Source organism: Pan paniscus, chromosome 4, assembly GCF_029289425.2.
Source record: "Pan paniscus chromosome 4, NHGRI_mPanPan1-v2.0_pri, whole genome shotgun sequence".
NCBI lineage: Eukaryota > Metazoa > Chordata > Mammalia > Primates > Hominidae > Pan > Pan paniscus.
Window position 1 is genome coordinate 136,343,376 of NC_073253.2, and position 204,274 is coordinate 136,547,649.

The following is a 204,274-nucleotide window of genomic DNA, read 5'->3' on the forward strand; positions in this document are numbered from 1 at the left end:
AAGCTAGTAGTGTATTTCCTCTTTATTGTTAAGCACAGAAAAGGAACGCATTTTTTTCTGCTCATGCCTAGTTTCCTTTGATCTTTCTCAAAGGTAAATTACCCCTAAAACTTTGAGTAGACTGTCCTAGCAGATATTCTGAAGCTTGACAAGGAAATTCATCCCACTTCAATCCATAAAATGATAGTCTTCGTAACTTCTCAAAGAAGGTCAAGCTATTTATTTTAAAGTCATCTTTTGCTTTTCTTGATATTTCGTAAATGATGGCTGACAAGTTGTGATAGTCTACTTTTCAGCAGGACTGGTCTCCATTTACTTAGTTTAAGTAACTATTTACTTGATTGCTATTATTAATATATGGTTTTAACTTTTTATTTGAAATAGTCATTTGATGATTTTGGTGATATTGATGACCACGAAATCAAATGGAGATATACAACTACAAGAAAAAAAACTGTAGAAATAAATGTCTTTTTCGTTATTTAAGATGTAAATCAACTGAGTTGCTGTGTAGCTTATTTATGTCAATGTTAAATTTGTGTTTGTTAATTTTTACTAAGTTTCCTTATTAAACATCAAAAATGATAAATTCTTTGGCAATTAATATCATAGCATATCCAGTACATTAAATGTCATGTAAAATAGACCGACAAAACAATCTTATCTTTTTTTTCTTTATGTCAGTGTTTAATACTCTCCTGTATGGCTTAGGAAAATTAAAGAAGATACAACAGAATATGCCTCAAATAAGACCTATTTGTTGATATTTAATATATTTATGATAGTTGCTGAGAAAATGAAAACAGACATTATTCAATACACTGGATAATAATTACAGAAATACAAAGTGTTTGGTGTTTTCATTCGCCTTTCTCAAATACTTTTTTTCTTTCTAGAGAGTTTAATGCACTGACGGGTGGTGGGGGGGTCCTATAATGGCACTGCAGGCTCAAATGGTGGTTAAAGCAGATTGCAAATACAGTGCTGTATGTTTCATGTTATATTACCCTGTCTGTGAAGGTTGTATTGGATGCCTAAGATTCTGGTGGCATAAATAATAGAAACATTAGGGTGATCAGAGTTTGTGTAGGACCATATTTGCTGGAAGGTGTTAGAAGAAGGAATAATGTAATACTTAAAGCCCAGTTTAAACAAAGTGTGATTCTGTTTTACTAAGCATGTACCATTCAGGATACTGAACTGCAGAATTCTGTTCCAGAGGTGCTGGAGAGTGGTTCCTTCATTGCTAATTTTGCAGAGATTTTGGGCCTTAGGATGGGGAACTTGAGAGGTATGGGGAGTGAGAGGGTAATTCATGTTTCTATAGATTTAAAAAACTGCATTTTCAAATCAAAAGACTCAGGAGTGGGTACTAAATAGATATTGGATCCATCTGTGAGTCTCAAAGCACCTTGGAAAAATGTAACTCATTTGAGTTACTCATTTGCCTTGAGAAAGGTAACTTGGAAAAATGAGTTACATTTTTACAAGGTGCCTTGGACTCACAGATATAGCCATTCACTAGTGTGTATTACTGGATCTGGGAATGCTGCAAAAAATCAAGGAGAGCATCTTGTAGAGACCATATAGATGGCAGAACATGTAGACAGAGGAGTATTCATAAGTATATTTTGAATCCTAATTCCCATGTCTTCTCTTCTGTTTTCTTAGAGAATGGTGGCGGAAAATATCCTGAATGAGGATGGGCAATTTTCTCAGTGGAAAGAAATGGGTTGAGGTTAATTTAACTATCATGATATTGGATGGTGGGTCCCCACATAGATCCAAATCTGCATTGGTCTTCACCAAAGTTGTGGGTTATCAGTGATTTTACTCAGCTGTAATATATAGTAGTTCAGTACAGTAATCCCAGAAAAAAAGTTTTTCCTCCCTGGCTATCACTTTTCTATCAGGAATTTGGATACAAGATATAATATAAAACTATCTTTAAGGTTTTACCGGGCTACTGAAGACTTAATGAAAACTTTAATAAAGCATTTACATTGGTATAAAAGTACCAAAAGCAAACCCATCACTCAAACCCATAAATTCCAAGGCTATACTAATCTACAGTGTGGATTCTGAGATCATCAATAATTAAAGACTCTAGAAAATGTAACTTCTTGATGTAAAAGACAGTCCACTCCTAATCATCATGTCATCATTTATGAACTAGGTCCCAAGGAGCCATATCTGCTTTAAGACCATATCTGCTGTTTCCTGTGTTTCAGATCCAGACCACAGAAAAAAAAATAGATATTTGGGCTTCATAATACCACCCTCCCTTCACCCTAAAGCCTTCAATAGAGGTAGATTAAAGACAAGTACAATTCTATGATTACTGCCAGAGATCTGGAGTTACTGTAAGCTGAAAGGAAACAATATAACCAGGTCTTCATTTTCACCAAACTGCCTCTGCACTTATCAAGTATGAAAACACAGCCCTAGAGTGTGCATTTTAGCAGCACACTGCCATAAAAAGAGACTTAGAAAAACACCCAAGTAACTTATTTGCTTCTGGTTTCCCAGGATGTGCAGTACTCCATGACAGTGGACACAAAGAATCTGTTTGTAAGGCCCATAAGAGTCAAGTTCTGTATGAGAGAAACAGACACTACTACTACTACCATGAGCTAGCAGCATGGTGTTGGTGTGGTTGGTAATATTTGATGGCAATGGCAATTCTCCTTTGTGTTATATTTAATGCAGAACGGATTATGTGATGTTCAAGGTGGTGGCAGTAGGAGACTAGGTCTGGAAGGTCTTCATGTCCTATCAGTTACTCAAAGACTTGAGTCTCCATCTGTATAGCATGTTAGCCCAATACTGGGAAGTGTGCACACTAGGTTTGTGAGTGATGGTAATCTAGCCAATCATAGACTTCAGGTTATGGTCAAGGACACTGAGATGCCACCTATGTATTCCAGATTCAGACAACAACTGCTGCTGGTCAACTGTTTCTTTCAGCTCTACTGGCTACATCTTGACAGACCTCAGGAATATGGGGTCTGTCACTTAGATTCCTCACTTAGCATATACTATGGTTTTAGTATTCCTTTGTTTTCTTGTTGGCCTGCTTCTTTTCACAGTAGATGTTCAAATAATTACTCTGATATGAAAATATATATTATAATTTTCAATTATTTCCTTATATTTCTTTAGCATATCTAAATTGATTATTTATGCTTTGTATTTTGTAGTCAGAGTTTCAGGTTTCTTCCCCTCACCCCATATTCTTTGCCCTCTCTACACCTTTGGATTTCTTCATTATTTACTAATTTTCCATATTGTATTTAGCCATATTATTTTCTTTTTCTTTCTTTTTTTTTTTTTTTTTGAGATGGGGTCTCGCTCTGTTGCCCAGGCTGGAGTGCAGTGGCGCCATCTCAGCTCACTGCAAGCTCTGCCTCCCGGGTTCACGCCATTCTCCTGCCTCAGCCTCCCGAGTAGCTGGGACTCCAGGCGCCTGCCACCACGCCCGGCTAATTTTTTGTATTTTTAGTAGAGACAGGGTTTCACCATGTTAGCTAGGATGGTCTCGATCTCCTGACCTCGTGATCCACCTGCCTTGGCCTCCCAAAGTGCTGGGATTACAGGCATGAGCCACAGCACCCAGTCCATATTTTCTTTTAAAGTAAAATTTCAATAGTGATCTTAGTGAAAATTCAATCATCTACCAGATTACCTAAACCTGATTTAAGTTTTACCTATTTTAATCATTAAAAAAAGTCTGAGATTTTTGGAAGAGGTCATACCTCTGTCTCTCTCATCTCTATTTCCATCTATATCTGTCTATCTAGCTTTATCTGCAGTCCTGGTCAAGATTTTTATTTTCAAGGGGACAGATTGTCCTAATAGACTCTGATGGTTCTCCTTAAACAAAATTGGGCAAGATTCTTGTGCAGGTATCATTTTAAAAACCTTTTCTTGCTTATTTGTACTGTGGGAAGAGAATAAACAACACCATTTCCCCTTTTTGAGTTATATTTATTTCTTGTTTCACTTGCTTGTTTGTTTGTTGTTGTTGTTGTTGTTTGAGACAGGGTGTCGCTCTGTCACCCAAGCTGGAGTGCAGTGGTGTGATCTCGGCTTACTGCAACCTCTGCCTCCAGGGCACAAGTGATGCTAACACCCCAGCCCCCTATGTAGCTGGGACTATGGGCGTGAGCCACCACACCTGGCTGATTTTTTTTTTTTTTTTGGTAGACATGGGGCTTTGCCACATTGCAGGCTGGTCTTCAAAACTCCTGGACTCAAGCAATCCACCCATCTTGGACTCCCAAAGTGCTGGGATTACAGGTGTGAGCCACCACGTGTAGCCGACCTTTATTTTGAAATCTTGTTTGCTTGAGCTTCATGAAATGTATGTCTTGATAGATTATGGGGAAACTTATTTGTATCCTCAATAAGGTAAAAGTAAATTAGTTGAATATGCCCCCAATTTTCACACTAGATTAGGGTAATAAACTATGCCAGAACACTCCCTTCTTGTCCTAGAATACTTCTCTTATATTTTCTGCAGAATCTTAGTGTTAGATCACTGAAAACCCCTCTTTCTTCTGCCATCTTATGGCTGAGTAAGTAAAGCCAGATTGTGGGCAGAAGGCATTGAAAGGCTGAAGATCCCTCTCTATTGAAAGAGGGATACTAGTGGGGATAATATCTCCATATCATTTGGCATTATCTTTGATAGGAAAATGGTCATGTAAATCCCTTTGACTACCCTTTCTCCTAATTCTTGTAATTTTCATCTCATGGCAGTCAAAAGATCAAATCATCCTTTAGTCCAAAAAAGAGAGAGGCAAGCTTAATTATGACAGATACTCAAACAATGTGTTCTTATTTATTTTTTGAATGGCTGTACTTTTGTAATAAGACTGTAATGACTTGCTTTCATTTTTAGTATGTTTTTGAAAATATTTTTCTATTCCTGTATATGAAATTATTTGTGTAACATTTTAATATGTTAGATTTTATGAAATGAATCTTCAAAATTATGAAAGTGACTCCTAGGATAATGTCTCTGCTTGTGCAGCATATGAAAAGTAAAGTGAAACCTAAGAAATTAAACCTACTGTAATAACATAATTTTTAAATTATGCAATAGATTCCCCTCATTACAATATAAATAATTACTATATGTAAACATATTTCATTCAGACTTATAAATATGCTATAAATTCTAATCTAATATATATGATTCCTTATTAAAGGAGATTAAGAAAATAAGAGCATTTGTAAAGAAGGAAGGTGTATTCTCATCAAGGTTTAAGAAAATAAATGATTTAAAATAGCATAGCAGATATAATGCATTTAAAGCTGGAAACCTATATACAAATATAAAATATTGGTGTTGGTTATATAATCTTTGAAAAAGAGAAACTTACTTTTATTTCTAGGTGTGTTAATAGCATTGAAATGAAAGATGGGTAAAACCTTCTGAATTGTGAGGACACGTGACAACATGAGAGGTTTTAAATTTTTTTTCACAATAAAACCTAATGTGTTCTTGGTTATTGTATCCTCTGAAATATCTTAGATATTAAGTTTTCTATTCTCCAGCTTGTGAGAGGAGATTATGTTATTTTCTTCATATTACCTATTTTCCTCTCCTTTATGTTATCCCAAATTAACCATAACTGCTTTAGTTCAGAAAACCTGTCCAAAGGAAATAGCCATATACCTGGTTAAATGTAAAATTTCGAGTAACCTACCAGTTATAATCTGCCTGTACGATATAACTGATCTTCACTACATCTATTTCAGACCCTAATCAGGTTTTGCAGCTTATATAAAAAGCTGTTTTTAAGACTTGGACCTTGGGTGTTATTCACCTCAATGAATTTATTTAATGCTCAATGTCAATGAATTAACATATTTTGAATTATTATAACATCCATATAAAAGTAATAATCATGGAAAGCAAAAAATAATATCAACAGGTAGAGATAGGCATTTGTTTTCTAAATGTTAAGAAAAGGAACCTGTGATTATCCTTTTTTTAGCCAGTTACAAGATGATAAATGGAGCTTTTTAAAATATTATGCTATTGTTACATTTAATAAATCATCCAGTCCAGTTTTCTGAAAATACAGGGGATAGAAGAACAGGTTAAATGATACCACGAGGAAACAATCAAATTTGGAATGTAGGACATCCTACAAAACAACTAGTCTGGACACTTCAGAAATCTAATGTCATTAAAGATGGGGGAGTATTCTAGAGTAAATAGATCTAATACCCAAATACAATTATCAAAGTTGGTTGAAAAAGTTTCTAAGACATTCTTTATAACAAATAGTTAAAAAAGTAAGTGCATTTGTCAAAGGAACTTGAGTGAGTGTGAATTCTTATCAAAATTGAGGAAAAGATAATGGAAAGACAGTGAAATTTGATTGGGGCTGGATTTTAGAAAACTGTAGAATTTTTTTAAATTCTCTTAGGTATGATAGTACCATTATGATTATATGAGATAATATTATAATTATGTGATACCTGCTGAAATATTTAGAGGTGAAATATGATGTCTGCAAGTTACTTTCATATGAGTCATCAGAAAAGCGGGTGTGTGTACAGAATAAGATAGAACAAATATGGTAAAATATAAACAATTGTTAAGTTTGGATGGAGGTTAGAGTTGTAGTTTATGTATAGTTCTTTTAACTGTTCTATATATTTAATTTTTTTCTTCATCCCCCAATTTTTTAACCCAATGGATCTTTTAGAGACACATCCTAATATTTATTATTTTGAGATGGAGTCTCGCTTTGTCACCAGGCTTGGAGTGCAATGGCGTGATCTCAGCTCACTGCAATCTCTGCCTCCCGGGTTCGAGTGATTCTCCTGCCTCAGCCTCCCAAGTAGCTGGGATTACAGGCACCCATCACCATGCCTGGCTAATTTTTTTTGTATTTTTAGTAGAGATGGGGTTTCACCAGGTTGGCCAGGATGGTCTTGATCTCTTGACCTCGTGATCTGCCTGCCTCGGCCTCCCAAAGTAAAATTATTTTTTAAAGCAGCCTTAGATTTTACAGAAAATTGAGCAAATAGTACAAACAGTTCCTCTCACATACCGATTTTCTCCCACTCAAAGTTTCCCTGTTATCAAAATCTTGCATTACTGTGGTACATTTGTTACAATTGATGAGCCAATACTGGTAAATTATTAACTAAATTTCATAGTCTAGTGTTCACTCTTTGTGTTGTATAGTTCTGTGGATTTTGACAACGGCATAATGTCATGTATCTACCATTGTAGTATCGTAAAGTACCCCGTGTTTAACCTCTTCATCCCCCTCCCTCTTCTTCCTAGCTATCACTTGTCTTTTAAATGTCTCTATAATTTGGCCTTTTTCAGAGTATCATGTAATTTGAATTATACAGTATCATTGCCTTTTCAGACTGGATTCTTTCACTGAGAAATATGCATTTAAGTTTCCTTCATGTCATTCTGTGGCTTGATAACTTATTTCTTTATATTAACATTAAAAAAGAAACAAAAAGACAAAATTAAAAAACCTAACAACAAACAATGACATATATACCTTGTTTGGAAGCAGATTGAAGAAACCATCACTGAAAAGACATTTTTAAAGATATTTGGGGAAACTGGAATATTTACTGGCTATTTAATATTATGAAATTGCTCTTTGCTAGATGTGGTAATTGAATTGAGGTTATGTTGAAAGTTCTCCTAGGCATTAGAAAGGAAAATAATATTGATACATTTACAATAAGGAAATATCTGGCTGCTCTTGGAGAGTTTCATGAGGCTCAGACACATCAAAGTTCAGGAAAATGTGAAGTGGGACCAGTGCAAAGAAAGAAATATGAGTAAGGAGACTATTTCAGTGCCCATTAAAATACTCTTATTTGGATTCTGTGCTTTTCCTGGGTCTCTGTTTTTCAGCTGGGTTTGAGTGTGATGATGGCAATGTAACCACCACTGAGTTGCACACATGCCCAAACTCTGAATAAAAATAGAACTTTCTTAGTCTAAGCCTTCTTTCCGAAGCATGCTAGGACTGAGATCACTCCCTTCCAGGTTCTGAAATTTATTTTTTCCAGTTTGAAAAAAAAAAAAAGCTTGGATTTGTGAGGGAAGTGAAGATTTATTTATTCTTGCGCTGTCTCTATGGGTGCAATGAAGAGCCTTTCGAAACGCCAATAAGACTTCGGTACACTGAGAGACACTGCTTGAAAATACTCAATTTCGATTGCCATCAGCCTGAAAGAAAGCACTGGGATTTTCTTAAAGTTTAGGAGAAAATAAATACTCGGAAGAGACGCGGGGTGGCGCTGCAGCCTTAGAAGTAGCAGAAACAAAGCACCCAGCCGACGCTCCCTTACCCAGATACTCAGCTAAAGAAGCAGCAAGCAGGAAGAGGAGGCTTTCTAAGGCGGTCGCTCCGGGAAATCCGGGCCCTAGGATTGTCCACTCATCCCAGTATCAGCGAGATACGGGGAGATAGAGTTAGCGACAACGTGAGCCAGAGCTGGAGCACGTTTGGTGAGAGACCAGAAAGCAATGGAGGCCGGAGAGGGGAAGGAGCCCGTTCCGAAACAAAGGCAAGTCCTGATATTCTTTGTTTTGCTGGGCATAGCTCAGGCTAGTTGCCAGCCTAGGCACTATTCAGTGGCCGAGGAAACGGAGAGTGGCTCCTTTGTGGCCAATTTGTTAAAAGACCTGGGGCTGGAGATAGGAGAACTTGCTGTGAGGGGGGCCAGGGTCGTTTCCAAAGGAAAAAAAATGCATTTGCAGTTCGATAGGCAGACCGGGGATTTGTTGTTAAATGAGAAATTGGACCGGGAGGAGCTGTGCGGCCCCACAGAACCCTGTGTCCTACCTTTCCAGGTGTTACTAGAAAATCCCTTGCAGTTTTTTCAGGCGGAGCTACGGATTAGGGACATAAATGATCATTCCCCAGTTTTCCTAGACAAAGAAATACTTTTGAAAATTCCAGAAAGTATCACTCCTGGAACTACTTTCTTAATAGAACGTGCCCAGGACTTGGATGTAGGAACCAACAGTCTCCAAAATTACACAATCAGTCCCAATTTCCACTTTCATCTTAATTTACAAGACAGTCTCGATGGCATAATATTACCACAGCTGGTGCTGAACAGAGCCCTGGATCGCGAGGAGCAGCCTGAGATCAGGTTAACCCTCACAGCGCTAGATGGCGGGAGTCCACCCAGGTCCGGCACGGCCCTGGTACGGATTGAAGTTGTGGACATCAATGACAACGTCCCAGAGTTTGCAAAGCTGCTGTATGAGGTGCAGATCCCGGAGGACAGCCCCGTTGGATCCCAGGTTGCCATCGTCTCTGCCAGGGATTTAGACATTGGAACTAATGGAGAAATATCCTATGCATTTTCCCAAGCATCTGAAGACATTCGCAAAACGTTTCGATTAAGTGCAAAATCGGGAGAACTGCTTTTAAGACAGAAACTGGATTTCGAATCCATCCAGACGTACACAGTAAATATTCAGGCGACAGATGGTGGGGGCCTATCTGGAACTTGTGTGGTATTTGTCCAAGTGATGGATTTGAATGACAATCCTCCGGAACTGACTATGTCGACACTTATCAATCAGATCCCAGAAAACTTGCAGGACACCCTCATTGCTGTATTCAGCGTTTCAGATCCTGACTCCGGAGACAACGGAAGGATGGTGTGCTCCATCCAAGATGATCTTCCTTTTTCCTTGAAACCTTCTGTTGAGAACTTTTACACTCTGGTGATAAGCACGGCCCTGGACCGGGAGACCAGATCGGAATACAACATCACCATCACCGTCACCGACTTCGGGACACCCAGGCTGAAAACCGAGCACAACATAACCGTGCTGGTCTCCGACGTCAATGACAACGCCCCCGCCTTCACCCAAACTTCCTACACCCTGTTCGTCCGCGAGAACAACAGCCCCGCCCTGCACATCGGCAGTGTCAGCGCCACAGACAGAGACTCCGGCACCAACGCCCAGGTCACCTACTCGCTGCTGCCGCCCCAGGACCTGCACCTGCCCCTCGCCTCCCTGGTCTCCATCAACGCGGACAACGGCCACCTGTTCGCTCTCCAGTCGCTGGACTACGAGGCCCTGCAGGCGTTCGAGTTCCGCGTGGGCGCCGCAGACCGCGGCTCCCCGGCGCTGAGCAGCGAGGCGCTGGTGCGCGTGCTGGTGCTGGACGCCAACGACAACTCGCCCTTCGTGCTGTACCCGCTGCAGAACGGCTCCGCGCCCTGCACCGAGCTGGTGCCCCGGGCGGCCGAGCCGGGCTACCTGGTGACCAAGGTGGTGGCGGTGGACGGCGACTCGGGCCAGAACGCCTGGCTGTCGTACCAGCTGCTCAAGGCCACGGAGCCCGGGCTGTTCGGCGTGTGGGCGCACAATGGCGAGGTGCGCACCGCCAGGCTGCTGAGCGAGCGCGACGCGGCCAAGCACAGGCTGGCGGTGCTGGTGAAGGACAATGGCGAGCCTCCGCGCTCGGCCACCGCCACGCTGCACGTGCTCCTGGTGGACGGCTTCTCCCAGCCCTACCTGCCGCTCCCGGAGGCGGCACCGGCCCAGGCCCAGGCCGACTTGCTCACCGTCTACCTGGTGGTGGCGTTGGCCTCGGTGTCTTCGCTCTTCCTCTTCTCGGTGCTCCTGTTCGTGGCGGTGCGGCTGTGCAGGAGGAGCAGGGCGGCCTCGGTGGGTCGCTGCTCGGTGCCCGAGGGACCCTTTCCAGGGCATCTGGTGGACGTGAGCGGCACCGGGACCCTGTCCCAGAGCTACCAGTACGAGGTGTGTCTGACTGGAGGCTCCGGGACAAATGAGTTCAAGTTCCTGAAGCCAATTATCCCCAACTTCGTTGCTCAGGGTGCAGAGAGGGTTAGCGAGGCAAATCCTAGTTTCAGGAAGAGCTTTGAATTCAGTTAAGTGTTAATAAGGATCTACTGAGGCTAGTCTCGTTTAATTTGTGGAAAGTCCTTTTTTACTGCTTTGCCCATTGGAAGTGTCTCCTTTTATTAGAAAGTAACCATCTTATTCCAATTCTATGCATGTTACTGGTATTTATAAATGTATGAGTTTTTTTGCCGTATAATGAATGTAAATTTTCTTTGTATTCTAATTGTTGGTTAGTTTCATTGCAATTTAATTGCATTTAAAGTGTAAAAGTAAATTTTGTATTTTCAGAAATCTTTAAGTTAGAGCATCTTTTCCAGACCTCACAGTCTATGGTCCTAGATAATTTTGAAGTCCTACATTTGAAAATATTTGTTATCATTACATGAGTTATATTTTCCAGCCCAGAATATTTGTGTTTTTTATATCCTCTTAGGCTAGTGTAAATTCTATCCTGTGAATTCACATTGGCTAACCCTTTAAATAGGTATATTTATGAATAATATAGCAAGCACCGTCCTTACGTTTTTCAATATATGTACTTTTTTTTTTTTTTTGAGATGGAGTTTTGCACTTGTTGCTCAGGCTGTAGTGGAGTGCAATGGCGCAATCTCGGCTCGCCGCAACCTCTGCCTCCCGGGTTCAAGCGATTCTCCTGCCTCAGCCTCCCAAGTAGCTGGGATTACAGGCATGCATCATTATGCCCGGCTAATTTTGTATTTTTAGTAGAGACAGGGTTTCTCCATGTTGGTCAGGTTGGTCTTGAACTCCTGACCTTAGGTGATCTGCCCACCTCAGCCTCCCAAAGTGCTGGGATTACAGGCGTGAGCCACCGCCCCCCAGTCCAATATGTATACTTCTTTCAAGTGTTGACATATGAAAAGTATTAGTCTTTAGAGATTGTAAGAATTTTAACTGTTGGATTCTACAAGGCATTAACATCATAAGTGCTCTAATAAATTTTTGTCAAAAGTCAATCATTAATATTCAAAAATGTAGATAAATAATACATGTCTAGCAATTTTCAAAGGCATGCTAATTCATCATGCTTTCTCTTTCAAATAGTTTTTTAAGAGCCCTCTGCTTATTCCAGTCCCCCCCTTTAAAATCTTTTTAAATTATTAATAACCTATTAACTTTGAGCACTTCATTAAAATCCAAAAAATTTGAGGGAGTACATGTCTTTGTCCTTGACCTTTAGAACCCTCAAACATAGCTTGGTATTGCTGTTTTTAAAATTTTCTGGAGCATTTAGGATTCACTTAGAAACAAGCCTTTAGGGAGAAAAATGTATCTAGCACCACTCACTCTATTTTTTTGCACTGACTACTTCTATTTTTCCCCCTTTCATTTCCCTAGACTTTTCAATGATTTTTTATAAAGGTGCTTGAGTTCTGTTTCTCAACAGCTCCCTCATTTATTGAATGATTCACACAGTCACTGGAACATTATAGGCTCTTAATAAAATTTTTGAATGATTGAAAGAGAGAAAAGTATTTTACCTGTGATATATTGATATTTAAATAAACTAGAACACTTAAAGGAAAACATTTTGCTGGAATCAAATACTCTTTGGTGTACAATGAATTATAATTTTGTTATTAATTGAATTGGTTACCATTGTTCGAACATGCAGTTATTCTGTTGTCGCTTTCCTTCAACATATTTTTACTTTTTCTCTTAATGCTTAAATTGAGCCTCCTTTCCTGTCCACTGGCTTAAGGAATACAGATGGCTTTTAATTTTATTACTTAAATTTCCTTCCATAGTTCCCTAAATGACTCACCCAACTGTTTTCAATTCTTGCAGTTTACTTTCTGATGCATACATTAAAACAAATCTTAATTCTTAATGTTACTCAGTCTATTTTTATATTTTTATATCATTTTTACATACATTTGAATGAGCTATCCTATTAAAATTTTAATATTAACTTTGAAGGTCTTGTTTTGAGATTAGCAATGGTGTAGAGCACTGTGTTGGTATCAAAAGTCTCTGATCAACCAACTCATTACCTGTAGGATTTTGGATGAGTCACAGAGTTTCTTTTCTTCTATCCAAATGATAGCAGGTATTTGAATAGCTTGCAGTTATACTCAATATAAAGACATAAAAGTGAAATTGCTGTTATTTTTAGTATCACTAGTATTAAGAGCAAACATTCTTGATAATTGTGTAGAAGTACAAAAGCGTCTACATTGAACACATATTTGCACTGTTTTATTTCTCTACCAACAACCTTGCAATGGCTTCCTTTTGTTCTTAGAATAAAATCCAAGCACCCATTATTTGGCCTTGGTTTACCTTTTCAGCCTTCCTTTCCACTTACTCTTGAGACATTAAGTTTTGTATTCACTGTCCTTCATTCATTATCTCTTAATAGCTATGCTTTGCTCTCTCAGGGCCTTCACACATTCTACAGTCTTAGCCTGGCACACTTCTCCTATTTCATGTTTCAGATTAAATGGTGCACCTTGGGGGAAACTTTCTTAATCACTCTCCATTAAGTTAGGTCCCCGTATTGCATACTTTCAGTGCACTCAGTACCTTTTCTATGTAGCACTTTTCACTCTGTTTAAACATCTGTTTAAAGACTGTACACCCACTAGATGGAAAATTGTTATAAGATATACAGACATTGTCTTGTTACCACCACTTGCCTAACTTCTACAAACTCAACAATTATCTGTGGAAATAAACTAATACAGATGAAATGAATAATTGTAAATTTGCTCTGAAATAAGAAGAGAAAGCACTTTAAGTGTTCCTTGAGCATGATAATGTGGAAGAAATTAGGTATTGTAGCCCTCTGGATCCACCTCTGACATGATATATTTTCTTTTTTACCACCTTGCAGGAGGTGTCTTTTCCTTGTATTTTTCTGGTATATGCAATTCGGGCTCATTTCACAAAGTTTAGGAAAAAAAGAAAAACATAAATAGGATAGTGAAGCATGCTATCATCTAGAGCAAAAATCTTTTGAAGTTTGTGTGTAATTATTACAAAAGGGGAGGGGTAAACTAGTATGTGTACACTTCCGTTAAATCGTGTAAATGAGGACTCTACCAGGAAGAATCGCTGCTCGTAGATAAAAGTGCATTTTATTTCCCTAGATTGCATTTATTTAATTCATATAACATAAGAAACTCCTCCAGTAGCGTCAACTAGGGTTGATAAGAATAATCGATAAAGCAAAATAAAAACACCTTCTCCAAGATTTTGTAACTGCAAGCGAACGCATGGTGGCGCTGTTGACTAAGAAGGCGAATTAAACCACAGGCATTGTGCATGCTCGGTGACGCACGGATCCAGTGTGGTAAACCAGCGGTTGAGAGCCCAGGCAGATTTTTGAGCCAGCAAGTCTGAGCCTCTGGAAAGGCTTATTCACTAGGCCGTCTACAAAGGTTGTGGGGCAAAAGACTGTTTCCCAGCGCTGTCTGAGGTTCAGCTTGGCGACATTCCCTGGAAGAGCGTGACGGAAAGTGCAATGGAGGCGGGAGGAGAGCGATTTCTTAGACAAAGGCAAGTCTTGCTTCTCTTTGTTTTTCTGGGAGGGTCTCTGGCTGGGTCCGAGTCAAGACGCTATTCTGTGGCTGAGGAAAAAGAGAGGGGCTTTTTAATAGCCAACCTAGCAAAGGATCTGGGACTCAGGGTAGAGGAACTGGCAGCGAGGGGGGCCCAAGTTGTGTCCAAAGGGAACAAACAGCATTTTCAGCTCAGTCATCAGACAGGTGATTTGCTCCTGAATGAGAAATTGGACCGGGAGGAGCTATGCGGCCCCACAGAACCATGCATACTGCATTTTCAGATATTACTGCAAAACCCTTTGCAGTTCGTTACAAACGAGCTCCGTATCATAGATGTAAATGACCATTCTCCGGTATTCTTTGAAAATGAAATGCATCTGAAAATCCTAGAAAGCACTCTGCCAGGAACAGTAATTCCTTTGGGAAATGCTGAGGACTTGGATGTGGGAAGAAACAGCCTCCAAAACTACACTATCACTCCGAATTCCCACTTCCACGTACTCACTCGCAGTCGTAGGGACGGAAGGAAGTACCCGGAACTAGTACTGGATAAAGCGCTCGATCGGGAGGAGCAGCCGGAACTCAGCTTAACGCTCACCGCGCTGGACGGCGGCTCTCCCCCTCGGTCTGGGACCGCCCAGATAAACATCCAGGTCTTAGATATAAACGACAATGCACCAGAATTTGCACAGCCGCTCTATGAGGTTGCAGTTCTAGAGAATACCCCCGTTTACTCTGTCATTGTCACTGTCTCGGCTTCTGACTTAGATACAGGAAGTTTTGGGACAATATCATATGCATTTTTTCATGCTTCTGAAGAAATTCGCAAAACTTTTCAGCTAAATCCAATTACTGGTGATATGCAACTGGTCAAATATTTGAATTTTGAAGCGATTAATAGTTATGAAGTCGACATCGAGGCCAAGGATGGCGGAGGCCTATCCGGAAAGTCTACAGTCATAGTCCAGGTGGTTGATGTCAACGACAACCCACCGGAACTGACCTTGTCTTCAGTAAACAGCCCTATTCCTGAGAACTCGGGAGAGACTGTACTGGCTGTTTTCAGTGTTTCTGATCTAGACTCTGGAGACAACGGAAGAGTGATGTGTTCCATTGAGAACAATCTCCCCTTCTTCCTGAAACCATCTGTAGAGAATTTTTACACCCTAGTGTCAGAAGGCGCGCTGGACAGAGAGACCAGATCCGAGTACAACATTACCATCACCATCACTGACTTGGGGACACCCAGGCTGAAAACCAAGTACAACGTAACCGTGCTGGTCTCCGACGTCAATGACAACGCCCCCGCCTTCACCCAAACTTCCTACACCCTGTTCGTCCGCGAGAACAACAGCCCCGCCCTGCACATCGGCAGCGTCAGCGCCACAGACAGAGACTCGGGCACCAACGCCCAGGTCACCTACTCGCTGCTGCCGCCCCAGGACCCGCACCTGCCCCTCTCTTCCCTGGTCTCCATCAACGCGGACAACGGCCATCTGTTTGCCCTCAGGTCGCTGGACTACGAGGCCCTGCAGGCTTTCGAGTTCCGCGTGGGCGCCACAGACCGCGGCTCCCCGGCTTTGAGCAGCGAGGCGCTGGTGCGCGTGCTGGTGCTGGACGCCAACGACAACTCGCCCTTTGTGCTGTACCCGCTGCAGAACGGCTCCGCGCCCTGCACCGAGCTGGTGCCCCGGGCGGCCGAGCCGGGCTACCTGGTGACCAAGGTGGTGGCGGTGGACGGCGACTCGGGCCAGAACGCCTGGCTGTCTTACCAGCTGCTCAAGGCCACGGAGCCCGGGCTGTTCGGCGTGTGGGCGCACAATGGCGAGGTGCGCACCGCCAGGCTGCTGAGCGAGCGCGACGCGGCCAAGCACAAGCTGGCGGTGCTGGTGAAGGACAATGGCGAGCCTCCGCGCTCGGCCACCGCCACGCTGCACGTGCTCCTGGTGGACGGCTTCTCCCAGCCCTACCTGCCGCTCCCGGAGGCGGCACCGGCCCAGGCCCAGGCCGACTTGCTCACCGTCTACCTGGTGGTGGCGTTGGCCTCGGTGTCTTCGCTCTTCCTCTTCTCGGTGCTCCTGTTCGTGGCGGTGCGGCTGTGCAGGAGGAGCAGGGCGGCCTCGGTGGGTCGCTGCTCGGTGCCCGAGGGCCCCTTTCCAGGGCATCTGGTGGACGTGAGCGGCACCGGGACCCTGTCCCAGAGCTACCAATACGAGGTGTGTCTGACTGGAGGCTCCGGGACAAATGAGTTCAAGTTCCTGAAGCCAATTATCCCCAACTTCGTTGCTCAGGGTGCAGAGAGGGTTAGCGAGGCAAATCCTAGTTTCAGGAAGAGCTTTGAATTCAGTTAAGTGTTAATAAGGATCTACTGAGCCTCGTCTTAGTTAATCTGTGGAAAGTCCTTTTTTACTGCTTTGCCCATTGGAGAGGTGTTTTTTGGTCTGGTTCAAGGCAAGTAGCAAGAATAGAGCAAAATATCAAATCCAGGGATGGCTTAGGTTTCATTAACAGTACTGGAAAGTAGTTGTGTGGCTCTGAATGTTTTGTATTTCAATCAAGAATCCTTAGTCGATAGAACATTTTGTTTATATATTGATTCTACTTTTTCTGTAGTTAATCCTTGCATATTCTCCTTTCACCCTGGCTTGCCAACGCAGTCTTAATTCCGCCTTTTTTTTTCTAATGGGGAGCAAAAAGAAATTCACTGTCTTTTAATAGTGATTTCAAATAGCTTATTAAAATAACTCCATTCAAATTTTACATTATAAAGCAATGTAGAGAGAGTTCCAAACCACCAATTTTATAATTTCCCTTGTTGAATATATTCATATAATGTATTCTATAATATGCCCAAAGCAGCTTTGTCTATGGTTAACAAAGTTTTAAGGATAGACAAGAATGTGTTTTCTTTAATAAATAGTAATATATCATCTTTTTAGGGATATAGTACTCAAATGAAAGTAATTTAGTTCATTTTCTGTGTTGACATTTGCAATTAATATTTCAATATTTTATGTGCTTATATTGGCCAAAATATGGACACAAATATAGACTAATATGGGTAATTACCCTTTGGTTTATCTAAAGTGTGTTCATGATGACTGAGGAAAAAAATTAAACCTATGCCATTTTAAAAACTGACTGTTCTTTTCCATTTGACACAAAAACGTTGTTTAGTAAGACATCTGGTGGAATGACAACTATTTGTTTCATAAATTCTGAGATGTAAGTGTTATGAATCTGAGAGACAATTTTTAATTTCAAGAAAATACATGGGTATATGATATCTAAATGCTTCAAGGTAAAAGTGGTGTCCTATCCAGTCCTATTTTATTATTAATACCTACTTGCCACTTGTATGATGATATAGGAGAAAGATATTTTCTTTTTTTCCTGTCTTGGTTCCCTCCTTCAGATTTTAACCTGACATGATTTAGGATTATATATGGTCTTTCTGGGATAGAAACTGTCCATCCTTATCAGCATCCTACCTCCTACAATGTAATTAAAAGAAGATGTACAAGAATACAAAGTTCTAAAAAGGAGAGGGCAATATCGTTGTGAAACTCTAAATTAGCTACAACTAAGAATAAAATCTGGAAGCAACCAAAACATCGAATCTTATGGTTATCTTGAGTAAAATAAAAAAACTTATTTTAAGCGACAAAATATTTAGCTCCTAATTAGGGAAATGTATTAGGAAAAAATTAATTTTCTTCTTACAAGCATTTCCTCACCCACAGAACATCCATATAACTTTCTAGCAATTAAATACTCATGACTAGAGAAAAGAGAATTTCTCAAAGATTTTAAAAATTCCCCAAAAAGCAAGAGTTTAAGATTGACGTGCTTTCAAACATATGTTAAAGTGTAGTTATTATCACATTTAAATGGTGTAATTTTATGTAACAGCATCAAATTCATAAATCCTTTTAAAAAATTTTTTTTGAGACAGGGTCTTGCTCTGTTGCCCAGGCTGGAGTGCAGTGGTACAATCATGGCTCACTGCAGTCTCAATCTCCTGGGCTCAAGGGATCTGACCACCTCAGCCTCCAGAGTAGCTGGGACCATAGGTGTGTGCCACGACACCCGGCTATTTAACAACAAAAAAAATTTATTTGTAGAAATGGGGTTTCCCCATGTTGCCCAGGCGGGTCTGGAACTCCTGTGCTCAAGGGATCCTCCTGCCTCCACTTCCCAAAGTGCTAGGATTAACAGGTATGAACCACCATGCCCAGCCAAATATGTGAATCTTTAATAGTCAGAGGAAAATTAATATAATATTTCCTTTCACTTTAAGTACTTTATAGAGATGTTTGAATCTGGCTGTTTTGGTCAGATATTTTTCTTCTTTGCATACGTAGCTGATTTTCCATGAATATCAGGAAAAGGCATAGAATTTTGATCAAGATTTCTCTCTCTTTGATTACCTTAGTCCCAGGTGGTATCAGAGCCAGGGAAGTACTCAACTGTGGAAAATATAGAGGGCAGTTCTTTTGGGGACTAATATGGTATATGATCGGAGACTAAAGTTCAAAAGGCAATATGCTGAGTCATTTAGACACTGAAGATAGAAGAACAGATACCATTTGTAATTTAGTTTTTAGATGTACTGGACTTATACATTGTTGAGAAAATGAATAGAATTTAGCAAAGCCAGAAAAGATAATCTATACTAAATTTGAAGGTGGGAAACAATCACATCTTACTCTTGGTTCAAAGCTGCTTCTCTTTCAGGGCAGTTAGAAACCTTTTACCCTTTTATTTGAAGACAACTTCCAAAAACATATTCATCTGGATATTTCATTAAATACAGAACAGAGAGAGTACCACATGTACAGTACTAACTAGTGTTGCCATGTTTTGGAATTCCACGAACTAAATCCCTGGCACAAGGTAAAAGGGTTATTAATAATTTTCTAGTAATTTTTCTTCTAGGCAGGCTAATTCATTATTGTAAAATATTTACAAATCGATCTCACCAGTATTCCAATTATCAAAAAGTAAGAGAAGGAAAAATTTTACTCCCTTCCCTCATTCTAGAATATATAAAATGACCTTACTAGACTCTAAACAACTTGAAGGTAGAGTCTGTTTCTGGTTTATTCCCAGTGGTATTTCCAGCAAATAGCACAATGCCTCATTCATAGTAGACACTCAGTTTATATTTGTTAAATAAATAAATTTTAAATTATTTGGGAAATAAAATAATGTTGTAAGGACTTACAAACTTGTTTATTTGGACCTGATCTACACATTGAATTTTAAAAGAACTATCTATATTCAGAAAGGGGTGGAGTATGAAGAATAATTCCCTATAGAGGCAATTTTTTATTTAATGTCTCCCTTTGCATCTTGAGACTTGTGGAAACTTGGAGAACTGTAAAATTATGTATTAATCTCCAAGTTGGTTCCAAATTGAGCTTATTTATATCTTTGATTTCAGGGACAAAGAAGAAATTAAATATAAGACTTTTTTGTACATCAAATTAACTTTCTGAAATTGGTATTTAAATTCTCTGGCCTCTAATTGGTACTTCTGTTGAACTTGGGTTAGTCTTAATGATATCAAGATTAAATAAAATTTGCAAGATCCTAAAGGCTTAAAAATTTTTTTAATAGCCAATCATTCATTTATTTTCAAAACATAATTCTCGATCACGTGCACACTCCCTTCTTCTCTCTACAAATACATTAGTTCAGAAATAACTTAAATATTTCCTTGACATTCACAATCTAGTTTTTAGCACTGAAAATCAAAGGGATACAAATGAATTTTAAATTTTTATTTGGGGAGTTGTTATAAGACTAAGCTATATTCAAATATCAATCATTAAAACTAGTGAGGCCAGTCACTGTACCACCATACTTTTCATAAATCTCCTTTGATGAATAAATTCTACTTCCTTACAAAAGAAGACTCTGTTTAAAAAAGGTACCAACTTTTCTATATATCCCCCTACTTTATTCTGGAAATGTCTTTTGCTTCTTAAAGTAATTGTTAGATTTTTTAAGCCAGAAATCTGTTAGTCCTAATTATGAATTATTTTAATGTCAAATATGCATATGGTTAATCAATAGTTTTCTTTATCATAGATTCAAAATTTTAAGCTTATTTTCCTTCCATTCTTTAGGCATTCAACACGTTGATGAAAAGTACAATGTCAATCTACTTCTCATTCTTTTATCCGTAAACTTCTTTACTCTCTTTTAGATTCTTAAATTTATTCTTGCTGTTCTGATATATATGGTAGGCCCCAACCTGAGATTCACATAACGTACTGCATTTTTTTCTTTGAGAAATTACAATTTTCTTTTGAAAACTTTCATTTGGCAAGTTTTCACAACTATTTGTTCTTGTTTCAAAATTGCTATTTCCTTCTTTGTTGTTTGAGTCTTTTACGTTTAAGTTCTTGCCATATTGTTTCGAATTTCAATTTCTTATAGTAGATAAAACAATTCTTTTATTTGTTGAGTCTCTTTTTCATGGTGTCAATCTTCATTTGCTTGGTGATATTTTATTGAGAACTTATCTCTTGTTGGAAGCTTCTTTCACAGTAGTACTTGTTTTGACAATCCTGGGGAAGGGAAGAAGGAGAAGAGGGGTCTCAAGGTGGTTTCAGCCCTGGCCTCTGCAAACCCAAGCCTTAATTTAAAAGCTTAGCTCGCCGGGCGCGGTGGCTCACGCCTGTAATCCCAGCACTTTGGGAGGCCGAGGTGGGTGGATCACGATGTCAAGAGATCAAGACCATCCTGGCTAACATGGTGAAACCCCGTCTCTACTAAAAAATACAAAAAATTAGCCGGGCGTGGTGGCACGCGCCTGTAGTCCCAGCCACTCGGGAGCCTGAGGCAGGAGAATGGCGTGAACCCAGGAGGCGGAGCTTGCAGTGAGCAGAGATCGCCCCACTGCACTCCAGCCTGGGCGAAAGAGCGAGACTCTGTCTCAAAAAAAAAAAAAAGGAAAAAAGAAAAGAAAATAAAAAAAGAAAAAAGCTTAGCTCAACTTTGCCACACCCAGGTAAAAGTTCTGGACCAAGCACTAAAAATATGTTTGAGTTGGGACCCATGCTCTTTTGGGTGGTATTGTTCTGCATTTGCTCAATGAGGCAAAAATCTCAGGGAATGTCACTGCTTCTTGGTTGTCACGGTTTCTGCTAAGGCTATAGACATGGAAGCTAATGGAGAAATTTAAAATGTTTCAATCTTCAGAGTAAATAAGTTGATTTTTAGGAAAAGTGAACTGTAACTGAAGCAATTGACACATGGGGACTATGTGGAAAACATCATGGTCTGGATTCAAGTTACAGCATTCATGGTAATGCTCAGAAAGATAATAACATACTCCAAGATTCCACTGAAATAGTGGTTGCTATTTTTTTTTTTTAGAAAATAGCTTGGGACTCTGGTGATAATGCAAAATGGGCTTGCTCCTTCCAAGACAATCTCCTCATGAAACCATTTGTCAAAAATTAGTGTTCTGGGACTGGGCACAGTGGCTCATGCCTTTAATCCCAGCACTTAGGGAGGCCTAGACAGGAGGATTGCTTGAGCCCAGGAGTTCAACAACAGCCTGGGAAACATAGTGAGACTCTGTCTCTACAAAAAATTTTAAAAATTGACTGGGTGTGGTGGCATGCACCTGAGGTCCTAGCTACTGAAGAGGGTGAGGTGGGAGGATCCTCGAGCCCAGGAAGTTGAGGCTGCAGCAAGCCATGATCATGCTGTAGCCTGGGTAATACAGCCAGACTCTATCTCAAAAAATAAAATTATTTTGGTAACAGAGAAGTCAGGGCTCTGCACCATCTCTTACTAGGGTGGAATCTAACATGAAGAAATATAGCACAACATAATCACACTGTTCTTCAACACTGTCAACAATTCCCTGACCCAAACCTCATGTACCTTATTAATTCACAATTAAAAAAAAAAGTCCTACTCAGAATGATGATAGTATCACTGCCAAAAACAGAGACTATCTAGGGACTAATACCGAAGTCACTTTCCCACAGCTGCCCAAAGACGTATTCCTCAGCCCTCTCTTGGTATCCATCTGCATGGACAATGGAACCTGTGTGCTTTGATGTCCCTGGTTTTTGAGATTCTTGAAGAGTTTGAGTTCTAAATGTGTCTGGAGCTTTCTGGAGTTGAGCATCAAGATGTGCAGATCCTGGATGACACACAACTATAATAGCTAGATAACAAAGAAAATTTATTATAAAGCAATTCTATATTGTGTACTGAGCTGTCCAGGTAGAAAAAAAGTGGTAACCCAGTGATGACTTGGGCTAGAACTCATGACTATTTTATTGGTGATTCGAGGCCTCAGAGCCCTGGATGTTAGCATGTAGGCCCACAGCCTGGAAGTACAGAGTATGTGAAGCACATCTAGGCTTCTAAAAGACAACCACAACCAGGCATAAGCTGGTGCTGTTATTAAGGACAAGTGGAAGCCACCTTTATTTGCCATGATCATCCTACACCTGGTCTAGGACTTACCCCAGTCTTCTCTTCCATTCCTTTAACCACCCATAAAAGGATTTCCATTTTCTTGATCACTGATTTGACTCAGTCTTCTTTCTCTTTCAATTCTCTCTGTTCCTGTGCTACTCAGATGTGGAGGGTCAACTGGGAAACTTCAGTGCATTGCTGCTCAAAAGAAAGACTCTTCCTGAGCATTTTGGGAGTATCAACACCACTGGGATTTAGTTCTACAGCTTTCAGTGTGAGAAGTTTCTGGAATATCAGAAACAAATATCAAATTTCTGAAGCCAATTGTCTCTAATTAATGTGAGCTATCTATGAGGAAAGACTTTTAAAAGAAATTTAATTTCTAGAACAATGTGAGATTTATTTTTTAAAAATTGTGTTCTCTAAATTGTATCTTTCTGAGGTTTTTTGTTTAAATTTATCTCTGGGGAAGTGAATTTCTTCATCCCAAATGTTTTAATTCTATTTAATTTAAAGTAGGTAACTGGCAATGTTGAAGTTTCATTGTCTATGTTTGTTATTACGAAAAAGGGTATCGTATATTTTACTGCAATTTTAAAAAAGAATATATTCTGAACATCAGTGAAAATGGTAGAGAATGGACCTCTGAAAAATCTCTTCTCCAGGAAAGCACTGAGGAAAATGAGAAAAATTTTCAAAATCTACTGCTTCAGAACTCTGAAATTTAAACAAAGATGTGCAGCAACTTAGGGAAAATTTATTGAGGAAAAAAGGTCTGACTCTTGGTTAAAAATAGTGGTTTTTGTGGCATTTTAACTGGCCTATTTCCATCTCCATCTCTCTAGCTTCTTAGTGGCCTTTAAAGTTAACAATTTACAATCACAATGAAAATTAGCAGCTTGGCAGCCACCAGAGGAAACAGAACAGCACCACAAAGAATTGTCATTATTTGATCTGTTTGGTGGTTCCCTGGAGGACTCCACTTGCAAGGCTGTCTTTAATTGCCTGAATCAGAGCTTGTCTAGTACAAAAAGTCTGGGTGACAGAGCAAGACCCTGTCTCAAAAAAAAACAACAACAAACAAACAGGGCCGGGCGCGGTGGCTCACTGCTGTAATCCCAGCACTTTGGGAGGCCGAGACGGGCGGATCACAGGGTCAGGAGATCGAGACCATCCTGGCTAACACGGTGAAACCCCGTCTCTACTAAAAATACAAAAAAATTAGCTGGGTGTGGTGGTGGGCGCCTGTAGTCCCAGCTACTCTGGAGGCTGAGGCAGGAGAATGGCGTGAACCCAGGAAGCTGAGCTTGCAGTGAGCCAAGATTGTGCCACTGCACTCCAGCCTGGGTGACAGTGCAAGACTCCGTCTCAAAAAAAAAAAAAAAACAAAACCCAGAAAGAAAAAGAAGGAAAGAAGGAAGGAAGGAAGAGAGAGAAAGAAGGAAGGAAGGAAGAGAGAGAAAGAAAGAAAAAAGAAAGAAAAAAATAATAGATCAACTGAAATTATCCAGTCTTAGCAACAAAAAGATTTTCAAAAATGAAAATGAACAGAGACCTGTGGGACACCATGAAGCCTACTAACTACACATACTTGAAGTCCCAGAAGGAGAAGAAGGAGACAGAATAACAGAAAGAATAGCTGAAATAATGGCTGAAAATTTCTCAAATTTGATGAGAAACATTAACCTTCACATTCAAGGAGCCCAGCAAACTCCAACCAGGATAAAGTCAAAGAGATTCATGCCTTGACATCATGATCAAACTGTCAAAAGCTAAAGACAAGAAGAGAACCTCAAAAACAGCAAGAGAGAAGCAACTCATCACATACCTTATCCTCAAAAATCTTATCCTCAGTATGACTGACACTGATTTCTTACAGGAATAATGGAGGCCAAAGGGGAGTGGGATGACACATTCAAAGTGCTAAAAGGGAATATCTTTTTTTTTTTTTATACTTTAAGTTTAGGGTACATGTGCACAACGTGCAGGTTAGTTACATATGTATACATGTGCCATATTGGTGTGCTGCACCCATTAACTCGTCATTTAACATTAGGTATATCTCCTAATGCTATCCCTCCCCGCTCCCACCACACAACAGGCCCTGGTGTGTGATGTTCCCCTTCCTGTGTCCATGTGTTCTCATTATTCAGTTCCCACCTATGAGTGAGAACATGCAGTGTTTGGTTTTTTGTCCTTGTAATAGTTTGCTGAGAATGATGGTTTCCAGCTTCATCATTTTTTATGGCTGCATAGTATTCCATGGTGTATATGTGCCACATTTTCTTAATCCAGTCTATCATTATTGGACATTTGGCTTGGTTCCAAGTCTTTGCTATTGTGAATAGTGCTGCAATAAACGTACCTGTGCATGTGTCTTCATAGCAGCATGATTTATAATCCTTTGGGTATATACCCAGTAATGGGATTGCTGGGTCAAATGGTATTTCTAGTTCTAGATCCCTGAGGAATCACCACAGTGACATCCACAATGGTTGAACTAGTTTACAGTCCCACCAACAGTGTAAAAGTGTTCCTATTTCTCCACATCCTCTGCAGCACCTGTTGTTTCCTGACTTTTTAATGATCGCCATTCTAACTGGTGTGAGATGGTATCTCATTGTGGTTTTGATTTGCATTTCTCTGATGGCCAGTGATGATTAGCATTTTTTCATGTGTCTTTTGGCTACATAAATGTCTTTTTTTGAGAAGTGTCTGTTCATATCCTTCGCCCACTTTTTGATGGGGTTGTTTGTTTTTTTCTTGTAAATTTGTTGGAGTTCCTTGAAGATTCTGGATATTAGCCCTTTGTCAGATGAGTAGACTGCAAAAATTTTCTCCGATTCTGTAGGTTGCCTGTTCCCTCTGATGGTAGTTTCTTTTGCTGTGCAGAAGCTCTTTAGTTTAATTAGATCCCATTTGTCAATTTTGGCTTTGGTTGCCATTGCTTTTGGTGTTTTAGACATGAAGTCCTTGGCCATGCCTATGTCCTGAATGGTATTGTCTAGGTTTTCTTCTAGGGTTATTATGGTTTTAGGTCTAACATTTAAGTCTTTAATCCATCTTGAATTAATTTTTGTATAAGGTGTAAGGAAGGGATCCAGTTTCAGCTTTCTACATATGGCTAGCCAGTTTTCCCAGCACCATTTATTAAATAGAGAATCGTTTCCCCATTTCTTGTTTTTGTCAGGTTTGTCAAAGATCAGATGGTTGTAGATGCATGGTATTATTTCTGAGGGCTCTGTTCTGTTCCATTGGTCTGTATCTCTGTTTTTGTACCAGTACCATGCTGTTTTGGTTACTGTAGACTTCTAGTATAGTTTCAAGTCAGGTGGCATGATGCCTCCAGCTTTGTTTTTTTGGCTTAGGATTGACTTGGCAATGCGGGCTCTTTTTTGGTTCCATATGAACTTTAAAGTAGTTTTTCCCAATTCTGTGAAGAAAGTCATTGGTAGCTTGATGGGGATGGCATTGAATCTGTAAATTACCTTGGGCAGTATGGCCATTTTCATGATATTGATTTTTCCTACCCATGAGCATGGAATGTTCTTCCATTTCTTTGTATCCTCTTTTATTTCATTGAGCAGTGGTTTGTAGTTCTCCTTGAAGAGGTCCTTCACATCCCTTGTAAGTTGGATTCCTAAATATTTTATTCTCTTTGAAGCAATTGTGAATGGGAGTTCACTCATGATTTGGCTCTCTGTTTGTCTGTTATTGGTGTATAAGAATGCTTGTGATTTTTGCACATTGATTTTGTATCCTGAGACTTTGCTGAAGTTGCCTATCAGCTTAAGGAGATTTTGGGCTGAGACGATGGGGTTTTCTAGATATACAATCTTGTCATCTGCAAACAGGGACAATTTGACTTCCTCTTTTCCTAATTGAATACCCTTTATTCCCTTCTCCTGCCTGATTGCCCTGGCCAGAACTTCAACACTATGTTGAATAGGAGTGGTGAGAGAGGGCATCCCTGTCTTGTGCCGGTTTTCAAAGGGAATGCTTCCAGTTTTTGCCCATTCAGTATGATATTGGCTGTGGGTTTGTCATAGATAGCTCTTATTATTTTGAGATACGTCCCATCAATACCTAATTTATTGAAAGTTTTTAGCACGAAGCGTTGTTGAATTTTGTCAAAGGCCTTTTCTGCATCTATTGAGATAATCATATGGTTTTTGTCGTTGGTTCTGTTTATATGCTGGATTACATTTACTGATTTGCGTATGTTGAACCAGCCTTGCATCCCAGGGATGAAGCCCACTTGATCATGGTGGATAAGCTTTTTGATGTGCTGCTGGATTCGGTTTGCCAGTATTTTACTGAGGATTTTTGCATCGATGTTTATCAGGGATATTGGTCTAAAATTCTCTTTTTTTGTTGTATCTCTGCCAGGCTTTGGTATCAGCATGATGCTGGCCTCATAAAATGAGTTAGGGAGGATTCCCTCTTTTTCTGTTGATTGGAATAATTTCAGAAGGAATGGTACCAGCTCCTTCTTGTACCTCTGGTAGAATTCGGCTGTGAATCCATCTGGTCCTGGACTTTTCTTGGTTGGTAAGCTATTAATTATTGCCTCAATTTCAGAGCCTGTTATTGGTCTATTCAGAGATTCAACTTCTTCCTGGTTTAGTCTTGGGAGGGTGTATGTGTCGAGGAATTTATCCATTTCTTCTAGATTTTCTAGTTTATTTGCGTAGAGGTGTTTATAGTATTCTCTAATGGTAGTTTGTATTTCTGTGGGATCGGTGGCGACATCCCCTTTGTCATTTTTTTATTGCGTCTATTTGATTCTTCTCTCTTTTCTTCTTTATTAGTCTTTCTAGCGGTCTATCAATTTTGTTGATCTTTTCAAAAAACCAGCTCCTGGATCCATTTATTTTTTGAAGGTTTTTTTTGTGTCTCTATTTCCTTCAATTCTGCTCTGATCTTAGTTATTTCTTGCCTTCTGCTAGCTTTTGAATGTGTTTGCCCTTGCTTCTCTGGTTCTTTTAATTGTGATGTTAGGGTGTCAATTTTAGATCTTTCCTGCTTTCTCTTGTGGGCATTTAGTGCTATAAATTTCCCTCTACACACTGCTTTGAATGTGTCTTAAAGGGACTATCAACCAATAATTCTATATCCACCAAAAGTATCTTTCAAAAATGAAAGAGAAATTAAGATATTACCAAAAAATAATAAGTGACTGATTACATTGGTAGCAAACCTACTCTACAAAGAAATATTAAAGGTAGTCATTTGGGCTAAAATAAAAGGACACCAATAAGTAACTTTAATCCACATCAAAAAATAAAAGCCTCATAAAGGGAAAGTAACTTATAGGCATATATATATATATCTAGGGAACTATAAATGTGTTTTTATTTGTAAATTTTTTATTGAAAAGAACACTGCATAAAGCAATAATAATCAATCTATGTTCATAGGTATATAATTTGTAAAGATGTAATTTGTATGACAATGTAACACAAAGGAGGGGAGAGATAACATAGCTATATAGAAACAAAATTCTATATACTATTGAAATTTAATTGATATTAATCTGAGCTAGATTGGTAAAAGATGTTCACTTTAATAATCAGAGAAACCACCAAGAAAATAACTAAAAAAGGTAAAAAAAATTGAGAAGTCAATTAAAATGGTACCCAAGAAAATATGTGTTTAACACAAAAGAGAACAATGAGGAAATAAAATAATAAGACATAGAAAACAAAGCAAATTGCCAATATAAATCTACCTTATCAGCAACTATGTTAAATATGAATGAATTACACACTTCAATTAAAAAGCAGAAGTTGGCAGAATGGATTTTTAGAAATGATCCAACTCTAGGCTGTCTACCAAGAGAAACTTTAGATTCAAAGACACACATACGTTGAAAGTAAAAAGATGGAAAAAGATATACTATGTAGATAGTAACCCAAGGAGCTAGAATGCCTACATTAATATCAAGCAAAATATACTATAAAACAAGCACAAAAGTTACTAAAAATGAAAAGTTAAGGAGGGGAATTTTATAATAGTAAAAGGGTCAATCCATTAGGAAAACATAATAATCATAAACATATATGCACCTAATAATAGAAACCGAAAATAAATGGAGCAAAAAGAGACACAAATGAAAAGTTAGACAATTTGACAATAATAGCTGAAGACTTTAATACCACAATTTTCAATAAATGATAAAACAATGAAACAGTATCAACATGAGAAAAGAAGACTTGAATAATGTTATAAACCAACAGTACTTAACAGAACACTCCATCTAACAACAGCAGAATACACATTATTTTCAAGTGCATATGAAACATTCTCCAGGATAGACTATATTTTAGGCCATAAAACAAGTCTTAATGAATTTGAAAGAGTTAAAATCACATAAAGTATGTTTTCCAGCTACAATGAAATGAAATTAGAAAGCAGTGGCAGAAGAAAATTTGGGAAATTCACAAATATGTGGAAATTAAACATTTTAAAAAACAATGAATCAAAGAAGAAATCACAAAGGACATTAAAAAATACTCTGAAATTAATAAAAATGAAAATGCAACATACCAAAACTTATGGGATACAATAAAAGTTGTGCTTAGAGGGAAAATAATAGCTGAAATACCTATATATTTTAAGAAGATCTCAAATCAGTAACCCAGACTTCCACCTTAAGAAGCTAGAAAAAGGAGAGCATACTAAAACCAATACACGCTGAAGAAAGAAATTATTAGAGTGGAAATAAATAAAACAGAATAGAAAAACAATGGAGAAAATAAACTAAAAGTTGGTGCTTTGAAAAGATCAATAAAATTGGCAAAGCTTTAGCTAGGCTGATGATGAAAAAAGAGGACTCAAATTACTAAAATTAAAAAAAAGGAGGAAAAAGTATGACATATTTCACAGGTCTTAAGGGAATACTATAAACAACTTTAAGCCAACAAATTAGAAAACCTAGATGAAATGGAAAAAAAAAACCCCTAGATTAAATGGAAAACACAAACTACCAAAATTGACTAAGGAGAAATAGAAAATGTGAATAGACCTGTAATTGCCAAAACTGACTAAGGAGAAATACTAGGTTGGTGCAAGAGTAGTTGTGGTTTTGCTATCACTTTCAATGGCAAAAAACACAATTACTTTTACACCAACCTAACAAAAAACCTGAATAGACCTGTAATAAGAGATCGAACCAGTAATCAAAAACTTTCCACAAAGAAAAGCCCAGAACCAGATGGCTTCACTGGTCAATTCTACCAAATGTTTAAAGAAGAATTAACACCAGTACTTAATATATTCATTCAAAAAATAGAGGAGCAGGGACCACTTTTCAACTCTATTCTATAAAGGCCAGTATTAACATGATGACAAAACCAGACAGTGATAACACAAGGGAAAAAATACATACCAATTTCTCTTATGGATATAGATGCAAACATTCTCAACAAAATTTTAGCAAACTGACTCTAGTATCACATAAAAATGATTACATACCATGGCCAAGTGGGATTTATCTCAGGAATGCAAGGTTGGTTCAGCATGTTAAAATCAAACAATGAGCCAGTTGCAGTTGTTCATATCTGTAATCCCAGCATTTTGGAAGGCCAAGGTGGGAGGAATGCTTGAGGCCAGGAGTTCAAGACCAGGATGATCAACATAACAAGACCCCATCTCTACAAATTTTTTTTAATTAGCTGAATGTGGTGGCTTGCACCTGTAATCCCAGCTACTCAGGAGGCCAAGGCATGAAGATTGCTTGAGCCCAGGAGCACGAGGCTGCAGTGAGCTATGATGGTGTCACTGCACTCCAGGGGCCTGTGTGACCTTGTCTCAAGAAAAAAAGATTTAAAAAGGGATTTGAATATACCTAGTCCTAAAGTTAAAAATGTTAAATTCATACTATTTTGAATAGTCTATTTTAAAAATGAAAGAGTATTTTTAAAACTTCACCATGACTTGAGGATGGTTTTGTTCTTACTTTGAAAGGGGAGAATAGAGGAAAATTAAACATTAATTTTTGAGAGAAAGAGATAAATTTGACTATTATTTCTTTAAATCATATTTCCAATAGCACTATTTCAAAATGTTAAGCTCTCAATAATAAATGGTTACTATCAATGGTTTGTGGAATTTATTAGAAATTCTTATAAAAGGAATGATCTCCTGGAATGTTCTATTAAATGGGTACAATAGATACATCAGCTGACCATTTGAATGAAATAGCTGTAAAGCAAACAATAGTGCTCAGTGGTGAAAGCAAAGTAAAATTTACATTAGCTAACTTTCCAAACTTAAACCTATAAGATATTTTTAAAGTCACACTCACTGAAATGTACATGTAGGAAGGGGATACTTGAATAATTAGAGTTTGACTTGAGAAATTTGTGATGGAATCTAAGATAATTTCTAATAATTTTTTCTAGAATAAAAATAACATTTATAAGTTTAATACATCAAAATACTCAAATATGTGATATATAACTTAGAATATATCTTCACAATCAGAAAGTGTGGGCTTTTCAACTTTGTTCCTCTTTTCCCAAGATTGTATTCTGGGTACCTCGCATTTTCCTGTGAATTTTACGGTCACTTTACCAATTTCTGCAAAAAAGCCAACTGAAATTTTGATAGGGATTGCACTAAATCTGTAGAGCAATTTGGAGCATACCAATATTTTAACAATCTTAAGTCTTCCAATCCATGAACACTTTTCATTTACTTAGATCTTCTTTAATTTCTTTCAATGATGTTTTGTAGTGCTCAGTGTTCAGTTCTCCCACTTCTTTTGTTAAATTTATTCCTAAGCATTTTATTCCTTTTGATGATATCTATTATAAATTCCATTGCTTTCTTGATTTCATTTTTGGTTTGTTCAATGCTACTGTATAGAAATACAATTGATTTCTGTATAGTGATCTTGTATTCTGCAACCTTGCTGAACTCATTTATTTATTTAATAGTTTTTGTTTGTTTTTTTTTTTTTTTTGAGAAAGAGTCTCACTCTGTCACCCAGGCTGGAGTGCAGTGGCACAGTCATGGCTCACTGAAGCCTCAATCTCCCAGGCTCAAGCAATCCTCCCACCTCAGCCTCCCAAGTAGCTGGGACTACAGGTGCATGCCACCACCTCTGGATAATTTTTTTTTTTTTTTGTAGAGACAGGATCTTGCTATGTTGCTCAGGCTGGTCTCAAACTCCTGACCTCAAGTGATCCTCCTGCTTGGCCTCCAAAAGTGCTGGGATTACAGGCATGAGCTGCCATGCCCAGCCTCAAATTTCTTTAAAATGATTTTTATCTTTCTTCAATGATAAGGTTCTTGCCTATATTTTATCAGAGAACAACTAGTTGCCTGCGTATCCCTCTATTTTATCTTTCTTTGTATATTTAAAATGAAAAAAAATTAAATATCATGCTTCAGATCTGGCAACCAATTATGTAAATAGTCATATGAATCCTTCAGAATGGATAACACAGCTTTTCTGACTGGTATGAAATAGTTTTCAGGTGCTCATTCTTTACTTCATTAGCTTATCTTATATCATTAGCTTATCCTCCATTCAGGTATAACAGATCTTTTTTTTCTGATAAATATGGCAGTTTAGGGAAATAAACTATGGCATAATATGCTAGGCCATTCTTCTAGGCCACGCTTCTTGATTGTAACCTTAAACCCTTTATCAGAACGTAAACAACTTTTCAAAAGATCTATACATATTTTTATCCAATGTTTAAGGCTATGAGTAATTCATTATGTCACTCTTCATTTTTTTCACCTGATAATGATCTCGACAAAAATGTTGAGTATTAGTTTTCCTTCCAATGTGTAAGTTGTATAAACATCTCTCTTTACTGGTAACTAACTATCTCTAAAGGGAGACAAGTAATTTTTAAGTTTCTAATAATAATTGAAAATTTGAATATAAATATATTTCACCTATGATAACCATGTACCCAAGGCAAGGCTGAAGTTGGGATCTAAATTATCTGAAAAGTTGTTCACCTCTCCAGCTCTGCTTAGGTATAGAAAATAATGGTTTCTAGAGTCACATAGTAACAGTTTAAATCCTGGCTCTGCCGTTTCACATGCTGTATGACTTTGGACAGGTTATTTAAACTCTGTGTGCCACAATTCTTCGTCTTTAAAATGTGGCTAATAAGACTGCCCACTTCATAGGGTTGTTGGGGTGATAAAATGAGTCAATATATGCAAAATGCTTAGAAAAATATCTGGTGTATAGTGGATATATATGTTAATGTTATTGAGATTTCATTTACTTTTGGATTGCAAAAGGAACTGAAAAGACCCAATTCTTACTCTATGTCAACATGTAGGAGTAAGTAAACAAAATATGGTTTGAATTTTGTCCTGAATGCATTAACTTGAATCTAACTAAAACCTGGTTATTAGAAACAATTTTCTCTTTGGTTTGCCCAGGAGACTTGTTTTCCAGTTATGTCTAAAATAATACTCTTTCTTTTTATTCTTTTCAGTATATATTTTTATTATTTTTCATTTAATAGTGATGCATAGTGTATCTTTTCTGATTTACTTTAAATGTGAAAGAAAATTCTAAGATGTTAATATTATTATTACTGCCATTGATATATCCCTTATAGGAATTAATTAATGGAAATAGAATCAAAGTAAATTTAGTTATATAATGCTTAGCATGTATTATATTCTCAAGATTCTGTATTCAGTTTCAGACATGTTCAAGGCTGAATATATGATCTGACAATAATCTGCTTATAGATAAAAACATCATTTGAGTGGATTAATTTATTAATTCAACTTGTATTTACTAAATAAAATCCATGTATCTTTCAAAAATTTTTACTAATACTTTCTATCACTATCAGAATCTGAAGTCTCAGATTTCATGCTTTAAAAAGAATTAATTTAACATGAATTATAAATTATAATTACTTATATGAATTGGATAATTAAATAAAATAACAAGATATTTAAGGGGAGAAAATCTTATATGTGGCAAGATAAGTGGTGCTCCATTCAGTGTATTAATCGCAACCAATAAATTGGTTAACTGTGTCTCAGTGGTACCATTCTTTCTTATTGTTTGAGAGTAATCACAGTAGCTACACACTGTGGTGGGATCCATTTTATACACAAGTCTCTTTACTTCACTATATCTGAGTAGAGACAGCCTAAGTCACCCTTTGGTCACAGAATAAAATATTTTAAATCAGTGCTTCTTGTTTTCCCCAAAATTAGCTGGTCAAGGAATATGATATCTGGGATACAAAAGGTGAGTGTGGTAACAGGCAAACTCATTGTAAAATATAGATTACAACTATCTTGCTAAATAAGTTCAGCTTAAAGCCTTTATCTTCACAAAATTCTGTGACTGTTACTCACTTTTGTCTTGACATTATCCTCATAATAGTCACATAGAATAATCAAGTCCTGTTACCCTCTGAGCTTCAGTTTTACTTTCCTTATCTTTTATTTCCTCTTTAGTTCTAAGAATCTGTGATTCTAATACTATTTGCCTTACTCCTAGGTTCAATGTAGGTTCACACTATAAATTACTTGATACAAAACAAGATACCTGTTTATTCACCTGTATTACTATTTGCACATTAAAGTAGGAAAATAGAACCTTTCGTTTCAAAGGTAGTCCCGCTTTAGACCATGTATAGAGAACATCTTAAACTTTTGCATCATCACAAAGTCCTCACATTCTTAGAAAAGAACATATATAACTACTAAGAATTGAATTGAAAGTGTATAAAAATTTGTCTCCTGTGGTTGGATTATGTAAAGAAGAAATGGAGTTCTTTGAAGTTTCACAGATAAGCGTGTGGGGAGTCTGAGATATCTTCTTGATTTGTGCTCATGATTATTCTGGTTCGTGCACTGTAATGAAATAACCTTTTAAATTATGCAGTTTAATGTAGCAAAGTTTGTAAAAATTCTATGCTCTTAAGAATGGCTTTTATTTTAAAACTTCCCAAATACGCTGTCTTGAAGTTGTTAATTTCTCAATCAAGACGCAGGGTGGCGCTGCAGGCTAAGTTGTGAATAATGAGCCCTAAAAAGCTCGCGCGTATTCTTTTGTGTCGCTAGACGCAATCAAAAACACACGGAAGAAGCGTTACAAGCAGTGCAGGTTTACCAACGGCTTGGGGCAGCGATATACTAAACAAATTTAATATTATAAGCAACTGTGTGACGATTCCTCCAAGCAAGAAATTGGAATTGAATGTCTCAAGTCTCGTTGCGGTTGCTGAAGGGATTGGATATAGGGACCTGGACTCCAACATGAAGAAGCTAGGGAGAATTCATCCAAACAGGCAAGTGTTGGCCTTTATTTTGATGGTGTTCTTGTCTCAGGTTCGCCTCGAGCCTATTCGTTATTCTGTGTTGGAGGAAACAGAGAGCGGCTCCTTTGTAGCCCATCTGGCCAAGGATCTGGGCCTGGGAATTGGGGAACTGGCCTCCCGGTCAGCCCGGGTGCTGTCTGACGATGACAAGCAGCGTTTGCAGCTGGATCGTCAGACTGGAGATTTGCTTCTGAGGGAGAAACTAGACCGGGAAGAGCTCTGCGGTCCTATTGAACCGTGTGTACTGCATTTCCAAGTGTTCCTGGAAATGCCGGTGCAATTTTTTCAAGGAGAATTATTGATCCAGGACATAAATGATCACTCTCCAGTATTCCCTGAAAGGGAAGTGCTCTTGAAAATACTAGAAAATAGCCAGCCGGGTACTCTATTTCCGTTGCTAATAGCTGAGGATTTGGATGTGGGCAGCAATGGTCTTCAAAAATACACAATCAGCCCCAATTCTCATTTTCACATTCTCACTCGAAATCATAGTGAGGGCAAGAAATACCCAGATTTGGTGCAGGACAAACCACTGGATCGAGAGGAGCAGCCTGAGTTCAGCTTAACCCTCGTGGCGCTGGATGGTGGGTCTCCACCTAGGTCTGGCACGGTCATGGTTCGAATCCTGATCATGGACATCAATGACAATGCTCCTGAGTTTGTGCACACTCCATATGGGGTGCAGGTCCTGGAAAACAGCCCCCTAGACTCTCCAATTGTTAGGGTCTTAGCTAGAGATATAGATGCTGGAAACTTCGGGAGTGTTTCTTATGGCTTATTCCAAGCATCAGATGAAATTAAACAAACTTTCTCAATAAATGAAGTCACGGGAGAAATACTGTTGAAAAAAAAATTGGATTTCGAAAAAATTAAATCTTACCATGTAGAAATTGAGGCCACAGATGGAGGAGGCCTTTCTGGAAAAGGCACTGTAGTCATAGAGGTGGTGGATGTGAATGACAATCCCCCAGAACTTATCATATCTTCACTCACCAGCTCCATCCCAGAAAATGCTCCTGAGACGGTAGTCTCTATCTTCCGAATTCGAGATAGAGATTCCGGAGAAAATGGAAAGATGATTTGCTCTATTCCAGATAATCTACCGTTTATTCTAAAACCAACTTTGAAGAATTTTTACACCCTGGTAACAGAGAGACCACTGGACCGAGAGACCAGCGCTGAGTACAACATCACCATCACCGTCACTGATTTGGGGACACCCAGGCTGAAAACCCAGCAGAGCATAACCGTGCAGGTCTCCGACGTCAATGACAACGCCCCCGCCTTCACCCAAACCTCCTACACCCTGTTCGTCCGCGAGAACAACAGCCCCGCCCTGCACATCGGCAGTGTCCGCGCCACAGACAGAGACTCGGGCACCAACGCCCAGGTCACCTACTCGCTGCTGCCGCCCCAGGACCCGCACCTGCCCCTCTCTTCCCTGGTCTCCATCAACGCGGACAACGGCCACCTGTTCGCCCTCAGGTCGCTGGACTACGAGGCCCTGCAGGCTTTCGAGTTCCGCGTGGGCGCCTCAGACCGCGGTTCTCCGGCTTTGAGCAGCGAGGCAGTGGTGCGCGTGCTGGTGCTGGACGCCAACGACAACTCGCCCTTCGTGCTGTACCCGCTGCAGAACGGCTCCGCGCCCTGCACCGAGCTGGTGCCCCGGGCGGCCGAGCCGGGCTACCTGGTGACCAAGGTGGTGGCGGTGGACGGCGACTCGGGCCAGAACGCCTGGCTGTCGTACCAGCTGCTCAAGGCCACGGAGCCCGGGCTGTTCGGCGTGTGGGCGCACAATGGCGAGGTGCGCACCGCCAGGCTGCTGAGCGAGCGCGACGCGGCCAAGCACAGGCTGGTGGTGCTGGTCAAGGACAATGGCGAGCCTCCGCGCTCGGCCACCGCCACGCTGCACGTGCTCCTGGTGGACGGCTTCTCCCAGCCCTACCTGCCTCTCCCGGAGGCGGCACCGGCCCAGGCCCAGGCCGACTCCCTCACCGTCTACCTGGTGGTGGCGTTGGCCTCGGTGTCGTCGCTCTTCCTCTTCTCGGTGCTCCTGTTCGTGGCGGTGCGGCTGTGCAGGAGGAGCAGGGCGGCCTCGGTGGGTCGCTGCTCGGTGCCCGAGGGCCCCTTTCCAGGGCATCTGGTGGACGTAAGCGGCACCGGGACCCTGTCCCAGAGCTACCAGTACGAGGTGTGTCTGACAGGAGACTCTGGGACTGGTGAGTTCAAGTTCCTGAAGCCAATATTTCCTAATCTCTTGGTTCAGGACACCGGGAGGGAAGTTAAGGAAAACCCCAAGTTCAGAAATAGCTTGGTATTCAGTTAAGTATTGTATTTAGTTCAGTGAACTGCCCGTTAGTTTTGTCAAACTTCCCACTGCAATGCCTTTATTTAAAAAAATTGTCTACTTATCTAAATATTCATACCGCAATTTCAAACCTACGCATGTCCCTGGTAAAGCTAAATTTGTCCCTTTTTTATTGTTATTAATTGCACTTAACATTTTTAGTTATACTGGATATTGAGTATGGATTTTCTCTATATTTGATCTATTGGTGATTAATCTTTTTGTAACCATAAATTACTCAATTAGGATAAAAATAAATTATATTTTAATGAAATTCTTAAATTAACATCCTTTTAATGGAACATTTAAGTGAATATATGAATCTTGAATTTCTAAATATTTGTTGTGCCAGTCTTTACCATGTAACTTAATGTTTGCAAGGCCAGAGTGTTTGAAAGTTTTGTATTTAACTTTATAATTACCTTGTCCTTTCTGGTTGACTATACTAGGCTAAGCCCTCTTAATAGCCATGAATGTAAAATTTAGTTTACTCATTTTTCACAAATTGTATATAAACATGCACTTCACTACATTGGTAATACACTAAAATTGTGGTCCTTTTCCTCTTGTGACCACCACATGTCTAGTGATTATTTTGTTTATTTGGTTGCTACTTACCTAGCACATTGTAATGTTCCATGAATGCTAATATTAAATTTTGTAAAAATAACTTATTTATAAACAATTTTTAAAGAGAAAAATCTCATATAATTTGTCATAACCTTTCAATAAATAAAACTGTTAAATCATGGCCTGATATCATCTTAAAAAAAAACTCAGAATCTGAAATAAGCCCTAAATTTCTCCCCAAAATCAAGACTCTTGAGAGCATCATAGGTCTCCTTGTGCTCCCTTTTACTCCCTATAAATAGAAATCCAAGTATACTTTAATATGTATATATTTTTTGGTTTTCCTACAGCTTCTCCCCATCTTTCAAAAGAATCACGAAATTTCTTCTGCACCTTGGCTATTCTGTTTAAATCTGATAATCGGTTGATCTCAGGTTTTTCACTGTACATTACTTTGCAGATATGGACAGCCTTTACAAAAATAATTTTTAAATGCTTAATTATTTTTATCTGTTCTTTAAGGTAACCTTCAGTTATTTTGAATTAATTTAACTTCTCAATTATGCCAAAGTTGCACTTGCATGAAATAAATATTATTTTGTATATACAGTTCTTGTATAGACTGGAACAGTAATAAATTTATCTGAATTAAAATTGTTTTATGCTGTGATCAGTAAGCCCAGTAAGCTAGGTAAAGTTGTATGGATATAACTATAGGACACCTCTATTTTACTTTTGGCAGAATATGAGCAACTGAAGAACTTGCTTTATAATCTAACATTTATTTTTAAATCTCAAGTATCATCCTACTGGAGTTAAATTGCTTGCACTTTTCCTTGAATTACTCTTTTTTTCTAAACGTGTAATGAAATAAAAAGGAAAATTGACTGTTATTCTTGAAACAGATTTTTTAGCATTTATTCAATTTAAAAATCAAAGTGAAGAAGATATAAAGTGAGAACAGAATATAACATACAAATATGTAAGACATAAATATGGTAGTCAACTTTAATGTCTTCTTCCATTTATTATTAGCTATTTAAATGAAATAGCTTTGAGGCCGGGTGTGGTGGCTCATGTCTATAATCCCAGCACTTTGGGAGGCAGGCGGATCACCTGAGGCCAGGAATTCAAGACCAGCCTGGGCAAAATGGGGAAATCCCGTCTCTAAAAAAAAAAAACACAAAAATTAGCTGGGTGTGGTGGTGCACACCTGTAATCCCAGCTACAGGAGAGGCTGAAGCAGGAGAATTGTTTGAACCTGGGAGGTGAAGGTTGTGGTGAGCCGCACCTCCAGCCACAGAGATCACACCACTGCACTCCAGCCTGGGTGACAGAGTGAGACTCTGTCTCAAAAAAATTTAAAAAAAAAGAAATAGCTTTTATTTATGATGACAAGTAAGAAATCTGGTTGAAGTTTTCACCAACTATATATTGACATGATGAAAGTCCAAAATCATTTTTTTTGTTGTTTATGCAGGGTAAGTCCAATTCGTATAATCACCCAAATGAGACCGTTCAAATAAACACCCCAAACCGACATCATCCTTGGAGGTATTCATAAAGCATGACTCATTCCTTACCAGCTAGGGGCTACTACCAGACTTTGGTGTAGTATAGATCAACATTTAAAAATTCAATTATTAGAATTTAGTTGTAAACACGATCCAAATAACTTTCACAACATGCATACCTTATGAAAATAGGCCAGTTCTATTGTCACAGAACAAAATTAGAGAATGGAGGCCAAGAATCTTGATAATAACACCCATCCCAACAGGTATTTTCTCAAATTAATCTATTATATATGCATCTTTTACAGTTCCTCTGCTACTGTTATTTTTAGGCACAGCATATAGTGAATTTAACACACGCTGTTTTGGAGACAGAAATTCTGAAGGCAACGTAGCCCATATCAATTTAGAATCCCCTCTCCTTGGCTGGGTGTGGTGGCTCATGCCTGTAATCCCAGCACTTTGGGAGGCCAAGTGGGGAGGATCGCTTGAGGCCAGGAGTTTGAGACCAGCCTGGGCAATATAGTGAGATCCCTGTTTCAACAATCACAACAAAAAGTTAGCTGGTCATGGTAGCACACATCTGTAGTCCCAGCTACTTGGGAGGCTGAGGCAGGAAAATTGCCTGAGCCTAAGAGTTTGAGGCTGTAGTGAGCTATGATCAGGCCACTGCACTCCAGCCTGGGAGACCCAGCAAGACCCTGTCTCAAAACAAAACAAAACAAAACAAAACAAAACAGAACAGAACAAAATGATCCCCTCTTCTTTTACTATCAAAAGTTACAAAATATATTTTAAATAGTCTAAGGTTAAAACTATGCATATATTTGGTGAAATTCTGCTTCCAGAGTAGATGGATTATCTAGCCGCAGAAAGCAACTCTAAAAATTGGTTAAAATGTAAAATTATCTGTTTGAAGTAACTGAAAACAGATAATATAATAAGATCTGAATGGGCCAAGATTCCTGAGAAGGAAAATTCTCGGAGGTGAAAACTGACTCCTGACAGGAGTTTTACCCTGAGGAAATATGCTAAGTCTGAGAACAAACAAAAAGCTTTTGTCAGAGACAGAGTAACTTCAATAGCTGTTGGGGTCGACTGGAAGATTCAAGTTCATGGCCAAATTTTCCCCTCAGGACACTTGTCAAACTCAGGGAAGCCCAGGGAAAAAGACTAAAATCCTAACTGGAAAATTTCTGAAAAAGAAAGTGAAGTTTTAATAGTCTTGCTATTGAAACATTAGAGTTTAGGATCTGCCATGGGAAGGGGCTGTGGAGAATATACCAAGTTCTCAGCTGAAAATTCTGGAGAGCCAGGTGCTTATCAGGACTGCAAAGAACCTTGACAAAGCCCAGTGCCTGTTTCAGTTGAGATGATTTGTTTAGACAGAACTCTATCAAGTTAACAGTGGAAAAGGTGAACTCTTGCTGGAGGAAGATAATATCTTAACCTTGGATAGCTTTTTATGTAAATATTCAACATTCAATAAAAAATTCCTAAGTACACACACCAAAAACTGGATACATGAATAAAACCAAGAGAAAAAAAAAGACAATAAAAATTACCCATAGATGATTCAGATATTAAAATTAACTGAATGATGTTAAAATAAGTAAGACTAATATGTTAAAAGTAAAGAACAATAGAGAAAATAAAGAGATAATTTCACTGGAGAATTGAACTTTAAAAGTGAAAGTTAATTCTAGAACTGAAAAATTATATTATCTGAAATTAAAACTATTTAAATGGTTTAATGTCATAGTCATAAAATGATACAGGATTAGTGGATGCAAGACAATTCAATATTAACATCCAAATATAAGCACAGAGAATAAAATAATAAAATATACAGAAAAGAACATTAGTGATGTGTGGAATGTAATTTTTAAAAACTCTAACATACTGAGAGAACAAGAATGAGGCAATATTTGAAGAGATAATGATAAAGAATTTTCCAAAATTGGTGAAAATCCTTAATCCTTCAAGATATTCAAGAAATAAATAATAACAGGCTAAATAAAAACAAAGCCTACTTAGGCATATCATAGGAAAGCGTCTCAAGACCAAAGTCAAAGAGATAATTTGAGAACCAACCATGTAAGAAATAAAACATTCCTGTTAAAGGAGCATCAGTAAAATGGAGAGTTGACTTTTCAACATAAATCAGGAAATCAAAAGACAAAGGAATGACATCTTTAAAGTCCTGAAAGAAAATTACTACCAGGTTAGAATTCTATGCCAGCAAACATATCCTTCAAAAATGAATGCAGTTTTCAGACAAAAATGAAGGGAATTAATGACAGTCACATCTGCACTAAAAGAAATACTTTTTTTTTTTTTTTTGAGACAGAGTCTCACTCTGTTGTCTAGGCTGGAGTGCAGTGGCACAATCTCGGCTCACTGCAATCTCCACCTCCTGGGTCCAAGCTATTCTCCCCATCTCAGCCTCCTGAGTAGAGGGGATTACAGACATGTGCCGCCACACCTGGCTAATTTTTGTATTTTTAGTAGAGACAGGGTTTCACCATGTTAGCCAGGCTGGTCTCAAACTCCTGACCTCAAGGGATCCACCCGCCTTGGCCTCTGAAGGTGTTGGGATTACAGGCGTGAGCTACTGCATTTGGCCAAGAAATGCTTTTAATGAAATAAATGCATTAGGCAGAAGGAAAACAATCCAAAGGAAATCACAGAATTGCAGGAATAAATGAAGAGCAATAAGAAAGGTCAATGTACATGAATGTTGATTGAATATTGATTATACAAGGCAATAATATTAATACTAGTTTCTTAAAGGATTTAAATTATATGTAAAATTTAAATTTATAACAACAATAATGTAAAAGGCAAAGGTATAAATAGAGTTAAAAAGTGTTAAGGCTGTAAGCATTATCATGGAAGTAGTAAAATTACTAACGTGCGTTAGATTCTTGTATATTGAAGATGCATGCTGTAATTTCTTGGATAATCCTCAAAGTAATAAAACACTAATTGAAGGAAGAAAAATTAAAAATATTTGAATAATCAAAAAGAAAAATTAAACTTTAGTGACAAATAGAAAAGTAATTAGATGGTAAGTATAAATGGAAATATATCAGATATTTTATTAATTTTATTTGGATTAAATAATCCAATTAAACAACAAAAATTGTCAGACTAGATTAAAGAAAAACTCAACTCTATGCTATCAAATTGTGTGTGTGTGAACACAGAAAGAGTGAAGGTTTAAAAGAATTGGATAAGGTATATAGTAATATAAACACTAGCCAAAATAAATCTAGGTAGCTGTATTTACATAAGACAAAAGAGACTTTAAGGAAAGATACATTACTAGAGATAAAGAGAAGTTTTTTATAATCATAAAGAAGTAAATATACCAGAAATGTTAGTTTTAAGACTGAATACATCCCAATTAAATAACTACAAAATATATAAAGTTGATAGAATACAAATACAAAGTAGACAAACCCAATTACACTGGGAGATTGAATACAACTCTCTCAATTCCTATTAGAATAAGAAGAAAAAACACACACATACAAAAAATGTTGAAGATCCGAACCACACAAACATCATATTCAAATAAATTGACATGCATAGCACACTGGAGCATACACATTCTTCTTATATGCATGTGGGACATATAAAAATTGTTCATGTTCTTTGTCATGAATGAAGCCTCAAATATTTAAAAAAGAATTGAGGCCAGGCACAGTGGCTAACACCTGTAATCCCAGCAGTTCAGGAGGCAGAGACGGGCAGATCACAAGGTCAGGATTTCGAGACCAGCCTGGCCAATGTGGTGAAACACCGTCTCTACTAAAAATACAAAAATTAGCAGGGTATGGTGGCAGGCACCTGTAATCCCAGCTACTCGGGAGGCTGAGGCAGGAAAATTGCTTGAAACCGGCAGGTGGAGGTTTCAGTGAACTGAGATTGCGCCACTGCACTCCAGCCTGGGCGACAGAACAAACTCCGTCTCGGGGGTGGGGGGGAAATTGAAACGACTCAGAGTATGTTCTTTGACCACAGTGGAATTAAGCCAGAAATAAAAATATAATAAGAAATCTCCAAATATTTTAAAATCAAATTGCATAATCCATGAGTCAAAAAGAAATCACAACAGAAATTTCCAAATATTTTGAACGGGGAAAAATTAACACCTGGCATATCAAAACAGTACTTAGAGGGAAATTTAAAATCTTAAATGCACATGTTAGAAAAGAAAGGCTAAAAATCAATAATCTAAGCTTTCATCTCAAGAAGCTAGAAAAAGAACAGCAAATCAAATGCAAATAAAGATGGAAGACAATTTTATACACACACACATAGGTAGAAACAAAATAAATGGCAAATATACAACAGAGGAAATCAGTGAAGCAAAAAGTTGGTTTCTACAATGATTAAAATTTAAAACTCTTAGACTAATCAAGAAAAAAAGAGGGAAAACACCAACTGCCAGTATCAGGATAAAAAAACACAACTACCAACCTACAGACATTTAAAAAATAAAAAAGAAATATTATGAACAATTTTATGCCAATAAACTTGACAATTTATGTAAAACAGAAACCATCCTTTAAAAACACAATTTTCCAAAACTGAAACAGGACGAAATTAAGATCTGATTAGTCATATCTATTATATTAATTAAAGTTGTTCATTAAAAACCTTCCCACTCTAATTCACAGCAGTGAATTCTCCCAAATACTTATGTCAAAATTATCACCAATTTGTACAAACTCCTTCAGAGAGTAGAAAAATAGACAACATTTTCCAAATCATTTGGGTGCCAGCATAAATCTGAATAGGTTATAACATTCAAACCTGAATAGGATATTATAAGAAAAGAAAATTACTATTCTTTTTTATAAATATGTATGGAAAATTCATTTTTAAAAATATTAGCAAATAAAATTGTAAAATGTATAAAAGAAAAATAATAATTGGAAAATGGAGTTTATTTTAGGAATACAGAGGCAGTTTAATATTTGAAAATTGATCATTGTAATTTACCATATTAAAAGATAAAGAACAAAACATGATTATTTCAATGGATACAGAAAAAAGTCATGTGATAAAATTCAACACACAGTAGTGGTAAAATTATTAGCAAACTAAAATCAAAGGGAGCTTTCAGAGTGACTTTAAAAACCTACAGGAAACATCATTAATGATAAATTTTCAAAAATTTTCCCCTGGAGATCAAGAATGAAACAAGGATACCTGTCTTTTCTTCTCCAATTTAGTATTCTATCACAGGTCCTAAACAGCGGAATAAAGCAAAGAAGGAATAAAAGGCACTATGATTCGAAGGGAAGAAATAAAAATGTCTTTTTAAGTGGACATACTTGTATATCTTGTAAGCCATGAAGAATCTACAGGCTACTGGAATTAATAAATGAAGTTAACAATGCCACTGGATACAAGGTCAACATACAAACATGAGTTCTATTTCTATATAGCAACAAAAAAAGTGAAAAATTTAAACATTATGCACAATAATTTCAAAAATAGCAGCTATTTATAGACAAATCTAGTTGAATATGTATAAGACTTCTACATTGAAAACTAAAATATGAGAAAAATTAAAGAAGATCTAAATAATTACAGGAATATACAATGTTCACTAATTGGAAGACTCAATGTTGGGAATATGTCAGTTCTCTCTTAGTCAATCTATAGATTCAATAAAATCTTAAACAAAATTTCAGCAGCTTTCTTTGTGAAAATTAATGAGCCAAGCATTAAGTTTATTTGAAAATATAAAAACAGTAATAACCAAAGGAATCTTGACAAAAAGGAACCAAACTAGAGATACCACACCAAAGTCACAATCCGCAGAATAAAGAGTTAATAAGCTGGACTTCATTAAAATTAAAACTTTCTGCTCTGCAAAAGATACTATGAAGAGAATGAAAAGACAAGACATAAACTAGGAGAAAATATTTGCAAAAGGCATATCTGATAAAGGACTGTTATTCAAAATATACAAAGAACGACTAAAACTCAGCAACAAGAACCCAATTTAAAAATAAGCCAAAGACCTTAACAGACACCTCACCAAAGAAGGTATACAGGTGGCAAATAAACATATGAAAAGATGCTCCATATCATATGTTAACAGGGAAATGCAAATTAAAATAACAGTGAAATACGACTACACACCTATTAGAATGACCAAACTTCAGGACACCGACAGTGCCAAATGCTGGTAATGAGAGCAACAGGAGCTCTCATTCATTGCTGGTGGGAATGCAAAATGGTACAGACACTTTGGAAGACAGTTTTGCAGTTTGATACAAAACAAAATATACTCTTACCATGTTATCTAGCACTCATGTTCCTTAGTATTTGCCCAAAGGAGTTGAAAATTTATGTTCACACAAAAACTTGCACAGGGACGTTTATAGCAGTTTCATTCATAATTGCCAAAACGTGGAAGCAACCAAGATGTCGTTTAGTAGGTGAATGGATAAACAAACTGCAATTCATTCAACCCATAGAATACTATTCAGCATCAAAAAGAAATGAGCTAACAACCCATGAAAAGACATTGAGGAAATCTAAATGGATATTACTAAGTGAAAGAAGCCAATCTGAAAAGACTACATACTGTGTGATTTCAACTACATGGTGCTCTAGAAAAAGCAAAACTGTGGAGACAGTAAAAAAATCCATTTGCATTGGGTTCTAGGGGAGGGAGGTATAAATAAGTGGAGCACAGGGGATTTTTAGAGCAGTGAAACTACTTTGTATGATACTATAAAGGTGAATACACATGATTTTAAATTTGTCCAAAGCCATAGAATATACAGCACCAAGAATGGGCCCTAATGTAAACTATGGACTCCAGGTTATAATGACGTGCCAATGTAGATTCATCAGCTGTAGCAAATGAACCACTCTGGTGGAGGATGTTGATAATGGGTGAGGCTGTGCTTGTGTGGGGACAGGGGCATATATGAAATCTCTGTACTTTACTCTCATTTTTGCTGTGAACCTAAAACCATTCTAAAAATTAGTCTACTTTTAAAAAACTGGAGAACTTACTTCTCAGATAACAAAACTCATGATAAAGCTATAATAATTAACACAATGAGTTATTGTAGGATAAACAAGATTGAATAAAACATCTTCAGAGCTATGGTTACCTAATTTATAACAAAGATGACATTTCAAAAACAATGGAAAATGGATTGTCTTTTAAATAGATGGTGCAAAGGTTTAAAGCATTCAGATACTTATATTTTAAAACTTTTGACTCCAAACTCATTCACTTGAAAAGTTAATTTCAGGTTGATTATAGCTTTAAATATGAAAAGTGGAATAATTAATCTTTCAAAATACATCATACAGGAATATTTTCATGACCTTGGAGTATGTGAACATTTAAATAGAACACAAAAAAATGCTAATCATACATGAAAATTATTGACAAATCTGACTAAAGGTAAGAAATTTTTATTCATCAAAGACACATAATAAACTTGAAATAAAAACCATAGAGTGGGAAAAGATATTTGCAATACATATATCTGAAAAAGGACTTATACCCAGAAATATATGAGAAACTTCTGCAGATCAATAAGCAAACAGGCAAATGCCTCCCCCCAAAAAAGTGAAAAGGTTTGCATAAGCCCTTCACAAGATTGTATCCTAATGGCTGATAAACATGAAAATGTGCTCAAATTGTTTAATCATCAGGGAAAATGCTAACTAAAATTACAATATGATATCACCACACACTAACCAGAGTGGTTTAAAATGGAAAAGATAGCATCAAATGTTGACAAGAATGTGGAGCAACTGGAACTCTCATACTTTGCTGGTATCAGTACGACTACTTGAGAAAACTTTTTCATTATCTGCTAAAACAAAATATATGTGCACATATTAATGCATAGCAATCCAACTCCTTTGAATATATTCAACATAAACACATATATGTGGTCACCAAAAGACTAGTACAAGGATGTTTATACCAGTACTACCCAAAATAGCTTAAACCTGGAAAACAATGTTCATCAACTGGAGAATGAATAAATAAATCATAGTATATTCATACAACAGAATAATATAAAGCAATGAGAATAAAACAAATAAGAACAAGATGCCATAGATCAATTTGATGAACATAATATTGAGGAGAAGAAGCCAGACACACGGGAGTAACAATCTATAACTCCATTTGTATAAAGTTAAAAAAACAAAAAAGCAAAAAAAAACCTATGACAACAGAAGTCAGGACAGTGCTTATCTTTTGGGGAGAGGGTGGTAACCAGACAATAGCGGTGGGGACTTGGGTTTGGGTAGTATTTTTAATCTAGGTTCTACTTACAGGAGTGTGTTCACTTTGCGAAAATTCATTGAGTTATACACCTATGATTTGTGCCATTTTCTGGGTGTTATTGGTGTTTACTTCAAAGTGAAAGTAATTTTTCTTAAACTTTAAATTTCTATAGATATTCCTGATCACTTATTTAATATAATCAAATAAGAAACACCAAATAAAGTGTATTTGTGTACTCAAGGGTACTTTTATGGAGATTAATATACAATTTTAGTTTTTTTCTCAAAAGTATTTTCTCACTGAAAATTAACTCCACAACATTTATTTAGAACTTTCAGCAACTAAGAGCTGGAGATACCATCGGGAGAGCTTATGTGACAAAAGGGTATGGATACACGTCAGAGTTAGAATTTAGGATGAAATGGCAAATACTATATGCAATAGTAAATTAGGACGCCTGGTGGCGCTGCAGGCTAAGAGTGTGGATAGTGGGCTCTGCGGATAACTCAGGCGCCATTAAGCTGGGGAATCCAAACTCTAAAAGAAGGACGCATTTTAGGTAAGATCTAGTGGCTAGATCTTCAGGGTGGGCTTCGTTCTTGTGGAAATCAGTCAAGAAAGATCGGATTCGCGGTTATTTATGCAAATCATCTGGGTGGATTGTGTACGGAGTTAAAGAAACTGCGCCTTCTGGACCGGGTCTGAACAATGGAGACTGCGCTAGCAAAAACGCCGCAAAAAAGGCAAGTTATGTTTCTTGCTATATTGTTGCTTTTGTGGGAGGCTGGCTCTGAGGCAGTTAGGTATTCCATACCAGAAGAAACAGAAAGTGGCTATTCTGTGGCCAACCTGGCAAAAGACCTGGGTCTTGGGGTGGGGGAACTGGCCACTCGGGGCGCGCGAATGCATTACAAAGGAAACAAAGAGCTCTTGCAGCTTGATATAAAGACCGGCAATTTGCTTCTATATGAAAAACTAGACCGGGAGGTGATATGCGGGGCGACAGAACCCTGTATATTGCATTTCCAGCTCTTACTAGAAAATCCAGTGCAGTTTTTTCAAACTGATCTGCAGCTCACAGATATAAATGACCATTCCCCAGAGTTCCCAGAGAAGGAAATGCTCCTAAAAATCCCAGAGGGCACCCAGCCAGGGACTGTGTTTCCTTTAAAAGTAGCCCAGGACTTTGACATAGGTAGCAACGCTGTTCAGAACTACACAATCAGCCCAAATTCCCACTTTCATGTTGCTACGCATAATCGCGGAGATGGCAGAAAATACCCAGAGCTGGTGCTGGACAAAGCGCTGGACCGGGAGGAGCGGCCTGAGCTCAGCTTAACACTCACTGCACTGGACGGTGGGGCTCCGCCCAGGTCCGGGACCACCACAATTCGCATTGTCGTCTTGGATAATAATGACAACGCCCCTGAATTTTTACAATCACTCTATGAGGTACAGGTGCCCGAGAACAGCCCCCTTAACTCCTTAGTTGTCGTTGTCTCCGCTCGAGATTTAGATGCAGGAGCGTATGGGAGTGTAGCCTATGCTCTATTCCAAGGCGATGAAGTTACTCAACCATTTGTAATAGACGAAAAAACAGGAGAAATTCGCCTGAAAAGGGCATTGGATTTCGAGGCAACTCCATATTATAACGTGGAAATTGTAGCCACAGATGGTGGGGGCCTTTCAGGAAAATGCACTGTGGCTATGGAAGTGGTGGATGTGAATGACAACGTCCCTGAACTCACCATGTCTACGCTCTCCAGCCCTATCCCAGAAAATGCCCCGGAAACTGTAGTTGCTGTTTTCAGTGTTTCTGATCCAGACTCCGGGGACAACGGTAGGATGATTTGCTCCATCCAGAATGATCTCCCCTTTCTTTTGAAGCCCACATTAAAAAACTTTTACACTCTAGTGACACAGAGAACACTGGACAGAGAGAGCCAAGCCGAGTACAACATCACCATCACTGTCACCGACATGGGGACACCCAGGCTGAAAACCGAGCACAACATAACGGTCCTGGTCTCCGACGTCAATGACAACGCCCCCGCCTTCACCCAAACCTCCTACACCCTGTTCGTCCGAGAGAACAACAGCCCCGCCCTGCAAATCGGCCGTGTCAGCGCCACAGACAGAGACTCAGGCACCAACGCCCAGGTCACCTACTCGCTGCTGCCGCCCCAGAACCCACACCTGCGCCTCGCCTCCCTTGTCTCCATCAACGCAGACAACGGCCACCTGTTCGCCCTCAGGTCGCTGGACTACGAGGCCCTGCAGGCGTTCGAGTTCCGCGTGGGAGCCACAGACCGCGGCTCCCCGGCGCTGAGCAGCGAGGCGCTGGTGCGCGTGCTGGTGCTGGACGCCAACGACAACTCGCCCTTCGTGCTGTATCCGCTGCAGAACGGCTCTGCGCCTTGCACCGAGCTGGTGCCCCGGGCGGCCGAGCCGGGCTACCTGGTGACCAAGGTGGTGGCGGTGGACGGCGACTCGGGCCAGAACGCGTGGCTGTCGTACCAGCTGCTCAAGGCCACGGAGCCCGGGCTGTTCAGCATGTGGGCGCACAATGGCGAGGTGCGCACCGCCAGGCTGCTGAGCGAGCGCGACGCGGCCAAGCACAGGCTGGTGGTGCTGGTCAAGGACAATGGCGAGCCTCCGCGCTCAGCCACCGCCACGCTGCATGTGCTCCTGGTGGACGGCTTCTCCCAGCCCTACCTGCCGCTGCCGGAGGCGGCCCCGGCCCAGGCCCAGGCCGACTCGCTCACTGTCTACCTCGTGGTGGCATTGGCCTCGGTGTCGTCGCTCTTCCTCTTTTCGGTGCTCCTGTTCGTGGCAGTGCGGCTGTGCAGGAGGAGCAGGGCGGCCTCGGTGGGTCGCTGCTCGGTGCCCGAGGGCCCCTTTCCAGGGCATCTGGTGGACGTGAGCGGCACCGGGACCCTGTCCCAGAGCTACCAGTACGAGGTGTGTTTGACCGGAGACTCAGGGGCCGGGGAGTTCAAGTTCCTGAAGCCGATTATTCCTAACCTTTTGCCCCAGGGCGCTAGTGAAGAAATAGGGAAAACTGCTGCCTTCCGGAATAGCTTTGGATTAAATTAGAGATCTCGTGATGACGCGTTGTTTTCTGCCATTTATCCCAACCTTTTTCAGATCTAGAATTCGAGAGTGTCATGGACAAAAATTTCACCTTGAGATTGAGTTTTTATTTCCCTTTTTAATGGATTTGTCTGCTGAACTTCATGCTGTCCAAGTGTTGAAAACTCAATTTTATTTCATTGCATTTATTTACATAGTGTCATTCCAAATCCACGCATGCTGTTGATTTTCCTGAGATTTTTTTCTCTTCTTGTTGGTATTTGTTGTGATAAACCACCTTAATAAAATCAAGTATTAATTTTATTTTCTATATATTCTGCCCATTCTATTTCATCACACTCTTAAGTATTATATATTTGATGCTAAAATGCAAAAATTAAAAATGTTTCACATCATCATATTTTAAATTGTTTAAAACAGACAAATACATATGCTAACAAATGAAATATGTGAAAAAATATGTAAAAGGCAACAATCTTCTATTTGCTCTTTTTTGCAGCCCTGAGTCCTATTAGCAAACTTTTTAAAAACAGTTTAATCGAATTATTACTTACATGAAGAAAAATGAACAAATCCTTTATGTTCAACTCAATATATATTCACAAAGTAACATATTCATTACCAGCAGCTTGAAGAGAAAATGAAACATCACTGGCACCCCAGGTGCCACACAAATTACTCCTTACAATCACTACTACCCCAAGTATAGCAAATATGCTGACTTCCAATACCATAGTTTAATTTTGCCTCTTCTGAATTTATATAAACGGAGTAATAAAGTATGAACTGCTTGTGTCTGGCTTTTTTCACTCAGCATTATGTTTATGAAATTTATCCATAATACAGCTTTTAACTTTAGTCCTTTCATTCTCATTGCTGTATAATATTCCACTGTATGAATATACCACAATTTATTATCTATCCTTTAGATCAGTATTTGGGATGGGGCAAAGTTTGGCTGTTACGAATTATACTGCTATAAACATTCTTTTAACATGCCTTTTGGCAACCTCTATATGCAGTTTTGTTGGGTATATGCCTAGGAGTGGAATTGTTGCCCATCTTGCAAGTACACGTTGACTTTTAGCAGACATTTCCCAATAGTCTTCCAGTGGTTGTACTAATTTACATTGCTATTCCCAGTGTCTGGATGTACAAATTTTTCCACATTTCTGCCAACAAACTGGTATTGTCTGTTTTTCATTTTATCCCATTGGCAAGCACTTTATACAGTTTTTAAAGCTCTTATATTTACTTTCTTATCACTAAGGCATATGTTTGTAACCATTATGAGCTGAACTGTGTTCCTATATCCCCCTCAAATTCATATGTTGAAACCCTAACTCCCACTACCTCAGAATGTGACTATGTTTAAAGATAGGCCCTTAAAAACAGGTAATCACATTAAAATGGGTCCTTAGGGCAGACCTTAATCCAATATAACTGCTATACTTATAAGATGAGGAAATTAGAACATAGAGAAAGAGATGTCAGACATGTAAACACACAGAGGGATGATTATGTGAAGACACTAGAAGAAGATAGCCATCTACAAGCCAAAGAGAGAGGCCTCCAAATGAAACCAACCCTGCCAACACTTTGATCTTGGACTTCTAGATTTCAGAACTGGGAGGAAAGAAATGTCTGTTGTTTAAGCCACCCAGTCTGTGGTATTTGTTACAGCAGCCGTCACAAACTAATGTAGTAACTTTCACAAACTTTAGACAGTTAATTTCCTATCATGATTGCTGAGTAACTAGCACACTTAAAACAACTTCAATCTTTTGTTTTTCAGAGGTATCTATATTACTATTTTTGGGTACTTCTCTGGTCAATCTGAAACCTTTATTGTTCCAGTAATAACAGTTTCATTAGATTTTTGTATGAAGAATAGCATTCTTATTCTTCCTTTTATATCTGTTTCTCTCTTAACACTTTCCAACCTCTCTCAGTTGAACTTCTACTCTTACATTTTATTTTTACAACCATAGCTAAGAATTCCTTGTCTTGTCTATAGATATATTTTATTTATTTTATTTTGAGACGGAGTTTAGCTCTTGTTGCCCAGGCTGGAGTCCAGTGGCACGATCTCGGCTCACTGCAACCTCCGCCTTCCGGGTTCAAGTGATTCTCCTGCCTCAGCCTCCCGAGTAGCTGGGATGACAGGCATGTGCCACCATGCCCAGTTAATTTTTGTATTTTTAGTAGAGATGGGGTTTCCCCATGTTGGTCAGGCTGGTCTCGAACTCCTGACCTCAGGGGATCCGCCCACCTCGGCCTCCCAAAGTGCTGGGATTACAGATGTGAGCCACCACACCTGGCCATCTATAGATATATTTTAGAAGATAATATTTAAAATTTACTTTTAATGACTATATAAATTATGAATGCCCTGCAGTCCCAAATCACCAAGAACACACCGAATCAGAACAAAGTTGGGTTTATTGACTTGTTGCAATGAAGGAGACTGCACACAATAGGAAACAGGGGTCACTTTAGTAACAGGGTCTTACAGAGGAGTTATAGGATTTGGTCTTCTGTTAGGTGGTTTTAACAGAGGTTCAAGAAGTACAGGTTAGCTCTGGATTGGATGCTTTCAGAAAATTGGGTAATTCTATATTATTTTAATGAATTTCATTTAAGAAGTGGGAAAAACACTGAAATTAAATCTATAATTGGTAAATAAGCAGCATTCACTCATACTAGCAAGGAAAAGGAGCTCTTTTGTCTTTTTCTTTTTTGTTTTAGACATTGTCTCCTCAAGCATGACGTCTGGCTCCATCCGGGTTATAAGGTTATTTTCTGGTCTTGGTGTTATATGAAATTATTTGCATTCAATAGGAGAAGATTATGGCCAACCTGTGAGTGTCAGAACAGTTCCACATTGTTGGGCTGATTCTCTTCTCAAAATATTGTTCATTGCAGAGCCATATTACTTACTGAAACCTCTAAGTAGTCTGGGATTACTTATGGATCTAAGTAATCTTAGAGCTGAGATTACTTCATTTCTACTATTATTTTCTTGATAATGTATCCCTAAGTTTAATTTGTTATTTCCATCTGAGATTTGTGCTTGTCTGTTATTAAATATTCTTAATAAAAATTAAAAAAACAAACAAAAAAGATATTGAATATTCTTATTTTTCTGTTTCTTATATTTCTCTTTTATTTTATATTTTTAGCTTTTCTTCTATGTCCTGATGTCTCTCACTTTATGTTTTAGTGATAGGGACTATCTTTCCTGCTCTTTGGATCCAATGTTGCACTTCCTGTACCATTGAAAACAGTATGTTCCTAACATCAAGACCAAATAGAGTCATCATTTTAGACTCCATTAGTTGGCTTTACCATATTTTCAAAATCTCAATCAATAATTCACTTTACCATATTTCCTAACCCGAAGCCCTCTAGCTTTCTGCTTCCATCTGGACTAAATGATCTTTAGGTCTGTACAAAACTGTCATCTTGTCTTCATACCTCTCTTGGTTGAGTCCATTATTTAACAGATCACTTGTCTCCCTTTTTATTCCCTCTCTTTGCTACAATATATCCTGAAATGTCTTCCTAAAGGAGGGTTCACAAAAAAGCCAATTTCTGTGTCTCTGCCTAAAATGCATTTAGTTTTCCTTCATATTTAATTGATGATTTGGCCAGACACAGAATTATTGCTTGGAAATTTAAAATCATTAATGTGTTGATTATTGATTCATAATTTTTGATAAAAATTTTATGCCAGTGTGATTGTTGATTTTTTATACCCCCATCTCTCTCTCTCCATATTTCTGTAGAGAAAGGAATCTTCTGTGTCTCCTTCCCTCAGAATTTTCTCTCTTCTTTTTAGATGTCTTGAATTTCATAATACTATTATAATTTTTTCATTCCTTTGACTGAACACTCAATGTACTTATGATTCTAACAATTTATACCTTTTTATCTCTGGGATTACTTCATTTCTGTTATTATTATTATTTTGAGACTAATCTTGCTCTGTTGCAGTGGTGCAATCTGCAGTCTCGGCTCACTACAACCTCTGCCTCCCGGGCTCAAATGATTTTCCTGACTCAGCCTTCTGAGCAGCTGGGACTATAGGCGCACACCACCACATCCAGCTAATTTTTTTTTTTTTAATAGAGTTGGGGTTTCACCATATTGGCTAGGCTGGTCACAAACTCCTGGCCTCAAGTGATCCACCTGCATCAGCCTCCCAAAGTGCTGGGATTACAGGTGTGAGCCACTGTGCCTGGCCCATTTCTACTATTATTTTCTTAATAGTTGTATCCCTAAGTTTAATCTTGTTATTTCCTTCTGAAACTTGTGCTTGTCAGATATTGAATATTCTTAATTATTTCTGTTTCTTATATTCTTTTTTATTTTATATCTTTAGCTTTTCTTCTATGTTCTGAAGTCTCTCACTTTATTTTTGAGCATTTCTAATGAATTTTTAGTCTTAGTGGCATATTCAAGTTTCTACGAACTTTATTATTAAACATTATTATATATTATGTACTATTATTACTACTACATACTTTCAGTGTACTTGGCTATTTTCTAAATACTTTATACATACTCATTTAATCGTCAAAATAATGGTACAATTAGTGTCTATATTTTCAGGGTGAACAAACTGGAACACACAGAGGTAAAGCAATTTGCCCAAGGTCACTGTCCTAATCAGTTTGGGCTGCTGTAGCAAATACTATAGATTGAGTGGCTTATAAATAACAGAAAGTAATTTCTTACAGTGTTAGGGCTGGAAGTCTAAAATCAGGGTGCTAGCATGGTTGAGTTCTGGTGAGGGCCCTCTTCCAGGTTTCAGAGTGCAGACTTCTCCTTGTATCCTCACATGGCAGAAAAAAGGCAAGAGAATTCTCTGGAATCACTTTTACAAATGCACTAATCTCATTCAGGGCTGCTTCTTCGTGACCTAATTACCACTCAAAGCCCTACTTCCTACCATCACATTGGGGGTTAGGATTTCAACAGTCACCTAGCTAATAAGAGGCGGAAGTAGAATTTGAATCCAGGCAGCCTGACTCCAGAGAAATTGCTTCATTTTTATGAAAGAACTTTTTTTTTTTTTTTTAGCGACAAGGTCTTGCTATGTTACCCAGGCTGGTTTTCAACTTCTCAGCTCAAGTGATCCTCTTGCCTTGGCCTCTTGAGTAGCAGGCAGATGCTACCATGCCCAGCTCAGAAATTGCTGTTTGTTTGTTTTTACTTTTTTCTATTTTAAAATCTATCAAAATTCAAAAGAGTGTATACAACATATATGTACAATAATAATAATAAACAATAATAACATGGTCACTCATCTACCCGTTACCCAGCTTAAGAATTAGAACGATGCCAAGATGTTATGCCTCCACCATAACATCTTTCAACCCTAGGAAAAAGAACCTGTTTTCTGAATTTTTACTGAATTGTTTGTTCTTCTTTATAGTTGCAATAGAAAAGCATGTATTCCTAAATGATTTACCATTTAGTTGTATTTGTCTTTGCAATTGACACAAATGAATTTATATAGTATGGATCCTCTGTGAACTTGCTCTTTTTAATCATTATGTTATTGAATTTATCCATGTTAATTCAGTTTATTCACTTAACTGTTCTATAGTATTCCATTATATAAATGGAATACTATGAACTTTAAATTCGTTTTACTAATGATTTACTTTTTGGTTGTTCTAAGAGTTTTGTTACTATAAACAATGCTGCTATAAGCATTCTTGAATATATTGCCTCATACATTTGGGCAAGGGTTCCTTTTGGGTACAGGCACATCCAGGAAGGGACTATCTGGGTCATACCAAGAATCAGGAAAATATTAAAATGAATGAAAATGACAACAAGGAGATGCTGACATCAAGATGACAGATGTTAGAATTATCTGACAAATTTTAAAAACAGAGCTCATCAAAATGTTTAAATGAGCAATTATGAACATATTTGAAACAAATGAAAAACAGTCTCAGCAAAGAAATGAAAGATATAAAGAAATGCCTATGGAAATTTTAGAAATTAAAGTTATAATAATGGGGCCGAGTACAGTGGTTCACGCCTGTGATCCCAGCACTTTGAGAGGCTGAGACTGGTGGATCACCTGAGGTCAGGAATTCGAGACCAGCCTGGCCAACATGGTGAAACCCCGTCTCTACTAAAAATACAAAATTAGCCAGGTGTGGTGGTGCATGCCTGTTATCCCAACTACTTGGGAGGCTAAGGCAGGAGAATCACTTGAACCCAGGAAGTGGGGAGGTTGCAGTGAGCCAAGATTGCCTCGCTGCACTCTAGCCTGGGTGACAGAGCAAGACTCTGTCTCAAAAACAAAAAAAAGAAAAAGAAAAACCCAGATATAATAATTGAAATAAAAACTCAAGATATGGGCTCCACAGCAGAATGGAGGGAACAAAGAATCAATGAACCAGAAGATGGAACAATAGAAATTACCCATTCTGAACAGGACAGAGAAAATAGAGCATAAAAAATGAACAGAGGCTCAGGAACCTGTGGGGGCATACCAAAAGATCTAACCTTTGTGTCACTGGAGTCCCAGAAGGAGGCCAGAAGGAGGGTGGAGCTAAAAAGGTACTCAAAGAAATAATGACTGGAAACTAAGCAAATTGTCAAAAGGCATAAACCAGAGATTCAAGAAGCTGAACAAATCCCAAACAGGATAAACCCAAAGGAATCCACACCGAGGCATCATAGTGAAATTTCTGCAAACTAAGGACAAAACATCTTTAAAGCAGTGAAGGAGAAATGACACCTTACCTACAGGGCCGTAACAATTTGAATGAGAGTAGATTCCTTATCAGAAACCATGGAGAATAGAAGGAAGTTGCACAATATTTTTCAAGTGCTGAAAGAAAACAGCTTTCATCCCCAAATCCTATATCCAGTGAAACTATCCTTCAGGGAAAGAATTTGTTGCCAGTATACCTACCTTAAAATATTTGCTAATGCAAGTTCTCCAGACAGAAAGGAAACAATTTAAAAAGCAATCTTGGAACATCAAGAAGGAAGAAACAACACAGGAAACAAAAATATGAGTAAATACAATAGACTTTTCTTTTTCTCTTGAGGTTCCTAAATTATGTTTGGTGGTTGAATCCAAAATTGTAACACTTTCTAAATGTGGTCCTAAGTGTATGTACAGGAAATATTTAAAACATATTATAAATGAAGGAGGGTAAAAGGACACACAGGGAGGTACATTTTCTATGCTTCATTTGAACTGGTAAAAATATCAGTTAGTGATATCAATCAGTAAACTTTTAAGTTGCGTATATATAGTATAATACCTAGAGTAATCAGTAAAAAGCTATAAAAAGTGATACACTCAAAAAAACAACCCACTACAGCTAAATCAAAACAGAATTCTAAAAAAATGTTCCAATAACCCACAGGAAGTTAGAAAAATGAAAACAGAGAAACAAACAAAAAAACAGAGAAAACAAACAGGAAACAAAAAATGGCAGAGTTAATCTCTACTAATCAATAATTATGTTAAATGTAAATGGTTTGAGCACATCAATTAAAACAAAAACATTGGGAGAATGGGTTTAAAAAATCATGACCCAACTATATGTCTCAAACTTAATTTCAAATATAATGATATATGCAGTTTGAAACTAAAAAGACAAAAATGCATACAATTATTAATGTAAAAATAAAGCAGGAGCTGGGTGCAGTGGCTCATGCCTGTAATCCCAGCACTTTGGGAGGCTGAGGCAGGAGGATCACCTAAGGTCAGGAGTTTGAGACCAGCCTGGCCAACATGGTGAAACCCCATCTCTACTAAAAATACAAAATTAGCTGCTGTGGTGATGGGCACCTGTAATCCCAGCTACTCCGGAGGCTGAGGTGGGAGAATTGCTTGAACCTGGGAGGTGGAGGTTGCTGTGAGCCGAGATCATACCATTGCACTCCAGCCTGGGAGAGCAAAACTCTGTCTCAAAAATAAATAAATAAATAAAATAAGAATAAATAAATAACTGAATAGATAAATTAATTAATAAAGCAGGAGTAGCCATAATGTCATATAAAGTAGACATGAGAGCAAAGAAAAGCATCAGAGACAGCATGGGACATATCAGAGACATAGTGGGATATTATATAGTGATAAAAGAAGAAAACATAGCAATCCCAAATGTATATATACAAAACTGCAAAATGTATGAAGCAAAAACTGACAGAAGGAGAAATAGAGAAATCCACAATTAATTACAATTGGAGACTTCAATGACCTTCAACAATTGATAGACCAACAAGACAGAAAATCAGCAGAGATATAGAAGAACTCAATAAAACCATCAACTAACAGCATCTGATTAATATTTATAAAACGCTCCAATACCAGAATACACCAGAACACTCCAATACCAGAATACACCAGAATAAAAAATACCGGAATACACCAGAATAAACAATACCAGAATACACATTATTTTCAAATGCTCACAGAACCTGTATAAGATAACCACAACCTCAGCCGTAAAACTGACCTCAACCAAATTAATAGTGAAATCATACAGAGTGGGTTCTCTACGCACAATGAAATTAAACTAAAAATGAATAATGGAAAGATAAGAGGAAAACCTTCAAGTGCACGGATATGTAGCAAGATACTTCTAAATAATCAATGAATCAAAAAGAAGATCTCAAGGGAAATTTAAAAATACATTGACCTGAATTGAAAATGAAAATACAACACATCAAATTTTGTGAGACATAGCTAACACAGTGCAGAGAGGAAAATTTTATAGCACTAAATATGTACATTAGAAAAGAGGAAAATTCTCAAATTGGTCACCCACCAGTTTATCAGTTTCAAGCTTCTACCTCGAGAATCTAGAAAAAGATGAGGAAAATAAACCCGAAGCATTCAGAAATAAGGAAATAACAAAGATAATAGAAGAAATCAAGAAAATTCAAAGCAAATAGAGAAAGCAATAAAGAAACAAAGAAGTGGTTCTTCGAAAAACATTTTAAAAAATGACAAACTTCTAGCAATACTGACAAAAAGTCTTACCCAATCATTTCAGATTTCAAATGTGATTTAGTATCAAATCCTTTATATTTTCAACTTCCTTGCAACATATCTCCTGTTAATTGAGTTTCTTTAAGTGATTGCTTATATATCATCTCTAACTTTTCCCTGTATTACTGTGTTTTTCTTTCTATATAACTAAAGAAGAGTTTTAAGAGATTCAATTTGTCCTTGAAGGTCTTTTCCTTTCTCTTTTGATAAACTTGAATAATTTTTTAAAATTATAATGGGATTAACTGAAACATAAAATGGAAATCAGCTTGATCAGCTATGTAGTACAGGTACAGGTTGGGCATCCGTAATCCAAAAATCCAAAAATAGGAACTGCTCCAAAACCCAAAACTTTTTGAGCCAACCTGATGCCACAAGTAGAAAATTCCACACAAAAGTACGTAATGCAAACTTCGTTTCATGCACAAAATTGTTTAAAAATATTAAGCAAAATTACCTTCAGGCTATTTGTATAAGATGTATATGAAACTTAAATGAATTTCATGTTTAGACTTGGTTTTCATTACCAAGATATCCCAGTATGTACATGCAAATATTCTAATATCTAAAAAATCTGAAATCTGAAACACTTCTGGTCTCAAGCATTTTGGACAAGGGCTGTTCAACCTGTCATTACAGGTTAACTAAATAAAATTAATTTTAACATACTTTACAATGATCAGTCAGTTAAAATACTATTTCAGCTTGCTGGTAACAGTCCAGCTAAATTAATCTATCACTTCACTTTAGCATACATGAGCATAAAGAATATGGGGCACGGTGCTTTTTCACATTGTCTACTTTTCCTTCATGTGACCAGATGAGACCAAGGTTTTGCTCCCCAGTTAATAAAACTGAGCTTCAAAATATGATTAAGATGATTCCCAGTGAATGATGAAAATGTTCCGTATCTTGAAAAAAGTGTGAGTTACACACTTGAATCCATTTGTTAAAATGGTACAGTTAAGATTGGTGCATTTCAATTTCTGTAAACATTGCCTTAAGAAAAGAACTATACAAAAGTAATCATTAAGCAGGAAGCAGAGAATGGAGAGAAAGGTATAGACAAAACAAGACAACAGAATGTTGTGAAACTGATTGTGTACAGAGGCTTATTCTGTTTACTTTGTATATGTTAGAATTTTTCCATAATAACAATTTTAAGTTAATGAGTCCTTGTGAAAACATGTTTACAAATGCAAACTTAATTCAACTCTACTCTAGCCAATCAAATCAAAGCAAAAGAGGGCAACACAGAGAAACATTCTCCTGAAACAATCTAATGTAATCCATTTTCTATAGAAAGGCAGTTTCTTGATAGACCCAACTGACATCTTTTTGGGCTACTTTGAGCTATTATCCTCTTTCTATATAACTACCAATGTTATCAAAGACATTTCAAGGATCTAAATGGAGTTTGACAAATACTGTACTGCTGATAAATTTGCTCTGAAGTAAAAAAATAATTCAACAACCTATATTCGAGGATACCTGGTGGTGCTTCAGAGAAACAGAGTGAATAAAAGACTTTGTGGATGCCGTTAAGCTGGAATCAGACCTCAGAATGCTCACTGAAAGAAGGAAGCATTTAAGATTGAGCAGGAAATAATGGCCTTGTTTCAACAAAGAAATGACACCGGTCCAATATGTTTATTGTTGTTGGTTTTATTTCATAAGTTCATTTCGTTACATTCTCAAGGAACAGTGTGTTCTCAGTAGCATCTATCAAGTGAAACCTGGAGACTGGTCACATTCATAATCTTTTGTTTTTCTGGCTACATAGAGGTGATTTTGAACTACAAGATCATCTCAGCTATTCAGAGTTTAGATTTTATTTAGCCTTATTTGTTTTGCCTAGCGTTTATGTATTTGAAAATATCTTGATTTTTAATCATCTATCACCTTGGCTCTTACCTGAAGTGAACTTTGTTTGAGCTCAATTGATTTCACCTCTCAATAGATATGAAATCAATCTGAAATGAATTGAATTGTTTGGCATATTTTGCCTCTTCTATGTGCAATAATCTATTTCACACATTTTCAGTTTGTTTAGAGATACATGTTCCAATGTATCTGAGTAGAAACTAATGAGATGGGAATGGATATAGCCACAATATTCCATCATTGAATTCCATGGCATTCACTCAAATGTAATTCACCTTTTTTTTTACAGTACCTTAATTTGGCCTGTATTTATTGGACTTGGTGTTCTTTTTGCTGTGAGAAGATGGTGAAGGTGATTCTTGAATGTTTGTTTTCTGCATTGCATCATGTTTGTACAACAGGGTAATAAATTTGGACCTTGATTAAATAATGTAAGAGGGGAATTTGATCAAAAAAGTTAGAATAAAATGCACAAGCCTGTTAAAACAATGTCTAATTCTATCCATGCAAAAATGGAGTAGAATCCTAAAATGCTTATGACAACTACTTGATTGCTTCTAGTCCCTCTTTTAAATACTTTAATTTACTTAGATACATGTATCATACGTACTTCTTGGTCTCAGTTTTCCTCCTAATAGCCTAATTGTTCTTTTTACTGTGCAGGCGTAACTATATAACAAAGTAGGTTTTTTGTTCATGCCATTTATGAGTCATATAATTTAGATAATTTATTGTTTATTTTACCATTATTATTGCTAACAAACTTCGTTGTTTTTGCATTGTTTGTTGGGACAATTAAATAGTGTACCTCTTGGACTCATAGATTAAATGGCTCATCAGAGATAAATTGCACTGCTGAAGCATCAAAGGAGAAAGATTGAAGTGTAGAATCTGCACTTCAATCTTTCTCCTTAATTAGCACCACCAGGGAATTTGATTCAAGTTCTAGAGGGGAGTGAACCCAGGAATTGGCTTAAAAACAAAAACATACACACAAAAAAACCAACGCTCGCAAGCAATTATTTATGCATGCGGTCCACACACTCAGTTTGAGAAACACTGACTCGACTTAAAAGTCTTTATAATGCTCAGATTTCTGAAATGCTATTGACCTGAAAACATCTCATGAAGTTATTAGTTTGAACGCGTGGTGGCGGTACAAGCTAAGAGAGTGAATGAAAGCTCTGCAGACTCGGTGGACTCCGTTTCACCCAGAAGCCAAGTAAAAATACAGACCACATTTACAGCTAAAGCTGAGACAGATGTGTCCGGGAAGGCAGTCGTCGCCAGGCAAGTTGTTAAGAACGAATTTAAAAATCTCTGCAAAGACATCCGAGAGGGTCGACGGTAGATGTGGTGATTGGGAGCTGAAAAGGATTTTTCGTCCGTATTCAGACATAATAGACATGATGCAAACTAAAGTACAGAACAAGAAAAGGCAAGTGGCGTTCTTCATTTTATTGATGCTTTGGGGAGAGGTGGTTCTGAATCGATTCAGTATTCCGTATTGGAGGAAACAGAAAGTGGCACGTTTGTGGCCAACTTGACAAAGGACCTGGGACTGAGGGTGGGGGAGCTGGCTTCACGGGGCGCTCGGGTTGTTTTCAAAGGGAACAGACAACATTTGCAGTTTGATCCACAGACCCATGATTTACTGCTAAATGAAAAACTGGACCGGGAGGAGCTGTGTGGCTCCACTGAGCCGTGTGTGCTACCTTTCCAAGTGTTACTGGAAAACCCCTTGCAGTTTTTTCAGGCTTCCTTGCGAGTCAGAGATATAAATGACCACGCCCCGGAATTCCCTGCCAGAGAAATGCTCCTGAAAATATCAGAAATTACTATGCCAGGAAAGATATTTCCTTTGAAAATGGCACACGATTTAGACACCGGCAGCAACGGCCTTCAGAGGTACACAATCAGCTCCAACCCTCACTTCCACGTTCTCACCCGCAATCGCAGCGAAGGCAGGAAGTTCCCGGAGCTGGTGCTGGACAAACCGTTGGACCGCGAGGAGCAGCCCCAACTCAGGCTAACGCTCATTGCACTGGATGGCGGGTCTCCGCCCCGGTCAGGGACCTCCGAGATTCAGATCCAGGTTTTGGACATCAATGACAACGTCCCCGAGTTTGCTGAGGAGCTCTATGAGGCGCAAGTCCCTGAGAACAACCCCCTCGGCTCTCTGGTTATTACCGTCTCAGCCAGAGATTTAGATGCAGGATCGTTTGGGAAGGTATCTTACGCCCTGTTTCAAGTCGATGACGTCAACCAACCCTTCGAAATAAATGCAATCACAGGAGAAATTCGGCTGAGAAAGGCTTTGGATTTTGAGGAAATTCAGTCTTATGACGTGGATGTTGAGGCTACAGATGGTGGAGGCCTATCAGGAAAATGCTCTTTAGTCGTCAGGGTCCTGGACGTGAATGACAATGCCCCTGAACTCACCATGTCGTTCTTCATCAGCCCCATCCCAGAAAACTTGCCAGAGATCATAGTGGCAGTTTTCAGTGTTTCAGATGCAGACTCTGGACATAACCAACAGGTTATTTGTTCAATAGAGAACAATCTCCCCTTTCTACTAAGACCTACCGTGGAGAATTTCTACACCCTGGTAACAGAAGGCGCGCTGGACAGAGAGAGCAGAGCCGAGTACAACATCACTATCACCGTCACTGATTTGGGGACACCAAGGCTGAAAACCCAGCAGAGCATAACCGTGCAGGTCTCCGACGTCAATGACAACGCCCCCGCCTTCACCCAAACCTCCTACACCTTGTTCGTCCGCGAGAACAACAGCCCCGCCCTGCACATCGGCAGCGTCAGCGCCACAGACAGAGACTCGGGCACCAACGCCCAGGTCACCTACTCGCTGCTGCCGCCCCAGAACCCGCACCTGCCCCTCGCCTCCCTTGTCTCCATCAACGCAGACAACGGCCACCTGTTTGCCCTCAGGTCGCTGGACTACGAGGCCCTGCAGGGTTTCGAGTTCCGCGTGGGCGCCACAGACCGCGGTTCCCCGGCTTTGAGCAGCGAGGCGCTGGTGCGAGTGCTGGTGCTGGACGCCAACGACAACTCGCCCTTCGTGCTGTACCCGCTGCAGAACGGCTCCGCGCCCTGCACCGAGCTGGTGCCCCGGGCGGCCGAGCCGGGCTACCTGGTGACCAAGGTGGTGGCGGTGGACGGCGACTCGGGTCAGAACGCCTGGCTGTCGTACCAGCTGCTCAAGGCCACGGAGCTCGGTCTGTTCGGCGTGTGGGCGCACAATGGCGAGGTGCGCACCGCCAGGCTGCTGAGCGAGCGCGACGCAGCCAAGCACAGGCTGGTGGTGCTGGTCAAGGACAATGGCGAGCCTCCGCGCTCGGCCACCGCCACGCTGCACGTGCTCCTGGTGGACGGCTTCTCCCAGCCATACCTGCCTCTCCCTGAGGTGGCCCCGGCCCCGGCCCAGGCCGACTTGCTCACCGTCTACCTGGTGGTGGCGTTGGCCTCGGTGTCGTCGCTCTTCCTCTTTTCGGTGCTCCTGTTCGTGGCGGTGCGGCTGTGCAGGAGGAGCAGGGCGGCCTCGGTGGGTCGCTGCTCGGTGCCCGAGGGCCCCTTTCCAGAGCATCTGGTGGATGTGAGCGGCACCGGGACCCTATCCCAGAGCTACCAGTACAAGGTGTGTCTGACGGGAGGCTCAGAAACAAATGAGTTCAAGTTCCTGAAGCCGATTATGCCCAACTTCCCTCCTCAGGGCACTGAGAGAGAAATGGAAGAAACCCCCACCTCTCGGAATAGCTTCCCGTTCAGTTAAGTGTGGGATGATTTTACTAAATCTTACTTATGTTTGGAGATCTCTTTTAACTTAAAGTTACATGGTCTGTTTCTTGTTTATTTTACCTCTATTCTTTAGGGTGAAATTTTATATAAAGTAAGATACTGGTATTTTAGTATTTCCTGTTCATGCTTAGTAGTTTATTACTTCACTTGAGGGTACTTGACAATATGAACAAAAAGTGAATTTTTATTTGCATAATTTTAAACTTTTGAAATTAAATTATCTATTCTTCCCCCCCCCCAAAAAAGTATTGTAAATCCTTAAGTAAAATTGTATTTCTAGCTATTGGTAAGAGTTGTTTCACTATTGCTATGTAGGACTGTTTAAAATGTGAGTATTTGATATTATTTAATCCTCCTATGTCTCATTTTGCAGTAACTCCTACAGTGTGTAACACTAAAAATAAGAACTAATGATGGCTAAACACTAAAGTAGCCATTCATACTTATGCATATTTTAGTATCCCGTAATAGTCAATCCAAAATTTTTGTGACTATAGACTTTACTGAAGTGTCAACACATTAGTTTGTGAGCCTCATGTAAGAACATGATGGTCTTTAAAAAAAAAAAAAGTCGTGCCAATTATAAGTGCTTAATAAATATTTGCTGAATGTTACTAACATTCTAGTATTGATTTTTTAAAAAAACTATTGTATCTACAGCGAAATGCTAATATCCTCTCTACAATAAAATACCCTTACCAATGAGTGAAAGTATGAAATATCACTTCTTAGTCAAATCACTGTTGCTTTCCTTCAAAACAGAAAACAGCTTTGACTCTTCTACTCACCCTACACACCGTTACAGAAAATAAAATGCTTAACAGCGTATTTTATCTTTTTTTCTTTGTCTCACAATTTGAAAGTTGAAAGCTTTCAAATTATATTTGCCAAACTCCTCCTCTCACTTTCTCAAGATGTTTGATATCTACCAAGATCTAAGTAAGGTATTAGTGGCAGGTTATTCGGTAACATCAGATTTTCCCTTGTAGTGTTGTGTAAGCATCATTTGCTTGTATTAACCATTAAACCATTTACCTTCACAGTTTAGCCCATATCTAGTCTTATTTGTGTCAGCTGTATTTGTGATATTTCATTTAAAAATCCCTCTTTCAACTTTCTATCAAAGGCAAGCAATGTATATTAAAATAACAATTCAGTGACTATTTTATTTTATTTTGAGATGGAGTTTTGCTCTTGTTGCCGAGGTTGGAATGTAATGGTGCGATCTTCGCTCACTGCAACCTCCGCCTCCCTGGTTCAAGTGATTCTCCTGCCTCAGCCTCCTTAGTAGCTAAGATTACAGGCGCATGCCACCAAACCCAGCTAATTTTTGTATTTTTAGGAGAGACAGGGTTTCACCATCTTGACCAGGCTGGTCTCGAATTCCTGACCTCATGATCCACCCGCCTCAGCCTCCCAAAGCGTTGGGATTACAGGCGTGAGCCACCACACCCGGCCGACTATTTTATTTTTATCCTTAATTGAAGTGGAACTGGGCTGAACTAAATTACATTTGACTGTGTTTTGTGTCCAGATAAGTGAACTGACTGTCATGGATGATTACCAACTGATTAAATGAGTGTGGGGAACATTTACTATTTTGTGTTCTCAGATATATACCCTATTCTCCTTAGAACAGCATTCTTCCTTGGTGAGATTCCTTCTTCCATTGTTCTCACTCCAGTCACTTGGCTTTAGTTGGAGCAGTAGTGTTTTTCAATATCCACATCCCCCTAATCCTAGAGAATGTACACTGGGGTAGTATACTGTCCAATGCAGACAGGTCAATACCCTTCCCCAGACAGTGTATTTTTGACTTTGTCAACTTTGTTGTCTTCTTTACATCTGTAGAAAAGACATTGCCTAGATTCTGAGCTTATATTGATTTTTTTTTTTTTTTGAGACAGAGTCTTGCTCTGTCACCCGGGCTGAAATGCAGTGGCACAATCTCAGCTCACTGCAACATCCGCCTCCCAGGTTCAAGTGATTCTTCTGCCTCAGCCTCCTGAGTAGCTGGGACTACAGGTGTGCACCACCACACCCGATTAATTTTTATATTTTTAGTAGAAACGAGGTTTCACCATATTGGCCAGGCTGGTCTCAAACTCTTGGCCTCCAGTGATCCACCCACCTCAGCCTCCCAAAGTGTTGGGATTACAGGCGTGAGCCACCACACCTGGCCTATATTGATTTTTAATAAGACAAACCACCATTTTCTCTAAATTTCACTGGGCATTGCACATAATAAATTTATGAAGGAAAAAAAGTCCTAAATGGTGGCCAGGTATGGTAGCTCATGCCTGTAATCCCAGCACTTTGGGAGGCCGAGGCAGGCAGATCACTTGAGGCCAGGAGTTCAAGACCATCCTGGCCAATATGGTGAAATGTCATGTCTACTAAAACTACAAAAATTAGCCTGGTGTGGTAGCACGCACCTGTAGTCCCAGCTTCTCAGGAGGCTGAGTCAGGAGAATCGCTTGAACCTGGGAGGTAGAGGTTGCAGTGGGCCAAGATTGAGGCCACTGCACTCCAGCCTGGGCAACAGAGTGAGACCATGTCTCAAAAAAAACAAAAAATTCCCAATGGTTATGTAGACCAGAGACTAACAAGAAACAATATTTTTATTTTCTTTTGGGAGTTACAGGCACATTACAATTTGAGAATGAAACTAGATTTTGAAAGTTCATGATTTCTTCCAGTACAATAGAACAAATTAGCATTTTTGTAATAGAATGCAAATTCCCCAAGAGCAAGAATTTTTATGTTTCATTTACTGTATTATCCCAGGAAGCTACATGAATGTCCCTACAGGTAAATACTTGTTAATAAATGAATTTGCCTGGAGCAGAGTTTTGTGTACTGAACTTGCACCTTTATAAGGAAGATGAATATAGATACAGACATTACTTTTGCTGTAACAACCATTCTTAGCTACCTGAACAAGGCCTCATAATAGCCGGGGGAAAAGGGAGTATATAACAGGCTATGACCTAAAAGGCCTGCTACATGTTTTAGCTGTTACAGTATACAGTGTGCTTTGAAATGAAAATTATCTGAAGTTGTAAAGCAGAACGCTTGGTGGCGCTGCAGGCTAAGAGTGAAAAACTGCAGAATCAGTGTCTCCTTAAAAGCTGTGCGGGTTTTCTGGCAGCTCGAAAAGGAAACACTTTTTCACTACTGGGGATAGGTTTCAGAAAGGCAGCCATCCCATGTCGGTCAATGTTAAAAAGAACTAACTCAAGATATTTAAATCAAGATAGCTGAGTTGGCTGTAAAGCAATTATTTTGTGATTAAATACTGCATCTTTTGGACCCTGAGGAATGATGGAGACGCCGCTCCCCAAAGCACCAGAGAAAAGGCAAGTGACCGCCATTATTTTCTTATTACTACTGTGGGAGGCGGGCAGCGCTACGATTAAGTATTCAGTTCTAGAAGAGAGGGACAGCGGCTCTTTTGTGGCCAACTTAGCAAAAGATCTGGGGCTGGGTGTAGGGGAACTGGCCGCGAGAGGCGCCCGGATTCTTTCCAAAGGGAACAAACAGTATTTGCAGCTCGAACGGAAGAGTGGGAATTTGCTCCTAAAAGAAAAATTGGACCGGGAAGAGTTGTGCGGTGACATAGATCCATGTATACTGCATTTCCAGATGTTACTGAAAAATCCAGTGCAGTTTATTCAAGGTGAACTACAGCTCCAAGATGTAAATGACCATGCCCCAGAATTCTTGGAAAATGAAATCCTCCTGAAAATCTCTGAAGGCAGCCATCCAGGGACTTCATTTCCTTTGAAAATAGCTCAAGATTTGGACGTAGGTAGCAACACAGTTCAGAACTACTCAATTAGCACCAACTCCTATTTCCACCTTTTCACTCGCAATCACAGCGACGGCAAGAAATACCCAGAGCTCGTGCTGGATCAAGCGCTGGACCGCGAGGAGCAGCCCCAGCTCAGGTTAACCCTCACAGCGCTGGATGGTGGGTCACCGCCCAGAATTGGGACTTCCCAGGTTCTCATAGTGATTGTAGATATCAATGACAACGTCCCTGAATTTGCTCAGCGGCGCTACGAGGTGCAGGTCCCAGAGAACACCCCTATAGGTTCCCTTGTCATCACCGTCTCTGCCAGGGATTTAGATGCTGGGACCCACGGGGAGCTCTCCTACTCATTTTTTCAATACTCCAATCAAATCATTCAGGCCTTTGAAATAAACTCAATCACGGGAGAAATTAGATTAAAAAAGGCGTTGGATTTTGAGGAAATTCAATCTTATCACATGGAAGTTGAGGCCTCAGATGGTGGGGGTCTTTCAGGAAAATGCACCGTAGCCATAGAGGTAATGGATATAAACGACAACGCACCGGAACTTACTATGTCCTTACTCATCAGTGATATCCTAGAAAACTCCCCAGAAACAGTGGTCGCTGTTTTCGGAATTTCGGATCCGGACTCCGGGAACAATGGAAAAATGATGTGTTCCATCCAAGACCATCTCCCTTTCCTTCTAAAACCTACCTTAGAAAATTTCTACACTTTGTTAACAGAAGGAGCGCTAGACAGAGAGAGCAGGGCCGAGTACAACATCACCATTACTGTCACAGACTTGGGGACACCCAGGCTGAAAACCGAGTACAACATAACCGTGCTGGTCTCCGACGTCAATGACAACGCCCCCGCCTTCACCCAAACCTCCTACACCCTGTTCGTCCGCGAGAACAACAGCCCCGCCCTGCACATCGGCAGCGTCAGCGCCACAGACAGAGACTCGGGCACCAACGCTCAGGTCACCTACTCGCTGCTGCCGCCCCAGAACCCGCACCTGCCCCTCGCCTCCCTGGTCTCCATCAACACAGACAACGGCCACCTGTTTGCCCTCAGGTCGCTGGACTACGAGGCCCTGCAGGAGTTCGAGTTCCGCGTGGGCGCCACAGACCGCGGCTCCCCGGCGCTGAGCAGCGAGGCGCTGGTGCGAGTGCTGGTGCTGGACGCCAACGACAACTCGCCCTTCGTGCTGTACCCGCTGCAGAACGGCTCCGCGCCCTGCACCGAGCTGGTGCCCCGGGCGGCCGAGCCGGGCTACCTGGTGACCAAGGTGGTGGCGGTGGACGGCGACTCGGGTCAGAACGCCTGGCTGTCGTACCAGCTGCTCAAGGCCACGGAGCCCGGGCTATTCGGCGTGTGGGCGCACAATGGCGAGGTGCGCACCGCCAGGCTGCTGAGCGAGCGCGACGCGGCCAAGCACAGGCTGGTGGTGCTGGTCAAGGACAATGGCGAGCCTCCGCGCTCGGCCACCGCCACGCTGCATGTGCTCCTGGTGGACGGCTTCTCCCAGCCCTACCTGCCTCTCCCGGAGGCGGCCCCGACCCAGGCCCAGGCCGACTCGCTCACCGTCTACCTGGTGGTGGCGTTGGCTTCGGTGTCTTCGCTCTTCCTCTTCTCGGTGCTCCTGTTCGTGGCGGTGCGGCTGTGCAGAAGGAGCAGGGCGGCCTCGGTGGGTCGCTACTCGGTGCCCGAGGGCCCCTTTCCAGGGCATCTGGTGGACGTGAGTGGCACGAGGACCCTGTCCCAGAATTATCAGTATGAAGTTTACCTGGCAGAAAGCTCTGAGAGCCAGTTCAAGTTTCTTAAACCGGTACTTCCCAACTTCTTGGGTGAAGGGACTGGTGGGGACAGCGAGGCAAACTCCAACTCTAGGAATCATTTTGGGTTCAATTAGGAATCTGACAACAGGTCGTGATAAATCATAGAATTCACTATTCATCTGTAAGTTCCCAATTCTCTCATTTACCTAGAGTCACATATTCACACATTAGTAATGGCTGTCATATTTATAGCTATTTCAACCTGCTGGACTATTTTCCATTCCCTTTAATTTTTGTTGTGGTGGTTGTCAGCTATGTTAGTTATAGTATGTGCACACAATAGCAGAGAAATGGTGTTTCCTATGGTTGCTGTTTTTGTTTGGTCAGATTTTGGAACTCACAGGTGTTTTCAGGTTCCCAGTATTTGAACTTGTTCATTGATATGTTATGATTAAGAGAATAGTGTTTCAAACTTTCTGGTTATCATCAGCATGACTCTAAGTCTATCGTAAATCACAGGTTTTAGCTTAAAAAATAATTTTCATTTATGCAAAAATTTTAGTAATCTTGTAAATTGTTGCATTTCTGTTGTGTTGTTTCAAAAACACTACTCTTCCCTCAAATGAACCAATATTTTACCTAGGTGATGTTTTCTCTCCTGAATTTCTTTTTTCAAAATTGATATTTATAGACCATCGGCTGTTATTCTAAAGGATTCAACTCCTGTTACATGAAAGAATAATAGAAAAAAGGTTGGTTGACTTGTGATTGCTTTTTTTAAAAATAATAAATGGCTTTGGTATGTAAATAATGATTCTCCTTCTTTTAAAATAATATATAGCAGTGGCTCACACCTGTAATCCTAGCACTTTGGGAGGCCAAGGTGGGCGGATCACCTGAGGTCAGGAGTTCGAGACCAGCCTGGCCAACATGTTGAAACCCCATCTCTACTAAAAATACAAAAATTAGCTGGGCGTGGTGGCAAGTGCCTGTAATCCCAGTTACTTGGGAGGCCGAGGCAGGAGAATCCCTTGTGCCTCAGAGGCGGAGGTTGCAGTGAGCTGAGATCATGCCACTGCAATCCAGCCTGGGTGACAGAGAGAGACTCCATCTCAAAAATAAATAAATAAATAAAAATAAAATATAATCATATGATTCAAACATACAGTAAGTACAAAAGAGAAAGCAAATTAACATCATTATTCCACCATCAGAACTAATTTCATTAAGTCAACATCATTCTAAAATATTTCAATGAATGTACATAAGAATAAAGTAATAGATGAAAATAATTTTATAAAATGGATCTATAATAAATTGATAGCTTCTGATAAAAATGATTAGATTGAATACAATAAAATGAAGTGTGAAACTATAGAACTTGCTTAAGCTTTGATAAGTAGTCCCTATAAAGGTTAAAAAGCAAGATTAGATGCATATTAAGACATTAGCATTACTTAACTGCCTGCTTAAAAATGAGCAAATAAACATTTTATACCCGTTCTCTTCTTTCTTAACCGTACTTATCCTTTTTGTATTAAATATATATTACCTTATCAATATTTATAACATTTACAATGTATTTTGAAAGAATACTTGCCATAATTGTTTATGCATTTCATATATTTTTTTAGACGGAGTTTCACTCTTGTTGCCCAGGCTGGAGTGCAGTGGCGTGATCTCGGCTCATTGCAGCCTCCACCTCCCGGGTTCAAGCGATTCTCCTGCCTCAGCCTCCCAAGTACCTGGGATGACAGGCGTGCGCCACCATGCCTGGCTAATGCTGTATTTTTGGTAGAGATGGGGTTTCACCATGTTGGTCAGGCTGGTCTCGAACTCTTGACCTCAGGTGATCCACCTGCCTCGGCCTCCCAAAGTGCTGGGATTACAGGTGTGAGCCACTGCACCTGGCCAGCATTTCATATTTTTTAAATTTTAATTTAAAAGTCATATAATGCTAGTTTTTTCCAATTTTATTCAAGTCTGACTGCCCAGGGTAACCACTTTTGATGCTCTTATGTGTTTTCCCATATTTACTTCCCTGTTTTTAAAATCACATATGCTTATAAAGTGCTTTTTCTCAAATCCCAGTTTTAGATATCCAGTTTTTAAGGGGTACACACACAGACGCACACACAACTCGCACATTTCCTCTACCTAGCAATATCAAAATTCTGTTTAGATAATGTTTATATAATTGTCACCATAAAAATGTTACTTACACCTAAGCCTGAAGAGTGAAAACAAAAAGCCTCTTTTTTTACCTTTAAGGTCATAATTGCCTTCTTTTTCAACTACTTTTCTATGTACATCTTTTAAAATTATCCATAAATTTTGTAAAGCCTGAAGCTCCTAACTTAGGTTAAACTCATAAAGAAATGTATCGGTTCCATTCTTTTCTCCTGGAGCCATCCTGGAGCTATTCAGAGTCTTGTTCCATTGTACATTGTTTGCTCTCTAGACCTACTGCACAGCTGGCAGTTTGCTTTTCCCACTAACTTGGGAGTTTATTTTCCTCTTCCATTTGATTTCCTCTTCTGGATTTTACATCTTCCTCTTGTTTGGTTTTCTCCCTTAACTGTCAGAAGAATATTTGGTCATAAATCTTTTGATCACTTGAATATAAAAATTTCAGATGTCAGAAACTCAAATGTCTATTTGAAGATTTTGTTGGGTGTGGAATTATAGGTTAGGAATTATTTGCTGCTAGTATTTTGAAGACATTCCTCTGTTGTCTTCTAACCACCAAAGTTGAGATATTACCCATTCTTTTCTGAGAAACTTTGTTTTCCTTCTAGATCCCTGATTCTCAACCAATGGCAATTTTGCCACCTTTGGTAAATGTCTGGCAATTATCAAACATTTGGCAATGTCTGGAAACATTTTTGATGGTCACAGCTGCCAACAGTGCTGAGGCTGAGAAACCCTAATCCAGATAAATTGAGGTTCTTGTATGTACCTCCAGTGTTCTAGAATTTCATCACTGTGTCATACTGTAAGAATTTTGGTCATTTATTGCACTAGTTACTCAATGAGACTTGACGATCTTGAGACATGTTCTTCAGACTAGAACAGGATTGTTAGGGGTTTTTTTTAATTAAAAAATTATTTCCCCTACTAAGTGGTTTTTGGTTTTTTATTCTGCAATTTCTGTTCATTGTATACTGACCTGGTTTGATATTTAATTTTTCTTATCCTTGTTCTATCTTCTGTCTTTATTTTCCTGGATTCCAGTAAATTTCCTCTATGGCTAAATTTTAAGCTTTTGCTATCATAGTTTTACTTTCAAAAAGCTTTTTCTTGGTCTCTGCATATTTCTTTCTATAGTAGTCTTGCAGTTTTAAAATTCTTTGGTGAGCTATAATTCACATACCATAATATTCACTTTTTAAAAAATTGAGTTTGGTGGTTTTTAGTATATTCCAAGGGCTGTACGGTTATTACCACTATCTAATTCTAGAACATTTTTCACATTTTCATCAGCACAAAGAAGAAACCTGGTACCCTTAAGCAGTCACTCCCCATTCCCTCCTCCTTCCAGCCCCTGGAAACCACTAATCAACTTTATGTTTCTTTGGATTTGCCTGTTCTAGACATTTCATGTAAATTGAATCATAGAGTATGTCTGGCTTCTTACACTTAACATAATGTTTTCAAGGTTCATTCATGTTACAGCATGCATCAGCACTTCATTCTTTTCTATGGCTAAATAATATCCCATTGTAGGAATGTACCACATTTTGTTTGTTCATCAATTGGTGGGCATTTGGGTTTGTTTCCACTATTTGCTATTATGAATAATGCTGCTAGGAACATTCATGTATGAGTTTTTGTGTGAACATGTTTTCATTTCTCTTGGGTGTATACCTAGGAATGGAATTAGTGGGTCACATACTGATTCTATATAACTTTTTGAGGAATTGTCAAACTGTTTTCCAAAGTGACTATACCATTTTACATTCCTCTCAACAGTGTATGAGGGTTCCAATTTGTCTACATCCTCACCAACACTTATTTTTTGTTATTATAGCCATCTTAGAAGGTGTGAAGTAGTATCCTATTATGGTTTGAATTGCATTTCCCAAATGACTAATCATGTTATATTTCTTTTCATATGCTTATTGTTCATTTGAGTATCTTCTTTAAAGAAATGTATACTCAAATTCTTGCCAGTTATCTAACCTAATTTTTTAATATTTTAATTGTTGAATGTTAGTAGTTCTTTATATGTTCTGGATACTAGACTCTTATCAGATACATGATTTACAAATACTTTCTGCCATTCTGTGAGTTGTGTTTTCACTTTATTGGTAGTGTCCTCTGAAGTAAAAAAGATTTTTTAAAATTTTGATGAAGCCCAATTATGTATTGTTTTCTTTTTTTTGAGACAGAATCTCGCTCTGTCACCCAGACTGGAGTGCAGTGGTGCAATCTCAGCTCACTGCAACCTCTGCCTCTTGGGTTCAAGTGATTCTCCTGCCTCAGCCTCCCGAGTAGCTGGGATTACAGGCGCCTGCCACCACGCCTGGCTGATGTTTTTGTATTTTTAGTAGAGATGAGGTTTCACCATGTTGGCCAGGCTGGTCTCAAACTCCTGACCTCAGGTGATCCACCCGTTTCAGCCTTCCAAAATGCTGGGATTACAGGCGTGAGCCACCGTGCCCGGCGTATTTTTTCCTTTTATAAAATAAGGCACTTAAAAGCTGATAAACATTGTATGTTTGGGTGGGACTAGTTGAGTGGTGGACCTCACCTTAGGGTAATGAAACAGGAAACATTTTATTTGGAGACAAAACGTCAATATCTGTAAGTCTTCTCTCTTGGGTTCGCATTGTTCTTCAGAGAGAAATTCAATAAGGATGGGTAGGATGGAAGTTATTATAAACTTGACACCTAGCACTTTGTAAGCTCCTTGGTTTGAGAGAAAGTGTCTTAATTTTTTTTAACCCACTTTCTCACTAAGATCTCAGTACTGCCCTAAGTTGTGCTCGTGTCCTTCAGTCCAGAGCCCTTCCTATTAAACCACTATGGATATTACACCTCCTATTTTCTGCCATGATGAGAAAAGGGAAAGTGCCTTGCTTCACTGAGTAGGAAAGGAATTCTCAGATATAAGTACTCCTTATATAGATCTTCAGCCAATGTTATTTTTAGCCTCTCCCTGGGTCCTCAGTCTGGATTATTACTTTGGCTAGATTTGATTTTCTTATTAATTTTCCTCCTTTTCATTTGAGAGCAAAAAGAAAAAAAAAAGAAAACTGTCAGTTACCAATTGTCTGTGTGCTTTGCATCTTCCAAAATTTTTGTGACTTCTCTCCCCTGCGGTTTATTCTTCTCCCATTATTTTTGTCTTTATAGCTTTGTTTATTTTAAACCCTTGCCCTCTATCATTTACATAAGGTTTCAGGAAAAAATTGAGAAAAACTATTGTGCTCAAACTAGAGTAAAATACAGTCCTTACTGTCAGTCATATTGTGCTAGTTTTCCTGTACCTGAATCATTTATGTTGTTTTATCTCGATTTGCTTGATTTCATCAGATGTCAGTCTTTAGATAAGGGTTCATAGGTGCTGTATTTTTTCACATGCTTGAGAAATACAATTTAGCTGGGTATAAAATTTTTCAATGGACTTTCTTTTTGTCAAAGATTTGTTGACATTAAATATAACATTAGTTCTTCTATCATGGTTTCTACAGTCATCTATAAGTCACTTGATTTTTATCCTTAGGTAGTATTTTTTTCAAAAAGAATTCATCAGTACTAGCACAAGGGTTAATGAATTCTTTCCTGTTTGCTGCATTGTTGTCTTTGTACTTGAGCAACAGCTTGGCTATGTATAAAATAGTTGAGCCATAATTTATTTCCCTCAGAATCTTGTAGACATTTCCATTCTGTTTTGGTATTAAATGTTGCTCAGGGAAATTCTGAAGCCTGTTTGCTTCACCTGTAGGTAACTTGTTTTCTATCCTTGAAATTCATTATCTTTATCAGATTATGTCTTGATTATGGTAATTACACATTACTTTTCCCTGGAACTCAGCGTGCCTTTTCAATCTGTTCATGCAGATATTTTCAAGTATATCATTTATTTATTTATATATGGTAAGTATATTTTGTTTTAAAATCTGCCTTATAGTTCTAATATCTGAAGTTTGTGTGGGCTTATGCCTACTCTATTTTGTTTCTGCTCCTTCTCATTCATGATGTCTTTGTTTCTTTGTAGGATGTGCATGGTTGATTGCCCTTGAAAATTTATTTGTCGGGTATCTACAAAGCCTAGGTTGCACATGTTCCAACTCTCAAAATGGATTTTCATTTGTTTCAGCCAGGATATTGGAAACACTATCAATAGTGGACTATCACAAATTAATTAAATGGCTTGAGGTTCCTTGCATCTCAACCTATGTATATTCAAAATACAAATACACAAGAGGGCCACGTGCAGTGGTGTGGGCCTGTAGTTCCAGCTACTCAGGAGGTTGAGGTGGGAAGATCACTTGAGCTCAGGAGTTCTATACCCACCTAGGCAGTAGGGTAAGACCCCATCTCAATACACACACACAAACACACACACACCCAATATGTAGGTACAACTTCCCAGGCATGGTTTTTTTTTCTTTTTCTTCTTCTCTGCTTAAAATCAGGGAGACTTCTATATAATTCCCTGGAGTTAGAGGCTGAGGGCAGGTTTAGATTTGCTGGTGTTTACACTGTATTTACATTATGGATGTATCCCTGAGTGGTCCCTTAATATGAAGAGGATCTTTCTATAATATGCTGCAACTGTGGTTACACCTGAGCCTTGATTTATATTTCTTTAATCCCACAGCTTCAGCTCAAAGCCTGAGTACAAATATTTTTAAATGCCCTGAGAGCATAAGAAGTTTTGTTGTTCTGATACTCTGTTTACCCCTCTCTTACAGGCTTCCATAAAAATTGGGCTTTTTCTGCCATTTTCTACTATGTTTTTGACTCTTCATTAGTTTTGAAGTTTTTTCTTAAGTTTTGTCCACTGTATTTTGTTTTCCTTAGGAGGGTCATATGAATTATTGATACTATCATTTTCAGAAATGACAAGCTCTGTCTAATGTTTATTCAACCTGAAGATTCAGTTTTTCCACCATTTCAATTATATATTAATTAGGCTATTTTTCCTTTGAATCCATTGAATCCAATGTTTCATCAACTGAGTACGGAGTACTCAGACAAATCAATAATCTCCCCTCTCCACTAGACAGTACTCTCTTCACAAAGAGGGCTCTTTATCTTATGGGCTTAGACAAATATATACACAGCCATTCATTGCTTAATAGCAGAAATACATTCTGAAAGCTGTGTCATTAGGCAATTTCATTATTGCTCCAACATCATAGAGTGTACTTACACAAATCCAGATAACGTAGCCTACTATACACACCTGGGATACCCAGTATAGCCTATTGTTCCTAGGCTGCAAACCTGTATATCATGTTACTCTACTGACTACTGTAGACAATTATAACACAATGGTTAGTGTTTGTGTATCTAAACATAGAACAGATAATGCATTGCACTATGACATTACTATAGGTATGGCATCACTAGGCAATAAAAATTTTTCAGCTCCATTATGATCTTACAGGACCACCATTGTATATGCCATCCATGGTTGACCAAATGTCGTTATGCAGCACGTGACTGTATTGAAATAAATATAGGTGAATGAGTGTTGAATAAAGCAATAAATAAATTTCAGTCTGTTATTTTATCTGGCTTAGTAAGCCTAAACATGATAACAAAATATTTTATTTCTTTTTTATAAAATGCCCATTTATTATTTACAGTATTTGATACTTGCTTTGTTCACCTAACAATATGTCATTTAAAATATGTGACCCAGCTTTCATTTTTTAAAATTTATAACATGATGTTGAGCCCTTTCTTATTTCTTTACAAATAATACATTTTTAAAACAAATTTTGACTTATTGTGTTACACATGAAGGGAGGATGAAAGATTTTTATTCACCTTCAGACCATGTTCTGCTTTTTAAAAAAGATATACATCAAATTTATCAAACACTTTTATCCTTAGTCTCTCAGGAGTACATCTGAAATTTTTTATTCTCCCCTATTCTTAAACTAAGTTGTGTTAGATTAAGGGACTAGTGCCTTAAAGCCTTGATGATTTTATGTTTTACAGTTTTTTTCTTTTACAAACTCTAATCGAGAGGCTCCTATTACTTATAATTTGAGTGAAGGAATAAAATTTTGAATTTGGATGAATTATTCAGAGTTCAGGACAAAAAACCAACAACCACTCTGTGTGTCCCTAACCAAAACCAAAAAAGATATCAGCTACAAGGACTTAGATGCTTATATAAAATCACTGGAAGAACTGGACAAGCAGAAGTAAGAGAGTCAGCACTGAAATGGTTTTGAAGGCATATGACCACAGCTGCAGCACAGGAATCAGGAAGCTGATGCTACTACTACTACCAAAACTGTTGCTCCCACAGTGCCCTTCCCACCTCCAAAACTGATGGCTGCACACTGGCACAGAGTGTCTGGATGCCACAGTGGTCTCCAGTTCCCTAAGAAGGTGATGGCTAGACGGAGGAATGCTGACTTGGCTGCAAGCATTCATATCTTTCTGACCTTATTGGTGAACAGTGGAAGACCACCTTTGCCTGTATTCTAAGGCTCACGTGAAGGAATCTCATTGGTAAAAGCTAATTTACATTCAGAATAATAATTCTAAGAAGTCTGGAAAATGGAGTTTTAAGCTTTCTAGACCCTGAATTTTAAAAAAATTTATAAAATGAAGTAGGAATGGATGGCATATTACAATAGCACACTGGGGAAACATTGTTCAAAAGGCCTTGCCCTAGCACTTGAATTAATTTCTCTATTGCTTCCTGGGCTTAGCTTTCAGTGGAACAATAATTCTTTTGGCTACAAGCCACACTGCCAATATGGAGAGAGACAGTCCTATGTTCCTTTAATAACTGCTCTGAATTGGATAACTTTTTTGACCCTATCTGTTCCTAGTGGGCAGTTGGGGCAATAGGTCAGGTCTAAGTGGGTATGATATAGATGGCTACTTTAACCCAAATATACATTCTCCCCTTATTTATACATCTGATTTTAGCTGCTTATGTACGTATGTGAGCTATAGATTATATTCTTCAACCTCTCTTGCAGCCAGGTGTCATCTTGTAACTAAATTGTAGACCGTGAGATAAAAGCACAAGTGCCATGGAGTACCTTATGGAAATAATCTTTTTTAAAAATGAAAGCACACCCTTTCCTTCCTCTTTTTGTTGGCATGAATGCGGATGTAATGACTGCTTATTAGGCAGCTACATTGGACAATGAAGTAAAGGCCATGTCCTGAAGATAGCAAATCAATGATGGAATGAGACTGTGTCCCAGATATCATGGAGTGCATTTTCAGCCACTAGCCTTTTATATTTTGTTTAAGTCACTGTTATTATGGCTTTATCTGTAACTTCAAGCTAAATTGATATAGAACATAGATCTATAAGTTATATAGAACATAATTCTAGCTGATATAAGAAGTTTATTTAATAAAGTGATATTTAAGGTAAGAGTATAAGGGTAAATAGAGAAAAATGTAAGACTTACATGCATATTTTAGAAATCAAGGTTTATTGAGAAAAAAGGGACAAAGTAAATGACTCAAGAATCAAAACAAGAATTTTTAAAAATAAGGAAAATAAGAGGAATGAATTAAAAATATAAAAGCAAAAATTGATTAAATAGAATAAAACCACATAACATTTGACCAATTAAACAAAAAGTGATTTCTTTGAAAAAGCCAAGGATATTTTAGGTTCTATATATAATTGATGTATGAGACATGCACCTTTCATTTGGCTCCCTCTAAAAATGCACTAAGAAAACATGAACATATATTTTCAGAAACATAAACTTAATAAGGATGAAGAGAATAATGTAGAAGACAACAGGGAAAACTCTTAGAAGCTGGAAAACAGATGAATGATTTAGTAGACCTGACAAATCAACTACCAGTCGTGAAGTGGGAAGAGCTGAGAATCGATCCTGTTCAGACTGTGGGACTAGAATAAATTCTGTTTAGGTGGTGGGACATATAGAGGCATCTGAAATGTCAATCCTAGTTCCTCATGCCAAATAAGAAGGATTGTGTTAAAGATCCCTGTAAAGCAGTTAAATCTCTAGCAGTTAGATCACATTTCCCCATTCCAGTCACTGAGTAACCTACCTACCCCCTTGACCCTAACATAAGTCTGGAGTTTTATTTTCTGAAGAGTGCAAAAAGGAGGGTTATTATATGAGAGGTTCTGCCAACAAAATGGAGGTCATGGGTAATATGGGTAGCAAAAGTAAGTAACCATCTAAATATTTAATTCTGGTTGATTGTTAAAATGCTGTGATAGTCATTTGAACCAATCACAAATATTTTGGTTCTCCCCTTCTTGGACATATGGTAGAATTTCAATTCTATTTCTGTTTAAAATTATGTGTAGCCATGTAATTTCCTTTGGCTAATAAAATGTGAAAAGTGACATATATCCATTCTGGGCTGAAGTTTTTGGAGGCACGGTTTAACACATTTTCTTTTCCCACTACAGTGATCACGGAAGTATATGTGAAGATGGAATCTCCACAAGTTTAGATCCTTGACTGACTGCTGTGAGGAGGGCCCCAGGCTGAACTATATAGGATATATAGTATAAGAAAGAAATCAACTTTCTTTCTTTCTTTTTTTTTTTTTTTTGAGACGGAGTCTCGCTCCGTCCAGGCTGGAGTGCAGTGGCACGATCTCGGCTCACTGCAAGCTCCACCTCCCCGGTTCACACCATTCTCTGGCCTCAGCCTCCCGAGTAGCTGAGACTACAGGCACCCGCCACCACACCTGGCTAGTTTTTTGTATTTTTAGTAGAGACGGGATTTCACTGTGTTAGCCAGGATGGAAGAAATCAACTTTCACTGTGTTAAGCTGTTGAGATTTGGGCAAGTTGTTTGGTATTGAAGCATAATTTAGCCTATCCTGATGCAAAACTGTACTCCTCTTCACCCACTTAATCCTTCACCTTTTTCAATCTATATCTTTTCCTTTTGGATAGGGGATTTCAAAGAGTGTGGTAATCTGGCCAGTCCAACCGGAAAGACCTAATCACACTGACACTGAGGTTTCCCCATCCATCAGTGCTCCCAGTTCACTTCAGAATGAAAAATCAAGGTGGACAAGCATTATCAAACTACTCAGAGCCATCACTCAGCTCTGTAGTCTCCCAAACTAAATTAAGAACAAACACATGAAGAAAGTTTCTGAAAAGGCATACAGAAGTTAAAGAAAAGCAAAGAATAAAAAGGTAACTTGGAGAAAATGGAAAGTCTGCAGCAAGAAGAAAACTTGGCGGAAAAGCGATTATTAATATCATCAGATGAAAAAAGAAGTTATTGCATCTAAGAAATAAGCCCAAAAGAGAGCTCTTTAAATAGAAGAGACAAGTCTAGGAAAATACTAACCTAATAAAGAAATAAAAATCTCAATATAAGGGCTCGAAGATAAAGTTCAGAAAATGTTCTAGAAAATACTGCAAAAATATTTTACAATGGCAAGTAGGAGAGAAAAAAAATAAAGAAATTAGAGAACCATACCAGAGGTCTAACATCTGAATTATAGAAATTCTAAAAATGAAATGGGAGTTGGATTATAAATGAAATAGTTTAAAGAGATTTCTAAGAGCAGCAGGAAATTAGTTTCCTAGATGAAATGTCTCATCAATTATACTGTGCAATGGATGGAAAATAACCCCAAACCAAAACATATAATTGTTTAATTTTTAAAGTGCTTGGGACAATGACAAAACACTATAACAAAAAATAAAAATATAGGTCACATATAGAAGATAAGAAATAAGATTAGCTTTAGACTTCTTTGCAAACAGATTGGTTTGGAAAGCTCATTGACAAAACAAAAATTCAGAAGAAAAATTATTTTCAACCTAAAACTCTATATTTAGTCAAACTACTAATCAAGTTTGAGGGTAGAATAAAGACATCTTAGTACATTTAAGATCACAAAAACATTTAACTGTGAAACACCCTTCTCCGAAAACTACTGGAAGGTATCTATCAAAATGAGAACCTAATTCAAGACAGGAGAAGACAGAAGAAACAGAAACTAGAAGATCCAAAACAGGACAGAAGTGAAATGAATCTCCAGGTGATGCTGAAGGATGATCCAAGGATGACAACTGAGCATAATGAACAACTAGTCCAGTAAGGAGCTGTTTGACTCAAGAGACAGAGATTTTGAAGGATATCATTAGCAATCCTCTTAACATTGTATCATCTTTTCAATCATATGAACCTATTGGAGGATGTGTTCTAGTAATGCCATAGAGTAAACTGAAAAAGGGCAAGTTATAAAATCCCAGAAATAGCAAACACATCCAGAATAAAAGGCAAAGAATTCCAAGAATGACAGCAAAGAAAAAAATCCAGAATGATAGCTGTGCAGTAGGCACAGAAAGCAACCACCCAATTTAAAGAAAAATTGAAGTCTCAGGAGGAATGGAAATGACTATGGGGAAAATTGTACTGACAGGCAATTGTATCTGTGGGATGAATAAGTGATAGGGATAAAAAAAATCAAGTAAATGAAAAGGCAAGATAATTATTAACTTCACAAAAAATTGAAAAAGAAAACATAATTAATACACAATAATGTTCCCAATATATGGTAAGTAAAAGAAAATCTAAAATACCTAAAATGTAATCTAACATAATAAACAGTCAATTGATAATTTCTAAAATTAATTAATCAAAATATATCAGAAAACAGATTAGTGACCGAAGAGATAACTAAAAGAGTTTTAAAATGGCTACCTCTTAGGAGGGGAACTAAGAAAAGTGAGGAGGAAAAGGGCAGAACAAGCCTCTTAGTGCTATTTAGTTTTGGACCAAGGCCATATATTATTTTGAAAAAAATGCATTTCAAAATATCAGTAAAGTAGAGCTCTTGCAAGTCTCACCAAGAATAAAAAGGAGTTAAAATGCTAAACATCACTAATAAAAATAGGGATACAATTAAAGGTAAATAACGCAATGAAAACAATGCCAAGAAATTTGCAAACTAGATAAAATGATTTTCAAAATAAAATGCAAGTTACTTAAAAATACAAAACCTGAATAGATTAATAACCAAAGGTAAAATGTAAATGGTAGTCACTGATCTACTGCAAGTGAAGTCACCAAACCCAACCAGTTTAAAAGGCAAGCTGGAATTAAGCATGTAGAAACATATAATAATATAATTATTAAAACTATTGTATAAAATAGATAAAAAGCTCCCTAACACATTCTATGATGCCAGTATAATAGTTTAATACCAAGGCCATAAAAGGCAAACACGCACTAGGTAAACAACATTAACTAGAAAAATCCTAAAACCATGTTGACACATCATATCTATCTGTGCACTAAAACAATAATACATTATGGTTAAATGTCATTTATATCAATAACTCAGTAATTTAGAAACTAAAGAATAAATGTATTATTTCAACAGCTATCAAAAATCACTTCAAAATATGAAAGAATAAAAAGAAAACTTTATTGATTCAAAAAAGGAATATTTACCCCAAATTGAGATCAACCATCATAGTTGAAGATGAAATGCTAGAAGCACTTCCACAAATGCAAGATTGACCAACTTGCTACTACTAATTTTAAGAGTATTCATTGGACATTGGAGATTCTAGTCACTGAAATTATAGAGGAACAATAATTTCTATGTAATACTTAAATCAGGTGAAGGATGAAGGTTGGGTTTGGGGGAGGCAGAAAGTGTTCCAAGAAATATCACAGGTAAAGAGTTAAGACCTGGAAAGTGGAATAATTGTTTAATTCACAAGAAATTGGGAAAAGGGTCAATTATTCTGCCATATTCACATTATTATTGTTAAATACTTTACAAATAAATAAAATGTCCCCAACCAATATTTGTTGACTTCAAGGAGGAGGTTTCATTTTCTCATATATATTTTTACTATCCATTTTTAAAATAGGAGATTTTCTTAGGATTTCGGTGGGGAGTCAGAGTTTAGTTTCATGCTCCTAGATTTAAGAAGACTATAAATTAATTCTTCTACCAATCCAAATTATCACAGGGGAAAACGACATCAGCTATTACTTACTAGCATTACTGTGACCATTTGAGGATAAAGATGGAATGAAACAGCAAAGATACCGGGGACAAATCATTCTTGTTGCAGAATTCCTTCAATCCGCCATCTTTTTGTTCTAGTCTTGATAACGGGAATAACATCCACAAAACGCAAGGTGGCGCTGCTGGCTAAAAAGAGAGAGAGAAAAATAATTTCACAAAGAAAGGATGTTACAGATTCCAGGGTAAAGAGGCAATCAGAAGAGAAAAGCATAGGAAAGGAAACGGTGGTAATAGGAATTGGGGTAAAATGAGGATCCTTCCCCACAAACATTGCTATTATTCAGCTTATTTCAAAGGATTCCGCTGCTGCCATTTGTGAGAGCCGCTGGAGGCTGAGTGAAAGTCATTTTGAAAGACTGATCCAAAGAAGAATGGAGGCCAGAGTGGAGCGTGCTGTGCAGAAAAGGCAAGTCTTATTTCTTTGTGTATTTCTGGGAATGTCTTGGGCTGGCGCCGAACCGCTTCGGTATTTTGTGGCGGAGGAAACCGAGAGAGGCACCTTTCTTACCAACTTGGCAAAAGACCTAGGGTTAGGGGTAGGGGAACTGAGAGCCCGGGGAACTAGAATTGTTTCAGACCAGAACATGCAAATTTTACTGCTCAGTTCACTTACTGGTGATCTACTTCTAAATGAGAAATTGGACCGAGAGGAACTGTGTGGCCCCAGAGAGCCCTGTGTGCTGCCTTTCCAGTTGTTATTGGAAAAACCTTTTCAGATTTTCCGTGCTGAACTATGGGTCAGAGACATCAATGATCACGCTCCAGTATTTCTAGACAGAGAGATTTCCTTGAAAATATTAGAAAGTACCACTCCAGGGGCGGCATTTCTCCTAGAGAGTGCACAGGATTCAGATGTTGGAACCAACAGCCTGAGTAACTACACCATCAGCCCCAATGCCTATTTCCATATTAATGTCCATGATAGCGGGGAGGGGAATATCTATCCCGAATTGGTGCTGAATCAAGTGCTGGATCGGGAAGAAATACCAGAGTTCAGTTTAACCCTCACCGCTTTAGACGGCGGCTCTCCTCCAAGATCAGGGACCGCCCTCGTGCGCATTCTGGTTCTAGACGTAAATGACAACGCCCCTGATTTTGTGCGGTCGCTCTACAAGGTGCAGGTGCCCGAAAATAGCCCCGTTGGTTCCATGGTTGTCTCCGTGTCAGCCAGAGATTTAGATACCGGAAGTAATGGGGAAATAGCCTATGCATTTTCTTACGCCACTGAAAGAATTCTCAAAACGTTTCAAATCAATCCAACATCTGGCAATCTTCATCTTAAAGCGCAATTGGACTATGAGGCAATTCAAACTTACACATTAACTATTCAGGCCAAAGACGGCGGCGGGCTTTCTGGAAAATGCACTGTAGTGGTTGATGTAACAGATATAAACGATAATCGACCCGAGCTGCTCCTGTCTTCACTTACTAGCCCAATTGCAGAAAACTCACCCGAGACAGTCGTGGCTGTTTTTAGGATTAGAGACAGAGATTCCGGGAACAATGGAAAGACAGTGTGCTCCATCCAGGACGATCTCCCCTTCATCCTGAAGCCATCTGTAGAAAACTTCTATACTCTGGTATCAGAGAAACCTTTGGATCGAGAGAGGAACACTGAGTACAACATCACCATCACCGTCACCGACTTGGGGACACCCAGGCTGAAAACCGAGCACAACATAACCGTGCTGGTCTCCGACGTCAATGACAACGCTCCCGCCTTCACCCAAACCTCCTACACCCTGTTTGTCCGTGAGAACAACAGCCCCGCCCTGCCCATCGGCAGTGTCAGCGCCACAGACAGAGACTCAGGCACCAACGCCCAGGTCATCTACTCCCTGCTGCCGTCCCAGGACCCGCACCTGCCCCTCGCCTCCCTGGTCTCCATCAACGCGGACAATGGCCACCTGTTTGCCCTCAGGTCCCTGGACTACGAGGCCCTGCAGGCTTTCGAGTTCCGGGTGGGCGCCACAGACCGCAGCTCCCCCGCGCTGAGCAGCGAGGCGCTGGTGCACGTGCTGGTGTTGGACGCCAACGACAACTCGCCCTTCGTGCTGTACCCGCTGCAGAACAGCTCCGCGCCCTGCACCGAGCCGTTGCCCCGGGCGGCCGAGCCGGGCTACCTGGTGACCAAGGTGGTGGCGGTGGACGGCGACTCGGGCCAGAACGCCTGGCTGTCGTACCAGCTGCTCAAGGCCACGGAGCCCGGGCTATTCGGCGTGTGGGCGCACAATGGCGAGGTGCGTACCGCCAGGCTGCTGAGCGAGCGCGATGCAGCCAAGCAGAGGCTGGTGGTGCTGGTCAAGGACAATGGCGAGCCTCCGCGCTCGGCCACCGCCACGCTGCACGTGCTCCTGGTGGACGGCTTCTCCCAGCCCTACCTGCGGCTCCCGGAGGCGGCCCCGGACCAGGCCAACTTGCTCACTGTCTACCTGGTGGTGGCGTTGGCCTCGGTGTCTTCGCTCTTCCTCCTCTCGGTGCTCCTGTTCGTGGCGGTGCGGCTGTGCAGGAGGAGCAGGGCGGCCCCGGTGGGTCGCTGCTCGGTGCCTGAGGGCCCCTTTCCACGACATCTGGTGGATTTGAGCGGCACCGGGACCCTATCCCAGAGCCACCAGTATGAGGTGTGCCTGACTGGAGGCTCCGGGACAAATGAGTTCAAGTTTCTGAAACCAATTATCCCCAACCTGCTACCCCAGAGCACAGGCAGGGAAGTGGAAGAAAATCGCCCATTTCAGAATAATTTGGGTTTCTGATAAAGAATGAAAACTAAATCCGCGTCTGTGAATACATTTCTGATTAGGAACTTATTGCGAGGTTCCCTTAAGGGAGTGTCTTTACATCATTTCAAATATGTACTCTTGAAGTCAAGCAATAAATTTCTATACATAAAATAGGATCCTGATTTAGTATCAAGAACCCTTCACAAAGCATGAAAGGTATATGCGTAATGTTTTATGTCAAACAATTATGCTTAATATACAGTCTATTAAATGTAAGTCTTGTTTGAGATATTTTAAATTGCTTTCCATTGTTTTCAATCTCTACTGAGACTTCCTGAGTTGATTAGAAAGCTGTATGAGTGTACCTACCCTAGTCTCAGAAGCATAGACTGTAGAGTATCTTTTTAAGCATTTTTAAAAAATGCTTTTAATGCATCATACACTATTTTAACACTTTTAATCTGAGAAGAAGCATATGAGGCATGGTATTTTAGGAATGAACAAATAGATGGTCTTAGAGATTCAGTAAGTTCACTAAGGTCCACTAACTAATAAGTGACAAAACTGAGCATCCATCCCAGATCTGTCTGACTGTGGGTCAGTGACCCTGCTCCGATTCCATACTGTTTTCTGTCATTAGATATCACCTGGCAAGTTTCTGCCTAATTAAGGAGAAGTCTTTTATCATATTTATACTGTTGTTCAATCTTTTCTATATTTAGAAATAATAATGTACATATTTATCTATGGTTTTATTTTCTTATACACCAAAAGTCCTGCTTTTCTGGGTCAATTTTCAACTATTATTACTAATGCTCTGATCTGTCCAAACTCAAGCGGAAAACAAAATTGAAAGGGCAACCTGTGCCTTCTCCTTTCTTCAGAACATATGACTTTCATTTCCCAGAAAAAAGATTAATGGTCCTGAGTAGGAATATTACATAATTTTGATTGCATCATTAGTTAATTATTTTCTTCATATTGTAGATTTTCTGCAGTCACCCATACTTAACATTTGTAATACATTTTCCTGATTTGAAAGTTTGTTTTTAAAAGTTTTCTATTAATTATAGTGCACTATTGAATCAGGAAAATTTAAGAAAAAGAATAGTTAGTTTTAAATGCATAATATCAAAGGAATCATAGATGATCATTAAATTTTTAGAAATTCTCGGAAGTTAAGGAGAAGCACTGTTTTTTATAAAAATTTACAACTGATTTTTATTTTTAAAATATCTAGATAATTTTTGCATGGTTGTGTTCTGAAAATATTATAAACTAGTGCTGGTAACTCTAATAAAGATAGTATTACTATATATCACTGGTGGGATAGAATCTAGAGGCAAAAATACCTCACAGCAGTAAAATCTTAAAATGCTTTCATGGTCTTAGGGTAAAATTATCTAATTTCTACAACAAATAAATAGCATGAAAAACAGGAGGAGAGAAGTCTACAGTAGGAAAGATCTTACGAGATCTACCAATCAAACGTAATGTGTGGATCTTGTCTGGATCTTCATTCAAACATCAGCAATGACTTTGAAACACTTGGAAGAGTTTGAATATAGATGGGTATTAAGTAATATTAACTTAATTTTTTACGTATAATAATGGCATTGTACTTAAGGGTATTTTTAGAGTCACTTAAAGTTATTACGCATTTAAAGAAATGTACAATGAAGTATTTGTGGGTGAAAATTCAGTTTGTCTGGAACGTAAAGATGTTGGAGGGATAGCGTCAAGAATTATGGCAAGACATTGATAATAGTTGATGCTAGTACTGAGTAATTGCAGGTTAATTTTACTCCTCTCCTTTTATGAGATATGAAAAATATCAAAATAAAAGCTTTTTAAAATTGATGCTATTAGAAGAGAAATAGAGGTAACAAAAAAGGACACGCTTCCCCAGAAATAAAATCACCACTGCTGTTACACATTTTGTCTCTATTTAGACAAGCTCTCCAGCCTTTCCTTGTTTACCTTCACTGTTTGACATAACTTCTCTACCTGAGATAGTCATGTTCCTGTACTATTCTACCACGTAATTTTGAGGTGTTTTTCTAGTTATAGCAATGGATTTATGCAGAGTCACCTACCTGGTGGTATCAAATTGCCATATACCGGGTACATAGTTTATTTTTAAGCTTAATCTCTCTTTGAATCAGTTTCCTCATGTGTAAGGTGGGGAATTCACAACAGCCCTATGTGGTAGGTGCTATTATTATCCTCATTTTACAGATGAGGAAATTAAAGCAGAGAGATTAAATAATTTGTTCGAGGTTCACAGCTACTAATTATTCCTATGGTTCATGGAAATAAAACTATAAAGATCTAAATGTTGCCCATGTTAACTACAATTATATTTGAAATTCTTTTTGCCAAGCTAGACTGTTACCTAAATATTTCCTTTTTGCCCAAAACTCAGTTAGCATTGTTGAAAGACTAACGCAATTTCTTCTTCGGGCAGTTGTCTGCTCAGTAACGTCCGGCGATATTAACCGTGGTGTTGTAACTTTACATAGTCCCAGGGTACATACAGGCAGAGTTGGGAATATTACATCTATTATCATCCCACAAAATGTAAGATCCTGTGAGGACGCGTGGTGGCGCTGCAGGATAAGAAGGTACAAACCAGAACCGCAGCTGCAGCTCCATTAACCGGCAAAAAGCAGCAGAACCTGGATGTCCACGGGAAGCTTGGATGCCAAAGGGAGGACGGCTGGGTCCTCTGGAGAGGACTACTCACTGGCATATTTCTGAGGTATCTGTAGAATAACCACAGCCTCAGATACTGGGGACTTTACAGTCCCACAGAACCGTCCTCCCAGGAAGCTGAATCCAGCAAGAACAATGGAGGCCAGCGGGAAGCTCATTTGCAGACAAAGGCAAGTCCTTTTTTCCTTTCTCCTTTTGGGCTTATCTCTGGCGGGCGCGGCGGAACCTAGAAGCTATTCTGTGGTGGAGGAAACTGAGGGCAGCTCCTTTGTCACCAATTTAGCAAAGGACCTGGGTCTGGAGCAGAGGGAATTCTCCAGGCGGGGGATTAGGGTTGCTTCCAGAGGGAACAAGCTACATTTGCAGCTCAATCAGGAGACCGGGGATTTGTTGCTAAATGAGAAATTGGACCGTGAGGATCTGTGCGGTCACACAGAGCCCTGTGTGCTACGATTCCAAGTGTTGCTAGAGAGTCCCTTCGAGTTTTTTCAAGCTGAGCTGCAAGTAATAGACATAAACGACCACTCTCCAGTATTTCTGGACAAACAAATGTTGGTGAAAGTATCAGAGAGCAGTCCTCCTGGGACTGCGTTTCCTCTGAAGAATGCCGAAGACTTAGATGTAGGCCAAAACAATATTGAGAACTATATAATCAGCCCCAACTCCTATTTTCGGGTCCTCACCCGCAAACGCAGTGATGGCAGGAAATACCCAGAGCTGGTGCTGGACAAAGCGCTGGACCGAGAGGAAGAAGCTGAGCTCAGGTTAACACTCACAGCACTGGATGGTGGCTCTCCGCCCAGATCTGGCACTGCTCAGGTCTACATTGAAGTTGTCGATGTCAACGATAATGCCCCTGAATTTGAGCAGCCTTTCTATAGGGCGCAGATCTCTGAGGACAGTCCAATAAGCTTCCTGGTTGTGAAGGTCTCTGCCACGGATGTAGACACAGGAGTCAACGGAGAGATTTCCTATTCACTTTTCCAAGCTTCAGATGAGATAAGCAAAACTTTTACGGTCGATTTCTTGACAGGAGAAATTCGACTAAAGAAACAACTTGATTTCGAAAAATTTCAGTCCTATGAAGTCAATATCGAGGCGAGAGATGCTGGAGGCTTTTCTGGAAAATGCACCGTTCTGATTCAAGTGATAGATGTGAACGACCATGCCCCAGAAGTTACCATGTCTGCATTTACCAGCCCAATACCTGAGAATGCGCCTGAAACTGTGGTTGCACTTTTCAGTGTTTCAGACCTTGATTCAGGAGAAAATGGGAAAATAAGTTGCTCCATTCAGGAGGATCTACCCTTCCTCCTGAAATCTTCTGTGGGGAACTTTTACACCCTACTAACAGAGACACCACTAGACAGAGAAAGCAGAGCCGAGTACAACGTCACTATCACCGTCACTGACTTAGGGACACCCAGGCTGACAACACATCTCAATATGACCGTGCTGGTGTCGGACGTCAATGACAACGCCCCCGCTTTCACCCAAGCCTCCTACACCCTGTTCGTCCGCGAGAACAACAGCCCCGCCCTGCACATCGGCAGCGTCAGCGCCACAGACAGAGACTCGGGCACCAACGCCCAGGTCACCTACTCGCTGCTGCCGCCCCAGAACCCGCACCTGCCCCTCGCCTCCCTGGTCTCCATCAACACAGACAACGGCCACCTGTTCGCCCTCAGGTCCCTGGACTACGAGGCCCTGCAGGCGTTCGAGTTCCGGGTGGGCGCTTCAGACCGCGGCTCCCCGGCGCTGAGCAGCGAGGCGCTGGTGCGCGTGCTGGTGCTGGACGCCAACGACAACTCGCCCTTCGTGCTGTACCCGCTGCAGAATAGCTCCGCGCCCTGCACCGAGCTGGTGCCCCGGGCGGCCGAGCCGGGCTACCTGGTGACCAAGGTGGTGGCGGTGGACGGCGACTCGGGCCAGAACGCCTGGCTGTCGTACCAGCTGCTCAAGGCCACGGAGCCCGGGCTGTTCGGTGTGTGGGCGCACAATGGGGAGGTGCGCACCGCCAGGCTGTTGAGCGAGCGCGACGCAGCCAAGCAGAGGCTGGTGGTGCTGGTCAAGGACAATGGCGAGCCTCCGTGCTCGGCCACCGCCACGTTGCAAGTGCTCCTGGTGGACGGCTTCTCCCAGCCCTACCTGCCGCTTCCGGAGGCTGCCCCAGCCCAGGGCCAGGCCGACTCTCTCACCGTCTACCTGGTGGTGGCGTTGGCCTCGGTGTCTTCGCTCTTCCTCTTTTCGGTGCTCCTGTTCGTGGCGGTGCGGCTGTGCAGGAGGAGCAGGGCGGCCTCGGTGGGTCGCTGCTCAGTGCCTGAGGGCCCCTTTCCAGGGCATCTGGTGGACGTGAGGGGCACCGGGAGCCTGTCTCAGAACTATCAGTACGAGGTGTGCCTGGCAGGAGGCTCAGGGACGAATGAGTTCCAGTTCCTGAAACCAGTATTACCTAATATTCAGGGCCATTCTTTTGGGCCAGAAATGGAACAAAACTCTAACTTTAGGAATGGCTTTGGTTTCAGCCTTCAGTTAAAGTAATTGATTTCATATTATATATTTTAATTTTTATGATCAATTCAAAGGAATGGTTTTCTGTCAACTTAGCATAAATTTTAAATTACACTACATTTGCCCATAGTATTTGTCTTGTTTTCACTGTTTTAAAAAATGATATCTCATCTTCTCTTCATTAGTATATCCAGTGGACTCTAATCATAATTCTTTAACAGTGCAATTTTTGTTAAAATGTACATAGTAAAATGCACAGATCTGAAGTGAAGAAATTAATGTAACTGATCTTTTTAAGCCTTTATTTTTTGATTTCTAATCTAGGTAAAATTTAGTTAAAAGTGGTGTAGAGAATGTTTTACATTTATTGCCTTTTAAATGTTTCCCCATATCCTAAGGGAGTTGACATATTATCCCCTTTTTTAAATATGAGAAAACTGAGGCTTAGAAAGGTAACTTGGCTGTGAGCTGTGGCTCACACCTGTAATCATAACACTTTGAGAGGCTGAGGCAAGCTGAACCCTTTGAGCTCAGTACTTCGAGACCAGCCTGGGCAATGGGGCAAAACACTGACACTAACAAAAATACAAAAATTAGCCAGGTGTGATTGCGAACCTGTAGTCCCAGCTACTCAGGAGGCTGAGGTAAGAGGATCCCCTGAGCCCAGGAGACAGAGACTACAGTGAGCCAAGATTGTGCCATTGCACTCCAGGCTGGGTGACAGAGTGAGACCTCATTCCCCCCCACAAAAAACGATTAACTTTCTTATAATTCTGAAATAATAAAGGTAAAAATTTAAAATATAATCTAAGTCTAGCCAATATGCTATATGGTCAGGCATTAACTGATAGCATTGTTTTTCTAACTAAGGAAGTGAAATTTATGTTATTCCTACTCCTACTCCATGAACTAAACTCTCATGTGAAAATATAAGTTTTAGTTTATCGTTTGTTTATACTACTCTGCACAAATATACCCATGTTCTTATCAAAGCTCTAAGTATGCTGGGACAGATACTACAAATGAACTTTATGATGAGCGAATTAACCTGATTTATAGTCCTGTACTTTCTCTACATGCCATATCCATTATTAAAGAAATGAGTCTAAGTAGGAAGTAGAGTTAACCTATAGTTTCATTTCTTGAATTTCTTATTCTCTTTCTTCAGTCTTTTTCAGTTAACCTACACACACACACACACACACACACACACACACACACGTTTATAAGTGGGATGGGAGAACGGGTACGGTGATAATTAAAAGAGGTAAGGTTTCTCTTGAGATGAAAATGTTCTAAAATTGTGATGGTGGATGCACACCTCTGAATATATTAAAAGCCATTGAAATGAAAAAAGGGTGGGGGGAATCCAAAAGTGTAGCAGACCCAACCTTGAGATTTGCTTGTTTGGGAATGAATTTTCCAATAACTTGAAAGTTGTAAAAACTCACACTTCTCAGGGTTAGGTGTCAGAAAGAAAAGGAAGCAATTTATTCTTTAATAAAGCAATTGTTAAATACTCTTTAGAACTACCACTGATTGCAATTTTGCAGTGTCTACTCATAGTGTCTATATAGGTACCATGAAAAAGATGTACTTGTGAAACTGTTCTCATGTTACTTCAGAAAAATTTTGCTTCTAAGTGTGTATTCTATCTCTGATTAAATGTTCATTGAATTTTATTTAATCATTAATCTCAACAGCATTAAACAGTCAATAACATAAACGACAGTCTTCTCTTTGTACTCCTCCCTGTACAACATCACAGAGCTCCATCTGTATACACGAAAGTCACATGAAAATAGAACTCAGTGTTTTGTATTACATAGTCTATTCAGTACATTTAGAATTATTTTGCCTCCAATATTCAACCACAGTAAAAGACTCAGTGAGAACGCGTGGTGGCGCTGCAGGTTAAGCTGACGGAAAATACAACTGCCTACGCAGCTCCAGGATCCAGCAAACCGTTTCCCAAAGCCTGGAAGCAAAAGAATAGCTGAGCCAGAGCGAATGCGAGTGTGAAACCTCTTTAAGACACCATTGGGCTGCTTGGTTCTGACATTCTGGACTGCAAAAACGTGCTACTAGGATCCTGGGGATACATGACGCTTCCGTGAACCAACTTTTCAAGAAAAAGCAATGGAGATTGGATGGATGCACAATCGGAGACAAAGGCAAGTCCTTGTTTTCTTTGTTTTGCTGAGCTTGTCTGGGGCGGGCGCCGAGTTGGGGTCCTATTCCGTAGTGGAAGAAACGGAGAGAGGCTCTTTTGTGGCAAATCTAGGAAAAGACCTGGGGTTGGGGTTGACAGAGATGTCCACCCGCAAGGCCAGGATCATTTCCCAGGGGAACAAACAGCATTTGCAGCTCAAGGCTCAAACTGGGGATTTGCTCATAAATGAGAAGCTAGATCGAGAGGAGCTATGCGGTCCCACTGAGCCTTGCATACTACATTTCCAAGTGTTAATGGAAAACCCTTTAGAAATATTTCAGGCTGAACTGAGGGTGATAGATATAAATGACCATTCTCCCATGTTCACTGAAAAGGAAATGCTTCTAAAAATACCGGAAAACAGTCCTCTAGGAACTGAGTTTCCACTGTCTCATGCTTTGGACTTGGACGTAGGAAGCAATAATGTTCAAAACTATAAAATCAGCCCAAATTCCCATTTTGCTGTTCTAACCAGAGAACGCAATGATGGCAGGAAATACCCTGAGCTAATGTTGGATAAAGAGCTGGATCGGGAGGAGGAGCCTCAACTAAGATTAACCCTGACAGCGCTGGATGGTGGCTCTCCACCGCGATCTGGAACTGCTCAGGTCCGCATTGAAGTGGTGGACATCAATGATAACGCTCCTGAGTTTGAGCAGCCCATCTACAAAGTGCAGATTCCAGAGAACAGCCCTCTTGGCTCCCTGGTTGCCACCGTCTCCGCCAGGGATTTAGACAGCGGAGCCAATGGAAAAATATCATACACACTCTTTCAGCCTTCAGAGGATATTAGTAAAACTTTGGAGGTAAATCCTATGACAGGGGAAATTCGACTGAGAGAACAAGTAGATTTCGAAACGGTTACGTCTTATGAAGTGGACATCAAAGCCACAGATGGGGGAGGTCTTTCAGGAAAGTGCACTCTTCTCCTGCAGGTGGTGGACGTGAATGACAATCCCCCACAGTTGACCATGTCTGCACTCACCAGCCCCATCCCAGAGAACTCGCCTGAGATAGTAGTTGCTGTTTTCAGCGTTTCAGATCCTGACTCCGGAAACAATGGGAAGACGATTTCCTCCATCCAGGAAGACCTTCCCTTTCTTCTAAAACCTTCAGTCAAGAACTTTTACACCTTGGTAACGGAGAGAGCACTCGACAGAGAAGCAAGAGCTGAATATAATATCACCCTCACCGTCACAGATATGGGGACTCCAAGGCTGAAAACGGAGCACAACATAACAGTGCAGATATCAGATGTCAACGATAACGCCCCCGCTTTCACCCAAACCTCCTACACCTTGTTCGTCCGCGAGAACAACAGCCCCGCCCTGCACATCGGCAGCGTCAGCGCCACAGACAGAGACTCGGGCACCAACGCCCAGGTCACCTACTCGCTGCTGCCGCCCCAGGACCCGCACCTGCCCCTCGCCTCCCTTGTCTCCATCAACGCAGACAACGGCCACCTGTTCGCCCTCAGGTCCCTGGACTACGAGGCCCTGCAGGCTTTCGAGTTCCGCGTGGGCGCCACAGACCGCGGCTCCCCGGCTTTGAGCAGCGAGGCGGTGGTGCACGTGGTGGTGCTGGACGCCAACGACAACTCGCCCTTCGTGCTGTACCCGCTGCAGAACGGCTCCGCGCCCTGCACCGAGCTGGTGCCCCGGGCGGCCGAGCCGGGCTACCTGGTGACCAAGGTGGTGGCGGTGGACGGCGACTCGGGCCAGAACGCCTGGCTGTCGTACCAGCTGCTCAAGGCCACGGAGCCCGGGCTGTTCGGTGTGTGGGCGCACAATGGCGAGGTGCGCACCGCCAGGCTGCTGAGCGAGCGCGACGCGGCCAAGCACAGGCTGGTGGTGCTGGTCAAGGACAATGGCGAGCCTCCGCGCTCGGCCACCGCCACGCTGCAAGTGCTCCTGGTGGACGGCTTCTCCCAGCCCTTCCTGCCGCTCCCAGAGGCGGCCCCCGGCCAGACCCAGGCCAACTCGCTCACTGTCTACCTGGTGGTGGCATTGGCCTCGGTGTCGTCGCTCTTCCTCTTTTCGGTGCTCCTGTTCGTGGCGGTGCGGCTGTGCAGGAGGAGCAAGGCGGCCTCGGTGGGCCGCTGCTCGGTGCCTGAGGGCCCCTTTCCAGGGCGTCTGGTGGACGTGAGCGGCACCGGGACCCTGTTCCAGAGCTACCAATACGAGGTGTGTCTGACAGGAGGCTCAGAAACAAGTGAGTTCAAGTTCCTGAAGCCGATTATCCCCAACTTCTCTCCTTAGGGCACTAGGAAAGAAATAGATTAAAATTCCACCCTTCACAATAGCTTTGGATTTAATTATTGATAGGAACCCATTTGATAAATTCCTTAACTTCTTATGATTGTCTTGTTGATTAAATTGTTCATGCTCACCACCACCAATAAGGTATTTTTCTCTGATTGTTAGTTCAAATTATATTGTTAATTCCAGTTTCCCTTTTCCTCATATTTACCCCGAAGAGGTGTCGCCTATAGAATCCCAATTAACAAAATAGACTTTATCTTCAAAGTTGATGTCATTTAAAATTTTTCTGTCTTTATATTTTATTTACTTCCTATTCATTTTTTGCTCCATTTTTCATGTTACTTCTCAGTTTCCTAGAACTTCAAGTATTAAAATAACCTGTTGCATATATTAGGCATATTTCCTATGTTACATTTCTTTTGTCTATTTTCCTTTCAAAATTGGTATTTTTGTTGGGCTCAATTTTCATTATAATACTTTTCTTAAAGTTTCTTTCTTTTCTTTTCTTTTCTTTTTTTTTTCCTTTTTGAGACAGAGTCTTACTCTTGTCACCCAGGCTGGAGTGCAGTGGCACAATCTTGGCTCACTGCAACCTCTGCCTCCTGGGCTCAACGGATCCTTCCACCTCAGCCTCCCAAGTAGCTTGGACTATAGGTGCATGCCACCATGCCTGGCTAATCTTTTGCAGCGATGGGATTTTGCCAAGTTGCCCAGGCTGATCTTGAACTCCTGGGCTCAAGCCATCCTCCCTCCTCAGCCTCCCAAAATTCTGGGATTACAGGCATAAGCCAATGTGCCCATCCAAAGTTTTATTTATTTATTTTTTTGAGATGGAGTCTCGTAAAGTTACCTTAAAAAAAAAAGTTCTATTTTCCCTGTATTGGTATCTCCTTAAATAAAATAAAATATTCCTATTGTAAGTGATATGAGAAATCTTTAACCAGCCTTATCTAAAAATAAAAAGAGAAGCCATTGTAAGACATTCAGTATGTGTAAATGTGTTTGTGTTTGTAGACAAAAGGCAAAGGTATTATGTAAAAATATTTAATAATTTATTCTTTCTATTACTGAATTTAAAAATCAGAGGTCCCTGTTATATTTTTAATAGCTAACAACTCAATCTCATTAAGTTGGAAAAAAAACTTATCAAGGAGACATTTACATGGTTTGGCTTTTATATTCATCATAGTATACATTGGCGGTATCTAGCCCTTTCTCTGTAAAATATCCCTATGTTTAATCTGTATTTCTTGCTTATTACGTGTAAAGTTGAGCTTCTTTCTAGATATTAGGCCTTTGAATAAAATTCTATGTGAGTCAGATTTAATAATTTGTTTTCACTTTCAATAGTGTTAGGATAGGTGTTAGTTTGATCTGTTCTTTACCTCCGCTTATTTGGTTCAGAGAAATTAGGGCCTACTAGATTTCCACTAAAAGGGACTTGAAAATAAAGGTCAGTCCCTTCTTTAATTCTGCAAGTTACTTTAAAGCTAATCTAAGAAAAAAAAAACAAATTGCAAAGTATGAGTATATTAAAGAAAACAATTTTCAAATAGCAGAGATCGAAAGGCACTGAATTTTGTTTCATGTCCTACTCACTAGTTTATTTATGCATGCCTTAAAATAGCCAGTATTTAGTGAGTGGCTAATTTGCCAACCAAAGATGACTAAGACATAGTTGTTCTCAAGTAGTTCACACATTGATGAAGGGGCAAACTGGCCTGAAACAAGAAGCAATATTATTTATAGAGTAAACATAGTTGTATGCATAAGTTTTAGAGAAGCACAATGGAAAGACAGCCTAAATGCTTGGTTCTGGACTGCAGAGCGGTGATTCTAGTTAGGCAATCTGAGATCTTGAAGAAATTTGTTGAAGAAGATGTGAAACAAGTTTTTTTTATTGTTGTTAATTTTTGGTGTTCCTATGCCCAAAGCTTTTGAGACAGTGAAATTGATTATTTTGGTGGTTCCAGAAGGCACCCACAATTTTCCCTTTGTTTGCATAAGAGTTGTGTCAGAGGCGAAAGGCCTAGTACACAGCTAAATCTAACACAGAGTTGAACAGGGTTACTGCTAGAAACATTTTTTCAACTGTTCAATTTTTAACTTTTCTCATGAAGCAATGAAGAATTTTTATATAAACACAAAAATTGGGCACAGCCATTTGACTGTGTTGGAAGCCACAAGGTGGCGCTGCGGACTGAAGAGACGGAGGAACAAAATTGACCAGAATGCTACGGAAGTCCTTGACAAAAAGGAAACACTGAGACAGATGGGCTGAGAAGAAGAGCTGTCGAGTCCCTGATTGGGAAAGGAAAAATTAAAAACTCTAGATCTCTGGTACACATAAGTCTGGGTTTGCGATTGCTATTTGTGCTGGGGCAGTGTGATTGAGACTGACATCGAGGAAAGAAGCAGCTATGAAGACCAGGGGGTTCAGCTTTCCAAGACAAAGGCAAGTCCTGTTTCTTTTTCTTTTTTGGGGAGTGTCCTTGGCAGGTTCTGGGTTTGGACGTTATTCGGTGACTGAGGAAACAGAGAAAGGATCCTTTGTGGTCAATCTGGCAAAGGATCTGGGACTAGCAGAGGGGGAGCTGGCTGCAAGGGGAACCAGGGTGGTTTCCGATGATAACAAACAATACCTGCTCCTGGATTCACATACCGGGAATTTGCTCACAAATGAGAAACTGGACCGAGAGAAGCTGTGTGGCCCTAAAGAGCCCTGTATGCTGTATTTCCAAATTTTAATGGATGATCCCTTTCAGATTTACCGGGCTGAGCTGAGAGTCAGGGATATAAATGATCACGCGCCAGTATTTCAGGACAAAGAAACAGTCTTAAAAATATCAGAAAATACAGCTGAAGGGACAGCATTTAGACTAGAAAGAGCACAGGATCCAGATAGAGGACTTAACGGTATCCAAAACTACACGATCAGCCCCAACTCTTTTTTCCATATTAAAATTAGTGGCAGTGATGAAGGCATGATATATCCAGAGCTAGTGTTGGACAAAGCACTGGATCGGGAGGAGCAGGAAGAGCTCAGCTTAACCCTCACAGCGCTGGATGGTGGGTCTCCATCCAGGTCTGGGACCTCTACTGTACGCATCGTTGTCTTGGACGTCAATGACAATGCCCCACAGTTTGCCCAGGCTCTGTATGAGACCCAGGCTCCAGAAAACAGCCCCATTGGGTTCCTTATTGTTAAGGTATCGGCAGAAGATGTAGACTCTGGAGTCAACGCGGAAGTATCCTATTCATTTTTTGATGCCTCAGAAAATATTCGAACAACCTTTCAAATCAATCCTTTTTCTGGGGAAATCTTTCTCAGAGAATTGCTTGATTATGAGTTAGTAAATTCTTACAAAATAAATATACAGGCAATGGACGGTGGAGGCCTTTCTGCAAGATGTAGGGTTTTAGTGGAAGTATTGGACACCAATGACAATCCCCCTGAACTGATCGTATCATCATTTTCCAACTCTGTTGCTGAGAATTCTCCTGAGACGCCGCTGGCTGTTTTTAAGATTAATGACAGAGACTCTGGAGAAAATGGAAAGATGGTTTGCTACATTCAAGAGAATCTGCCATTCCTACTAAAACCTTCTGTGGAGAATTTTTACATCCTAATTACAGAAGGCGCGCTGGACAGAGAGCTCAGAGCCGAGTACAACATCACTATCACCGTCACTGACTTGGGGACACCCAGGCTGAAAACCGAGCACCACATAACCGTGCTGGTCTCCGACGTCAATGACAACGCCCCCGCCTTCACCCAAACCTCCTACACCCTGTTCGTCCGCGAGAACAACAGCCCCGCCCTGCACATCGGCAGCGTCAGCGCCACAGACGGAGACTCAGGCACCAACGCCCAGGTCACCTACTCGCTGCTGCCGCCCCAAGACCTGCATCTGCCCCTCGCCTCCCTGGTCTCCATCAACGCGGACAACGGCCACCTGTTCGCCCTCAGGTCGCTGGACTACGAGGCCCTGCAGGCTTTCGAGTTCCGCGTGGGCGCCACAGACCGCGGCTCCCCCGCGCTGAGCAGCGAGGCGCTGGTGCGTGTGCTGGTGCTGGACGCCAACGACAACTCGCCCTTCGTGCTGTACCCGCTGCAGAACGGCTCTGCACCCTGCACCGAGCTGGTGCCCCGGGCGGCCGAGCCGGGCTACCTGGTGACCAAGGTGGTGGCGGTGGACGGCGACTCGGGCCAGAACGCCTGGCTGTCGTACCAGCTGCTCAAGGCCACGGAGCCCGGGCTGTTCGGCGTGTGGGCGCACAATGGCGAGGTGCGCACCGCCAGGCTGCTGAGCGAGCGCGACGCGGCCAAGCACAGGCTGGTGGTGCTGGTCAAGGACAATGGCGAGCCTCCTCGCTCGGCCACCGCCACGCTGCACTTGCTCCTGGTGGACGGCTTCTCCCAGCCCTACCTGCCTCTCCCGGAGGCGGCGCCGGCCCAGGCCCAGGCCGACTTGCTCACCGTCTACCTGGTGGTGGCGTTGGCCTCGGTGTCTTCGCTCTTCCTCTTCTCGGTGCTCCTGTTCGTGGCGGTGCGGCTGTGCAGGAGGAGCAGGGCGGCATCGGTGGGTCGCTGCTCGGTGCCCGAGGGCCCCTTTCCAGGGCATCTGGTGGACGTGAGCGGCGCTGAGACCCTGTCCCAGAGCTGCCAGTATGAGGTGTGTCTGACGGGAGGCCCCGGGACCAGTGAGTTCAAGTTCTTGAAACCAGTTATTTCGGATATTCAGGCACAGGGCCCTGGGAGGAAGGGTGAAGAAAATTCCACCTTCCGAAATAGCTTTGGATTTAATATTCAGTAAAGTCTGTTTTTAGTTTCATATACTTTTGGTGTGTTACATAGCCATGTTTCTATTAGTTTACTTTTAAATCTCAAATTTAAGTTATTATGCAACTTCAAGCATTATTTTCAAGTAGTATACCCCTGTGGTTTTACAATGTTTCATCATTTTTTTGCGTTAATAACAACTGGGTTTAATTTAATGAGTATTTTTTTCTAAATGATAGTGTTAAGGTTTTAATTCTTTCCAACTGCCCAAGGAATTAATTACTATTATATCTCATTACAGAAATCTGAGGTTTTGATTCATTTCAGAGCTTGCATCTCATGATTCTAATCACTTCTGTCTATAGTGTACTTGCTCTATTTAAGAAGGCATATCTACATTTCCAAACTCATTCTAACATTCTATATATTGGTGTTTGAAAACCATGTCATTTATTTCTACATCATGTATTTAAAAAGAAATATTTCTCTACTACTATGCTCATGACAAAATGAAACAAAGCATATTGTGAGCAATACTGAACATCAATAATACCCTTAGTTTATATACTTATTATTTTATCTTTAAGCATGCTACTTTTACTTGGCCAATATTTTCTTATGTTAACTTTTGCTGATGTATAAAACAGACTATGCCTTATAATTGAAATAAAATTATAATCTGCCTGAAAATGAATAAAAATAAAACATTTTGAAATTTGTGGTTGAGATTGCTGGAGATATTCATTTATATGTTGCAAATTTATTTTAAATACCAAATTTTTAATAAGCAAGAGGAACTAAAGGTTAGAATGAAAAACAAGTTTCATTAGTTTTTTTATATTACTATATATAAAAGATATACTATATATAACTAACATTTTATAGTTTTTTAAGTTAGCTATTCTGCCAGTCCCTTACCACAGTGTGGTTTCTTCTTGAATTGATCTCAATATTTATAAATAATAGGTTTATAATACTATATCTTGATATTGTTTTGTATTTGAACCATTTCTTTCTATAATAGAAAAGCATTTTAGCTTTATTTCCAAACTAACAAACATATACAAACATTGCAAATTCTTTTTCTCCTTTTCTCCAATATAGATGTCACAGTTTCTTAGTTAAATTAGTGGTTATTATCTATATTGCTATGTGCTTCAGAATATGCATTTGTATACTGTACTAGAATTACATTTCCATACTTGAAAAGTATGGTTCCTAGAGTTCGTAATTGTTATTTCATACTTGCATTATTTTCTATGTACCTCTATTGTTTTTTTCCATATCTTTCATTTGAATGTATTTTCTCCTTAAAAATATTCCAATTTTTAAGATACTCTGTCAATGACATTTATTTTCAGGAGCTCTTTCATCGTGAGTTTCCTCTTTCATTTAGACTGGTTAATCTATAGACTGTTACCCTGGGACTTTTTCCCTTCAATACTTTCCTGTATGAGTCTACTTTTCCAAGGTCCAGTATACTCTTTTTTCTAGTTTACTCTCTTATTCAGCTGGCACACATCTCTCAAGACCTTCATATAAATGAATGCAGAAGAGATTTAAAAAAAATTGTCTCCTTACATTGTGAAGACATCTTTTTTGTTTGTTTTCATTTGCTTGATAGTTTGACTGGGTATAAAATTCTAGTTTGAAAATAATTTTCCCTCAAATTTTGAAAGCTGAAGCTGTCTCTTTTACTCATTGCATGTCGAGTTTCTTCAGAAGACTGACTTGATTTTGATTCCACCTCTCTTTGTGTCCTTCTCTCTTACGTCCTTTCCTGGAAGCATTGAAAAACTTTTTCCTGGTAATCTGAAAAGACCTTAATACAGGCATTTTATTTATTAATCGGGCCATGCAGGCATACCCTGTTAACATATAGACTCTTACTGTAAGTTCTGAGAAATTTTCTTGTTATGTTTTAGTAATAATTTATCCATTGAGTTTTCTACAGTCTCACTTTAACCAGAATCTCATTAAATATTGCACCTCCTGTGTTGATTTTCTGAGACTCTAAATTATAATTTTTTTCTTCTTTTCCATCTCTTGTTCTACTTATTAGACAATTTATTTAATCATCCAATCTCCATATTTAAGTTTTTCTTTTTGGATAGCAAATATTTATTTTTAAGAGCTCTTGGTTTTTCATAACATCCTATTACAAATTTGCAAATGTAAATCTTCTTTCATCTATAATTAATCTATTTATTCTTTAAAAATGCATTATATAGTAAGAGTTATTATTATACCTATTTTAAACTTGCAAGTGAATCAAAGGGAAGTTAAGAATTTGCCTAAGGCTATATAGCTAGTAAGGGGCACTTAAGCCCTAAGCTATTCTTTGTCTTCCAGGTATAAATACATACTTGATAGGGTTACTGTTAACATCAACTAGGTAAATCCATATGAGGCACTAGAATAATGAACTTAGAATAAGTAAATAAGTGTTAGCTCTTATTACATTTTGTTTCTCTGGGGATACTAATCAGACATTTTAAAAGGCTTTCTTTTGTTTTCTGAATTATATCTATTCCCTCCTGTTGCTTTTTGTGCGTGGTGGTAGTATTACAGTTTTGGCCTTTCCATTTCATGTTGTAGGCATTTTCTCAAATGTCTTGTTATCTTTGACTGTCTTATATATATGAATGATGACACAGCAAATGCTGACAGTCAACACTTCATGAGTATTGATGACAGGGCTTCACTCTAACGTAATCATGCTAGGATAGAGCTACTACCTTGGGAAACCCCCACATATCAGTACATGTAAGTCTATATCTGCGCCTTTCATATTTCCCAGGATAGAATTCTACAATATTCAATGTTTTGGGTGCGATGGGGAAGATGTCAGGCATATATCTTGTGTCCTACAATCTGAGAGTATCATGGCTAGGAGTCTCACAATACAGAAGGCAGTGTTTTGCCTAATCTCCCTATCTTTAGTTTCATACCTCCTACTTTCACTCAGCTCTGCCTGGGGTTTCCAAGACTGGAGATAGTATAATTTCTCCAGAATATAATCTAATTTCTCCAGAGTATAAGCTTTCCATTCTCTGGCTCTCAGTTATTTTCTTGTCTCTGTACGATGGCGAAAAGACCAGAGAATTCAACTATCCTATATACATACTTTCAACTAATAACTTCTTTTTTAAGCCCTTACTTGACTTCAGCCTTCTTATACACCTGGTTCCTCCAAGTCTGGTACCTACTAGGATTATGTAGGGAAAACCCAGTAGTTTATTTTTAGTATCTCCAATGAAGGAACTTTATTTTAGACATTTCTTGGAACTATTGTCAATTGCTCTTTCATCTGCTTTCTATCATCAAATAATTTGTGTATTTACTTATGTATTCTTAGTCTTTGTGAATTCATACCTTTTATTACTTTTCTGTCATTTTAGAGAGGGGTTAAGAAGAAGGAAGGATAATTGTATAGTCAATCCACATACTATTCAATTTCTACTCTTCTGCACTGATAATTTTTCAACCATGTATCTAGTTCACATTTTTGTGAATGTAATTTGAAATTAGAATTTTTAAGAGCAGACTTCTTAGATGTCCTCCATTATTGAGAGTACTTTGAGATGTCTAACAGTGGATACCATTGGTAGTTTCCAAGCACCTATTCCAACTATCTCCCTCATTATGCCATGCACTTTGGCTAGGACTGAAACCACCTCAAGTTTAAGGGGCAATCTCTGCCTGGATTAAAACAAAGGGTCAAAGATGGAGTCTTTAGATTCTGGGACTATAATCTCTACCTTTAATCCTATACATCTTGAGACACTGATTTCTTCAGTAACAGGCTGAAGTGCTCTCAGTTGGTCTAATCAGAATGAAGGCTAAGATTTTGTTCTATTATTGAGGAAGAAAATATCTCTCATTCTGTCTTCTTGAGCTGAAAAACAAAGCAGATAGCCATAGATGTTGTTGGAATAAATCTTGGGAAACTGAGGGAGGGCAGTCTTAGAAATAAGCCTGCTTTAAATGAAACTAACATGCTTGTGCTTGTGTATTTATTATTTTTTGAGAAGCTGGAACTAAATCAAGGATTCTCATAATGTGTTCTACTCCCAATATCTTACTTTACTTTCTAGCAGTTCACAATTCCTTGCTACCAAGGAAATCTATATAAATGCCTTCTTGTGCTATCATAACTATCAAAGTATGTCCCATCTCATGGTTAATCCAGTTTCATATACTCTGAGAGGACTTCTAAAATGACCCATGTATAGTTTGCCTTTTCATTACCACCTAAGGAAAGTCAAGTAGTGATAGAATTTTGTACAGCTTAAAAATATTATGGTTGTTTTATGTTTCCAATCTTCTCAGAAAGATTACAAACCACTGGGAGCCAGGAATCACATCTTGTATTTCTGTATTCACCACAACTAAGCACGTTTGGTTGTGTGGAGAAGGGGGAAAGATAAATGCTTTAAGATGAATATTAACAGCATATCAAACTAAAGAGAATATGAAATAATTATTACAGAACGTGCAATATATTTGTAATCACTTGAACACAATGAATAAAACAATATTTGTTTCCGGAGGACATATAAGTGAATGGAATTTAGGTAGCTTTCACCAAACTGTGAAAATCTATGGAGACACTTGGTGGCGCTGCAGGATAACATCGTGAAAAATATATTCACTGGATGGCGTTGTGAACACTGATATCCAGTGCACACAGAGAATCAGAAGACAGAAACAACAAACCTTCAAGAGGGTGACCTGGAAACCATTCAACAGGGTTAAAATCCTTAGACCACAGAGGATTTGGTGGACAAGTCAGAGACGCGTTCCGCAGAGCTGAAGCCTTTCTTCAAGAAGCCTACAAGAAAGGAACTATGGAGAACGGAGGGACACGCACTCAGCAGATAAGGCAAGTCCTGCTTCTCTTTGTTTTGCTGGGAATGTCTCAGGCGGGCTCTGAAACCTGGAGCTTTTCCGTGGCAGAAGAAATGCAGAGCGGGAGTTTTGTAGGCAATCTGGCAAAGGACCTGGGGCTGAAGGTGAGAGAACTGTCCTCACGTGGGGCTCGGGTGGTCTCTAATGATAAGAAACAGCGTTTGCAGCTGGACATAAACACTGGGGATTTGCTCTTAAGTGAAACACTGGACAGGGAGGAGCTCTGCGGTTCCATCGAGGCTTGCGTGCTACATTTCCAGGTGTTAATGCAAAACCCCACGCAGTTTTTACAAATTGAGCTTCAGGTCAGGGATATAAATGATCACTCTCCCATCTTCTTGGAAAAACAAATGCTCCTAGAAATCCCAGAGAACAGTCCTGTTGGTGCTGTGTTCTTACTAGAAAGTGCGAAGGATTTAGATGTAGGAATCAATGCTGTAAAAAGCTACACAATAAGCCCCAACTCTCATTTTCACATTAAAATGAGAGTCAATCCAGACAATAGGAAATACCCCGAGTTAGTTCTGGACAAGGCGCTGGATTATGAAGAGCTCCCGGAGCTCAGTTTCATCCTCACTGCTCTGGATGGTGGGTCCCCTCCCAGGTCTGGAACTGCCTTGGTCAGGGTGGTGGTTGTGGACATTAATGACAACTCCCCTGAATTTGAGCAGGCTTTTTATGAGGTGAAGATTCCGGAGAATAGCATCCTTGGCTCGCTGATTTTGACTGTCTCAGCTTGGGATTTAGACTCTGGAACAAATGGTGAAATATGCTATACCTTATCCCATGCCTCAGAAGATATTCGCAAGACATTTGAAATTAATCAAAAGTCTGGAGACATTACTTTAACAGCACCTCTGGATTTTGAAACGATTGAGTCATACTCAATAATCATTCAAGCCACAGATCGGGGAGGACTTTTTGGAAAATCTACAGTCTGAATTCAGGTGATAGATGTAAATGACAATGCTCCTGAAATCACTGTGTCATCAATTACCAGTCCAATCCCAGAAAATACGCCAGAGACCGTGGTTATGGTTTTTAGTATCCAAGATATAGACTCTGGGGACAACGGAAGAATTGTTTGTTCCATTCCGGAAGACCTCCCATTCGTGCTAAAATCTTCAGTTGAGAATTACTACACGTTGGAAACAGAGAGACCACTGGACAGAGAGAGCACAGCCGAGTACAATATCACCATCACCGTCACTGACTTGGGGATACCCAGGCTGAAAACCGAGCACAACACAACTGTGTTGGTCTCTGACGTCAATGACAACGCCCCCACCTTCACCCAAACCTCCTACACCCTGTTCGTCAGCGAGAACAACAGCCCCGCCCTGCACATCGGCAGTGTCAGCGCTACAGACAGAGACTCAGGCACCAATGCCCAGGTCAACTACTCGCTACTCCCGCCCCAGGACCTGCACCTGCCCCTCGCCTCCCTGGTCTCCATCAACGCAGACAACGGCCACCTGTTCGCCCTCAGGTCGCTGGACTACGAGGCCCTGCAGGCGTTCGAGTTTCGCGTGGGCGCCACAGACCGCGGCTCCCCGGCGCTGAGCAGCGAGGCGCTGGTGCGAGTGCTGGTGCTGGACGCCAACGACAACTCGCCCTTCGTGCTGTACCCGCTGCAGAACGGCTCCGCGCCCTGCACCGAGCTGGTGCCCCGGGCGGCCGAGCCGGGCTACCTGGTGACCAAGGTGGTGGCGGTGGACGGCGACTCGGGCCAGAACGCCTGGCTGTCGTACCAGCTGCTCAAGGCCACGGAGCCCGGGCTATTCTGCGTGTGGGCACACAATGGCGAGGTGCGCACCGCCAGGCTGCTGAGCGAGCGCGACGCGGCCAAGCACAGGCTGGCGGTGCTGGTGAAGGACAATGGCGAGCCTCCGCGCTCGGCCACCGCCACGCTGCAAGTGCTCCTGGTGGACGGCTTCTCCCAGCCCTACCTGCCGCTTCCTGAGGCGGCCCCGGCCCAGGCCCAGGCCGACTTGCTCACCGTCTACCTGGTGGTGGCGTTGGCCTCGGTGTCTTCGCTCTTCCTCTTCTCGGTGCTCCTGTTCGTGGCGGTGCGGCTGTGCAGGAGGAGCAGGGCGGCCTCGGTGGGTCGCTGCTCGGTGCCTAAGGGCCCCTTTCCAGGGCATCTGGTGGACGTGAGCGGCACCGGGACCCTTTCCCAGAGCTACCAGTACGAGGTGTGTCTGACGGGAGGTTCCAAGACAAATGAATTCAAGTTCCTAAAACCGGTTATCCCTAATATCCAGGCAAAAGGTCTTGGGAAGAATAGTGAAGAAAACTCCACCTTTCAAAATAGCTTTGGATTTAATTTTTAGTAAGAATGCTATTTACATTTTCATGTACTTTTTTAGTTTTATGTAACCATATCAATATTATTTAGTCTTAAACTAGTTACCTTATTATGCAATACAACTAATTGTATTTTTAATTTTTTTCTTTTCTCCCCCCACTTTTTTTTTTTTTTGAGACCGAGTCTCGTTCTGTCGCCCTGGCTGGAGTGCAATGGTGTGATCTCAGCTCACTGCACCCTCCGCCTCTCGGGTTCAAGCAATTCTCGTGCATCAGCCTCCCGAGTAGCTGGCATTACAGGCGCCCACCACCACGCCCGGCTACATTTTTTTTTAAATCTTTAGTAGAGACGGGGTTTCACCACGTTGGCCAGGCAGGTCTTAAACTCTTGACCTCATGTTCCACCCGCCTCGGCCTCCCAAAGTGCTGGGATTACAGGTGTGAGCCACTGTGCCCGGCCTTTTTCTTTTCTTTTCTTTTCTTTTTTGATACAGAGTCTTAGTCACCCAGACTGGAGGTCAGTGGTAGGATCTCAGCTCACTGCAACCTGTGCCTCCTGGGCTCAAGGCTGCCACCTCAGCCTCCAAGTAGCTGGGACTACAGGTGTGCGCCACCATGCCCGGCTACTTCTTGTATTTTTTGTAGAAACGGATCGTCACCATATTTCTTAGGCTGGCCTTTAACTTCTGAGCTCAAGAGATGCACTCCCCTCAGCCTCCCAAAGTGCTGGGATTACAGGCGGCCAGGCCTATTTTCAATTTTCAAGTATTGCATATCATTGTGAATAACATTGTAAATCCTTTTTATATTAAGTAACAGGTAGTTAATCCATTTCTAATGAATAATTTTAAGGTTTTAATCCTTTCTAAGTGTACAATAATTTACTGATTATTATTTCTTATTCTAGAAAACTGACTTTGATTTTTCTCTTAGGTTTTTTGTTTTGTTTTGTTTTTTGAGACGATGTTTCACTCTTGTCGCCCAGGCTGGTGTGCAATGGCGTGATGTCAGCTCACTGCAATCTCTGCCTCCCGGGTTCTCCTGCCTCAGCCTCCCGAGTAGCTGGGATTACAGGTGCACCACCACACCCAGCTAATTTTGCATTTTTAGTAGAGACGGGGTTTCACCATGTTGGTCAGGCTGGTCTCTAACTCTTGTTATCAGTGATCCGCCTGCCTCAGCCTCCCAGAAAGCTGGGATTACAGGCGTGAGCCACCGTGCCCAGGCCCCCCTAGTATTTTTCACTGTCTGCATCCTATGATCCTAACCACCTGTGTATTGTAGTTTCTTCATGGGAGAAGTCATATCTGCCCTTCCAACCTTATTCTAACATTCTATTTATTCATTTTAAAAGCTACATCATCTAGTTCTAAATCACAGCATTTAAAGAGAAACATTTCATTATTAATGTGCTCATGGTAAATTAAATATTATTTTGTGATCAATATTATACTTCAATACTAACTTTGTGCTTGTATTATTTCCTTAAATACACTACACTTACTTGGCTAATATTTTTAATGCTTACTTTTGTGTGTGTATATATATATATATATAGAGAGAGAGAGATCATGGCTTATAATCCAAAGAAAATGTAATAAACTGCATGAAAATAAATAGGAATATTAAAACATTTTGATAATTTTGGGATGAGGATATTGGTGGACTGGTGGAAAGATATTCACTTTTCCTTTTATTTTGTAAATTTATTTCATTATTTTCAAATGTAAAAATCAAGATGAACTAAAGGTTGAAAGAAAAACAAGGCCTGGCTCAGTGGCTTGGCTGGGTGGGTTAGATCACACCTGTAATCTCAGCACTTTGGAAAGCTGAGGCGGGGGGGTCACCTGAGGTCAGGAGTTCAAGACCAGCCTGGCCAACACAGTGAAACCCCATCTACACTAAAAAATACAAGAAGTAGCTGGGTGTGGTGGTGCGTGCCTATAATCCCAGCTACTCAGGAGGCTGAGACAGGAGAATCACTTGAACCCAGGAGGCAGAGGTTGCAGTGAGCCAAGATCTTGCCACTGCATTCCAGCCTGGGTGACAGAGCGATACTCCATCTCAAAAAAAAAAAAAAAGAAAGAAAGAAAGAAAGAAAGAAAGAAAAGAAAAGAACGGAACAATATTTTCTTTAATTTCCAGTCCCCTTCTATTGAGTGGCTTCTTCTAGAATTACCTCAATACTTCTAAATGATATGTTTTTGCTGTTAAATCTTGGTACTCCATTTTACATTTTAATCACTTCTTGCTATGTATTTTTTAAAAAAGATTTAACTTTCTTTCCAACTAATGTAAACCAATATAAGCACTGCACATTCCCTTTCTCCTATTCTCCCAATAAAATTGTTACAGTTTTTTGTTTTTTTTGACAGAGTCTTACTCTGTTGCCCAGGTTGGAGTACAGTGGTGTGATCTCAGCTCACTGTAACCTCTGCTTCCTGGGTTCAAGTGATTCTCCTGCCTCAGCCTCCCAAGTAGCTGGGATTACAGGCACCCACCACCACACCTGGCTAGTTTTGTAGCTTTACTAGAGATGGGGTATCACCATGTTGGCCAGGCTCGTCTTGAACTCCTGACCCCAGCTGATCCTCCTGCCTCAGCCTCCCAAAGTGTTGAGATTACAGGCGTGAGCCACAGTGCCCAGCCTACAGTTTTTTTTAAGTTAAACTAATAGTGTCCATATTGCTAAGCTTTCTTCAAAATACACATTAGTGTAGTGTGATTAAATTTCCTTTCTTGAGAAACATTTTTCCTAGAACTGAAAATTGTTTTGTACTTACATAATTTTCCATTTACTAATATTAGTTTCTTTACATTCTCTAATTTGAATCTCTTTCTTCTCAAAATATTCAAATATATCAGATACCTGTCAATTATGTTTATTTCTTGGTGATCTTGCACCCAGATCTCTACTTCATTCATACTGGTTGCTCTATAGGCTGTCACCCTAGGACTTTAAAAAATATTTTTCTTTGTTGGTCCTCTTTTATAAGATCCAGTACATTCTTCTTTCTTAGTTTACTCTCTTATTTTGTTGATGCACATCTCTCAGTACCTTCATAAAAATGGATACAGAGGAAATAAAACTTTTTGAGAGCTTGCTTTGTTATTTTCTTTTTTTTATTTGATTGATAGTTTGGGCATAACATTCTAGGTTGAAAATAATTTTCCCTCAGATTTCAAAAGCACTGCTCCTTTTATTGACTGCATATAGAATTGCTGTTCAGAAGACTGATTCCATTTTGATTCCTATGTCTTTTTATGTGATTCCCCCCCCCTTTTTTTCTTTCTTTCTGTGAGCGTTGAAAAAAATTCCCCTGGTCTTCTGAAAATACCTTAGTACTGGCTCTTTATTGATTAATCTGGTTATATCGCTATGCCCTGTTCATGTTTATCTTTTTTTTTTTTAAGATGATGTCTCACTGTGTTACCCAGGCTGGAGTGCAGTGGCTATTCATAGGCACAATCACAGCACCCTGCAGGCTCTAACTCAAGAGCTACTTCTGCCTCAGCCTTCCAAGTCGCTGGGACTACAGGCATGTGCTAGACCCCTTGGCTAATGTTCAGACTATCAATTTTATTTCTGAGAAATTTTGGTTGGGCATGGTGACTCACACCTGCAATCCCAGTACTTTGGGAAGCTGAGGCAGGATTATTTGAGGCCCCGAGTTTGAGACCACCCTGGGCAACATAGTGGGAACCTATCTCTACACAAAAACAATTTTTTAAAAGGAATTTCCTTGGTATGTTTTACTCATAATTTCTCCTCTGAGTTTTCTGGATTCTCACTTCAACGAAAATCTCAGTTAAATATTAGACCTCCTAGATTGACTCTATAAGACTATAAGCCATTTTTCCTTTCTTATTTTCTCTTTGCCTCTCATTCCATTTTTTGGACAATTTATTTAATCACTCAATGTTTTATATATAAGTTTTTCTTTATGACTGAAAAATATTTACTTTTAAGAGTTGTTTTTGGTTCTCTGAATGTTTTTCATGGCATCCTGTCATAGATTTATAAATGTAATATTTTCTCTCATTTATAATTAATCTTTTCTTTAAAAATGCATTATGCAGTATCATTATTATATATCCGTTTTAAAAGTGAAAGTGAGTCTAAGGGGAGTTAAGAACTTGTCCAAGGTAATATAGCTAGTAAAAAGCACTGAAGTCGTAATCTAATCTTCATCTTACAATAGGAATATGTACTTCATACAGTTACTATTTAGATTAAATGGATAAATGCATTATGAGGCACTTAGAACAATGAGTAGCATAGAGTAAATACTAAATAAGTATTAGCTTTTATTAGATTTTCTTTCTCTGGGAATATTAACCAGACATTTTCAAAGGCTTTCTTCTGCTTTCTATATTATTGTTCCTTTTTTTTTTCTTGGTGGTAGCGATGGTGGTAGTTTTGGCCTTTCTATGTTATGTTGCAGGCATTTCCTCAAATGCCTTGGCTATCTTCTCATATTTTAGAAGGATGATATATCAAAATGCTGACAATCAACTCTGTGAGCGAACAGTACCTGTTGATGGCAGGGCTTCATTCTAATATAACCATGCTAGGATAAGTCTATTACCTTATAAGATGCCAAATATTAATATGTGTCTTCATTCGGGCTTTCATATTCTCCAGGTTAGAATTCTACAATATACACTATGGGGATAGACTAGGGGTCAGGCATACACTTTGTGTCCTACAGTCTAAGAGTATTGCATGAAAAGGGATTAGAAGTCTCACCATGCAAAATGCAAAGGTTTGCTTACTCTCCCTATTTTCAGTTTGACACCTCATACTTATGCTCAGCTGTGCCTAGATCCCCAAGACTAGAGAAAGTCCCATTAAATTTCTCCAGAGAATAAATTTTCTATTTTCTGGCTGTGAGTTATGTTTCCATCTGTGTAGGGTGATGAGAAGAACAGAGAATTCAATTATCCTCTACACATACTTCCAACTAATAACTTTTTTCCATCCTTAACTGACTTCAGTCTTCTTAAACATCTGGTTCCTCCAGATCTTGCGCTTAAAAGAGATTATGTTTCTTGTGAGTATCTTCAATGCAGGAACTTTACTTTAGGGGCATTTTTTGGAACTGCTAAGTTAATTGCTCTTCCACCTGCTTTCTGTCATAGAAAAATGTGTGTGTTCACTTGTGTATTCTTAATCTTTGTTAGTTCCTACCATTTTAATTACTTTTCTGCCATTTTAGTGTATTTTTTTTAAAAAGAGACGTTAATTGTGTGTGGTCAATTCATCTACTTTTCAAGTTTTACCCTTCTATACCAATTACTATTTCAACCATGTATCCAGCTTACATTTTTAAGAATATTAATTGAATTTAACATTTTAAAATGCAGACTTGTTGGATTCTTCTCCCATCCATTCTTAGTGCACTTTAAGACTTTCTATAGTGAATATCACTGATGAGCCCTTAGCATCTGTTGCAAACAGTCTCCCTCATTATGTACCAATGAGGTACTTTGGCTAGGACTGAAACCTTCCCAAGCTTAAGAGGTGGTCCCAGACAGGATTAAAACACAGTAATGGCCAGAGACAGGTCTTTAGATTCTAGGACTAAAATCTCCAACTATAATTCTATACCTCTTGAAACAATGATTGCTTCAGTGGCAGACACATGATCTTACTTGGTCTAATCAGAGTGAAAGTTAGGTTTTTGTTCTATGTTTAGGGATAGACTCTTACTTTCTCTTCCTGGGCTGAAAGAGAAAACAGATAGCTACAGTTGTGGCTACAATAAATTTTGGGAACCTAAGGCAAGACAGCTTTAGGAATAAGAGTCTGCTTTAAATTAAACTAGCTTGCTTATGCTTGTGTACTTATGAATTTTTTTGTAAATTATGAAAAACTGGAACTAAATGATGGGTTTACATAACATGTTCCACCGCAATCTCTTGCTTCATTTTCTGCCTGTTCACAATTCATTGCTATTAAGGAAATCTACAGAAGTGCCTTTTCATGCTGTCGTGATGACCTATATATGCCTCATCTCATGGTTAATCCAGTTTCATAACTTCAGAAAGGATTTCTGAGATGACCTTTCCTTTACCTTATCACGTAAGGAAAGCCAAGTAGTAATAGAATTTCATTCAGCTCAACAATCACTTATACCCTGCTTGTTTCAGGCTTACAATTGTCTCAGAAACACTATGAATTCCTGGGAGCCAGGGATCACATCTTGTATCTGTGTTTACCACAATTGAGCACATTTGGTTGTGAGAAGAGTGGGGAAAGACACTGAATAAATGCTTTAAAACAAAATCATCATCACAAACTATAAAGAATATAAAACGATTATTATGGAAGATAAAATATATTTTTAATTACTTCAACAGAAGGAATTATTTAAACGCAATATTTATTTGCTTCTGGAGGACATTTATGTAAATAAAATTTAGGTAGTGTTCATCAAACTGTGAAAATCTGTGGAGACGCGTGGTGGCGCTGCAGGATAATATCAAGAAAAAAATTACCCTGGAGGATGTTGCAGACCCTGTTATCCAGTACACGCGGAGAACTGGGAAGACAGTAAGAACAATCCGTTAAGGGAGAACCTAGAAGCCATTCAACAAGGTTAAAATCTTTAGGCTTCCGAGGATTTGGTAGACAGATCAGAGGCACGTTTCCTACAACTGCGAAGAGGCGCTGAGGCAATTCTGCAAGAAGACTTTGGGGTTTTGGAAAAGAAGCTATGGAAAACGGAGGGGCAGGCACTCTGCAGATAAGGCAAGTCCTGCTTTTCTTTGTTTTGCTGGGAATGTCTCAGGCGGGCTCTGAAACTGGGAACTTTTTGGTGATGGAGGAATTGCAGAGCGGGAGCTTTGTAGGAAATTTGGCAAAGACCCTGGGACTCGAGGTGAGTGAGCTGTCTTCGCGGGGGGCTCGGGTGGTTTCTAATGATAACAAAGAGTGTTTGCAGCTGGACACAAACACTGGGGATTTGCTCCTGAGCGAAATGCTAGACAGGGAGGAGCTCTGTGGCTCCAATGAGCCTTGTGTGCTGTATTTCCAAGTGTTAATGAAAAACCCCACGCAGTTTTTACAAATTGAGCTCCAGGTCAGGGATATAAATGATCACTCTCCCGTCTTCTTGGAAAAAGAAATGCTCTTAGAAATCCCAGAGAACAGTCCTGTTGGTGCTGTGTTCTTGCTTGAAAGTGCAAAGGATTTAGATGTAGGAATCAATGCTGTAAAAAGCTACACAATAAATCCGAACTCTCATTTCCACGTTAAAATAAGAGTCAATCCAGACAATAGGAAATACCCTGAGTTAGTTCTGGACAAGGCGCTGGATTATGAAGAGCTCCCGGAGCTCAGTTTCATCCTCACTGCTCTGGATGGCGGGTCCCCTCCCAGGTCTGGAACTGCCTTGGTCAGGGTGGTGGTTGTAGATATTAATGACAACTCCCCTGAATTTGAGCAGGCCTTTTATGAGGTGAAGATTCTGGAGAATAGCATCCTTGGCTCCCTGGTTGTGACCGTCTCAGCCTGGGATTTAGATTCTGGAACAAACAGTGAACTATCCTATACCTTTTCCCATGCCGCAGAAGATATTCGCAAGACATTTGAAATTAATCAAAAGTCTGGAGACATTACTTTAACAGCACCTTTGGATTTTGAAGCAATTGAGTCATACTCAATAATCATTCAAGCCACAGATGGGGGAGGACTTTTTGGAAAATCTACAGTCAGAATTCAGGTGATGGATGTAAACGACAATGCTCCTGAAATCACTGTGTCATCAATTACCAGTCCAATCCCAGAAAACACTCCAGAGACCGTGGTTATGGTTTTCAGGATACGAGACAGAGACTCTGGGGACAACGGAAAGATGGTTTGTTCTATCCCGGAAGACATCCCATTCGTGCTAAAATCTTCGGTAAATAATTACTACACTTTGGAAACAGAGAGACCGCTGGACAGAGAGAGCAGAGCCGAGTACAACATCACCATCACCGTCACCGACTTGGGGACCCCCAGGCTAAAAACCGAGCACAACATAACCCTGCTGATCTCCGACGTCAATGACAACGCCCCCGCCTTCACCCAAACTTCCTACACCCTGTTCCTCCGCGAGAACAACAGCCCCGCCCTGCACATCGGCAGCATCAGCGCCACAGACAGAGACTCAGGCACCAACGCCCAGGTCACCTACTCACTGCTGCGGTCCCAGGACCCGCACCTGCCCCTCGCCTCCCTGGTCTCCATCAACACGGACAACGGCCACCTGTTCGCCCTCCGGTCTCTGGACTACGAGGCCCTGCAGGGTTTCGAGTTCCGCGTGGGCGCTTCAGACCACGGCTCCCCGGCTTTGAGCAGCGAGGCGCTGGTGCGCGTGCTGGTGCTGGACGCCAACGACAACTCGCCCTTCGTGCTGTACCCGCTGCAGAACGGCTCCGCGCCCTGCACCGAGCTGGTGCCCCGGGCGGCCGAGCCGGGCTACCTGGTGACCAAGGTGGTGGCGGTGGACGGCGACTCGGGCCAGAACGCCTGGCTGTCGTACCAGCTGCTCAAGGCCACGGAGCCCGGGCTGTTCGGCGTGTGGGCGCACAATGGCGAGGTGCGCACCGCCAGGCTGCTGAGCGAGCGCGACGCGGCCAAGCACAGGCTGGTGGTGCTGGTCAAGGACAATGGCGAGCCTCCGCGCTCGGCCACCGCCACGCTGCACGTGCTCCTGGTGGACGGCTTCTCCCAGCCCTACCTGCCTCTCCCGGAGGCGGCCCCGGCCCAGGCCCAGGCCGACTCGCTCACTGTCTACCTGGTGGTGGCGTTGGCCTCGGTGTCTTCGCTCTTCCTCTTCTCGGTGCTCCTGTTCGTGGCGGTGCGGCTGTGCAGGAGGAGCAGGGCGGCCCCGGTGGGTCGCTGCTCGGTGCCTGAGGGCCCCTTTCCAGGACATCTGGTGGACGTGAGTGGCACCGGGACCCTGTCCCAGAGCTACCAGTATGAGGTGTGTGTGACTGGAGGCTCCAGGTCAAATGAGTTCAAGTTCCTGAAACCAATTATCCCCAACTTCCTACCCCAGAGTACAGGTAGTGAAGTCGAAGAAAATCCCCCATTTCAGAATAATTTGGGTTTCTGATAAAGAATGAAAAATAAATCCTGTGTTTATGAATACATTTATAATTAGGAACTTATCGTGAGGTGCCTGTAAAGTAGTATTTTTGATCACTTCAAATACATGCTCTTCAAGTCAAGAAATAAATTTCTTTACATAGAAAAGGATACAGATTTAGTACCAAGAACACTTCACAAAGCAGGAAATGTGCATGTGTAATGTTTTATGTCAAACAATTATGCTTAATATAAAGTCTATTAAGTGGTAAGTCTTGTTTGAGATATTTTTAATTGCTTTCCATTGTTTTCAATATTTACTGTGACTTTCGTTTTCTGAGTTGATTAGAATGCTGTTCGAGTATACCTACCCTAGTTTCAGAACCACAGATTGTAGTGTACATTTTTAAACTTTATTTTTTTAAAAAAAGTTGTTTTATGAATCATACACTATTTTCACACTTTTAATCTCAGAAGAAACATATGTGACATGGTATTTTAGTAATGACCAAATAGACGGTCTTAGAGATTCAGTAAGTTCACTAAGGTCCACTAACTAATAAGTGACAAAACTGAGCATCCATCCTAGATCTGCCTGACTCTGAGTCAGTGACTTTGCTCCCATTCCATACTGTTTTCGTCATTGGATATCACCTGGCAAGTTTCTGCCTAACTAAAGAGAAGAAAAGTTTTTATCGTATTCATACTACCGTTCAATCTTTATTTAGAAATAATCTTTATCTATTATTTCATTTTCTTATAAACCAGTAATCTTGCTTTTCTGGGTAAATTTTCAGCTATTATTACTAATGCTCTGATCTGTCCAAATCTTAAGTAAAAAACAAAATTGAAAGAGCAACCTGTGCCTTCTCGTTGTCTCCTGAACATATAACTTTCATTTCACAGAAGAGATTAATGGTCCTGATTAGGAATAGTACATAATTTTGATTGCATTATTAGTTAATTATTTTCTTTACATTGTAGTATATTTCCAGAGTCATCCATGCTTACATTTGTAATATATTTTCCTGATTTGAGAGTTTGTTTTTAGCAGTTTTTCTTACCTATACTGCACTGCTGAATCAGGAAAATTTAAGAAAAAGAATAGATTTAAATGTGTAATATCAAAGAGAAATATAGATGATCATTAAATTTTTAGAAATTTTGGGGAGTTAAGGAGAAGCATTGTTTGTTAAAAATATATAACCGATTCTTATTTTTAAAATAGGTAATTTTTGCATAGTTGTGTTCTAAATATATTATAAACTAGTGCTGGTAACTCTAATAAAGCTAGTATTACTGCATATCACTGGTGGGATAGAATCTAAGGACAAAAACTCACAGTAGTAAAATCTAAAATTGCTTTCGTGGTCTCAGGGTAAAATTATCCAATTTCTCTGACAAATAAATGGCACAAAAAATAAGAGGAGTGAAGTTTACACAAGGAAAAATCATAAGAGGTCTACCACTCAAATACAATGTGTGGATCTTTTTTGGATCTTGATTGAAACAACAGCAATGACTTTGAAAAACTTGGAAGAATTTGAATATAGATGGGTATTAAATAATGTTAACTTGATTTTTAGGTATGATAATGGCATTGTACTTAAGCATATTTTTAGAGTCATTTAAAGTCATGATGCTTTTAAAGAAATGTATAATGATGTATTTGTGGGAGAAAATTCAGTTTGTATGGGATGTGAAAATGTTGAAGGGATAGAGTCAAGAATTATGGCAAAACATTGATAATAGTTGAAGCTAGTACTGAGTCCTTGGAGGATCATTATACTCCTCTCTTTTATGAGATTTGAAAAATTTCAAAATAATGTCTTTTAATTGATGCTGTTAGAAGTGGAGGTAATAAAAAAGGACATCCTTCCCAGAAACAAAATCACCACTGCTGTTACAGATATTGTCTCTATTTAGACAAACTCTCCAGCCTTTCCTTGTTCATTTCCTTTCATTATTGGACATAACCTCTCTACCTGAGATAGTCATGCTCCCGTATTCTTCTACCATTTGAATTTTGAGGTGTTTTTCTAGTTATAGTAATGGATTTATGCTAGACTTATGATGGATTTATGCCATCAAGACTCAGTTACTTGATGGCATCAAATTGCTTTATACTTGGTATATAGCTTATTTTTAAGGTTAATATCTATTTGCATTAGATTCCTCATGTTTAAGGTGGGGAATTCACAACAGCCCTATGTGGTAGGTACTGTTTTTATCCTCACTTTACAGAGGAGCAAACTAAAGCAGAGAGATTAAATAATTTGTTCGAGATTCACAGCTACTAATTATTCCTATGGTTCATGGAAATAAAACTATAAAGGTCTAAATGTTGCCCATGATAACTACAATTATATTTGAAATTCTTTTTGCCAAGCTAGACTATTACCTATATATTTCCTTTTTGCCCAAAACTCAGTTAGCATTGTTGAAAGACTAATGTGATTTCTCCTTTGGGCAGTTGTCTGCTCACTAACGTCCGGCGATATTAACGGTGGTGTTGTAACCTTACATAGTCTCGGGGTGCATACAGGCAGAGTTGGGAATATTACATCCAATTATCATTCCACAAAATGTAAGATCCTGTGAGGACGCGTGGTGGCGCTGCAGGATAAGAAGGCACAAACCAGAACCGCAGCTGCAGCTCCATTAACCGGCAAAAAGCAGCAGAACCTGGAAGTCCACGGGAAGCTTGGATGCCAAAGAGAGAACAGCTGGGTCCCCTGGAGAGGACTATTCACTGGAATATTTCTGAGGTAGCTGTGGAATAACCACAGCCTCAGATACTGGGGACTTTACAGTCCCACAGAATCGTCCTCCCAGGAAGCTGAATCCAGCAAGAACAATGGAGGCCAGCGGGAAGCTCATTTGCAGACAAAGGCAAGTCCTTTTTTCCTTTCTCCTTTTGGGCTTATCTCTGGCGGGCGCGGCGGAACCTAGAAGCTATTCTGTGGTGGAGGAAACTGAGGGCAGCTCCTTTGTCACTAATTTAGCAAAGGACCTGGGTCTGGAGCAGAGGGAATTCTCCAGGCGGGGGGTTAGGGTTGTTTCCAGAGGGAACAAGCTACATTTGCAGCTCAATCAGGAGACCGGGGATTTGTTGCTAAATGAGAAATTGAACCGTGAGGATCTGTGCGGTCACACAGAGCCCTGTGTGCTACGTTTCCAAGTGTTGCTAGAGAGTCCCTTCGAGTTTTTTCAAGCTGAGCTGCAAGTAATAGACATAAACGACCACTCTCCAGTATTTCTGGACAAACAAATGTTGGTGAAAGTATCAGAGAGCAGTCCTCCTGGGACTACGTTTCCTCTGAAGAATGCCGAAGACTTAGATGTAGGCCAAAACAATATTGAGAACTATATAATCAGCCCCAACTCCCATTTTCGGGTCCTCACCCGCAAACGCAGTGATGGCAGGAAATACCCAGAGCTGGTGCTGGACAAAGCGCTGGACCGAGAGGAAGAAGCTGAGCTCAGGTTAACACTCACAGCACTGGATGGTGGCTCTCCGCCCAGATCTGGCACTGCTCAGGTCTACATCGAAGTCCTGGATGTCAACGATAATGCCCCTGAATTTGAGCAGCCTTTCTATAGGGTGCAGATCTCTGAGGACAGTCCGGTAGGCTTCCTGGTTGTGAAGGTCTCTGCCACGGATGTAGATACAGGAGTCAACGGAGAGATTTCCTATTCACTTTTCCAAGCTTCAGAAGAGATTGGCAAAACCTTTAAGATCAATCCCTTGACAGGAGAAATTGAACTAAAAAAACAACTCGATTTCGAAAAACTTCAGTCCTATGAAGTCAACATTGAGGCAAGAGATGCTGGAACCTTTTCTGGAAAATGCACCGTTCTGATTCAAGTGATAGATGTGAACGACCATGCCCCAGAAGTTACCATGTCTGCATTTACCAGCCCAATACCTGAGAACGCGCCTGAAACTGTGGTTGCACTTTTCAGTGTTTCAGATCTTGATTCAGGAGAAAATGGGAAAATAAGTTGCTCCATTCAGGAGGATCTACCCTTCCTCCTGAAATCCGCGGAAAACTTTTACACCCTACTAACGGAGAGACCACTAGACAGAGAAAGCAGAGCGGAATACAACATCACTATCACTGTCACTGACTTGGGGACCCCTATGCTGAAAACACAGCTCAATATGACCGTGCTGATCGCCGATGTCAATGACAACGCTCCCGCCTTCACCCAAACCTCCTACACCCTGTTCGTCCGCGAGAACAACAGCCCCGCCCTGCACATCGGCAGCGTCAGCGCCACAGACAGAGACTCAGGCACCAACGCCCAGGTCACCTACTCGCTGCTGCCGCCCCAGGACCCGCACCTGCCCCTCACCTCCCTGGTCTCCATCAACGCGGAGAACGGCCACCTGTTCGCCCTCCGGTCTCTGGACTACGAGGCCCTGCAGGCTTTCGAGTTCCGCGTGGGCGCCTCAGACCGCGGTTCTCCGGCTTTGAGCAGCGAGGCAGTGGTGCGCGTGCTGGTGCTGGACGCCAACGACAACTCGCCCTTCGTGCTGTACCCGCTGCAGAACGGCTCCGCGCCCTGCACCGAGCTGGTGCCCCGGGCGGCCGAGCCGGGCTACCTGGTGACCAAGGTGGTGGCGGTGGACGGCGACTCGGGCCAGAACGCCTGGCTGTCGTACCAGCTGCTCAAGGCCACGGAGCCCGGGCTGTTCGGCGTGTGGGCGCACAATGGCGAGGTGCGCACCGCCAGGCTGCTGAGCGAGCGCGACGCGGCCAAGCACAGGCTGGTGGTGCTGGTCAAGGACAATGGCGAGCCTCCGCGCTCGGCCACCGCCACGCTGCACGTGCTCCTGGTGGACGGCTTCTCCCAGCCCTACCTGCCTCTCCCGGAGGCGGCCCCGACCCAGGCCCAGGCCGACTCGCTCACTGTCTACCTGGTGGTGGCGTTGGCCTCGGTGTCTTCGCTCTTCCTCTTCTCGGTGCTCCTGTTCGTGGCGGTGCGGCTGTGCAGGAGGAGCAGGGCGGCCTCGGTGGGTCGCTGCTTGGTGCCCGAGGGCCCCCTTCCAGGGCATCTTGTGGACATGGGCGGCACCGAGACCCTATCCCAGAGCTACCAGTTTGAGGTGTGTCTGGCAGGAGGCTCAGGGACAAATGAGTTCAAGTTCCTGAAGCCGATTATCCCCAACTTCCCTCCCCAGTGCCCTGGGAAAGAAATACAGGGAAATTCTACCTTCCCCAATAACTTTGGGTTCAATATTCAGTGACCATAGTCGACTTTTGTATTCCATAGATATTTTATTTTGTGGCATTTCCATGCCAATGTTTATTTCTCCCAATTTGTGTGTATTTAAAATTGTACGGATTTACTCTTGATTTTTCTCATGTTCTTTCTCCCTTTGTTTTAAAGTGAACATTTACCTTTATTCCTGGTTCTTAAAAGATGACAATTCATCCTTTAACCCAGATGGTCTTAATTTGTAATTAATTTGCCTCCCTAAAGAGCAATACCTAATCACATTTTTTTCATGCCCCTGTCTTTAGTTGAACTTCACCCACTATTATGCTTATGGTAAAATTAAATAGAGCAATTTGGAAGTGATTCCAATTTTCCAGCATTTCTTCATTTGATTCTCTTTTTTTCAGTCTTAAAATAATGACTGCTATTCAGACATATCATTTTTCTTTTTTTTAAATCCAGTGCGTTTTTAGTTAACCTTTAAATATGCTTTTTGCTTTCAAAAATAAACCAGAAAACCTATATCCTATGATACAACTCTAAGTGTTATCACTTGATTCAAAAGGGTCAGAAGACCAGTTTTTTAGTATCCTTTCCTCATTCATCCTGGAGAGGATTGTGCAGGCACGTTAATATTGTGGCCAATCACAGAATCTGGGAATATGAAGCTATAATTTTTTAATTAATGTCACAAAACTCTAGTGCAATCTAGTTGAATGCAGATGCCTGTGCCCAAATAATAATTCGTATAGCATAAATTGGAGTTGTGTGTTAATGTGTAAAAATGTTTGCCTGTACTATCATATAATTTAATGTATATACACCAGAAACTATTTTTCAAACTTTTTTTTACTGTAACCAATAGTTAAGATTATATTTTACATATTTTGAAACACACAAGCTTAATAGAAAGAAATGCTTGTGAACAATGCTTAGTCTTTTTATGACATAATTTGAAATTACCTATATATTTCATTCTATTCAATTTTCAAATGTGGTCATGATCCACTAAATTTATTTCATGGTATACTAATGGGTAGTAACCCAAAGTTTGAAAACCACTTTTCTCAGACATATAAAAGCATACCAGATGTTGAACATTGATAGTATCAAGAGATAGTCCCTTAGGGTTCGAATTTAAAAAAAAATTTCAGACCATTGTAGGGGAGTAGCTTTGTCTCATGTTAAACCACTCTTGCCTTTAAGGATCTGACACACTATGTAAGAAAAAGACTTCAAGGTTGGAGGAGGAGATTTTCCATGACTTTTATCAAAAAGTCTAAAGTCTATGTTGTGGGAGAAAAATGTAGAATAACAAAATGAGTAAAAGTATAGAGGCAAAACAAGCGTGTGTATGAGAGAGAGAGAGAAAGCATGGAAGAGAGGAAATTCATGGGGATGAGTAAAATGACTACTTCCAGTGCCACAGACTAGACTCAGTTGCTTCTCTTATTTTATTTTTTGAGACAAGGTCCTGTTCTGTCACCCAGGCTGGAGTGCAGTGGTGTGATCTCCACTCACTGCAACCTCCACCTCCTGGGCTCAAGTGATCCTCCCACCTCAGCCTCCCTAGTACCCAGGACTACAGGCCCAGGCCACCACACCCACTAATTTTTGCATATTTAGTAGAGACAAGGTTTCATCATATTGCCCAGACTGGTCTCGAACTCCTGAGCTCAAGCAGTCTGCCTGCCTCAGCCTCCCAAAGTGCTATGATTACAGGTATGAGCACCTGGCCTCAACTACTTCTTGAAGATATTTTAAAACTTTATCTTAACATTGTAGAGGGACTGAGTATTAGTCAGTTGATAATGCCAAGAAGTACAATCTCTTTTAATAGCATATCTAAGACAACCTAATGTTTATACTTCTGGCTAAGATTTCACTACCAGTTATGTTGAGCTTTGTCAACTGAGTAATTATTATTTTCTTTTTTCTTTCTCTGTTTATTTTTTAGAGACAGGGTCTTAGTCACCTAGGCTGGAGTGCAGTGGTGCAATCATAGCTCACTGAAGCCTTGACCTCCTGGGCTCAAGCAATCCTCCTGCCGCAGCCTCCCAAGTAGCCGGGACCACAGGCACATGCCACCACCCCCAGCTATTTTTGTTTGTTTGTTTGTTTGTTTTTTGTTTTGTTTTGTTTTTGAGGCAGAGTCTCACTCTGTCACCCAGGCTGGAGTGCAGTGGCGCGATCTCTGCTCACTGCAAGCTCCGCCTCCTGGGTTCCCGCCATTCTCCTGCCTCAGTCTCCCGAGTAGCACCCCCAGCTATTTTAAAAAAATTTTTGTAGAGATGGGTTCTCATCATGTCGCCCAGGCTGTTGAACTTCTGGCCTCCAAAGGTGGGAGTTATTCTAGCAGCTTCCCTGTGATCTTCTCATATCTACTGGTGGAGTGGGAAAGAGTAGTTCAAACAACTCAGACAGAAAATCTCGCTGGTGCAACAGTGGAGAGAAGGGCCAAGTACTTGTCCTGTTACTTCCAGTTTTTCTAGATATATGAGCAGCAGGACTCCTCTCTTTATAAAAAGAACTATGAGTTTCCTGGCTCTAATGAAGAGTGACCAGGCATTCAGGAGCTCAAATGCCCAGATACATATAACCAACCAATTCTCCTAGAATGCATTGCTAAAAACGAATTTTGCTTATATGCTTCAAAGACCTCATTTATAGTTATACTTAAAACAGTGCATAGGAATCAAGCTGTATCAGCCAATTTTGTATGAAAAAACTATAGGTTGTAAGTAACTTAGAACATAATTTTATATCTAGCGGGGGTTAAAGGACACTTAGAAAATAGAGACACAAGAGATGGCCCAGCCTTACAGAATGGATTCTCCTGAAAACGCTTACAATAAAAACCAAATAACAGTATTTTTTTTTTTTTTGGATTTAGGCAATAGTATGGGAGGGAAAAGGGACATAGGACATTTTATCTTACAAACACATTGTTCTCTTTATCTTTCTGTTTCAAGTTCTACCACCACTCCTGGGTCCACTGATTAATCTAACAACATGGCCTCTCAGTCCCTAAGTCTTTACCTCTGCTCCTGTTATTCAGTCATTAATGCCCTGGCTACATATTGTACTTTTTCCCCACCAAGAAACTGTTCTATGATATAATAATTTCAGCTATCTCCCTCTGAGTGCACAATTGTCTATGCCTATAACCTTCTCATTCTGCTGTTTCTATCACATCTTGTCTTTGACCTTATCAGAGCTCCATTCCATGATGCTGTTACTACCTATCAAACGCTCCTGTTTTAATTTCCTTCCTATTCAGCTGATTTCCTGGTTTACCACTCCCAGTTGATCTCATGCCCATATTCTCAATTCCCTTGTTCAATTTTCCTTCACTAAAACCACCTGATGAAACTCCAGCCCAGATGAATATAGTCCTCCTCCTCTCTTACACATGGGGTGCTGCACTCTATAAGACCAAACTTACAAAATTAGCAATACCACTGCCACTATAAATGTATAATATTCAAACCTAATTGGGCTTCTGAGACCAAGAACTCCTTTTATAATTTTTCTAACGAGCTTTCTCTTCTACGCTCCACAACAACTATTTTAAACCTACGTATCTTACTTTAAACTTCTTACCCTACCACTTAGATACCCCCTTTTATCCGATGAACTTGCCTGATACCTTATTGAGAAAATAGAATCCATCAGCTAGAAATTCATTTTCCTGTCCCCTATTCCACAGCTTTAACAGCATCTGTATCTATACTTTTCACCTGCTGAGGTCCATCCCACTGGTCTAAATCCAAACCCTTCATACATTGCCTGGATCCCATCTTTAACAACCCTTCTAGGGGACTTGCATTATCCCTTCTGTATCTTAATTTTCTCCTTCCCTACTGAACATTACACATTGGCATTTTAAATATATTCAAGTTTCTCTAGTCTTTAAAATACTCTCTGAGTCTGAATTCTTCTCCAGATACCAATGTATTTCTTATTCCTTTTACAGCCTTTTCATTCTTTACAAATTTCTTGAGAGCCTGGATGCAGTGAGCCAGTGACCCTGGGTGACAGACTGAGACCCTGTCTCAAAAAAAAAAAATTGTTGAAAGAGCGGTTTACCTCATTTTTGCTTCCTCATCCGTCTCATTTTGCACCAAAGTACAATCTAATTTTCATCACAGCCATTCTACTGAAACTGCTATTGCAAATGTTATCAAAGATTTCCACATAAGTTAAGATTATACTGTGGAACCAATGTGATGCAATGACACAGTGGCTTGTAAACGTGTCTCTCTTTTTCACATGACAGTACCAATGTAAAAATTATCAGGTAGGTAGGGCAGCTTTCATCCTCACAGTCCTTCTGAAACCAAATTTTCTTTCAAGTAATTTCTTCAACATTCCCTATGGCAATATAATCTGCATGGCTGTAGCTGGGTCACTGTCACATCTGGGTTCTAGCTCGCTTGGAAGAAAGAGGCATATCCAGATGATTTCTGTTCTATAACTGGAAGGGGAAGACAGAAATTCTGCTCACAATCCAGCTGTGAGAACTTAATTCACTTGGCCACACTCAAATACAAGGAAGGCTGGGATGGGCAATCTCCCTTCATGGCCACGTACCTGGGTACAGTTGTATTACTATAGAAGCAAAGGAAAACAGATTTTGTCAGACATCTATGAGAATCCTCCACAATGACCATCTTTTTAAGCCCAATGGATAATTGTCATACTTATTTTTCTTGATTTTTCTGAAGCATTTGCAGCCATTGATCTTCCTTATCTCCTTAAAATGCTATTTGCTTTTGATTTCATGATTTTGAACTCTGAGCCTTCTTTATCTTTTCAAATATACTTCTTGCCCTGTCTCCTCTAAATGAAGTTTCTCAGAGTTCTGTGCCAAGCCTCTTTTATACTTATTTGACACACTTTTGCTTGGTTATCCTAGAGCATTCATTATATATATATATATATATATATATATATAGTGATTGAAACCATGAATGCTATATATATATATGCTATATATATGCTCTCTATATATGCTCTCTCTATATATATGCTATATATATGCTCTCTCTCTATATATATGCTATATATATGCTCTCTCTGTCTCTCTCTGTCTCTCTCTCTCTCTCTCTCTCTATATATATATATACACACCACAGTTCATATTGCAAGCTCAGATTTATTTCCTATGCTTTGGTTATATGCAAACACACACACACACACCCCACTACCACGCAAACACACAAACACACATCCTACAGGCATTTACCTCAATATCAGCATGTTCGAAACTGAACACTTCATCTTTTTCCACCCCAATCATGTTTTTTTTAGCATTCCCTGTCCTAGTGAATGACACCACTAGTCATCCAGTTGCCCAGTCCAGAGGTGTGATATCATCTCTGAGTCTTTCCCGTTTTTCTCCCCATGCAACCTATCAACCAACAGTTGAAAACATTTCATCTCCTCATACCTTTCTATTCATCCCTCTTCTCTCCATCCACACTGGCATTATCCTCATCCAGATCATCATCTCTTATCTGATCTCCTTGATTCTCCAGTCATTCCCCCTGAAATTAATTCTCCATACTGCAGCCAAACTGATTTTTTAAAATGCAGATGTAATCATGTTAATCAGATATTTAAAACCCATCTTTGTACTTGAATTACCTTTAGGATAAATTCAAGAATGCATGATATGACCTGTATAATGATTCATGTTCTCACCATGCTTTTAACCCTAATTTCATTGTTAGACCCTCCCCTTCCATAGTTTTTAAAGTCCAAGGCATACTTCATTTCTCTGTGTTCCTCAAAATGCCCATCTGAAATATTCCTCCTTCTCCTGGCTAGTTCCTTCAGATCACAATGTATTGTTCATTAGCTCAGGAAAGCTTTCACTGATGTCCCAAGTCCGACTTCGATCTTAATTATTTTATTTTTGACAGACACTTAACCAGCACTTACAAACCACTTTGTAAATATTAATTCATTAGATGCCTACGATAATAATCATAGGAGACAAATATTATTATTACCCCATTTTACAGGTGAGGAAACAAAGTTATCTATAACTTGCCCAAGCTTATAGATAGTGAGTCACATAACCAGGATTCTAATATTGATAATTTGGTTCCAGATCCCATATTCCTAAGCACTAAGGTATGCAGCCTCCTAGGTACAAGAGGTCTTTTCTAGGTATTTCTATATTACTTTTTATAAATGCATACATTATGACATACTTCATTTACTTGTCTGCCAATTTTTCTAGCTTGTGAGCTCCGTAAGAGCAAGAATTGTCTCTAACTTATTTGTGCCATGTCCTTCTTTATATTTTTAAAATATAAAAGTGAAAAAAGTAATGACATTACCAACTATAGCTGACAACAAGTATTTACAAGAGTGGAGAGAATATATTTGTAATTACTCGAGAAATGACTTAAATAAAAAATTATTTCTTCAGTTCAGAATATTTTAACAGATCCTTTAGTGCCGAGCATTCAAAACAGTGATAATGCAGTGTGTGGACTTTTCTGGATTCAAATTCAAACAAACCAACAGCAAAGGACATTTTGGAGAGAACTGGGGAAAACCAAATGCAGTATAAATTACACCGAGGAATTATTGCTCAAGTTGTTGATTGTGAAAGTTATATTACAATTATCTTTTAGAAGGCCTTACCTATTAAAAATACTTAGTGAAGTATTTAAAGGTAAAAAAAAATGTCTGGGATTTGTTTCGAATGTTCCGGATGTATTTATGAATTACTTTTTCAAAGAGGAAAACTTTTTTAATGAAAAAAAAACATGGAGACACATGGTGGCGCTACAGGATAAGACGAAAACGGTACATAGGCTGGCACGGTGAGCTTCGCTATTCAGGAGAACAGAAAGCATCCAACCCACTGAAAAGACAGGCATTAAAGGAGCTTCGCCTACAGAGCTGCTGGAGGATACACTCTCCAGGGGGTTCCTGTTAAAAACCAGAGCTTCAGCTTCCGAAATTACGGCTGAGCTTCAATTTTTCCACAAGAGATTGCCTAAAGGAACCATGGAGATCAGAGGGGCACTCGATCTGCGAAAAAGGCAAGTTCTAATATTCCTTGTTTTGCTGGGATTGTCTCGGGCAGGTACTGAATCTGCACACTATTCTGTGGCAGAGGAAACAGAAATTGGCTCTTTTGTGGCTAATCTAGCGAGGGACCTAGGGCTGGGGGTGGAGGAGCTGTCTTCACGTGAAGCCCGGGTAGTGTCTGATGATAATAAAAAGTATTTGCACCTTGATTTGCTGACTGGGAATTTGCTCCTAAATGAGAAACTAGACCGAGACGAGCTGTGTGGCTCCACCGAGCCCTGTGTGCTGCATTTTCAGGTGGTTTTGGAAAACCCTTTACAGTTTTTTCGGGTTGAGCTGCGTGTCAAAGACATAAATGATCACTCCCCTACATTCCTAGACAAGGAAATACTTATTAAAATATCAGAAGGTACCACTGTTGGAGCTACATTTCTAATGGAGAGTGCTCAAGATTTGGATGTCGGAAGCAACAGTCTCCAAAACTACACAATTAGCCCCAATTCTCACTTCTACATTAAAATTCCAGACAGTAGTGACAGAAAGATATACCCAGAGCTGGTCCTAGATAGAGCTTTAGATTATGAACAGGAAGCTGAACTCAGATTAACACTCACAGCAGTGGATGGTGGATCCCCGCCCAAGTCTGGGACAACTTTGGTTCTCATCAAGGTGTTGGACATCAATGATAATGCTCCTGAGTTTCCTCAGAGTCTCTATGAGGTGCAAGTCCCTGAGGACAGACCCCTTGGCTCCTGGATTGCCACCATCTCAGCTAAGGATCTGGATGCAGGAAACTATGGAAAAATATCTTACACATTTTTCCATGCATCGGAAGATATTCGTAAAACATTTGAAATTAATCCAATATCTGGGGAAGTTAATTTGAGATCACCCCTGGATTTTGAAGTAATACAGTCCTACACTATAAATATTCAGGCAACAGATGGTGGGGGTCTTTCAGGAAAATGCACCCTTCTAGTTAAAGTTATGGATATAAACGACAACCCACCAGAAGTGACCATATCGTCGATTACAAAGAGAATTCCAGAGAATGCCTCAGAGACCCTAGTAGCTCTTTTTAGTATCCTAGACCAAGACTCTGGAGACAATGGGAGGATGATTTGCTCTATTCAAGATAACCTCCCTTTTTTCCTGAAACCGACCTTCAAGAACTTTTTCACTCTAGTTTCTGAAAAAGCACTGGACAGAGAGAGCCAAGCCGAGTACAACATCACGATCACCGTCACAGACTTGGGGACACCCAGGCTGAAAACCGAGTACAACATAACCGTGCTGGTCTCTGACGTCAATGACAACGCCCCCGCCTTCACCCAAACCTCCTACACCCTGTTCCTCCGCGAGAACAACAGCCCCGCCCTGCACATCGGCAGCGTCAGCGCCACAGACAGAGACTCAGGCACCAACGCTCAGGTCACCTACTCGCTGCTGCCGCCCCAGGACCCGCAACTGCCCCTCGCCTCCTTGGTCTCCATCAACGCGGACAACGGCCACCTGTTCGCCCTCAGGTCGCTGGACTACGAGGCCCTACAGGAGTTCGAGTTTCGCGTGGGCGCCACAGACCGCGGCTCCCCGGCGCTGAGCAGCGAGGCGCTGGTGCGCGTGCTGGTGCTGGACGCCAACGACCACTCGCCCTTCGTGCTGTACCCGCTGCAGAACGGCTCTGCACCCTGCACCGAGCTGGTGCCCCGGGCGGCCGAGCCGGGCTACCTGGTGACCAAGGTGGTGGCGGTGGACGGCGACTCGGGCCAGAACGCCTGGCTGTCGTACCAGCTGCTCAAGGCCACGGAGCCCGGGCTATTCGGCGTGTGGGCACACAATGGGGAGGTGCGCACCGCCAGGCTGCTGAGCGAGCGCGACGCGGCCAAGCACAGGCTGGTGGTGCTGGTCAAGGACAATGGCGAGCCTCCGCGCTCGGCCACCGCCACGCTGCACGTGCTCCTGGTGGACGGCTTCTCCCAGCCCTACCTGCCGCTGCCGGAGGCGGCCCCGGCCCAGGCCCAGGCCGACTCCCTCACCGTCTACCTGGTGGTGGCATTGGCCTCGGTGTCGTCGCTCTTCCTCTTCTCGGTGCTCCTGTTCGTGGCGGTGCGGCTGTGCAGGAGGAGCAGGGCGGCCTCGGTGGGTCGCTGCTCGGTGCCCGAGGGTCCCTTTCCAGGGCATCTGGTGGACGTGAGCGGCACCGGGACCCTTTCCCAGAGCTATCAATACGAGGTGTGTCTGACGGGAGGTTCCGGGACAAATGAGTTCAAATTTCTGAAGCCGATTATCCCCAATTTTCAAGTTCATGACACTGGTAAGAATATGGGGGAAATCGAGAACTTTCGAAATAGCTTTGGACTTAACATTCAATAAAACAATTTATTTTAAATTTCTAATTTTTGGTTATTCTTGGCAAGCTGATGGTACTTTTTGCATAATCTTTTGTGGATTCTTGGTTGTACTGTAGTTGCATGCATGATTATAGCTCTTGTTTTTCTCACAGTTTCTTTAAAAATCTTTATTAGTGGCTATAATGACGTGGAAATGTAATCTGTGTTTTCCGGTTTTTCATTTATTTGGTCAAAATGTTATATTAATGGAGTTATTGCTATTTTTGCTGTGATAATGGTATTATGCAAGACAATATTCTGAATTATTTGGATATGCAAACTAAAGTATTAAGAGCTAATGTCATTATATATGTAACTTAAATCTAGACACCATCAAAGCATAAAATAAAAATAAAAAGCGTTGCTGAATCTGGGTCGAAAATGTAGTGCATTTATCCCACTATTCTCTCTGAAAATGTTCTTTAGAAAGGGTAAAAAAGATGCTATCCCTCCATTTTCAGTTCTGGAGAACCTTATTAGTTTTTCAAGTATTTACTTTATGATGAAACTTAAGTGGTCACATTGGAAATTATTAATTTCTTAAGTAATTTTTTCTGTAACTACTTTTGTTGATAATCCTGTAGTGGAGGAAGAGTCTTATAATGCTCTGGGCTTTGCTGTCGCTCTTTAGTTTTCTTAATTTAATTCTATTTATTTATGTTTTTTGAGACAGGGTCTCATTCCATTGACCTGGCTGGAATGCAGTGGCACCATCATGGCTCACTGCAGCCTTGACTTCCTGGGTTCAGGTGATTCTCCTGCCTCAGCCTCCTGAGTAGCTGGACCACCAGCACAGGCCACCACGGCCTGGCTAATTCTTTTGTATTTTTTTTGTACAGATGGAATCTTGCCATGTTGCCCAGTCTGGTCTGGAACTCCTTGGCTCAAGCGATGTGCCCGCCTTAGCTAGTTTTTTGTTTTTGTTTTTTGAGACAAAGTCTCACTTTGTTGTCCAGGCTAGAGTGTAGTGGCAGGATCTTGGCTCACTGCAGCCTCGACATCCTGGGCTCAGGCAATCCTCCTGCTTCAGCCTACTAAATAGCTCAAACTACAGGCACCCGCCACGATGCCTAGCTAAATTTTTGTATATGTGGTAGAGATGGAGTTTTGCCATGTGGCCCAGGCTAGTCTCGAACTCCTGAACTCAAGTGATCCACCTGCTTTGGCCTCCCAACGTGCTAGGATTACAGGCATGAGCCATTACACCCGGCCTAGTTTTCTTTAAATACACCGTGTTTGCTAGCTTAAATTTTGTGTTGTTTATTACTAAAGCAGAAAATAATTTAGGGTCTTATCCTGGATAAAATAGCCTTCCATCAGATGAGTACAAAGCAAGAACTTCATAAGAAATTGAAATGAAGATTCAAACTGTTAAAGAAATGATTTCGTTTCACTTTCCTATTAATTATTGAGTAAATATAAAACATCATTAATACTTTGTGGCCTCTCTCAGATGCCTACAAAGAAGGAATGGGTAGGCATTTATGGTTTATAGTTGCCTCATCATGTAACATATTATATCTCAGCTCTAAAAGAAAGTTCTATAGAAGATTATAGATAGAGATTTTGATAACTGGAATGTAGTATGGATATAGGGCTAGTGTACATATACATTTTGAAATTGCTCTTACAAGATTAAATACTATTATAGACCAGATGATGTAGTAAAATGGAATTTCACTTGCCATTGTGAAATAGATGAAACAAATTCCAGTTTCCTTAGATTTCTTCCCTCTACTTCATGCAATTATCACTGATTTTATTTTTCATTTTAACAAGTAATTATTTATTGTGTGGATTTCTTAAAATTGATATTTAAACAATAAAATCCTGAAAAGAATATTTGGGTCCCCTTTTTCCCTCAGAGTCATAAGAGGCAAAACTGTGCTCTTAAGTCACTGCCAATGTAAAAACTGAAGTAACTAAAAACTAAAGAAAGAGAGAAGAAAGACTAGAATAAAATAGAAAAAAGTGAAATGGAAAGAGAAATAAAAGTGTATTTTTAACCTCAGTATTATCAATTATAAATGAAAATTTAAAATAGTATTGAAACTATAATGTTTCTAGAAATTAGGCTAACAAAGAAGTCAGAAAACCTTTGTGGAAAAGTGAATGATGTCAATAAAACATTAAATGAAATAATTAAATGTCTGAGTTAATTGAGACAGATGCTAGTTCCTTGATAGAACAACTTAATAAAGATCTATGCTTCCCAAAATAATTTATAAATTCAATGCAATTCCAGTGAAATCCATCATAAGTAGTTAAGGATCTAAAAATGGTTTCTAATATTAATATAGAAGAACAAGTTGCATGAAGAGCTAGGATAATTTTTAAAAAGAAAAATGAGGGAATGCCTTACATTATAGATATTAGTACATATTACAAATATGAAGTAAGTAAATCTATCTGAATGATTCAGGAACAGACTACCAGATAGAATAGAACCCAGGGTCAGATCCTCTTATATAAGACAACTTGGTCACAGGAGGTATCATAATAACTGGGGTTGGTGGAGAAGAGAGATTATTTAGCAAACGTTATTGGGGAGATTGGCTCACTATATACAGAAACAAAATCCCTATCTCATGTCATATAAAAACAACCTTCATATGTATGTAATAGGTGAATTTGAAATATTTGAATTGGAAGAGATGAAATAAATCTAGGTAAAAATATTCATATCATCTTAGTTTGGGTTTGGATTTCTTAACAAGGCTTTAAAGCACAAAAAAGAAAAATACAAACTGATGAATATTACTGCCTCAAAATTAAAGGATAGCACAGACAAACTAACAGATGACAGTGAGAAGCCACCTGCAGTATTTTAACTGGCAAGATTAATATTTACATTATTCAAATAACTCTTGTAAATCAACAACAACAAAGCCAGGAGAGACAATAGGATTTTTTAAGACAAAGGAAATGGAAATTCAAAAAAAGGGAAAACAGCCTGAAAATAGCTTTAAATGAAGTTCAACCCTTTTAGTTGGTGAAACATACACTAAAATTAGTAAAGATGAGAGATTTGGGTAATATCAAGTGGAATAATAGGAAATCACATGTACAGCCTATTTAGAGAGCTTTCTGATAGTATTTAGTAAAATTTAATATATATGTACTCTATAATTCAGCAATTCTATTGGAGTGTGTAAGCCAGAAAACTCTTAAAGAGCTTTACAAAATGATGTATATAAGAATATTCATCCTGAGAAAGTGAAGAATAGGACTCCACTTACATATCCATCAGTAAAGCAATTGATAAAATGTGTAACATGTTAGTGAAGGATTATTATGCAGTGATCAAAAGGAGTAAGCTAGACATGCAATCACATAAATAAATCTCAAATGTTTTAAAAGAAAAAAGACAAAGATTTATAGTACGGTGATATACACAATATCTTATATTTATAGAAATATGCAAATATATAAATACACATTATGAAGGGAGAGAAGAGAGAATATAGGAAAGCTATTTGTGCACATATAGGGGAATAAGGGGTATAGAAAGAAGTGAGAATGAATACCAATTAAATGGCAGTTGTCTCTTCCAAGAGATTGTTTCAATTCATTATGTCATTATAGAATTGATTTAGCACTGAACAGTTGAAGTTGTTTAAAAATACTATTATTTCTTAGCCTTCCAAAATAATCAGTTGCCCATAGAATATGAAAGCTAAGAGTTTACTTGTAATTTTGAGTTGCAACAATATCCCTGAGACTTTACATTTTTAATAAGGTTGGTAAAAATTATGTAGCACAATGATTTCACTGAAAACAATTAGCTATTAAGATATTAATATATTGTCAGGTTAAAGTTAATGTTAAAAGGAAACCCAGAGAGATAAGCAAGACCAAAATCTACTTTTTCCTTGGGAATCCTGGAAAACTTGAACCTCTATTAATAAGCATGGATCCCTAAGAGCCACACCCTTGGAGTGAGAGTAAACTGGAAATGGATGAACCCTTGTGGGGAATTTCAGCCTTGAACTTGATATTTAGCCTTAAAGTTGATTTAAAGTGATCATTGACAGTTCTCCCAGGAACTGATAGAATCAAATGCAGATCTTTTATGAAATCTAACTTCTTTTTTTTTCGAGACAGAGTTTCGCTCTTGTTGCCCAGGCTGGAGTGCAATGGCACGATCTCTGCCCACTACAACCTCCACCTCCTGGGTTTAAGCGATTCTCCTGCCTCAGCCTCCCTAGTAGCTGGGATTACAGGCATGCACCACCACGCCTGGCTATTTTTTTTTTTTTTTAAGTAGACATGGGGTTTCTCCATGTTGGTCAGGCTGGTCTTGAACTCCCTACCTCAGGTGATCCGCCTGCCTCAGCCTCCCAAAGTGCTGAGATTACAGGCGTGAGCCACCGCACCCAGTCAAAATCTGACTTCTTATAGTGAATGTGAATGTGACCTTACAGCTTTTTTTTTTTTTTGAGACGGAGTCTCGCTCTGTCGCCCAGTTTCTGAATGTTTGAACGTTTATTCACTCTAAGCCTCAAATCATTCATACAACTAATTTTTTATGTTCTTAACATAAACAGTCAAAGATAAGTGCATACACAAGAGAACGTGACACTATGAGTGAGAGCCAGCAGAAAAAAGGAACATAAAAATAAACTTGCAAGCATTTCAAATATTGTAATTATGAGACACAGTCTACAATATGCTAGGCACTTTAATTGAAATAAAAGTTAAACTTGAAGGTGTACAGGGAAAATACTATAAAATTTGACAGATTAGAAAACAAAATAGAACTCCTAGAAATGAAAAACTATAATAATCAAAATTTTAAACCGACTAGAAAATTTAATAGAAGATTAGATATAACTAAACAAATAATTACTGAAAAGAAAGATAGATGAGGATATAATTTATCCAATATGTAGGTCAGAAAGTTGATAAGATGAAAAATACAGAAGAGAATATTAGAAACAGAGGACAAAGTAAAAAAGTTTAACATATGTTTAACCAGAACCCAAGGAGATAAGAGAAAAATTGTATCAGAAGCAATAGTTAAAGAAATAACAACTTGAATTCTTCAGAATTGATGAAAACTTCAACAAGCAGATTTAAGAGACTTAAATAAACCTAACAGGATAAACTTAAAAAGATATCCATATCTAGAAACATTATATTGAAAGCTCAGAAAACCAAAGAAAAAGAGAAATCTTTTTTTTCAAAAGCCATGGGAAAAGGACATTGAACCCTCAAACACATGACAGACTGACAGCTATGCTCCATGTTTCTCAACAGTAGCAATAGAAAATAATAGAAAGTAAGATATCTTTAATGTACTGAAGGAAGTTGGCAAACATTTCTACCTAAATGGTCTTTGCATGTAAGAGTCATCAAATGAGAGCATGAACTCAACTTGATATCAGTTTAATTTTAAATTATTCCAGATGACAAGAAAGAAGTAGCGTAAAGACATTTTATCTCTTAAATGTGACTTCTTATAGTTTTCCTCTTTGCCCATCCCTTGCAACAATTCTGGGTCCAAGAGTTTGACCTATCTCTGTTTCTAGCCTTCTTCATCTCTAATGACATTCACTTCTACTCTAGCTTAGTCACCTATAACCATGGCCTCTCTCTGGAGATGGTAATCTCTGAAAACTACATCAAGTCTGAAGTCACAAATTCAAATATACTTCTTTTAATCTGCAACTTATTATCTTTCCTGAAGAGCTTTAATCACCATTTATGCCAAATGTGACTCTATAGCCCAAACGTCTTTCCTCAACTGCATTTATGTAATAGAAGCTAATTTATATAACTGTCTATATGGATGCTCAAACTCATCCATTTAAAATTAAAACTGTTCCCTTCCTCAAAACTAAATATACCTTCACCAGCTCCATATCTATTCCTCTTTCTTCTGCTCTTCCTGTGTTTATCAGTTAATAGAACCAACAGTCACTCAGTTCCCTAAGCCTGAAGACAAAGTACATTTACCTTCATGCCTTTCTACCCCACTCCTTCTATGTTTATCACCACACCCCTATTGTTTTATCATTCTAATACAACCCCTTCACTGCATTTCTAGTTGAGGCCAATGTTTCCTCTTACTTGTATTATTGCAACCATTTGTAATCAATCTCTCACCTTTAATCTTATTCCTCTCTAATTTATTCTCAACTCTGAAACAGGATAATCTTTTTAAAAAGTAGAAACATAATCATGCCACTTTCCTGTTTTAATTATAATCCCTTTAATAACCCTGCATTTCTACTGGCATAAAGTCCAAATGCTTTGACATGGTTAAAAAATATATGCTTATCTTTCCAATTTCAACTCTTACCACTTCTCTCCTCTTGCTCTATGTCTTAGCCATATTGATTTTATTTTATTTCCTCCAAATACTTCTCTTTATTTGCATTTGCACAATCTTGTTTTTAGTTTTCCTGAACAATTTTACCCCATACCCAATTTTTGTTTAAAGTACTCCTATTAGTTTTTAATGTATCAACTTAGAGAATACTTTCTCCAGAAAAATCTATCTTGTATTTCCAAATTCTGGTTAGATGACCATCATCAATGCCCTTGTAGTAGCATGAACTTCCTTTATCATGACATTCATTGTGCTCTATTTAAAATACATGGTCATTTTTCTGTCTCCCTCTTGCATGGCAGGAACTATGTCTGTTTACCATTCTATCCCTAACACTTACGACCATTCCTTGCACAAAGTGTATTCTCAATAACTATCTGCTAAACTAATTAATTAATAGATATATAAACATATTTAGAATTGTGCCTCTGGAAAGCCTGGGTCTGCAAATGATGAAATTCAGTTTCACAACTAAACTGAGGTCTAATTTGTTCACATTTTAAAAAATGTTTAACTGGACTTGCTTTTAGATTAAAAACCAGAAATGTTTTATTTTACTCACTACTTCTGAGCATTTATTTTCTACTCCTGCCAGCTAAGTCTCCTACTGAGTATCCCTAAATAAATCATACCATTTATGCAGCTCAAAATGTCCAACCTTTCCAAAGCAACTGTTTTCATATACCAGGTTCATTTTCAAGTACATGATCTCATTCCTCTTTTCTAAGAGTAGTTGTGGAGAGAGCTAAGACCTCTAATTCTCATTTCCAATTTTCCTAAAAATCTCTTGCCTACTAAGTCAATTACATGTAAGAGTATTCTTCACTATCTTTAGTTGTTTAATATATTGTCTTCACAGAGAGATCATAACTCATTTGAGGCAGGGGCTACATCTTAAATATGCTTCTTATATCTACTACAGCTATAGCAGATTGTGGCTGATGATGGAAAGGTATTAGCATCACATATCACAAAAATGCAACTCGGAAAATAGGCATACAGAAGGAGCATATAATTTAAATTTATAGACAAACACACAAGAAAAATTAATATTTTGTCTGAAACGTATTGGAATTTATCTAAAACCTGAAAATCTGCAGAGTCGCATGGTGGCGCTGCAGGATAAGACGGTGAAATTTTTGTAACCGCAGATGCTCTGGTTTTCCTTAACCATGGGAACTGAAAGCGCTGGAATACCAGGAGAAAATAGTCTTTCAAAAGGTAGGGCACCATCAACACCTTCGCGACAGGATTACGAGTTTCTAGATTCCCAAAGGTCCAGGCTGATAGGTGAGAGGAGCAACTTTAAGAGCTGCTAGAGACTGAGTTGAAACGTTTACGCCAGAAAGACGTTTGGCTAAGGAGCCATGGAGCCGGGAAAGGGAAGAGCTCAGCCGACAAGGCAAGTGCTGCTTTTCTTTGTTTTCCTGGGAGGGTCTTTGGTGTATTCTGAGACCTGGAGCTATTCCATAGCAGAGGAAATGGAGGTCGGCACCTTTATAGCCAACGTGGTGAAAGACATGGGTTTGGATGTGGAAGACCTGGCTGCACGGGGGGCCAGAGTCATCTTTGACGACTATAAACCTTATTTGCGATTGGATCCACAGAATGGCGACTTGCTCTTAAACGAGCAGCTGGACCGGGAGGCACTTTGTGATCTCACAGAGCCATGTATATTGCATTTCCAGGTGTTATTTGAAAATCCGTTGCAATTTTTTCGGGCTGAGCTTTTGGTCAAAGACATAAATGATCACACTCCCACGTTCCTAAACAATCATATACTTCTAAAAATCTCCGAAGGTGCTACTCTAGGAACCTTATTCCAAATAGATAGTGCGCAGGACTTGGATGTGGGAAAGAATGGTGTTCAAAACTATACAATAAGTCCCAATCCCCATTTCCACCTTAAATTACGGGACGGCGATGAGGGCAGAAAATATCCAGAGTTGGTACTGGACCAATCCCTGGATCGAGAAAAGGAGTCTCAGCTTAGTTTAACGCTAACAGCCGTGGATGGCGGGTCTCCGCCCAGGTCTGGGACTACACTGATTAACGTTGTGGTCCTGGACATCAATGACAATGCCCCTGAATTTGAGAAGCCAGTCTATGAAGTTCATGTACCTGAGAGCAGCCCTCTGGACTCCTTGATCATCAAAGCGTCTGCTACAGATTTAGATGCAGGAATAAATGGAGAACTGTCTTATTCATTTTCCCACGTCTCCAGAGATGTACGGAAAACATTTGAAATCCATCCAATTTCTGGCGAAGTCTATTTAAAAGCCCCTCTAGATTTCGAGATTATTCAATCTTATATCATAAATATTCAGGCCATTGACGGTGGGAGCCTTTCTGGAAAATCAAGCATTTTAGTTCGGGTTGTAGATGTGAATGACAACCCGCCAGAAATAGCCATGACATCTCTTACCAGCCCCATACCGGAAAACTCTTCACCTGAGATGGTGGTCGCTGTTTTCAGCATACGAGACCAAGACGCTGGAGACAATGGGAGAATGGTTTGCTCAATTCAGGACAACCTCCCCTTCGTCTTGAAGCCTACCTTCAAGAATTTTTACGCTCTGGTAACAGAGCACCCACTGGACAGAGAGATCAGAAATGAATATAACATCACCATCACCGTGACCGACTTGGGGACACCCAGGCTGAAAACCCAGCACAACCTAACCGTGCTGGTCTCCGACGTCAATGACAACGCCCCCGCCTTCACCCAAACCTCCTACACCCTGTTCGTCCGCGAGAACAACAGCCCCGCCCTGCACATCGGCAGTGTCAGCGCCACAGACAGAGACTCAGGCACCAACGCCCAGGTCACCTACTCGCTGCTGCCGCCCCAGGACCCGCACCTGCCCCTCGCCTCCCTGGTCTCCATCAACACAGACAACGGCCACCTATTCGCCCTCAGGTCTTTGGACTACGAGGCCCTGCAGGCTTTCGAGTTCCACGTGGGCGCCACAGACCGCGGCTCCCCGGCGTTGAGCAGCGAGGCGCTGGTGCGCGTGCTGGTGCTGGACGCCAACGACAACTCGCCCTTCGTGCTGTACCCGCTGCAGAACGGCTCGGCGCCCTGCACCGAGCTGGTACCCCGGGCGGCCGAGCCGGGCTACCTGGTGACCAAGGTGGTGGCGGTGGACGGCGACTCGGGCCAGAACGCCTGGCTGTCGTACCAGCTGCTCAAGGCCACAGAGCCCGGGCTGTTCGGCGTGTGGGCGCACAATGGCGAGGTGCGCACCGCCAGGCTGCTGAGCGAGCGCGACGTGGCCAAGCACAGGCTAGTGGTGCTGGTCAAGGACAATGGAGAGCCTCCGCGCTCGGCCACCGCCACGCTGCACTTGCTCCTGGTGGACGGCTTCTCCCAGCCCTACCTGCCTCTCCCGGAGGCGGCCCCCTCCCAGGCCCAGGCCGACTCGCTCACCGTCTACCTGGTGGTGGCGTTGGCCTCGGTGTCGTCGCTTTTCCTCTTCTCGGTGTTCCTGTTCGTGGCGGTGCGGCTGTGCAGGAGGAGCAGGGCGGCCTCGGTGGGTCGCTGCTCGGTGCCCGAGGGCCCCTTTCCAGGGCATCTGCTGGACGTGAGCGGCACCGGGACCCTATCCCAGAGCTACCAGTACGAGGTGTGTCTGACGGGAGGCTCAGGAGCAAATGAGTTCAAGTTCCTGAAGCCGGTGATTCCCAATCTCCTGTCCCGCGACAGCGACATGGAGAAAGCCCCACCTTTCTGAATGGTATGGAATGCAATTAGGGATCTGATTATGATGCAGAACTTTTAGAATGAGTCTATTCCTTTGAAATCTTATTCATTGTTATGCAGAGTTTTTCATTTTGGGTAACTGCATTTTACACAAGAGTTTTCAGAAGTTACAAGAATTTAAGTCTATTTTTTGTTGTTGTTTTAACCGTGAAAAAATTGAGAGAGCCGGAATTTGCTTAGTCATTGTTTTGAAATACAACCTCAAATAATATATTCACAAACACATTATTTTCCCTTCAAGTTTAATCGCACACTGGGTTCATTCATATTTTCTGAGTGTTCTGACTGTGGATCCTCTATCCAAAGCAGTTTTTATATAATTGAGAATATTATTATAGAGGTAAATGCATGATATGAATAAAAACATAATTGCTTGTTATCTGGTTAGGTTGGTTTCTGAGATGTTATCTAATTTAGGTTTCTTTCTTAAAAACCTATAATCTTTTCATTCTACTTTTCTGGCAAACATTGCAGAGAATTTTTCCTGTACTTAGGGTTTTTTTTCATAATTATTTGTGAACCATATATATGCTAGTAGAAGTTGTTTTATTTAAATAAATTCAAAACCTTGTTTGGATTAAGATGTATATATCCAGCTCATGCTCATTTCTTGTCTGAGAACTTCTCTATACTACCTAAGAGAGGTGATCACTAGTGTGATGCTTATTCCATTGCAGGCCTTCTTTTCTTACACACACACACACACACACACACACACACAGTTTGTTTGTTTGTTTGTTTGTTTTAAGAGATGAGGTCTTGCCATGTTCCACGGGCTAGTCTTGAACTCCTGGCCTTCAGTGATCGTACCGCATCAGCTTCCCAAATTGTTGGGATTACAGGCATGAGCCCTGATCATTTTTTATTGGTCCTGTGATAGATTCCTGATTTAAGCTGGAATAGCTACATTCTCCAAACCCCTAAATTTGTGATTGAGATATAGTTCATCTACCTTTTCCTCTTGAATAAGTGTTGAACATGGGCTGAGGTAGCCATGTTTATAAGTTTCTAGATAGAGAGAAAAAGAGGAAAAGAAAATGGAAGGAAAGAGTAAAAGTGAAAAGGAATAAGAGTGGAGGAGGCAGAAGCCTAGAAAACAGTAGAGACTAAAACAGCTACTTAGTTCTAGACCTGTCCACCTAAGTTCAGTTCCTCCTAAGTCTCCAATGTCTAATTGCCCTTGGGTTCTACAGTAAGACTCCATTGGTAATAGTAAAATTCCTTTGTTTAACCTATCTTGAAGGGGGATTTCTTGAAATCAAAAGAGACTTGAAAGGTATGTACAACCTTGAGTACTCAATTAGACTACCATGAAACCCTGGTCTTTTATTGCATGCTTCTAATATTAACTTAATGAATGAAATACAGGATGTACAAGCCTAGAGATAACAAATCTATACTAGAGGCTTATGTAACAAAATTTAAATTTGTAAATAATTTATGAGGTCTTTCAACAGATAAATGCTACAAAGGGCTTTATGAAATGTCTCATTAACTTTACCTCCATTATTTTATATGTCCCATGATTACTTTTTAAATAATACTTTTTGTTTAAAAAATAATAATAACACTGAAATTGTAAGTTTTGGGTGTCTGTACCTTTTCTCAGGATCATCATACCCTCCTTAGCAGACTCGTTCTTTTAAAAATTACTTGCTAAGCTCAGTGTGAACAAAATTATTTTTGTCATGTAATGTAAAACATTCTTGCTTCATAAATAATCCCAATTTATCGATCATATGGATTGATTCATGATTTCAGTTATAGTAATAAATATTTAATTAATATACTCTATTGCTAGAAAACCTCATGAAAGAAATTTAAGTTTCTGCCAAGCCTAGGAGCTAAGATCTTAGAAAGAGGAAACTTTATCCAAGAGATGAAAGATGGGAATGAAAAACTAACTTTGATTCATTGGGTTACTGACATAGGTACAAGCTTCTATCCCATTAATATTAAAAAATGCATAGACATTCAGGACACATTTTCTTGGACATGTAAATCCATAATAGTGAATTTGGACCCATGACCAAAATATTTCTATAAGGAAATTTGTCCATCAGATTTTGCCCATGACTGGCATGTTCTCATATTTTGAAAGTTTAATTAATCGAACTTGTTTGTATAGAAGAAAACATTCTAAAGTAGAATGTTGATTTGAGTTATTTATGCCTCAAGAGAAACCAATATGAACCACAATTCTTACACTTGGCTCATCCTTAGTTTTCTCAGTTAGCTAGATAATTAGAATGCCACAACACATAATAGTGTCTATTATTTAAACATTGTGAGTAAAACATTGGCTAAAGTTGGTACAGTTGGGAAGACCCACAAGTCTCCTCCCCCAAAATGTTTTCTCTTTCCTTAGAAGTAAAAATTTCAGTTCCATGCTAGGGTTTCAGTATTCCAATGAATCCACAAGAGATACATAATTGCTTACTAAAAATGAGTTGAGATCTTCTCCAGTTGGGAATATGCTTAACCTGCTATTTCAGGTGAACTTAACATATTTTCTTCTGCATTTTACTTTTTACTTTAACTTCAGCCTTTATAACCATGATCTTGGCTGGCTCCCTCTTCAAGGTCTCAGTGACTCTCAGCTTCAACATGTGTGTATCTCAGTATTAACAATAGATGGTGATGCTCTTTATAAATTATTTTAGATACTGAAACAAGTCAACATAACAAGCTCACAGTCCTTAGGCAATATTCACAAATAAGTTATCCACAACTCCTTAGGCTACCTATTGAGTTTGCATAATAAACCAGATTTAGCTAGTATATCACTTAAGTTTACACTCCTGAAATGTTAGAATGAATCTCTTCAACTACTGTGCTAGCAGTCATTAGATCCATCAAAGAGAAGAGGCTTTCTTAACCGAAAATTGTGTTGCTGCAAGGATTGATTCCCAGAGCAGATTGCCTACCAACCCAACATAGGCATCCGGACCCTGAATGCTGTTGGTGTTGGAGAAATGGAGGCTGAAAAGGAGCACTTTCCTAGAATAAGACAAGTGCTGCTTCTCTTTGTTATGCTGTCTCAGACTTGTGCGGAGTGGAATATACTGTGCGGAGTGGAATATACTGTAGCAGAAGAAACAGAAAGTGGTTCTTTTGTGGCCAATCTAACAAAGGACCCAGGGCTAGAAGTAAGAGAAATATACCAGTGGAGGCCTCGGGTCATTTTTAACAATAACAAAAAATATTTTCAGCTGAAACTTCAGACCGGAGACCTGCAAGTAAATGAGACATTGCATCGGGAAGAATTGTGTAGACTCACTGAGCCTTGTGTGCTGCAATTCCAAGTGTTACTGGAAGAACCTTTGGAGGTTTAAACTTTTGGTCAGTGACATAAACACAATTCCCCTGTATTCCCAGAAGCAGAAATTATTTTGAAATCATGGAAAATACTCCTCCAGGAACTGTGTTTCCTCTGAAAAATACACAAGATTTGGATGTGGGCATCAATAACATCCAAAACTACACCATCTACCCCTACTCCCATGTCCACGCTCTCACCCAAAATGGCAGTGAAGGCAGAAAATACCCAGAGCTGGTTCTGGACAAAGCCCTGGATCGGGAGGAGCAGGCTGAGCTCAGGTTAACTCTCATGGCAGTAGATGGCGGGACTCCTCCCAGAACTGGGACTGCTCTGGTCCTCATTGAAATCTTGGACATCAATGACAATGCACCTGAGTTTGTGTAGCCACTCTATCAGGTGCAGATATCAGAAAACAGCCCCCTGGAGTCCCTTGTTGCCACTGTTTCCGCTAGAGATTCAGACATAGGAATTAATGGTGAGATATTCTACTCATTTTTTTATGGTGATGAGATTTCTAAGACATTTGCACTTAATGAACGAAGGGGAGAAATTAAAATAATCAGAAAACTAGATTTTGAAAAAATTGTGTCATATCAGGTGGATATTAAAGCCTCTGATGGGGCAGGTCTTTCTGGAAAATGCACTGTCATAATACAGGTGGTAGATGTCAACGATAACGCTCCGGAACTGACCATGGCTTCATTCACAAGCCCCATCCGCGAAAATTCTCCCGAGACCGTTGCAGCTCTTTTCAGCATTCAAGACCGCGATTCTGGGGAAAATGGAAGAATAGTTTGCTCAATTCAAAATGATGTTCCGTTCATGCTGAAACCTTCCGTTGAGAATTTATACTGGCTGTTAACAGAAGGACCACTGGACAAAGAGATTAGAGCCGAGTACATCATCAACACAGCCACGGACTTGGGGACTCCTAGGCTGAAAACGGAGTACAACATAACGGTGCTGGTCTCCTACGTCAATGACAACGCCCCCGCCTTCACCTAAACCTCTTACACCCTGTTCGTCCGCAAGAACAACAGCCCCGCCCTGCATATTGGCAGCGTCAGCACCGCAGAGACTCGGGCACCAACATCCAGGTCACCTACTCGCTGCTGCCGCCCCGGAACCCGCACCTGCCCCTCGTCTCCCTGGTCTCCATCAACACAGACAACGGCCACCTGTTCGCCCTCAGGTCGCTGGACTACGAGGCCCTGCAGGAGTTCGAGTTCCGCGTGGGCGCTTCAGACCGCGGCTCCACGGCGCTGAGCAGCGAGGCGCTGGTGCGCGTGCTGGTGCTGGACGCCAACGACAACTCGCCCTTCGTGCTGTTCCCGCTGCAGAACGGCTCCGCGCCCTGCACCGAGCTGATGCCCCGGGCGGGCCGCCAAGCCGGGCTACCTGGTGACCAAGGTGGTGGCGGTGGACGCTGACTCGGGCCAGAACGCCTGGCTGTCGTACCAGTTGCTCAAGGCCACGGAGCCCGGGCTGTTCGGCGTGTGGGCGTACAATGCACTGCCAGGCTGCTGAGCGTGACACAGCCAAGCACAGGCTGATGGTCCTGGTCAAGGACAATGGCGAGCCTCCGCGCTCGGCCACCGCCACGCTGCGCGTGCTCCTGGTGGATGGCTTCTCCCTGCCCTACTTGCCGTTCCCTGAAGCGGCCCCGGCCCAGGCCCAGGCCGACTTGCTCACCGTCTACCTGGTGGTGGCGTTGGCCTTGGTGTCGTCGTTCTTCCTCTTCTTGGTGCTCCTGTTCGTGGCAGTGCGGCTGTGCAGGAGGAGCAGGGAGGCCTCACTGGGTCGCTGCTCGGTGCCCGAAGACCCCTTTCCAGGCATCTGGTGGACGTGAGCGACACCAGGACCCTATCCCAGAGGTACAAGTATGAAGTGTTTCTGAAGCGAGGCTCCGGGACAAATGAATTCAAATTCCTGAAGTCTGTTATCCCTAAGCATCCGGGCGCTGTGAATGATGGGAGGAAAAGTCCAACTTTGTAAATGGTTTTGGATTCAATTAAGAATCTGTAGATTTCTCAGAGCATTTAGGATAAAGGTTAGTCCTTTATCAATATATTAAGTCTCTGTTATGTTTTTTGTGCTATATAGATTTTCTAAGATTTTGCTGATTTCATTTTCCTACTTAAGATTAGACATTTTCTTTGATTATTTGTTCATACTTAGTCTCCTTTTATCATGTCCATTTTGATGAATACAACTTTCAGGTTTACTCATTAATGAAAAGTAATATTTGTTCAATTTATCAACTTTTCAAAATCACAGGCTGTTGACTTGAAGACTCCAGCTCCGTTCTGTTTCATTAAAGAAAGCTTTTCTAAACTTTTGATGCTTAGAAGACAGGAATGATGATATAGTGATTATTAGTACATATTCTATTGATTCTGTCTTATACTTACCTGTCTTGAATTTTTAAATGGAGAAGCGTCTGCAAAAATTGCATCGTTTTATTTCACAATAGCTTGAAGTGGGAAAGACTACATTTTTCCCCAAACTTAAAGACTTTTCTGCTCTTTTTATAACCTTCACTCCATAACATATATGAGCATTATTATTACGATTATTGAGACAGAGTTTCACTCTTGTCGCCCAGGCTGGAGTGCAATGGCGTGATCTGGGCTCACTGCAACCTCGCCTCCCCGGTTCAAGCGATTCTACTGCCTCAGCCTCCCGAGTAGCTGGGATTACAGGCTCCTTGTTTTAGTAGAGATGGGGTTTCACCATGTTGGCCAAACTCAAACTCAGACCAGTTTGGCTGGTCTCAAACTCCTGACCTCAGGTGATACACTCGCCTCTGCCTCCCAAAGTGTGGCATTACAGGTGTGAGCCACCTTGCCCGGCCATACGAGCATCTTTAGTGATTATTAGATTATCTCAAGATTTTAAAATCATAGCTCCCTTTTGTAGTGTCTATCTAGCCCACCTGATCTTTTTCTGGAAAATTCTCCCTGTCTGTGGCTGAAGTGTAATGTTGCAGCCACATTTATTTTATATGACCCACCTCCTTCTGTGATCTCAAACACAAAAATAAGATGATCCTAGCTGGCCTAATCTGATTCTCTCTGTTTAAAAAAAAAATGGCTTTAAGAACCAGATACAACATAGTCTCTTTGTTAGGAACATAAGCAGAAAGTGGTGTCATATTTGGCTAAACACTTGCAAAGAAATACAGAACATCAATCTATTGAGAGACAAGAAAAAAAATAAGGTACCAAAAGAATGACCTTGTCATAGATTTTCCTGTTTTAGATTTTCCAGTCCCTCCCAAGTCTTTTTCCCTTAGGTTGCTGGAGACAAATTTGTGCTCTTTAATAAATTTCCCTCTAACTAAGAGATCTAAGTGAGGTTTTTGTTGTCAAAAGCATGTTTAGATATTCTTGCATTGTTGATAAGTTAGACCTTTCTTCCTATTGAGTTTTTATTGTGGCTTTTCATATTAGTATGACAACATTTGGGATCAAGGAGGTTGTAAAATATTAGTAGTCTATAAGGGACATGCACTAGCTTTTGTCAGAATATACAATTTTGAGAAAAACTGAGGGATCTTTCCAATGGTACAGTCTTTGAAGTGTTAAATAGAAATTCTTAGAAAATTTTATTATATAAGAGTTTTGAATATCATAAGTGTCATAATAACATTACTGTAAAAAAAACCTTGACAATGAAAAATGTGTGTCTAAAAGAGACATAATCCTTATCTTTAGGATCATCATAATCTTGTTATGTTCTTTCTTTCTATCATATAATATATCCCTTGCTTATGGGTAGCTAAGTAGTTTTGCCATTTAATGAAATGACATTTTAGGTCATTCTGAGTTATTTCACATTACTATTTAAAGGGCATAGGAAATAGCTACCTTATGAACATGCTGTCTTTGTTTATCCATCTTATATAATGAACTTGAATCCCAGAAGAAGAGGGGACTTCTACAGTAGGAGGAGAACCTATCTGTCAGAATGTTTAAATTAATTGTGATTTATTAATGGATCAATTTAACAAATATTTATTGAGCACCTACCATGTGCCAGGGATTATTTTAGATATTGGGGATGCAGCAGTGAACAAAATGAAGTTCTAACATGTGAGGTTGAAACAGAAAGGAAACAACTAAATAAGTACATGTATACTACGTCAGATAATAAATACGAGGGAGACAAGGCAGGGCTGGGTACAGCAGCTCATGCCTATAACCCCAGCACTTTGGGAGGCTGAGGCAGGAGGATTGCTTGAGCTCAGAAATTTGAGACCAGCCCGGGCAACATAGCAAGACCTCATCTTTACAAATAATTAAAACATTAGCCAGGCATGGTGATGCTCAACTGTGGTCCCAGCTACAGTTGCTGAGGTGGGGGGATTGCTTGAGCCTGGGTAGTCAAGGCTGCAATGAGCAGTGATTGTGCCACTGCACTCCCTCCTGGACAACAGAGCAAGACCCCATCTCAAAAAAAAAAAAAAGGAAAAATGAAAAGAAAAAAGAGAAAAAGCAAAGTAAGAGATATAGGAATTGCCTTCATATGTATTTTTCCACAGTTTAAAATTTTCATAAAATCATAACTCTCTGACTTTATGTAGAAAGGATATCACACTGGAATGAACGTGTAGCTTTTTCTTGATGTAATCCAACCAATGGGAGCACAATTCTGGTACATAGGCTGTCTAGAATTTGAAAGAAATCAAAGAATTCATTTTGTTTTGCTGAGAAATTTTTAAGAAATCACATGGCTTTGTGTTATTATTATTACAAGATGACTGATCACTATTATGTCTTCTTTCACTTCTCAATTTCCCTCAGAACGCTACACCCAGACTACAGGTTCTGGAGGGTGGGGACCATGTCTGGGTTGTTTACTGATGTATTTCATAATTTGGCACATAGAGACCAATAATACTCCTTTAAATGAAGAAATTAATAATTACCATTGCGTGATATTGTGATTACATCATTTCCTCCCAATTTCCAAACTCCTAATAGAATAGAGAATAGATCAATTGTAGCAATTCGTTTCGAAGCAAAGACAACGCATGGTGGCGCTGCAGGCTAAGGCTTCAAAAAAAGGAAAAGGAAAAAGCCCATGAAATGCTACTAGCTACTTCAGACCTCTTTCAGCCTAAGAGGAAAGCCTGTTAGCAGAGCACGGACCAGTGTCTCCGGAGAATGCTATTCTCCTACATTTCCGGACAGGTTATCAACGCACAGATCGATCACTGCCTCTGTCCCATCGCTCCCTGAAGTAGCTCTGACTCCGGTTCCTTGAAAGGGGCGTGTGCAGAAGTAAAGATGGAGCCTGCAGGGGAGCGCTTTCCCGAACAAAGGCAAGTCCTGATTCTCCTTCTTTTACTGGAAGTGACTCTGGCAGGCTGGGAACCCCGTCGCTATTCTGTGATGGAGGAAACAGAGAGAGGTTCTTTTGTAGCCAACCTGGCCAATGACCTAGGGCTGGGAGTGGGGGAGCTAGCCGAGCGGGGAGCCCGGGTAGTTTCTGAGGATAACGAACAAGGCTTGCAGCTTGATCTGCAGACCGGGCAGTTGATATTAAATGAGAAGCTGGACCGGGAGAAGCTGTGTGGCCCTACTGAGCCCTGTATAATGCATTTCCAAGTGTTACTGAAAAAACCTTTGGAAGTATTTCGAGCTGAACTACTAGTGACAGACATAAACGATCATTCTCCTGAATTTCCTGAAAGAGAAATTACCCTGAAAATCCCAGAAACTAGCTCCCTTGGGACTGTGTTTCCTCTGAAAAAAGCTCGGGACTTGGACGTGGGCAGCAATAATGTTCAAAACTACAATATTTCTCCCAATTCTCATTTCCATGTTTCCACTCGCACCCGAGGGGATGGCAGGAAATACCCAGAGCTGGTGCTGGACACAGAACTGGATCGCGAGGAGCAGGCCGAGCTCAGATTAACCTTGACAGCGGTGGACGGTGGCTCTCCACCCCGATCTGGCACCGTCCAGATCCTCATCTTGGTCTTGGACGCCAATGACAATGCCCCGGAGTTTGCGCAGGCGCTCTACGAGGTGCAGGTCCCAGAGAACAGCCCAGTAGGCTCCCTAGTTGTCAAGGTCTCTGCTAGGGATTTAGACACTGGGACAAATGGAGAGATATCATACTCCCTTTATTACAGCTCTGAGGAGATAAACAAACCTTTTGAGCTAAGCAGCCTTTCAGGAGAAATTCGACTAATTAAAAAACTAGATTTTGAGACAATGTCTTCGTATGATCTAGATATAGAGGCATCTGATGGCGGGGGACTTTCTGGAAAATGCTCTGTCTCTGTTAAGGTGCTGGATGTTAACGATAACTTCCCGGAACTAAGTATTTCATCACTTACCAGCCCTATTCCCGAGAATTCTCCAGAGACAGAAGTGGCCCTGTTTAGGATTAGAGACCGAGACTCTGGGGAAAATGGAAAAATGATTTGCTCAATTCAGGATGATGTTCCTTTTAAGCTAAAACCTTCTGTTGAGAATTTCTACAGGCTGGTAACAGAAGGGGCGCTGGACAGAGAGACCAGAGCCGAGTACAACGTCACCATCACCATCACAGACTTGGGGACTCCAAGGCTGAAAACCCAGCACAACATAACCGTGCTGGTCTCCGACGTCAATGACAACGCCCCCGCCTTCACCCAAACCTCCTACACCCTGTTCGTCCGCGAGAACAACAGCCCCGCCCTGCACATCGGCAGCGTCAGCGCCACAGACAGAGACTCAGGCACCAACGCCCAGGTCACCTACTCGCTGCTGCCGCCCCAGGACCCGCACCTGCCCCTCGCCTCCCTGGTCTCCATTAACACAGACAACGGCCACCTGTTCGCCCTCAGGTCGCTGGACTACGAGGCCCTGCAGGCTTTCGAGTTCCACGTGGGCGCCACAGACCGCGGCTCCCCGGCGCTGAGCAGCGAGGCACTGGTGCGCGTGCTGGTGCTGGACGCCAATGACAACTCGCCCTTCGTGCTGTACCCGCTGCAGAACGGCTCCGCGCCCTGCACCGAGCTGGTGCCCCGGGCGGCCGAGCCGGGCTACGTGGTGACCAAGGTGGTGGCGGTGGACGGCGACTCGGGCCAGAACGCCTGGCTGTCGTACCAGCTGCTCAAGGCCACGGAGCCCGGGCTATTCGGCGTGTGGGCGCACAATGGCGAGGTGCGCACCGCCAGGCTGCTGAGCGAGCGCGACGTGGCCAAGCACAGGCTAGTGGTGCTGGTCAAGGACAATGGCGAGCCTCCGCGCTCGGCCACCGCCACGCTGCAAGTGCTCCTGGTGGATGGCTTCTCCCAGCCCTACCTGCCGCTCCCAGAGGCGGCCCCGGCCCAAGCCCAGGCCGACTCGCTTACCGTCTACCTGGTGGTGGCGTTGGCCTCGGTGTCGTCGCTCTTCCTCTTCTCGGTGCTCCTGTTCGTGGCAGTGCGGCTGTGCAGGAGGAGCAGGGCGGCCTCGGTGGGTCGCTACTCGGTGCCCGAGGGCCCCTTTCCAGGGCATCGGGTGGACGTGAGCGGCACCGGGACTCTGTCCCAGAGCTACCAGTACGAGGTGTGTCTGACGGGAGGCTCTGAAAGTAATGATTTCAAGTTCTTGAAGCCTATATTCCCCAATATTGTAAGCCAGGACTCTAGGAGGAAATCAGAATTTCTAGAATAATGTAGGTATCTGTAGCTTTCCTACCGTCTGTTAATTTTGTCTTCCTCACTTTTCACCTTAGTTTTTTTTAACCCTTTAGTAATCTTGAATTCTACTTTTTAAAAAATTTCTACTGTTGTCTTTAGTAATGTTACTCATTTCCTTGGTCTGATTGTTAGATAGTTTTCAAATTATTGTATTATTATAAATATTTTATATCAGGAAAGTTCATATTTCTGAATAAATTAATAGTATTCATTCCTGAAGGGTAATATGAAAGTTAACCCCACCTAATAAACATAACTCTAATTCTGAAAGTACCTTTCACACTATATGACACTACATAAGAATGTATGATTTTTGAAGTCATATTTTAAGGTTTTTTATAGTTTTTCTTATTCACACAGCTCTGACTTTTTGACAAAAGTTTGGGGTGTAATCATTTCATATTTATCCATATGTAATTTCTTCCAAGCTTCATATTTGGAGTTTTGTTTTTTCCAATAAGGAGCAACATGGATAAGTTTAAGCTACTCTTTTCAAGATCACACTTGTAAGCATTAGATTTTCATTCTAAAACACATATGTCATCTCATAAAAATATATCTGCATAGTGTATTCTTTCTCATGTAAATTAACACAGAAAAGACTAATGGGTTCTTCCTTATCTCTATCTAATGTTATGATCCTATTGGGGGGACTGGACAGGCTTTCTAATACCCAGATTTACTGTGTTTAAGGTGTTCGTATAAGGCCAATAGACACTAGGACCAAGTAATGCATCTCCTGCAATTTCCTCTTTCCACAGCAGGAAAATCTTAACTGAGTTCCAAACTCTGGGCTTAGAGGAGTTTCTGATGGTACAGTATGCCACCATCTACTTGTCTTTGGATGGCAACATTGTTCTGATTCATAAGGAATTTGAAAGAAAATACATTGTAGAATTCATATTAAACAAAATTTATTAAAGGATATGTTGGTGAAGGAGTTGAATTATTTGAGGAAAAAACATCTGCTCTCTTGTCAGGACTTTTCTGTCTCCAGGAGCTTCTCAACTTTGCAGATACTCTAGAATGGTATTGCATGCAAAATAATGACCGCCAAGATGTTCCTGCCCTAATCCCCAGAACCTATGAATATGTTATATTGCAAAGAAATTAAGGTTCAAACAGAATTAAGGTTGCCAATCAGCTAAACGTAAAATAGGGAGATTCTCCTAGATAATCTGGGTGGGTCTATTTCAATCAGTGGAAAGGCCATAAAAGCAGAGTTGAGTCTTCCCTGAGATGAAAAAGAAATTTTGTTTAAGGACAGCAGCTTCGGCTTATGCCCCAGAATTCCAGTCTGCCCCTCGTAACTGCCTGCTGTACAGATTTTGGACTTGTCCAGCCACGTTTCAAAACTGAATAAGTCACTTTCTTGCAATAAATTGATTACTATACATCTGCTGCCTGTTTCTCTGGCTGAACTCCAACTAACACAGATTTTGATACCTGGAAGTGGGATGCTACTGTAATAAACACTTAAAATGTGCAGGTGGCTTCTGAATTGGACAGTGGGCAGAGGCTGGAAGAACTTTGACAGGCATGACAGAAAAAGTCTCGCTTGCTTTGGACAGAGTGTTAGCAGAAATATGGTGTTAACAAATCTGCTAGTAAGGACTCAGAATGAAGTGAGGAGCATGTTGGAGAAACATGTTGCCTTAGAGAATACCACATCACTTTAAATAGATTGTAAGTAGAAATATGGATGTTAAAGTCTCTGCTGGTGAGGGTGCAGAAATGAGGAAAATATTATTGGAAATTGAAGAAAAGGGAATCCTTTTACATGGTGGAAGAAAAATTAGCTGAATTGTGTCCTGTAGTTATGTAGAAAGAACTTTTAAGCAATGAACTTGGGAGATTTCACTGAGATTTTCAGGCAAAGGGTTGAATGTATAGCCTGTTTTTTTCTTGCTGCTTATAGTAAAATGTGAGAGGGAAAAGAATGAGAGGAATTAGATTGAGAGAAGAACTGTGAAGCAAAAAGGAACCCAGACTTGATGGTTGGGGAAATTCTCACCCTATTCAGACTGCAACAGATGTTAAAATCAGGAGATTCACTGCTAAGGATGCATGTTTTGGAGAGAAAGCCACAGACATATCAGGACAACCTTTTACCAGTGCCTTGAAAGAATCAGGTAGTCAATCATACAGAAGGCTCTTTGAAGAGACTAGGTACATGACATGGATATCTTCAGCCACATCAGCAGAAGCCAGGAATATAGACATAATTACTCAGGAAATAACTTCGAAGGAGTCTCTTGTTTAATAAATTGAATCCCTGTGAAATGCACAGGAAATAACGTTATTGAGAATGTTTAATCAGCAGAAACACTGCCAGCTTGAATTGAAAGGGATAGAGAGAACTAATTAAAGAAGGATGTGGTACCCCCCTCCCCAAACTCTGTAAGCAAGAAATAGACTGATAAAACTGCTTAGCTAAAAACATGTGCCAATTCAAATGAAAAAGGAAGGATGCATCAGAGGATGGAGCCTGAAGTCCAGAGAGTACAGCTCTCAAAACACAGAGGATTAGTCCCAAGCCTTGAAAGCAGGAGTTTCCCTGGATGTATTGCCACATTCATTGGTGCAGGTGATTTTTTTTTTTTTTTACTTTTACTTTTTTACACAGTTGCCAGACTAGGTTCCAAGTTTTCTACTTAAAATGTATGAGGCATTTGTCAGAGAAGTAGTGAGGTAGGAGATCAGCAGGACTTATTTCCCTATCAGAACAGGACAAAATGAAGAAATTGACAGGAACCAGCAGGTGGTGCACAACTGAAGTGAAAAACCCTGCAGGAAGTAGCAGCTGGTGTTGAAGGCAACCTCTAATTGCCCTCACTGCTCATTAGCATAAGAGATTCCCACCAGCCCCATGACAATTTACAAATGTCATGGCAACCCAGAAGTTACTGCCCTTTTCCATGGCAACAACCTGGAAGTTACTGCCCCTTTTTCTAGAAAGTTCTGAATAACCAGCTCCTCAATTTGCATTAACTCACCTCTTAATTTGCACGTAAGTGAAAATAGGTATAAGTGAGTATAAATACAGTTGCCAACAACCCATAAGCTGCTACTGCCAACTCTGGATGCACTGCAAAATAGTTAGTCCTGCTCAGCAAGGAGCAGTCCCTTTTAATAAAAGATTGCTGTCTAATAACACCAGATTGCCCTTGAATTCTTTTTATGTGTGAAGCCAAAAGGCCTCCCGGGATAAGCCCTAATTTGGGGCCTTGCCTGTCTTGAATCAGTCATATTGTTTTCCCTGATTGTTATCAAGGGACAGTACTCTGAACTACTGCAATTAAATTTATGCCATCATTCAATCATCTCACAACTGGCAAACATATGCAAATAACTGAATTTTCAAGAAATATTCCTGGCTAGTAGCATCTCCAAAAGCTGACTTTGGAGAACAGAATCAGGAAGTGAACGGATAAATGCGAGGCATGCTTTTAAATCTGGACTTAATGGTATCCTGAGCAAGATGACTAAGATGTTTATGCAGCAATCCAGAATACCCTGCCCCCATCACAGGCAATAAGTAGCAAGGCTAAAAATTTTACTTAGTAAAATTGACTAAATATGGATCCTGAAAATATTCATAAGCAGATCAGCAGTCCATGTGTTTTTGTGGATTATGGCTATTTGAAGGATAAGTACCAATTCTCCTCTATGTCATGCATAGCACCTAGAACAATTTTGAACATGAGTGAAAAGTCATTGTTTCTTAGTGAATAAAAAAATTAAGGACAGTGAAATAAGTTTTTTGGAAACTAGCAGAATAGAGACTCTCATCAACATAAACAGAGCCATTCATTTTACCTATCTTCTCTTTCAGATTTTGTGGACTTCTTTTGAAATTTCTGTAAGTCTCACCTTGCCTTTTATGATGTTAATCTAAGGCCATTGACCGTCTTGCTTTATTTCCCTTCCTTGCTTTTATTTTCTTCCTAAATGGCAATTGGAATACATAGGTAGTTGTGGTCATACAACATTCACAAGGTGGGAGCTACCTTATTCCAACAATTGGAAAGTGGAGAAGAATTTTAATTTCTTCCACAAATGAATTTAAATGGGAGCAACAGTTTTCTGAGAAACCCATTAGCTATATTTTTGGTATAATAAAAATAAGCTGCAGTGTCTCTTCACTATCCTCCAAACCACTACTTAAAAGAGCAACATGGAACTTCTATTTCTAGTTTGATTACTGTAAACATGGAAATTATGTATAATTTTAGACAATTTAGTTAATATGACTATTTAAATGTATATAAAATTATCCCTTTTGGCTGATGGCTGAATTTTTAGAAAAGATTTCCTTAAAAGTTGAAAGCTTGGCGGTACTAGCAGAGGTCTCTCTGGATATTTTGAAGTCGTAATGGAGTGTTATGAGTTATCTTTGGGATAATCCCCTAAGGGTTTTATAGTCTTAGATAAACACTGTGATGATGTATTTTCTTCACAAAAGAACAAAGGAAACATAAACATAATGAATATTTTTTGTTAATCCAATGCCTATTCCTGTAAAAATGGATTCCTTTCCTGTAAAATCAATAGAATATAGGCTCTAATATAGCAAGCTCATTTCATACGTATTTCCAATCTATTAAGGGAGAGGCTTGTGTCTTTTTTCCCAAGCAAAGCCAAATAGCATTCAATGAGAGTTCACTTTGGTGATGTTTAATGAAAATCTAACTCAGGTAGAGGCCTCACTGGAATACTCCATGAACAGAAATGTAATCTGGGCAAAACCCTGCAGGCTTTATCCCGGGAAATGTAATAAAAAAATAATCAGAATATTGTCTCTATTGCTGAATCAGTAGCCTGGAAATCACTGCAGAAGTTTTACCTGTGGGAGGCTATGGGAACCCTCTTGTGTCATGTGCTCTCAAATGTGAATGAGCAGGCCAAGAACTAAGAATATTCAAAAGATTTTAAATGTCCAAATAGGCAGTTCTGGAAATACCTCAACATTGTTTGGATATTACATTTGACATTAAATAAAAAGGCATATGAAATACTTTGCCCAAGTTCTGTTCCAAGTTCTCTTTCTGACCAGAAATTTTCATCTGATCATTGTTAAAAGTCTGATCCATGCCAGGGAAGTCAGGCATTCCAAATTTTCCAGATCCAAAGAATGGAGGTTAAAGATATTCCTGAGCATGCTCCTTGAAGGAATCTTGTGTCACTCAACTAGCCTGTCCCTACATGTTACTCCTCAAATTGTCACTACTGCCATCATCATTCAGAATCATGTTTGAAAAGTGTATGCTCTTCTACATATCTCTTATATTCTGCATTGAAAATGACTTTTAGAAATTCACACTTCATAGTAACAGAAAATGTACTAACCAGGAAGATCTTTTGCCCAATAAATACTTCTGTTAGTCTAAATTCTTTTAGTATTAATCAACAGAAACCCAATTCAAATTAGCTCTCAAGATAAAATACAGAATTTATTGAGAAGATATTAGGGTATATAAAGTAATTTAGGATATGTTTGGAAATAAAACTGATTGAAGGGTAGGGCCATAACAATTAGAAACAAGGACTTTACCATTTTTTCTATCCTGCTGGTTTCATTCCCTTTTACTGCAGACCAGCTTCCTTTACATGGAGAAAAATGCGCTTATATTTCAAGAGCCTAAAAGTTATTTTAAAACTATTATAAGTTGACTCATGCCTTTTCTGGTACCAAGTTTGGAAATACTGGTGGGCTGATATCAATTCCAAACTAGGGCTAGGAAGCAGGAGATTTGTGTTTGTTGGTTTAATAATATGACTGCTCCCATTTGTTTTACAAGAGTCCAATGGGGTGGAGATATATGCACTCCCTGGAAAAGGGGAGGCAAACACATATCTGCGTGTGTCAGTATTCACCAACACCAATGATTAGAAATTAAGGGAATCACAGTTAACATTTTCTTCATAATTCTTGTATTTTATGTGTCTGCAAATATTAAAGAAATTTTACTTCACAATCAGGGCAACAGATAGATGGTAGCTCAATTACTTTGAACATCCAGGCATTTGTCTGTGGAATGGTCACAGGTGACAATGGCAACTCAACATTGATGCTGAATTTCTGTATACTGCTCAGCTCACTAAAGAAAACTGATGCCCAGTAGGAAGGGCAAAGTAGACTATCTGGAGTGGTGGCAATTGAGGGTGGTTCCTCTTAAAATGGGAATTAAAATCAGTGAGGCCTGTGACATCTATTTCTTCATCAAAATCTTCTGCAGAACATTCATTTTAGCTAGCACAGTAGCCATTAGCATCTTTTTAAGTGGATTTTTTCTTACACACCTAGATGCCCCCCTTAATGATATGTCAAAGGAAGAGAGGTAATAGCAAAAAGACTTAAATACATGAATTTGTTCTTGACCTTTCTATGTTTCTGACTGCAGTAATCATTATCTAACTCTCTGGGGCTTTTGATAACTGCATTACTTCTGGTTATCAGCATAGTCATAAAAAAATTAAAAATTCTCATGAATTCTAGGACTTTCAGAAGTTGGCACCATATTTACAGCCCCCATTATGAATATTAATGGCTGGAGAACAGCAAATGCCATTTCCTCTAGGGTATTACCATTAGTACCCAATCATCAGTAGTCCCTGTCACTTGTGGCAATGATGGTCATTTTCAAGATAATATTAAGTTGTATACCAAATGAGAGAAGAAAGCTCATTACTACTACTTTTAGATTTGGTCTTTCTCTTACCTTTTCTGAGAAACATATTTGATTGATTCCTGACAACCTTCTTACATATAGAAATGCATGTTTTGAAACAGGCCCAGAGATCCGAATGTGTACTACTTCCTTTGTATCTTAATTTACAAATGTTTTATGGGTAAAGTCTAGAATTTAAAGGCATCTCTAAAGGATTAATAATTTTGTCTTTCTTAGACTGATCTGGAATACCTTGAGAAGAGCATTACTTCCATTTATCAGCATAGTCACCAAAAAGTCGAGAAAAATCTATCATGATACATAAATGATGATGCCTCAAACAATTTTAGAAATCTACAGCTACAAATACACAAAACCCCATAGTGGTTTGTGTATTTGTGTATGTGCATTTGTGCCTGTATATGTGTGTGTCTCTGGTGGGTGGCTTTAGTAGACAGTGGCAATAAAGTGCAGAGATAAATACCAGAATAACATTGCCTTTCCAAAACTTTTCCACATTAAGATTTTTTTCTTTAATCTATGAATGTATTTAATAAAGTTGGTGTTAGCAATGTATTGTAGAAGCGTTTATATTTTCAAATGAAAGGAAGTTATTTCTTGCAAATGGAACAATCCCAACATTATTGAATTTAGAATTTTCGTGACCTTTTTGGCCTTGAAGGAGTAGCCCAGGAGAAGGAGCTGTGAAGCAGACATGGTAAATTTTCCCCCAGTGAGATCAGGAAACAATAAAGTTGACAATAGGATCTGACAGGATGAGGGTGAGGTTAGTGTGGCAAATGTGTGCAAGGGCAGGGTGGTTCCTGTCCTTACTTAAAATTTCATATTTTGTTTCTCATGGGTGTTTACATTAAATTTTAATTTTTACAGTATTGCAACAAATAGTATTTCTCTCCAAGTTTTGGGATAATGACTTAAAATTTGCATCTGAGTTACTTGCTTTGCCCTTGTCCCAGTTGTTCATTGTTTCCAACTTGCAAGTTCAAATGTTACTATGGTAACAGTGATGGCTACAACTGGAATTCAAGCAAAGAAATCTGAAGCAAGTCCTATTCCAAATATGGAGTGGCAGGAGCAATGATGGAAGAATCCAAAGACATCCAAGCAGATCTCATGAGCTGGAGTCATGCAGACTGGGAATGGAACAGCACCTGTGTGATCATGATTGTCTGGGAAAATTGTTTGTAAGTTTTTCTTCCAGGTGACATGCAGCCAAGTCAGTGTGCTAATTTTGTTGAGAATTTGTGCATCTATATTCATGAGAGATGTTGATCTACAATTTTTTTTCTTGTAATACCCTTGTCAGGATTTAGTTTCAGGGTTCTCCTGGTCTCATCAAATGACTTGCCAATTGTTTCCTCCACTTCTTCTTTTATGAAAGAGTTTATGTAAGATAGTTATTATTTCTACTTTATGTATTTGATAGAATTTACTGCAGAACCCAACCATGAATGACATTTTCTTTGTGGGAAGATTTTGAATTGCACACTCAGTTTCTTAAATAAATATGCTGCAATTCTAATTTTCTGTTTCCTCTTCTGTCAGCAGCTGGCAGCTTGTGTTTTTTAAGCAAATTTGTCTATTTTATCAAAATGTTGAAGTTATTGTCATGAAGCTATTGATAATATTTCTTTCTCATCTTTCAATATATTTAGAATCTGCAGTGAGGCCCTCCCCCTTTCACTATGGATATTGGTCATTTATGTTTTCCCTCCTTTTGTCTTTATTGGTATTTCTGTCAATATACCAATTTTATTAATTTTGAAAAACAAGACAATCATTGGTTTCACTACTTTTCCTATTACTTTCTGTTTTCTTCCTTTTCTCAGAGAAAAAAAGGCTGGAGTGCAGTGATGCAATATAGCTCACTGTGACATCAAACCGCTAGCCTCAAGAGACCCTCCTAAGGCCAGGCATGGTGGCTCACACCTGTAATCCTAGCACTTTGGGAGGCCCAGGCAGATGGATCACCTGAGGTCAGGAGTTTGAGACCAGCCTGGCAAACATGGTGAAACTCCATCTCTACTGACAATACAAAAATTAGCCAGGCATGGTGGCGGGCACCTGTAATCCCAGCTACTAGGGAGGCTGAGGCAGGAGAATTGCTTGAACCCCGGGGGTCAGAGGTTGCAGTAAGCCAAGATCATGCCACTTCACTCCAGCCTGTGCGAAACAGCAAAATTCCATCACTCACACACACACACACAAAAGAGAGAGAGAGATCCTCCTGCCTCAACCTCGTGAACAGCTAGGACTACAGGTGCATGCCACCAAATCCAGCTAATTATATTTATTTTTATTTTTATTTTTGTAGAGACAGTGCCTCACTATGTTGCCTAAGTTGGCCTCAAACTTCTGGGCTTAAGCAATCCTCCCACCTCAACCTTCAAAAATGCTGGGATTACACGTGTGAGCTACCTTTTCTAGCCTCCTTTTTGTTTCCTATTTTATTGATTTCTGCTCTTCTGTTTTTATTTCTTTTATTCTATGTATTTTGAGTTTAGTTTTCTCTTTTTCTAGCTTCTCTGAAAGCTCAGATCATTGATTCTAAGCCTTTCTTTTCTAACACACTTGAAAATATATAAAAATATGAAGTTATAAATTTCTTCCTGTATATTACTTAAGTTGCATTTCATGAACTTGACTAGTTTGTGTTTTTATTACCATTCAGTTTGAACTATTCTTCTTTGATCCATTGCTTGACTATAATTGTGTTGCTTAATTTCCAACTATCCAAAGGTAACATTTTTGATTTCCAAAATAATTATTTTTTGGTCTGGGAGCATACTCTGTAAAATTTCAACCCTTTGAGATTTATGAAGTCATTAAAAATTATTCAGCATGTAAGTTACCATGGTGAGTTCCCCATGTGTACTTGAAAGAAATGTGTAACCTACAGTTGTTGGTTGAGTATTCTGTAAATTACAATTAAATTAAGTCACTTGATAATGTTTTTAGATCTTCTTTATTCTTAACATTGTTTCTACATGTTCTGCCAATTATTAGGAGAAGAGTGTTAAATTCTTCACCTGTGATTGTGAGTTTTTATTTTTTAATTATACTTTAAGTTATAGGGTATATGTGCACAACATGCAAGTTTGTTACATAGGTATACATGTGCCATGTTGGTTTGCTACACCCATTAGCTTGTCATTTACATTAGATATTTCTCCTAATGCCCACCCTGCCCCCCCACCCCATGACAGGCCCCTGTGTGTGATGTTCCCCACCCTGTGTCCAAGTGTTCTCATTGTTCAATTCCCGCCTATGAGTGACAATATGTGGTGTTTGGTTTTCTGTCCTGGTGATAGTTTGCTCAGATTGATGGTTTCCAGCTGCATCCATGTCCCTGCAAAGGACATGAACTCATCCTTTTTTATGGCTGCATAGTCTTCCATGGTGTATATGTGCCACATTTTCTTAATCCAGTCTATCACTGATGGACATTTGGGTTGGTTCCAAGTTTTTGCTATTGTAAATAGTGCTGCAATAAACATACATGTGCATGTGTCTTTATAGTAGCATGATTTATAATCCTTTGGGTATATGCCCAGTAATGGGATCGCTGGGTCAAATGGTATTTCTAGTTCTAGATCCTTGAGGAATAGCCACACTGTCTTCCACAATGGTTGAACTAGTTTATACTCCCACTAACAGTGTAAAAGCGTTCCTTTTTCTCCACATCCTCTCCAGCATCTGTTTGTTGTGAATTTTTTATTTATTTTCAGTTCTATCATTTGTTAATCTCATGTACTTTAAAGCTCTGTTATTACATGCGCAATGGATAGCTGCTTGATGAACTGACACTCATTATTATAAAATGTCTCATTTAGTCTCTAGTTACTCTGTCTGATATTGTCAGTCTACATGTCTTATGCGTAAGGTTTGCATGATATATTTTTTCATTCTTTACTTTCAACCTGTATTTATATTTAAAAAGCATCTTTTTAAAACAACATAGCATTAAATCTTGCATTTTATCCGGTGTTAATATGTTTGCTTTTTAATTGGAGAGTTTATTTCATTTATATGTAATGTAATTATTTATAACATGATTGTCTCTATTGCAATTTTATTCATACCCTCCATTTTCATTCCTATGTTCCCCATTTTCTGTTTTCTTTTGAAATCCTTTGTTCCTCATTTTCTGTTTTCTTTTGACTTGATTAAATATTTTTCATATTCCATTTTATATCCTTATTTGAATTTTTAGCTACAACAGTTTCAGGAGTATTTCTTCTAAGGATGACAATATACTGCCTTTTCTTATCATGGTCTACCTTCAATTAGTATTATACTACTTAAGTTACAACATAAAAAACCTCCAATTATGCAATCCTCATTCTTTTGCCATGACATAGATGGATCAGCACAAGACACAGGACATATATTTGAGAATTCATATGGTGGAAAACCTCTATGAATATAATCAAATTTGAAAATCTCTCAAAAAGATATTGATGTCTACTCTGTAGAAAATACTCCAAATTGGAGACAAATATAATGAGAGTAATAAACATGAAAAGATCTCAGCCAGATTTCAAATCTAAATGTGCACTAGAGAACTCATGCTGCAGGGAAATTATGTGAATTCAGTGAATGCAAGAAAGTCTTCACTGATCTTTCACTTGTTAAAAACACACATGGCATCACACACTGAACACATACCCTATCAAAGTAAGGAATACAGGGAATCCTTTATGTGTTCCTTGTATTTTAGGAATCATAAAAATTTCACACTGGAGAAGAATTCTATGAATAGACATGTAAGCAAGCCTTTGTTCATTCTTCATTTGTTGATGTACATGTAAGAACTCACAGTGGGCTGGGCACGGTGGCTCATGCCTGTAATTCCAGCACTTTGGGAGGCCAAGGTGGGTAGATCACCTGAGGTTAGGAGTTCAAGACCAGCCTTACCAATATGGTGAAACCCCATCTCTACTAAAAGTACAAAAATTAGCCAGGTGTGGTGACGTGCACCTGTAATCCCAGCTACTCGGGAGGCTGAGACAGGAGAATTGCTTGAACCCAGGAGGTAGAGGTTGTAGTGAGCCAGGATCATGCCACTGCACTCCAGCCTGGGTGACAGAGCAAGACTCCATCTCACAAAAACAAAAACAAAAACAAAAACAAAAAAAAAGAACTCACAGTAGACAGTGGAGATAAGCCTTATGAGTATAAGAAATGTGAAAAAGCTTTCAATTTTCTTTAATCTTTTAGAAAACATGTGAAAACTCTCACTGAAGAGAAATCTTATTAACATAAAAATGTAGAAAAACCTTGAGTTGCCCCTAATCCTTTAGGGCATATGTAATAACTCATATTGTAATTTACCCTATGGATATAAAAGAATGTGAGATAGGCTTGATTTCTTCCACATCTCTTGCTGTACATGTAAGAACTAACGTTGGAGAGAGGATTTATCAATATAGAGAATGAAGAAAAGCCTTCATTTATTCCTCAAAACTTCCTGTTAAAATGAAAATAAACCAAAAAGGAACTTTATGCATGTAAGAAAGATGGGCAAGTATATAGTTTGCCCTCCTCTTTCAATAGAAATGTGAGAACAAACACTGAAGACAGCCTCTATAATTGTAAACAATATGAAAAATCCTTCATTTATTCTTCATATTTTACCACTCATGTGATAATACACATTGGAGAAACACTATGTGATGGTTAACTTTATGGGTCAATTTGACTGGGTTAAGGATACTCAGGTGGCTGGTAAAGCATTAATTTTGGATATATCTGTGAGGGTAGTCCAGAACAGATTGACATTGGAATCCGTAGGTTGAGTAAGGAAGATCAGGCCTCATCCAGCGTGGCTGGGCACCATTTAATCAATCGAGGGCCTAGATAGAACAAAAGGGGATAGGAAAGGTGAATTTGCTCTCCCTTCTGGTCCTGTTACACCCATCTTTTCTTGCCCTTGGATATAAGAAGTCCAGGTTCTCTGGTCTTTGGGACTTATACTAGTGGCCCTCCAGGTTCTTGGGCCTTCAGACTTGGACTGAGCTATGCCACCAGCTTCCCTGGTTCTCCAGTTAGCAGATGGCATATTATGGGACTTCTCAGCCTCCATAATCGTGTGAGCTGATTCTCATAATAAATTCTCTCTATCTACCCATCTATCTATCTTCTAATGGTTCTGTTTCTCTGGAGAACCCTGACTAGTAAACACACTGAATGTATGAAATGCAGAAATATCTTCAGCTATTCCTCATCCCTTATAAAACAGTGTGAGAACTCACACTGGAGAGAAACTCTATTAGTATAAGGAGCGTAGGAAAATCTTATCTTGGGTCTAATTTTTTCAAATTGAGGTAAAATTCACATTAAAGAGGAACCACGCAAGTGCAAGAAATGTAGGAAAGTGTAATCCCTCACACTTTAGAAAACATGTGAGAACACATACTGAAAAAAAAAATGTCTAGAATGTGAGAAAACTTTCAAGTCTTTTTCATGCCTTAGTCAGCAAGTGAGAACTCATACTGGGAGATACGACTGTAAAGAATGTGGAAAATCCTTTAGTTTCTTTCCTCGTATTTTCAAAGACATGTGAAAACTCACATTGGAAAGAAACCCAATGAATGTAATTCATGTGGGAAGGTGTTCAGATATATATCTTCTTATATATAAAATTGACACCAGAAGACAAATCTTTAAAATCTTGTAAATATGAAAATATTTTATTAGTATCTCATCCTTGAAGTGGAACCCAGCTCATAATTTATAGTTTTTATTTTCTAATAAAAACTTTTATGATGACAACTATTGCTCCCAGTACCCTTTCAGCTATCTCACATAACTTTTGATATATATTATTTTTATTATAGTTTACTAAGTGTCTAATTTCCATTGTGAAGTCTCCTTGGACCTATAAGGCTGAAATAAAATAATTTAAAATTTATTTTCTTATTGTTTCTAATTCAATTTCATTATAGTTAATGCAAGTGGTCATTGTGCTATTGAGTTTGGTACTTTGGAGGTTTCTTTTTTCTGGCTTACCATAGCAGATCCTAGGATTTGCTTAGCTGATATCTACCCTGCCCTTCTTCCTTACTAAGAAAACTTAGAATTTTTCAACTTCACTGGTGAAAGAGGTATCTTCAGCAAAGTTTTGCAGAGAGTGTACTCTACAACTAATTGTCTTGGTCAATATAGTTGATAGAAATTTAAAAATATGCAGTTATTGAAAAAGGACAGTTTCATCTGACCTCTGACCTGATGATTTAGCCTTCTGTATTTTGCTACTGCTTCAAGTTGAACACAGCCCTTCAAGTTGAAAAGAGGGACCTTGCAGCCATGTCGATGAAAGTTAGGGGTAATGATGATTGTGCTGGACTATGTTATATGGCTTAGAAATACATTTTCCAGAATCCTCTTTGTCTATGGTTTATAGGTTAGAGTTGAACAAAAGAGGAAACTGAGTGAGATTTGGAATGAAGAAATAAAATGGAAGCCATAAATCTCAAAAGGATGTGGCAGTAGCAGATTGACAAACAGATCTAGAAGTACCCATCAGTTCCAAACTTTAAGCATGTCTTTTTGATTACTGGCTCTGTTGAACAACATCAGCATTGAGCCAATTACCTAAGCACTTAACTTCAATTCCCTCAGAAGTGGTAGCTTCCAGGCTGGGCACAGTGGCTCACACCTGTAGTCCCAGCACTTTGGGAGGCTGAGGCGGGTGGATCACTTGAAGCCAGGAGTTCGAGACCAGCCTGGCCAACATGGTGAAACCCCGTCTCTACTAAAAATACAAAAATCAGCATGCCTGTAATCCCAGCTACTCAGGAGGCTGAGGCAGGAGAATTGCTTGAACCTGGGAGATGGAGGTTGCAGTGAGCCGAGATCCTGCTACTGCACTCCAGCCTGGGTGACAGAGTGAGACCCTGTCTCCAAACAAAACAAAACAAAAACAAAAACAAAAAAACTAGTGATAGCTTCCACAAACATCTCTATGAGCTTGTCATCTTTCATGACCTCACTTTGGTGACCAGACAGGCATAGCTGCCTGAATTTCCTTGCAAGCTTAAACCTGCTTATTCATACCACTGTTGCAGAATTTCAGGATTAAAGGCTTTCTTTAATATTCTGACTCCATTTTCTTGACATTTATCAAAAGTCTAATTTTTATGGTGAGCATGTTGTTCCCATAATACTTCTCAAGGCCCTGTTTCTCCAAGTCATACAATATTTCAGGAAAAATGAACAAATAAGTAACCTTATTCCCCTACTGTATTGTTCAGTGGCTACACCATCCTTGCCCTACCTATTTCTGGACTCTCCTAGGAGAAAAATCAGCACCTTGTTGATTTGTGGAGCATATCTTGGGAGTTTTCTGTTATTCAAGACCAAACAAAACCCCTAAATAATAAATGTAGTATGTGTTAAATTAAAACAATCAATGTAATGTAATTCATCATATTAACAAAAAAAGGAGCAAATTCAAATTTAGATACATAATAGATATATAGAAAGTCTTTAAAACAATTCTGAATGGGCCAGGCACAGTGGCTCACACTTGTAATCCCAGCACTTTGAGACACCAAGGTGGGAGGATTGCTCCAGGCTGGGAATTCAAGACCAGCCTGGGCAACATGGCAACAAAATATTTATGCATCGTAAAAGATTTTTCATGTGTGTACCATTAATTGTTAAAGTGACCTTGTTCATTCTGTCACATAAGTTTAATGTTTAGTTTGAGGCATGAAGAAGAAAAGGTTTTCCATTCTTCAGCATAAGCTTTTTTGTCAGGTATTTGTTTAAGAAAAATGAAATGAAGGAAACATTGTGCAATGTTTTTTGTTTTGTGAGCATATCAGTGCTTTACTGTCAGCCACAGCTGTGAATGTCTTGCCATTCCAGACTTGGGAGACTAGATGGCTGTTGTCATTGCTGATCCTGTGAGAATGTGAAACTGGATAACATACGAAATGCAAAATAAAACAAAATAAAAATAAAAATATACGAATGCCCCTTCATTAGTATATCCCTATTTGCATTAATGAAGTAAATGTATGGACCAAGCACGGTGGCTCATGCCTGTAATCCCATCACTTTGGGAGGCCGAGGCAGGCGGATCACCTGAGGTCAGGAGTTCAAGACCAGCCTGGCCAACATGATGAAACCCCGTCTCTACTAAAAATACAAAAATTAGCTGGGCATGATGGCGGGCACCTGTAATCCCAGTTACTCAGGAGGCTGAGGCAGAAGAATTGGTTGAATTCAGGAGGCGGAGGTTTCAGTGAGCTGAGATCGTGCCATTGCATTCCAGCCTGGGCGACAGTGCGAGACTCCATCTCAAAATAAATAAATAAATACAAATGTATGAAAATCTATGGACTCTCCCAAAGAAAAGACTCTGCAGATGACTTTTCTAGTGTCTTCTAATAAATCCACTCTAATATGTTTGACGCTTCTGACCCCTTCAGTACTCTCCAAGGTAGTTCTGGTAACTCCAACTCGTTTATTGTAGTTCATCATTATGCCCAAGCTTCAAGAGGCCAACCCAGCAATGGATTAGTTCTTATCATAGGTGTCATTGCCAGGAGGCAATTCTGAAGTACAAATCTGAAGTCAAGAGAGAGTACCTTTGTACCCTAAACACTCCTCTATCCAGCAGCGTATTACACACACACACACACACATTTATGTTCAATATTAATTTCCAAGCATAATCCCCATGTTTCTGCTGGTACATATTAGCCATGCCTTGTAGTTTCTTTAGTGAATATAATTTTTTTAAATTTTCTTTTCTTTTCTTTTCTTTTTTTTGACGGAGTCTCGCTCTCTCACCAGGCTGGAGTGCAGTGGCGCGATCTCAGCTCACTGCAACCTCCACCTCCTGGGTTCAAGCAATTCTCCTGCCTCAGCCTCCTGAGTAGCTGGGACTACAGGCGCATGCCACCATGCTCAGCTAATTTTTTTGTATTTTTAGTAGAGACAGGGGTTCACCATGTTGGCCAGGATGGTCTCGATCTCCAGACCTTGTGAGCTGCCTGCCTTGGCTTCCCAAAGTGATGGGATTACAGGCATAAGCCACTGTGCCTGGCCTAAATTTTATTTTCTAATGAATAGGATTTATTTTTCTCATGAGCAGGAATTGTACTTTCCAGCTCACGTCATTATTTAACCTTAGTTATAGATATAAAAGCAGTGGGGACAGGTCTTGAATAGGGTAAGTTTCATCTTGCAAGGCATTAATATCAGATGAAGGCATTACATTATCTCCAAGCAATGAAAGGCTTTATTTCCCTAGAAAGGAGGAGGATCCATGGCTAGAAAGAGTTCAAGGGAATCTGAGAATATAAGTATCTCAAGTACATCCAACCAAATGTCCTCATCCCAGGACTCAGAGTATGTGGAATATTTCTTTCCTATCAGGATTCTAACTTTAACAAAGAAAACTTAGATCGTTGTGTTTTCAGTCTGCTTTGTAGCTGTGGCACTAATACATTCAAATACTGAGCCTGATTTTCAGTACATCTAGCCCTCCAGCTGTAGAAAAGAGATGTCTTTTAAAATTTTTCCATGGAAAGCCTTTGGCTTTCACAGTGTTCTCTAAATTGATAGGTGGATAATTTGAGCTAATCATGCTATATATTCAGGGCTTACGGTCAGTAGAAAAAAGAAGCAAACTTCACAATCCTTTCAATTACAATTTTTTCCATTTGTGTCATGTGCAGAAGCTATTGCATAAGCCAGTAGTTATACCTGTTGCTCATTTCAATCCTCCACAGGTGAGAATCTTAGTAAGTGTGATGCTACAGCATGACAGGGATTATCACAACCCCACTTTCTACCAGAATTGGATTGCTGTCATGTGATCAGCAAGTAATTCAAGTTCAGAATCCCATCCTTAGAATTTGCTTTCTAAGTTGCTATCTTTGTTGAGTTCTCCCAAAAGCAGACCTAGAGACAAGGACTTAGGTGAAATTAATTTATTTAAAAAGTTATCTAGAGAAGAACCAGTGAGGAAGTGTGGAAACTGAGAAAAAGAAGGGAGAAACATCAATAAATTAAAAATTATTATTTTAATAAGCAGATTACCATTGTGAATACATGGGCCTCAATCTTGCTAGGGAACTCTATGAGGAATTGTGTGGAACATACTGTAGAATTGTCCCATCAAGGAACCACAAAGTTAGTGGTAGACTGATATCACCTTCCATCTTTCACTGAGTGTTAACCCTAAGGGCATTAAATTTCTGGAAATTCCAGATTGCAGTGTGAATGGGCAGAGCAAGCTCCTATGGCATCAGAGAAATCCCTCCCAGGAAGAGAAGTAGAAAGACAAAAGTGCTTGACATGATGTATTAGTCAATTTTCACACTGTTGATAAAGACATACCTGAAACTAGGGAGCAAAAGAGGTTTAATTGGACTTACAGTTCCACATGGCTAGGGAGGCCTCAGAATCATGGCAGTAGGTGAAATGCACTTCCTACATGGCAGCGGCAAGAGAAAATGAGAGAGATGCAAAAGTGGAAATCCCTGATAAAACCATCAGATCTCATGAGACTTATTCACTACGACCAGAACAGTAGGAGGGAAACTGCCCTCATGATTCAATTATCTCCCACCAGGTCCCTCCCACAACACGTGAGAATTATGGGAGTACAATTCAAGATGAGATTTGAGTAGGGACACAGCCAAACCATATCACAAGAGAAGCTGCTGTAAGCTTGCTAAAAAGTTTTCAATGAACTGCAGGTAAACTCTGAGGTGGGCCAAGGGAATATAGGACAGGCATCAATAGCATCTGCTATACTGCTGCATTTGGTTGTACAAGCAAAGGGTTGAGAAATAGCTGTGGAAGGAAGGTTCAGCATTCCAGTGTCACCAGGAGCAACAGCCAGATTGAGTGTTCCTGTATCTAGGAGCAACTGTGTGGGTATTGAGAGGTGGTAGCAACAGTAGAAGTGGCCTACTAACCCTGGGTCACAGGTGTAGCAAGTTGTTCTTGGAATTCAATAGTTCCTGAGTTCCACTTATCCACACATTCCAATGATGCTATAAAAATCTAATTATCTCTGTTAAATATTTTTCTGCTTAAACTGATTAGAGTTGTTTTTGTTATGTGCCCTGAGCCCCAAAAATATATTTTGTACCAGAATTTGCAGGCAACAAACACCAAAGAATGAAATTTAGGATAGATTATATGACCTAGATAGATCAAAGGCAATGATAGTCCCATATCCTCTAGAAAATAAGATATTGGTAGTCCCTGGTAAGCAACAGCAAAACATTTACTCAGGTTATCACTTGTGTTTATCTGGAATTAATTGCTTATTGAAGGTAATTCTCTGGTAAGCAAAGTGGCTGGTGTACCAAAGCATTATGGTGGGGAAGAGAAAGGTTCAGGGGATGTGGTGATTACTTTTGACTGCACTAGAGAATTTAATTAAAGAAAATAACGAACTTAGGGTTTTAAAATTCTTGGGTCAGGAAAGATATGAAAATCAAATATTTTTATGACTGCTTTAAAAACATCTCTTTTATCCCATGGCTACAGGACTACATAGATAAAAATCAGATGAAAAGTCTGATTCTTCAGGTTGACAAATAATTACAAAGCTGAATTCACAACCACAGCATGTTTTTTAATGAAATTGCTAGAGCATTGATCCAGAAAGAGTAGTATCCTTAGAATGGGAATGGGGACAGCTAGGTGAATTCAGACGTGATTGTATCTTGAATCCCCAAACCAATTGAGCCCTTTTTTATCCCAGCAGAAGCAAACTCATTTTCCTTTTTAATAAGACTGTCCTCTTTGCATGCATAGTCTGTAATGACCTCAGCTGAGACAGTTACATTGCAAGGGGTTGCTAATTTTCTCCATGCCCTTCATTTGCCAACTCTCATTGCCTCTAGACCTCTAATTACATTCATATCCTAGCATGTTCAATGGGGACAAGCACAAAGCCAGTCCCAATATTAGAAGGCATATATACTGAAAGAATTGCATAATTTTGCTAACTACATCACAGAAACCTTAGGAATATGTTTGAGAACTGAGTATGCTATAACAGAAAACAAAGAAAAAACCTTTAGATTGAGTTGAATTTAGGTGGGTTTGTTTGCCAGAGATTCTGAATTCAGTGTTCAAGCTTTCACATGATTATCTCTAATAGTTCTTTTGGTCAGCTGACTCAATTCAATGACAGCCACAATTTAACAAAGGAAATTAAGATGCTAATAATGCCTTAGAATAATGTTATCCAGCAAAAGGGACTCACTACCTGATACGCTAGAAGCCAATAATATGACACTGCATTTTTGAGAAAAGAAAAGCTTTATATTGAAAGTCTTTGTTACAGCAACAAACACACAAAGGAAAGAAAATGGATTCCCAAGGAGACAGGAGTAAACGTCAAGTGTCTTCCCATGCTGGCTTTCAGGCAGTAATTTTGTTAGAAAAGCTTTACGGGGCTGGGCGTGGTGGCTCACGCCTGTAATCCCAATACTTTGGGAGGCCGAGGCGGGTGGATCACCTAAGGTTAGGAGTTTGAGACCAGCCTGGCCAACATGGTGAAACCCTACCTCTACTAAAAATACAAAAATTAGCCAGGCGTGGTGGCGTGCGCCTGTAATACCAGCTACTCAGGAGGCTGAGGCAGGAGAATCACTTGAACCTGGGAGGTGGAAGTTGCAATGGGCGGAGATCACACCACGGCACTCCAGCCTGGGCGATGGAGTAAGACTCCGTCTCAAAAAAAGAAAAAAAAAAAAGAAACAAAGGAAGAAAAGAAAAAGAAAAAGAAAATATTTACGGGGCAGATTCTGAGAGCGGTGATTAGCGGAAGGAAAGGGGAGGCATGGGAAGTCCTTGGGCATGTGCACTTACCTCTTCATGCCTCCGCAAGGGTCTTTGTGCAAATTCAGGGGAGTTAGTATGAAACCTGTGGTGGAAACTCAGGCTGTGATCTCAGCAAGCTCATTCTGTGCAAACTCCATTTATCTATCTAGGTTACAACCGATTTCAGCGAGTTCATTTCTTTTAAGCAGAGGGAGTCTCAGTGTTTCAGCAAGTTGTTTCTTATCTGCCATTATGAAAACTCAAGAATTTCTGTTAGTTACTGGTTTCTTTAACTCTTTGGGGCACAGTTTCAATAGCGTAGAGGAAAAAAAACAAACAAAACAAAACAAAGACTCAGGAAAATAAATCTCTATTTTTTTTTCTTTTTTCTTTTTTTTTTTTTTGAGACGGAGTCTGGCTCTTTCGTTTCGCCCAGGCCGGACTGCAATGGCGCTATCTCGGCTCACTGCAAGCTCCGCCTCCCGGGTTCACGCCATTCTCCTGCCTCAGCCTCCCGAGTAGCTGGGAAAATAAATCTCTATTTTTATTCTTGCCCTAGGTATCACAAATGTTAGGGGTGCTCCTGCTCCTCTGAGAGTCATACAAGGTTCTAATTATCTCACCATCCCATAGGACATCACATTTTTCCAGCACGCTAATGGGATCATGCTGATTGTACCTCTTCAATAGCAAGTAACATGTGCCCTAGATGCCTTCGTAAGACATATGTATGGCAGAAGAGGAGATAAGTAAGCCCCACAACAATTTAAGGAACTGTCCTCTCTGAAGTTTTGGGGGATTCAAAAATTTAGGGCATGTTAAGATATTTCCAAGAAAGTGAAAAACAAGTTGCTGCTGCCCTTCCTACACTCCCTACCATGAAGAAAAAGGCAAACTTGGTGAGCCTCTTGATTTTGGAGGCAACATGTTATCTTTTGGCATCCTTCTCTGATCTTTTTGCTGAGTCACTGTTAAGGCTGCCAGCTTTAAACTGAACTCCAAATCAAAGAAGGCTCTACAGGTACTCCAGAATGCATTAAGAACAGGAACACCACTTGGGAGTTATGACTCGGCAGATAAAATTATGTTTAACGCTGGGCGCAGTGGCTCATGCCTGTAATCCCAGCACTTTCGGAGGCCGAGGCAGGTGGATCACTTGAGGTCAGGAGTTTGAGAATAGCCTGGCCAACATAGTGAAACCCCGTCTCTACTAAAAATAAAAAAAATTAGACAGGTGTGGTGGCACAGGCCTGTAATCCCAGCAACTCGGAAGGCTGAAGCACGAGAATTGCTTGAACCCAGGAGGCAGAGGTTGCAGTGAGCCGGTATCACACCACTGCACTCCAACCTGGGCGACAGAGCAAGACGCTGTCTGAAAAAATAAATTATGTTTAAAGTGTCTACTATAGCAGAATGTTATATGAAGCCCAAGACATTCCCTAACAAGAGAATTATAGCGTGGGCCTCTGGGATTTGGAACATAGTTCTACCTTTTCAGTAAATAACTATTATCCTGTTAAGAAATAGATCATTCTCGAAGCAGCTCCTCATATGATACTTGTTAATTACAAAGATATTGTTATAATATTTATTAATTACAGACGGCAAACAGTAACTTTACAGTGGAGACAAACTCTTTATCAAATAACCAAAGTTAACATCTCCAGTATGATACATTAACCTGACATATCTCCTGATATGACGACTGCACATCATTTCTGTATTATTCTTGCCAAAAATGTACAACCAAAATTTAGTCATAAGGAAATATCAGACAAACCCAAATTAAGAGACATTTAACCAATAGCTTGCCAGCACTCTTAAAAAGTGTTAAGGTCATAGAACCTAAAGAACGACTGGAAAAATGTCCTAGATTGGAAGAAGTTAAGGAGAAGTTAATGACCAATTCCTAGACCAGAAAAAGGACATTAGTGGAACAATTGGCAAAATTTGAATAAAGTCTACAGGTTAGTTAATTGTATTAATGATAATTTCTTACATTGAGGATAAGATGTTAACTTTTGAGGAAGCTGTGAGGGAAGGACAAATGGAAACTCATACTATTTTTAAAAATGTTTTGGGTCTTAAATTATTTTAAAATTTAAAACGTTTTTTTAATGTTTTTGGAGCTTCTAGATAGCTGCACATGTGGAGGCTCCTAGAGGGTAGTGCTCCCACAGAGGTCATGGAAGCTCCGCACCCCTTCCCCCATACCTCTATGCATCTCTTCATCTGTATCCTTTGTAATATTCTTCATAACACATTGGTAAAATTTATTTGGCTTTAAATGCTTCAGAGTGGAAGGGCATATTTGGGTCGATGCAGGGCACACAACACACTATTGAACAATTGCAGATGGCTATATGTGATCCAGGCACATAGGAGTGTTCCTGAGGGAACAGTCAGCCTAGTGAACTAGATAAAAGCCACTGTAAGTACTGACTATAAAACTGAGGAGCTGCTGGGTTCTGTCAACACTTGCACAGTGCCCTATAAACAGCTCTCAACTAACCACCCAACAACTGCTGAGTTTGTGGATGACAGCTCCAAGATTCCAAGGTGAGTGGGCAACCTCCTGTTTGGAAGGCTGCTCCTCAGATCAAAAAAGTGGTTCTAGGACCAGAGCTGTAACTACAAGTACTGGAAGCAGGGATGATTTCTAAACAAGAAACTGTAAATACGTTTTTAAGCCTCATATCAGAATTGCTAAGGGCCTGATGGGAGTGGGTTGTGCAAAATTGGGGTTAACAGTGAATGCAGCTATACTGCCTGGTGGTAAAAATGGTGCAATAATTTGGCACCTACATAACCTTAGCCTATCTGAATGGAAATGGACTGAGGAGAAGGTAATTACCAGTAGTGATGCCTACAATCTAGACCAGCACAGTATTGATTCTAATGTCCTTTGCAAAGCTTATTAATGAAGTGAAGAAAGAAGAGCAGCTGAGAATAAAGGAATAAATGGGTTATGAATTCAGATAAATCTAGTATCACATTACATTAACACCTTGAAAAAGGCTCAGAGCAAGAGATGACATTGTCTCTTAGTTCAATTATACCAGGTGTCTTACAGGGTGAAGCCAAGACCACTGCTGCTTTTAGAACCTGATAAGATCAATGAAAATCCTGCAAACTTGAGTGGCCTCACCCTGGGATACAAATTCATACAATATGATAATGGACTGAACTAATTATTAATAATTGAATAAGATTCTAGTAATGTGGCAGTGTCTTTTGAGTTGTATGTCTTTTTAAGTAAGGAATTACACATCGGAGGTAGACTGTGATATCATGAATTATGTATTTGGCCCTTGACCTCATTTCCTGGCATACAACTATTAAAATCCTTAGAAACTCCAGAGTGATGTCTTTGTATCCTAATGAGATGACTGGTGGCTGGAAGCCCCTGGGCAGCTTCAGAATTGGGGGCTGGTCACAGGAAAGACTAAGACAGGGTTAAAGGGTTAGGACTTTCCCACCCTGCAACCTCCAGGAAGAGGAGAGGTGCTGAAGGTTAAGTTGATCACCAATGATCAATGGTTTAATCAATCATGCCTATGTAGTGAAGCCTCTGTTAAAACTCCCAAAGGACAGGGTTTGGGGAGCTTTTGAATAGCTGCAAACCTGGCAAACCAGGAGGTTCCTGGAAGGTGGTGTGCCTTGATAGGGTATTGAAGCTCTGCTCCCCTCCTCTCCTATACCTTGCCCTATGCATTGCTTCTGTATCCTTTGGAACATTCTTTATAACAAACCAGTAAACATAAGTAAATGTTTCCCTGAGCTCTGTGGGGAAAAACAAAGGCTTTTTTCCCCACTTTATTTTGTTTGGTTTTTTTGAGACAGAGACACCCAGGCTGGAGTGCAGTGGTGTGACCATGGCTCACTGCAGCCTCAACCTCCAGGGCTCAAGTGATCCTCCCACCTCAGCCTCCTGAGTAGCTAGGATCACAGGTGCGTGCCACCATGCCTGACTAATTTTTTGGGGTTTTTTTGTAGAGATGGGGGTCTCACTATATTACCCAGGCTGGCCTTCTACTCCTGGGCTCAAGTGATCCTCCTGCCTCGGCCTCCCAAAATGCTGGGATTGCAGGTGTAAGCCTCTGCACCCAGCCTAAAAAATGTTTTTAATGGACATGGAGATGTACCACCCCATCCATCTTCAAGGAGGTCCTTTTGCTTAAGTGCTAGGAGTGTTATCAGTAGACAGAGTTTAGCTGTCAGGATCCTCAGGGATGTCCTCAGTTACACACATCTGCCTCATCTAAGGTCATGCCCTTCCTGGGGCATCCTGCATTTAATGGCAGATCAAGACAAAGGTATGAAGTTCCAGTCATTTTGGCTCAATGTGGAACAACTCTAAAGGTTCATTTTGGCTTCTGAGCTCCTGGTGGGGTTAGCAAGGCTATAGTAGGAACTGCATCATAGTTGGACTTTTCCCTCTGCCTACTTCCTTCCCCTTTTCTTCAACTGGTGGTAATCCCAAGGGTACACCCTAATAAACATCTTTTTCAATAAACTCCATCTCGTAGCCTGCTTCCCAGGGAATTATGTAACTATTGGTAATGGGAGTTGTCTTAGAAAGCAGGCAATAAGATGGGGGTTTCAAGCTGAATCATTTCTCAGCTGGCAAATAAGGGCCCTATAACTAGTAGTAGGTGGAACACAGCTCCTGCCACAAGGTGGCAGTCCAGTTGTTAAAATTTTCACTGGTGGTGAACTGGGATAGTGAATTCCGCTAGTGGAAGAGAATGCATTATCTGTTTCAATCTACAGGGCATTTGAGAAACAGTCAGCAAAAAGTAGCCATAGGGAAAATGGGAATGTGTGTCTATGGCCAAATTCAATTGACTTGAGAGTAATTAACAGAAATTGAAAGCCACACGTAAAAGCCAGCATGATTCCTAGGTGGAGTAAAAAGAGGCTTCTATTTCCTTCAGAAGGAGGGCAGAGAAAGCTGAGGACAAGGCCAGGATATATAACTGTCAGATTAGCTAAAGGTTAACTCCCAGACAAGTCTACTGTGCCAGACTGAGGGCTCCATTTGGGAAAAGATGGTATCCTGAGTCATAAGATGAGAATATAGGGATCAATATCCCCTGCATCTTTAATTTCAAGATTTTCCTTGACCCTGTGAGCCTGCAGAAGTGGTCCACTCCTCCTTATTAAAAGATAGCCCTTTCCTCAAAGATATGCAGAGGCTTCTTCCCTATAAGACAATATATATTACCCTCAAAATCTGCCTCTACCTCCCCTTTCGGCCACTAAACTCACATAGAGTTAGCTCACAGCATAACCCTGGAGACATGCTAAGCCTAATGAGGGAGTAAAAGAGCTCTACCCTAAAAGAGCTACAAGTCCTAGATAGCATATACCAGCAGGAGCCAGGGGAATGCTCCTGGTACTGGATTCTGAGGTTGCTCAATTAAGGCAGTTGGAGCATAAGATTAGATAAGAGTTTATTGATTTGGGAGACATAGGAATTAACACTCTGACAAGCATTTATATGGAATAAACACTATTAGTATGACTTCTAGAAGCATCAAAAAGTGATGGCACACACTAAGTTAAATCAAAATAACCAGAATTCTCATGGCAGACAGTAGAGGAAGAGATTAGAAAGCCTAGGAAAATTTGCATTCTTAAGTTTGGGGTCTTAGAGAAACAGAACCTACGATAGGGGGAAGTGTGTGGGGGGGGTGGCTGTGCGATTTATTATGAAAATCAGCTCACACAACTATGGAGACTGAGAAGTCTCACTACCTGCTGACTGCAAACTTCAGGGCCAGGGAAGTCAGTGACATAAGTCCCAGAGTCCCAGGGCCCAAGAACTAGTAGCCCCATTATCCGAAGGTGGGAGAAGATGGATGTCCCAGCTCAAAAAGAGAAGGAGAGAATTCGCTCCCCCTTAGCCTGTTTGTCTTATGCAGGGCTTCAAGAGATTGGATGATGCCTGCCCACATTGGTGAAGATGGATCTTGTTTACTCGGTCTACTGATTCAAATGGTGATCTCTTCTACAAATGCCCTCAAACACACTCAGAAATAATGTTTTACCAGCTATCTGGAAATCCCTTAGCCCAGTCAAGTTAACACATAAAATTAGCCATCAGAACTATGTAAGGCCAGAAACTCCACTAGATAATTATGACCCATGAGAAGTCCTAGAGTTTACACCATTTACCAAAGCAATAAGTAAGGCACCAAGGAGAATGGCACAAACATCATTAAGAAATTCAGTGAGGCCGGGCTTGGTGGCTCACGCCTGTAATTCCAGCACTTTGGGAGGCCGAGGTGGGCGGATCACAAGATCAGGAGATCGAGACCATCCTGGCTAACATGGTGAAACCCCATCTCTACTAAAAATACAAAAAATTAGCTGGGCGTGGTGGTGGGCACCTGTAGTCCCAGCTATTCGGGAGGCTGAGGCAGGAGAATGGCATGAACCCAGGAGGCGGAGCTTGCAGTGAGCTGAGATCGCACCACTGCACTCCAGCCTGGGCGACAGAGCGAACTCCGTCTCAAAAAAGAAAGAAAGAAAGAAAGAAATTCAGTGATGGCTACTCTCTGTGGATCGTGACAATAGGAGACACCACTATAGAACCAGGCTTACTGATAGCCATGGGAATGACAGTAGTATGAAAAAAAAATAAAGGTCAGGTAGCAGCATTTAACTATCAAAATTTAGTGGGATGCAACTGAGTGGCAAATGTGAGGTGGTAGCCAAGGGTTCTTGATCCACAGAGAGCTGTGGAGATAGTAGAACATGGCTTCCCTTACAGGCATGATAGATGGACAGCTGATAAGGCTATTCTTCAACTTAAACTGTCAGAAGGGATAAAGGATGGATGATTCATTGGTTAAGGGCAGCTGTTCCAATAAAAGCCACAATCTCTTGCCCAATTTCTTGATCTCAGCCAGTTTCAGAACAGAACCCTTTGATTGGCCGGGCACGGTGGCTCACGCCTGTAATCCCAGCACTTTGGGAGGCCAAGGTGGGCGGATCACCTGAGGTCAGGAGTTCGAGACCAGCCTGACCAACATGGAGAAACCCCGTCTCTACTAAAAATACAAAAAAAATTAGCCAGGCATGGTGGTGCATGCCTGTAATCCCAGCTACTCTGGAGGCTGAGGCAGGAGAATCGTTTGAACTTGGGAGGCAGAGGTTGCAGTGTCAGCCTGGGCAACAAGAGCAAAAAACTCCATCTCAGAACCCTTTGATTGAAGAGGAGACTGGGCTGCTAGGACAAAGGACTCTACAACATATGGCAAGGGTACACTGTAATGATTCCCCATCCTCCCCCAAATGTACCTACAGCCATTTACTTGTAAAACTGTTCACAGGCCGGGCACGGTGGCTCACACCTGTAATCCCAGCCCTTTGGGAGGCCGAGGTGGGCGGATCATGAGGTCAGGAGATCGAGACCATCCTGGCTAATGCGGTGAAACCCCATCTTTACTAAAAATACAAAAAAAAAAAAAAAAACAACTGTTCACAGGGAAAAGTAGTATATCCAAACACCTCAAGGACTGTTAGACACAGGGCCAAACTGACAATAAGATAGAGATCCAAAGTGTCATGGGCCCATTTAGAATGGAGCCATCTATGGATAAGGTAATAAATGAATTCCTCATCAAAGTGCAGTTCATAGTGGACCTACTGGGTCTACAGACCCGCACAGTAGTCATTTTCCTCATCTCCAAATATATAATTGGGGTAAACATTCTTAAGACACAACCTCGCATAGGTCCTTGCTGTATTGTAAGAACTATCATAACAGGGAATTCTCCCAATCCTGGAAAGATAGTATATCAAAAATGATATTATATCCTGAGGCATGGCAAAAATTAGTGCCATCTTTAGGTATCTAATGGATATAGTCTCCATTGTGTCATCACTTAATTCATTGGTCTGGTTCCTCCAAAAACCAGATAAATCCTGTAGGATGACAATAAACTACCACAAACTTAACTAAGTAGTATCTCCAATAGCAACCTTCATATCAGATGTAACTTTGCTTGCTATGTGGTATGTAGCCATTGATTTGGCAAATGAATTCTTTTCCTATAAGAGGATCAAAATCAATTCACATTCACATGAAATGGACAATAGGACACAATTACAATCTTGCTCCAGGCCTATGTTATTTCTTCTGCCCTCTATCAAGTGCAGTCCAAAGAGATCTGGATTATTTGAGTATTCTAAAGATTTTCACATTGATCTATCAATGACATCATGCCAATTTGGCTGGGTAAGCAAAAATGGTTAGCATAGTGGAGGTCTTGATATCACACATGAACTTTAGAGGTTGGGAGACACGTCCTATGAATTTTCAGGTGCATTTCAAATCAGTAACATTTTTAGGGGTCTAGTGGCCAAGAGTATCCCATCCAAGGTAAAAGATAAATTATTGCATTTTGCACTTCAGCCACAAAAAATAGAAACAACACATGGTAGAATTGTGCCACACCTGGGAATACTGCCTCTGTCTGTAGACTAAATGATACAAAAGGCTGCCTGCTTTGGGTGTATCCCATGAAGGAAGGGGCGCTGCAGCAGGTCCAGGTTGCAATCCAAGTGTCCTTACCCTTCGAGGACCAGGAGGATTGCATTAAAGCTACAAGTAGTGAGAAAAAATGCTATATGGGATTTACGGCAAGTCAGAGAAGAAGACCTACAACCCAGGTCCTGACGTACTAGAGCAAGGCCATATCACAGGCAAGAGAGAATTACTTACCTTAAAAACAAACTGATAAGGTTTGGATATTTGTCCCACCCAAATCTCATGTTGAAATGTAATCCCCAGGATTGGAGATGGGGCCTGGTGGGAGGTGTTTGGATCATGGAAGCAGATCCCTTTTGGCTTGGTGCTTTCCTTGTGATAATTAGTGAGTTCTTGTGAGATCTGGTTGTTTAAAAGTGTATGGCACCTCCCCTACTCTCTTTCTCTTGCTCACACTCTGGCCATGTGGTGTGCCTGCTCCCACTTCACCTTCTGCCATGAGTAAAAGCTTCCTGAGGCCTCCTCAGAAGTGAGCAGATCCCAGCACCATGCTTCCTGTATGGCCTGCAGAACCATGAGTCAATTAATCCTCTTTTCTTTATAAATTACCCAGTCTCAGATATTTCTTTATAGCAATGTAAGAAAGGCCTAACACACAAGCAAAAAAACTAGTATGCTATTTGGCCTAGTAGAGACTAAATACCTGATCAGGGGATACCAAGTTACTATGTAAATGGAACTACCTATCATGATCGGGGTTCTGTCAGACCTGTCAAGTCATAAGGTGGAATGGATCCAGCAACAATCTAATGTAAAGATGGAAATGGTAACTATGGGATTGAATATAAGAAGAAACAGCATAAGCAAGCTGTATAGCTGTATTGAGTAGGTAGCATGGACACCCACCTCATCCACCCCTGTGGCACAGGAACCCCTCCCTCAGCTCCCACCTGTGGCCATAAGGAGGAACCCTTACAACTGACTGACAGGGAAATTCATGAATAGGTCAGTTTGGTATGTGGGTGCAAACTGCACATTAGTGTCAGCTGCACTATTGCCTCACTTAGGGGTTGCCTGGAAATTTGGTGATAAGGGAAAATCCTCCTTAAAGCTGGACAGAGCTTACAGTGGTGCGCTTGGTCATCCACTTTGTGTAGTTAGAAAAGCAGCCTAAGGCTGGAATATAAGTAGATTTATGTTTAGTGGCTAATGATCTGGTTGCCTGGTAAGAGTCCTGAAAGCTTAGAAAATTGGGTATAAAGAGTTCTGGGTTAGAATCATGTTGATGGACACAGGGGAGTGAATACAAAAGTGTGATGACATTGTGTGACAAGTCAATGGTCATCAGTGGGCATCCTACCATGGAAGAGGCACTAAACAATGAAGTAAACAAGAAGACTTATCCCATTGACATAAGACAGCCTCTCTCATCAGCCAGACCACTGCTGCAGTGATGAGCACTTGAACAGAGGCCACAGAGGCAAAGATGAAGGCTATGCATGTGCCTCACTTACCAATTCTGATCTAGCTGCTTCCTGTGTTGTAAGCGGGAGTGTAAGTCCCTATTGTGGGGTATTTAAGGACCACTCCAATGTGACTGTGGAAATTATACTGGGAAAGGCACATGAAATTAACATATTTATCATACACACAGGTGTCCTAGAGAGGGAAATGCAGCACGCCACGCGGGGGGCCCACAGGAAAGCCAAGGGAACACATTTCAACAAGCAGGTGGGGAACCAAGAGAGTGACCCCTGGGCAAATGCCTTTATTGGCAGTCAGAGTGGAGTGCACAGGCAAAAGGTGTGAGGGGATTTCATTGGTGTGTTTGACTGGAGTTATATCACAGTAGTCAGGGGAGGGCAAGAAGAGGAACTTGTGGCAGGGACCAACCTTGTTATACTTTTGCACCTAGTCACCTGGGCAGGGTGTTCACTGCCTGTTTGTGAGGATATTGGGCATCAGAACAACATGAAGTCTTAAAAATTTACTTAATAAACTTGCACAGCCAAATCTTCAACCTGCCAGCAATAGAGATCAGCGAGTGACCCAGTTACCATTGTTCCCAGTGACCTACTTAGGGAATTTGTGATTCCCATTTCTGCAACTCTGCTCTGCAGGGTTAGAAGTCCCAGTCCCTGAAGGGAAACATTTCTAACAGGGGACACAGCAAGAATCTCAATATATTTTAAGCCAAATCGGTGACCTCAATTCTTTGAGTTCCATGTGCTCAGGGTTCAGCAGGCAAGAAAAGAAGTCACCATCGCAGCAGGGGTACCTGACACTGATCATCAGATAGAAATAGGGCTGCTGTTACACAGTAGGAGCTAGGAAAAATATGTTTGGCACATAGGTGACCCACTTGGGTGCCTCCTGGTACACCCCTGCCCAATTATTTGGTAAGTGAATAAATGCAACAATCCCAGATAAGAAGGGAATGGTGACCAGGGCTCAGGTCTCTCAGGGATGAAGGTGTGGATTACACCACCAAATAAGCCACTCTGACCAGCAGACCAGCTAGTGGAGGATGAGGGAAAACTCAAATGGATAGTAGAGAAGACAGATTATGATTATCAGTTGTAACCTGAGACCAGCTTCAGTGGTGGGAACTGCAGTTCATCCCATTAAACTTTCTCGTCTAAGTTTCCTCCAGGAGGAGAGGCCCACTAGAATCAGAAGGAGCTGCTCTCTGAACATATATGAAGATATGAAAAGGATCTGAACAGCACAGAGGGTGGACTGTAAGAACATGGAGATGTACCACTCAGATCCCCCTTCCATGAAAGACCTGTTTTCAAGAGTGCTGCTGGGAGTGCCAGGAGTGCTGTCAGTAGGCACCCTTCAGCTGTCAATCCTTTGTGGGATCATCTCAGATCACACTTTTCCCAGGGTGGGCCACATCCAATGGCTAATAGAGATGGGACTATAAAGACCTGGCCTTGGCTAGGCGTGATGGCTCACACCTGTAATCCCAGCACTTTGGGAGCATGAGGTGGGAGGATCACTTGAGCCCAGGAGTTCAAACCAGCCTGGGCAACATGGCAAGACCCTGTTTCTACAAAACATCTTTTTAAAAATAGGCTGAGCATGGTGGTGTGAGCCTGTGGTCCTAGCTACTCAGGAGGCTAAGGTGGGAGGATCACTTGAGCCCAGGAGGTCGAGGCTGCAGTGAGCGGTGATCATGCTACTGGACTCCAGCCTGGGCAACAAAGCAAGCCCCTCTCCCCTACCACCCCACCCCCCAAAAAAACACACACACACAAAATAACCTGGCCTTTTTAGCTGAATGCAGCACAACTCTAATGGGCCATTTTAGCTCCAGAGCTCCCACTGCTCTTTCTGTTGAATCCTGCCTCTGTCACCTCCATCCTACAGATGCTAAATCCCCACAGAACTCCCTAGAAACCACCCTACACACTAATTCCATCTCAGAGTCTGCTTCCCAGAGATCCCAACCCTGTAACAATGTTCCTGACTTACTATTGAACCATGGTAGAGATTGAACATCTGACTATGGGACACTAAGTGAACATCTGATCCAAGCTGCCTATAGTGTACTAGATGTTACCTAATTTATCAAAACCCGGGCATAAGTAGCAGCACTCTATCTTTTTTCTTTTTTGAGATGGGGTCTTGCTATGTTGCCCAGGCTGGTCTTGAACTCCTTGAACTCAAGCCATTCTCCCATCTCAGCATCCCAAGTAACTGGGAATATAGGTGTGTGCTATGACGCCAGGCAGCACTCCATATTCAAGTGGAAGTGGTAATGCTAGATCATATATGAGCAGGTCTGGAATGCACAAGTATATTTCATGAGTAGGTAGTTTATACTAGCAAAGCACCTACTACTGCTGCATTACTAGTATAAAGACAGGTCTCTTTCAGCCTACATCTATGGCCTCATTAGGACTTTTTGGTGGTTAGATACTACAGAAAGAAAAATTTGAGCCCGATTTAGAAATACTGTCATGCAAAAATCTGGCACAAGCCAGAAAGAGACTTCTAGAGTATAACATCCCACAAGACTGGCTCAGGAAGAGGGAAGAGTTCCTCCTGAAAGGAAATATATCTGTTCATTTTTCCTGAAATATATCTGTTCAACTTTACTAAAAGGACAGTTGGCAAGAAGTATGGGTTTGCATTTGTATCAGTTTGCTAGGGTTGCCTTAACAAACTACCACAAAAGGAGTAACTTAAACAGAAATGTATTGTCTCACTGTTCCAGAGATTATAAATCCAAACTCAAGGTGTCAGCATGGTTGGTTCCTTCTGAGGGCTGTGAGGAAGAATGTGTTAGGCCTCTCAACTTGGCTTGCAGACAGCTGTCTTCTCCCTGTGTTTCTTTATATTTATTTATTTATTTAGAGACAGGGTCTCATTCTGTCACCCAAGCTGGAATGTAGTGGCACAATCTTGGCTCACTACAGCCTTGACCTGCTGAGATCAAGTGATCCTCCCACCTCAGCCTCCTGAATAGCTGGGACCACAGGTGCGCACCACCATGCCAGGCTAATTTTTTTGTTGTTGTTGAAGTTTTACCATGTTTCCCTGGCTGGTCTAGAACTCCTGAGCTCAAGGGATCCACCTGCCTCGGCTTCCCAAAGTGCTGGGATTACAGGTGTGAGCCACTGTGCCCAGCCTCTTGTCTCTTTATATGATCTTTCCTGTATACATATCTGTCTCTGTGTCCAAATTGTCCCTTTTTATAAGGACACCAGTTTTAATGAATTAGGGCCCACCGTAATTATCTCAATAATAATCTTGATTACTTTTGTTAAGATCCTATTCCCAAATAATATCATATTCTGAGGTACTGGGGGTTAGGACTCCAGGATTTCTTCTTTGGGGAAGACACAATTCAACCAATAACATCATGTATTCATGAGCAGTGGCTAATGCTTTGGCCTCCTGGTCATGGAATTAAAAGGAATAAGATTAGACTATTGATTATAAGAAAGCCTGGATACAGGATATGTTTATGGAACTCTATCAAAAGGAACACAGAGTATGTGGATATATGTGCCTCATATGAATGCCTATTAAATGTTCCACATTGCAGTTGTAGATTTTAATACTGAGGTAGAAAAGAAGGTTCACTACATGGATTTTTATTTAGCAAAACACTTACATAGTGCTTACTATGTGCCAGGCATAGTTCTTAGCACTCGAAAAAAATTAACTCATTTAATCCATAAAATATCAGATAACCCTTTCCTAAGCCCCAACAGTATTTGTTCAATGGGCCATCAGCAAAGTGGCCATAGCATTATGCATAGGTTCAACAAAATGATCATCTCTTTATCAAGGCTGATGTGGTTACCACCACTGCTGCATGCCAATCTGTTATCATCAAAGAAAAATGCCAAAGTCTAGACCCTCATGAGATAGCCAGCCACTGAACTTATGGACAAGACAGGGATTTGACCTTACTGGCATAGACATGTTTTCTAGATATGGATATGCCTTCCTGCCCTCAGTGCTTCTGCCAGCACCACCTCCATGAAATTAGTTCCATCCATGTTGCTGCGAATGAGAGAATTTTATTCTTTTTTATGGCTGAATGGTATTCTATTGTGTATATATACACCACATTTTCCTTATCCATTTATCCATTGATGGATACTTAGGTTGATTCTGTATTTTGGCTATTGTAAATAGTGCTGCAGTAAACATGGAGTGCAGGTATCTCTTCTTTACATTTATTTTCTTTCTTTTGGATATATACCCAGTAGTGAAATTGCTGGATAATATGGTAGTTCTATTTTTAGTTTTTTGAGGAACCTCCATACTGTTTTCCAGAGTGGCTGTGCTAATTTACATTCCAACCAGTAATGTATGAATTTTCCCCTTTCTCCACATCCTTGCCAGAATCTGTTATTCCCTGAAATCCTTGCCTTTAAATACAAATTTATACATATTATAATATGTTGTAGTTTAAAATGTCAAAGGCCCAACATAAATAACAAACAAATTTTTTAATTGTCTGAACTTTCATTTCTATTTCTTCTGCTATGTATTGATCAGACTCCTAATTTCTTTCCAGAGGAGTATGATTACATAAAAAAAAAAGTTCTTTGGAGACAGATTTGGCCACTTTTTTCCTTTAAGAATCTTGACCTGTAGTATCTTAGATTACTTAATAAGTCCCTAAGACTCATTAATCAACATTTCTACAAGCATGTTCTTATTTCTTCAGACTGATTAAAATAAGAATTTCATTAGGATTGGAGAATTTACTGCCTCAAGGATACATCTAAGATGTAAATTATGGGTAATGAATTCATTTTCATTAAGAGTCTATAGTCCTCATATGCACATTAAATGCCCTAATATTCAAGGCATTGCCTAGCTTCCATACTTTAATTCAAACAAGAATTATTTATATTTTCCAGCCTGGGTTCACCCTGAGTGAATTTGGGCTCAGTTGGCCGGTGCTTTCCCTTTACTGAGTCTTTATACTTAAGAACTAGGTGCTCTTGCTGGCTTGCAGGTGCCTCCTTGAATAGAAATTCAGAATTTCTGCCTAAACCAATACACATATCTGAGACTGTTTCTTCAAAGGCTTTACATAGAAATTATCTAGACTTCACTACAAACAAGTTGATAGAATATTTATTCTTAAGTCCAGACATTCTATCCATTTCTTTTCTTCCTTTTCTTTTCTAAGAGTGAGTTTATTTTACCTCTTAGCAAAAGGCTGAGTGGCATAATTCTAACCCAGAGATGGAAAAAATAGGCAGCTCTTCAATGGAAGTCCCCAAAAGAGATTTCAAAAAGCCTCTTGCCTCGGGGTTTGATTTCAAGAAAATCAGTGTGGGAAGTCTGTCTTATAATTTCTGGAGTAGAATCAATCTTAAGTCACAGAAACAATAATTGACAAAGGAACCAGTCCTTAAGTTATCTCTTCATTTAGATATGGTAGAGGCCTTCTATTGTACAATACTCCAATAATTCTTGGGACAAGTCTGAAAAAAAAAGTTTCTCAACCTCAAAACAAAATAGATTTTTAATAAAGAAACAGGTCAGATAAAAAAGTAGAACTGTGGGGCCAGGTGTCATGGCTCACACTTGTAATCCCACACTTTGGGAGACTGAGGTGGGTGGATTCCTTGAGGCCAGGAGTTAGAGACCAACCTGGGCAGCATAGTGAGACCTTATCTCTACAAAAAAATTTTAAAAATTAGCTGAGTGTGAGGCTGGGCACGGTGGCTCACGCCTGTAATCCCAGCACTTTGAGAGGCCAAGGCGGGCGGATCACAAGGTCAGGAGATCGAGACTATCCTGGTTAACACAGTGAAACCCTGTCTCTACTAAAAGTATAAAAATTAGCTGGGTGTGGTGGCGGGCGCCTGTAGTCCCAGCTACTCCGGAGGCTGAGGCAGGAGAATCGCTTGAACCCAGGAGGCAGAGGTTGCAGTGAGCCGAGATCGTGCCACTGCACTCCAGCCTGGGCAACCGACAGAGCGAGACTCTGTCTCAAAAAAAAAAAAAAATTAATTAATTAAAAAAAAAATTAGCTGAGTGTGGTGGCACATGCCTGTAGTCCCACCTACTCCGGTGTCTGAGGCAGGATAATCACTTGAGCCCAGGAGTTCAAAAAAAGGTAGAACTGTGATAATTTTTATGAGTGTTCAAAACTTATGGTGATCTCATATAAGCATATAAAGCATGTGGCTAAATATTCTGCAGAAGTCCCTGCTCCTCCATCTTCTAAAATGGTATACAAAAAGACACTCCCACTGTAAACTGGGTTCCCAAAGGAAGGGTGACCCAGAGAACGAGGGTGGACCTACTTTTGCATGGAATTTCCACATGAGTTCAAAACACCTGGATCTTCTAGAGAACTTCAAGTTTTGAATTTGGTTTACAAAAGTCCTCAATCAGTGCTCCCATATATTTGGAAGCTGCAAATGCAGATCCTCTCCAGAGAAGGTACCTTCACCACCTTCACCACAGGTCTCAAATTATTTTGCAAATACAACTATAACACAAAAAGAGTCAGGGAAACACTAGTGAGAAGCAGCTAAAAGAATATGCAAAAGAAACAGACCAACAAAAATTGGAATTATTAGACACAGACTACAAGACAACAGTTTTTTTACCTTTTTATATTGTAAAATATGACAGACATACAGAAAAATAACCAAAAATGTCCAGCTCAATAATTTTTCGCAAAACAAGCAGTCATGTAACCACCACTACATCAAAAAATAAAACCCTGGGCTGGGCTTGGTGGCTCATGCCTGTAATCCCAGCACTTTGGGAGGCTGAGGTGGGAGGATCACTTGAGGTCAGGAGTTCAAGATGAGCCTGGCCAACATGGTGAAACCCCGTCTCTACTAAAAATACAAAAATTAGCCGGGAGTGGTGGCAGGAGGCTGAGGCAGGAGAACTGATTGAACCCTGGAGACAGAGGTTGTAGTGAGCCAAGATCGCACCACTGCACTCCAGCCTGGGCAACAAAGTCAGACTCCATCTCAAAAAAATAAAAAATAAAAAAATAAAACATTGCCAATGTTTTAGCCACTCTCATGGCTCTTCTGAATTGCTACTTCCTCTCTCCTGCTCAGATAATCACCCTTCATGATAATCACTTCATTGTCTTTATTAACTTTTACCAGCTAAGTATTAGTTTTGCATATTTTTAAAACTTTCTATAAGTGGAATAATAATTATGTGTTATTTTGTGCCTGGCTTCTTTCATTAAACATTGTATTTGTGAGATTTATCCATGTTGCTGTGTGTAACTCAACTTTGTTCTCTTTCTCTGCTGCATAAAAATAACAAATTATTTTAAATTGAATTTAAATTTATATTTAAGTTTATATTCTAAAATTAAAGGATATGAGGATTGTTTCCAGTTTTTAGCTGTTATGAATAATGCTGTCATGAGTATTTGCTATTCCTGCATTTTTACATTTCTATATTAATTTTAGAATCATCTTGTCAAGTTCTAAAAAAGAAATAAGGACTTTGAATGAGACTGAATATATATATGAATTCTATGTATTGTCTATGAATATATATGAATTCTTTTCAAACTTATATATAACATATATATTATGTTATACACTATACCTCAAATTTATATATATCCAACTGAGAGATATAAAAATCAGTTTGGAGAGAAATTATAGCCTTATACTATTGAGTCCTGCTTTTGGTAAGGGCCTCAGGCTTCTTCCACTCATGGTGAAAGGTGAAGGGGAGCCATTGTGTGCAGAAATCACACGATGAGAAAGGAGGCAAGAGGGCCAGGGACTTCTTTTAACAACCAGCTCTCTCCAAAATGAGTAGAGTAAGAACTCCCTCCCTCCCTCAAGGGAGGACACTAATCTGTTTATGAGAGATCCACCCCATGCTCCAAACACCTCCCAGTAGGTCCCCCCTCCAACACTGGGGATCAAATTTCAATATGAGATTTGCAGAGGACAAACATCCAAACTATACCACAGTTCCTCACACTGTTTTTAGATCTAAGTCAGATCACCACACCAGACCCCATTGTTTGAAGGGGAAGCTGACTCCTTTTGAGGAAGGAAAATGCCCCTGCAACTATAGACTCCTGATGGTCCCTTCTGTCCTTTCTATCAGAGATCTGCAGCCATATGCCTGGGTAACCACACTTGGGAAAGTGGATTATCCAGACTTCTCAATGAAGGCTACATATAGCTCTTGAGCTACCTCTAATCCAAGGTGTCCTAAAACACCATCATGGTCCTCCAGTTACAGTGGAGGCTTATAGATATCAAGAGATGCATGGAATTTGGGCCCAAATTTATCTCTCAGTGGGTCCAAAGGATCAACAGACCTACCAAGTGGTTATTTCTCAGGCCTGTAAGTGTATAATTGGAGCAGATATTAGCTAGAAAAAGCTAGTGCAGCCGGGCACGGTGGCTCACACCTGTAATTCCAGCACTTTGGGAGGCCGAGGAGGGTGGATCACCTAAGGTCAGGAGTTCGAGACCAGCCTGACCAACATGGAGAAACCCCGTCTCTACTAAAAATACGAAATTAGCCAGGCATGGTGGTGCATGCCTGTAATCCCAGCTGAGGCAGGAGAATCGCTTGAACCCAGGAAGCGGAGGTTGCAGTGAGCCGAGATCACAACATTGCACTCCAGGCTAGGCAACAAGAGCGAAACTCTATCTCAAAAAACAAAAACAAAAAACAAACAAACAAACAAAAAAACACTAGTGCAGAAAAGAGCCAACACAGTAGGTCTAATACTGCGATCCTTAGAAAGCTCTTCTTGTAAGGTTGGCTTTTGGCTGGCATCTGGGAACTGCGACTTTAAGAGTGTTCTCACCATCCCTTCTTACTGACTTTTTGGAATCCTGAATTCACATATCTTAATTGCCTGGACCTGACTCTAAGCTAAAATCTGACTATCTTCTGATGGACCATTTCAGTCTCAGAATGAGCTGTGCTAAACTGAAAGCAGGCATAGGCTCAAAATAAACAGAACATAGATTCTGCAACTGTTGCAGATTTAAGATACCTCTTTGTGGGGCCTTAATGAAAACGTCATAAATACTGGCTGGACCATCTATGGTGGTCAGATGCCCATGGGAAAGGGGTTATTCTCTGATGGAGCCATCTAAAATTGAGGTGCTGATTGGCTCTATATTTCTGATACAGAGAGATATACAGAGACTGGTTGCATTCCTAATTGCACTTTAGGACTGGGCACATCACAGTGACTGTAACCCCTCTCCCCATTCCTGACAGATCAGACTCTGGACCTCCTCTGGAGAAAGTCCCACTGCTGTAGATTTGTGTTTAGATTTCTGGATTGGTTGCAACTTGCAACAATTGACTTACAGCCTGAATCTACCTCCTTCACCTTTTTACTGGAATATTAAGACAATTTGATTGTTAAATGCAGCTGTCCCCAAAAAGGAACTGCTCTTCTCTGGGATGGTAGGCTGGCCACTGGATAAATGATTGTGACTAAAGGGATAAGAGTCTGTGTAAACTTAATTTGAAAAATCTTAGAAAATTCAGGTCATTGTGACCAATTCCTTACCATGATGTGTCTTTCTGCTTAAGTTGTGTAAAAATGTTTTTCTGTGAAAATGCTTTTTTCCCTCTTGCCTATAACCCTTCTGGATGAAAGGCCCTAGTGAGTAGGAGATGATTGAAAATATAAAGTTATAATTGTGAATGGGACACACTGATTTTGTAACAATGGAGAAACCACACCCAGCCCCTGGGAGGCACAGGGAGAGGTTAGGGTGTTAATGATTTTTGTTTTTCAGAACTGTTCCTGGAAGCTTTACCCCCTTCTTGAAGGAGAAGTCCCCATGCTGGCTTTCCAAGCTGCTGCGAGCACTCTGAATTCAAACAGATTGCTGAGCCCATGGTCACAGGTGACTATGAGACGGCAGAGGAACACTTCCAGATGTCACCCACACTTATGAGATGGATGAAGTGATATTATGCATGAACAAAACTGTTTGGAACTGACTGCCTCAGGCAGTCGTTATGAATCTAAGGACTGACCTGTGTTATTTGGACTGCACTGAGAATCCTGGAGCAGGAGGGCCCACAGTGGAAGGTTACATTAGAGGTCTTCTTAACCTTATTGCCTGACTAATGTATGTCCTGCTTGGGGTGTCCTAACAACTGTAAACTCATTGTTTCCAGGGGTACTGTGTGTGCCCTCTGGGCTTATATTTCTTTTGTGGGTACCCTGACTATCATGACACTGTCTCAGCCCTACAAGGCATTCGGATTAACTTTAACTTACTGGTCAGAGATGTGCTGTGCCTGAGTTGATGCCTTGGGCCAGATTAAAAGAAAAAAAAAAGGCTAATATAAAAACTAAAGGAGAAAGACACCTGGCTTTCTAAGATAGACCTTTATGGTTAATGGGATTTTTTTGTTTTGTTTTGTTTTTTGAGACAGAGTTTCACTCTTGTTGCCCAGGCTGGAGTGCAATGGCACAATCTTGGCTCACTGCAACCTCTGCCTCCTGGGTTCAAGCGATTCTCCTGCCTCAGCCTCCAGAGTAGCTGGGATTACAGGCATGTGCCACCACACCCGGCTAATTTTTTGTATTTAGTAGAGACGGGGTTTCACCATGTTGGTCAGGCTAGTCTTGAACTCCTGACCTCAGGTGATCCACTCACCTTGGCCTCCCAAAGTGCTGGGATTACAGGCGTGAACCACTGTGCCTGTTCCCAGGATTTGTTTTAATTGGCCAAATCTAGAAGCCATGGAGGACATAACTGAGGCCAATAATGTAGGCTGATCTCACCCTGCCATGTGGGATCCTATTGATAATAATCTTTTTGTAAAAAATGCCTTGGACAATGACCAAGTGGGTAGAAGAAAAGAGTTAATAAAACAGACCTGAGACTACTAAGCCTTCAAAGGCCCTGCTTACAAGGTAGGCCCTTGGCTTGCATTTGGGACTTGGATTTTGAGAGTGTCTGCATCATTTCATAACTGATAAAAGTGGTTTGCTGTGCCTAAACTGTATATACAAACAACGTGGCTTATACTGAACACCTGCTTTCCTTCTGGGAATCTGGGATTTTGCTACCTACTAGGCAGAAGATGCCCACATGACCAGTCCCCAATAAAAACCCTGGATTCCTAGGTTTAGGCAAGCTTGCCTGGTAGATAACATTTTACACCTGTTGGTGCAATTTGATGCTGGAGGATTTAATCATATTCTGTGTGACTCCAATGGGAGAGGATTCTTGGAAGTTTATACCTAGTTTCCTCCAGACTTTATCTGATATACCTTTTCCCCTAGCTGAGTTTGCCTTGTATCCCTTTACTGTAACAAATCATAGCCATGAGTATGACTACATGCTGAGTGTTGTGAGTCTTAGAAAATTACCAAACCTGGGGTCTTGGGACCCTCTGACGCCAAACCTTTGTATTTATTCTCTGACAAATAAGAGAGTAAGACACATTATAGTGGAAACCCTGAAATGTCCCTTTCCCTAGCCAAGATAGTAAATCATAAGTAATGCTGCATCCTAGGAGGATTTTTAGAGATTAACACTACCTCCTGAGGCTTAAAGTGCACAGAGGTGATAGTCCTCATCAAATTCTCATTTAATTCATTTGTTCACCCTCTGCAAAAACTAGATAGATTGTTGTGATGACAATGGACTGCAATATACTTACTTAACCAAAGGGTAGCTCCAATTGCAGCTGTCATGCCAGATGTGGTATCTTTATTGGAGTAGATCAATGTAACTTTGGCAACTTGGTAGGTGGCTATTTTTCTGGTGAATGTACTTGTCTTAAATTCCACCAGGGAATAAAATCAAAAGCAGTTCATCTTCTCATGATAAGAAAACAGAACACATTCAACTGTCTTATTACAAAGCTATGTTAACTCTCTTGCTTTCTTTCATAATGTACTCCACAAATATTTCAACATTGAACATTCTATAGAACATAATGCTAGATCACTGCATAGATGACATGATTCTAATTGGACCTAGTGAGTAGTGAGTAGTAAGTAACAAGGACCCTAGATGGTCTAGCATGTCAAAGAGTAAAAGATTAACCCTATGAATATTCAGGTGACTGTCATATCAGTAATGATTCTAGGGTTCTTGGGCATGCAAAGAAATGCCCTCTGAGATAAAATATAAGTCATTATCACTTGCATTTCTTACCATTAAGAAAGAGGCACAGTCTCTTTGGATTTTAGAGGTAACATATACCACATCTGGAACTCAAAATGCTATCAGGTTTGAGAAGACTCTGGAGTAAGAGGTCCAGGCTATGATACTAGCCATCTGACACAAACCAGCCACTCCAGTGTTGCTAGTAATGCCCATGATGGATAACAATGCTGGGTGGAATTTCTGGCAGGGCACAGTAGGAAAGCTAAAGTGCAAATCTTTCAATGGTATAGACAGTAAATCTAAATGGGGTAGATCCATGCCTTCTACAGTAGGAAATTTCTCAGTGCTTATAAATAGATACTATCATGCTCCTTAGCCCTATTAGAGACTGAGTAGATGACAGTGGGACACTGTGTTAGGTTGTTCTTGCACTGCTAGAAGTAGAAATAAAAGAAATACCTGAGACTGTGTAATTTATAAAGAAAAGAGGTTTAATTGGCTCATGATTCTACAGGCTATATAATCATGGTGCCAGGATCTGCTTGGTTTCTGGGGAGGCCTCAGGGAGCTTTAACTCATGGCAGAAGGTAAAGACAGATCTTGCATATTATATAGCAAGAGCAGGAGAAAGAGAGTGAAGGAAGTGCCACACACTTTAAACAACGAGATCTCACAGGAACTCACTACTGCGAGGACAGCACTAAGCCATGAAGGATCCACCCCCATGATCCAAACACCTCCCACCAGGCCCCATCTCCAACACTGGAAATTAAAATTCAACAAGAGGTTTTGGTGGGGACAAATGTCCAAACTATATCAGACACCAAGTGATTATGCCACCAGAGCTGCCAACAAGAACTTGGTATCATCAGATTTACTAAATTGTAAGGTTAAATAGGTATAAGAGAAACCCTTTGTATAAGAGAAATAGTAAATTCAGGATTAGCTCCAACCAAGTCCAGAAGGAATTTCATAAACACATGACCTAGACTCCTGTTTCACCAATCTCTACTGTGCCAAAGCAATTCACAATTCATACCTATATTTTCATTGGAAAATTCCCTATGACCAACTGACAGAGGAGAAAAGATATTGGTCCCAGTTTACAGGTGCTTGGTACATATGTTGGTGCAAGCCAAAAATGCTTAACTGCTAAGTTACTTAAGGGGAACCCTAAAGGACAGTGGTAAAGGAAAACCTTCTGTGTAAGCAGAGCTGTAAGAAATATACTTGGCCATTCATTTTTAATGAAAAGAGAAGTGGTCTGATGTGTGGCTATATGTAGATAGCTGAGCAGTGGCAAAGGGATTGGCTGGCTGGTCTAGCATCTGGAGGATACACAATTATTATATTAAAGACAAGAAAACTGTGGAAAATGTATATGGACGGGTTAGGAATTGGGCCAAAAAACAGCATAAAAAATCTTTGCATCTCACATTAATGCTCACAAGATAATTCTACCACAGGAGAGGTCTTCAACAACCAGGTGAATTGGATGACTTATTCTGTAGATATCAGTCAGCCTCTTTCCTCAGCCATCCCACTACTGGGACAACAAGTTGGTAAGCAGGGAGGCCATGGGGGTAGATGGAGATTTTGTATGGGGATAGCAGCAGGGGCTCCCTCTCACTGTGGCTGATCTATTACCCCTTCTGGGTTTTTTTTTCATTTCTTTTTATCTTAATTATTTGAGCTTTTCCTTTGCAGAATATTACCACTTCTGAATGCCAGCAGAAGAATGCTGAGCCTTCAGTATCATTCCTTGAGGAAACCAGCCTGCCACTTAATGGCAAGTTGATTTTATCAGACTCCCCTCACTCTGGATAGGGCAGTAATTCATCACACCTACTCTAGAAAGTGGTGTTTTTTTTTTTTCTCCTCTCTTCACAATTCTTCTGACAGCAATATTATTCAAAGGTTTACAGAATGATGTATCAACAAGGTATCCTATAAACCCTGTCTTAGACTGAGGGACCCATTTGTGGCAAATTAAATAGATAGATATAGGACATTGGATACATGACCAAGAGATTCACGAATTTTACAATGTATGCCTTTACCTCCCACCACCATCAAACAATGAGCCAATAAATCAAGGCAAGATCTATTAAAAATCTTTACTAAGGCACTAGCTTTGGAGATCACTCTAAAAGATTCGGATGCTGTCCTCTAAAATGTAGAATAGGAGCTGAACCAACAATTCCATCCCAAGTAGCTAGAATACATGAGTCCACGAACCAAGTGGTGAAATAGGATTAACTCCTTCCACCAGTGCTTCCAGTGATCTGATTGCATTTTTGCTTCCCATCCATGGAATCTCTAGGCTCTGCTGCACTTCAGTTGAATTTGAACCTGGTTACCGCCTGGTCATGTTGAGCTGTTCATACCAGTGGACAAACAAGCCAAAAAAGAGCTAATGTGATTATGGTGGTAAGTGACTTTGATTACCATGAGAAGCTTGGGTTGCTCCAACATAATTCGTTCAGTAAATCATATGTCTGGAATTCAGGAGATTCACTAGGGTATCTCTTGGTGTCTCCATTGCCAGTGTCAATGGTAAATGAGCAACTGCAGCAACCATGACATAGACAAGGCATTAAGCTCTTAAACTCCTCAGAGGTAAATGTCTCATCTCCAAGCAGGTCCAGAAGGAACCGTAGCTTGTTTCACTAACTCTTAAGTCTCTTCAGAAATCGTACTTGGTTATACCTTAGAGGAAAATCTTTTGTGGACTGGACTTACTCCTCTGCTGTCAGATAAGAAGTGAGGGCATACTCTCTGTCTCTCTCTCTTTCTCTCTCTCTCTCTGTCTCTCTCTCTCTTTCACACACACACATATGCATGCACACGCGCACACACACACAAATGGAGGCCCCATATTGAATAATAGCATGGAAGCTGGATACAACAGAGAATATGAGCAGGCCCATAGTGATACAGTGGATGGACTATATCAGATACTTCTTATGCTCCATTTCAGATGGCCTCAGCCTTGCCTATCTTGTGTTCCAGACATGGCTACTGGAAGCCAGCTCCGTGTGGGCACAGACTTCATATAGGTGCAACCTTAACAGTACTTTCTCCCTCATAACTATGTCACATGTCATTTGGCTCTCACCAAAGGCTTTCCTGTTGAAACCAATTTAACAGGATTGGAACCTTGCTCACCATGGAAACTTGCTCAGCACCCACACAGACACAATTCAGAAGTGTGGGGTAGTTCACGTCTGTGTGCTGAAACTTTGACCAGAGGGAGGTGAGGATAAAAAAATAAATTTTCCCCCATCACCACTCCTCCAACTAGCTCCCCTCAGACACAATATATATGACTTCTTGGAGAACTGGATTTAAGAAATCAGTTGCAATTAATAACAGCCAATTCAATAATGCACCCTCAAATTGGCTCTTCATCCTTTCTGGCTTCACTCTCCTGGCCCCTCATTTGTTTCCTAGGATTGCACTTCCTAATATATTAGTGGTATAAAAGCCCTTTGACATATTTTTTCTTTTTCGAGACAGGGTCTCACTCTGTCGCCCAGGCTGGTGTGCAGTAGCACAATCATGACACACTGTAGTCTCTATCTCTCCAGGCTGAAACAATCCTCCTATCTCAGCCTCCCAAGTAGCTAGGACTATAGGCTAATTGTTTTTCTATTTTGTAGAGACGGGGTTTTGCCATCTTGCTCAGGCTGGTCTTGAACTCTTGGGCTCAAGCAATCCATCCGCCTCAGCCTCCCAAAGTGCTAGGATTATAGCTGAGAGCCACTGCACCTGGCCTAGCCCCTTGTCTTCTACTCTGCTTTTGGGAGGACTCAGGCTAAAATAGCTACATTTTCTGTTACAAAAGGAGACATAGAACATATATTCATATTTGCATATTTGTGCATAAAAACACTATCATGATAGCCGGGCACAGTGGCTCACACCTGCAACCCCAGCACTTTGGGTGACAGAGGCAGGCAAATCTCTTGAGGCCAGGAGTTCGAGACCAGCCTGGCCAACATAACAAGACCCCATCTCTACTAAAAATACAAAAAATTACCTGAGCATGGTGGTATGGGCCTGTAATCCCAGCTACTTAGGAGGCTGAGGCAGGAGAATCGCTTGAACCTAGGAGGCAGAGGTTGCAGTAAGCCAAGTTCACACCACTGTGCTCTGGCCTGGGCAACAGAGCAAGACTCTGTCTCAAAAACAAACAACAAAAACAACAACAACAACAACAACAAACCCTACCATGATAAAAACGAAAAAATTATTTATCTATAGGAAATGAAGTGTAAAGGGGTAATGTGGGTGGGGTGGGAATAGGACTTCTCAGAGTAAGTTTTATATAGTTATTTGAATTGTGTAACTTATTATCTAATCAAAACGAAAACATTATGCCAAGCGAAATAAGCCAAACACAAAAAGATATTGTATGATTCTATTTGTATGAAATGTCTAAAAGAGGCAAATTCAAAGGGACAGAAAGCAGATTAGAGATTACCAGGGATGGGATGAATGGGAAATGGGGAATTATTGCTTAATGGGTACCAAATTTCTGTTGGGTAGTGAAAATGTTGGGAATAGGTAGTGGTGATGGTAGCACAACACTGCGAATGTAATTAATGTCACTCAATTGTACATTTAAAAGTGATTAAAATGACAAATTTTATGTTTTAAATATCTATTTTACCACAAAAACAAAAGAAGTTAGGGAAAAGTGAACTCTTGTTTTTTTGAGACAGGGTCTCACTCTGTCACCTAGCCTGGAGTCCAATGGCATGATCTTGGCTCACTACAGCCTCGACCTCCTGAGCCCAAACAATCTACCCACCTCAGCCTCCCAAGTAGCTGGAGCCACAGGCATGCACCACCACACTCAGCTAAATTTTAAAATTTTTTTAGAGATGAGGTCTCCCTATGTTGCCCAGGCTGGGTGAACTCATTTTTTAAAAAAGAACCATAAACAGCTGAGCAACACCCTGAAAAATATTCATCCTCAATAGTAATTTAAAAATGCAAAACTAGAAAAAATTAATTTAAAAGAATGAAAGTGAAATAAAGACAATCTAAAACAAAAATGAAGAGTCTTTGTCACTAGTAGACCCACATTAAAGGAAATTCTAAAGAATTTATTTTGGGTATAAGGCAAAGGATCATAGATGGAAACCCAGAGATAATATAAAAGCCAACACGTACACAGTTTACCAGACACCAGGCACCGCATTAACTAGTCTGCATATATTAACTCATTTAATTCTCACACAGCTCTATGAGGTAATAATCCTCATTTTACTGTTGAAGAAACCAATACACAGAGTTAGAAAACTTGACTAAGGTCACACACCTAGTACAGGACAGAGCCAGAGATATGACACCAAGTATTGAGGATTTTAAATCTGACACTGGCTAGGTAAGTAAATAAATAAAGCAGGCCATGTATGGACTAATGATGAGAGTCTATCATAATCCAATTCTGTGAATCTGAGGTCCAACAGGATTTGTTTTTAAAAAATTCTATATGTGGGCTGGGTGTGGTGGCTCACGCCTGTAATCCCAGCACTTTGGGAGGCCAAGGCAGGCAGATCACCTGAGATCGGGAGTTCGAGCCCAGCCTGACGAAAATGGTGAAACCCCATCTCTACTAAAAATACAAAAATTAGCCAGGCGTAGTGGCAGGCGCCTGTAATCCCAGCTACTTGGGAGGCTGAGGCAGGAGAATCGCTTGAACCCAGGAGGCGGAGGTTGCAGCGAGCTGAGATCGTGCCATTGCGCTCCAGCCTGGGTGACAGAGTGAGATTCCATCTCAAAAATAAAAATAAAAATAAATAACAATAAAATCCTATATGTGATAGAATATAAAGCACAGAAAATCACCAATGATGTATTCTTGCCAAACATGTTTAACTTCTCCCAGGCCTTTAGATCTTTTCTCCAGCATGGAAAACGCAGAACCTAGGAGACTTCCTGCCCAGCTCTACTGCAGGCACAGAACAGAATCAACCTGGAGAATCACTAGTGCTTGGACATAGAGCTAGGGTCTTATCGACTTGGATCAGCTTTGACTCCAGATGGCAAAGAGAAGAGGGGAGGCAAACAAAGAAACAGAAGCAGAAAGTAGAAAAATAAATCCCAGCCGGGCGCAGTGGCTCACGCCTGTAATCCCAGCACTTTGGGAGGCCAAGGCAGGCTGATCACGAGGTCAAGATATCGAGACCATCCTGGCCAACATGGTGAAACCCTGTCTCTACTAAAAATACAAAAATTAGCTGGGTGTGGTGGTGCGTGGCTGTAGTCCTAGCTACTTGGGAGGCTGAGGCAGGAGAATCACTTGAACCTGGGAGACGGAGGTTGCAGTGAGCCAAGATCGTGCCAATGCACTCCAGCCTGGCAATAAAGTGAGACTCCGTCTGAAAAAATAATAATAATAAATAAATCCCATAATGCATTCACCAGAAGACAGTCATGGTGCCGCAGCAGGCTGCAGACACAAGGGAAGACTAACTAACCTCCTGAGCTGCCTCTGCCTGTCTAAATGAGCATCTGAGTCCAGTATCAAGGAGTTGAAGAAGGCTTTTTTGTGGGCAACGTCGTGGAGAACCTAGATGAGAAACCCTGAGCACTGGCTAGAGGTGAGTCCACTATTTCTCCAAAGTCAGAAAAGCACACTTCTTCTAAACCCACAAAAGATCTGTTTGTAAATCAATGATTAAAGAAGATATGTAGAGAGATGCCCTAGTTCATGTCTGCTGAGAGACCAGGTTGTTGAGAAGGACCCAGTGAAACTCCTGCAGGCTGCAGTAGAAATACTCGCTATATACATAATTATCTGGCTTCCCAGTGGAAGAAATAATAATGCCCTTTCTGGGGACATTATT

General features: G+C 40.4%; 16 protein-coding genes across 17 annotated transcripts; all 16 read left to right on the forward strand.

Annotated features, from left to right (window-relative positions):
* The first annotated feature begins 2,724 nt into the window (after nt 1-2,724).
* PCDHB2 (protocadherin beta 2) lies at nt 2,725-13,179 on the forward strand. The gene has a single exon (XM_034960645.3). The coding sequence runs from the start codon at nt 8,528-8,530 to the stop codon at nt 10,922-10,924; it is 2,397 nt and encodes a 798-aa protein (XP_034816536.2). The 5' UTR covers nt 2,725-8,527; the 3' UTR covers nt 10,925-13,179.
* A 611-nt stretch (nt 13,180-13,790) lies between these two features.
* Nucleotides 13,791-17,555, forward strand: PCDHB3 (protocadherin beta 3). The gene has a single exon (XM_003829143.6). The coding sequence runs from the start codon at nt 14,379-14,381 to the stop codon at nt 16,767-16,769; it is 2,391 nt and encodes a 796-aa protein (XP_003829191.3). The 5' UTR covers nt 13,791-14,378; the 3' UTR covers nt 16,770-17,555.
* Nucleotides 17,556-21,212: 3,657 nt separating this feature from the next.
* Nucleotides 21,213-39,005, forward strand: LOC103783391 (protocadherin beta-4). Its single transcript, XM_008954538.5, has one exon. It carries the CDS (start codon nt 35,134-35,136, stop codon nt 37,519-37,521), a length of 2,388 nt encoding a protein of 795 aa, XP_008952786.3. The 5' UTR covers nt 21,213-35,133; the 3' UTR covers nt 37,522-39,005.
* Nucleotides 39,006-43,744: 4,739 nt separating this feature from the next.
* Nucleotides 43,745-51,312, forward strand: PCDHB5 (protocadherin beta 5). Its single transcript, XM_003829141.5, has one exon. It carries the CDS (start codon nt 48,625-48,627, stop codon nt 51,010-51,012), a length of 2,388 nt encoding a protein of 795 aa, XP_003829189.3. The 5' UTR covers nt 43,745-48,624; the 3' UTR covers nt 51,013-51,312.
* Nucleotides 51,313-51,747: 435 nt separating this feature from the next.
* On the forward strand, nt 51,748-66,454 carry LOC100988105 (protocadherin beta-6). The gene is given in 2 exon segments (XM_003829140.6): nt 51,748-63,405; nt 63,408-66,454. Coding segments are annotated over 2 exon segments (2,526 nt in total). The 5' UTR covers nt 51,748-63,195; the 3' UTR covers nt 65,724-66,454.
* A 2,157-nt stretch (nt 66,455-68,611) lies between these two features.
* LOC100990803 (protocadherin beta-17) lies at nt 68,612-74,444 on the forward strand. Its single transcript, XM_055112724.2, has one exon. The coding sequence runs from the start codon at nt 69,071-69,073 to the stop codon at nt 71,459-71,461; it is 2,391 nt and encodes a 796-aa protein (XP_054968699.1). The 5' UTR covers nt 68,612-69,070; the 3' UTR covers nt 71,462-74,444.
* Nucleotides 74,445-81,861: 7,417 nt separating this feature from the next.
* On the forward strand, nt 81,862-88,568 carry LOC100988774 (protocadherin beta-7). Its single transcript, XM_003829142.5, has one exon. It carries the CDS (start codon nt 85,922-85,924, stop codon nt 88,301-88,303), a length of 2,382 nt encoding a protein of 793 aa, XP_003829190.2. The 5' UTR covers nt 81,862-85,921; the 3' UTR covers nt 88,304-88,568.
* Nucleotides 88,569-88,695: 127 nt separating this feature from the next.
* PCDHB8 (protocadherin beta 8) lies at nt 88,696-95,222 on the forward strand. The gene has a single exon (XM_008954536.6). It carries the CDS (start codon nt 91,121-91,123, stop codon nt 93,524-93,526), a length of 2,406 nt encoding a protein of 801 aa, XP_008952784.1. The 5' UTR covers nt 88,696-91,120; the 3' UTR covers nt 93,527-95,222.
* Nucleotides 95,223-95,464: 242 nt separating this feature from the next.
* Nucleotides 95,465-103,478, forward strand: LOC103783390 (protocadherin beta-10). Of its 2 annotated transcripts, XM_034960646.4 has the most exons (2): nt 95,465-96,742; nt 101,497-103,478. In XM_034960646.4, the coding sequence occupies exons 1-2, from the start codon at nt 95,636-95,638 to the stop codon at nt 102,784-102,786; spliced, it is 2,397 nt and encodes a 798-aa protein (XP_034816537.2). In that variant the 5' UTR covers nt 95,465-95,635; the 3' UTR covers nt 102,787-103,478. The 2 variants fall into 2 exon arrangements, with proteins under 2 accessions (XP_034816537.2, XP_008952785.3); XM_008954537.5 differs by lacking the exon at nt 95,465-96,742 and having other exon boundaries at nt 100,024-103,478.
* A 4,005-nt stretch (nt 103,479-107,483) lies between these two features.
* PCDHB11 (protocadherin beta 11) lies at nt 107,484-112,071 on the forward strand. The gene is given in 1 exon segment (XM_003845975.6): nt 107,484-112,071. A coding segment is annotated over 1 exon segment (2,394 nt). The 5' UTR covers nt 107,484-107,602; the 3' UTR covers nt 109,997-112,071.
* Nucleotides 112,072-112,216: 145 nt separating this feature from the next.
* LOC100991137 (protocadherin beta-12) lies at nt 112,217-119,321 on the forward strand. Its single transcript, XM_003845980.7, has one exon. It carries the CDS (start codon nt 116,690-116,692, stop codon nt 119,075-119,077), a length of 2,388 nt encoding a protein of 795 aa, XP_003846028.3. The 5' UTR covers nt 112,217-116,689; the 3' UTR covers nt 119,078-119,321.
* A 136-nt stretch (nt 119,322-119,457) lies between these two features.
* LOC100989435 (protocadherin beta-13) lies at nt 119,458-124,785 on the forward strand. The gene has a single exon (XM_063604639.1). The coding sequence runs from the start codon at nt 121,907-121,909 to the stop codon at nt 124,301-124,303; it is 2,397 nt and encodes a 798-aa protein (XP_063460709.1). The 5' UTR covers nt 119,458-121,906; the 3' UTR covers nt 124,304-124,785.
* Nucleotides 124,786-124,930: 145 nt separating this feature from the next.
* Nucleotides 124,931-134,087, forward strand: LOC100981837 (protocadherin beta-14). Its single transcript, XM_024928769.4, has one exon. It carries the CDS (start codon nt 131,305-131,307, stop codon nt 133,699-133,701), a length of 2,397 nt encoding a protein of 798 aa, XP_024784537.2. The 5' UTR covers nt 124,931-131,304; the 3' UTR covers nt 133,702-134,087.
* Nucleotides 134,088-134,653: 566 nt separating this feature from the next.
* On the forward strand, nt 134,654-144,402 carry LOC100987759 (protocadherin beta-18). Its single transcript, XM_003829139.5, has one exon. It carries the CDS (start codon nt 141,420-141,422, stop codon nt 143,784-143,786), a length of 2,367 nt encoding a protein of 788 aa, XP_003829187.1. The 5' UTR covers nt 134,654-141,419; the 3' UTR covers nt 143,787-144,402.
* A 2,354-nt stretch (nt 144,403-146,756) lies between these two features.
* On the forward strand, nt 146,757-155,743 carry LOC100987426 (protocadherin beta-15). The gene has a single exon (XM_003829138.6). The coding sequence runs from the start codon at nt 152,429-152,431 to the stop codon at nt 154,790-154,792; it is 2,364 nt and encodes a 787-aa protein (XP_003829186.2). The 5' UTR covers nt 146,757-152,428; the 3' UTR covers nt 154,793-155,743.
* On the forward strand, nt 146,791-149,132 carry LOC100981506 (protocadherin beta-15). The gene is given in 7 exon segments (XM_008954535.6): nt 146,791-147,143; nt 147,145-147,205; nt 147,207-148,206; nt 148,209-148,510; nt 148,512-148,648; nt 148,650-148,966; nt 148,969-149,132. Coding segments are annotated over 7 exon segments (2,334 nt in total).
* Nucleotides 155,744-204,274: the final 48,531 nt, after the last annotated feature.

Excerpts from the sequence above, each read along its gene's own strand:
- LOC100987759 (XM_003829139.5), top strand. The coding sequence starts at position 141,420 with ATGGAGCCGGGAAAGGGAAGAGCTCAGCCGACAAGGCAAGTGCTGCTT.
- LOC103783390 (XM_034960646.4), top strand. The coding sequence starts at position 95,636 with ATGGAGATTGGATGGATGCACAATCGGAGACAAAGGCAAGTCCTTGTT. Across the intron at positions 96,743-101,496 it reads TAGTAGTTGCTGTTTTCAGC|ATTAATGACAGAGACTCTGG; the intron begins GTTTCAGATCCT and ends GCTGTTTTTAAG.
- PCDHB8 (XM_008954536.6), top strand. The coding sequence starts at position 91,121 with ATGGAGGCCAGCGGGAAGCTCATTTGCAGACAAAGGCAAGTCCTTTTT.
- LOC100990803 (XM_055112724.2), top strand. The coding sequence starts at position 69,071 with ATGATGGAGACGCCGCTCCCCAAAGCACCAGAGAAAAGGCAAGTGACC.
- LOC103783391 (XM_008954538.5), top strand. The coding sequence starts at position 35,134 with ATGAAGAAGCTAGGGAGAATTCATCCAAACAGGCAAGTGTTGGCCTTT.
- PCDHB5 (XM_003829141.5), top strand. The coding sequence starts at position 48,625 with ATGGAGACTGCGCTAGCAAAAACGCCGCAAAAAAGGCAAGTTATGTTT.
- PCDHB3 (XM_003829143.6), top strand. The coding sequence starts at position 14,379 with ATGGAGGCGGGAGGAGAGCGATTTCTTAGACAAAGGCAAGTCTTGCTT.
- LOC100991137 (XM_003845980.7), top strand. The coding sequence starts at position 116,690 with ATGGAAAACGGAGGGGCAGGCACTCTGCAGATAAGGCAAGTCCTGCTT.
- LOC100988774 (XM_003829142.5), top strand. The coding sequence starts at position 85,922 with ATGGAGGCCAGAGTGGAGCGTGCTGTGCAGAAAAGGCAAGTCTTATTT.
- LOC100989435 (XM_063604639.1), top strand. The coding sequence starts at position 121,907 with ATGGAGGCCAGCGGGAAGCTCATTTGCAGACAAAGGCAAGTCCTTTTT.
- LOC100987426 (XM_003829138.6), top strand. The coding sequence starts at position 152,429 with ATGGAGCCTGCAGGGGAGCGCTTTCCCGAACAAAGGCAAGTCCTGATT.
- LOC100981837 (XM_024928769.4), top strand. The coding sequence starts at position 131,305 with ATGGAGATCAGAGGGGCACTCGATCTGCGAAAAAGGCAAGTTCTAATA.
- PCDHB2 (XM_034960645.3), top strand. The coding sequence starts at position 8,528 with ATGGAGGCCGGAGAGGGGAAGGAGCCCGTTCCGAAACAAAGGCAAGTC.